General features: G+C 45.1%; 1 protein-coding gene across 3 annotated transcripts; it reads left to right on the plus strand.

Moving 5' to 3' along the window:
- The first annotated feature begins 4,014 nt into the window (after positions 1 to 4,014).
- ARFGEF1 (ADP ribosylation factor guanine nucleotide exchange factor 1) lies at positions 4,015 to 172,150 on the plus strand. Of its 3 annotated transcripts, none has more exons than XM_066578563.1 (39): positions 4,016 to 4,320; positions 66,929 to 66,959; positions 72,878 to 73,034; positions 75,910 to 76,056; positions 78,679 to 78,858; positions 83,177 to 83,447; positions 90,777 to 90,890; positions 93,107 to 93,267; positions 94,679 to 94,812; positions 103,858 to 104,092; positions 107,162 to 107,261; positions 107,333 to 107,472; positions 109,816 to 109,924; positions 111,284 to 111,485; positions 115,007 to 115,118; positions 116,857 to 117,062; positions 117,926 to 118,010; positions 121,211 to 121,382; positions 124,323 to 124,474; positions 124,583 to 124,711; positions 138,539 to 138,697; positions 139,862 to 140,012; positions 140,097 to 140,187; positions 141,979 to 142,019; positions 142,167 to 142,336; positions 145,151 to 145,302; positions 148,257 to 148,429; positions 150,450 to 150,610; positions 153,253 to 153,428; positions 156,270 to 156,399; positions 157,230 to 157,365; positions 159,668 to 159,806; positions 160,480 to 160,543; positions 163,619 to 163,751; positions 164,390 to 164,529; positions 167,414 to 167,582; positions 169,300 to 169,438; positions 170,165 to 170,282; positions 170,777 to 172,150. In XM_066578563.1, the coding sequence occupies exons 1-39, from the start codon at positions 4,224 to 4,226 to the stop codon at positions 171,008 to 171,010; spliced, it is 5,610 nt and encodes a 1,869-aa protein (XP_066434660.1). In that variant the 5' UTR covers positions 4,016 to 4,223; the 3' UTR covers positions 171,011 to 172,150. The 3 variants fall into 3 exon arrangements, 2 of the variants coding, with proteins under 2 accessions (XP_066434660.1, XP_066434661.1); XM_066578564.1 differs by having other exon boundaries at positions 4,017 to 4,320; positions 153,298 to 153,428; XR_010786634.1 differs by lacking the exons at positions 159,668 to 159,806; positions 160,480 to 160,543; positions 163,619 to 163,751; ... (3 more) ...; positions 170,165 to 170,282; positions 170,777 to 172,150 and having other exon boundaries at positions 4,015 to 4,320; positions 153,253 to 153,417.
- Positions 172,151 to 288,358: the final 116,208 nt, after the last annotated feature.

Genomic DNA, 288,358 nt, shown 5'->3' on the forward strand with positions numbered 1-288,358 from the left:
TTACTGGCTACAGGGAGGGGGCGTGAGCTTAGCTCTACCCCCATTCCACCCACTCTAATTGCAAACCACTCAGAAGGGAAGAGAGAGACAGAGAGTTGGAGAGGGGGAGGGAAGAGGGAGACTGCTCAGTTGGAAGCGTATATCTGCCGGCCGTGAAAACGTTTGCCCATATAGGCTCATGTAAATAAGCCTTAAAGGGGTTGTCCCGCGCCGAAACGTTTTTTTTTTTTTTTCAATAGCCCCCCCGTTCGGCGCGAGACAAACCCGATGCATGTGTTGAAAAAAAACCGGATAGTACTTACCCGAATCCCCGCGCTCCGGTGACTTCTTACTTACCTTGCGAAGATGGCCGCCGGGATCTTCACCCTCGGTGGACCGCAGGTCTTCTGTGCGGTCCATTGCCGATTCCAGCCTCCTGATTGGCTGGAATCGGCACACGTGACGGGGCGGAGCTACGAGGAGCAGCTCTCCAGCACGAGCAGCCCCATTCAACACGGAGAAGACCGGACTGCGCAAGCGCGTCTAATCGGGCGATTAGACGCTGAAAATTAGACGGCACCATGGAGACGGGGACGCTAGCAACGGAACAGGTAAGTGAATAACTTCTGTTTGGCTCATAATTAATGCACAATGTACATTACAAAGTGCATTAATATGGCCATACAGAAGTGTATACCCCAACTTTGTTTCGCGGGACAACCCCTTTAAGAGTAAGCCTCTGGGGAAAGCTTGCATATAAATTGTGGACATCAAAACTGTCGTTTATAACTTTTATGTTTGTTTAAATATACATTTCATCCCCCCTTCTGCTGCCACAGTATCTACTAATTGGAAAACCCCTCTAACTTTTCTTTTCTTAGGATATCCGTTTTTTGATATATCATATCTATAGTTTTGGATTACAGCGCGCATATGGCGGTGGTTTTGTTGGTGTCAGCGGCGGGTCATTTTCTTTTTTATGTATATATTTTTATTTTCTGTAATTTTTTAAAACTTATTTTTGTAACAATTTTTTTTACCATCTATATCCCCCATGATGTCATATAAGACCTCTGGAGGTCACTAACGTGGTCTTTTTTTTAAATTATGTCACACCTTTCCACTGTAGCTGCCATAGGAGCCCAAGGTACAGAGAAAAACATCTTGCAGTAACAGTAGTCACTAACAGAGCTAATCAGGGTCTGCTAGGACCCTGAAGCTCTTCTGTTATAGAGGGCACCCGGTGGTCACATGATCGTGATCGCAGGGTCGCATTATGGAAGTAATACTTCCACTTTTACTTTTTAATGAATAATGTTCATTGAGCGCTATGTAGCCGGGAAAGAAGGCAGAAGAGGTTAAAAACATCTTCTTCCTTCTCCTCTGGGTCCTCGGCTGTGTCTAACAGCTGAAGACCCCACCTGCTCCTGCTTGAATGCAGGAGCAGAGACTTTAATCCCATGCCGTACATCTGCTATTGGTTGGGATTAAAGCCCAGGACCAAGCACGGCATATTTACCGTACTTGCTCCTTAAAGGGTTAAAACGTCTGACACTAACATGCAGGAATGATGCCTTCCAATAGGTGTCACTGCAGTTATTTTTCCATCTTTTATTTACTTATTTCCCAGAGGAGCATGAATGGTCTTACCAGTCTCCTTCCACCTTCCAGGGGCTCTCCTTAAGGAGAAACTATACCCTTCCTTCCCCTGGGATACCGGCGCTCGCTTCAGACGTGTCAGGGGTTTTCATGCTATTTTACCACTTAGGACTTGGAGACAATGGAATATAAGCTGTCTGTAGACCCACAGATGACAGACTGCTGCCTCCTTCCTGTCAGTGCAGAAGATCCCTGAGCAGTCGTATGTCGGAAATCTCTCAGTGGGCGCAGTTTAAATACGCCCACCAAAGGGCTCAGTGTATAGGATGCCCCATCCTGCTATATGTCCTATAGCTGCGCCAGGGCTCAGTGTATAATATGTCCCCCACCTGCTATATGTACTATACCTGCTCCAGGGCTCAGTATATATGTCCTCCTCCTGCTATATGTACTATACCTGCTCCAGGGCTCAGCTGATAATATGTCCCCATCTGCTATATGTACTATACCTGCTCCAGGTCAAGGTGTATATGTCCCCCTCCTGCTATATGTACTACACCTGCTCCAGGGCTCTTGTATTATATGTCCCCCTCTTGCTATATCTACTATACCTGCTCCAGGGCTCAGTATATATGACCTCCTCCTGCTATATGTAGTATACCTGCTCCAGAACTCAGTGTAAAATACGTTCCCCTCCTGCTATATGTAGTATACCTGCTCCAGGGCTCAGGGTATAATATGTCCCCCACCTGCTATATGTACTATACCTGCTCCAGAGCTCAGCTGATAATATGTCCCCCTCCTGCTATATGTAGAATACCTGCTCCAGGGCTCAGTGTATAATATGCCCCCTCCTGCTATATGTACTATACCTGCTCTAGGGATTAGTATATAATATGTCCCCCTACTGCTATATGTACTAAAATGCTCCAGGGTTCAGTGTATTATATGTCCCCCTCCTGCTATATCTAGTATAACTGCTTCAGGGCTCTGTGTATTATATGTCCACCTCCTGCTATTTGTACTATACCTGCTCCAGGGCTCAGTGTAAAATGTCCCCCTCTTGCTATGTGTAGTATACCTGCTCCAGGGCTCAGTGTATAATATGTCCCCCTCCCGCTATATGTACTATACCTATTCCAGGGCTCTGTGTATTATATGTCCCCCTCCTGCTATATCTACTATACCTGCTCCAGGGCTTAGTGTATTATATGTCCCTCTGCTGGTATATGTAGTATACCTGCTCCAGGGCTCAGTGTATTATATGTCCCACTCCTGGTATATGTACTATACCTGCTCCAGGGATCTGTGTATTATATTTTCCCCTCCTGCTATATGTACTATACCTGCTCCAGGGCTCAGTGTACAATATGTTCCCATCTGCTATATGTACTTTACCTGCTCCAGGGCACAGTGTATAATATGTCCCCCTCCTGCTATATGCCCTATACCTGCTCCAGGGCTCAGTGTATAATATGTCCCCCTCCTGCTATATGCTCTATACCTGCTCCAGGGCTCAGTGTATTATATGTCCCACTCCTGGTATATGTACTATACCTGCTCCAGGGCTCAGTGTATAATATGTCCCCATCTGCTATATGTACTATACCTGCTCCAGGTCAAGGTGTATACGTCCCCCTCCTGCTATATGTACTATACCTGCTTCAGGGCTCTGTGTATTATATGTCCCCCTCCTGCTATATCTACTATACCTGCTCCATGGCTCAGTGTATAATATGTCCCCCTCCTGCTATATGTAGTAGACCTGCTCCAGGGCTCAGTGTATAGTATGCCCCCCTGTTGCTATATATACTATACCTGCTCCAGGACTCTGTGCATTATATGTCCCCCTCCTGCTATATGCTCTATACCTGCTCTAGGGCTCTGTGTATTATATGTCCCTCTCCTGGTATATGTACTATACCTGCTCCACGGCTCAGTGTATTATACGTCCTCCTCCTCCTGCTATATGCTCTATACCTACTATAGAGCTCTGTGTATGATATGTCCCTCTCCTGCTGTATGTCCTATACCTGCTCCAGGTCTCTGTGTATTATATGTCCCCCTCCTGCTATATGTATTATACCTGCGTCAGGGTCTGTGTATTATATGTCCCCCTCCCGCTTTATGTATTATACCTTAGTGTTTACCCTGAATAACCCTTACACTGACATCCATGTGAGAAGCACATGTCCCCCTCAAGCAGTGACTTCCAGGAGGCCTGAGGGGGCGGCCACCCTGTCTGCAGTCCAGCTCCTGTCATTCTATGCCTGGCCAGCCTTCCGCGGTGGCGCTGTGCTACCAGCAGCGGCGAGCAGACCTGCAGCCGTGTGAGACGAGGAGCCGCCGAGCCCCAGTAGCGGCGGCCCTCCTCCCGTGACTAGGCCCCGGCCCTCCCCCAGGTGTTGCTGCAGTGGCTGCTCTGGGCGGGTCCGCTCCTGACGTCGCTTCCTTCCAACATGGCGAGGAGAAGAGCTGAGCTTCCCTGAGCAGCCAGCCCGTCACTGTGACAGCCGCCGCCGACAGAGCCTGCTGCTGCCGCCGCTGCCCGGGCGGGGATGGGCCGGCCGCCACCTGCCCCACAGTAGCCGGGATATCACTCAGCCCTGAGCCCGAGGAGGCGCGGTGCACAGCGGACTCCCATCATGTTCCTCACCCGGGCCCTGGAGAAGATCCTCAGCGACAAGGAGGTGAAGAGGGCGCATCACAGCCAGCTGCGGAAGGCGTGCGAGGTGGCCCTAGGTGAGCGGAGGGGGACAATGGGGGACGGCAGGCACACTGCCCGAGGAGGGGCGGGGTGTGACAGTAGGTGACAGGAGGAGGGGACAGCACTAGTGTGCAGTGTGTGACAGGAGGGGACGGCACTAGTGTGCAGTGTGTGACAGGAGGGGACGGCACTAGTGTGCAGTGTGTGACAGGAGGGGACGGCACTAGTGTGCAGTGTGTGACAGGAGGGGACGGCACTAGTGCGCAGTGTGTGACAGGAGGGGACGGCACTAGTGCGCAGTGTGTGGCAGGAGGGGACGGCACTAGTGCGCAGTGTGTGGCAGGAGGGGACGGCACTAGTGCGCAGTGTGTGGCAGGAGGGGACGGCACTAGTGCGCAGTGTGTGGCAGGAGGGGACGGCACTAGTGCGCAGTGTGTGGCAGGAGGGGACGGCACTAGTGCGCAGTGTGTGACAGGAGGGGACGGCACTAGTGCGCAGTGTGTGACAGGAGGGGACGGCACTAGTGCGCAGTGTGTGACAGGAGGGGACGGCACTAGTGCGCAGTGTGTGACAGGAGGGGACGGCACTAGTGTGCAGTGTGTGACAGGAGGGGACGGCACTAGTGTGCAGTGTGTGGCAGGAGGGGACGGCACTAGTGTGCAGTGTGTGGCAGGAGGGGACGGCACTAGTGCGCAGTGTGTGGCAGGAGGGGACGGCACTAGTGCGCAGTGTGTGGCAGGAGGGGGCCGGCACTAGTGTGCAGTGTGTGACAGGAGGGGGCCGGCACTAGTGTGCAGTGTGTGACAGGAGGGGGCCGGCACTAGTGTGCAGTGTGTGACAGGAGGGGGCCGGCACTAGTGTGCAGTGTGTGACAGGAGGGGACAGCACTAGTGTGCAGTGTGTGACAGGAGGGGACAGCACTAGTGTGCAGTGTGTGACAGGAGGGGACAGCACTAGTGTGCAGTGTGTGACAGGAGGGGACAGCACTAGTGTACAGTGTGTGACAGGAGGGGATAGCACTAGTGTGCAGTGTGTGACAGGAGGGGGGCGGCACTAGTGTGCAGTGTGTGACAGGAGGGGGGCGGCACTAGTGTGCAGTGTGTGACAGGAGGGGGGCGGCACTAGTGTGCAGTGTGTGACAGGAGGGGGGCGGCACTAGTGTGCAGTGTGTGACAGGAGGGGGCGGCACTAGTGTGCAGTGTGTGACAGGAGGGGGCGGCACTAGTGTGCAGTGTGTGACAGGAGGGGGCGGCACTAGTGTGCAGTGTGTGACAGGAGGGGGCGGCACCAGTGTGCAGTGTGTGACGGGGGGCGGCACCAGTGTGCAGTGTGTGTGACGGGGGCGGCACCAGTGTGCAGTGTGTGACAGGAGGGGGGCGGCACCAGTGTGCAGTGTGTGACAGGAGGGGGCGGCACTAGCGTGCAGTGTGTGGCAGGAGGGCACGTCACTAGCGTGCAGTGTGTGGCAGGAGGGCACGTCACTAGCGTGCAGTGTGTGGCAGGAGGGCACGTCACTAGCGTGCAGTGTGTGGCAGGAGGGCACGTCACTAGCGTGCAGTGTGTGGCAGGAGGGGGGGGAGAGGTCACTAGCGTGCAGTGTGTGGCAGGAGGAGGGGGAGAGGTCACTAGCGTGCAGTGTGTGGCAGGAGGAGGGGGAGAGGTCACTAGCGTGCAGTGTGTGGCAGGAGGAGAGGTCACTAGCGTGCAGTGTGTGGCAGGAGGAGAGGTCACTAGCGTGCAGTGTGTGGCAGGAGGAGAGGTCACTAGCGTGCAGTGTGTGGCAGGAGGAGAGGTCACTAGCGTGCAGTGTGTGGCGGGAGGGGGAGAGGTCACTAGCGTGCAGTGTGTGGCGGGAGGGGGAGAGGTCACTAGCGTGCAGTGCGTGAGACCGGAGGGGGAGAGGTCACTAGCGTACAGTGCGTGAGACCGGAGGGGTCGCTAGTGTGCAGTGTGTGAGGGGGAGGGCACTGGGCACTGGTGTTTCTAAGCTCTGGTCCATTAGGGCTTGACTCCCGTTTGGTGTGGTGGTGTCCCTGCTGTGACAGGACGGTGACACAAGACATGATCGCCACATCAGAGATGCAGCTGTTGTGCTCTTCTTGGGGGTCCCGGCCCCCTCATGTACCTCTGTGACTGTTCCTCCGTATTACAGGCGCCCAGTGATTCCAGGGATGTTTTCCTGGGTGTCCATAAAAGTGATGTTTGTTTAGAGAATGTCCTGGATCTGACTTGAGTCTTCTGACGCTCGCTGGCGTGGAGAGCGTCCCTCGGTGCCCGTATGGCTCATGTATGCAGAGATCTCCTACCAGCAGAGAACACCCTGTGTGGCAGTCAAGGGTTTTGCTGCCGGAGTGCTTGAGGATTAGTATATGAATATGGTGGTATAAAGGGGTGCGGCAGGTCGCTCCGCTGTCTGTGCTCTACTGTCACTCTATAGGAAATGATAGCCCGCAGAGACACTGGTAACATACCCGGGTACTACTGCCCTGCGGGACCTTACTCCTAACCACCATTACCATAGGCCGTCATACTCCTTGTTGGGGCCACGCTTGCATGTTGTGAGCTCTACTTTGTGTCTTTTGTGTCTGACCTCCTCTTATTGTGTAAGTCCGGTTTTATGGTAAACATACTTTTTTAATTTTCAGTGTCACCTTATATATTGTGAAAACCTCCTAAATCCTGCCGTTTTGCGCTGAGCACTGCGCCTGCTAACAGTCGGACTCCTTCCGTAGAGGAAACTTATTGTAGCGGTCAACTTATTGTAGGATTGCAGTGACAGGTAACGCCTATTCAGATAACTCGGCTGCCTAAAAAAACATGTTCACATTTACGTTTTTTGGCGTGGATCCGCATGCGGAATTTGCGCTGTCTAATCCGAGTGCGAAATTCCGATGCTGAAGCTAAAAAAAAGTGACAGGCCGCTTCTTCTTGGCTTCCGTGTTGTTTCCGCTTCTGAATGCCACATGATGATTTTGCCCTTTTTGACAGGGAACAATCCGTGTGTGGATCCGCGCCAAAAAGCTTTTGAACACATTTTTTTTTTTACACGGAATTCATGCTGAAGATTCCGCTATTTGAACATCCTCAAGTTCTACCTTTCGTGGTTCTGCGCTGCCACAGGTAGTGGCTGCTGATCATGTGGTGGCGAGGGGGAAACTCAACGGTGAAGGCCTCGGGGCAGAAGTTGGCGAGTTATGCTCGGTCTACTCTGTGGAAGCTTCTTTATAGTGGAAAGATGGAAGTTTTTGTTTTTTTCCATTTTTTTTTTTGTTTTCTTTAGCATTTTACTCTGTAGTGAGTTTAAACCTGGCCGTTCACTAAAGTCTCCAGTACTTCTGGATGGTTTGGGACCTCCTGTGGGCTGGGGAGGTTTGCTTAGCAGCAATGTTATAAGGACACAAGTGCTATGCAAGTGCATTTTAGCAACCTGGCCCTCGGGTCTAAGGCCGGGCTCACACGAGCGGGTTGGATTCCACGAGCGGATGTCCCAGCGGAAGACCTTCGAATATGGTCGCGTATGTGTGCGGATCAGAAAGTTGCCCAACCCCCTGGAAACCCCCCCCCCCCCCCCCTTGTATCGCGCAGGCGACATTCCCTTGTGCTGTCGTGGTGAGATGTTCTCAGAACCTTTAGGACCGGATGCTGCTCTCTTGGCTTGGCTGGTTTATACTACTTATTTTGGAAGTAGTATAAACCATTAAAAAAAAAATAAAGAAAAGGCAAAAAAATCCTTAGGCCGGGGTCACATGGGACGTATTCTTGGCGGAAATCTCGTGGTTTTGAGGCAGAGAAAAAACGCAAGATTTCTGCCGGGAAAGCGCTGCTTCAAAACCCACCGCACTTGGCCGCAGGTCTTGGAGTGTTTGGCTGCACGCTTTTCTGTTACGGCCGGCGCAACAGAAAATTTTTTTTGACATGCTGCGGCCTGGGAATCCGTGCTGCAGAGCCGGCTTTGCCCTGACAGATTCGCCGTCCCGTGTGGACGAGATTCTTCACAAATCTTGTCCACATGGCCAGCTAACCCCGGGATTAGCGGCCACATGCGGATTTGCAGCAGCAAAATATCAGACAGAATTTCCGCGGCAAATCCGCCCCGTGTGAACCCAGCCTTATTGTTGTGGAGGTCAATCCCAGAAGAACAAGCGGAGGGTGCAGACCGTCCGGATGGGGTGTTGCCCCTCAGACTCCGTCCTGCATTGTTTGCCCACAAATTCAGGCTTTCTTTATACCGTTTTTTTAATCTGGTCTCCTAGCAACTTGCGTCCAAGTCCGCGTCCATACGCAGCGCATCCATAGAGATCAACGGAGCTCATACACGCGGAATCCATGGGAAAGTAGAGCACGCTGCTGGCTTTCATCCGCTCACGGAATCCACAATTCCTACATGCAAGTGTGAGCAAACCGGCCGAAGGCCATGCACTTCACTGCCTGCGTATCATCTGTGCGGACGGATATGGCGGAATCCGGCAATTCAAATCCGCTCGTGTGAGACCGGCCTTATCCTCCAAACTAGCTCCTTAAAATGCTGGTATTTAGGGCGCAGTCACGGGGCGTATTATCTGTCCGTGTTATATATGTATTTTCTTCAACACCATTCATTTACATTGTGTTTAAACATGCCGTTTTTTTTTACACATTAAATCTGCAATTGCGCGGATTCACTGCATGTTTTTTTATGCATGTTGCCAGGAGGCGGTGGGAAAAAGGGACATAAGTCGGGCTTTTTTTTGTTTTGCGTGTATGAAAATTGCCGAGAATATGGATGCAGTGCGGGCGTACAAAAACGTGCAAATGCATCAGAGATGCATCTAATGCGCACAACCTCAGCGACAATGGTGTTTTTTTTTTGTTTTTTTTTATGGACCAAAATTGCATCCGCCCGTGGAATAAGCCCCGGGGTGATCAGACCCAGCCGGGATCTGCAGGTGTGAAACGTATTCCCTTTGTGTGATTTGGGCCTCATAGTGGATTTTATCTGCTTCTGAGAATACAGTATCGGGGCTCATCTTCACCGTTGGCTTTGATGCCAGCAGAGACTACATATGGGCAGTGAGTGTACTGCGCACGCCCGCGTATCTCACGCACGCAATTATGCACAGTGGGACTTTTTTTTTTTAAATTCCCTGCTCTGTTTCATAGCGGGGTTGTGTATGAATCGCCGCCATATGTAATGTATTGCATATGGGCAGCTTTACATACGTTGCCTATACAGATGTACAGGGTCACGCTGCGTGGCACAGAGCATGCTGCCATCTGTATCGATGGAAGTCCATTGACTTTCATTCACTCCGTTCACCACGTATTATGTGGTTGTGCATTGCATGCATATTAACTCTGTGCAAAAACGCCCGTGGACGTGAGGCCTGCGGCGACCGCAAGAGACGTAAAAAAAATCTGCAGCGAGTCTGGAAAAAAATGCGTCCGTCCGATGTGTGAATTTTGTAGCTTGGATGCAGATTTCATGTTTTGTGTGGACTAAATGTTCACGTGCTGCAGATGTAAAATCCGTACAACATGTTGATAGACGTGTAGATGACATTTGTTAAAGCGACAGCACTTCCGCTTCGTGTGAACACCACCTTATAAACTGTAGTTTGCTGAAGATGATCCACAACTGAAACTTGAATTTGTCGCAGATCGGCACGTTAATCCGTACCCTGATAATCGCCACATTACTTCCATGTAGCAAAAGTAGGTGATTGCAGAGCGCTGCAGAGACGTGCACCCCCACTCACAGATCTGCCTCGGCATTAGACCCGTTGTATAACCAGCCTGCTGTGCCCCGGCATCAGAGGGGTTGTACCAAAAAGAACGTCTATCACCCATCTAAGAAGCTTGACTCGCTCCATTGTAATATTTCCATCTTTTTCAGTCCTCTTGCAGCTTTTCCGACGTGTTCGTGACCAATGAAGACGTTCTGGGAACATTTCTTAGAGATTTCGTATTTTTCTGCGTGGAACTGTTGCAGCTTTTTGTCGCAGCTCATCCAGATTACCGCAGCGCTCCCGTTGTACAGGGATTTTTTAATTAAAAGTTTTCCTAACTTTCTATTTACCTTTCGGCGCTCTGTGAATCTCGCAGGATGCATTATTGGTCAGTTTCAGAAGTCTTTTGCAGGTTTGTTACTTTTTATTGCTGCAAAACCGATGTTGCAGTTTTGCTGGGATTTGGAAAAATAGTAGCGAAACGTCCCAAGAGAAGTCTCACTCGATACATTGTTACCAGTCAGGATTGTAAACGGCCAGAAATGCTGTTTTTTAAGCGGTTTGGCTGGATCCCGCATGCAGTTTGTGCCCTCACAGAAGTGGGTACCAACGAGATGAAGCATCGCTCTTTCCATTACGGCCCCTAATGCTCTTTTTGCAGTATTTTAAGATGCTTTTTACAGAATGGCAGGCGTTTCACACATTTTTACAAGCATTAGGTGATCATTTTTTATTTTATGGTCTAACTTGTTACATATGCATTTTTGCTATAGTGGCCACTTAAAAAAAAAAGCCTATTGGAAAAACACCAGAAAAAAAATTATTTAGTCCGCCTGCACACCAACGGATTTGAATTGCGGAATCTGCAATTAGCGCCGACGTGGACGATCCGCTGCAGGTCCACTACCCCTGAGCATCGGATGCGACTCTTCACAAAAGTATCATACACCAGCCGGGCCAAGAGCGCTGCATCCCGCTCTAAATGCTGCCGCTCTGACCGCTGCAACGAAAGCACAAGACAACGTCGTCTGGGCGCTTGCCTTCACATAAGAGGGGCGGCCAACCTTTTAATTTGCTTGTGATTTTCTTTCTTTCCACGTGGACGATACGCTGTACATCCGCGCAGAAAAACGCTCAGATCAGCAATCATCCACAATTAATTTTTGCGATGAATTGCAGGTCTTACACAGTGGAAATCTGCTGACTGAATCCGACCCGTACGTCTGCAGGCAGCCTCACCCGAAAGCCTCCGCAGCCTCCGGGCATGGCACTTTTTTTCTGGTGTTTTACCCATAACCTAAGGGGGGGGGGGGGGGGCTTTCACGTGGCGCTGATCTGCTGTGGATTTTGTTTCAGATTTCGAGGCAGATCTGCAGCACATTTCATCCTTTTTGTGGAACTCAAATTGAAGGGGTGAAATCTGCTGCAGATCTGCACTAAAATCCGCAGCAAATCGACGATGTGCGAACGCAGCCTTGTCAGGGAAATAGTATTGATGAGCTCTCCTCAGGACAGGTCGTCAGTAGTTGATCGGCTGGGGTCAGTCGCTTCGGACCCTGACTGATCAGATGATTGGGTGCCTGCTGTCAGCGCTGTAATATACAGGGGAGCAGAGCGGAGACTGCAGGCGCAGCGCCTACTGATTGCAATGAGAGCAGTGTAGGCACCAGCCCCTATATAGGTCGCAGCTGCAGCTCCTCTGTACCCCTGTGTATTGCAGTGCGTATTCTTGTGTGGCAGACCCCGACTGATCAACCATTGCTGACCTGTCCTATAAGGTATATACAGAGCGTGTTCACACGGGTCGGAAATACTGCAGATCTTCCACAGTGGAATTAGCTGCCGAAAATGCCCAGGATTTACAGCACAAACCCCATCCACAAGGAAAATCCGCCGCGGAAGAGACCTACACTACAGATGTGAAATGCGCCGCACATCGCGCTAGGCTGCCGCTTTACGCTTCTGGTGCTGCGGATTCCCTGTTTATTTTCCGCTCTTTGAAATCTGCGTTGTGTGAACCGACTCTTAGGGTGGTTCCACACGGTGAGAAAATCGCAGGATTTTCGCGCAATGGGTGATTAAAACACAGAATTACGAAACCCATGTTCTTCAGTGGTGTCCTTCACATTTGTGATGTTTTCACTCGTGATGTTGCAAGAAAAAAAATTGGCGTCGTCCTATCTTTTTGCGTTTTTTTTTTTTTAATCTCCCACGTTTTCCTCTGAAGCCTCCTTTTTATTGTATTACTACTTTGACTTTCTATCATTGGATCCACTTTTGTCTTTGGTGCAAAAAATCCCACCATACTCTGCCACCCAAATGGCCTGTGTGATTCCAACCGAAGGCCGGTTTCACAGGACGGTTATTATAGCCACCAGCTGACCCACCGGCGTCCTGTTCCCCCGTTTGGAGCGCTAGTCCCGCGGCCATAATGTAGACACATATCTCCCTGAAACTGGTCCAACGGTCGTTTCACATGTGGCGTTTTTTTTCTCTGGGAGTGGATGGGTAACTAACTGCTGAATGTGCCGGAACCTGGGAATTTTCCCTTTTTTTTAAAAAAAAAATCTTTGTCGCTTGTGTTTTTTTTGGGGGGTCAGTCACATTATTTTTCGTTCCCAGCCGGCTGTAGGTTTGGCATTTATTCTGCATGTTTTTGCGTACTCTCACAGGCACGAAATGCTGATGCGATCTGCCATCTAATCTGAAGCCGACCCTCAGATTTCTGCTGCGATTTTCCATTTTTAATCTCCGTGGATCCGCACTCGGATCTAGCCCCACTCAATCGGGCGCGTCCAATATGGTTTCCAGCGACAAGAATTAACCGCCAAATATTATGTTCTGCAGATTTCAAATCTGTTTGCGTAAAAACTGCGCTGTGCAAAATATCGCTTCTGTTGAAGATATTGGGATCCCAAACCGGATCCGCACAAACTGAGGTATAATGAAGAAGAAGGGGTTCGGTGCCGTGTAGCCAGTAGACTGTGATTGTTCTCATTACCATTAAAGGTATCTGATCTACAAGGTTGTTTGGTTTGTGTACTGAGAACAATCACACAATGAGGCATAAAGGACATGAAAAGGCCAGAAAAATGCACGTTAGATAATGTGTAAATACAAAAACAAAAACGTCTGCGCCAGTAAAAAAAAAAGAAAAACCCCTCTGGCGGTTCTTTGGGTTTAAAGGAAAACGGGCCACAAATATGTGTAGCAGGTTATTCAGCGAGGAGCAAGTACTTCATATTAGGGGTTAATGCTTTATTAGGCAGAAGACATTAGCGCGGCTGTAATGAGCGCGGCGGACGCACGTTAGTGCCGTGCTTTCTGCTCCTGAGGAAATGTTTGTATGGATTAGTGTCAGACCGGCCGCATGGCTCCACACCCTGTATGCCGCGGACGGGACATGTGGGACCCAAGATGTTAACCTTCAACTGTGTGATGAGTAATCTGCGCCGCGGTGGAGACATCCACCACTCACTTCAGACCTAGTGTCCTTTATGGCCCCGCAGCTCTACCTCGTGGCACCGTATTGCCTGCTTCATCAGAACACGAGCTGCAAAAATCACATGCCATTGTCAAGATGTCTTCTTGTTGGTGGTGTCATGCTGTTATCCAAGTGATCTCATTCTCTGTTGTACTAAACGTCCCTTGAAAGTGTGTACTACCATGTTTCCCTGAAAATAAGCCCTAGCTACACTACATTGTATGTATATACTCACGACGTCGCTCTGCGGAGTTCCGGCAGCTTGCTTGTAGTCCTCCGCCATCGACAGAAGATTGCTCCCTAGTAACAGAATTTGTAAAGTCCGCATCCAGGAAGCCATGGCTCTGATTGGTTTTCAAGCGTCCAATACGATGCAAAAGGAACCAACCACAGCCATTAAATGCGATGGCTGTGACTGGTTCATCGAGCGCTCCATTGATTGGCTGAGCTGCAGTGCTCAAGAACCAATCAGAGCCATCGCTTCCTAGAGGTGGGTTTACAAACCCCACTACTAGAAAGCGATCTTCTGTTGACTACTGTGTTTTGCATTTAGCGCACCTCATCAATGAGGCTGCCCCCGAAAGCAAAAGTGAAATTGTGCCGCTCTGTCGCTGTTATAAGACATCCCCCGAAAATAAGACCTAGTGCCTCTTTAGGGTCAAAAAGTAGTATAAGACAGGGTCTTATTTTTGTGGGAAACATGGTAGTACCTCCAGACTAAGGCCACATTCACACGGATGAGCGCATGTAGCATCATGTGGAAACGTCCCATCGCACTTGCATGCACATCACACGGCCTGCGGATGTGACATGCAATGTCACTGAAAGCAATGGGCGAGGCGTTCCGGGAGAACACCCAGGGATGGAACATGTTGCTATTCTTATCCTCGCAAAATCGCTCATGTGAAAAAGTCCATATTTGTACGTCTCGCAACGCATGAAATTCTGGCAAGATTCTCGCCCGTGTGAATAAGCCCTGAGGGATATACTATATCTGTCTGTACTTTTTACTGAGCAAATATGGACAGCGCTGAAGTAAATTGGTGTAAAAGATGAGTGTTTTTTTTTTTTTTCTGTTTTTTATTCGCCCCGGCTAGGGGCCTGCGCCCCCGGCTAGGGGCCTGCGCTCCCGCCCCCGGCTAGGGGCCTAAGCTTTCATCCCTGTAACGCTGGGTTAACACGGGGCGGATTTCCAGCAGAATTCTCCCTGTTTGGCCGCACTGAAAAACTGCGGGAATTCCGTTGGAAAAGCGCAGCTTCAAAGCCCGCGGGTTTTGAAGCGGTTTGGCCGCCAACATTACGCTGGGACTTTCTTTCCGCATAGAGAGGAGCGAGGCTGCAGCGGAAAAAAAAAGAATTGACATGCTGCATCTTTTGATTCTGCGCTGCAAAGCCGAGCAGAACCGACGGATTGGCTGCCCTGTGTGGGCGAGAGTTTTGCAAATTCTCGTCCGCATGGCTGGCTAATCCAGGGGTTAGCGGCCACAGGCTGATTTGTCGCAGCGAATTTCCGCACGGAAATTCCACGGCAAATCCACCTGTGTGAACCGCTGTGGATCTTCCATGCACAATCTGCAGCATTTACACCCGTTGTGGCCGTATCCCTATCACAAAGCACCGCCGCTACGCCTCTGGTGAATTTATCCTAAGGTGTTTTTTATATACCGCCATCCATATTTATTTTGCTTAGACGGACAAGGACTATTCAACTCTACTATTCTATGATTCTATTCATGACAGTCGGCAGGTGGACGGAGACGGTCAATGAATGGAATCAGGGAGGGGTCGGAGAGGGAACAAAGGGGCACGCAGAGCTGTACGGTCATGTAATATTCATGCTGGGTATCAGGTATTGGAGGTCGAGGTGCTCTGTAGACTGGAGTTAGGGTGGCGGGTGGGAAGTGAAGGCTTTGTAAGGAGCCGGCAGACAATGCTTCTTTCATCAGCGGCTCTTGCTCCGTGTGCAGTCAGATTGCAGGAGCGCCGGGATCACCAGAGCCCTCTGCATGAGATTGGGGGATATGGATAGGAGCGCTGTAATAACCAAGCGTGGAAATACATGAGCCCAGGGGGGGATTGCTGAGATGTGCAGTCCTACAATCTGTATTACCAGGAGGAAAATTAGATTGTGAGCTCTGTTGGGGACCGCCATTGATTAGACTTTTTTATGGCCATGTGGATAAGTTGATGCTGTTACATAGTAACATAGTATGTTAGGCTGACAAACACAAATGACCACCCAGTTCAGCCGGTATCCACCCCTTCCTGTTGATCCAGAGGAAGGCAAAAAAAACAAAAAACAATGAGACAGAAGCCAATTTTTCCTATTTTGGGAAAAAATCCCTTCCTGACTCCATACAGGCAATCAGACCTGATTTCTTCAGTATTGCAGATGACCGCGACAGCTGGCTGCCGGAATGCACAGTACAGATTTTTTTATTTTTTTAATTAATCTTTGTTTTTCCCACGTCGTCATTAGGCGATGATGCGTGTACCTGCGACTTATTCATAATGTCCATTGCGGATGGCCCGTGGGTCGGACTGCTTCCATTGACTACCGCGGATTGAAAGCGCACGTGACGATCGTGGACTCCATAATTCAAATCCAGCCGTGTGCCACCGGCTTTTGTTTGCATCGTTTTAAGTTTTTGTGCCCTTGACAGGGAGGAGCTTGAGTGCCGCTAGGAGAAAGCAGGGTTTTGGTGTTGTACAGCGACCCTTTGTAGGAGAGGAAGGCGGTTCCCACCCAAAGTGCGCTGAGGCTGAGATGGCACTTAAAGTTGGAAGAGAAAGTTGGGTTCTGCCAACTGATATGGCTATGGCTATTTACCGACAAGGCCGACAGGAGTAGTCTCTGGACGGCCCCAGCGGGGTCAAGGGGAGGCGATGACCAGCAGTTTGTCCAGAGCTTTGGCTGTCAACTCCATGCCGGCTGCACCATCGGTGAACGAGTGATGGCCGAACAAGATTCCAACCTGTCCGCAGGCAGTAAAACAGCCCTGCCGGTTCACCGCCAGCCCAACCTGCTCCCATATACTGCAGTCCGCTAGATAGTCGTCTCCTGATTAGGATCTATTCTCCATAGTGACTGGGAAGCTGAGTGCTCGGCTGCTCGCACGGATCTTGTACGCCGGTTTATTTCTTAGCCGGTCGCTTTCCTTCCCAGAAGGGATTAATTTTAACTGGTGCTTATTTTCTACCGAGCCATTCCTAATGCTGATATAATTATGAGCAGCAGACGCAGCTTAGTGCCGTTCTATGCCTTGTTGGGCTACAATAAATGGCCGATATCCAGTGCTGGGAATAGAGAAACAACATGGATCGGGGTCATACAGGGGCAGGGTGGGACTACAAGGGGGATACGGGGCTCATGAGCGTAAATATAATGTATTACGCAGTATATAGACCCATAGGGTTCATTCACAGATGCGTATTTTTCATTCAACTTTCGTTTGCATGTAAAAAAAAAAAAAAAGAAATAATACCCTATCGGCGCGCCGTAGAAGCCCATTTATTTGTGCACAATAGCAGTACAATTTTGTGCATTCTTCTTTACGTGTGTATGTATGGTCCGGATTCACGTAAAATGACTGCCGATGGGCAGAGAGGTGCAGGCAGCAGCGTATTCCGGCCTGTGTATACGTTGCGTATTCGCGGACCAAAGTACACATTCGCCTGTCCGAATGCACCCATTGTTGCTCTTCTGTGAAATGTTCACTTTGATTTTAAGGGAGGGCTGAAACAGAGCGGAAGGAGGGGTAGAAGCAGCTACACGGCAGGGTAAGGAGAGGGGATACTCCCTTCTGTCAGAACCTGCACAGTGCAGGAATTGCCCTCGGGCGTGCGCTCCTCTATAGTCGGGGATAAAGATGCTACGAAGGGGGACTTCTACTCCTCACTGGCCCTTCCTCGGTATCCAACAACATTGACTAGCCACACTGCTTTGGCAGAAGCCTGGCCCGGTACCCCAGTAAGAGACTATTTCCGGTAAACTGGACTTTTAGATCAAGAATACGCAACAAATGGGGAGTGTAATGTTGGCATGTACCCGGGGAGCAGAAGAAAGTCATCTGCCTTTGGCCCGAGAATGGGCATTTGCTATCGTTGTCTTTATTTATTGCATTAAAGGTTCTTCTGCATGACCAATGGAGCCTGCAGAGTTTGCGGTTACCCACTGCACCTTCGGGCTTCGGCAAACTTTCAAGCCTACTTGAGGCCCTCCAGCAAACCAGTACGGCAGGAACAGAGGTGGGATGACACCTGCCCCCATGTATGTGAACCTGGAGACGATGGTGACCCTGCAGGAGTTGGGCCCATCCCTTCCTGAGGTGCCCCTAGCACCATAACCAGTCTGCCAATCTCCTTTGGAGCTTAGGGGAGAGTGCCAGCCTATACCCAGTGCCACTCCACAGGGGTGGGGGGGGGGGAGGAAAGCATCCAAGAAGTCACATCGTATTACCATACCATGTTGGTGGATTCTTGATGCACTTCTCATTTTCAGTGCTTACATAAGACTTTGTTTAGAATCGCCTTCCTTCTACGGTAATGAATTCCGGACCGCAGAAGCATACCTGGAAAAGTCTGTTCTGTAAACCTGGCACAGTAAAGAACCTTGGATTTGGGTGGGCTCCGTGGTCATCCGCTGTGCGTGGCATAGAGCCACATGTGTGCGTGGCTGGGTACCTTGGTCAACCCACTTGGGCTTACTAATACCGGACAGGCACGGAAGGACTGCTATCTTTTCCAGTGACCGACGAGAAATTAGCTGAGGAGTGTTCTGTGGAGGGTGAAGAAGCGCCAGCGGGTCGGGGCACACGGCGGATAGTGCAACTGTTTACGGAATATTGCTATATGTTTGTGCGGGCTGCGGCTCTGTTCACATTGGCTTTAGGTTCTGGCCTGGCAACGAGGAAATCATGGTAGAGGGAAAATGTAGATTTCACAAAACCATTAATCGTTACTTATATAGCGCCAACATATTCCGCAGGACTTTACAAATCAGAGGGTACGTGCGCCGCCGGGATCAGACATCGCATACAGCGTTAACCAATAGAACCCTTGAACTGTAGGAGTAAGGTCCCTGCTTGTAAGGTGAGTTCTACACGGGCGATCGCGGCAAAATCGTGTCTGTTTTTTCGTGTAACTTTTGAGCGTCGGCGCTGCTTTTTCTTTTTAAAAAGTTGTTGCTGCTCGCGACTTTCTTGTGCGATTTTTAAATTTTAATTTTTTTTTTTTTGGGGGGGGGGGGGTGCAGGATTTTTAGCGCAAAAGTCAATACGACTTTCTAATATTGAAAACACATCGCACGTGATTTTTTTTCACACCACATCGCATGAGTGAAAACATCGCAAATGTGAAGGAAGCCTTTGTAAGTCATTGGTTTCATAGTTCTGCGTTTTTACTGACTCTCGCATCACGCAAAAAAAACCACCCTAGGAGCTTACACTCTATGACCGTGTCTCCCAGCTCCAGTCGTCCTGGAGACGTAATTATGGTCAGTCCTCAGACATTGCCACCCGTGGTCTTACTGTAGGAGATCGTGAAAACGTGACCTGTTGGGGGCGCCGAGGACTGGAGTTGGGAAACGCTGGTGTATGAGGAAATGTGGGATAAGTCGGTGCTATCCGTCATAAAACCTGACGGGAGAGCCGTAATGGCGATATAAGGGCGCGTTCACACAAGGGTGTCTTACAGCGTATGTGTGATCGCGTGAGAAAACACACGGCATGACGCATCGTGGCATGGGCGTGCGTAAACCTGTGTATTTTCTGTGCCGATTTGCACAGGACTAATGGGATTCTGTGTGGATTTTCGTGTTCGCAAACACGCGGTGCATTTGCGCATAAATAAACGGGACGGGACGGCCAAAAAACACGGGTGTGATCGCACCGTCCGCACCTGCTTTATATTTCAGTACTGCTTTGGGAAGCTTGATTACACTTTTATGTCTGGCTTTTTCATTCTAATGCACATCAATTAAACGTTTTATCTATTAACCCATTGGAGACCGCAATACGTCTTTTTTTTTTTTTACTGACCTCACTAATGAGCTTTAAACCGGCACACGCATCTTTTTAAGGCGGTGACTTGGCCGACTACTGACAGCCAGGCTCCTGCTCTAACAGCCAGGGGAGGAGAAACCTCAGAGCCTGGCAGTTTAACCCCTTACATGCCATAATGCTAACTGCAGCATGTAAGCAGATGACAGGGGGAGGGCGCTTCTGTCACCCATCGGGACCCTGCTTATGTGGTTGCAAAATACTAATGCTTTCCCATGGCAGCCAGCCTGCCTCCAGGTCTGCCTTGTATCTCAGCCTATTATGACCTGCTGCTGCAAAGTTTAATAGCCTGCTGCCATAGGCTTAGTAGAATATATTACCAGTATTGCAGTGTACTATTCTAGCGATCGAACGATCGCATCTTTAAGTCTCCTTCAGGGACTAAAATTAATGTAAAAAATTGAATAAAGTTTTTAATGTAAGGTCTTATGTCCACGCGCCCGCACGGATTCTGAGCGTGGAATCCCGCAGTGGATTCTACCGGTGCCCGCAGACATGAGGCATAAAAGACCTCTTACTTGCCTGTCTGGACGTGGTGCGGGTCTCCTCCGTCATGGCCAGATTTTCCTTCTTCCGCACGGCGGATGCTCTCGTGCTTTTTTTTTCTCCTGCTTTCCCGCGAACCACAGCACGCCCACAGTGTCAGCTGCGGGCATGCCGCGGATCGAACAGCTTACATTGACTTCCATGGAAGCCGTCGCTGTGGGATCCTCAGAAAAATGGAGCATGCTGTTTTTTTTTTCCTGCACGCCTGTAAAAAAATGGCATTCACAGGTATTTAAATAACGGCGGATGCCCAATGCTAGTCTATGGGCTTATTGAACTGCGGATCATCCGTGCGGGTTCCGCAATGCAATTATGCCTGTGGATGGGAGGTCTTAAAGGTAAAAAATTCCCCCCCAAAAAATTACACCCCCCCCCCCCTTGAAAAAAAAAACGTTCTAAATGGATAAAATTCAAAAAATAATTTTCAGAAAAGCAACACATGACGGGTATTACCGCGTTTGTAACTAACCAGACTTGGTCCTTAAGGCACAAAATGGTCTCTAAATGGTTAATATGCCTCTAGCCTTCCACTGCTAATAGGACTCTCTGTTACGGCTCTGAAGCTATGCTCTGTACAAGAGTGCACCGTCAATATAGCGCTACCGTTTCTGTATCTGCTAGGCTGACATATTGGAGCTTCTAGGCCAGAAGGCCGAGGCTGCACTACTACTCCTGATGGCATTTCCCGCTTCTGATCTCCATGTTGTCATAGAGACAGCGTGTAGATATCACTAAATGCATTCGTACCTGAGCGAACCCCTATCAGCCTTTATATTTCAACCATCTGCCTACATATCCATATCCCTCTCATGCCCGGACTCCACGAGAGCTCTGAAGGTGTCCTGTGGGATCTAGCACAGACCCTGTAGGTTGGGTCCACCATGGACCGGGTGTGTTGTCCAGCACGTCCCACCGATGATCAGATTGAGCTCTATTCTGTTGAGTTCTGTGCTGTTCCTCAAACCATTCTTTAAGGGTCTTTGGAATGTCGGGGACCGTTTTCCTGCTGTGAGTGGCCACTGCCATTACAGACCATGTGGGGTGTACTTGGCCTATACAATGGTAGATAACATCCACACAAATGGCAGGAGCCACATCTTTCCAGTAAAGCATTATGTTACCTCCACCACTTGTCGTCTTCCCATGGTGCATCCTGGTGCCATGCCTTCCGCCAACCGTCTACGTGACTCGTCAGACCACCTTCCGTTGCGCCATAGTCCGGTCCCGATGCTCCTATGCTCATTGTAGCTGCTGTTGGCAGTGGGTAGGAGTTGGCATGTGTCCCATGTATGTTCAGACACCTTTTGCCGCCTCCTCGGCATTAGGTTTTTCAGCAGTTGGTACTACAGTAGCTCTTGTTGGATCAGAGCAGATGGGCTAGCCTTCTCTCTTTGGGAGCCCATGATTCTGCTGCTTATTGCCCTATATTGGGCACTGTAGGTAGGTACTAACCACTGCACACCAGGAATATCCCATAAGACATGCCATGTTGGGATTCTTAATCCCTATTGTCTATACATCACAATTTGGCCCTTGTCAGAGTTGCTGAGAACCTCCTACTTGACCAGTTTTCCTGCTTCCAACGCATCAACTTCCTGAACTGACTGATGGCTTGCTGCCTAATATATCCCACCCAGCGGCATAGTGACAGCGGCATTTAAATCCCCCGAATGATGATCAGTGGTCCCACACGGCCCTTGCGATGAGATCGCAGGTAGCCGTGCGCCTTCTGAGAGGCCCCAGGGCTGTCATGGCAGAGTGCCTATCAAGCCATCCTTGTGTGGTGGCTTGATAGACTGCCTGCCTGATTGCAGTATGATGTAATGCTGTGACATCACATCATACTGCAGGAGCGATCAAAGCATCGCAAGTAAGAAAGGTAAAAATAAGAACAATAAAGTTTTACTAATTATTAAAAAAAAGTAATAAAAGTTAAAAAAAAAAAAGAAAAAGAAAAAAAAAACTTTTGCTATATTTACAAGAAAAGAATCTAAATCATAAAACAAAAATACATATTTGGTATCGCTGCATCTGTAAAAGTCCGATCTATCAAAGTATTGCATTATTTACCCCGCACAGTGAACATCAGAAAAAATAAAGACCGCCAGAAATGTGCTTTAGGCTGGATTCACACAAACGTATATCGGCTGGGTTTTCACGCCGGCCGATATACGACGTCTCTCTCTGCAGGGGGAGGCTGGAAGAGCCGGGAGCAGTGCTCTGAGCTCCCGCCCCCTCTCTGCCTCCTCTCCACCCCCCTGCACTATTTGCGGGATGGGGGCAGGGCTTATTCACGGAACTTGGCCCCGCGGGGGCTCAGTTCCTGCTCCTGGCTCTTCCATCCCCCCCCCCCCCCATGCAGATGAGGACGACGTATATCGGCTCGGCGTGAAAACTGAGCTGATATACGGTCGTCTGAATCCAGCCTTATGGTCACCCTGCCTCTAAGAAAAAATGCAATAAAAAGCGATAGTCGTATGTATTCCAAAATGGAACCAACGCAAACTACAGGACGTCCCGCAAAACACAAGCCCTCACTCAGCTGCGTCGATGGGTACATAAAGGAGTTACGATTTTTTAAAAGGGGGGAGGAAAAAACAAAAATTGAACAAAAAAGGTCTGTCATTAAGGGGTTAATATTCCTTTTAGCCGGCGGTGTTGACGGGTTTCAGCTGATCGGTGTAAACAAAACTGGATTTGGATCCCACAAAGACCTGACAGTGGCAGATAAAGCCTGAACTACTCCTACAAGAGGCAGTAGTTGCCCGAGTCATCGCTCAAGAGTGATTATGAGCTGCTGCCACATGGGGGCCCCGCACACATCTTGAAGTCTCATGATATTTAGCTTAAACCAAGCAATTGTGGACCTATTGAACCAGGTAGTCATCCGTCTATGACTGCCTGCTTACTATGGATGGAGGCGCCTCACTCCGCCTCCATGCAGGAGCGATTTGAGTTGGCGGTCAGGGTCTTAACCCTTTCCAATCCACTGACGTCTGATGACATTCTAATTTGAAGGCTGTACAGCTCCAATATCGGAAGACATCCGGCCGGGTAGTCTTACTGTATATTACTGGCCGCTCTGTTGTTGGGGGGCCTCTCCAGCATGTACCATACTAGAGTACTGGCTCTAGGCAGCAGGTGGCGCCATTGTATAATAGCAAAAATAGAGAACTCCCTAGGAAACCCTGAATCCAAAATTGGATTGCAAAGGGTTAAGTGCCTGACAGGTGTCCCATGTAGAAGTACTCTAAGGGGTTAGAGCAGTGACTTTAGGCAGTGCACCTCGGATTGGCTACAGCGGTCAGGTGACTTCCTGTGATGACATCTTCCACAACAATCATTGGACGGACGCACGTTGTAGTGTACTTGCTGCGTGCTCCGGCGTGGGAGGGAGCTGTATGTTTGTCCGCCCTCACTATACACCTAGAGCTATCTGCTTGGGGAGGGATATGTATCACCTCCCTTCTCACGCAGGCACTTTGGACAGCGTTTTAGCAGGTGTTCGAAACGCTGTACTGACCGCCGGGTATATATGCCATGATAGAGAATAATGGGCTCTAGTTTGCATATATACGTGGCAAAATAGAACACGCTGCGTTGTAGTTTGCGCTTGATGATCACACAGTTCAGACTCGCTAATGTGAGCGGAACTGCGTAAGCAGTGTAATTGATTGACTGCCTGTGAGCTACAGCGTATCACACGGGCTACCAGAGCTGCGTAATATGCAATTCCTACAGGGTGGTGTGAGCCCGGCCGTGCTCTAACGCTCCGATAGCCCCACTAGATGGACACAATTTGATGGGTTTATCACCGCTCTAATGGGTAGTAGCTTCCTGGAACCTTGGATTACATCACAGACTTGACCTCCGTCTTCTGCTTTACGTTGCTTAGTGGCGGCTTTTATTGGCTTTCTTATCTATTCCTAATGGGTCTTTGCTTAGTCTGGTCTCGCTTTGTGTTGTGAATCCAGCACTGTTCCCATCCTTCATGCCCGGACAGCGCCGTAGGGGTGAGTACCTGGGGCAGAGACTCTTCGGTTTCACCCCTTTAAGGATGGCAACAGCACTGGATTCACAAGATGTAGTGTATAATCGGTAATTTTACGGCTGCTGTAGGTGTTCATTAGTATTCCATCCCCTAGGTGTTCATTAGTATTCCATCCCCTACATACTTCTGTGGTCTCAGTTGCTATGGAATACTAACGAACACGTAGCCGAACAGCAGCTATGTGCTTACAGGACCTGTGATGACGTCACAGTCGTGATCAGGGGTAGAGTATGATGGTGACTTCATCACAGGTCCTTCACATGCGGAGCATGTAACTCACTCACGGACGGACAGGTGGTCATTAGTATGTATTTACAAGTATATACATAATTTTTTTTAATAAGATAAGCCTGATGATACCAATTTACTACAGTAATTATGTTGCTATTTATTCTCCCACTTATGAAGGGGTTGGCGTGTGCAGACATAGAGGAGCTGGAGGTCCAACGTACTGGCTCCACAGCCCGGACTAGAGCTATGGAGTGAGTGACTGTAAGAAGTAGTTCAGTGCCAAGATGATGATTGCTATATTCCAGTCTGCTGCCACCATCTGCAGTAGTGATGAGTAGTACATTACCACCCTGAAAACCAGGATCTCTTAGTCCGGACTCATGGACTACTTCTAGGGGAGTAAAGCCCTGCACATACGGCATCTGATTGAGCGGACCACCGTTTGTGAGCCCACTTGCTGCTCCCGGTATATACGCCTCAATCTAAGGAATGTATGTGTGGGCAGACGGTGCCAGTCCCTTCATTCTCCTCTCACTTCTCATCTCTTACTTTGACGGGTCCTGGAGCCGCGGCGGTGTCTGTCCCACGAGGCGCACTTCAGGACTTTAGCTATTTCTAGCTTCATACTGTCAAGCGCTGGTAGGCTTGACTTTTCTCAAAGGCATAACAGTTTTTTTTTTCTCTTTTTGAGAAAATGTTGTAATTATATAATATGAAAAACTCAGGAAACGCGAACGTGAGGCCATTTCACACTTCTGTTCGTTTCTGAGAATGTTTACAGTGTATGTACCCAATATATTTACGGAGCCCCTGCACCGGGTTATGCTGAGAGAAGGTCCGTTGGACAAACACCCCGCTAATCAACATTTTTTTTTTAACTGGTGTTTAAAAAAAAAAAAAAAGTCTGTTGATGGATACAGTAAAAAATAAAAAAGGTTTTTGGTCAATGGTCAACATATGCCACAATGTGCCTATACACTGTGGAATAAGTTGGCGCTATACAAATAAAGATTATTATTACATACATCATGGGGGTCTATCGGAGGAATATATTGGGGAATACTCCTGACTTACGATGGTAACAGACAACTAACCATAAACCGAGCCTAATTGTTTGTCTTATGGTCATTTACATGGGCCAATATCAGGCTTGTTTGTCCAACAATTGGGTTGTATGAAGGAGCAAACGCCCGTTCGTTGGCCGATCGGCTCATTTTTGCGAACATAAAGAAGCTCCCTGATTAGCGGTACCGCTTCCTATGTGTAAAGGCAATCTACAGCCAGCCTATGGGGACAAATGATCCTATTAGTGGTTGATTGTCCCCATAAGCTCATTCTCGGCCCTTAAAAAAAAAAAAAAAAAAAAAAAAAAAAAATTTAATTAATGATTGACATTCGTATCAATTCGCCTTCTTTGCATCGGGCCAAGAATTAGGCCGGTGTAAAATAAGTATTAGGCTGCATTCTCACGTGTGAGAGTCTCGCTCATGTACAGGTAGCCTTAAAGGGGAAAATCAATGACGGACTGATCTGAAAGCTCGGATTTAATGTGTTTGCGCCAAGCTTGGTACCCGCCATGTTTTACACCCACGTCATAATTCCGCATTGCCAGCTGTGAAAGATGGAGTAAAGAGAGACTTTCACAGCAATTACATTCAAATCAGTGCTGGACCATCAGGCAATTTGGTGGTGGTCCTTCATTATAAGGGGTTTCCACATTCTTTTTTTTATATTGTTTTGGGTTCCCCATGCCCAAAACTGTATACAAGAAATCTACTAGTGCACCTCACCGGTGACTTCACCCGTACAGAAGGCCTCGTGACATCCCGTAAACCTGCTGTGTGGGCTTCTGATGTAGAAGCCCAAAGGTAGGTTTACAGGATGTCACCCCTGTCTGCCTCCCATTGGCTGCAGTGGTTATGTGGGTACACAACCCACGTGACCGCTGCCACCGATGTATAGAGAGAACGGTTACGACTGGGGGGCAGCAGGGGGTAAGTGTGTTTTGAACACAACTTGTCTCGTTCCACTGCCATCCATGAAATAAATGTGAGAAAACCCCTTTAAAAAGTTCCTTACTGTAGTTACGTAGTGATACATTGTCACGCTGAGACCTTCTACAAAGCCTCGCAAAGGTCCAAGGTCCAGATTGAATTGCATGTAGTTTAATATGTCCTGGGCCATTGAATGCGGGGATAATTGGCCTCTAGCTGTAAACACAATAGCTTCTGCTGATGGGTCGCCCTGTAGGCAAACATTCTAAGGGGTTATTCACACGAGCGTATAACGGCCAGCCAATATATGCGACCATCTGATGCATTGGATTCCAATGCAACAGTTCACATGGGCAATTTTTGGGTGCGTACAAACGGTCGGCTGGGAAAGATAGTTCATACGGTGCTCATTCTGGTCGGTCGTTTTTACGCAGGGTAGAAAAGATAGTCCTGGACCTATCTTTTCGGCCGGAATACGCTGACCGGTCCCACAGACTCCTATGGGAGCCTACGAGAGCTGCCTGGCAAGAGAGGTGGGAGGGAGTTTAGCAGTGTGTCTGCTAAGCTCCCTCCCTGTTCCCTCCCCCTTACCAACTGTTGGCAAAGGGAGGGGGCGGGAAATGAGCACACTAGGTCCTGCCCTCTCGCTTTGTCGACAGCCGTCAAGGGGCAGAGAGGGGTGGGAAGGGGAAGGAAGGAAAGGCACATTTAGACGCAAAGATCATCTTTCAAACGATTGAAAGTTTTAGCGATCTTTTTGCATAAAGTGTTAATGGACACTAATGTCTATTACACTTTATCATCTTTATTTGCATGTAAAAGAGCCTCCTGGAGCAGTTTGCAGAGGCTAGCATGTGATTAATCGCACGCTCCAGCTGTGCACACAGCTGCATTGTTCTCATAGGGGCTGATGGCAGAATACAATGTAATCTTCCGCCTCCCATGAAGAACACAGCATGCGGTCTGTTGAGAGATACTTTATCTCTCTGTGCTCAATGATGGATTTTAACTTCATCTTAAAATCATAGTTCAGACGAAAAGTACACGATGCCCGCGTTTACATGTAACTATTATCGCTCATTTGCGGTCCTTTGAACGAATTCTGAGCGATAATCATTACGTGTAAAGTGTCACTCCTGTCAGTGGTGCATTTCACCCTGGGCGCAAGAGACCTTTTCCTCAATTATCATCTCTAGACAAACATCGTAGCTACTGTTGGTCTGTGTAAGAGCCTCAGGTCATCAGGAACCTCGTAGCCCTCGGTTATATGTATCAGTGATATGTAGCCTGTGTGCTTGGGGGCTGCAGGTTCTACTTGACTGTCAGTGGTGGCAAGACTGAGGCAACATTCCTGGTCAAACAGACTTTAGTGAACAGTCAAATTTGGCAAATGTTCTATTCTCTTATCTTTGGTGGTACCTACCACTAGCCCGCTTGGGCTTATAATTGCACTTGTGCGCAGTAGCCAGTGCGCCTAGAAAGCAACCGCTGGGGCCTATCTGTTAGGTCTGTTTCCCACCTCTCGTGAGTTAAATAGCTACAAAGTCTACCGTAACTTGTCCGCGTCCGATTTATTGCTGATTACGTCCACTTGAAGCCAACAACTGTCTTCTTTAAACTGGCTTCTCATTGGTGGAGCATTATAATGGAGGGCAATGGGAGCAGTATATAGAAGGGTGCCGCTTCTTGAGTGCCTAGCTAGTACAAACAAAGTTTTAGTAAAGGCGTCAAGGTGACCAGAACGCTATTATAGAGATTATGCATAAAAACTCTGCTTGTCTTTGTTAATAATTTGCCGTAGTAACTCGCTTAGTAAATTCTTGGCCGCCGTTCGCGTTTTGTTACTTAGGGGCCTAGAACAGAAGGGAATGTGAATTGGCCTGTGACACACACATGTTCTTAGTAGCGTTCAGACCTTGAATGAGCACTGCTCTGCTTTTACAACGCAGACAAATATAATAAGAGCTTGTTCACGTGCGGCGGAACTGCGGCGGGGTCTTCTGTTTTTACGGATGGAAAGCTTGGACTGGCATGCAGCAACTGTGAAGTGGATGGGGTTTGCAGAAATCGTCACGCTGTGTAACATCCGCACCATAAAGTGACCTGTGGAGCAGATTTAAAATCCACGGAATGCCGGTTTATGCTATGGATTTTCTTTATTGAGTTAAATGGGGAAATCAAAATCCGCAACAAATCCAAATTGTTGCAAAATTTGCTGTAGATTATCCTTTTGATCTGCAGCAAAATCCGCGGGTACGAATATTAGGAAAATCGGAGGGAAAAAGCTATAAAATGATTTTAAAAATTCCCATACAATAATATTACATTGGAGCAATTAAAGGAACAAAAGGATACATACGAACGCATCAATAGGTTTTGTGGTCCAATACCGTTGAAGACCATCCTCACTTACGATAGGTAGTTTGACAGATTGGCAGGGTTCTGCTGCCTGTAACGGTCCTTTTACACGGGACTAACAATGCCGTACACTTTGTCCCAGTGATACTGTTACACACGGGAATCGTTCACAGCGCTGCCAGAATGGGGGCGGAGCGAGCCTGGGAGCGTTCTCCGGGGCGCGGGTGCACTAGCTGTCAACACCGCCACCAGCTGGCACTGTACGCTCCTATTTCTTTCTGCAAAGGAGTTTCATGGTAGAGCGAACAAGTCCTCGATGTTGATTCGCCTAGAAGCCCTTCTATGGAAAAAAAAAAAACAGCAGAGGACAGTGGTAGGTGATGGTCAGCCTGAGAGGTAAGTGTGCATGCGCACCAGAGATCCTAGCCATAAGTGTTGGATGTAAGAAGTATGTCCGCACCGGCCTCCTCTGCTCGTTAGTGGAGATGCCCTGTTCTCCTGCCAGTCAATAACCGTATGGAAGGGGCATTTTGGAAATTAACATCTTTAATCAATGTGATGGCATTGTTTTGCAATTTCTAACACATTGAAATAGAATCCCCGAGATGAGAATATCCATTTAACATCTGAACGAAGGCTCCACTGCAAGCAAACAAAAAAACACCACTGAGTCAAAACTCCAAAAATCATGTCATTTTTGCAAAAAAAAAAAACCTGCATGAAACCAGCTTAAAATATGTTTTTGAAGCCCAGAGACTGGAGGGAAGGCAGTGTACTGTGCTGGCAGATAGCTGCTTATATGGAAGTCGGTGTGAAGAGGCAATGTAAGCAGCCCATCCTCACTCACTACATACATTATCTGCCCCACAGCCCTCACAACCGCCCGGATTGGGTTTTGTGGTCAGAGTATCTAAAAATCAGACAATTTTACAGAGAAATTGTCAAATAAAAACTGAGCAAAAAAGATGAATAATGTGTGTGTAGCTCAGGATACAAATCTGAGCACGTAAAGTATCCTGCGGTGTGATATGGGGATAATTAGCCACAAGACACATCTACCGGTAGTCCTCTGTTTTTTCTTTTTCTTTTCTCCTTAAAGAGTTTCTCCCAATTCTGTTTTTGAGACGGCTCCGAATGTTACGCAGTGGCCCAGGTTGGTATTGCTGGCTGAATCGTATTTAGGTGAATGGGACACAACCAGCAGTACCAATCTGGGCCACTTGGCAATGTACAGAGCTGTCTGAAAATGACTAGCGGTGGGACAATCCCTTTGAGAGAGAGAGGGTTTGAGGAGAGGCTGGTTGCAGGTGGGATACCACTAGGTGGAATCATGTGGGCAGATAAGTTGTAATGTGCAAACGTGTTTTTAGAGTAGACCTAGTAGCCCTATGGTGGGATCACAGAACCTTATATACTGCTTCTTCATGGCGGCCTGGCACCAGTCGCTCTCTTCTGCCTTCAGTCAATCGGAACGAAACCTCATTAGGCACTAAAAGTGGATAAGCGCGCCTCTAGGCCGGTACCTGGGCTGCGTTTCGACTAAGCTATTGGATTGAGTTACCCCCCAAATGGGACTTGATTATTAAACTGTACTTGGAAATGGAAAAGGGACTATATTGTTGTTAGACCTCGGCCCGATAGCGGACACTTGTTATAGCGTATTACAGTTCAATAAAAGTTTTGCCGCCTAACACAGACTGGTGCATATCAGTTCTTCACCCGGCGCCTGAGAGCTTATTTCAAAACTAGGCCTACCCTTTAACCGGTCTGGCCAGAACTCGGGCATTAGGCTTTGTTGGCATCACCTCCGTCTCATACCAGGAAACCATGGTAAACCTGCAGGATCTCGGCCTCTTGAGGTGTCTCTGGATGCCTAACTGGTCCGGCAGACTCGCCCAAAGAGCCCCGGCCTGAACCCAGTGCCGGTCTACAAACCAGTTGTCAGCTCTAGTGCCACATGTTGTTGTAAAATGTGGGTTTTTACGTAGAAAGATCTTCTAAAACTGCTTCTTTAACACTTGTCTGACCTCTTCTTTCCGTCACTTGTGTTTAACGTATCCTATTCCTCTACCAGCACGGTCGGATGGCGCCGCTCACTTAGAGCAGCTTGAATGGGTTCTTGCTGCTCTCCTTATATAGCTGGCTGGCAGCGTTTTCTGCATAGATGAAGCTTCTGTGCATCCTTCTATGTGTTCTCCCGGATTTCCCCTTGCCGTACGGTGTGGGTGGCCATAAACTGGCATTTGCCGGTAGAAATGACTGCATTATTATATTTTGTAGAGGCATTTACAGCTTGATTAAAACAAACAGAAAATTCCGCAGCGTCTCCAAGTCCACCGTCTGCGATCGCCACGTGGGCGTTCGGCGGGACGTCTATTCATCAGGTAGAGCCAGGCTTTTATCTCCATCGCTAATCTGGCGGTTTGTAGCTTTTGCCTGCAGTTATGTTACTGTGGAAGATTAATCTTCAGCCATCTTACATGAGGTTTCATATCTTCCACCTTCATTCGTAGTACTTATTACCCTTGTCAATCAGCAGATAGAACTTGTACACTTTATTAGGGACGATATTTAATAAGGTTTTGCAGCCCTGTGGAGAATCTTTAAATACACGGAAAATGGTTAAAATAAAAAAAAAATAAAAATAAAAAAAAATAAATATATATATATATATATATATATATATATATATATATATATATAAATTATTATAGGGGTTGTTTTAAGAAAAATATTGTCCCTCGTTAAATCCGGCCCAATTAATTATTAACTTTTTTTTAACTTGTGTGCTTATAAAACAAAATGTTTCTATCCCCAGATATTCCAGGACTGTTAGAATGGCGCCACCTGCTGTTTCTACTGAAGAGCCCTACTGTGTCCAGTCCTGCTCAGTTAGAGTACATCCACATTGTAGGAAATCCCTGCATCTAAATTAGCTGCACAATATTCGCAGTAATTACACTACTATCATTGCGGATGGGATTTTCAAAATCCCTTCCACATGGACGAAATCTGCAGCGTAAACTGATCTTCATGGTGGATTTTAAATCTGCAAGATATCTGATTGTGATGCTTAATTTTTAATGCAGAACCTACCTCTTCAGATAATTGGGGTACAATCCACACCAAAATCTGCGTCACAATCCACACTGTGGTGCAGATTTTCTGCTGTGGATTTGCTACAGATTTTCCGCAGGATTCGCAGGGGCGAGTTGGATTTTGCTCTTAAAAAAACGGTCCGAGTGTATATTATTCAGCAGTTATTGCTTTTTTTTTTTTTAACGTGTGACCATCATCCAATCCGTTTTTCACATGCGTGAAGAAAAGAAATGGAAGGCGGCCCAATGTATGGAATTTAAAGCTCCCCTTGAAGTCGGTCGGTGCGTGGAGAAGAACGGAATGCGCTCACATGCCGCGTCGATGCATTCTGTATTTCAAAGCACCCATCGGTTTGAAAGGCTGATTGTGGTTTGAGAATCACATCGGAATAAGACATGCTGTGATTCTATTAGCGGTCCGTGAAAAAAATAGCACATTTGAATGTAGAATTCCTTTAATGGGCCGAATTTGGACATTAAAACCAGAGATTTTAACATTTTGAGGTCTGTCTGGTTTGAAATGGAGAAAACTCTGATGGAACTCTGACCCATCGAAATGAATTTTTTTTTTATTATCACTGTCCGATTGCCTGTGTGAAAGAAGCACAGCATGTCGTATTCTGGTGCGATTCTGAGAGCAGAATCGCCTATTCAGGTCAATGGATGCATTAATTAGTATGCACTCTCTTGGCATGCGTTTGAACTCGTTATTTTTTTTTTTCCCATGAAACCATTGACTTCAATCACATCAGTTTTAAACGACATCAATTGTACCACCTTTCCTTTTTTTGATGTGTGAGATATATTGTTAACTCTATGTTGACACAAATTCTGCATGCAATACGTGTGCGAAAACTGATGTTAAAAGCACATACACTCTGTGAAATCGGTCAATTTTTGACTAATCAAAATTACACTCTCCCGTGTGAATGTAGCCATGTTCTAGGTGGGTCACACTAGTCAGTGTGGCTTCTCTGCAGTGTCGCTGTTACCTCTCATCACTTGCTCAGCAGCTCTTCTCAAATCAGAGACTGAACAACTACAGAAGCAGCCGCTCACCACATCGGAGATCCCTCCATATACCTAGTGGAGCAGAAAGAAGCAAGCCTGAGCATGTGTGACCACCTTGCAACATTTACTGGGGTGGACACACAATAGAAACAGCAGGTGGCACACTATTCTAACATTAGTCCTAGAATATCTGGGGATAGAAAAATTGTTTGAATTAAGTGTAAATACAAAAAATGTTTAGAATTATGGGCTGCAATTAACTAGAAACAGTATTTTATTTTATTTTATTTTTTGCGGGGCAACCTTTTGAACTTTCAAAGCTTTCAAAGCTTACTTGTTGGTCATGCGAATAGTTTGCAGAAGGTTCCTCAAGAAAGGGAAGAAAGTTTTTGGTTGCAAATCCAGAAATGGGTTAAAAGGAGGGTTGAAGTCGATCTGTGTTGTGCCCTCCACCTGCTCTGTAGGGTACCGGATTACCTGTCAGATGGTGCTGCGAGCTTGTTGACTGCGGTTACACCTAGACCTTTTGTACTAAGACTTCTATAGAGTAATTAAAACATTAAAGGGATTTTCTGAGAAAAACCTACTGATGTCCTATCCTCAATTGAAACCGGGTATTAGCCTTCTAACCCTTCCTCTTCCGACATTGGAGACCGTCTCAGAAGTGTAATGACCATTTCAGCCAGCTAAGACCCTTCCACTGCCAATCTCTCTGATACATGTCCGGTCCACTGCACTGATAGCAGGCTGGGCAATCGGCTCATTGCCAGGGATCCTCGGAGGCGGGCCCCTGACGATTAACAATTGATAACCTAACCTGAGGACATCCTCAACAATGGTTTTTGCCTGGGAAACCCTTTTGATAAGAGATTTCCAAGCATTTTCATATGATTCTATGGAGGAAAAATGTAGTTACTACTTTTTTAAAATTACCCATAAATCCCATCGAGTGGTGATTTAAAAAAAATAAAAAAAAAATAGATATGTCTCCATCAAAGTTACTAGAGACTGGAGCGATTTTGAAGTGATGTTCATGCTCCATAATACATCTCTATGGATGGCTCTATCACAGCGATTATATGTGACCCTCATCTTGCAGAATCTCCCTGCTCTGTGCTGAGCTCCTCGGATTGTTTGCAGCTCCTTCACCGTTCTTAGCCTGATTTTGTTGCATTCAGCTAAAATATTGCACATTTATGTACTTTTTATATGCTTAAGTTTTCAATCAAAAATCAGAATGTTTTTCTGCATATGCTGAGCTGATCATCGGAGCAGAAAGTTATTAAGGCGGGCGTTCCCTGCCGGAGACTGATGGGTATTAGGTATGCATGGTAGGCACTGCCAGGGTTGTCAGCATAGGCCGAGCTTTCTTCCTCCTCTGTATGTATGGGTACGATATGTCGTTACTGCTGGAGACGCATATTGGATCGGCAGTAATGTGGCAGCTCCGCAGTCTATGTTTATAGTCAGAGCATTACCAATATTAGTCAACGCACGAGACGCAGGCTTGCCAATGAGCATGAATCAGAGCATCTCATGGTCGTGTTCTGTAAGACGGGAGTGTAGGAGACACAGATGGTGCCGTCACTTACTAATGTGTCTATCCTCATGCAGGGAACATTGGGGACATTTCACATGATGCAGATTGTTTCCAGGACTCAGTGGAATTCGCCGTCTTGAAAATCCGCACCCAAATCTGCACGTCTAAATACAAATTTCGATGCAGAATTAAAGGGAACCTGTCACCGGCTAAATTAAGTTATGGTGCCCAGAGCAAGAACCGTACGGCGGACTAAAAGCTGCAGGCTGTGCATGCATATTCCCGCAGGGATCAGTGGGGGTGCGCATTCAGCCCTGAGGTTTGAGTCTGGTGCCATGGTCCGCGTGCTGACAGTGTGGGCATCGGGAGGTGAGCAAGTATGGAAAAAAAAAGAAAACTCCTGGGAACCTGCCGTATGAGCAGCATAATTTAGTTTATGGTGCTAATAGTCAGTGATAGATTCCCGTGTAATGGGTATTCCAGGCAGGATGGTAAATTCCTGTGAAGGTAGGCAGCAATTAAGCTATGCTCACCCGTGGAAGTTGGCACCAGTGGCCTCATTTCTGCAGCTGTGCGCATGCACTCCCATTGAGAACAGTGTGTGCGCATGCGCAGCCTACAGGGGATAACTCCTCCGTGCATGCGCACACATCTTACTCTAAGGAAATATACTGCGGAGAGGAGTCCGTTGGCACGGACTTCCACGTGTGACGGTGCAGGAACGGGGAGCCGAGTTAGTATGAAAACTACATTGGTGGACTGCTCGGAACCTGGACGGCGAGCTCCATAACTTTGTTGATTGCGCTCATAGTTGGTGACTGGTTTCCTTTAAAATAGGGATACAGACATTGGTACTATTTCCTACTGGGCACAAAATGGTCTTTGCGAAAAAAATCTCCGCTTGCAATATTCTGGTCTGATTTCTCGAACAAGGCTAGCCCATTCATTGTTAACCCATCCGTGAAATATCGACCGCGCACAAACGGCCGCGAGGTCTGTCTGTCATTTTTGTGTGTGGATGCGATGCAGACAAGATTGTGGGAAGAAGCACTTAGTTTCTTTTTGATACCTGTATGGGCCTATACATTATGGTTAGCGGACATACACCGTGTTTTGTAATAAGGAACCCTTGGCCTTTCCTCATTTTGGATTGTACTGTATTAAAACAATTCAAAATTAATCCAGATTTCCGCACAGGAAGTTAATAAGCCTTTCTGAAATCAGTGTACACATTAAGATCAGGGAAATGCGGTGGATATAGTATATCTTGACCTTAGTAAAGCATTTGACAAAGTATCTCATACTATACTTATTGAAAAAATGACCAAATATGGGATTGACAAGTCAACTGTTAGGTGGATTCACAACTGGCTGAGTGATTGTACTCAAAGAATGGTCATAAATGGCTGCACATCCAAGTGTAAGAATGTATCAAGTGGGGTAACACAAGGCTCTGTCCTGGGCCCAGTGGTGTTCAACATTTATATAAATGATCTGGAAAAGGGAATTGATGGGAAACTGATCAAATGTGCAGACGACACATAGCTAGGAGGGACAGCTAATACTAGGGAAGAGAGAGAGTATTCAAAAAGATCTAGAGAAGCTTAAACAATGGGCAGCGACTAACAGAATGGTATTTAACAAGGAGGAATGCAAAGTGCTACATCTGGGCAAGAAAAATGAAAAAAGCACATACAGAATGGGAAGAATTGGGCTAAGCAGCAGCACATGTGAAAAAGACTTGGGTATACTAATAGATCATAGACTGAACATGAGTCAACAATGTGATGCAGCAGCAAAAAAGGCAAACATAATTCTGGGATGTATTAACAGAAGCATAGAGTCTAGATCACATGAGGTAATTATCCCCCTCTACTCTTCTTTAGTCAGACCTCATCTGGAATACTGTGGTCCAGTTCTGGGCACCCCACTTTAAAAAAGACATAGACAAACTGGAGCAAATTCAGAGAAGAGTTACCAAGATGGTGAGCGGTCTGCAAATCATGTCCTATGAGGAACGGTTAAAGGATCTGGGAATGTTTAGCTTGCAAAAAAGAAGGCTGAGAGGAGACTTAATAGCGGTCTACAAAAATCTGAGGGGCCATCACAGTGCAGAGGGATCAGCCCTATTATCATTTGCACAAGGAAATACCAGAAGCAATGGAATGAAACTGAAAGAGGGAGGAGACACAGATTAGACATTAGACAGTGAGGGGGATCAATGAGTGGGACAGGTTACCACGGGAGGTGGGGAGTTGTCCTTCAAATATCTATGTGGGATGATTTAGTGATCCTGCACTGAGCAGGGGGTTGGCCCCGATGACCCTGGAGGTCTCTTCTAACTCTACCATTCTATGGTTCAAAATGGTTCATAGTGCCATGCTTCGCTGCCCAATACACAATGGCCTAGTTGTTTGTACTCTTTCCTTGACCCTAACTACGCAGTTCCTCATGGGAGGAGTCTTACTCGGGTTATTACCACACAGCCAATAGGAAAAGATTGTGTGACCAATCTAGACTAGACACTCCAAGGCCCCATGGCTGCCACATGGTCTACATCATGTACGAAAGCCCTTGCTTCATGTTAATGTGTATAAAGAGTTCCATAAGCTGCCTTGAGATCAGCAAATCTCAACCAAGTCTATCATTATAGAAGGGGACTGCTACGGCACGGCGTCGACCCTGCAGGGGACTGCTACGGCACGGCGTCGACCCTGCAGGGGACTGCTACGGCACGGCGTCGACCCTGCAGGGGACTGCTACGGCACGGCGTCGACCCTGCAGGGGACTGCTACGGCACGGCGGCGGTGCTGCTGGGTGATGGCGCTCATGTCCTACCTGCTCTATACATTTATACAACTGGGTGTACGTGGAAAGTATCTTATAGCTTCTCTCATCTCATTTGTAATTAAGTCATTACAGTGAAGTAACAAAAGTACATAAAAGGTGTAACCGCACGCCGCCAGCGCCGGGAATTTGCCTCTGTTGAATACATGAATATGTTAAATATCATTACTGCTATATTTACTATGCATATAATTAGCAGGCTCTCGATGCACAACTCATTACCATGTTTATATTCGTGTCCGCGGACCGTCGTACAACGCGCTAACTGTGTTTTCATAAGACTTGTATGGTTATTAGCAAAATCTTCCCCTCGTTGGCTGCGGGAGGCGGAATTGCGTCAAATCCTTCGTCTGAGTCCGTCATGTCTTATTCTGGATCTCGGCAGGCTTGGGGTGCGTCGCACGGTACACGGCTGCCTCGCGCTTTTCCATCTTTCAGGGGTCTTTTTATGCGAGTAAAGGAAAGCGTGAAAACTCATTGATTTCATGCGTAAGTAAATAGGCAACAAATACGCCAGTTTCTTGAACACTTGCGCACGCCCATTGATTTCAGTGGGTTATTATGGGGTGCAATACATACCAGGATAGGACCTGCTGTGTCTTATTTTTACGCGGCCGAAAGGCAGACAACTAATAGGCAGCGGTAAATGAACCCATTAAATCAATGGGCTCTAATCACTGATGACAGCCGGGATCCAGTATACTTAACCCTTCACATGCCGAGGTCTATGTGACAATGGCAGGTAAAAGGCTGACAGGGAACAAACTCTCTTCTTTGCCTATCGGACCCCTACAGGAGCTTTGAAAGGGGTACATGGAAGCTCCTATCACAGTTAGGCCTCCTGCCCATGGGCGGATATTTGCTGCGGAATCCGTAGCAGGCGTTCACATAGCGGATCCGCAGTAAATAGCATGCATAGCATGCTATGAGGAATCGATTCTTCTTAGCGACAGCTCTGATTGGCTGAGAGCCAGTGGCGCTCGTGATCCAATCACAGCACTCGCTTGCTGGAGGCAGGGTAATCAAAGCCCTGTCACCAGGAAGAGAGTGCTGTCAACACTGAGGACACAGCATTCTGTTGCAGCGCCGGAGACCAGAGCAAGGGACTCAGACGCTGGCGGCAAGGTGAGTATTGCTGTTTTCTTTTTTCATGTTTCGCTAGGGCTTATTATCGGGGTAGGACTTATTTTCAGGAAAACACTATATTATAAGGCTGGTCTCACATCTGTGTTGGAACCTCTGGCTGAGAATACCGGAAGAAAAAGCGCTACATGCAGCCGGGCTTCTAAAAGCCGGGCAGCTGGGTGGAAAGCCGATGGGTACCATTATAGTCAATGGGGTCCGTCTGATGCTGTTCATTTCCAAACAGAGATTGAACCATTTGGCCGCGGGGATTCCCCTTTCCTGCTCCCCGAACGGAGCAAGAAAGGGGAATCCCCAAAGCAGATGTGAAACCATCCTAAAATATACAGAAACTGTCACGTACGCTGATATTTTCATGCCACGTAGATTACAATGGATGTTGAAAACTTTCTTGTGTACCCCACCACGTCCCCACATCCAGCTTTCCACGAACTCTGCATGGGTCGGAGTCAGTCTGTCTGGCACAGTAGTCTTTAACAATAATTTTAGTCTTAACAATCTTTAGTTGGAGATGCAGGTAATAGAGCCCTGCAATCCTATCCTGTGTAGTGGGGTACTCGGCTAGCTTTAGGGGTCACCTACCTGGGTCTTTGGTCAAGTTGAGGTACAGCCTGAACAACAACAGTAACAATGTCAACTTAATGTTCTGCTAAATGAAGTCAGAACAGACTCCATAATTAAGGACCTCTGAACTCATTCAGAACCCTAAAATTAAAGGAGTTTTCCATTTTTAAAGACCTTTTATACCCTATCCACGGCGATAAGTGTCTGATTACTGGGGGTCTAAGCTCTGGGACCCCCTGCATCCCAAGACCAGCGCATCCAAATGCCTTATGCGAATGGAGCGATGGTGCGTGACCACCACTACATTCACTTCTACGGTGCTTAGTGCACTGATCTCCTAAAAATGGCCAGAGTGGTGGTTGAGCAACTGGGGGTCCCAGCAATCATATGTATATTCTCTAACTTTATACTAATTCATATCTCAAAGCAACCCCTAAAACTAGCCAGACCTCAAATCCGACCCCTAAAATTGAGACCCCCCCCCCACACACACACACACCACGCCAAAAAAACTAGTTTTAAAATATCTACTTGCTGCTCCTGGGTCCGCTTTACATCCCAACGCCTTGATGCTGGCTGCTACCGGGACCCATGTGTATCTGGTCTCACAATGGTTCCCCTCCCGATGGCAGACCTGCCTTCATAGATGCTTGGGAAGAGACATTGCCCCGCTACAATGTAGTTTTGATGTTTGATGTCTCGAGAGATGAGCGAGTAGTGCCTTAGCCGAGTATCTCCCCACTCGTCTTTAAAGATTCGGGGGCCGGTGCGGGTGACAGGTGAGTTGCGGCGGTGAGCAGGGGGGAGAGAGGGAGAGTGAGATCTCCCCTCCGTTCCTCCCCGCTCTCCCCCGCCGTCCCCCGAATCTTTAGAGACGAGCGGGAAGATACTCGGCTAAGGCACTACTCGCTCATCTCTAAATTGTCTCATAACACCGGAGTTTTTGTAGTAATAGTGTAAAATGATCTATCATTGGAAAGCTAGGTCAATGTAGAATGTGATGCAGTACATCTTGTCCAATTATCTGAATTCTCCCCAAAGTTATACCTAAATGATCAGGAGAGGGCACAACAAACAAAAAAGTTTTGAATGTTTGTTTTTTCTTGCGGTTTCACTTTTCTTGTCCATAACTGCTGTTCTGCTCTGAATTCTTTCATAACATTTTCTGCATCTCATTTTACATTAAATAATCTTTCCAACAATATGTAATTTTAGAGTATTATTACAAAAAAAAACAGAGACCTCAAATATCAACAATACACTGTTCTCAAAAAGTTTCCCCAGTTCTGGCCACTGGTGGATGTCCTATTGGTATGGATGGCCATTGGTCCAGATAGATGGAGTCCCTGGCCCCCATATGGACCACAATCCTCCAGCTGAGGACTATTGAGGACACTTCTATTGTACAATGTATCGGATGTGTTTGCAGTCTTGCTGCACGTTTGACACATATTCCTGCATTGGGGGTGGGGGGGGGGGTCATTGTAATCCTAGTGATTCACGGTGACTGAACTCATTCAGGTTAGAACTGAGCAAAATGATACAAGAACCATCAGATGTCGAAAAAGTCCAACTCTCTCGGTAACTGGAGTTGGGATCTATTCATAGACTGCAGCCTTCCAGATGCGATGTGAATATACTCTTATCTCGTGCGGAGCCAAGCTTCTCAGTAGCCGCTCGTCTTCCTCACATGAAGCAGCAGCCGGCGTCTTACATATTTCTAAGGTTATGTGAAAGTGATGATGAGCAGTCGGAAAGGAGATTGTGTCATCGGCACAGCTTCCTGCCACCTTCTGTTGTGTAACGGCGTATAGATAATGTATCTGAAGGTGTTCTAGTTCTGCCGTACTTGTCCTGATATCACATTGTGTCTACAGGTAATGACAATGGTGTACCGGCCATACAGTTCCCGAACAGCAGGAAACTAGGACTACCGGCAGCCTGGTAAACCACCTGTCCAGCCACACTAGCAAGTTTCCTGGAAAATAAGAACTGCATCGAAAATAAGCCCTAGCCTGATTTTTCATTGTTTTCAGGGAGGCTTAGAATATAAGCCTTACCTGAAAATAAGCCCTAGTTACATTTCATAGGAGTCAATAGGAATACATTACCAAGTAGGCTCAGTCCAGGTCCTTCCCGGTGGTCTTCAGAGCCCTGATGCGGTTCGCGGTACTTCTAATTTCTCACTCATTTCTAACACCTAAAACTGCAGATATATGGCTATAATACTATTTTGTACGTTATGAGATCCTATTCCTTAGTCCGGGCCCCCCGGGCTCTCCAGCATCTTAGTGTCAGACTGCGTTAAACATGAACTATTAGTTATGTCTTGCACAATATGCAAGCTTCCAACCTGTGTCAAGTGGGATAAATTTACTTGAGGCCGTTTTCACGCGAAGGCGACAAGATCGTGCGATTTTTCTCACGATGCAGCAGCGCTACAAATTATGTGTGTGTGAAGCCCATGCTTTACAACGGGTTCCTTCACATTTACGATGTTTTGTAGACTGCTACATTGTGACAAAAAATAAATCGTGACATGCTTTATACAGCTGGGATTTGCGATGTTTTGTGGCCCAAGTTTGCCTTCCTTTGTGTTGCATCGCACAAAATCACAGTTTTTGCGTGGTGCAACTTTTATTGAATGACTGTGATTGGTTCATCAAGCGCTGCAGTGATTGGCTGAGCCATTGCACTCGAGGACCAATCAGAGGCTGAGCTCCCTGGAGGTGGGATTTTTGAACCTCCTGACCAGGAAGCGCTGGCTTAAGACTACAAACTAGTGCCACGAGACTGCCAGAAGAGAAGTGCGGCGGAGCGCTGTGTGTATGTATGTGTGTGTGTGTGTATATATATATATATATATATATATCACACACACATTATTTATTTATTTCTTTTCTTAATGCAGCTAGGGCTTATTTTCTGGGTAGGGCATATAGTACAAGCCTCCCTGGAAAAAGACCGATACAAAGTCACTATCGCCACGAGAAAACGCAGCGCTATCGTACAACACAGCTGCGATATAGCTGCAAATTTCTTGCGGTGATATGACTGTCGCCCGTGTGAAAGAGGCCTAAAGGACTTGTCTGGGTTTATGAAAACATGGTTGCTTTCTTCTAAAAACCGGGCTACCTCGGTCCATGGGTCGCATGTGGTATTGCCGCTCAAGCACATTCACTACAATGGAACAGCATTACAAAACTAGACAGAATCCATGGACAGGAGTGGCGCTGTTTTTGGATGAGAGCAGCCTTGTTTCTATACTCCTGGCCAACCTCTTTAGGGCTAATGCCAATGACTGATTTCTGTTGCGTTCCTGCGGCGGAACTCCGCAGTGGAATTCCGCAGCCATTAGGTTCTGTTGAGCCTAATGGCTTTCCTGCTGCCACTGCTCACATGCAGAATTCTACAGCGGATTTCCGCAGCGGGAGGTCTCCAATATAGTATTAATGGAGACTGCGGAAATCTGCGGCAGAATTCCGCGACTCTCGTGGGCATGAGCCCTTAACCCCCCCCTGTCCACAGCAGGGATTTTTGCCGGCAAATCACGGCGTCTGAAGCTTTCCATAGCATTGCTATGGAAAGCGCCGGCCCCCTGTCCACAAGCGGAGAATCATTGCGATTCTCCGCTCGCGGCTGGCAATTCGGCTCCTGCTCCCAAGCGGCGGAGCTCTGCCGTGGGATACCGCAACGCCCGTGGACAGGGGGCCTAAAAATGCCAAAAAAGGCCTTCATACTAACACAAGGGTGCATGGACAGATAGACGCAGTGTGAATGGGCTCTTGCGTTGTGCCTGAAATGTTGCAGTTTTCTTTCTTCACGCTTAGCTGAGATATACCAGAACGATCACAACTGCCCCCCCCCCTTTAAACCCCTACCTAGCAATCCTATTGGCTATTCAGAAATGCTATTGCCATGGTGACAAAACTGCAGATTTAAAGGGGCATAGTACTCTTATTGTACTTCAGTGTCATTGCTACATATTGTATATAATTCTGCATAAAGCATGAACCAGTGGATGTAAAGTGTGGGGATACTACTGTGCTCCTCAGAGGCACTCAAAAGATGAAACTTCGTAAAATATACTAATTAAACCTTCCCTGGTGGTCTGAGGAAGTGAGCGGGTTAACATATAAACATACAGATACACCGACTAGTTTCAGATGGAGGACACATCTCCCGCCTGTATCATGGAGGAGTGTCCTGGTCTGACCGTAAGTTAACTGACCCGAGATCTACGATGCTGCCAGTTGTGGTCGGTAGACCTACGGTTGGCCCGGGACACGCGGCCGAAACAAAGTTGGAAAATGCGCCCAGAACTCGCATTTGGAACTAGTCATGGAATGATATTCTTCAAGGAGAAAATGGAATAGCGTCTCCCAGTGCGCCTGATTAACCCTTTCTGTGCCCAGCACCGTTTACAATGTGGTGCTCGTACTACACATGTACAGAAGGCAGAACGACCCTACTGACGATGGGCGCTAAAGCTGAGGGTATGTCCACATGTGGAGGACAAGGCAGATATTGACAGGGATTTTGGTGTGGAGACGCCACAGATTGAATCCCTCCAGTTAGGGGAGTGAAATCCGTGGAAAATCCAAGGCTTCATGTCCACGGCACGCACAGATTCTGAATGGGGAATCACATGCGGATTCTTCCAGCGCCCCTACGTACCTGTCTGTGTCTTCTTTCTTCTGTACTGCGCATGCGCCGGCCGTCGCGCTGGCCAACATGCGCAGTACAGATTTTTTTTAAATCTCCTGCTCTTCCTGCAGAATCCGTGGCCCGTCCGGCTGCGGGTCAGACAGACATCACTTCCTGGAGGCGGGATTTATGAATCCTGTAATCTGGAAGTGGTGATGTACGAGCGGCTAAGGACTGCGGCAACTACACTAAACCTCTAGAGAGCAGCGAGAGGGACCTGGACCGAGCTGCTGGGTCATGTATCCTTTTTTTCCTTTTATGTAGTGTAACTAGGGCTTTTATTTCAAGCCTCACTGAAAATTAGTCTAGGGCTTATTTTCAGGGTAGGTCACATTTTCCAGGGGGGGGGGCAGGGTAGTAGTGAGCATTGAAACAAGAGTCCTATGGACGGTTGGCAGCATTACTGTGCGGGGATCAGAGACCTGTGGGGGTCCGGGCACTGGGGTCCAGCAATATGCTGTCACTTACCATGCGGAGAAAACCCCTTCAGCTACTGTAAGTCTGACATGTTGTATATTAATGGCACCTTTCTTTTTTCTCGTTTGGTTATTCAAGGCCGTTTTGTTCCTATCTTACATAACAGAATGAGGTGTTTATCACCTCTGAATCTTAATCTTTGTGATAAATCCTCAGACTTCTGCAAAGAAGACTAGACGGCCGGCTTAACAACTGCGTGCCGCGCTCTTCCTTCCATCCACAACCCGGATAGAAAGCGGTCGGACCCCATCACAGCCTCTGGGGTCCACCTGTTGGTGTTCGGCTCCGTACATGTCTTTTAGGAATTACTTCCCATAAACTAATATAAAACATCAAGGGGTATACAACATGGTACTTGATCTTTCCTTATTTGCCCTCTTCCATCCTTCCATCATTGCAGGATCATTTTGCGATGTTTCGCATAAATTAGAAGATGTGTAGTTCGCTACAGGACCGCCGAGCGTGCCCAAAAATGGGGTGTAAAATCCAGCACCGCGGAATAAAATCGTTCAGTGCTTTTATTTCTTATGGCTCCTTCATACGACTGTGTTGGTGTAGTGTATTTCACTGGCGGAATACACGGTACCATTCTGCTATATGTTCCCACGCTACCGATAACACATATTGCATGAGATATTTGTGTGATAAAGATTGCAGCACTTTTTTTGCATGACATATACTATGTATGTATACACGCCAAGATAGTACATTGCGATCAGCGGATCGCAGCAACTACACAATGTCATTGCGTCCTTCTGCGTGCCGTGTGACTGTCATATGTTTTAGGCGTGCAGCCAGCCTTAAAGGGGGTTTGCTACTGTTTCCTTGAAAATAAGCCCTACCCTGATTTTTCAAGATTTTTGGGAAAGCTTGAAATATAAGCCCTACATTAAAAAAAGGGAATACATTACCTAGTAGCTTGGTCCAGGTCCCTCCCGCTGCTCTTTAGAGCTCTGATGCGCTTCTTGCAGTACTCGGCCGCCTACAGAAGATCGCTTCCTAGTTACGGGATTCATAAATCCCACCTCCAGCAAGCGATGGCTCTGATTGGTTCTTTGACCGCTGCTCAGCCAAACAATGCAGTGCTTGATGTACCAATGCGATAACTGTGATTGGCTCATCAAGCTCTGCATTGATTGGCTGAGCAGCAGTCGCAGAACCAATTGCGGCCATCGCGTTGTGAAAGCCGGGATTTATGAATTAGCCAGCCAATACGGTGGCTCAGCCAATTCAGGAATCCCGCTTCCACAACGCCATGTCTGTGTTTGGTTCATTCAGCGCTGCATTTATTGGCTGAGCAGCGGTCGAAGAACCAATCACAGCTGTCCTATTGGTTCATCAAGTGCTGCATTGATTTGTTCTCGAGTGCTGCTCAGCCAATCAGAGCCATCGCTAGGTGGAGGTGGGATTTATGAATTCCATAACCAGGAAGTTATCTCCTGTGGGTGGCCGAGGACTGCAGGACGCACCACGGAGCCGCAGACAGCAGCAGGAGGACCTGGACCGAGCCTGCTAGGTAAGTATTATAAGACATCCCCCAAAAATAAGACTCATCGCCGCTTTTGGAGCAAAAATTAATTTAAGACAGGGTCTTATTTTCAGGGAAACACTGTACCAAAAAGTGGCTCTCAGACACTTTGTTCTGGCTGGTTGCATCTGACCAGGATCGGTGACTGCATCTGTCAGATGTCCTGGTCAGCAGCAACCAGTGACTATGGAGTGACTGGGAAGCAGTTTTAGGTATTAAATCCCTTTAATGTTAAAGGGGCAGTCAGCAAGTCAGTTCAAGTCTTATCGAGTCTTACGTGTAACTGTTTAGCGTCACTCTACCTTGCTGACTGCCATGTTAACATGAAGAAATATGGCGCTGACCGTTTAATTCCACGCTGCATCTGTAAGAGCGGCGCCTGCAGTGGGGGGGACCAGAGACGCCCATATATTACGTTGAATGGCCACTTTGTAATACTACATATGCTCTGCGGTAATGGGAATGTTTTGCTTGAGTGTTGAGGTGGTCAGCTGATTTATATGGTGCCCCCCCCCAGGCATTGGGCTGTCAGCGACACATGGACTCTTTTATATGGCCTGTTGTAGCAGGTGAGGGATCTGCGCTCATCAGACTCAATAACTTCAAACTTGGCAAGTTGATTTACTAGTTCAAAGTTTGTAAAGCACTTCAGCGCTGAGGAATGGCTGAGCTTGGGTGTGACCGTGCCGGTGTCAGGCCATGCGACTACAGTCTAGCCAAGAGCCCTGCATTCTGCTATTTAACCCCGTCTGTTTTAGTCTTTTGCAGTGCTTATATTCACCTTCAATAGTCATAACCTTTTTATTTATTACCGCGATGCGGCCATACGAGGGCTTGTTCTTTACTTGGCGAACGCGGTCGTTTTTTATCGGTACCATTTTGGGGTACATATTGTTATTTTACATTATTTTGGAGGGCAAAGTAAAAACAAAACCATTTTTTTTTCACTATTTAGTATAAGTCCAATGTCCACGGGCGGATTTTTGCTGCAGAATCCAGAGTGGGCGCTCCGCTCCGGATTCAGCAGCCATAACCCTCCATAGCATCCTGTGGCAAAACGATTCTTCATGTCCACAAGCGGAAACCATTTATGGTTTTCGCTCATGGATAATAAAAAAATCGCAGCATGCTCCATTTAGCTGCGGCTCCCGCACGGACGGCTTCCATTGAGGTTACTGGAAGCAGTCCGATCTGCCGTCCATCCGCAATTGACATTGCGGATTCTGCGGAAAAACAGGTATTCGGGGGGAAAAAAAAACCTATTGTGCATGTGCGCCAGGAAAAAGAAGATACTGACAGGTAGCAGGATCCTCAGCCGCGGGCAGAATTGGATCCCGCTGCGGGCTCCCGCATGCAGAATCCGACCTGCCGTGGAAATGAGGCCTTAATGACATAACTTTTTTCCTGGTCTGTACAATTACATCAATACCAAAATTATATATTTCAGGTTATTCTACTTTTACACAATGAAACCCCCTTTTTGGGCACAGATGGAAAGCACTACAAAGAATGACACAAGGAGTGCTGACCCTTCCAATAGCCCATTGTGCCCAGAGGCGCTATCTCCATCGGTAAACTGACGCATGTCCACTAGGAGCCTTCAGTCCTGGCACCTACCTGGTGGCCCGAACCGTCTACTGTGGTTTCTTTGGGTAGGGCCAATGTGCAGTCCGTGGCTACGCGATTGCTTATACTACCTTGTCCTGAGATTTGGTTGGACTCCTCCAAAAAAAACAAATATGCTTTTAGAAGGAAACGATGGTTAAACTTAAAAATACAGGAGCCATTGGGTTGTGATGTAACGTGCAGCTCCTGGATGGAGTCGAGTGGCACATGGGAGACTTCCGTGATTTGGGTGGCGCATGGGAGACTTCCGTGATTTGGGTGGCGCATGGGAGGCTTCCGTGATTTGGGTGGCGCATGGGAGGCTTCCGTGATTTGGGTGGCGCATGGGAGGCTTCCGTGATTTGGGTGGCGCCTGGGAGGCTTCCGTGATTTGGGTGGCGCCTGGGAGGCTTCCGTGATTTGGGTGGCGCCTGGGAGGCTTCCGTGATTTGGGTGGCGCCTGGGAGGCTTCCGTGATTTGGGTGGCGCCTGGGAGGCTTCCGTGATTTGGGTGGCGCCTGGGAGGCTTCCGTGATTTGGCTGGCGCCTGGGAGGCTTCCGTGAGTTGGCTGGCGCCTGGGAGGCTTCCGTGAGTTGGCTGGCGCCTGGGAGGCTTCCGTGAGTTGGCTGGCGCCTGGGAGGCTTCCGTGAGTTGGCTGGCGCCTGGGAGGCTTCCGTGAGTTGGCTGGCGCCTGGGAGGCTTCCGTGAGTTGGCTGGCGCCTGGGAGGCTTCCGTGAGTTGGCTGGCGCCTGGGAGGCTTCCGTGAGTTGGCTGGCGCCTGGGAGGCTTCCGTGAGTTGGCTGGCGCCTGGGAGGCTTCCGTGAGTTGGCTGGCGCCTGGGAGGCTTCCGTGAGTTGGCTGGCGCCTGGGAGGCTTCCGTGAGTTGGCTGGCGCCTGGGAGGCTTCCGTGAGTTGGCTGGCGCCTGGGAGGCTTCCGTGAGTTGGCTGGCGCCTGGGAGGCTTCCGTGAGTTGGCTGGCGCCTGGGAGGCTTCCGTGAGTTGGCTGGCGCCTGGGAGGCTTCCGTGAGTTGGCTGGCGCCTGGGAGGCTTCCGTGAGTTGGCTGGCGCCTGGGAGGCTTCCGTGAGTTGGCTGGCGCCTGGGAGGCTTCCGTGAGTTGGCTGGCGCCTGGGAGGCTTCCGTGAGTTGGCTGGCGCCTGGGAGGCTTCCGTGAGTTGGCTGGCGCCTGGGAGGCTTCCGTGAGTTGGCTGGCGCCTGGGAGGCTTCCGTGAGTTGGCTGGCGCCTGGGAGGCTTCCGTGAGTTGGCTGGCGCCTGGGAGGCTTCCGTGAGTTGGCTGGCGCCTGGGAGGCCCCCGTGAGTTGGCTGGCGCCTGGGAGGCCCCCGTGAGTTGGCTGGCGCCTGGGAGGCCCCCGTGAGTTGGCTGGCGCCTGGGAGGCCCCCGTGAGTTGGCTGGCGCCTGGGAGGCCCCCGTGAGTTGGCTGGCGCCTGGGAGGCCCCCGTGAGTTGGCTGGCGCCTGGGAGGCTCCCGTGAGTTGGCTGGCGCCTGGGAGGCTCCCGTGAGTTGGCTGGCGCATGGGAGGCTTCCTAGATTTGGTAGGTTGACCGTTGCTGCTGTTCCTCTATCTCCATGAGTGTTTCCAAACAGTAAGAAGGTTCCTCACACAGATGCTGTTTCCCGCAAACTCAATTTACAGCCTTCTGTGATGGCGCTGACATGTCTTACAAGTTTTTAATTAAAGTAAAGGGTGTGATGTTACAGAGATGCGGAAACTGAGGGTAATGGCTGATCTGCTGAGACTTTAATTAAACGGGTCCGGATTTAAGATAGCACCTCTGAATATACAACTTGCTTATATTTACAGGATTTAAGAGCGGATGCAGGAAATGATTGTAGCTGAGGATTAATATCCAGTCTCAGGCGAAGGCCGTACAGGATATTTATCCAAGGTTTTGTTGACGTTTTTCTCAAGAGTCTTTACCAAGCTCATCCAAGTTTTCTGCATGGAAGTTGTCCTGCGACCTGGTAAACCGCCGCATGCCAACTTCTGCTGCAGATCAGTCGCGGGTTTGTTGTGGAGTTTCCGCCTCAATTTCAAATGGGAAGTTAAAAATCCACAATAATATGTTCTGTTGTGGCTTTAGCTGTGGACGACCTGCGGGGGGATTTAGAGGCGCCGATAATCAGAGACCTTATCAATCCTCTGCTGCCCCTGTGCCGATGCCCCCCTGGTCCCTTGCCAGTTGCTGTATGTCAGTGCTTCCCAAACTTTTCAGCCTTGGAGCGCCCCCTGGGAATAAACTTTACCGCATGGCATCCCTTCAAAAAAAGGGGTGTGGTCAGGGGCGTGGCTAAGTGCTTAGCTTATCACAGTGGCCCCAATATTAATAATGCCCCACTTTTTATGCCCTTACCATAAGCCTTATTGTCCAATCATAACAAGTATTCCGTCATTTGGTCCTATCATTAAAAATTATCCCTTTGTTTCCGCTTCAGTAATAATACCCCCTTTGTTGCCCTGTCATTAAAAATGCTGCCGTTTCTTTCCCCATGTCAGTAATAATCATCCCCCTCATTGCCATCATCAGTAGTAATAATCCCACTTGTTGCCCCTGTCACTAATAATGCTGCCTCTTGTTGTCCCCATCAGTAATCGTGCTCCCCCGGTCCCTCTAATGCTGTATAATTAAACACATATACTCCCCTCCTCCTTTGCTGTCTAAGCTGCTCAACTTCCTGACTTCTGGTTGGCACAATAGCACTTGACCACTGTGTCCAGTTGGCCACAGAGGTCACATGGCACATGACCGCGCAACTGGACATCAGGCCGGACCGGGAGAGAGTTGGGGTTATTGAGTTTAGAAAAAAGATGTCTGAGGAGCGACCTAAGAACTGTGTAATACATCAGGGAACAATACAGGGATCTCTCCTATCATCTATTTATACCCAGGACTGTAACAAGGGGGCGCCCTCTACATCTAGAGGAAAGAAGGTTTCTATAACAACATAGGAGGGGGTTCTTTACTGTAAGAGCAGTGAGACTGTGGAAATCTCTGCCCGATGACGTGATGATGGCAAACTCGATAAAAGAGTTGGAGGGGCCTGGGCGCCTTTCTTGAGCGATACTATATTGTATGTTATAATCATTAATATCTTCAGAAGGGTCGGTGATTCCGGGATTATTCTGATTGCCAGATTGGAGTCGGGAAGGAATTTTTTTTTTCCCCTTAAGGCCTCATGTCCACGGGGAAAATCAGGCCCGCTCCGGATTCTCCATGTAGAATCTGCAGCGGGTCCCTCCTGCCCCGCGGACATGAGCGCTGAAAATAGGTATTTAAAAGAATTTACTCATCCGGAGCAGGCGGGGAAAGTCTTCTCTTCCTCACGGCCGGATCTTCTTTTTCGGCCGGCGGATGAACTCGTCACGTCGCCGGCACGTCGCCGACGTGCCGCGCGCATGCGCCGGGCACATCCGCCGAAGCAAGAAAGATCCGGCCGTGAGGAATAGAAGACCTTCCCCGCCCGCTCCGGATGAGTAAATTCTTTTAAATTCCTATTTTAAGTCTCCCGCGGATCCGGACGGCTTCCATAGGCTTCAATAGAAGCCCGCGGGAGCCGTCCCCGCGGGAGACCCGCACGAAAATGGAGCATGGTCCAGATTTTTTCATGCTCCATTTTTAAAAAAATCACTTTTATTGACCATCCGCGTGTATTTATCTACCCCACGGGTGGTCAATGCATCCCTATGGGGCGCGGATCCGCGGGCAGGAGAAGAGTTAAAATCTGCTGCGGATTTTAATTCTTCTTTTGCCCGTGGACATGAGGCCTAAATGAGCAAAAATTGGCTTCTAATTAATCGTTTTCTCTGGCTTCTTCTGGATCAACATTGGTGAGTAATGGGCTAAACTGTATGGATATGACTCTTTACAGCCTAACTACTATGTTACTATGAGTTGAGTATATTGTGTTTTTTTTTTTTTTTAACTTTATAGCCTCACCCAGCTACCTCGTAAACTGTAGTCTTAGAGGGATGCCTGTAGCAGACAGACTTGTGGGCGACCCCAGGAATGTTCCCGGTAGATTGTATGGTCAATCCGCCTCTGGTGTTGTCACCCCCTGCTAGGTTCTCGCGCCACACCATGGTGTGATTGGCTGCGGCCATCGGGTGAATCAAATACACCCAACTTGGGGCAGATTTTCCTCTAGATTCTTGGTTAAATCCACAGCAGATCTGCCCCCTTTGGACCGTCTTAGTTACTGCACAGGGGCTGCATGATCGCTACTCATCAAGGACTGGATCGGTTTCTTGCTGTGGGATATGAAAGCTTCTGGAATATCATTCTTGATCTGATTTAGGTCGTAATCTGAGGGATTTAGTAACTTGTTCTCTCGGCTCCGTCTTGAGGAAGCGTAATATCGGAGAATTTGCTTTCCTCCTTTCTGCCCGGCTTTATTATCGGAGCGCTCCCGCTCTTGTAAGGTACAAAGCCATTAATAAATGCATTGAGAAATGACTGTTTACGACTGGCGGAGCGGCGGGCCACCGGCAGGCTTGTACCATCATTCCCTATAATACCGAGCCGCTGCAGCTTAGAAAGGGAAGAGACCTGAGAACGAGTCCCCGTTGTTAATAAATGAATAGTGTTGTGCTATTTACGGTGGTGTCATTGTGGCGCGGTAACCGTACGCCGGCTTCTTATTAGCAGCGGTACACGAGGACGCAGCCATAGTGCATTATTAATCATTTTCCTTTCTAGCTTGTCGCTTCTCATATTCATGCTGGCAACCGGCTTTTTAGAAACTGTTTTTCTGTATGTTGATTGTATTGTGTTATTTTAGCAGCGGCTTTTCTCGAAGAATGCTGGAGAAACCCGACATAATACCGTTACTCCGTCTCCTTTATCCATCCGCACTGGTAAATACAAGTCCTTAAAAAATGTTCCTATCTGTTAAAGGAACATTCCAGCGATTGGAAGTGAAAGCTGTATGCTTCATTAGGTTATAATATGTCATTCTGTAATATAATGGTGCCCGTTTTACGAGACTGCAGACATATTGCTTGCCCTGTGGTCTCCCACTCTTGTCGTGTCTCCATTGGTATCCAATGGTTACGTCCTCTAGGCCCCGCTGTTTTACTGGTCGGGCATGCTCAGTGCATCCAATTGCTGTAATGATGACAAAGTTTGTACAGTTGTGAATGTGCACTCATCGGGAACTGGCAGTGGGGTATTGTGGGAGATGTAGTTTTTGCACTCCCGGACGGCCATTTTTAAAGGACAGTAGAAATCCAAAGCTAGGGGTGGCGAGGGTTGGCAAAAAAAAAAAAAACAGACTGCCGTTCAGTTAGATTTAGATGGATGAATTGGAATGGAAACGTTAAGGAAATTTTGAGAATTTCGCTCCGCCTCCGGAATACTCAGCCAATTTGTAAATCCAATGGCTGTTGATTGGCTGAGCTGCAGTGCTCGAAGAACCAATCAATGCAGCAGTGGATGAACCAATGCGATGGCTGTGATTTGGTTCTTCGACCCCTGCTCAGCCAACCAATGCAGCGCTCGATGAACCAATCATAGCTATCGCGTCTTGGAGGTGGGATTTATGAATCCCGTAACCAGGAAGTGATGTTGTACGAGCGGCTAGGACAGCACGGACCTCGGTAGAACGGCGTAAGAGACCTGGACCGAGCCTGTTGGGTAACTAAAATAAGACATTCTCCGAAAAAAAGACCTAGTGCCTCTTTTGGGACAAAAATTAATATAAGACGGGGTCCCATTTTCTGGGAAACCCAGTAGCATGCCGGTAGAATGGGTCGCCGGCACACATGCGCAGAACAGATTTCCCCACAATGACACGGATTACGCAGCCTTTCCACAATGATGATTGCAGAAGGGCCTTGGATCGGATGACTTCCATTGACTTTAATGGAAGCCGTTCGCGCTGAAAATGCTCTAAAATAGAGCCTGCTGTTATTTATTTATTTATTTATTTTTATCCGTGTGCATGAAAAAAATCACTTTCTCATTCTATGCTATGGACGACATTCCTGCGGAATCCGCGAGCAGGTGCCTGCCGGGGATTCCGCAGCAAAAATCCGCCCGTGTACATGAGCCCTATTTCCTCCTGTCCATGGGGAGTATCGGTAAAACACTGCGGGACAGAGCTTGCTCACGCTGCCTATACCGATGTATAGGGCTCATGCTGCGTGGTACGCAGAGAAATAGCGTATTTCGCATGTATCTACACGCTCATATGTATGGACCAATGAAAGTCCATTGACTCCATTCTTTGCAGTGAAAAACATTTTTGTGGACATGAGCTCTTAAATCCAACTACTCCACAGACTCCAGGGAACACGTTTTTTTTGTGTTGCACCCTGGGGCTTATTCACACGTACTTATATCGACCGGGTTTTCACGCCTGGCCAATATACGGTATCCCTTTCTGCAGGGGGAGGAGGTGGGCCGGGCCAGGAGCAGTGCACTGAGCTCCCACCCCTCTCTGCCCTTTGACACTATTTGCAATGGGAGTGCCGCCCCCTTACTTCACCTCCTATTGCAAACAGTGGCGAGAGCTCAGTGTATTGCTCCCGGCCCGCCTCCTCCCCCTGCAGAAAGCGACACTGTATATTGGCCGGGTGTGAAAACCTGGCCGATATACGGATGTGTGAATAAGCCCTGAATACCATAAAAGATAAATGCAAAAAAGCAATCGCACAATCGTGTTTTTTCCATTTCGCCTTTTAGGTTTCTCAGTACATTAAATGGTACCATGAAAAAAATAAATTATTTAAAAAAAAAAAAAAAAGTCTCTTGAAAGGGGAAAAAAACTAAGCACTAAATTAAAACTGGTTTATTAAGGGGTCAAGAACAACATCAAAGGACTTTGCCTACGGCCATCTGAATGTAGCTTGTCTTTGTAGCAAATCATTCTGTAGCTGAAAACCCCAACCAGCTCCCGGCTTACCGGTGGTGCATCCTCCATCCAGGACCACTAGACCTTTGTGTAATAGGGGAAAAAAAGCATTCAGGGACGTGAACCGTTGTAATTATGGTGTAACTGATGCATCAACGGTCGGATTTGGGATGCAGCTAGAAAACCTTCTTAGCGGTTGACTCCCAAAACTGTAAGGCCTCACGCACACGGACAGATTTTTGCTGCGGTATCCGGGGCGGGCGTCCGCCTCCAGACTCCGCAGCTATAACTCTTCATAGCAAGCTATTTAAAAATGATTCTTTATGCACACGAGCAGAAACCAACTGCGGATGAAAAGTCACAGCATGCTCCGTTTTACTGCGGTTCCTGCACGGATGGCTTCCAGTGAAGTCAATGGAAACCATCCGACCCGCGGGCCATCCATTGGGGAAAGGGAGGGAAAGGGACTTGTTTGTATAGCGCCAACTTATGCCACAGCACTTTCAGGTAATTTGTTTATTACCCCCTGCATAAACAGAATTAAAGGACCTCTTGCTGGCTGCCTTCTGCTGCCACTGGAGGGCGCTTACCGCAGACTGCTTGATTTTGCACATAACTCTGCATGCAATAAGCTCCTGAGCGTCCAGCTGCCAGTTTCAGTAATGTCCGCTGTGATAGGATATTGCTCATTTCATCACCTGACCGGCCGGTTTAGTTGCTGAGCTGGAAGAAACTTCCCATTGCTTCTATTGTGATTGATACACCGGATATTCTTGTTTTCTTAGATCAGGTTCTTACTTGCATATTACACGTGTGTTTAAGTTGTTGCATCTCTCTATCTAATTGTATGGCGTATTAAAGAGGTTATTTAATTTCTACTTAGATCTCTAACTCCCGGAACAATTAAGAAGTTTGTTCAATTAACATGGCGGCCCGACCATTTGCATTGTATCCTTGATGTAGACGACACGATACGACTATGCTGAGGGTCTCCGGCAGACCGAGGCTCATCACATTCCTCCTACATGTCCCCTTCTTCTGAATTCGAGGCACAATATACAGCCTTTATATAAGATGCCCCTGATTAACCCCTCTTCATGCAGCCAGATTTGGTGCTGACTTTTTTTTTTTTTTTTTTTTTTACCTCTTTGCTTTCCAAAAGCCGTAACTTTTTGTTTTTCATTTTTCCGTTGACATAGATATACGGGGGTTTGTTTTTTACCAGGACTGGTTGTGTTTTTTAATGGTACCATGTAATCTGTTAATAGACGAAAGGGATTGTCCGCTCCATATACCTTCCAGCGACTTGCATGTACAATCATTGGTATTTAAGGACTTCATATACCATGTAATATGCTATGTGCTGAGAAACTTAAAAAAAAATGATGTGGGGTGGAATAGAAGCTAAGACGGCAGTCTTCATTAGGCATAGAGCTGGAATGACAACCCATTAGCACCCCACAATCAATTAATGGGTGGCCAATGGGAGCTCACCCTCTTGTCTAACCACTTAGATGCCTTGGTTGTCATTGACTGGGGCATCTAAGGAGCTAAATGGCTGTGATTGAAGTTGGCACCCTCTGCATATTTAGCAGCCTCAGATCATGAGCCCCGCTACATATGCGCCCTGCTACATCTGGTGTATATGCACATCACATTTCGGGAAGGGGTTGAAAGGAATCTCAACTTTAACAAACCCATTTCCGTACACCCTCTTAGGGCTCATGTCCACGGGCAAAATGAGATTTAAAATCCGCAGCGGATCTCCCGCGCGCGGATCCGCACCCCATAGGGATGCATTGACCACCCGCGGGGTAGATAAATACCCGCGGATCGTCAATAAAAGGCATTTAAAAAAAAATGGAGCATGAAAAAATCTGGACCATGCTCCATTTTCGTGCGGGTCTCCCGCGGGGACGGCTCCCGCGGGCTTCTATTGAAGCCTATGGAAGCTGTCCGGATCCGCGGGAGACCTAAAATAGGAATTTAAAGAATTTACTCACCCGCAGCGGACTGGGAAGCTCTTCTCTTCCTCACGGCCGCATCTCCCTTGCTTCGGCTCGGCGGATGTGCACGGCGCATGCGCGCGGCACGTCGACGACGTGTCGGCGACGTGCCGCCGGCGTAAGGAATTCATCCGCCGGTTGAAAGAGAAGATCCGGCCGTGAGGAAGAGCAGAGCTTCGCCGCCCGCTACGGATAGGTAAATTCTTATTTATTGTTATTTTCAGCGCTCATGTCCGCGGGGCAGGAGGGACCCGCTGCAGATTCTACATGTAGAATCCGTAGCGGGCCCGATTTTCCCCGTGGACATGAGGCCTTAGAGAACTCTGAGTGAATATAAAGCCCGCCTTCTGTTCAAGATTCTCATCTCTTGGCTGAGTGAAGAGCGCTTATAAGGAGGGTCTCGCTCTGGACCCCCTGCCATCGATGTGAATGGGCACTGTGTATTACTTATGTGGTGACGCTGCAGGAAAATTGAATTTATTGCTAGGTTTCCTCACAGATTACAGCTAATTGCAGGTATTTTGTGATCCGCTAATTGTTAATTGACCCTTTTTAGGATGCTATTACATGAGCGCCAGCGGAAGCATCTGGCAGTTGGCGCTATTACAGCTTGTTAATGGTGCTTATAGTGCTAATGGCCCGGCGGCGCCTCAGCTCACAGGTGCTGCCTGGGAATTGTCAGGAAAACGTGCACTAGTGTCTGCCGCTAGCACTCGTGTAATGGCACCCTTAAAGGGGTTGTCTAGTTAAAAATTATTACTTTAAAATTAGGTCCAAATTAGTTAAAAAATTAAAACACATGGTGCTTACCCAATCCAGCACCGCAGCCCCCTTATTCTCGCGGTCTGTGTGGACGGTCGAAGTCCGGTGACCGCTGCCTGCTACTCAGGGGCTGCAGTGTCACCGCACTTTTTCCTAGCATCCTTGCCCAGATCCTGGGCGCCATGATGCCAGGAGTTTAGAACGGTGACTCTGCAGCCTCTGATTGGCAGGCAACAGTCTCCTGACTTCCACTGTCAACGCCAAGTGGGAGAATCATTAGGCTGTAGCGCTGGATCGCCGGGGTAAGGACGGGTAAGCGTTTCGTTTTGCTTGCTTGGACCCAATTTTTAAAATGTCAATATGTAATTGGACAACCCCTTTAACAATTCGGTTCTGTGTTGCAAAATGCAGGCGCAGCTCCTCTGATTGCTGTGCGGCAATGATTTCTGTCATTGTTTCAGTTGCCAAGACCGGGTGCCGCACCGCAATCACCGGAGCTCTGCCTGCATATTGCGAAGGAGAACCCTAAGAAATGGGGATGGTACAAAGTGGAGAACCCCTTCAGTGCATTTGTTGTGAGACGGGCTGAGCGACAGAATGCTAAACTCTATACCTTCTCTGCCTGCCGGTAAGGGCTAATGCCCACGGACAGATTTCTGCGGCGCCATACTGCGCATGCGCACAGGCAGTGTCGTGTGGGAGCTACGCAGCGGATCCAGAGGGAAGTATGGGGTCTTTGCGGGGGTGCTGTGACGGACTCCGCTGCGGTATTCTGCATTCCTTTCACAGCCGTGGGCATGAGCCCTATGGCAGCTTGTACTTGTCTGCATCCTCTTGCCATATAAGCTTTCCTTGTTGGTTACTGTGATTGTTCCCAGTAAAGAAACCAAGTAATCCTATAGATATGATACTCTTAAATGGCTAACAAAAACACATGATGTTGTAAGCTTTTGAACCTCTCAGGGTTCTTCCTCAGGATTAAAGGGGTTGTCCTGCGGCAGCAAGTGGGGTTCAGCACTTCTGTATGGCCATATTAATGCACTTTGTAATGTACATTGTGCATTAATTATGAGCCATACAGAAGTTATTCACTTACCTGTTCCGTTGCTAGCGTCCCCGTCTCCATGGATCCGTCTAAATTCGCTATCTTCTGGCGTTTTTAGATGCGCTTGCGCAGTCCGGTCTTCTGCCTGGTGAATGGGGCCGCTCGTGGCGGAGAGCTGGTCCCGCGTCGTCATCGTAGCTCCGCCCCGTCACGTGTGCCGATTCCAGCCAATCAGGAGGCTGAAATCGGCAATGGACCGCACAGAGCCCACGGTGCACCATGGGAGAAGACCCGCGGTGCATCGTGGGTGAAGATCCCGGCGGCCATCTTGGAGAAGGAAGAAAGAAGTCGTCGCAGAGCGGGGATTCGGGTAAGTAATATATATATATATATTTTTTTTAACCAATCCTTTGGGTTTGTCTCGCGCCGAACGGGGGGCCTATTGAAAAAAAACAACCCGTTTCGGCGCGAGACAACCCCTTTAATGAAATAGATCCCAAGAGGCATGAATGTATGTGTATAAGTGTGTGTGTATGTGTATATATGTATATGTATATATATATTATATGTGTATGTATGACAAGGCACAGACATGGATGTGATTAATTTTCTCTTAAAAGAATACCACAACAGGATGGTGGATGGGTTACTGGTTTGCAGAGAACTTTTATCATCTCGCACTCCAATACCTGGTTGACCAATTCAGCCGGTGTGTGGGGAAGTCTACCGTGAACGCACTCTGATATAAATTCCTCATGTCTCATGATTACTGCACTTTTTTAAAAGACCTGTGATACTTTTTAAATAAACTTATTATGTTCCCCCATCACTCTGGGAGCTTCTGCTGCGGATACACACGGCGCTGGTGATAGACTGGAGGGAAAGCTAGTTGTCTAGCAACATCTCTTTTGATAGATTTGTTCAAATCCCCAGTTCTCATTTTACTAGTTTTTAATAATCGCAGTTCTTTTTTTAAAGGGCATTTTTCATCGTTTTTGCGTCAGCCATAACTTTTCTAACTGTTGTTTTTGTAGCTGATCTCAATAAAAGAGATCTCAAGCCCTTTTCCTTTATCCATACTACATTTGCATTAAAAATGGTAATATGGTCTGATATATGTCCCAATTCCAGATCTAACTGAACGGATAAAACGCACAGTTGTAACACTCAGGGCTTTTATTGAGCACTAGACTAATCATCCACGGTGCAGCGAGAAAAAGTGAACCCTTGATTTTAATAAGCTGTAGATCCCCGTCCAGCTGCACTCACCTCCACCAAACAGTTCTTGTAGCTACAAATAAGATTTGCACATCAAGAAGAATTTTTAGCCTATTTTTCCGTGCGAATGTATAGTTCATCAATATTTCTGGGATGCCTTGTGTGCACAGTCCTCTTCAGGCCATGCCACAAGCCTCTTGATGGGGATAGTATCAGGACTCTCGACTAGGAAATCCCAAAACACAAATTTACTTCTTTTGCAGCCATTCTTTAATTGATTTATCTGTGTGCTTTAGGTCATTGTCCAGTTACATCACTCAGCGTGTGTCCAGCTTGAGGTCATGGACGGCTGCGCTTACATTCTCCTGTGAAATGTTGATCAGCATACTTGGCCGAGCATTACCCTTCCCTTTGTTAAAACCAAGGCAGTTTGCATTTGCTAGGCCCTGTTCACATTACAGTGAACGTAACTTATGCACCATGTTGTTTTTTTTTTTTTTTTTTTTTTTTTTTTTTGGGGGGGGGGGGGGGGGGGTTCACCGGTCTGAAAATTCTTTTGATAATTAATTATTAATATATAGGGTGGTTCAAAAGTCAAGGCCACCTGGGATATCTGCTGTACAAAAAGAGATACAAGTTGAAAACTTTGTAGAACACCTAGATGGGCAGGGGAAGACTTTTTGGCATGCTGGTGGTGCTTGTCGGGCATCTTGTTGGCAGCCGTCTTGGATTTAGCCCAAGAAACTTCAATTGAAGGAAGGTCATGGGATACATGATTTAAGGGTAGAATTTCATCAGAAATTGATAGGCGCAGTCATTTTTTTTCAATACCTGCAACCATTTTCAAATAACGGATGATGTGATGTTAAGTATTAATAAAGTTACGTTGAATTATGTGGTACAGAGAACACTTTGCATACTTTTCAAGTACCACAAGGTGCCATTAATAATCCAAAACAGAACTGAGATCATCTTGATGGTTGGTAACAAGTTCACGTGAGGCGGCCAAGGCTTTGAATCAAGGACATCCAGGAAGACAGTCAGTGAGTGCATGAACTGCTAGAAAACTGATTCAGAAGTTCAGGGAAACTGATCATGTCCTGGACAAACCAAGAACTGGTCTTTCGAACAGTGTTCATACAAATGACCAGTTCTTGACACTTGGGGATCAGAAACCTTGCTTGAATGACCAGTTCTTGGTTTGTCCCGAACACTACCAGTTTCCTTGAACTTCTGGACCAGTTTCCTGACATTTTTTGCCCCCACTAGCTGTCCTCCTGGGTGTTCTTGACTGAAAGCCTCGACCACCTTTCTGTTACTGTCCATAAGGATGATCTTAATTCTGCCCCGGATTCTTAAAGTTATCTTCTCGTACTCGAAAAGACATGTAATTAGTGTTTTCCATACCACGAAATTCAACACAATTTTATTAATATTTAACCTGAAAACAGAACTTGAAAATGGCTGCAGTTTTATGTTCTTCTGAAAACTGCTTTAGACCATAAAGGGTTTCTGGGACTTTGATCTTGATGGCCTAACCTTAAAGGGTTTTTACCCAGCATTTACTATTGGAAGAATTATACTTGGCGTATTTCATCAATAGTTGATCGCTCAGGATCCGTGCCGCTAAGCGGACCCTCTTTGGGATCTGAGCCGGAAGTGTAACTGAAGGCCATTCAAATTGTCTTCTATTGCACTTCTGGCTCTGACCCCAATGCGGACATCCAGCACTGCTGCACTGAGTGGTCCGGAGGATCAGCTGATTGGTGGGAATTCTGAGTGGCAGACCCCCGATGACCAACTATTGATGACCTATCCGAAGGATAGGTCAACAATAGTAAATGCGCAAATTTTGGCGGGGGCGGTCGACTATTGTATGTTTATGGAGGACTCGCGACTTTTCCTTAACAAATGATGCCGCAGGAAAGAATCTGGGCGCCTTATATTTCCACTCTGGAGATAAGCTGCCAACAGAGCTGTCTAGCTGCAGCTTACCTCCTCCTACCCATTGAAAACACATGAATGCTTGGATGAGGAAGCGTTCAGTTGACAATTATTAAAAGTCTATGGGCACTTTTGGGCATCGTGAGTTATTCAATTCTGGGAACCCCAACAAATGAGCAGATTGTAAGCGTTGCATCCTCATCGTAGTTTACTACACACCGCTCCATATGCTTTGTAGTGGCTGTGCCTAAGGCCGGGCTTATACGGGCGTGTTGTAAAACTCGGAGTGTATAATGCAGTGTTTTACCGCTATGTCAGCCTATCGCCGCGTATGGTAGCGTTATTCACTGCGGCACGGCGGTGCATCTCATGCACGCTGTCAGGCGCAATCTGTTTTGTTTTTTTTCTTTTAATTTCTCGCTCTGTCGCTTAGTACTTGGTTTTGCATGGCAACAGAGCATCTACTACTTTGTGCAATGATAATGATTATTATTTGGACTTAATCGTCAAATAACTGTTGCATGTAATTATATGATTTACCCTTCCTTTTGTGAAAAGGACTTATAGTAGATCAGGTGGTCCACTATGTGATTCACCCTTATAATCGGGGGAACATAGAGCCACCCAGAGACTTCACATATAACCCATCCCTTCTCTGCATCAATAAGATTATATGGACTAGTTCCCGCCAATCTACGGCCAGTCGTGTTTAGACTATTGTGATCTGCCTGCTGATGGACAACGGAGTCAGTTGTTGGGAATATGATGCTACTGTCCTCTGTCAGTAGCCCTTCCCAAATCCACCTAAAGTTTACGGTACATGTGGGAAATGATCCAAAAATGCAGTGTTTTCCTTACTTGCAGTTGTAAAGATTATATTTGTGGATCTGAGACCCTGCAGAAAACTTAGCTTATGTACACCTTTGCACTTTTTTTTTCAAAATCTGTATGTTTTTCAGGCACTCATGGTGAATTTTCTGTTTTTATCAGCAATGAGGGGAACAAATTAGCTACTCAGACAAAGAGTGATATAGCTGTGTAGTATTGAGTGGGTGTGGTTGTTCTACACAGCCTCCGAAAGAGGAGAGCATGAACCGAGCTTGTGTGCAATCAATTGACTTTTCGTACTTTCTAAAGAAGTGCATGTCTGTAATTGTAAATGTGACTTTTCGCCGCATTCTGCAGCACATGAGATCAAGAAAGAGTCAGTGAGAGGGTCACTATATTATATCTTCCAACTGTTAGTGTAAGCGAACAGTTTACTTACATATACATCTCGGGGCAGTGAGTCCTGAAGGTGGTTGTCCTCAACTGAACACGGATGGCCATCTCCCCCTGTATACCCACTTCCAAGTACTCAAACACTTTTACTGCATAGTTGGCGTAGATACCATTCTGATTCTTGCAGTAGCTTCTTATTTATCACGTCTTCAGATTCTGTGCTACATAATCAATAAAAAGTCTGCTTTAAATGACAGATAATGCTGACAAGTCCTGAGGGAATTTGGGATCTTAATCCAGTGCCAGAGACCTTGTTGGAGGGCTGGGGTCTGTGAATGTCCATAAGTATTTGGGATGTGTCTAGAGATGAGCGAGCACACTCCGATAAAGCAGTTACTTGAGCCAGCATCGTTCTTTTCAAGTAACTGCTTACTGGTCCGAGCGTGCTCGGGGAGAGGTGGGGGTGGGCGTTTGAGCGGTGGATGGTAGCTGGGGGGGGGGGGTGAGAGATCTTCCCCTCTTTCCCCCCGCCGCCCCCCTGAGCACACTAGGACCAGTAAGCATGCTAGGAGCGAGTTACTCGCTCGAGTAACTGCTTTATCCGAGCTCGCTCATATCTAGATGTGTCACAAATGCTATAATCTATACATAGCGAACAGTGTTTCTCTAAGTAATAGTCACACAATGACCAAATAATACCACTATACAAGCACCGAATCATGATTAATACTGCCATACAGTGACTGAATCATAAATCACTGGACATAGATCAATATTACCACCATACTGATATTAAAAAAATGATATATAATGAGTCTATAGTTGACAATTTCCAGTTCTTCCAACAACATCCCTATTGCATTACCATACTACTAAATAGACAAGTGAAAACTATTCGGCAGGCGCAGAATAAATCCAATGGTGCATCTGACTCGCTCTGATTATAGTTGTCTACGCTTCCTATCTTCTCCATCTGCCAATGAAGACCTCTTCTTGAAGTCTAGCTGCCCAGACGTCTTCGGTTCCTTGCATTTAGAGTACATTATCACACTTTCTTCCCATGGTGAAAGCGTAGACCCATGTAATGTGGCAATGACTAGGAGAGCCAGGGCTCATGGTGTTGGATACATCATTGGCCAGATCTATGAGCGACTACCTGATTACTGTGGTTGGAGGCAGGCGGCTAGAAGAGACCCCCCAACCCCCCACCTCCATTCAGTGTTCGATTTGTGCTACTGTGTGAAAGCACAGGGGTGACAATCGTCCCTAGGTTTGCGCCAGTGTTGTAATAGTTGACATGTCGATCTCTTCTTAGAATGGCCACACCTATTCGATGTGGATTTGCCAAACCCACCAATTACAGCGGAACAGCTGATCATCTAGTATGCATGGAGGGCCTCTAGATTCTCCCGCAACTTCGGATGTTGGGGATGTTGAGGACTGGGATGTTGAATTTCAACTACCCAATCATTTTAGGAGATAACGGTGGCTTTCTCCCCCTCCCTAGATTTATAAACGGGGGCGAGAGAAATACCTCCCGCTAAAACAGGCGTTCAGCCAACGGCTATCTAAAATGTAGGAACAAGTTTCATCTCTCTTCACATCATGTCTGAGCCTTCCGTTAAACATACACGTTGGAAGTATTCCTTGATGTATACCTCCAACTGGTGCCATATGTTGCCCATGGACCTCACTTTTTTTTTAAAAAAATTTAAAGAAAAAAATGGAAATTCGTTTCATTGTTCTGTAGTTGGTTTATTGTAGAACTAAAAAAAAACGTATGCCAATGAATATCAACCCAACAGAGGCGAAAAAGTACACTCTTGGCTTCTGTTGGGTGAGAGGGGCCTATGAAGACGCTCAGCACAAATGCTGAATGTAAAGGAAGACTATGTAAGCATTAGAACAAATCTACCGCAATGCAAACTTTTTGTTGTTTGATAGCTGTAGCAAAAACAGATGTCACAGCGAATGTCAATTCTGCGCAATGCAATACCATCATGATTGATAAGGACAAATGGCAATATGTGGAGAGAATTACGTGTTTCCATAGTTTCCTTTCTTCATTGTACAGTAGAAGTGTGGATGTGCGGTAAAATAATGCAGATTTTGTATCTGATAGCACTGTGACTGCCTGTATATGAAGCGCGTCCAATGTGTGCGGCTGGCATTAATCTTCACGATGGTTGTGTATCGCCTGTAAATGAAGAATAGGTGCTACTACCCATACTCCTCTCCAGGGACAGATTGGGATCTGCAGAGCTGGAAGTCTTGAGTTCCCAAGACAAGTCAGTGGTGACTAATGAGTCACGGCCGTGTAGACCTCTATTCCAAGTCCCCGATGACATACTGAGCGGTTGTAGAACCGTACGGGCAAAATGGGTTTTGCAGTAGTAAAGAACAATATTACATTGTGTAAAAAGGGAAAAAAATGATATGGAGGCATCTAAAATAATCCGCCCATTCTTTGTGTGTGATGCCTGAGTTGCAGCCAATATGGACGCCCCTACACTTCCCATAGGGATTGTTACCCAGCATATTTTCATACACTGCACATCTTTCTCGTTCTGCCCACTTACATCCCTCAGCCTGTATTGCAGAATCGTTTAACAGATTTAACTCTATGAAAGCTGGATGACAGCCAAATGTGCACTGCAACCCCAGTGTGAATGGTGCCTCAAAGTTGTGTAACTTTTCCTTCTACTTTGAACGCATTTTACTTACGCCAGGTAAAACCTACTTGTTGCAGTAAGTTATTGAAATTATCTTAACACAACAAAGAACAACGAAAGTTACTGTTGCGCGTAACTTTGCTAGGTACCTACCGTAATAATGTAGTCCTTTAGGGTGAGCGTGTCCCTTAGATGTTTAGGTTACAGCTGGACATAGATAAGTCTCACTAGACAAAGACTGACCATCTGTACCTCTGATTGAAAACAAAATGTGTGAAACTATCTAGAGATAACTTAGGGAAAAGGGTCTGAGGGTTCAGTAATCAGCTGTTCGCATCACAGACTTCAGATTATAGTTGGCTGAGGGTGTATTTAGGCCTCCTTCAAAGGGGCGACATTATCTCTGCGAGAAAATCTCAGCGATATCACATCGGTGGTTCGCGCGAAATTGCTTCCTTTTTTCTCGCACTTTTCTCATGCTTAAAATATACGTCCTACCCTGAAAATAAACCCTAGCTGCAGTAAAAAAAAAAAAAAAAAAAAATACTAAGTGGTGCTGTCTGGTTCTGGCGCAGGTCTTCTCTTCATTTCCGTACTTGTCTTCTGTCTTCTACCAGCCGTTCCTGGATTGGAGGATCAAAACCCCCGCCTCCAGAAAGGGCTGGCTGTGATTGATTCACGAGCGCCCTGGCTCAGCCAATCATTGCCGGCGTTCGATGAACCAATCGCAACCATTCATTCATTGAATGGCTGTGATTGGTTCAAAAACACTGCCTCTGATTGGCTGAGCCTTGGAGCTTGTCAACCAGTCACAGCCAGCCCTTCCTGGAGGCAGAGATTTTTATCCTCCAATCCAGGAAGGGTTGGCAGAAGGGTTCAAGCAAGTGCCGGGGAGCCCACGCCGGAGATGACGACGCTTCTAATGGGGTGTAGTGGGTTTTTTTTGTTTGTTTTTTACCTTGCAGCCAGGGCTTAGTTTAGGGCTTTGACAGTAGGTTTTCCTACTGTCAAAGTTGCACCGCACGAAAACCGCGTTTTCATGCAATGCAACAGAGAGAAAGGCTCCACAGGGAAGCATGGGCTACAAAATCTCGCAAGTCGCGGGCATATCGCGAAATCCGCAAGGGTTTTGACTCGCAATGTCGTATGCTACAAAACATCACAAATGTGAAGGAACCCATAGGAAAGCACGGGCTTCACATACTTGCAATTTGCAGTGCTGTCAAAACGCGTGGAGGAGGCCTACGATGGATGGTTTTCACGTGCGATTTCTATGTGTTATGAGATGCACAGAAAAGACACGTGAAAAGAACCCCTTATTTTGAGTGGGGTAATATATATGGGCGATTTTTCCCTTGGACTGCGGGTCAGAGATGGAAGGGGGTTTTGTTCAAGAATAATCCATTATTTCCTATGGGAGCCAAAAAAGATTGCATTACACCTTTATGTAAATGTGATTTTTAATGTGTGATGTTTTTTTCTATTTTAACATGAGATTTTCACATGCCGCTATGTGATACATTTTTCTTTGCAAAACTCATCAGCCACAGTAAAAAAAAATAAAAAAAAATTGCAGGTTTACAAATGCGATATCAGTCCGAGGGTCTTGGACTGTGCATGGGCCCTTTTACACTGAAGGATTATTGTTCAGATTCTTGCTTGATTGCCTTAACGAGCGGAACGGGGAGCAGTAATTAGTTTGTCGTTGGGATCGTGCATGCGTATAAAGCGAACGGCGATTGGCCTGTGCTTCATCCGTGAACGACTGCCTGTTTACTGTGAATGGAGGCGGGCGAGCAGAAGAGATCCCCGGCGCTCCGCTCCATTCACTGCTGCGGTCCACAGTTGTTCCGTGTAAGGGGACCCTGACTGAACTGCAGCTTTCGTCTAGACTCTGAATTGAATTAACTTTTTTTTGTAACTGTGTTTTCTAATTGTCGTCTTTTTCCTTTGCAGAGGAGATAAAGCACGAAGCAGAAAAACAAAAGTAAGTCATTTGCATTTTGCATGTTTTAACTCGAAAGAATATTTCCACTTAAGCTTGAAATGTATGTCCATGAGTTGTCCAATATCTCAAGGGGGTATGCTGTTTTATATTAATTTATGTGTCAAGTAGTATACGAGCCTCTAAGATAAAGGAGTACTTTTCTTACACCAGTACATTAGGGTCGTCCTAGTGAATATCACTCCTGTGCTTCCACATAGGAGCAATGGTCACTCACTGAATGGAGGTGGAGCACACCGGAAGTCCCTTCCAGTAGACCACCTCCATTCAGAGTAAATGGGCAGTTGTTGATAAATGAACGACTCCCTGTTTACACGAAATGATAGTCTCTCGGTTTTTAGAGGAGCTGAAGAACAAGTGACTCCGACAAGTAAGTGATGGTCACTTCTAGTCTATTCCTGGTATTTATGGCTAAGTTGAACAACGATAATACCTGAAGCATCGGATCTGCCCTTGCTGGAAATGAACGATGCTTGACAAACCTCATCGACTATATTAGAGTCTGTTCGGCTTCCAGCATTCAGAGCTGCATTACCCTGGACAAAATAGTGCAGCATTCTGCGCTATTTCATCTGGTATGGTAGATCAGATCTGCATCCGAGACTTAGAAAGAGTTAGCTGACAGATATCTTTCCCAACACCCCATACACATGCATACTTTGCTCAGCCAAGCGCACATGTGTTCTGAATGGGGTTAAAGGAGTTGTCTCGCGAAAGCAAGTGGGGTATACACTTCTGTATGGCCATATTAATGCACTTTGTAATATACATCGTGCATTAAATATGAGCCATACAGAAGTTATTCACTTACCTTCCCTTCGTGTGCCGATTCCAGCCAATCAGGAGGCTGGAATCGGCACACGTGACGGGGCGGAGCTACGCGATGACGCGTAGAAGGGGGCGGAGCCAGAACGCCGCTCGTGCCGGACCGAGCCGAAGGCAGAAGACCCTTCTGCGCAAGCGCGTCTAATCGGGCGATTAGACACTGAAGTTAGACAGCACCATGGAGACGGGGACGCCAGCAACGGAGCAGGTAAGTGAATAACTTCTGTATGGCTCATATTTAATGCACGGTGTATATTACAAAGTGCATTAATATGGCCATACAGAAGTGTATAACCCCACTTGCTTTCGTGAGACAACCCCTTTTAAGGAAGTAAGTAGCTGCCAGACTTCTCTGGTGGTGGCTTATCTCTCCAAGAACAAAAGGATTGGGCAAGTTGGATTCTATCCTTATCTGCGCCAACATCTGTCATCTGGGGAGAGTTTGGAGTCCCCATACGCAATAGGTGGTCGGCCAGTATAATTGCCAATATACATATAAAGTATGACAAGCTTAAAGGGAGTCTGTCATTTACTTTGAGCCCTATAAGTTAAGTTGACATGCTGAGTCCAGGGATGTGAGTTTTTTACTTGCCTTCCACACCATTCCTCTGGTGTCAGGTTGAAGGCCAATGCTGCAGTGCATTGAGTGGATTGCATTCGTAACAGCTATGTGCCTGGGAAAACGGGGAGGCGTGGAGAAAGATGTGGTGACCTACTAAACCAAATACCACTGAATGCCATACTTCATGGATTCGCTTGAAAACACGTTTAAAGATTTGCTGCTGGAAGGTGGGCTCCATGGATTGAGAAGCACCTACGGTGTTACCGGGGTAGAGCAATGGCGTGTTTCAAAACTCAGAAATTTGTGACACGGACAGGGGAAACTCCTCTGGGTGCCGGCCTGCTGATGTTGCCTGCGGTGAGAGAGATCGCCCGCGCTTTACTAAAATGCATAGAATTGGAATATGGAACATACATGGAATGAACATTGGCAAAATAGACAACCTAAAGAACGAAATGCAATTCTTGAACATCAACCTTCTTGGGATCGATGAACTTCACTGGACAGACAATGGATACCTTAGCAGTGGCGATTTAACAATTTATAACTCAGGAAATGCAAACATCCAAAGGAATGGTGTCAAGTTCATCGCAAACAAAAAGATTGGTAAAGCTGTCCATGGTTTCATTAACGAAAACCTCGAGTCACATCCATGATGCATATTTACTAGAGATGAGCGAGCATGCTCGTCCAAGCTTGATGCTCGTTCGAGCATTAGCATACTCGATAGTTCTCGTTACTCGAGCGAGCACCAAGCTGTTATCGGGTGCTAGAGAACATTTCACCCTCTCCACACTAAATTGTTTTCAATGGAGCCGCGGCTGCTGCCTGCGGCTCCATTGAAAACAATGGTCTGCGGCACCCCTGCATTGTTTTTCATGGAAGGGCTTTACATATAAGCCCTTCCCTGAAAAGCCTGGATTTTAGTGTAAAAATTAAATAAAAAACATACCTATCCGCCGCTACAGTGTTCCCCGTGGGGATGTTTCCTTCATCCCCGCTAGTAAAAAGAATTCCCTGCTACTACATCTGCCACATCTGTGACAGATGCAGCAGAGGAATTCTTCAGTTCTCTTCCGCAGCTGTCACTCATGACAGCTGCGGTAGAGAATTCTGCTGCCCGCAACCCCGTCAATTGATTTCAGGGAAGGGCTTTAAATATAAGCCCTTCCCTGAAAAATCAAGTTAAAGTGGTTTAAAAAAACAAAAAAAATAGATACTCACCTTAATTCAGCTGCCGGGGTTCAGCCGAGTCTTCCCCTGCTGTCCCCTGCTCTATAGTGGTGATCTATCAGCAGGCGGTAATTTAAAATCCCTGCCTGCTGAAAGAGCTGATTGTGATTGGCTGAGGCGCTCAGCCAATCACAGGCAGCTCTCGCCGAATGAATGACAGGCAGCCTTATGCAGTAGAAGCAAAGAATAGTTTTGAACGGCTTAATGCATTTGAAAAAGAGCCAAATGAACTATGAGAGGAAATTTAAAAGCATCACAACCGAAACGGCAAACTAAAATATACCATGCAATAAAGCAACAGGAAAAACAACCTGGTAATCAGCAGAAACCATGCGACAAGAAGCAGAAGCTACTGGAAACGGGGATGATTTCCCGTGCCTAAGTGCCCAGTTTCAGTACGAAGCAAAGAAAGATCAAGAATGGTTTTGGAATGCACGCTGCATGGAATTGAAAGAAGCAAACAAAAAAGAGAGCTCTTCACTCACGTTAGGGCTTGTGCTTCCGTTTGTAGCCAGGACTGCGACGGTAACAAGAGGGCATCCTCTACGTCTGGAAGGCAGCAGGTTTAATCACCAACATAGAAGAGGGTTCTCTACTGTAAGAGCAGTGATACTGTGGAACTGTGTCTGCCTGAGGATGTGGCGATGGCAAAATCCATAAGGACGTTTAAGAGGGGACTAGATGTCTTTCTAGAGCTCTATGCTATTACAGAATATAGACATCAGGGGACCAGCGGGGTTGTTGATCTCGCATGATGATCCAAGATTACTCTGGCTGCTATTATGGAGTCAGGAAGGAATTCTTTTCCTCCAAATGAGCTAAATTGGCTTTTTTTTTTTTTTTTGCCTTTCTCTGGAACAACAAGGGGCAATGAGGGGAAGCGGGCTGAACTAGATGGACATTGTCTTTATACGGCCTAACATACTATGTTACTATGTTTTGCATTGTGCAGTGTAACCTCAATTTTTTATCAGAATGTCAAGGAATTGCACAATCCTGAACAAATCAAGCCTAGATGGCGGGAATATACAGACGAACTTCGCAAATGATAGCGGAAACAATCAACTGTAAACAGAAGAACTAAAAGAATTAGAACCTAATATCCTGGAGAATGTAGTTGAGTGGGCACTGAACCGGCTATCAAATCGGAAAGCCCCTGGAATCGATTCCATTCCCCCTGAGCTGCTCAGCCCCTGCTAATCCACATACTAATCGCACTCTGTCGCAGGATTTGGGAAACCAACTCCTGGCCAAAAGATTGAATCCCTAAAAAGGCGACTCAGGAGAATGCTCTGTCTACAACACAATAGCCCTAATATTACATGGAAGCAAAGTCCTACTGAAGATGGGCGATAGTGGAACAGGAACTCCCCGATGCACAAGCCGGTTTTTGCAAAAGAAAAGGAACAAAAGACCAAATTGCAAATCGCCAATGGATCATGAAAAGGCCTGAGAACACCAGAAGGACATGTACATATGTACATATGCTCCATCGATTACAGCAAAGCTTTAGATTGCATTGAACATGACGAGCTGTGGCCATTCCTAAGGCCGCCTTCACACGGCCGAGAAAATCGTGCAAGATTTGTCTATTGCAAGACGCACAGATATGAACTACATTCTTTTGAATGGAGTCCTATACATGAGCGGCATATCCTGTATTTTGGCTTTCCTCAGAACGCATCATCCTTTGTTTTAAATGTTACAGGAAAGCACATTGCACAGCTTGCGATGCGAGGTTTCCCATTGAATATAGTAACGCCGGATGATCGCTACTTTACCTGAAGTGATGGGAGAAAATAGTCTTGCATCTGCAGGTAAATGACAAGTTGGTGAGTGCGATATCGGGACGAGTTTCATGCCCCAATATTGTGCTTCCCCATTTGTCTTGGGCTTCCTACACATGGGCGTTTCGGGGCCTCTGGGGCAACCTACACAGTCGTTATATGTGAACCAAGAGGCTGCGGTCAGGACTTCCAACAGTGACACAAAATGGTTCAGAATCGTTTAAAGGTGTACTTCAAGGTTGCATCTTGCCCCCCTACATTTTTGAACCTGCATGCAGAGGCGATCTTGAGGCATTACAATTTAGACAAACCCATAATTGAAGTCAAGATTGGTGAAAGAAACCCCAACAATCTGGGGTATGCAGATGATCCAACCCTGCTGGCAGAAAGTCAGGAAGATCTTGAACAACTGATAATAAAAGTTAAAGAAGGAAGTATAAAAGCAGGCCTAGACTTGAATATCAAGAAAACTTATTAGATCATGACACCAGTCGGTAATGGTACAGGACAAATTAAAATCGGCAATGAAGAAATCGAAGCAGCTTAAGGCGTCATCTTCCTCGGATCGAAAATCGACCTCCGTGGAGAATCGGGATCTGAAATAAAGCGACTAATCGCGTTAGATGCAGCACAGTGTTAAGATATGGCTAAGATATGGATAAGCAAAGGCCTAAGCATTGCAAGGAAATGTTGGATAGTCAACACAGGCTGCGAAAGCTGGACACTGAAGAAAGGGGACTGGAGGAAGATCGATGCCTCGGAACTTGGTGTTGAGGGAAACTCCTACGAATTTCTTGGATCACCAAGATCACGAACAAAACGATTTTGTCCCAGACCACATCAAACCAAAGCTTTCATTGGAGGGTAAAATTAGGAAACGGAGACTCTGATACTTTGGCCACACATTATTCATTAGAAACTGTGAGAATGCTTAGAGCGGTCAGCGGGAAAAGACTTGGCGCCAAAGAACGTGCTGGCTTGATACTATCAAAGCCCACACCAACATGCAAGTGATGGAACTGAATGAAGCGGCACAAAACAGAACCGCGTGGAGACGGCTGATCCGTAAAATGTCCGAGAGTTGGCCCGACTAAACGGATAAAGATAGCAATAAGATATGGGCTCTAAGTGGGCATTTTTGACCGAGTAAAAAATATATTAAAAAATTGGCAATAATATTACCATATGATGTGTATTATATATTAGATTTATGTATTAGTTGACCATCATCTTCATAGCTCACATACAAAGTCTTCTGTCTGCTGTTCTAACAGTTGATATAATCGTCTAATAAGGGCTTTGTTATTGTGGTGTTTTTGCATTTCGCTGTATTAAAGATTGGGAGAATGTGGTGATTTCAGGGTTTCCATACAATGTAATTAAGTAAACAGGTGGCGTGGGTCTATAAACGGGTATAGACTAGTCTGATTGCACACATTACCGATATGTGGACTGCATTTTAATTGTCCCACATTTTCTTTATCTCCTGGCAGTCCTCCCCAAGGAGACGCAAAGGCCGGTTCGAGTACCCTTCCACCGGTGAAGTCAAAGGCTACTTTTATTGAAGCCGACAAGTACTTTTTACCTTTTGAGCTCGCATGCCAGTCCAAATGCCCGCGGATTGTAAGCACATCTCTGGATTGTTTGCAGGTCTGTATTTAAGACGCTCTTAATAAAACCTCCTGTCTTTCTTCATGAACCGTTGCTTTTTACAACCCTCATTATTCCCGTTACTAACAACAAAACAAATACGGACAAAGTAGGAAACTTTGCATTCTTAACCCTTTCCAATCCAATTTGTATCCTGGTTTTCCTAGGGGGCTTACTCTTTTTCTGCCGTTAAACAACAGCGCTATATGCTGGCTAGAGCCAGTACTGCATGAGGTGACACGTTGGATAGACTCTGACAGCAGAGAGGCTGGCAATATACAGTAAGAGAACCCCGACGGACGTCTTCCAACATCGGAGCTGTGCAGGCTTAAATCATGTCTTCAGAGGTCAGACAGTGGATTGGAAAGGGTTAAAAAGGGGCTCAATGTCTTCATTGACGGATACTTGGCATGGATGTTTAGAATTTTGTACCCTTTGTCTGCCAGCAAGCAGTGTGTCCAATAGACCAGTGTTCCCCAACTCCAGTCCTCGGGGACCGCCAACAGGTCATGTTTTTAGGATTTCCTCAGTGTTACACAGGTGATGTAATTATTGTCATCCTCAGACATTGCCACAGGTGTTCTTACCATAGGATATCCTGAAAACATGACCTGTTGGTGGTCCCCGAGGACTGGAGTTGGGGACCCCTGCAATAGACCACTGAGATAACATTGGTCAGAATGCACTTGCAGCTTTTTCACACCATGCTTTGGAACGTCCTTTCACCCCCTTTGCATGTTATTTCATCCCTACCCTTACTGAAGAAACACAGGGGGAACCCTTCTGAAATCCTCCATGAATTACCCGCAACCAAGGCAAGATGGACTGCGTGTATTCAGACTCAATCCTATTACTGCACCCTCCCCTACCATAAAATCGGATGGGAACGTCTGATGGGTTAGTTATGGCAGCTATGTTAAAGGGGTGGTTCCACCAAACAATTTGGGTAGATTTACTAATACTGCAAACTTAGACTAGATAGTCTATAAGTGCACCAGATTTATCACACTGGACTCTGCTGAATGATAAATCTGCCACATTTTTAGACTGCCTAGTCTAACCTTATATCTTCTATTAGATGGAAATTTTACGCCAAAAATTGTGCTAAAATGTTGATGCAATTTGGCATATTTAGGCCACGCCCTATTCATTGAACCAGGCTCCTATGTTGGATGTGTTGAAAAAAAGTGTCCGAAAGTGACTTAAAATGCAGCACAAATGTGGTGCAAAGTATATTAGGCAATTTTTGGGTGACATTTGCTCCAGAAAACTATTTTCTCAATAATAAATCTGCCCCAGTGTAAATCCAGCCCATAATTATAAACATTGTTTTTCTTTCTTTTACACTTCTTAAAAGAATGTTTCTATCCCCAGATATTCCAGGACTGATGTTAGAATAGCGCCACCTACTGTTTCTAGTGTGTTCCAGGGTGGTCACACATGCTCAGTCTTGCCTCTCTCTCTCTCCTCCGCTGGATATGTGGAGGGTTTCCTGATGTGGTGAGCGGCTGCTCCTGATGTCCGAAAAGATGCTGAGTAAGGCCAGTCTAACACGGACGGATCGGATTCTGTATGTGGGAGCCCATGGCGGAATCTGGTCCTGACCACAGCCGACAGCCCAGCAGACCTGAATTATCTTTACTGTGCATGACTGATGGCAAGCGTCCGTGGTCATCCTCAGTAGAGATTTTTCTTTCTTAAATGTCTGTATTTCTCCTGCCGTCGCTGGGCGGTGACGCGGGTACCCCATGGCCTAGCTGCCGTGTTAATGGTACATCCGCTGCAGATCGGACGGCTTCCATTGACTTTAATAGAAGCCGTCCGTGTGGAATCCGTAGAAAAATAGAACATGCTGCGATTTTATTTCCGCTCGCAGAAATCACGTTCGCTCTCCGCTCATTGAGCAAATGTTCTATCTTTGTAATGTGGATTTTCCACACGGTTGACTATCGTGGATTCTGCTATTCGAATCCGGTCATGTGAGACTGGCCTAAGTAAATGGAGAGAGCATTACTGCAGAGAAGACCATGAACGACCAACTTGGAACCTTTACTGAGGTGGACCGGACACAGAGAGGCGCTTCACTAGAAACAACAGGTGGCGCTATTCTAACATTTAGTCCTGGAATATCTGGGGAATTATAAGGGTAACTGTAAAAATGTTTTAGAATTATGGGCCAGATTTATCTATTAACAATATCTTTCCTGGGGGCGACCACTTTCATCGTCTCCTTGCTTTCCAGAAGCTGATAGAACTACAAAGTAAACGTATGAAGTGACCAAAACTGGTAATACGGCAGAACGTTCCGAAAACCATTTTTAAGCGGGTGGAGAGAAAATCCCACTTCTCTTTAATTTATATAAAAGCCAGCAGTTAGACGTGTATCGGGATTTAACCCTCTTCTCAGTTATACTGGTACAGAACAAATCCAGAATTAAGTGTGACTACACTGACTGCGGCAGGAGCACCAATAGGTGGGGGAGCACTAGTGTGGTCCATCCAGGTAGAGGAGTGAAGGACCCTCAAATGCGTGTTACTGCTGGATTTTACCTTCACCTGCTTCTAAATTGTTGTCACCAGTGTTTTGTCACTTGATACATTTGTTTCGAGCAAGCGCATTTAGTGGCGCGTACATCAGGTTGGCAGCACCTCGCTTCTTTTTGCTTTCTCTAAGCCCCCCCCATTAGGGTTAAGGCCCCCATTTATATTCTGGGTTTGCGCCAATAGTTAGCAGGATTGTATTATTGTACTTGAATTGCTTTATAAATTGTGTATTTTCCTACGTGTATCAGGTGGCAGAGTATAATAAAAGCTGCAATATATTCCCTGTCTATCCAGTATATTATGTCACATAGACCATGTTTTTCCTGCTTAGAAACTTATTGCCTATGGACACTTGACTGGCAATGCCCCTGACAGCACAACGCCCGGCAAGAAGTTGATTGACAGAATTATCGAAACTATATGTGGCTGCTTCCAAGGACCGCAGACGGACGAGGATGTCCAGTTACAGATCATAAAGGTATTGTACCCGGGGTAAATGTTATGGCCTCTCAGCTCGGGGTGAAGTTCACTGAGGCCGCCTTCCCCAAAAAAGATTTTTGTAAAAAGAGAAAAAAAAGAAAAACCCATTGTGTGCTTCTCCTGGGATTTCTGGAATGAAGTGTAGTAATGCATATTTAATAGGTATATGTGTTTCTTTGTTCTACAGACATAATCAGTTGTGGGTTTTGCAGCGCTGATATGCTGTCATTTCATACAGACGCTCGTAGTGCGTTTCCCTGAAAATCAGACAGGGCCTTGTATTAATATTTGCTCCAAAGACAGGTAAAGATACCACATATCCCTCAACATGCAGACAGCCAGACGGAGGAGCAGAGAGCACATGTGTGGCGGCTCCTCTGTTTGGCAGTTAGGCTGTCTGCATGTTGAGGGATATGGGGTGTTATTACCTGCCCTCTTATATCAGCATATCGGTAAGTTTATGGCCACTTTTTGCGATTTGTAATTTTTTTCTTCTATAAATCACCTTTTCTACGATTTAATTAGTGTTAGTGTAGAAACTCGAGGACCCTTGACGCTGGGTTTGAGCTTGTATATTTTGGCCAAAATATTAACCAATACCTCCTATTTATCAGTAGCATGCAATGCGGCTTTGAACGCTGGGGGAGCCTGGGGTGCCAGTGCCAGTGTCACCTATGAGGTGCAGGACAGCCCACTGGATTCAAATATGGTCTTCCTTAATTGATTGGGACGCGGCAGGATTAACACCTATCAGTGCAGCACTTGAAGAACCAATCACAACTATCGCTTCGTGGAGGTGGGATTTATTAATCCCGTAGCCAGGAAGTGATCTTGTGCGGGCAGCCGAGGACTGCAGGAACCGCACAGTGGCTCTGGAGAGCAGCGGGAATGGGCCTGCACTGAGCCTGCTGGCTAAGTGACTCGGCTGCCCTGCGTGAAAAGCATTGTAAAAATGCAGCAATTGCATTTTTAAGGCCCCTTTTTACGCACCTAATGCATTCCTATTGACCTTTTTATGAACTGTAACTAGGGCTTATTTTGGGGTAGGGCTTATATTTCAGACCTCCCTGAAAAATCATGTTTGGGCTTCTTTTCAGGGTAGGTTTTATTTTTGGGGAAGCATGGTAATAGAAAAAAACATGGAACTGTGAAATATCTGGGGTGCTTGAAGTAGGTTCCTGACCCAGCTCCATTTGCATAAAACTTCATTAAACTCCCCAAAATCTGATGTAAGCGTTTTCATTCGCATTATGTTGGACAAGCCACAAATATTCGCCTGTTTCGTAGAGACGGACAGAAACAAACTTCACTTCTCTGCTTAATAATGCTGTGGATTTCATAAAGTAAAGGCAGAAATAAAGAATTGTTGAGCTCCAGTCGTAGACCACTACATGGCCATCAATGGTCTGGGTGGCAATTCCTTTCAAAAAGTTACACCACGTCTGCAATACGATGATTACAGGGAAAATGCATATAAAATTATGTCCTTCATCTGAGATTGGCAGCTGCCAATAAATTGCAGCTGTGGAAAACTGAGACCGCGTTCCCCATGTGAGCGCAGTAGTACTGTAATAGCGTGCATAAATACAATGTGGGGTACACAGACATCCCCAATGCCAAGGAGCACGGCTCAACTTTCTTACTTGGCTGACTCTTTTACAAAATGTGTAAGCCACGCTGCTGACATGCAGGAATTCTGCGGTGAATGAGCTGATCCGTCCTCCACGGAGCAACCCGTTCACATGTCCATGCTGCAGGCAGAGTGCTGTCTTACTGTGTTTCCCCGATAGTAAGACACCCCCGATTGTAAGACGTATCGGGGGTTTCAGGGGGGTCGGCTAATATAAGCCGTACCCCGAAAGTAAGACATATGTCTTACTTTCGGGGAAACACGGGGGTATTGCCGCCTCCCTCTCATCTACCGTAGCTGCGCGCCGCCTCCTGCCCACTTCCACGCCGCCCCCCTCTCCATACGTCACCGCGCCGTCCCCTGCACTTGTCACTTACCCGAATCCCGGCGGTCCGGCGTCTTCATACTCACCTGCTGAAGATGGCCGCCGGGATCTTCTCTCTCGGTCCATTGCCGATTCCAGCCTCCTGATTGGCTGGAATCGGCACGTGACGGGGCGGAGCTACACGGAGTCGGCATCCAGCACGAGCGGCTCCATTGAAGAAAGCAGAAGACCCGGACTGCGTCGGCTCCATGGAAACGAGGACGCTAGCAACGGAACAGGTAAGTGAAAAACTTCTTATAACTTCTGTATGGCTCATAATTAATGCACAATGTACATTACAAAGTGCATTAATATGGCCATACAGAAGTGTATAGACACAATTGCTTTCGCGGTATAGGTCCAATATAAGACATACCCCGAAAGTAAGACATAGTGGGGCTTTTGGGGATAAAAAGAAAGTAAGACACTGTCTTACTTTCAGGGAAACACGGTAGAAGCCTGTGGTCAGCACCATGGACAGCACTGCAATGGCCAGAATGCCCTTTTAATATGATACATTCTCCCCATTGTTCTTGGCATAGTCCAAGGAGCAGATTGGTTGGACTGGAGACACTTTCTTGCGATACTTTTGCATAATACGTTTTTTTCTCTTTTTTTCCCCCAAGGCTCTGCTGACAGCTGTAACATCACAGCATATAGAGATTCACGAAGGAACTGTACTCCAAGCAGTAAGGACCTGTTACAACATCTACCTAGCCAGCAAAAACCTTGTCAATCAAACCACAGCCAAGGCCACCCTAACACAGATGCTCAATGTAATATTTGCACGTATGGAAAACCAAGCGGTGAGTGTCTGCACTGTCCATGTCTGAGTCACATGACCAAAAAAAACTGATAAAAGGACAACTACGAGGGGACCGGTGATAAAATACAACTTCTCATTAATTTGAAACAAGCAATAAAATGTGTTTTCGAGTTTAACCTTTTCATGTGTAAAGCTGGGACAGATAGATCAGGTAGAAGTTCAAGTTTGGCGGTTCCAGCAGCCTAGAACGGCAGGAGAACCACTAGGTAGAGAGGCCAACAAAATAATTTCCTCTAGCTGGGATGAGTAGTACCACCACCATGAGAAGTACCACCACTCGTTTATTTGCCCTTGGAAGTTTTGCCCTTTTACCAGTTTTCTTTTTTTTGTCACCTGACACACCAGTCTCTGACTGTGCCCACCTAATGGATCGGGTATCTGTTGGCAGTACCCCTAGTACATCTTGATTCTTCTGTCTTTTTTACTGCCCAAGGCCATTACCATTTTGGTTTAGACCCCTTTTACGCTCCAGGTTTGTTCCACCCATTTTAATTTTCCATTTATCACCATGTTACCCCAAGTATCGCCTCATCTGATACTTGGGGTAAGACTGGCCCACTGTTGTAGGGAAGGATACTCCAGTAGGCCCAAACTCTGACTACAAAAATGAGGCCTAAAAACATTCGTTTGGAGCCAATCACTTCTGCCACTGGGTTGTATTATGGATGACCTGCGGACATGTTCTGGAGAGATGGAGAATGGGCCCACAAAAATAATTCCTCTAGTTGGCCGAAGGGACCCAGGTCTGAGAGCAGCGGTAGTTCAAAATATCTTGGTTTTGGTAAAGTTCTTGCATTTGTACTATTCTGGTCTCTCTAATGATTTGTCTACGTATGCAGATCTGGGGGGTAGCAGGACCACACATTTGTTTTAGCCCAATATTATTCAGTTTTTTAAGCCAGAGAATCTTTAATTTTACCCCGAAGAAAGTGTGGTGTATGGTAAGGGGTTACATACAGCTCTTCTCTGATATGTCGAGGCTAGGGCACTATATGCGGCTGTCCCGACAGTATGGTGAGGGTCTGACTCTCCGCCTCCACTGATCAGCTGATTGAAGGGGCAGCAGGAGTAGGATCACCCCTCTGCCCTTTCGAACAGCTGATTGGCGGGGTGCCAAGAATTACCACCCCCCCACCTTCTCCGCACCATTATCTTATACCGATGTCCTTTACTAAGGACCGGTCACCAGTATTACCATCATAGAGGATATTATAAGAGATGAGTTGTGGGTGTCGGTTGGTGGTTCTAAAAACCTCCTCACTGCCATCATATCTAGTTGCTTTTCATGTTAGCGTGAAGTCTGTTTACGCTCATGCTAATCGGAGCTCCGGGCTAATTGTTTGAAATTTCTTTGACTAGAGGGCATTTGGCAGAAAAAGCTGATCTAGACAAGTAAGAGAGCGGGGCTTCACACCGTCACTTCTTAGTACAGGAGGTATTTTTATTTTAATGTTTAAAGGTGTTATCCCACCAAAGACATTTATCACCTGTCCACAGGATAGGTGGCAACTAGAGATGAGCGAGCATTGCTCTTAGCGAGTACCTGCCCGCTCGAGAGAAAAGGTTCGGCTGCTGGCGCGGGTGACAGGTGAGTTGCGGCAGTGAGCAGGGGGGAAGAGAGGGAGAGAGATCTCCCCTCTGTTCCTCCCCGCTCTCCCCCGCCGCCGGTAGCCGAACCTTTTCTCTTGAGCGGGCAGGTACTCGCTAAGGGCAGTGCTCGCTCGAGCTATTGCCCTTTACGTCCTAAGTGCACAGGGGTAATATGAAGGGTGTCTTTGATCGTTCACACTGATTGCAACGGCTTATCCATTTAATGGCCCGATCAAATGTCCTAATCAGCGCCCCCCACTACTTCCACCATAATGAGATCACAGGGTAAATTGTGATTGTTCCCAGCAAGAGAAACCAAGTAATCTTGTAGATATGATACATTTTAATGGCCAACAAAAATACATGATGTTATAGCAAGCTTTCCAACCTCTCAGGGTTCTTCCTCAGCCATAATTTAATAGATCCAAAGATGATAGATAGATAGATGCACACACAGTCAAACCTTTACTTTTAATAAATCTGTCTGAAAGCAATCAGCTAAGCGTGAAACCAATAAAACTCGAGGTAATTATTTCTATAGGAATCAATGTAAATCCAATTAATTTGTTCTAGAAATTCCAAAAAAGGACACCAAACCACATTTAATAGAGAATAAATATGGTTTTTAATACCATAAACAGCCCAATGTAGAGCTGTGTGTTATCTGTGGTGTTACATAGGACTGCAGGTCACATCATTATCTGTCCCCAGTGTTATCACTGTGTTATCTGTGGTGTTACATAGGACTGCAGGTCACATCATTATCTGTCCCCAGTGTTATCACTGTGTTATCTGTGCTGTTACATAGGACTGCAGGTCACATCATTATCTGTCCTCAGTGTTATCACTGTGTTATCTGTGCTTGTTACATAGGACTGCAGGTCACATCATTATCTGTCCTCCGTGTTATCACTGTGTTATCTGTGGTGTTACATAGGACTGCAGGTCACATCATTATCTGTTCTAAGAGTTATCACTGTGTTATCTGTAAATCCTTTTCCTGCCTTTATAATAAAACGATTATATTTGGTATTGCCACATCTATTAAAGTCTGATCTAATAAAGTAACACATTATAGATCCAATGGTGAATGTCATCAGGAAAAACACATACGCAATGTTAGAAACTGTGCTTTTTTTTGGCCACCCCCATCTCCAAGAAAAAATGTAATAACTGATCAAAAAGTTCTCCAAAATGGTTCCAAAGCACAAAATTTCCTCCAGCATCCATATATAATATAGTAAAAACTCGACCTTTTATTGCACTTTCTTTAAAAGCATCTTTACAGAAGCAGGAAGATAAAACTGAGCGCTGCTTACGCACTCAGCGAGTCTCCTTGTTTTATCTTGTAAAAATGCATTTAGAGACGATACAATAAAGGCTGAATGTTTACCATGTGAGTGCTGGAAGAAATCTTGTGTTTTGGAACGGACATTGGATCCGCGCGGGCTAAAGCCGTGTCTGCTTCCCTGCACGATGCTGTACGGATTCCAGGATTGGGTCCTGTGGGGGGGGGGGGAGCTGGTTCCATATACTGTGAGACTCCCACATGATACCAATAGAAACAAGACAAAACACAAGACCGCATAGAGCTATATCGATGGGAAGTTTTTGCCGCTAGAGGATGGCGGAAGAAAAAATATATACATTTTTTAAAAGGTCTTCTATTTTTTAAAAGCAGTATATTACCCCCCCCCCCCCAAAAAAAAAAAAAACAAAAAAAAAAAACCCCATAAATTTGGTATTGTAATAATCACACTGACCCTCAGGATGAAGTTATCATGGCATGTTTGCCACAGTTTGTGCGCCGTAAAAACAAGCTAAAACTGTCAATCACCCTATCTTTTAAAAGAATTTTGAGCTATCCTCTTTGTGACCTGTGTGCACAAGGCCAAAGGCCCATTTACACGCAAAGTCACACGGTTTTTGTTGCGTTGCTACAATCCTACAAATCGCATGTAGGTGAAGTCCATGCTTTCCTATGGGTTAATTCACACATGCAATATTTTGTAGCCTGCGACATCCCGACACGAATACCTTGCCAGTCTGGCAGTATGCCTGTGACTCGTGAGGTCTTGTAGCCCATGTTTTCCTCTGGAGCCTTCCTCTCTGTTGCATCGCACGAAATTGCGATTTTTTTTTTTATTTTTTTTTTTATTTTTTTTTTTTGTGCGCGGTGCGATGCAACTTTGGCAGTAGGAAATCCTACTGTCCAAACCATAGCCTAAGCCCTAACTGCAGGGGAAAATAAATACGTAAATAAAATATGCATCGCCTTAGAAGTGCTGTCATCTCCGGCGTGTCTTCTTCTCGGCATTCTTTTCCTTCATCTCTTCTGGTTGGGGATTGAAAAATCCCTACCTTCTGGAACTGTGCCTCTGATTGGCTGATGCTTAGCCAATCACAGCCAGCACTCAATGAATCAATCACAGCCATTCATCGAGCGCTGGCTCTGATTGGCTAAGCATCAGCTAATCATGAGGTGGGGATTTTTCAGTCCCCGGCCATAAGAGATGAAAAACTTTGCCCCGGCCGGGAAGAAGATGCCAAGCAGCCCCAGACAGCGCTTCTAAGGTGATGCATACTTTTTTTTTTTTTCTGCAGCTAGGGCTTATTTTTGGGGCAGGGCTTATATTTCAACACGTCTTTTAATCTGTGTTCTTTCCAATAAAGGTAGTTTGTGTAAAAGTGGATCTTTCATATTTCAGCTCCAAGAAGCCAAACACATGGAGAAGGAGCGGCACAAGCAGCAGCACCACCTGCAGCACTCTCCTCTAAGCCACCATGAGCTGGAGCTACCGCAGATGAGGCACATTCTGGAACCGGCCGATCAGCTGCCTCGGGAGCAGGAAGGGGAAATGGACCGCCATCCGAACTACGGAGAAAACGCTCTCCAAGAAGCAGAGCAGGAGAATGGATATGATACTCAAACCACGGAGAATGAGAATCCTGATGTGGAGCGGTCTGCACACACTGACGGTACGTGGCCGGACGGTTCCTCTAGCCGGGTGTTTCTAGTCGGAGCGTCCACGTTCTTGAGGTTATCTGATGTAATCTATTGTTTCAGTGTAAGAGCACATTGATTAGCCTTATAGTTTGTGCTCTAGCCTTGCCTATCCACGACCTCCTCTCGGGCCGCCTTCACACACACACCTTGTAAGGCATGCCACAAGTTTCATACATTTCTCAGATGGCTCTGTGGCCGCCTGCACACGGGTGGGTCGGGGACTCCTCATGCAGAATCCCGCAGCGCAGTTCGGCCCTGGCAGCAGCGGCGTCCGCACGTACCGGCTTTCTTCCTCTCTTCTCTATACTGCGGATTGTCCGCTCGACTCGCCGTCAGACATGCGCAGTACAGATTTTTTTTTTTGTTTTAGACTCCGACTTTTCCCGCGTCATCGCTTGGCGATGCCACAGAATCTGTGACCTTTCCACAATGTCCAATGGAAGCCATCTGCGCAAAATCCCCGCAAAAATGGAGCATAGTGTGATTTTTTTTTTTCCTCCGCGAACAGAAACCACAATTGGTTTTCGCTCGTGTGCAGGAAGAATCACTTTTCCATAGCGTACTATGGGCGGTATTTGCTGCAAATTCGCCCGTGTGCAAGCGACCTTAAAGGGGTTGTCCCGCGCCGAAACGGGTTTTTGTTTTTTTTTCAAACCCCCCCCCCCCCCGGTTCGGCGCGAGACAACCCCGATGCAGGGACCTAAAGAAAAATCCGCACAGCGTTTACCTGAATCCCCGCGCTCCGGTGACTTCTTACTTACCTGCTGAAGATGGCCGCCGGGATCTTCTCCCTCGGTGGACCGCAGGGCTTCTGTGCGGTCCATTGCCGATTCCAGCCTCCTGATTGGCTGGAATCGGCACGTGACGGGGCGGAGCTACACGGAGCCGGCATCCTTCACGAGCGGCCCCATTGAGAAAAGAAGAAGATCCGGACTGCGCAAGCGCGTCTAATTTGGCCATTAGACGCCGAAAATTAGACGGCTCCATGGGAACGAGGACGCTAGCAACGGAGCAGGTAAGTGAATAACTTCTTATAACTTCTGTATGGCTCATAATTAATGCACAATGTACATTACAAAGTGCATTATTATGGCCATACAGAAGTGTATAGACCCACTTGCTGCCGCGGGACAACCCCTTTAACAAGCGGTTTTGTTGGGTTCCATATTTTGTGACATTTGTAACATGTTTTTCAGTTCTGTTAGGCCGGCTGCACGCGGCCAGTTTGAATCCCACATGCGGGTGCCGCAGCTGAACCCAGCTCTGCCCGTGTGCGGCATCCGCATGTACCTGATTCTTTTCTTCTTTACCTGTATTGCGGAGGGCTGTGGTGAACTGATGTCGGACATGCGCAGTACAGATTTTTTTTAAATGATGCTTTTTTTCGCGTCGTCGCTAGACGGTGCAGCAGGTACCAGCAACTTATTTGCAATGTTATTTGCGGATGGGCTGCAGGTTGGACGGCTTCCATTGACATTAATGGAAGCTGTCTGTGCGGGAACCGCATGAAAATAGAACTTGCTGTGATTTTTTTTTTTTCCCTCTTGCAGAACTGTCAGTTTGATTCTGCAAGTGTGTAGGGAAAAGTCCTCTTACATCCCGGTGCAAATCCTTTTGTGTAGCCGACCTTAGAAAGTGGATAAAGTGCTGCAGTTTCCAGAAGTTTCATTCTTTTTCCTAGAATCATAGAATGGTAGAGTTGGAAGGGTCCTCCAGGGTCATCGGGTCCAACCCCCTGCTCAATGCAGTATCACTAAATCATCCCAGACAGATATTTGTCCAGCCTTTGTTTGAACACTTCCATTGAAGGAGAACTCACCACCTCCCATGGCAACCTGTTCCACTCATTGATCACCCTCACTGTCTAATATCTAATCTGTGTCTCCTCCTTTTCAGTTTCATTCCATTGCTTCTAGTCTTTCCTTGTGCAGATGAGAATAAGGCTGATCCCTCTGCACTGTGACAGCCCTTCAGATATTTGTAGACCGCTATTTAGTCTCCTCTCAGCCTTCTGTTTTGCAAGCTAAACATTCCCAGATCCTTTAACCGTTCTTCATAGGACATGATTTGCAGACCATTCTGGTAGCTCTTCTCTGAACTTGCTCCAGTTTGTCTGACTTTTTTTAAAGTGGGGTGCCCAGAACTGGACACAGTATTCCAGATGAGGTCTGACTAAGGAAGAGTAGAGGGGGATAATTACCTCACGTGATCTAGACTCTATGCTTCTCTTAATACATCCCAGAATTGTGTTTGCCTTTTTGGCTGCTGCATCACATTGCTGACTCATGTTCAGTCTATGATCTATTAGTATACCCAAGTCTTTTTCGAATGTGCTGCTGCTTAGCCCAATTCCTCCCATTCTGTATGTGCTTTTTTTTTTTTTCATTTTTCTTCCCCAGATGTAGGACTTTGCATTTCTCTCTGTTAAATACCATCCTGTTAGTCGCTGCCCACTGTGCAAGCTTGTCTAGATCTTTTTGAATACTCTCTCTTACTTCCCTAGTGTTAGCTGTCCCTCCTAGCTTTGTGTCATCAGCTGCTATTACTTTGATCATTTTCTTTTTATGTTTTGTGTTTTGGGAGATAATTACTGCTTATAGGTGCCTTTTACCTGGGGCGGTTATTGCCCAAATAATCGTTTGAAACACAGTTGCCGACGACACCGAGCAAGAATTCTCTCATTAGTTACTTTGTTTCAGCTCCATGAAGCAAGTAGCGAGCGTCTTGTCGCTCCGTCTAGACGGGAGTTGTTCAATCTGTGAGTGACTTCCTGGTTGCAGTGAATGGAGGCGGGCGGCTGGAAAAAGGGTATCTGAGGGACTGTTACTCCTGTGTAGGGGCGGTAATCATTGGGATGACTGTCAGGCACCCTACAGTTGTGTTGTGTGAAGGGACCTTAATTCTTGGCACCAATAGAAGCTAAGTTAAGGCTGATTTACACGCCACGATTATCGCTCAAACTTCGTCCAAACGATGGCTTTTGAGCGATAGCCGTTGCGTGTAAATGTGTGCCCATCGTGCACTTTTCGTCCATCACTGAGTTTAGCTCAGCATAAAAGCAGTCTTTCCTGATAAGAGGGGCCACAAGCTGCAGCTCTCCTCGGGCAGCGCTGATAACATTGTATGCAGCTGTTGCCCACAGCAGAGCAATGGATATGAATTTAAAGAACAGACCACCTGCTGTTCTGTAAATGCATCTCATGGCAGCTGATTAACATGCAAATGATGCTAATTAGCTGCTAATGGGCATTAGCTGTTATTTAACGACATTAGTAGCTATGTAAAATGATCACTCAAAACTGTCACTCAAACTGTCTTTTGAGCGATCATCTTTGTCTAAATAGGGCTTTAGAATCTGCCATTAGGAAGACTCTATCGCCCCGCTGCTATCACCCGCTGTGCTCAGTTCAAGTGCCCATATGTTTGCCAATACCTGCCTTAAGGGGCCGTTTACACGGGGCGATTATCACGCATGTTCGTTACGTCTAAATGCAAAAACATCGTTTACCATTTGTTTACTCTTCGTTTACCAGCCTAAAGAGCATCGCTGACTCCTCGCCGTGTAAACGCTTCCCGTATAGAATGTGAAACGCTGAGCAAGAAGTCGGCGATCGTCAGCGGTGATCTGCACGAGCGCTAACAACTCAGCGGTTACCTCGGCGCCGACAGTCGTCCTATGTAAATCAAGCATTAGGCCACTTTCACGCTACCGATTTTTGCGCGCATAATACGCACTAACTAATGTTGCATTACTGGCCTCTGTCACGGCACGCGAAACAAACAAAAACCGCCATGCCCTATGTTGGCGCATATTACATGCCAAGATGGTGTATGTGGGGTTGTCAGCATGCAGCAGTACGCAGTGTACATGCTCCCTGCGTGCACCGGCACACGCTAGTGTGAGAGCAGCCATAGTCATTCAGCATCATACTACAAGTACGGTGAGCCTTTAGAGGAATGCCCCTTGTATACGGGATGACCGTCGTTCAGATTTCTGCGCTCCTGCGGGAACGTAAACAATAATCGTCCCCTTAATACGCATGCAGCGACTGAACGAGAACTGTTCAGTTTGTGCTTGCAGAAGACTGTTTGCTTTCAGTGAATGGACGCGGGTGACGGGAGTGTGGAGGGGGGGGGGGGGGTTTGGACGTTCCCCGGCCATTCCGCCCTCCATGTCAGCAGCTGTAACCGCATCACTGGCACGAGCGTCGGCATCGTTTGCCCAGCAGCTTGTCCAGGACCATGAAGGCTGGTTTTACATGGGCAGGTTTTCTGCCAATTAACGAGTGCTAATTGGCAGTGCAGCCTGTCGTTTGGCACTCGGTACCGCAGATCAGAGCTACTATGGGGCTGATTGTTATTCCATGTAGTTTACACTTATCAGCATCACATTCTCTGTTTATACGGGGAGCCGCGCTGAAGGAAAATTTTTTGGCCCCGCACAGGTGATGGTCAGCGACCAAATGAGCATTTGTGATGCGAGAGTGAGCGAACGCGCAGATTTATGGAATCAATGACTTTCAGTGTTTTCCTTCAGATTTGCAACGTTCTCACTCATGTGATGTTGAGAGAAAAGAAAATCGCGGCATGTCCTTTCAGCTTTTTTGCATTTTTATCGCATCACAAAGCAGGAACCTGCGGTTTTCATGGGATGCGTTTTTAACATTAGGAAGTCCTATTGACTCTCGCGCTGAAAAATTGCCGTAAGATTGCGCGAGAAAATCGCGGGCGGCAGCTATGTCATTGCGAGAAAAACCAGCGTTGACTATCAAAAATTGCAGGAAAAAAGTTAAAATTTTGCTGCGATTTTTCTCGGAGCGATATCGCAATCGCCAGTGTGAAGGAGCCCGGACTTGACCATCGTGTGTAAAAGGACCTTAAAGGGTTTTCTCACGGTGACATTTCTCCTCGGTCACCGGACAGGATCGGTATCAGAACCCGGTAAAGTCCCCCGCCGGAGTAGTAAAAATTCATAACTTTATTGATACTTCTTTGAAAAAACTTGGGGTGCAAAACCCAAATGAGATCCTTTCCCTGTGTGTCCCTGGGTCCGACCAGCCCGCGCTCATCGCAGAGAAAGCCTACAGTAAAATGCACACGGGCACGCACGGAATCCGCCCGCTGCCGGCGACCCTGCTTACCTGTCCGGCTTTCTTTTCTTATGTACTGCGCAGTACAGATTTCTCCCACGCCGTCCAGGACGCGAATTCTGTGGCCTTTCTGCAATGATGACTGTGGAAAGGCCGCGGATCGGACTCTTCCATTGGCTTCAATGGAAGCCGTCCGCACAGAAAACGCTCTAAAATAGAGCATGCCATGAGTTTTCATCCACGGACGGAAACCGCAGCTGGTTTCCACTCGTGTGCATGGAACGTCACTTTCCCATTCTATGCTATGGACAGACATTGCTGCGGAATCCGCCCGTGTGCATGAGTCCTAAGACAAAATCGTGGCGCAATTTTTGTTCACGCGATTTTTGAGTATCAGCGCTGCTTTTTCTCACAAAAACATGGCTGCCACTTGCAATTATCTCCTGTGTGTTTTTGGCGTGATTTTTTTTCCCCGTAATTTTCTCACGTGAAAGGCAATAGGACTTTTTCTCATGTTAAAAATGCATCCCACAAAAATCGCAAGTTTGTGTGTTGCGATAAAACAAAGGCTTCATGGGGGAACGTGGGCGATTTAAAAAAAAACAAAACAAAAAAAAAAAACCAATAAATAAAAAATAAAAGGAAATTGCAAAAAGATAAAACGTGCCCTGATTTTTTTTTTTGCACTCAACCTTGCATGAGTGAAAACATCGCAAATGTGAAGGAAACCATTGAAAAGCATGAGATTTATAATTCAGCGTTTCTTTTTCAATGACTCTCGCATTGCGTAAAAATCGCGCAATTTGTATCACCCATGTGAAACCGGTCTGAGGCCGCTGAATGATGACTGAAGTGTCTTCAGTAGGTTCAGTTACTTAGTAGTTGCACATAATCTCTTGGGGCCCCTCCACCTCCTCTTGGGGCCCCTCCACCTCCTCTTGGGGCCCCTCCACCACCCTGCATGCTTTCCCTGTCTCTCTGGACTCCGTATGCAATCAGGTAGGAGAACATGCGGTCTCGTTCGGCCACAGTTTAGCACCCGTATCATGGCTGTTACTTCTTGCCTGACCGTGGGTCTAATGGCCCGAGCTAATGGCATCAACAAAATCTATGATGCTGCACATTTTGCCTGCCTCCCCCCCCCCCCCCACACGCGCACACACACGCACGCAGCTTGGCCACATGCGCCACCCCCCACACACGCAGCTTGGCCACATGCCCCCCCCACACCGACACACACGCAGCTCGGCTTCATGCCCGCCCCCCACCCACACGCAGCTCGGGTACATACGCTCTTCATACAACAGGGATGAAAAGAAGCACAGCAGAGTCCTGCAGACACTGATCACCCTCTGGTCACATGACCCTGGACTGCTCCCACACAGGTGACTAATCACATGATGATGACATCACTGGTGCTGTAAACACATGGCTGCTGTAGGTGTTCGTTAGTATTCCATCCCCTACAAACCCCCTGCGGCCTCAGTTGCTATGGAATAATAACAAACATCTAGCCGGACAGCAGCCATGTGCGTACCGGATCTGTGATTACATCACTGTCATGTGATCAGAGGCGGAGCATGTAACTCACTCTGAATGAAAGACCTTTGATGACGTCACCATCATGTGATCAGGGGCAGAGCATGTAACACATTCACGGACAGACAGGTCGTTAGTATTTGGATTATAGCCAGCACAAATTATGCGTTTCGGGGACGAAGACCCTTCTTCAGAAATGGGTGGAAAGAAATACAGAGATGTATAGGACATGAATATCCAGTAACCCCCATGGAAGAAGAAATGTTGGTACATGACATGAATATCCAGTATCATCCCCGTTTGTGGGAAAACGCCAGCACACCGCACGTTAACCCTTCCCGCCGGGTCGCACGGACAGGGGCAGCTACACCAATAGTAATGGAAACAAAACTCCGGTACTTCCGTGGATTCTAGAATGAAAACTGAGTTTTATTTAACTTTCATGAATGAAACCGTTGCGCAAGTTTGGAGGATTTTTTTTTCTTCTATCCATGAAATTTAAATGGCTGTTTTTACTCTGCGCTCTACGGGCGTGCCGGCGGTTTGTGTCTATTCCCACACTGCTAGACCTGGTCCGGGTCTGTGCTGCAAACCCGCATTACAAGATGCTTAGACTTCTCTTGATTATTGATGATTTTGTATCTTTACCCTCTTCTACCTGTTCTCCTGCAGATCACTCCAAGCCGGATGTGGCCGTCGGTGCGGATGGTAGCAGCGAGTGTGAAGAAAACGCCCAGGGTATCATTCAGAGTATAATAGAGGACATGCTGAGCTCTGTAGTGGCAGGTAAGACCGCATGTGTCCGTCTCTAATGAGGGGCATTTATGATTCTGGGGTATAGAAAACTAACGGTGAATGTAAAGGGTATTCCCGTCCGGGACATGTATGGCGCAGCCACAGGATATATGCCGTAAGCGGCTGACTTGATGCAAGTCCCACCTCTGGGACCCACACCGACCTGCTTCCCGCTGTGACCACCGATGCTGGCTTCTATGGAAGCAGACGACCCGCTGATCTACACTCTTGGCCACCGATGACCGTAGCGTAGGGGTGTATTGTCGGCCATATTTGTCTGAGGTGGGGATACCCTTCAACTCTAAACACTAGCAGTGGATAAGCTTTATCACCGCTAGAGATGAGCGAGCGTACTCGGATAAGCACTACTCGCTCGAGTAATTTGCTTTATCCGAGTATCGCTGTGCTCGTCCCTGAAGATTCGGGTGCTGCTGCGGCTGACAGGTGAGCACTAGCCCCATGAGCCGCACCCGCGTGACCGCCTCCTGGACCAGCAGTACGAGCGCCACATCTTAGGTCATGCTGTGTACAGTTCACTAGGGTGGATATCGGCGCCGCAGTTTACACTCTGCCTGCTGAGAAAAAAAAGTGACGTCACTTCTTATTTTTAATAACAAATCAGCTTTTATTGATTTTACAAAAGCAAATTCGCTTTTTGACCAATCACGCCTGAAGAGCTGCTTCCTGTGTCACAGCTGCGGGGAGCATCCAGTTTTTAGGGCACCAGGTTAGAATATGATTTGAGTCGTTAATTACTTGGAGCACATTTTATTCCCAGCTTTCTTAAACCTGAATGCACGTTGATGATGATTCCCACCTGCCGAGTACGCGGCCCTCATCTGGTCCCATTACACACGTACAGGATGTGTCCCTTGTGGTTCGTGTAATTGCTGCTATTGTTCTCCTTCCTTGGTGAGCCGCACCGTGTTGCTCGCTTGAGTCCAGCGGCTGTGGGTGTCTTTGATGTTGGTTTTTTATACATTATTTTTTGTATGACCTATAATGCTGTACATTTTAACCCTTTTAAATCTTAGAAGGGGTTGTCCAGTTGTAAACTATTGATGGGGTATCCACAGGAAAAGTCATCAATAGTAGATTAGTAATTATTAGGAAATTATAGTACCAGTGTTTCTGGTGGCACAATGCACCACACAGCTCTGCTACACGCACGTCACACATACACAGCTTTGCTGCATGCACGTCTCACACACAGCTCTAGTACATGGGCGTGTGGCGGACGCAGCTGTGCTACATGACAGGCGCGCCTGGCGGACGCAGCTGTGCTACATGACAGGCGCGCCTGGCGGACGCAGCTGTGCTACATGACAGGCGCGCCTGGCGGACGCAGCTGTGCTACATGACAGGCGCGCCTGGCGGACGCAGCTGTGCTACATGACAGGCGCGCCTGGCGGACGCAGCTGTGCTACATGACATGCGCGCCTGGCGGACGCAGCTGTGCTACATGACAGGCGCGCCTGGCGGACGCAGCTGTGCTACATGACAGGCGCGCCTGGCGGACGCAGCTGTGCTACATGACAGGCGCGCCTGGCGGACGCAGCTGTGCTACATGACAGGCGCTGCTCCTGGATACAGTGATCAGCCCCTGGTTATTTGATCCCTGACTCCACCCACACATGTAATCACGTTACGGTGATGTCATCACAGGTCCTGGTGGCTGCTGTTGGCTTATCTAGTATACAGTACTACCAAACTGTGCAATGGCTCCTCCCACAGCAGTGACGTCACCACAGGTCCATCAGCCCACTGGATCTCTGAGGTGATGGTAGGCCGGTGTCTCCTGTCAGGACCACTGAGTTTTGTCTGACATAAAAATTGAATTTAATAGGCTGTAATACCAAGTCTGGCCATTGCAATGAGACCAGAGCTGTCTGCTCCTTGCTGAAATCAGACAGAGCATTAGCATAAAGGTCTCGCCAACAGCTGATCAGCAGGGATCGGGGGTGGGGGTTCTACTTTCAAGGACTTATCCTAAAGATAGGCCATCGATAATTTACAACAGGACAATCCCTTTAACATGACAAGCCCACAGTCAGGAGCTTTTGGGTCCTAAACTTGCTGTTATGTCATTGAACATAGAAAAATATTTCACTTTTATTTGGCTCTTAAAAACATCAATCTTTTAGTTAATTTGATTTATTGGGTGGTGATATTTGGATAATCTTGTGTTCCCTCCACCTTATACTCAGGTGACGAGGCCGTCCTTAATGAATGTACTGCAAGAACAGCAGAAGATGGCAGCAATGGGGATGCTATTCATGCCAATGGTATACCTGGCACCCCGATATCTATGGCATACACACCTTCCCTACCAGATGACAGGCTGTCCATCTCCTCCAATGACACTCAGGTAAGGACCAGTTCTTTGTGGAAGTTTGAAAAGTCCGTAATTAGAACAGAGTAATGCTGGAAAGTCTTCATATTAGTTTATAGCACTATTCCCTCCTCCTATGGGATGTCAGGACAGGAGAAGTGGCTGTGCTGACCTTGTGCCACGTAGCTCGGTCCCCTATCATTCCTTCTGACTTTGCCAGTAGTCTGTATTATACAGCAGCTTGTAGACTATGGCTGAAGTGTTTGAGTACATGCAGCTCCCCTGATACACCTATACTAGTACAATGTAGCTAATATTCTGCAATATTAAGGGGGCTTACGGGCATATTCTAACGTTGTTGTGCAGAAACCCCACTGTATGGTGGGGGGGACAATGGCCAAGGCAGTTGTCGAATATCCAGCAAGTATCACACATGGGTCCCATTAATTGGAATAGATGCTGTGCACAATATGTGCTGGGCATCAGGCGGTTGCCTTGGGAACTGTGCCACCCAGCATGCATTGCTGTCTACTTTTAGAGGCAGAAGAGCTATCTTGCACAACCCCTTTAACTACTTGATGATTTCTAACATAGATGGAAGTCAGATGTGCACAGGGTTTGTATGGAGTGTGGCGTGTTATTTGTATAGCGCCAACTTATTCTGCAGCGCTTTCAGGTAAGCTGGGTACTCAAGGATAGAAGGCAGGGGCTCCTTCTGTCTCTCGAAACTGTCCCCTCAGGACTGCCATGAATTTGTACCTATTAAGTCCTGCCTCTGGCAATACCTTATACGGTATATTAAATAGTACTGTTAAAAAAAATACACCTCCTGCAGAAAATGAACCTCCATACAACCATTTTGACAGAAAAAAGTTATGATAATTTGAAAATTGAAAGGAGAATGCAAGAATTAAAAAAAAAAAAAAAAAGATTGACCCAAGTCGAAATAAAAGTAGAAGCACATGGCTACTTTTGGTCTCCATGGTAGCTCCGGTCTGGGGTTATCCTGTTTCTTGCTTAATGTGATAGCCGGGTTTACCTGCGTGTTTTCTGAAAGGAAATCAAGGCTCATCTGTAGCCGTTTGCAGACAGATGTACTTGGAGTAAAGTTTATACTTTTTGAAAATTTAATGGCAGTTGCAGATACATGAAAATAACAAATACGGCAGTACTCGCCCGTACTCCGCCCAGCGATCCAGCGTTGCAGTATTATGTTTGTCCCGTTCTCTGCTGGCAGAGGAAAGCGAAAAAAACAATTAAGCAAAAATAATTTTGGTAGCTGAAGGAAAAAAATAGGGCAGTAAAACCGCCACATGGGTAAAATCCCTAAAAAGTGTCTGGTCCTTAAGGTACAAAACAGCCTGGTCCTTAAGGGGTTAATAATGGGATTCTGATACTTGTCATTACTGACTAATCGTATTATAACACATGTGCCTCTCCTCTGCAGGAATCTGGAATCACCACAGGACCTACTCCTGGTGCTAAATTCTCGCACATCTTACAAAAAGATGCCTTCCTAGTTTTCAGGTCACTATGTAAATTATCTATGAAGCCGCTGTCTGACGGGCCCCCAGACCCAAAGTAAGTCAAGTATTTTACTCTTATCTGGCCATAGCCAAAGTCCGTGATCACATGTTTTCCATGGTATCAAATGTTTGGAATTGTTGTTGTTAGCCGTTTAGTTGTTTATGCCCCTTGGTGGCCCTAAAGGCGAGCTCCTCCATGTTTTTCGGTTTTGCACTGCTTCTTTCAGTTGTGTGATATCCATGCCAGTATCCGCTCTGACAGTATCCACCATCGTGTTCTTTGGCGCCGGGTCGTCTTTTGCCGCTGATCTGTCCAAGCATTATAGATTTTTCTAGGGACTCTGCTCGCATTACATGGCCAAAATCCGTGAGCCTGAGCCGGGCCATCTTGTCATCTGTGAGTCTAAGTCCGGCCATCTTCCCCTCCAGTGATATATCGGGTCTTATACGATTCAGGACTTCTCTGATTGTTACTCTCGCCATCCACGGTATACGCAGCAGCTTTCGCCAGCACCACAGCTCCAACGCATCAATCCTTCTTCTATCAGCTTCCCTCGCAGTCCAGCTCATACATCCATACATGGCTATGGGGAATACGGTGGTTTGCACTATCCTGCGTTTACTTACTATACCGGTACCCCTACTTTTCCAGATTTTGTCCATGTTTAGCATCACACTTCACCCCAATACTACCCTACGTTTTATCTCTGCCGTAGATTCTACATCCTGGTCATTTTTTGAGCCCAGGAGGATGAAGTCTCACACGCATTCTATGACCTCATTGTCGATCTTGATTTGAATTTGGCCATTTTTTGCAGTTGTCATAATTTGTATCCTCTTGAAATTCAGGTAAAGGCCTATTTTTTTGGACTTCCAGTTTTAATCTTCCCTATCAGCTGCTTCATAGCGGCTTGTGTTTCTGCAAGCAGAGTTATCTCATCCGTATAATGGAGATTGTTGATGTTTCTGCCACCTATTCTCACCCCGGTTACCAATTCGTCTAGGTCCATTTTCCACACAATCCCTTCCTCATATAGGTTGAAACAAGAAGGGTGAGCGGATGCAGCCCTGTCAGACGCTTTTGCCGATCCCAAACAATCTGTGTCCCCATACTGTGTTCTCACAGTGGCTTCTTGATTGGTATAAAGTGGTTTTATCAGTTGGCTAGATGTGCCGTCACACCCAGCTCTTGTAGGGGGCGCCATAGCTTGTCATGGTCTACGCAGCAAAGGCCTTAATGTAGTCGATGAAGCACATGCCGATATTCTTTGGGTATTCTCAAGCTTTTTTCATGGTCCATTGCTGGTTTGCCATATGGTTGCTGGTGTCGCGTCCTCGTCAGAGTCCTGCCTGCGCATCAGGGGGCGCCAGTTCCACTACTGATCTGTCCTGTATAATTTTGAGAAGGCTCTCACTGTCACTTTGCATTTTATCGATAGTTACATCTCATCTGTTTAGCCGCACCCTCTGCAAAAACCTGGAAGGCACATAAATAGGGGAGATTTATTACAACTGTTGCAAAGGAAAACCAGTAGCTCCTTCAGTTTTTTTTTGGCACCGGTTTACAGAAAGATCATCTAATGTTTTTTTTGTTTACAATTTAATGTCAGAATGTTTCCAATTATAACTAATTATCCTGTTAGGAATATTTTTTTTGCAGTTGTGAATTAGGATCAGGCATACTCCATGTTCTCTTGTGCTGCTCCTGTGTGGATGTTTGTTTCTGCACCTCATTAACGATGTCATTACAGGCTCTAAGAAGCGCCGTGTCTCCCGGTTTAGTAGACCTAGCCATAAAGAAACATGAAGTAATAGAATATTTGGAAAAACACCCAGTTTAATTAATGTTTTGAGTCACCTAATTAGAAATGATTTCTCCGTGACCCGAAGCATCCGGCTGTCAGCCCATGTTGTGACATCCTGTAAAGCATTTCTAGGTTTGTCCGATGGGGAAATGAGCCTGACATTGAGCGGTCACGCCATCGTAGCCCTTTTTGCTTTATGATGGTATAGCTGGTACACTCAACTTCTGCATTAGTAATGGCCATTCTAATAATATCTATCATCCAACCGATCCTGGCCTTTTTAACTTTTAGATCTATGAAAGGGCATCCTAAGAGGTCGCCCAAAGTGTAAAATAACAAAGTAGTGGATACCCGCCTCTAAATACCTAATTTAATTAATTAAGAATGATAAAAGTCTGCAAAAAAAATTTACAAAAAGTTGAAAGTTTACCGTTTTCATTTTTTCTCAATATTGATAGTGATCAGTGGCTGACGCATGGCTCTGTATGGCTATACAGTTACCTATATGAGAGCCTCTCGTTGGTATATGTTGGGAATACTCCTAATTAGCGATGGGCGAAGCCTTGAAAACTTCAATTTGGCTGATACACTGAACCTTTGCAAAAACTAATTGCCGAATTCGTTCAGACTGAACCGGAAGTTCTCCAAAACCCCTTAAAACTGGTGTATAACATTGTCTAAAGTCAAGAGTGACCGTCACATGAAGAAAGGGGATCTTGCCTTTCGTGAGACTAAAGGCCTTTCCTGGTGACTTAGACAAAAGTTGGGACTTCCTATGCAATCAGGCCTACTGGCCTAGAAATGGCCCCCAGTGACACTGCGAACAATATATTAGCATATAAAGCTTAAAGGGGTTGTCAGAGTTATGAAAGGGCATCCTAAGGGGTCCCCCAAGGTGTAAAATAACAAAGCAGCTGATACCCGCCTCTCCTCGCTCGTCCCCTACGGCCGCTCTGGTCTCTGCTGTGCTGTTTAAAGGCTGCAGTCAGCCTGTGGCGTCCCATAAACCTGTTGCTGCAGCCAATGACAGAGCTCGTCGACTGTCTCTGAGTGCTGTCATTGGCTGCAGCAGCAAGTTTGTAAACTGGTCAGGCTGACGGCTGCTTCTAAAAATGATGTCAGCAGGGAGATCAGAGCTGGCAACAGGGGTGAGCCGGGAAAGGTGAGTATTAACTGCTTTGTTGTTTTACACCATGGAGGACCCCCTAGAATGCCCTTTTATAAATTAGATGACCCCTTTAATTTCTAATAGGATTGAAAAATACATCATTTAATTAATTAAAAAATGATAAAAGTCTGCAAAAAAAAAAAATAACAACAAACCTGAAAGTTTAAATTTTTCTTTTTTTTCAATGTTGTGATCTGTGGCTGGCGCATGCCTCTGTATGGCTATACAGTCACATATATGAGAGCCTTTTGTCGGTATACGTTGGGAACACTCCTAATTAGTGATGGGCGAAGCCTTGAAAAGTTTGGGTTGGCTGATGCACCGAACTTTTGCAAAGATTAAAAAAAAAAATTGCCGAATTAGTTCAAAGTGAATCGGAAGTTCACCAAAAACCCTTAAAACTGGTGTACAACATTGTGTAAGATCCATAAGTCCTCTTTAACACAGAGTGTGTAATACAGGGCTCAGGGCTCTTAGTGTTATACATCAGTGTTCAGCCAATCGAAATAGTAGACCTTTTATTAGCAAAGTTCGAAGCACAACAGGGTTTTACTGGTTTGGTTTGGTTTGCTCAACGCTACTCCTGACTTCTACCCCCAACTTGGTGTGAACATAACCTTACAAATCTGGCATTTTGTGACCGTTATTTTCCGTTTTCCCTATTAAGGTATATGGAAAATACAGCCCGTATTTTCGTCTTACGTTTTAGTCGTCTTTTCAGCACAGAATTTACTGGTTGATAATATTAAATATATTAAAATTCCGATTGCAGATAACGCTGGTCTACATTTGAAAAACAAAATTCTGCTGACCTAAGTATTTTTGCAGATTTTACACAAATATAGGGGATAATAGGTTCTGCAGAAGCGATAGCACGTAATATGTGTTTCAAGCAAAAAAACGAGTCTATCGTCTGACCAAGAGCACAAGAGTCGTGTAAATTTAATTGTTGGGGAGAAACGTTCTCTTTTTGGATGCTCTGGAATAGTTCTGTCCAGGACTGTCCCGCTGTAACCACCAGCAGTAGTCGCCCATCATGTTTGGGCTCCATTTGCCTTGATGTCTGTGTTCCATGGTTTTGATGCCTCGGTGAAAGCGTCCTTCTTCCTCACTCATACATCCAAGCTTTGAGGGGAAGTAGTTCAGGTGGCTATGAAGGAAATGCAGTTTGACACTCATGTTTGCCTCCAGTCTTTGAAAAGCAATCAACAAATCTTGAGCTATACGGTTATAATTTACGGTCCTAAAGTTGCCAAGGAAATCTGTAACCACATCACAAAAAGCAGAGAAAGCGTCTTTTTCCATGGTTTTCATGGTAGTAACCCTTTCCAATCCACTGTCTGACGACCTCCTACATTCTGATTGAAGCTCCAATGTCAGAAGACGTCCGACGGTATTCTTACCATCTATTGCCAGGCACTCCGCTGTCGGAACCTCTCTGGTGCGCACACACTGGCTTTAGCCAGCAGATGGCACTGTTGTATAACAGCAAAAAGAGAAAGCCATTTAGGAGACCCTGAATCCAAAATTGGATTGGAAAGGGTTAAGGAATTCTCTGTCTCTGATTAGAAGCCTTATTTGCGAGCCATCAAATATGCCAGCTTTTAACTTCTTGTGTGAAAGAGCAGGAAATTTGGTACAGATGTACGTGAAGCACCATCTCCATCCAAAGTCGTAACGAACTGTTTCATAAGGTCTGTATTTTCTATGCAGTGGGGGGGGGGGGGGGGGGGGCAGCACTTTGAGCCTTTCTGCCCTTGTATAATGTTCTGCCTTGGCTCGGCTATCCCAAAGGCACACGAAGCAAGGAGATTTTGTGTATCCACTTTGCTGTCCTAGAAGCATTGATATAACTTTCAGCTCGCCACATAAGGCCGTCTGCACATGGGTGGATTTGCATTTCGAAATCCACAGCGGGCATCCGCCTCCGGATTCTGCAGCAAATACCGCTCATAGCATTCTATGAAAAAGTGGGTTTTCCTGCACGAGCGGGAATCAATTGCAATTTTCTGCCCGCAGATGAAAAATCACAGCATGCTCTATTTCAGTGAGGATTTCGCATGGACGGCCTCCATTGAAATCTATGGAAGTCGTGCGACCCACGGCCCTTCCACAATGACATTGCGGAAAGGTCGTAGGTAGCCTCGTCACCGCCTAGCAACGACTTGGGTAAAACAGGGATTTAAGAAAAAAAACCCCACAAATGTGCATGTCCGACAGCTTGCCATGCGGGCCATCCGCAGTATAGAAAAAGGTCAGTTATATGCGGATGCCGGCTGGCCACAGGGTCAGATTCTGCTGTAGGCTCCTGCATGCGAAACCCGGCCCGGTCGTTTGCAGCTGACCTAAAATCCAGCAATGATCATTATATTAGATTTTTTGGAGAATGGTTGGTTCTCATGGATTGATAAGTTTCTCTCTTATATACCGAGTGAGCAATAGGAATGGAAGCTCATATATTGCCATTGTGAAGCACCACACACTTTGGACTTCTCTTGGAACTTTCAGTAAAAAGCCTCCATTCTGTCGGTAGAGACCCATCACACCCCATTGACTCAGTAAGGCCTTTGATGTCAGTGCAGTCTACAAGCTCCTCGTCCGTATGGAAATATTTCAGAAGAACTCTCTCTCGGTTACGATGCATAAATGTGGCATCGGGAGCCAACCGGTTCTTCTCCTTGGAGCGGAGGAGAGTTCTGGGTGCTGGATGGAAGCTTTTGTGCTTGTGTTCATGCCGGTAATATTTACCATGCGGAAGTAGCCGTCATCATCATGGTTGTGTTAGACCGAGCGCCGGGTTGCGTTGTAAGTAATAGGACTCGATGATTGCCGCGTTCCGGTGAGAGTGCACGCCATTGTGGTTATCGCCTAGCAACAGTGAGCTTTTATGTGCAAATGTATTTAATAGACTATAGGAATTTTGGTGAATCTTTTATCATTTAGCCTTTTGTGCAAAATCTCCTGCGTCCGTAACCCGCAGCTCGGGCGTCCATCAGAATATTCATTAATTTGCTTTTGTCTCGGCTATAATAGCACCCGAACATAACTACAATGGAATGTATTTCGATGCTCGGTTCATTGTTTGGCTTCCATCGGAGGGATGCGTTGGGACTGATCTATGATCTATGTTTCTGATGTACGCCTAGAGAGTGGGACATGTCATCTAGCTAGTATATGTATATCTTATCATAGTAATGTAAGAGAAGACTCCTGTCCATCCAGTTCAGCCTGTTCTCCTACAGCGTTCATCCAGAAAAAGGGCAGTAGACCCCAATGTATCTGTACTCAGAGGCGATACTGTTGCATTTTTGTATGTTTACTTGAAAAAGTGTTGTGGTGCGGTTAGAGACTTCCCGGGCCCCCAAAAGTGGAGACCGCCCAGTGGAACTCTGGGAATATGTGAAGTTTAGATAACAGAGAAGATAATTAACGCTATACATTCAGGATACAGAAAGCTTTTATGGTTTGATACCTTCCCAGAACAATTGCGCGGTCTCTGCAGGACTGGAGTCCGCCATTATAGGGAAGCCGTCTGCTAATAAATCATTACCAAACTGCAGTCGCGTTCCTGCTTCACCCATCGCTTGTAATTTTTTTGCATATCTGGATCACATGGCACTTTACCCGCCCGAGAGTACTGAATAAATATTTCACACGTTGCTGCCGTTTCCCTTTAGGTAAAATGATTTTCTTGTCTTTTGTTTTCTCTCCCGGACAACTAAGAGCCACGTAATAGCTTTTATTACAATTCACTTGCCTGCAAGAATTTATATACCGCACCGCCTGCGTCATATCTGTAACCGCAATCTAATTCTTCCTGACCTCCTCCTACCTCCAGCATTGACCCCCACTTGTCTTGTACATACCTGAAGGGACCGTTGATTTACATACAGTAACAGAACACACAAATACAAAACCTGCAGCCTCCAGCACCTGATTCACAAAGACCAAGCGTGGTGGAGGATGGAGGGATGGAAATATTACCAGTAGCTGAAGTGTATCAGACACTAGCAGAAAGTATGCCATGGAGAATATCCAATGTCATTATAGCTAAAGGAGACCTACTAAATACAGTGTTCCCCTGAAAATAAGACCTACCCCAATAATAAGCCCTACCCTGATTTCAATCCCCCCTCTAATCCCCCCAGGGGTTAGAGGGGGGATTAAAGTAAGCCCACCCCACGAAAATAAGTTTCTAGCTTGCTCTAGGTGAAAAAAAACCCAGCAATACTCACCTACCCATTGACATCTTGGTCCCTCACGCTGGTCTCCTCGGCGCTGTGGCAGGCTGCTGTGTCCTCAGTGCTGAGAGAGGATTCTCTTCATGGTAACAGGGCTTTGAATACCCCGCCTCTAACAAGCGAGCACTGTGACTTGGATCGAGCGCCAGCCATTCAGAGCCAGTGCTTGATCATTCACAGCCATTCAGTGAATGACCTCACTGAATGGCTGTGAATGGTTCATCAAGCGCCGGCTCTGATTGGCTGGCGCTCAATCCAATCACAGTGCTTGCTTGCTGGAGGCGGGGTATTCTAAGCTCTGTTACCATGAAGAGAATCCTCTCTCAGCGCTGAGAACACAGCAGCCTGCCGCAGCGCTAGGGAGACCAGCACGAGGGACCAAGACACTGGTGGCTAGGTGAGTATAAGACACCCCCCAATAAATAAGCCACTGTGCCTCTTTTGGGGCAAAAATTAATATAAAACAGTGTCTTATTTTCATGGAAACACGTATAAATAAATAACGTGTAAATACTTTTGATTCTTGCTCAGGTGTCTAATAACTTTTGGTAGGACAGTGTATCTATCTCTTGAGATGCTATGTGTAATAGCTCCAGGGCACGGCATCTCTCTAAGGCCTAGTGCCCATAGCCGTGACTGGCTCCGAAAGCGGAATTCCGCAGCAGAGTCCGTCACAGCCCCTCCCCCCCCCCCAGAGACCCCATACTCTCCTCCGGATCCGCTGCCTGACGTCTCGCATCCCGTGACGCGCCGGCAGCGTCATATGGCACGTCCACAGCGTCATATGATGCGGGTGTTGGTGGGCAGGGAAGCGTGTTCACGCTATCTTCCGCTATGCTACAGCGGAAGATATCGTGACGGACGGCATCCGTTGACTGCAATGGAAGCCATCCGCACGTACGACCGCGCGTGATTATGGGTGCTTTCACGGGGCGGAATTCCACAGTGGAATCCCGCACCGTGAGCATTGCGCTGTTAGGTTTAATAGAAGCTAATAGCTGCGGGGCAACACCGCGGATTTCCGCTGCGTGATACGTGGCGGAAATCCACCCGTGGGAATTAGGCCTAATATAGCGTTTGATAGAGAAGCTACCATTTTTTTTTTGTGCCTGCCAGGTACATACAGAATTCCACCGAAACACCCTTGCAATCCTTCCGTGTGAACTCATGCGCATACGGAGGTACCGTAGGGTCCCGGAGAATTCTGTGGGTGCCATATTTCGGCTGTGTACAACTTGGACGTTATCTGACGCCATATACAGTTGCGATACCTAATACATACTTTGAAGACCCAATGCGTTTCCCCAGTGAAAGCTATAGATTCCGTCTCGGTTCTCCCCTTGTTTCTTTGCACCATTTGCCCATTGGGAAGCGTCCTGGTTTTGTAAGTGCTTGGAAGCTCTCTTAATGCTCATGAGATCTTTTCAACCTATTGGCCATTTTTAGGGATAGTCTTTCCTTTTCTGCATTATTTTGGTAGCGGTGTAGTAGAGCATCTGTGTGCGCAGAAGGTACACAATGCCATTAATTGGTTACGGACGGCTGGAAAGTTGCAGCACTATAATTTCTTTTTCTCCTATGTATATAGAGATGTTGTTTTCCCGGAGTCCCTGGCTTCACATTACATTGCATATAAATGTGGAGCGGTCCATTGGGGATTGCTCCGCTCGCAGGAACAGTAGACTATCAATAATGCAGAATAGATTGCTGCTTACCCGTTAGGATGTAGCTGAGTGTACAGGTATGGCGCAGTGCAGCATAGCGAGCGGTGCTTGTAGTCACACATCACTTGTCTCGCCATATTGATATGGATATACATTGGTTATGGACATGCCAGGTTTCCTCCTCATAGGACACAGATATAACCTTGTGTCTTTTCTTCTTAGGTCCCATGAGTTGCGCTCCAAGGTATTATCGTTGCAGCTGCTCTTGTCCATCCTGCAGAATGCCGGCCCCGTCTTCAAGACCAATGAGATGTTTATCAATGCGATTAAGCAGTACCTCTGCGTCGCGTTGTCCAAGAACGGCGTATCCTCCGTCCCTGAAGTCTTCGAACTTTCTCTTTCGATTTTCTTGACACTGTTATCCAACTTCAAATTACACTTAAAAATGCAGATTGAGGTGAGTATCAGGCTGCTGGTGCTGGTTTTGCAAGGAAACTACTTTTTTTTTGTACAGGACTTCTATGGTGGCCATATACTCCTAGTAAAGCGTATAGACAGAGGCTGCTTCGTGAGACGAGCCAGAATGCCAAATCTATCAAGAATTGCTTCGGATGCCTGTTTTTCAATCACCCCTTAGACAGCTGTGGATGATTGCTGACTGCATCGCCATGTAATAATGTTGTATCGAACCTGTATATTATGGTCCTCAGGGGCATACGTGCCATAGAGACCATGTGACTGCTGTGGACCCTTGGAGAGAAGAGACCGCAGCTCTGATGGCACCATCCATTTTCTAATGGGTAGTGAGAACATGTGCATGGCCTTGCCGCAAAGAGGGGACATTTCAAAGGGCAGGGCAAGAGAAATACCAGGGCTCTCCAGGTTTGGGTGGCGAGGCCAGATGCTAGAATGGGGGACACATTTTAAATTTTTGCCATTGGGTCCCATCAATTCTATGTACATCACTTATACGGTAGTCCTGGTTATATACACTATCCCACCAAAAGTATTTGGACACCCTTATAGTAATAGATTGCGAGATTAGCATGTCACATGTTCTCAACTATGCTAAATAAGATGTAGACCCTTGGCGTGTAAGCCATTTTTTGTGACGGGAACTGCATGCATTTGGCTATGCGGGTCATGCCGCTGCACACAAGCCTTCCATCACAAGCATTGCCATTGGACAGTTGAGCAATGGAAAAGCGTTTTTTTCGGAGTGACTAGTCACACTGCTGCATCTTCAAATCAGATGGGTGTTCCCTGGGTGTGGGGGATCCCTGGGGAACGCCTTTGTCTGAGTGTGTTAGGCCAACAGTGAAGTACAGCAGAGGTTCTGTTATGGTCTGGGGATGTTTTGCATGGCATGGTCTAGGTCTGTTAGTTGAATTGGCAAGAGCCATTAACACTGAGATGTCCAATACCTAGAGAATAATGTGCTGCCGACAATAGTGCAATAATCTGGGAATAGTCAGCAATACTTCCAACAAGACCACGCGCCTTGTCAGAAATCTAACGCTGGTTTACTTTGGTTTGTGGATATGGATGTTCCACGATTGGACTGACCTGACTGGACTGAACGTTTTTGGGATGAACTGGAACATCGTGTCAGGAAATATGAACAGCATCCATCAGCTTTGTTTTTTAAGAGACGTTTGCAGGATGAATGGAGGGAAATACCAGCTGAAGTGTATCAGATATTAGTAGAAAGTATCCCATAGAGAGTATCTGATGTCAATAGGGCCAAAGGAGCCCCACTAAGTATTAACATATGGAAATAAATACCACTTTTGATTTTTGCTCAAGAGTACTATTACTTTTGGTAGGATAGTGTATATATGGTCTCTGTACATTTTCTCTGTTCGGAATTGGCGGCCTCCTCCCGGTGTGATGCAAGAGCCCCGCAGTGTGCTTTGTACCAATCAGGAGCCCCCGCCATGCCGATCCCTATCCTGCAGATTTATTGGAGCTCGTCTGAAGCTGTAACCCGACCTCCATTCCCATGATAAATAATGCTTTTCATACCGCTGTGTTTGTTCACATGGTAGAAATCCACAGTGGAAAAGTCAGATCTTAACCCTTCCCAATCCACTGTCTGACGTCTAAAGACATTATGATTTAAGCCTGTACAGCTCTGATATTGGAAGACGTCCGTCGGGGTTCTCTTACTGTATACTGCCAACTTCTCTGCTTTCGGATCCTATCCAACGTGTCACCTCATGCAGTACTGGCTTTAGCCAGCATATAGCGCTGTTGTATAACGGCAGAAAAAGAGTAAGCCTCCCTAGGAAAACCAGAATACAAATTGGATCGGAAAGGGTTAATTTGAGTGAAAACCATGGCAGAAACCTGCAGACTTGCATTACTGCAGCCGTGGATCTGCACACAGATCGGCCTCGTTAAAGCTGGCTAATCGGCGAGCAGAAAACTCTACGCAGACCCTGCATCCAGAAGTGATGTTGGAACCCTCCCCATGTAGACTATGGTGCAGATTCACACTCTTCAATGGTTGGGATGCTTATTTGATGCGTTGACCACACACATTCTATATCAGATATGGGTCAGATTCCACCTTGTGAACTAAGTCGCCTTCTAGAAAATAATAATCCAGCTTTTTTTTAGCCATGTTTATTCCAGCCATGGCTGTCCGCAGGCAGCAGCCCGGTAACTACATGCTTATGATATCTTGCCTTCGTTTTCATAGGGAGGTCTAGCCAGATTCCATCTATCCGAAGCTATAGTTATATAAAGTTGGGCTACCCAACGTTTTTCTACTGGGCCCTCACCATTGATTTAGTCTGTGCCAAACCTAAAGGAGCCTTCCAGGGAAATGCTATTGATGACCTATCATCGGGGTCCGCCTCTGAGGATCCTCACCGATGAGCTGATCGGGCGCCCACTGTATAACAGAAGCTGCTGCTCCAACCCCCGTGCAGTGGCCGCTGCTGGTAATTGCAGGGGCAGCTGTCATTAATTGTAACGAGAGCTGCACCTGCCGTTACAAGCGCTGACCGCTGCACAGGGGTGAATGGGGATGATGACTTCGGGTCTGCAGTAGGGTTCTGCACACTTTTTAAAAAAGTTACCATGGTTTTGAAATGCACGATGGACTTAAATAGGTGGTTTTTGTCTGTTTGTTCCATTCGACTGAAAAATTGGTTATGTGAATATACCCTTCGTAAAAACTGGCCATTCCATCCCGGGGGAACAATAATTTTCTACAGGGTGGCCCTTTAAGGAAAATGGGGCAATTGTGGGGAATTGTAAAAAATAATAAAGGCCGCTGTCCCGCTGCTCTCCTTATGAGGGTGACCCATATATAACACTATGCATTCTGCGGCGGACCCCAAGAGCTGCCGGACTGGATCTTAATGCAAGATATGAGCTAAGCCGAGGAGCGCCGGCGTTCATTTAACCCGTTGTGTTCGTGAAGACCTTTTTGCATTGATATGATTGATGTCTGCGTGATAAATGGGTGTTATGTCATATGGTGTTTCCAACTGCACCTCTTTCCCGTCTCTTTTAGGTTTTCTTCAAGGAAATCTTCCTTTATATTCTGGAGACCTCGACCAGCTCATTTGATCACAAGTGGATGGTTATTCAGACCCTGACAAGGATCTGTGCCGGTAAGACATACAGGTATAGGTATAGCCCCGCTTCTGCTATGAGTGACTGACGCGCTCCGTGTCTCCTACAGATGCACAAAGTGTGGTGGATATTTACGTCAATTACGACTGTGACTTGAACGCCGCAAACATCTTTGAAAGATTGGTTAATGATCTCTCAAAGATTGCTCAAGGAAGAGGCAGTCAAGAACTTGGCATGTCGAACGTTCAGGTATGTAATTACTGGTTAATATATAATTTTCTCTGCACATGACGTTTTTAGGCCAAACTCTTCAAATCTTAGTATTTCCATTAATTTTCCTGGCATTTTCAGCTTGGATGCCTACAGAATATTTCCATGTCGTTATACAATTTATGTGGCGGTCAGTCCTTGTAATACTCCGGACTGAATCGGATACATCTGTAATTTGTGTACTGCGGGCAAATCTACCATAAGGCGAAATATGTCCAGCCGTACTTTACCGTAAATGCCTCATTCATTGGGTATATTCTAATGGCTGGAAGCTTATGATGCAGAGTGGAGAAAACATACATAGAGGGGTATTCTCAGCTTATAAAGTGTTTCACTAGGATATGCCATCAGTTTATGATTGGTGGGGGTCCGACCTCCACCCATCCTGAGAATGAAGGGGTTTCAAAGTTGGTGCAGCAGCTGCTGCAGGGGAAATATGGCATTACACGATAGCCATTCAGATAAATGTCTGTCCTTGTTATTTAAAGGGGTATTCCAGCTACAAAATGAATGGGTGAAAAATGATAGAATGGTGGGAGTCTGAATGCTGGAACCCCCACCAATCCCAAGAATGCAGTAATCCTGTTTGCCCCATTCCCATTCACTTGAAGACTGCAGCTGAGAAAGCTGATCGGACCTGAGAAAGATGGCATTCAGTGGAGTGCTGATCGTGCATGCGCAGTCGGCGCTCTATTGAGCACACCCATTGCTCAAGTCGGATTGCGTAGGATCCCCATTGAAATGAATGGAGCCCCACTGCAGGTGCACGGTCAGCGCTCTACAGAAGTGGGGCATACTGGACCCCTGCATTCTCGGGATTGGTAGTGGGTCCCAGTGGTCGAAACCTCACGGATCCATCAATTTTCACCTATTCTGTGGATGGGTGAAAACTCAGATCTTTTTAGTAAATGAGCCGTCCAGAATGAGAGCTGCTCTTGCCGATCGGCTCTCCGTTCTTAGCTCGTAGAGGGGGTCCTGAGTGGGGGACCCCCACTTTAACACATTCATATGCTCTAGTAGGGCATATGAATAAGGATTGTCTTCCGTGGATAACCCCTTTAGTTTTTGTGATGTGCCATGTGGACATCCGTAGAGACAACTTGCAGTCCTTGCAGCAAGGGGGGGGGGCATGGCGCACTGTTGGGTTACATTCCCAGAGCAAGGGGCCTTGGGCAGATTCAGCAATCCACAACAAAGTCTGGTACAATCCAAGTGAATGGGGTTTTAAAACACTATTCCTACCTGGCATACAAAAAGACCCAGATTTTACCTCACGCAGCAGATTTCTTGCAAAGGGGAAAATCTGCGACGGTTTCGCCGAAGATTTATTTTGGATTTGCAGTCATTTTTTTGGCGTGTCTGAACACACCCCAAAGCTCACGTACCTCTCTAAGTCAGTGAATACCCCTGAAACTGATCCTCTGTTGGTCTATAATGGCGTTCTATCACAGACATTCTTGCCCAATATCGAGCTTGTCAACGCTCGTCTTTTACGTGGATGCGAGGCGTTTTTGATTCAAGAACGTCTCGCATCACCTATGTGAATTTGTGATCCCCAAGCGCGTTTCACGTGCATCATAGGATCCCAAGTGTTTCCCATTGAGTTTAATGGAAAGCATCACGTGGCACTCGCATGCACATCAAACAACATGCAAGGTATTTACGGGTCCCATTGAAAACAACGGGCGAGGTGCTCTGCCGGAATGCCGAAAGATAGAACATGCTGCATTTTTTTTCCCCTCGGAGCATCGCTCATGTGAATAGGACCATTCATAAGAATGGAGTTCGTATCCGTGCGAGTTTTGTCTCGCTACACACAAAACTCGGCCAAATGTCTCGACGGTGGGAATGTTGTAGTCTTGAAGAAGGTGAAGGAAGCTCATCAGAAATCATCCAGTTCTTCTTTGTTGAGGCTGCTTGGTCCTGTTGGCACCTGAGATGGTCCTTCCATCATGTCTGCTGACCAAGCACAGCTCTACACAGTAAGTACAGCATCCCGATGGAAGGACGATGGAGCTGCCAAAAATATAAAACTATTAAGAAGTTTTTATCTTCACCTTTTAGATGAATTAACAAAATGATAAAAAAAAAAACCCCAAAAAACGAAAACCAGCTTGCTCTCCTTAGTGGATTGAAGGCGGTTGTTTCGGCAGAAGCTGTTACTTTGTGTAGCGGATATCAGACAGACTAATTACGGTGTCAATGAAGGCTTGAAGGAAATGGGAAGGCAGAGTGTTTGCTGCAGATGAGATTGACAGTAATGTGCCTGTGTTTATTACCGAGCTAAAGGGGATTTACAACTTATAATGTCTTTTTCTTAAGGAATTAAGTCTGAGGAAGAAAGGCTTGGAGTGCTTGGTTTCCATCTTAAAGTGTATGGTGGAGTGGAGTAAAGACTTGTATGTGAACCCAAACTCTCAAACAACACTTGGTAAGGCTACCCATGGATGGGGTATTATCTGCTGGGGGGCTAAAGGGGTTTTCCTACATTAAAATCACAGGCGACAGATGATGGTATAAAATAAAAGCCATTTTTGCCTTTCCGATGACCCTCCTTGTCAAGCGCTGTGGCTGCGGTCCCCACTGTGGTTCTGCCGAGGGGTTCAAATGGGAAAAAGTGTGATTTGGCACAACCTGACTGGATGAAATCAAGACTGGAGTCCGAGAAGTCATATGGAGATCCACTTTATTCGATCCAGCACCTTTATGAGATCCAGGGTCTTGGCCTAATAAAGCAGATCTCTACTTTAGTCTATAGTTTAGCTCCTTATTTAGTCTAGTTTTGGGGACCGTCATATGGAGCTAATGGAACTGTCAGGCTATTTACATGGCCATTTTTGTTAAACACAGATTGACCTATTTTTTTTGTATTTTTGCCTCCGTATTGTTATTTGCCCAGTACAAAATAAGAGATGCAGATCAAATATTGCTAAAATATCGATGACCTTCTCTTGTAATGTCATCTGTTACACGTCCGTAATACGGATCCATATTATGGGCATGTTGGCATTACGCTTATCTGATAGTGGCCTTACCTAATGTTTCCAAATTCAATAGTTTTTTCCAACATGCAAGTAATAAAAGAGAGAATAGAACAATTACAGAAAATTGCACATAACACGAATGTCCCGAAAGAGCCCCAATCCAGAGGTTAGGAAATGGGGAAACTCAAACTGTTATGGGGACGACACTCGGGTAAACCCAAAAAGGAGAAGTCAAGTTTCTTCTTTACGTGAAGGGGTTGTCTCAACACTGAATGCATGTTGGCTGGCAACCATCTGGTTTGGGTTGGTCTGGCAGCCATATATTTAGAAAGCGTAGTATTTTACAGCACCAGTTCATATAAATGTGTAACACATGGTCGCTCCAAGTCCTTCAGACCAGAAGCAATTCTACATTCTGGATAATGAGGGAGTCCCGACCAGGAAAGACTCCCTATAGGACACATCCATGTACCATAATACGGCTTATGGAAAGTATTGAGTATCGCGAGGTGTCTCCCAAGCTCATGACTATTTCGTGCCATTGGCTTCCTTTAGGTAATCTCGTTGTCCAATAGCTTGCGACGGGTCATCTGCGCTATTATTTTTTGATTAATGCGTCCCATTATAATTGGAGACGTTGCAGATCACAAACCATCCGTCTTCACCGGCATCATTGTAGTTCCGTGTACCATGAGAAGCCTGAACGATGCCAGCATCGCCGATGTGTCGCAGATCCTGGCTTGTGGCAATATTTGGCTCCGGTCTGTGTTTTCACTTACCAGATTTTCATTCCTTTCATGCAACAGGCCAGGAGAAACCCATCGAGCAAGAGACAAACGAGACCAAACACCCAGAGACCATCAATCGATACGGAAGTCTGAACTCTCTGGATTCGACCACGTCTTCGGGCATTGGCAGCTACAGCACACAGATGTCGGGCACAGACAACCCGGAGCAGTTTGAAGTCTTGAAACAACAGAAGGAAATCATAGAGCAAGGGATAGATTTGTAAGTCGCACTGATGGACCGTGACACCGCCGCACTTCTTTCTTTTCATTTTTGGCAGCGATTTTTTTTTTTTTTTTTTTTTTTTTTTTTTTTTTTTTTTTAAAAAGGCTCGTTTTTGGCATCTGAATTTGAAAGTAAATGAAAATGTCCCTCTGTAACGTAACTCGTTGGCGATAAATGTCTGGCGGACTTCTGAGGACTTTCTGGTTTTAGCTGGGGAAACAAAATATACAAGCGCACATCTTTTTCTTATTGCAAAGGATTAGTGCAGGTTTTGAATGAAATGTTGTTAGTCGTTGTCGCACACGTTTGGCGCCGGGATCCGCTTAGCAGCGGAGTTTATAACAATCCCTTTAAAAGGGAAAAAAAAAAAAAAAAAAAGTTCATGCTCTGTAAACTTTTTCGTTACGGCGATTGGCCATTTTATTAGAGATACTTTTCACGATTGTAGTAGAAATTAGACACACAACCCCCAAACTGCAGCATATTTTCAGTAGATCAGTTTTAATGAATTGGAAAATTAGGTCACCTGAGCGACTTCAAATGAAGTCCTCGATGATAGAGTAGCTGGGGCCAGGATTTCATAAGCTGCCATGTTTTTTTTTCATGCAGTGGTATCAAGAGTATATGGAGAAGGGTGTGATCGAAAGAAAACATCCAGCGAATGGTAAAAACCTGCGGATGTAACCAACTTGTCCACAAAAGGGGTCAGAGGAGGATGTCAAGAATCGTTCTGATGAATAGGCAGTGCAAACTGCAGCCAAATACAACACTGGGGCTCCAACTAACATGTCTGAGCATACAACTCATCATTTCCTTAGCACAGATGGGCTATGGTACAACAACATACCAGCAGTGCCATCTCAGGGCTCATTCACATGGGCATACGAGTACAACGCTGTCTCACAATATTGTACTCATCGCAGCCCCTACCCTCTGCTGGCAGGGAGCGGCTGAAATCGCGTACAAGCTGAGATAGGCAATGCGCCTGTCCGGCGTCACGAACATGCCTAGTGTGTCTTTTTTTTTTGTTCTTCAAATCTCCCTCTGTGTGCAGAGCGGGATCCCGTAATAAACTCTGTGTGTTCCCAGGCCTTGCAAAGGGGCAGCATTTTCAATACGCAGCTGTTAAAGGGCTGCGTATGAAACGCAGAGAAATAGAGCATGCAGCGATTTATTTCTCCTTCATTTTATACAGATGTCCCCTTGCAGCTCCAATGCAGGTGTGAATGAAAGAATGAAAATCCACAGGCTTTCATTGCCTCCATTCACCGCATGTCATGCACGGGAAATACGCTGAGAATTCACTTCAGGGGATCACTGACGGCTGCGGCGGGGGATCGCAGAGTCTCGCCCATTGTTTTAACGGGAGACCTCGCACCACATCACTTGCTCCCAGCACATGGTGCGTTGCTGCCACCAGTCCCATCGAAAAGAATGGGCGCTGCAATGTGAGAGCACGCACAAGACAGAACATGCTGTGATTTGTTTCCCGCATCGCAGTGCTATGTAGAAAAGCATCGCTCATGTGTATGACCCCAATCAAAAGAAACAGGCTTTATATTTTACGAGATTTGTGTGTTTCACAACGCACAAATCTCACGCGGTTTCCTCGTCTGTGTGAAGGCGGCCTAAGAGAAACAGGAAGACGAAACTCCGGTGGGGAAAACAGCGCAAAAATGGATTACTGAACAGTTGAAAAACATCACCTGGTCATATAAATCCAGGTTTCTGCTGCACCATGCTGATGGGAATTTGGCACAAGCAGCATGAATCGCTGAACCCTTCCTGCCAGGTGTCCCTTTACAGTATAGATTAAATAATTAAAGCTAAATGTTATTGTAATTCATTAAAATACAACCCATAGGGCACACCAAACAAACATCTGCAGCCCTCCAGGACTATGCGGTGATGTTATTCCCCCATTCTGTGCATGAGGAGAAAAAACTCTAATCCGTAGGCCGCCCTGATTTATATTAGTGGAGCAAGATCAATTATTTCCAACATCCCACTTCTGGGAAAGTTCTACTGATTACTGCTTATTAAGCGATAGGGTAACCTCCCATCACTGATATCAATTCTTCATGGACGTGGATAGTGGATTTTATCCTTCATAGGCCGCCTGCACATGAGCGGAAATTCCGCGGCGGGATTTCCCGCGGACATTCCGCCGCTGGAAGCCTGCATAGGATTGCGTTAACAAACGCAATCCTATGCAGACGGCCGCGATTTGGCCGTTTGAAATATCGCGCGGCAAACAAATCGCGGCATGCTCTATTTCTGTGCAGGGCTCTGCGAGCCCCCGCACAGAAACGTCACTCACCCGCCGCCGGTTCCGGTCTGCGCATGCGCCGGCTGCCTAGCACATCAAACAGCCGAAGCTGGCGGGTGAGTACGCGCTGGTCCCTCGGGTCAGGTCCCGCAGCGAGAATCCTCGCCGCCGGATCCGACCCGCCCGTCTGCAGGCAGCCATAGATAACTGCCACGATTTACCCCATGGGTGCTATTGATATAGTTTCTGCACTTCGTGTCTCACTTCGTATATATCTTCTGTATTTCGTATCAAACTTCATATATACCCTCTATATACCTTCGACGCGTTTCCCCGCAAGTTACACGGTTCATCAGGAAGTATATTTATTCCCTTTATAGACGGGTTTAGAAAATAAACACAGAATATATTTCTAATAGATAGTATCTTCTTAATCGACCATAAGATGGATCATGCCAGGTGTCAGCCATTCAGGCTGCTGGAGTCATGGTGCGAGGAGTGTTTTCTGGGCCCACCCCGGGTCCTCAGATACCTGTGGATGGGCGCCACAATAGATCATTGCAGTTCTGAATGCCGAAGAAGATCCAACACACTCCCACACAGCAGTCTGTAATAAAGTAGCTATTCAGTCTATCTTGTTTACATTTGTTTTTGAGTGTTTTTTTCCTTTCTACGCCCATCAGTATATATCATCCAAGTTAAGCGTGCATATACATATTTCCTGTACCACCATATATCCGTTAACATTCATAGAGCTGCACCGCGATAATCAATCTCACAAAAGTTATATGGATAGAAAATACTTTGTGTCGACTTGCAATTACACACATTTACTTCAAAAGCTCCAGTACGGAGCGCCGTAGTTTGTATCTAAGCAACAAGCTGCTCGGGTGCCGACAGACGTGGACTAAAAGCCTCAAACTGATTGATAGCTTTGATGGCGAGGATGAGGCACTTGATTTAATGTCATCTATCTGAGTGCTCCAGCGTGTGCAGCTCCAAGCAGCCTCGCCGGAGCTCCACTAGAAAGCGTCCTCTTCATCAGAACGTTCTGTCTTCTCTGAATGAGGCCCCAGGATATTTAAGGTTCACAAGCTTTTGACTTACAATTTTTGTCCGAGTCTCAAAGTGATTCGGCTCAATCTTTGAAGTTGACATTTTGTTATTTGCAGCACAAACTGATTTCATTGTATGAATGTACTTTTTTTTTTTTTTTTGTCTTTTTTTTTTTTTATTATTCTTTATACAGATTCAATAAGAAACCAAAAAGAGGAATCCAATATTTGCAAGAGCAAGGGATGTTGGGTAATACCCCCGAAGATATAGCCCAGTTCCTGCATCAAGAAGAGCGTTTAGATTCAGTAAGCATTGCCTTTTCATCAGGACAATTCGTAGTTTGACAATTGGGTTAAAGTAACCCTCTGGTTTTGAGGCAAAATCTTGTCCTGGGACTGGAAGGAGCAGTTGTATGACCTGCTGTTAGTCTTCTCTGCTGATGTCTATCCGGTCTGCTGGTTCTTTGGTCCAAGCTGGCGGATGCAATCCTCAGGGTAACCAATCCCCATAGAGCATTGGTAGTGTTAGACTGCCTATGTAGTATTCCTGCTCTTTGATTGGCCAGCACTGCTCACATGATCAGTAGTGCACAATGTGCATTAGGTAGATAGAACATTGCAGTCACCTTCTTGAATGGCTGCAAACAGGATTCCGGATCGGAGGGACATCAGCAGAGGAGAATGACAACAAGTAATATACTTTTCCCCGTTTGGTCCCAAAACTGGAGGGTCACTTTTAAGACATCTTGGTTGTGTGTTGCTATACTAAACTGTTATTTCGTATAAGCGAATCCATGGCTAGCATACGTACGAAGCCTATAATAACACTTGCTCTCAGTAGTACCTTTTAACCCTCTCCAATCTACTGTCTGACCTCTGAAGACATTATGATTTAAGGCTGTACAGCTCCGATGTTGGAAGACATCCATCGGGGTTCTCTTACTGTATATTGCCCGCCTCTCTGCTGTTGGAGCCTATCCATCGTGTCACCTCATGCAGTACTGGCTTTAGCCAGCATATAGCGCTGTTGTATAACGGCAGAAAAAGAGTAAGCCCCCCTAGGAAAACCAGGATACAAATTGGATTGGAAAGGGTTAAGAGAAGGAAAGAAAAACCTACCTATTCTAGTTCCCTCCCAGAGCTGTCTTGGTGCTCCCTGCATTGACCCAGTGAGGATGCAATATTAGGCAATGTTGAATAGGGGGGGGGGAGCGTTACAGTATGTCCCATTAGGACAAAGCTGTACACCAAGGGATAAAGGTTCCCAGGATAGACACGTTATTTCTCTGTTTCTTATGGCTAAGTTTACAGAAAAATAAAGTTCTGGATTGGGACAACACGAAAATATTTTTCAGCAAAACACATTTTTATTCTTTAAAAGCGCTTAAACGGGAAAAAAAAACAATAGAAATTTGATATTGTTAGAATATAGAATAAAGATGGTATGGCAATATGGAAGTGAACCCATCAGCAAATGTTAACTTTCCTTGGAGCACCACCGCAGGGTAAGTTGAACATTAGTTTACCTTCACCTTGCTTTTAGTCTTGATGTCCAGGGGTCCCATCCCAGCTTACATCTGAAATCCTGAAAATAGGATTGAGACAGAACCCCTAGATGTAACTTATCTTGGCCATTATTGAAAAGCGTGGTCAACCCTTTTACCGTTTTGGGATTTCAGGAGTAAGCTGGGTTGGGACTCTCCGGGACGTAAAGCGTGAACACAATCTAAATGCACACGGTTCTTGTTGAAGTCAATGCTCTGTGTTGTACATGGACCTGCAAGGTCCTCCAGGAGGAGGCGCTCTTTGTAACCTCTTTCCGCCCCGGCCAATGGATGAGAGTCCTGAATGGACTCATACCTACTAAGTTGCAATTTTCCGAATGGTATATTTTTAAATGTGCTTTCTACTGTCACATGTTTTGTGAGAAATGTCTTATAAATGGGGATAAAGATTTCTCTGTGTAGGAACTTGTGTCCACCTTCGGAATGGTTTACTGATCTTGCACTTTGGCCTTCATCTAGTCCCTATTTTTTTGTTACAGACTCAGGTTGGAGAATTCCTAGGAGACAATGATAAATTTAATAAAGAAGTCATGTACGCCTATGTGGACCAGCATGACTTTTTGGGCAAGGACTTTGTGTCGGCGCTCCGAATGTTTCTGGAAGGATTCCGTCTTCCTGGTGAAGCCCAAAAGATTGACCGCTTAATGGAGAAGTTCGCTGCTCGATATCTAGAGTGCAATCAGGGGTAAGCTGCACTATTGTCCTGCTTACTATTGTGCCAATACCAAGTAATAGTCTGGTCGCTTATCTCTTCTATAGGGATTATTTTATACTCTACCTGCCTTTTTCTTTTATCTGATGGTAAATACACACTGAAATACGGTCCTTTTGCTGATTAGTTTTTAATTTTTTTATACAATTTTTGCTCTTGTATATTGAGCACCATCTTGACTGAGTTGCCTTAACCCTTTCCAGTCCACTGTCTGACGTCTAAAGACATTAGGATTTAAGGTTGTACAGATCAGATTTTGGAAGACGTCCGTCGGGGTTCTCTTACTGTATATTGCCAGCCTCTCTGCTGTCGGAGCCTAGCCAACACGTTACCTCATGCAGTACTGGCTTTAGCCAGCAGATAGCGCTGTTGTATAACAGCAGAAAAAGAGTAAGCCCCCTAGGAAAACCAGGATACAAATTGGATTGGAAAGGGTTTAAGCATCAGCTCCAGAGACTTGTTTTACATTACGTACCCAGACATAAGAACTCGTAGACGTGGGGGGAAGGTGGGGGTACAGTAAGCTCACATTGAGGATTAGGAGGGACACAGGATCCCAGTTTTCAAGATTGGCGGGGATCTCTGTAGTGAAACCCACCCCAATCAGCAAGTTACCCCCTACCCTGTCGGTTAGGGGATAACCTGTAGTCTTGATACAACCCCTTTAATAATTCTTACGCCATATGTTAATACCAATCAAACAGGGAAGTAGGTGGCTGCAAACAGTCCCTGTTGCCCATAGTGTGCTCCGTTTTCCTGCCCCTTGTTTGTGTCCCCTTTATTCTCCACTCATTGTGTTTTTAGGTTTTAAACCTCATCCCTTGTTTACTCCGCAGACAAACCTTGTTCGCTAGCGCAGACACCGCTTACGTTTTGGCGTACTCCATCATTATGTTGACAACGGATCTTCATAGCCCGCAGGTACGTTGAAGAGAACTGAGATTTCCTACAATTTGTGTGCGATATTAATAATAAAAGCGGTGGAAAGAAAGTACAAACAGCAACACGTTATGGCATTATTGGAGGGTTAATGGCAGAATAGCCATGTGTTTCTGTTGTTTGAAGAGATTTGTAATTGTTACTTATTTTACAAATGCGAGATAATAAGCCTTATCTTTTGATATTGGGAATATCCCTTTAAATTTTCAGTTATCAGGTACATGCCTGTGTGTATCATCCAAATTTGCCACATATGAATACGATTTCAGCATTCCAAGGCCCCCTGCACCCTGCAGAGCCGGATTCTGCATGCAGAATCCCACAGCGGAATCCGACTGTGCCAGCAGCGGCGTCCTTGCGTACCTGTTTAGTTTCTTTTTCTTCTGTACTGTGCATGGTCCGCATGGCGAGCCGTTGGACATGCGCACTAAAGAATAGGTTTTTTAAAAACTACCTGCTTTTCCCGCATCATCCCCTGGCGATGAAACGGAACCCACGACCTTTCCGCAATGTGATTGCAGAAGGGCCGCGGATTGGACGGCTTCCATTGACTTCAATGGAAGCCATCCACGCGGAATCTGCAAAAAAGATGGAGCATGCTGTGATCTTTTCTCCGTAGGAAGAATCAATTTCCCACAGCATGCTCTGGGCGCTATTTGCTGTGGACTCCACAGCAAATATCCGTCCGTGGGCAGGAGCCCTAAAACAAGCTAAACTAAGTGGTAAGAAAAAGAGAGTATATCACCGTTCCAGATCCCTGTAAAATAATTAAAGGGCCTTTCCAAACTTTTAAAACTTCTTAAAAACTTCCAGTCATAGCCAAAATAAATCCCCTATAGACGCATGGCCACCTGAACATGTGAATAAGCCAAAAAAGAAATATGGGCTCACCTCACCTGAACATGTGTCACCCTGAAAATCTAGAGATGGAGGTGATTTCTTTAGGATGCGTTGCTACATCATGAAATTCGGTGTGGATCTGCACCAAAATCCATACCATTTGGTGCATTTTTTTAAGGGGGTTTTGACATGGAAGCGCAGCAGATTTCATCTGTCCAGCTGAAGGGTGTAAGTGTGTAGTAGATCCGCAGTAAATCCATACCAATGGTGCAAATTTTGACACTAATTTGGTGTGAATCTCCAGTCCTGACATCTGTGATCTTCACAGTAGCAGCAATGGGGATGAGATTCTCACTATCTCATCCACACATTGAGGAAAAAAATCGGATGTGGAAATCAACTTGTGATGCAAAATTAAAATCCACTGTCGATTTTAGCAGCGGGCTCGTGGTGCAAATTCCACCTTTTCAAATGAGAGGGTGAATTTCATACCAAATTCCACATCAAAAGCCCTGTGTGAACAAAGCCCAAGGGTGCGGACACGCTTGGCGAAATCTGGTGCAAATCTACACCAAAATCCGCACCGTATGATGTGGATTTGGACGTGGATCCACAGCAGATTTTACCCTTTCCAATCAAGGGTGCTGATTTTTAGGTGTGCAATTTGACAGGGATTTTGATGTGCAGAAAACCTGGTACCAATCCCGCTATGTGTGAACGTACCCTTAGGCTAGAGTCACACATAGTGAACCCCTACAGCACCACTACAACGGATATGACATGATGCAGACTTATACATTCTAGAAGTCACCAGGGGGGGTTGTGGGGGGGGGTTATCTTTTAATAACTGTGTGTGAATGAAGATTTTAGAACTCTAGATATTAGCAAAACCCCTTTATTGGAATGAAGGTATCCCCAAATCACTGGATAGGGAATAACTTTATAATCAGTGGAGGACTAACTGCTGGGACCCATAATGATCGTGAGAATAGGTGTCTCGAAGGTCACCACATGAGCGGGGTGGAGGTCGCCGGTGTGCGACGCGACTCTACTCTTTTAATTTCATTGGGAGAGCTGGAGATTGTCGACTACTTCTACTTGGAAATTTCTTGGGTTCGCATTGAAATGAATGGAATGGCAGCATGCATGTGTGATGTCTGCTCCATTCATATGGGGCTTTTGGGGCCTCTGGTCATTGGATCAGTGGGGTTTCCAGCAGTTAGACCCCCAGTAATCATAGTTATCCCCTATCCAGTGCATAGGAAGTGACTTTATATCTTGGCACAACCTCTTCAAGGCCTCCAACACACTATAAAGTTTTTTCTTTCCGCCCATGTGGAGTCCGATTAAAGCACAGATTCCAGACATCCCCATATTAGTCAATGTGTCAGGACACCCCACAGAGTTTAATTCACACATGGACTCCGTGAAAACCCTTGACATGCACTATGCCGATGTAATTTATGGACAAAACTCCCCAAGTCAATGGGGATAGAAAAAAAAAAGGTGCGCTCTCATGCCATCCGAGTGCTGTCTTAAGAGATGTTGAAAAAAAATCGGGCTACTTTCAGGTTTGTTTGTTTTTTGCGGATGTGAAAAACAGATGGCATGTGCAAGTCTAAAAAAATGGACCTGAGCACTGCTTACGAAGGTGCATACGGATGGAAAATGTTCGTTTTTTTTACAACCTGGGTGAGTATACAACTATGAAGGATATAACATTCATGCACTCTACTGCTCTTATACATTGGATATAAAGAGTCCACACACCCCTGTAAAATGCCAGGTATTTGTCATGTTAAAAAAGAAATGTGCAAAAGATGAATCACTTTAGACTTTTCCCCCTTCAGTGTGACCCCATGATCTGTACGAGGCCATCGAAAAACAAACTAACATCTTCAAGGGTGGAAAAAAAAAATTAAATCATGTGTTTGCATAAATACACACACCCTAAAACTAATACTGTGTTGATGTACCCATTGACTCTATGATCACATTCAGTCTGTTTGGGTCGGTGCCTATCGGCATGGCACATCTAGACTTGGCAATCTTTGCCCACTCTTCCTTGCAAAAGCGCTCCACGTCTGTCAGATGGCGAGGGCATCTCTTGTGTAGAGTGCCCCCAGGTTTTGGCTGGTCCATTCCAAAACTTTAATGTTCTTTTGTTGTTTGCCTTGGATCGTTGTCCTGCTGAAAGGTGAATACCAGAAACCTGGTATTTTAGCTGGGGTGTGTAGACTTTTTATACCCGCTGTAGTAGTAATCGTTTTTTTCTTAGAACCATATAAGCTTTGGATGAATGCGCTCTTGTCACGCGGAGTGTGCTTCCTTTTATGTAACAGGTGAAGAATAAAATGACTAAAGAACAGTATATCAAAATGAATCGAGGTATTAATGACAGCAAGGATCTCCCTGAAGAGTATCTGTCTGCCATCTACAATGAGATCGCAGGAAAGAAAATATCCATGAAGGAGACAAAGGAGCTTGCAATCACTACGAAATCCTCAAAGCCAAGTGAGTAGAAAGTGTGAACGATGGTTGTCCCCTTAGCAGCGATTCTCGGCCCGTGTAAAAGAAAAATAAATTGGCATTGTTCAACAGGCTTGCCAATCGGAGATTGTTACATGGACTTAGAATCAACCAGTGTAAAAGGACCCTTAGATGTACTGAAGAGATCTTCAGACCAACAGATCTGCTGTATGTGGATATACCGATAGTGTATCCAATGAAACATCAGCATTTTTGTGATTTTTTTTTTCTGTTTAAACCCCTTTAAGCATTAGACATACTGCTACATCCTGGGCGTGTGGAGTTTGTATGGATCGGGAGTTGATCATGCTCCATACACAGCCGGTGCCAGCTGTCTTTGACAGCCGACACCTGCCCACAACAGCTGTGATCAGCGTTGACGTCTTGATAGACTGCTTGTCAGGACGTGATATAATGCAATACTATGGTATTGCACTAGACTGTGTCAGCAATCAGATGATCACAAGTTCAAGTTCCCTATGAGGACTAAAAAAAAATGTAAAAATGAGTTAAAAAAAAAAGTTTTGATAGTTATTAAAAAAAAATGTAAAGATAATTAAAAGTTTATCAAAAAAGGTTTTTTTTCCTTTTTTTTTTTTTTTATTTACAATAAAAAATGCATTATTGCCATGTGTGTAAAAGTGCAATCTATCAAACGGAGACATTCTTTATCCCACACGGTGTACATCCTCAGAAAATAAAATACACAACGACAAAATTCCACTTTTTTGGTCACCCTATTTAAACAAAAGAAATCGAATAAAAAGTCATCAAAAAGTCATATAAACTCCAAAATGGTACCAATAGAAAACTACAGGACATTCTGTTAAAAAAAACAAGCCTCACACAATTATATTGATGGAAAAATAAAAAAGTTATGGCAGCAGAAAATGTTATTTTTGTTTTCCAAAAATATCTTATATTTTATAAGTAGTACAGCAAAAAAAACAAGACAACAACCCCCCCCCCCCCCCGCGAAGATGGCAGAACTGCATTTTTTTTTTACTTCACTCTACTTAGAAATGTTTAAAAGCTTTTTTCAGTACATTATTTGCTACATTTAGTAGTACCAGCCAAGAATGCAATTTGTCCCGCAAAAAGCAAACCCTCAGACAGCCACGTTGATGGAAAAATAGGCATATGGTTTTTTTTTTGTAATTGGGGACCTAGCTCAAAATTGTACCAACTAAAGCAGGCCTGATCTCTGGCTGCAAAATAAGAACGTTCTGGTTCTGGTATATGGTTTCACACAAAATGTATTTTTGTAAAAAGGAAAAAAAAAGTTTTATATTTTGCAAAAGTGGTAAAACATAATAAAACCTCAATAAATTTGGTGGTGTCGTCGTAACGACTCGTAGAATAAAGGTGACACCATAACGGCACCACACTGTGAATGCCTTAAAAATGCATAGCATAGACCAGCCGTGGAATAGCATTTTTCCATTTCTCCCTGCAAGAAAAAAAATTATAAGGCCTCCTTCCCACGAGCGTGACGGGCTCCGCCGCGTAATATTCCGCGGTGAAGCCCGTCACGGCGCCCCCCAGAGACCCCATACTTACCAGCGAAAGATAGCGTGAAGACGCTTCCCCGCCCACCGCCGTCGCGTCATGTGACACGCCCACCACGTCACATGACGCGGCCGGCCGTGTCACGTGACGCGCCGGCCGCGTCATATGACGCGCCGGCCACGTCATATGACGTGCGGCGGTAGGCGGGGAAGCGTTTTTTCACGCTATCTTCCGCTGGTTGCAGCGGGAGATAGCGTGAACGGACGGCTACCATTGACTGCAATGGAAGCCGTCAGCGCGTACACCCGCAGCAAATAGAACATGCTGCGGGTGAGAATGGGAGATTTCACGGTGCGTAATTCCGCGGTGGAATTACGCATCGTGAGCATTGTGCTATTAGGTTCAATAGAACCTAATAGCAGGGTGCAACGCTGCGGATTTTTGCCGCGGATTTACGCGGCGTAAATCCGTTCGTGGGAAGGAGGCCTAAAAGTTATTCAAAACATTATATATACCCAAAATCAGTTCCTATAAAAACTAGAACTCGTCCCACAAAATAACAGGTGTCCTACAGCTACACGAAAAATGTTAACGTTATACCTGCTGGAACGCAAAAGGGAAAATGGTTTTCTGACTCTTAAAGAGACTCAGTCAGCTATTTTCAGCCCTTTAAGCTAAACTTATGGGTTCAAAGTAACTGGCCCACTGAGTCCAGGGATGAAGTCTTATACTTACCTTCCCCGCCATTTCCTAGGTGTCACTACTTTAAGCTGCGCACTAGGAAGTCCTCTATCTAAACTTAGAATGGGAGGACTACTTCATGCGCAACAGTGAATGGTGGGGAAGGTAAGTATAAAACTTAGACCCCCGGACTTAGCAGGTCACCTACTTTGAGCCAATAAGCTCAGCTTATAGGGCTCAAAGTAGTTGACAGATTCCCCGTAAGCCTAAAATTAGTTGGCACTAAGGGGTTAAAAATGCACTTAAGGCAACCGAATTCTGCGTCACATGGTTTTACATGAGACACAAATTCAAAATGTACAATTAAAAAAATGCCATTTTCAGGATGTTTTTTTTCCACTTTTAACGTGACTTGTTGGATTAACCCTTTCCAATCCACTGTCTGACGTCTGAAGACATTACGATTTAAGGCTGTACAGCTCCGATGCTGGAAGACGTCCGTCGCGGTTCTCTTACTGTATATTGCCAGCCTCTCTACTGTGGAGTCTATCCAACCTGTCACCTCATGCAGTACTGGCTTTAGCCAGCAGATAGCGCCGTTGGGAAACAGCAGAAAAAGAGTAAGACCCCTAGGAAAACCAGTATACAAGTTGGATTGGAAAGGGTTAATGGGTTTTTACTGTTGTGGTTCCGGCTGGTGACTGCCGGAGTTGAGCGCTCTGATGACTCTTTTAGGTGTTGCCAGTGAGAAGCAGAGGAGGTTACTGTATAACTTAGAAATGGAGCAGATGGCAAAGACCGCCAAGGCTTTGATGGAAGCGGTCAGTCACGTCCAGGCCCCCTTCACCAGTGCCACTCATCTGGAGCACGTCAGGCCAATGTTCAAGGTGAGGTTTGTGACCTCTGAACCTGAGGATGCTCTTCTCATGTCATGATTCAGGCAGTAAATAGAAGGATTATGGCGGTAAGGTCACACATGTTCGTTTTGTCTTCAGTTGGCATGGACGCCTTTTCTTGCGGCATTCAGTGTGGGCTTACAGGACTGCGATGACACGGAAGTTGCCTCTCTGTGTTTGGAGGGAATCCGCTGTGCAATAAGGATTGCGTGTATCTTCAGTATCCAGGTAAGCGGGCCTCTTGTCTTAAGATTTCAGTAGAAGAGAAAATGTTCTTGTTGCCTTTCTAGTTGATTTTTGTGAATATTCCAAGAACATAAGAGAGGTTTTACGCCACTAAACATTAAAATGTATGTTCTTGTTCACCTCTGGACAACCACTTCTCAATCTTTGTGCACCTTTTTACTTTAACCCCTTAGTGACGGCCCAATAGTGTTTTTACGTCTTGCCATTGCAGGACATGTATGGAGGGAGATAGCGCCGCTATCTCCTTCCATGCAGCGCGGGCGTCAACTGTTTATTACAGCTGACACCCGCAGGCATTAGCCGCAATCGGCCTCGCGGCCCATTGCAGCTATTAACCCTTTAAATGCCACTGTCAATACTGACTGCGGCATTTAAATCCCCCGAGCAATGTTCGGGGGTCCCGTACGCCCCCCCCACGGTGAGATCGGGGGAGCCGTGCAGGTGTCATGGCATCCGGAGGCCTTCTGAAAGGCCCCAGGGCTGTCTTAGGAGACTGCCTATCAAGCCATCCCTGTGGGGTGGCTTAATAGACTGCCTGTCAAAAAGCAGTATGATGTAATGCTATAGCATTACGTCATACTGCAGGAGCGATCAAAGCATCGCTGGTTATGGTCCCCACTGGGGACTGAAAAAAAGTGTAAAAAAAAAACAAAACACAAAGTTTTACTAATTATTAAAAAAGAAAAAAAAAGTAAAGTTAAAAAAAACCCTTTTGCCATATTTGCAATAAAAGAAATTAAATAATAAAGCAAACATATGTATTTGGTATTGCTGCGTCCGTAAAAGTCAGATTTAGCAAAGTAATGCCTTATTTGCCCGGCACAGTGAACGTCGTCCGAAAAAAAAAATAAAGAACACCAGAAATGTGCTTTTTTGGTCACCCTGTCTCCAAGAAAAAATGTAATAAAAAGCGATCAAAAATTTGTTTTTATACAAAAATGGTACCAACGGAAACGTCAGGACATACCGCACTAAATGAGCCCTCACAAACTATGTCGCCAAAAAAATTAAAGTTATTGTGCGCAGAAAATAGAGACAGAAAATAATTTTAAAAAATTGATAACTTTAAAAAACTTTAAAAAACTATATGTTTGGTATCGTAGTAATCGCATTGACCCATAGAATAAAGTTATCATGTCGTTTTTGTTGCAGTTTGTGCGCCGTAGAAACAGGAAGCACCGAAAGATGGTGGAATGTCATTTTTTTTTTTCTCCACTCAGAATTTAAGTACATTGTATGGTACATTAAATAGTACCATTCAAAAAAAAAAACTTGTCCCGCAAAAAACAAGCCCTCATACAGCGACGTCGATTGTATAAATAAAGGCGTTACGATTTTTTAAAGGGGGGGGACACACGAAAATGGAAAAAAGCAGAAAAGCTCCGTCACTAGGGGGTTAAGGGCTTCCCCAATATAGAAAACCCATTTTATATAGAATTCTGAATTATTGGTGGGTGGGGCATCCTTTTTCCAGTGTCCCCCACTCTGGAGAACATGTCCCCTTCTGTAGTACACAGATGAGCCATTCTTTTGAATTGGCTCAGTGCTTAACCCCTTCACATCCTAGGTCATATATGTATTTGCCATTGAAAAATGCATCTTATCCCGAAAAAAAAAACCCCAAACAAGCCCTCATTGAGATTTGCCATCTGAAAAATTAAACTTATGATTTTTTTTTGTTTTTTTTGAAAGTGGGAATACTAGGACTGCCCTTGGTCATGAAAGGGTTAAGCTGGTCTACTCGTATGCTCTCAGTTTCTAGAGAGTGGCCACATTTAATCTTTATGTTCACCTTGTTTGTTGGCGGACTCAGTGTCTTTAGGTGGATGTAATGTAGTTTGGATGAGCGACTGATGTCCATGTTGGCTCGGGCGGCCTGTTGATACAGACAGATACAGCGTCGGCTCGTTCAAAGGAGAAGTCGTTCAGTCGTTCACATTCGCTGTATAAGTGACTCAGAACACTGAACGACCGGTATTTAAACCGATTAGTGAACGCGCTAACGATGGTTTATAAGCCTGCAGAAAATTAACGATGAATGAAAAGTAAACTATTTACCGATCGGCGGCTGCCTTTGCATTCAATGATTACCTTTTAGTTTTCACACATTTTAAAAGATTTTTTTGAACAATAATTGTTCCATGTAAAAGGGGTTTAACCACTTATTGACGCTCCTCCCTCAAGAGATAACATTATTGAGTAGATGGATGGGATAATTAGGCGTCATAAATAGTCCATTACGTCTTTGGGAGACAAAAACATTTTTATATTCCATATATTACAGATACCCTGTTTCCCTGAAAATAAGCCCTACCCTGATTTTTCAGGAGGCTTGAAATATAAACCCTACTCCAAAAATAAAGCCTTACCTGCATTACATTAAAAAAAAAATGAATTCATTATCTAGCAGGCTTTGTCCAAGTCCCTCCCTCTGCTGTCCGAAGCATTTCTTGCAATCGTCGGCCGCCCACAGAAGATCACTCCTGGTTATGGGATTCATAAATCCCACCTGCAGGAAGCGATGGCTCTGATTGTTTCTCGAGCGCTGCTCAGCCAATCAATACAGCCTCGATGAACCAATGGCTCTGAACCAATCACAGCCATCGCGTTGTGGAGGTGTGATTTATGAATTGGCCAATCAATGCCATGGTGCAGTGCATCGGAGCTCTGGAGAACAGCGAGAGGGATCTGAACCGAGCCTGCTAGGTAAGTATAATAAGACATCCCCTGGGGAAAAAAAGACCTAGCGCCTCTTTTGGGGCAAAACTTTTATATAAGACAGGGTCTTATTTTCGGGAAAAAAAACATGGTATATAGATATGTATGTTATGAAACAAATTCTTCTTAGGTTACATTGCCTATTTATGCTGGGGATAGTACGTACTTGGGTAATTGTCTAGCCAAGTCTTACATAGTGATATTTGTGCAGTGCAGTTATTAGAAACCAGGTTCAGCAATCATTTTCTCCTGTCCGAGGGCACGGCTATCTAACCTTGTAATATCGTGTTCCTCGGAGCAACTGTTGTTTCCCAATTTCCTGTTTATGCGATGATTAGAATGTAATGTAACGCTTCATATTCCTGCATGTTCCCTCTATGGAGGGAGGAGGTGAACGGCTTCTGTACACCTTTATAGACCGCTAATCCTGGGGGCTGGTGGGAGACAATACAGCAGAAAAGTCCTCTACAACTAAACCCTCCTAAAAAATTACTATTAGCAAACAGAAGAATGTCAGTTTTGCTTATTATGCTGAGAATGGATAGATCAGCCATCAGTCATCCAAGGTGTAGGGCGCCCTGGGGGGGGGGATTTCACACATTTTTTTTTTTTAATTAAGCCGAAAGCGGAAGTGGATTTACTGTAAAAGTTATGGGAAATATAATGGAAGGACTTCTATTCTTCCTGCTGGATCCACTGCTGGTTTTGACCCCCAAACACTCTGTGAGAGACCTCTCCAAAGCTTCATTCACACGGCAGAATTTCCAATTCTGCAGTGAAATACGTCCCATTTTAGCATCCCACTGAATGCTATGAAAGTTCACACCATAGTTCATACGGCACATAATTTTTGGCATACGGCTCTGACATGGTCTTATTACGGTTTCCACACAAACTACGCATTGGGTGGCTGTACACAAATTTGCCTTATTGACCGGTGCTGAATCCAAGTCCGGATCCATATAAAAACCTGCATCGGAGATTCGGGAAGCTGGAAAGGGGAATCCCATCGGACAGAACCGAACAACGCCGAGCGGACCCCATTGACTATACCTGTATGCTTTCTGCCTTGTTTTGAGACGAAAGAAAAAGCTCTTTACCTATTGGTAAAGAATCTGAAGATTTATATACGTTTTTATATCATTTATATCGTCATGGGTGTAAAAAAAAATTGAAATCCTTGAAGTTTTCATTTTGGTCCCTGAGGCAGACTGATAACAGGCAGATATTTCATGTTCTGTGACATAGAAGCAGAAACTAAAAAAAAGTGGCAACTGCACTCAAAATACATCTGTTATCAGAAATCTACCAAATTACAGTATACACACTAACCACATTAAATAATGCAAGGTTCTTGGTATATAATTTGATCAAATCATGTTGGCCCATCTACCAACGTCCATGTGACCAAGCTTTAGATGGATCCTAACGCTAATACCAGGTGGTTTAATCTTAACCAGGGAAAGATGAGTACCTACTAGGAATGAGCGAGTATACTCGCTAAAGCACTACTCGCTCGAGTAATGTGCCTTAGACGCGTATCTCCCTGCTTGTCCCTGAAGATTCGGGAGCTGCCGCAGCTGACAGATGAGTTGCGGCGTGGAGCAGGGGAGAGCGGGTGGTAGAGAGGGGGAAAGAGATCTCCCCTCCGTTCCTCCCCGCTCTGCCCCGCAGCTCCCCGCCCGCCGCCGGCCCCCGAATCTTCAGGGACGAGCAGGGAGATAGTCGTCTAAAGCACATTACTCGAACGAGTAGTGCCTTAGCGAGTATACTCGCTCATCCCTAGTACCTACCTTTTCAAGAATGCATCTTTCTTGGGGCTAAAGATGCTAATGGAATTAGGGGAGCCTGTTAACCTATGTAAACACAGGACCAAAAAGGTCAAGCGAGTAAGAATCACTCACTTGTCGGAGTTGCTTAGTTTTCAGCTCATCTAAAAAAAATCAAGCGACTGTTGGCCCATGTGATCAGGCAGTCGATATGAACGACTGCCTGTTTTCTGGCCAGCTAGCTCCATCTACAGTAAAGATCTCTGGTGCGTTCCATTTCCATTCAGTGAGTAATAATCACTAAGACTACCTTTGAGCGATTTAAGTCAATAGCAAAAATATGGCGCGGTATTAAAGCCTCTGCTCCTGCAATCAGGCAGGAGCAGGTCGGGTCCTCAGCTGTCAGGCACAGCCCAGGACCCGGAGGAGAAGGTAGAAACTGTTTTTTTTTTTAACCATTTCTGCCTTTTCCTTTCCCTAGTGTTGCCTATAAAAGACCATTTCTCCTTTCCAGCCTCCTGAGTTGGTTTCCTAGGGCGATGCAGACTCCAACCCCAGATGTCTCTTGCTCTAAATTAATAAACTGGCTTTCTGCGCTAATTATTTGTACGCGGATGACGACGTATCTTTCATTGTTTCGTTAAGGATAAATTGTACCATTATCCTCATGCATATTCTGTAGATAGATGGATTCTGGGTAAGTAATCCAGAAACTGTCAAGCTGCTATTTCTGGTGTAGTTTTATTTTAGATCTCATTTCCAGTTATTTCCCGAAGGCATTTACAGGATGTGAATTAAGTGTAATTAGTTTAGAGCCTCAAAATTGGACCAAAAACTCTGGAGAGTCTATACACACAATTAATAATTGAGCACACAGGTCATGGAAGGCAACCAGATGTTAAATAGATGTACAGTGCAATGCAACTAGCAGAAGCAGAAATGTTCAGAGCAAAGCACCACCTCACACCCTCCCATCTCCAACCAGGCGCTTAACTATAGGGGATGTCGGGGATGCGGTTGGACCCGGGCCCAGGAGCCTTAAAGGGGTTGTCCCGCGCCGAAACGTTTTTTTTTTTTTCCAATAGCCCCCCCGTTCGGCGCGAGACAAACCCGATGCATGTGTTGAAAAAAAAAACGGATAGTACTTACCTGAATCCCCGCGCTCCGGTGACTTCTTACTTACCTTGCGAAGATGGCCGCCGGGATCTTCACCCTCGTTGGACCGCAGGTCTTCTGTGCGGTCCATTGCCGATTCCAGCCTCCTGATTGGCTGGAATCGGCACACGTGACGGGGTGGAGCTACGAGGAGCAGCTCTCCAGCACGAGCAGCCCCATTCAACACGGAGAAGACCGGACTGCGCAAGCGCGTCTAATCGGGCGATTAGACGCTGAAATTAGACGGCACCATGGCGACGGGGACGCTAGCAACGGAACAGGTAAGTGAATAACTTCTGTATGGCTCATAATTAATGCACGATGTACATTACAAAGTGCATTAATATGGCCATACAGAAGTGTATGACCCCAACTTTGTTTCGCAGGACAACCCCTTTAAGGGGCCCATAAGGCCTCTCTTCTCCATACAGGGAGCCCAGTGCTATGAATAAAGCATTATAGTTGGGGGCCCTGTTACAGGTCTTGCATTGGGGCCCAGAAGCTTCAAGTTACGCCTCTGTCTCCAGCCATTCATTCTTCCTGCTTTGACTCAACACACATTACATTAGAATGTTCAAAACATGGAAGTAGAAATGCTTTCACTTTAACAAGCTTCCTTCCACAGTTCTGTCTGGATGGGACAGCTGGAACAAAACCGGAGTACCTAGTATCCCGTTTTATAATAGTCTTGCTACCCTCTACATTTCCGTCAGATCAGCTTGTTTCTGAACTTGTATTCTACTACTATAGAGGAATAATTTTTTAGTTTAAGAAAAGTTTGAGCAACTGATGAAACAAGACAAAAAGTTTACAATAATTTTACCAAAATGCATGTAATTCAAAACAAACGATAGCGGGAATATTATGAGATGGGGCAATGCACTCCTGACTATAAAGTTCCTCAAATTTGGAGGTTGCCTGTAACACAGAAGCAGAGGGTTCGGGAATATGATTCTGTGTCACAGGCAACCTCCAAATTTGAGGAACTTTATAATCAGGAGTACATTTTCCTCTGATACACAAAAAGGAACTTATCCCTGTAAGGTAAGGAGCCGCAAGACCTGCTCACATGTACTGACTGTGGACAGGATACAAATCTCCAACACACAATGGGGCTATAAGATCCCAGGGACATTCACATGTTCCACGACTGATGTGTACCTGATCCTGTGCAGTGAATGTTCTGTGGGGGCCTTTATGTTGGAGAAACAAGACTAAAACTTAAAGCGAGGGTGAGATCTCATCGCCACACGATAAAACAGAGAAGAGCAGAATTCCCTGTGACGGAGCACTTTTCTAGTCATGGACACAACATAGAAGATATGAAAGTTATGATACTGAAAGGCAATTTCAAGTCACAAAGCCATAGAAGAACTTGGGAATATAAATTTATAACAACTTTTGACACGTTCTATGGAGGGCTAAATTCCTCACGAGGATTCATACATGTCTGTGCCTTGTCATAAGTATGTGTGTATAAATATGCATGCCTCTTCGGATCTATTTCATTTAAGCCTGAAGAAAAACCCTGCATTGGCTCGGAAGCTCGCTGTACCATCATGTATTTTTGTTAGCCATTAAATGGTATCATATCTACAAGATAACCTGGTTTCTCTTGCTGGGAACAATCGTATATAATATTGTAACGCTCAAGAAAGGCATCCAGGCCCCTCTTATACTCCTCTATTGAGTTTGCCATCACCACGTCCTCAGGCAGAGAGTTCCACAGTCTCACTGCTCTTACAGTAAAGAATCCCCTTCTATGTTGGTGTAGAAGCCTTCTTTCTTCTAGACGTAGAGGATGCTTCATACGTGAAACGTCTCCACAGTACGCTATTCACCTGACGGATGCCAACAGGGTTTACGTTTGACCTCCGTAAGATTGGTATACTTTTTTTTTTCCAGCACAGCATAGAAAAGCTCAGTCGATTACCCTTTTTTATGTGGCGGTATACCATGTGATGCATTGTTTGTATTTACCATGCCACTGTACGCCTATTGAGTGGCCAATATTTAAGCCTTCTATCAAAATGATATGCCTGGCATTCCTCCAGTGTATTACTGCGGCAGAGGGCTCCAACGTCTTCATACTTCGGAATACATTGTAGCCGTGATGGTATAGGAAACATATGCTTTTGTGGTCAGACCTCAATGTTACTGACCGCAGTGCGACACGTGACCCGTCTACCATCATACCGCGCTTTGTCTGACTGATGCCCTATAGTACAGTAACATACCATTAAGTCACAGCCTGTAATTCCCGGACACATTTGTATTTTCCTTACAATTAACCCCCCTTCCTGCCACCCACATTAGAAAGATCTTACACTTTTAAGACTTTCATCTCCACTTGAATTACTTTGTATATTCAGGGATTTGCATTACTGCGGATTTAACTCGAGAAACCTTCAGAATCTTCCTTGTGCCAGGTGAGTGGAGCCCGTTATGCCAAGTGTTTGATGCCCTTTATAAACACCGGCAGCGCAGTGTAGATTAGAGTTACTAGAATAATCCGTATCCTGTATAACTAGGTTTTCAGAATCCGTATGCTTTTGATACCTTCCTGTATCATCTTAAGGTTCATATATAGACATGATGCTTAGATAAAATGTAGAGTAACTTTAGGCCGCCTTCGCACGGGCAACAAAACCGTGCGAGATGTGTGCGCGTCTAGCACCGCACAAATCGCTTTTGAATGGGGTCATGCACATTAGTAATCCCCCCCCCCCCCCGCATCGCGCTGCGATGTAAGAAACAAATCGCTACATGTCCTATCTTTGGGCGTGCCCTCGCATCGCATCACCCATTGATTTCAATGGGGCCGCCAGCAGCATTATTGCACCACTTGCTAGATGCATGCGATGTGAGGTTTCCCCATTGAAAGCAATCAAAGAAACTGCACGATCAGCCGCGGCGGAGGATCGCTACTTCTCCTAAGTGATGCGATGAGATTTTGATACATCTGCAGCAAAATTGCTCGTTAGCGAACGCATTATCAGACCATGATTCACGCACCGATATTGCACTCATCTATGTGAACTTGGCCTTGGTCAGTGACGTACATCGCACGTGTTTACCAGCAATTTTTCTGTGGTTTTCAGACGTGTATGATACATTTTGGTGTTTAAAAAAAAAAAACTCAATTAGAATAATAAATCTGTTTTTCATTTAATTGAAAAAACTGCATGTGGTTCAGATAGTTAAAATGGTAAAGCATGCATCGTACTCGCGTGTAAATCGCATGGCATGTGAGTGTTTTTGAGGTTTTTTTTCTCATTACCAAAGAAAATAATAGGCAATTCTTGAACAAGAATCGCCCAAAAATAGGCAGGCAGCAGCTGCGGCCCGATCGGGAGCAATGGTGCGCGGACCTGCATTAACACGTGTTTGTGAATGTACGTGGGCACGTCGGTTTTGTGCGCAACTATGTACGCACCAGTACACGCTCGTGTAATTGAGGCCTAAGGCCACTTTCGAAACCGTTGCATTTTACTGTGACTTTGTGCCGCGTTTTTGAACGCATTCTGCAGCGTTTGACAGCGTTTAACGCACTCAATCATTGTGATGGGTGAAGAGGTACATTAAAGAGTGCTAAAACGCACTAAAATACAGCAGAAAGTGCTCAAAAATGCAGTTTTCTGATCTACTTCCTGTATCGGTTCTTCACAGGTTTCAAGATCTGTGATTTAAGTAGGATCCTGTTCATTACCGTGTGTCAGGCTGAAGCCACAAGGGGCAGTATTGGCGCGGCTGGAAACCGTGGAAGCATACAGCCTCTGTAGTTTTAATTCCAAGTCATTGTTACAAGGCTTGTATGAAGAGTCTAACTTTGGCATGAAGGAATGCTGCCTTCCAATAGGTGGCACTGTGCAGAATGTATTCCATCTCCCTTATTTGCATATTACCCAGAGGAGCATGAATGGCCTTTTGATTCTCCTAAGGAAAAAAGATAAATTGACTAAGACACCCAGTGATTTTGCTGAAAGTTGTCAGTTTTTTTCACCAATAAAACAAGGTAGTCAACTCTATCGGCTGCATGGTTTTGCAGGTGAAACTGCTAATTTTTGACAAAACTGCCACTTAACAATCCCCATGGTTTTCAGCTGCATCGCCGTTGTATAAGTGGTACCCCACGTGGCCTCAACCTCACAATGTATCTTGTAACCAGCCATACGTCCATCACATGACCAGAACGTATTTGTATCCACTGAAAGAAAACAATGAAGGACCCTATTAAATCCGAGCAAGTAGAGATCGTAAAACGTGTGAAGAATTGATACAAAGAGTGTTTTTAGAAAATTGTTACCTTTTCACGTTACAATGAATGACCGTCATTTCCTGAAATTAAACATCCCTTTAAATGTTACCCGCCTTGCACAGTTGTGCTATTAGCTCGTGGACAGGCGCTTCCATAACATTTCAGCTCCCATGTAAATGAGGCATTAGGCCTCATGTCCACGGGGAAAATCAGGCCCGCTCCGGATTCTCCATGTAGAATCTGCAGCGGGTCCCTCCTGCCCCGCGGACATGAGCGCTGAAAATAAGAATAAATCAGAATTAACTCACCTCCCGCACGCTCTGGATCCTTGCTTCGCTGCCGCGTCATCTTCTCTGCGTCGCGGCCGGATCTTCTTTCTTCGGCCCGGCGGATGCGCAGGATGACATTGGTGACGTGCCCCGCGCATGCGCCGGCCCGCAGCAAAATGATCCGGCCGCGACTGAGAGAAGATGGCGCCGCGGCGAAGAGAAGAAACGGAGCGGGTGAGTAAAATCTGATTTTGGTCTCCCGCGGATCCGGACGGCTTCCATAGGCTTCAATAGAAGCCCGCGGGAGCCGTCCCCGCGGGAGACCCGCACGAAAATGGAGCATGGTCCAGATTTTTTCATGCTCCATTTTTTTTTTAAATCACTTTTATTGACCATCCGCGGGTATTTATCTACCCGCGGGTGGTCAATGCATCCCTATGGGGTGCGGATCCGCGGGCAGGAGAAGAGTTAAAATCTGCTGCGGATTTTAATTCTTCTTTTGCCCGTGGACATGAGGCCTTAAGGTGCTTTGACTAATATAGCGGTGCAGTTATAAAGCAGCGGGACACACACAGTAGTAGTGTGGATCTAGAAGACGGGGAGGGATGGGACTGCATTCACATATAAAGGGTCGCTGCCTCCAGTGTGATGTCTGCTCCATCGAGAAATAGGCAAGGAATCATCCAGCAAGCTGTAAAAAGTAATCAGTCCGTCTTGAAGGTAACTGAGAAGCAGCAAGAAAATCAGAAACCGTCCGTCTAGTGTTTATATTCTGCAGAAAATTCGGAAAATTACTTTTTCAGCTTGGACTGCGCAATTTCTAGAAAAAAATGAATGCTTGCAATATTTCTCTGAATTGGTCCATTACAGATCAGGCATCCAAGAAAGCACATATAATCGTATCTATAATGGATATTAGTTCTGTTAAATTTGGGCTGCAGCATCCTAAAGAAAGCCGCAGTGCGAATCGTATGGCGGCGCTTCCATTTCAGCTGGATTTTTCCAGCCATTTTCCGTGCTGACTACGCCATATTTATCATAGACAACGTATAACGCTTCTCTTAGATGGTAGTGATTCGCGGCTTGCGTGCCATAAGTGGGTCATATTAAGGAAGGGGGTATTCCGTATTCTTGCCACATCTGCCTTTACGTAGAATCATGCTTACTCGTACGTAGAAGAGTGTGAAGTTATTAAAGAGGGTCTTAATACGCTGCCCTACGTAAGGGCAACATATAACATGTACATATCCGTACTACTAGTAGCCAAAATGGAGGGAACAATGTCTCACTTGGCCACTAGGAGTGCTGACAGAATGCATCAGATACATAGGGGCAGATTTATGAAGACCGGCGTCGAGCGGATATAATTTACGCCCATTTCAAAAACTGGTGTAAATTATACATTAATGTGTTGGTCTGGGGAAGCCACTCTCAACAAGCCACCCCTTCTTTTAGAGAAGGTGGCTTAGAGCAGTGTACCTATCAAAAAGTCGCAAAGTGTTTACACAGATGGGTCTGCGACTCTGCGCCAAATTATGTGATTTTTTTTTTTTTTTTTTTTTTTTTTTAAAAACACTAAAAAGACTATGATAAAACCCCTGTAGTGTAGGCATCTGCTGTATTCATGAGGAAGAGCGCCCCTCGCAGGGATCGGCTTTACTGCAGAACTGTGGTGGCTTGTCAGTGAGACATGACTATCCTGAGGGTAGATTCCCCTCTGAACACGTGTGTAGATTTTATATGTAGTTGATCAATCTGTATACATCGTGAATAACCTTGTATATATCTTGCCCTACGTATCTCCGCTTGTATCGGCCCTTGGTTACATTCGGCACACATAGAGCTGTAGTGGCAATTCTGTTACTAATGGAAACCGTCAACAAGCTTGTGGTTAGTCACGTCCCCGACAGCTGAGGTCCACATGGCAGAGCCCCTGGGATGTGAAGCTACTTTTATACTTCACTTTTTGGATCTGCATGGCGTATGTGCAGAAAAGCTCCTGGCGCCGACCTCATAAGAACCTGTAGGCTTCCGTTCACCGGATAGAGGTCCTTTTTGGCCTCCAATCTGCTGGTTTCCATCGGGAATTAAGTATTTTTTTTTCTTTTAGGGAATAGCAGAAGAGATTGTGGTATTCCATAAGGACGCGTTAAAGTATCCGTTAAATGGATACAGTGATGGTCTGCTGGTGATAGATTAAAGGATAAGTCGTTAGCTTTGCGAAGATTATGACCTATTAGTGATGGATGCATTAATTGAAGGCCTAAGTCTAGCTTCAAAACCCCCTTGCATCACTTCAGGGAAGTAGTGATCCTTCACTGTGGCTGACAGCCGCGATGGTGGTTTGTGGAGTTTCTCCCATTGGTTTCAATGGGAGACATCGATTCGCACTCGCCTACACCATTGGAAACAATGGGAGATGCGATGTGAGGTCACGCCCAAAGTTAGGACAGGCCGCGATTTGTTTCCCACATCGTATCGTGATGCGATGCGGGAAAACATTGGTGATGTATTTGACCCCATTCAAAAGAATAGGGTTTATATTCGTGCGCCTTGCAACTCTCACATATCTCATGCGACTGTCTCGTCTGTGTGAAGCCGGCCTTAGAGTAGCATCTGCTATCCATCGGCTATAGTGGCATGTATTTAATGGATATAGTTTTCTATAGAGGATGCCATTATATCTTGTGTCTGATGCATACTACTGTTGGTTTCCATCATGGCCTCCAAGGTTTTCCTGACACATACATTTAGCGGAAGCCGTTAACATAGTGTGACAAGAGCCTTGGGTGTTATTTCCCTATACCAGACAACTACTTTGCCTTATGTAAAGACTACTAGTCCTGGAATGCACATCGCTAAAGCTGGCGCTATACTGCGATTTAACCCACAAGGAATTCTGGGTAGTTTCAGGTATTAAGTCAAACTGTGATTGCAACCCTGGGCTTTAGTATTTACTATAAATCTGGACTAGAACAAGTTAAGTAATGCGTTGTATTTTCAAAGTTGCCCAATTTTCTTTCTAGCTTGGTTCCAAATGTAAAATTAAGTTTAAAACTAGGGCTACGCAGCAACTTTTGGCACGAGTCATTTAGTCCATGGTTTTCTTTTGACTGTTGTCTCAATAACTTAAGGGATTGCCCCACTTCTAGCTATTTTGCTGCAGGAAGCAGCAGCTCCATACATTGTGTAGTGGCCCGGGTTGGTACTGCAGACTTAGTCCTATTCATTTCGGTAGGACTCAGCCTGCACTACCAACCCTAGCCACTGTGCTATGCATGGAGCTCTCTGCATCCTTCAGCAAAACCTCTCAAAGCGGGACAACCCCTTTAAGAGTCGGAACACGACTGCATACATTCTTTGCGGTGATGAAGGGAGCATGACCCTGCGATCTGTGACATGTGTCATGCCAAAAGTCCTAGCCTAAAGGTGAGCACTTTAATAATACAGAGTTAATGCGATGTTTCTACACGTCTTGCTCTTTTCAGATTTGTTGCCTCCTAAAAAATTTTTTCTGTCCTACCAGCAGACTAGGAAAATAAGGCGATGGGGATACCGTGAGCGTTGGCCGTTAATAGTTCACAACTGGACGAGCCCTTTTAAGATGTTGTTGATACATTGTATATGCACTTTCTTCCAGCTGGAGCGAGATGCCTACGTGCAGGCCTTAGCAAGGTTTACATTATTAACCGTCAGCTCTGGAATTACCGAGATGAAACAGAAGAACATCGATACCATCAAAACTCTCATCACCGTGGCTCATACAGATGGAAACTACTTAGGAAGCTCGTGGCATGAGGTACTTGCCATTGTTTACTTGGATATGGTTCCAAGAACATAAACTGTGAACTTGTTGATTCTTCAGTGTGATAAAAAGTACATCTTCATTATTAAAGTAGTGCGATGGCAGAAGGTAACTTTTATATGTAGCTTTCACAGTCCCGGTGTTTCCCCCACTGGAATCGGGGAAGAAAATATGCAGTAAAACCAGGAGAAAACTGCAAGGGATATGCGTGTGGCTTCCAAAAATATATATTGCTATCTCTTCTTGAAACTGTATGATTTCTGCCTTATGCTGTGGGTAGGCTTTATTAAAGGGCAAAACCGATACGTTAAGTGTAAGGCCTGACACAAAATTAAAGAGCACCAAAGAGAATCCAAACATTCACCACCCTTGTCACATACTAACCCTAAAAGTGACTTTTTTCTATTTGTCGAAATGCCTGATGATGCCGTGTTTCCCCAAAAATAAGGCCTACCCAGATTTTCAGGGGGGCCTTGAAATAGAAGCCCACTCCGAAAAAAATCCCTAGCTACACTACATGGGGAAAAAAACAATACTCACCTAACAGGCGCCATTCGGGTCCCTCTCGCTGTTCTCTGGCACTCTTGCAGTCTTCCGTAGAGTCCTCAGCGCTGAGAGCGCATTCTGTTCCTAGTAACGGGGCTTGAATACTCCGCCTCCAGCAAGAGATTGCGGTGATTGGTTGAGGCAGTGTTCCTGAACTAATCGGAGTCGGCGATTGATGAACCAGTCACGGACATTCAATGATGTCATTCAATGAATGGCTGTGATTGGTTCATCGAGCACCGGCTATGATTGGCAGAGGCGGTGTTCCTGAACCAATCACAGCAATCTCTTGCTGGAGGCGGGGTATTCAAGCCCCGTTACTAGGAAGAGAATGCGCGCTCAGCGCTGAGGACACTACAGAGGACTGTCGGAGCGACAGAGACCAGTGGGAGGGACCCAAATGACGGCTCCTAAGTAAGTATTAAGATACCACCCGGAAATAAGACACTGTGCCTCTTTTGGGGCAAACATTAATATAAGACAGTGTCTTATTTTTGTGAAAACACGGTACTTTACAATTTTCTGTATTTTTACTAATGAGGGCACCTCATTAGCATAAAAAGCTATACAAAAAAATTGTTTCTGCCAACATGTTTCCTTTTTCCTACACAGATTTTGAAGTGCATCAGCCAACTTGAACTTGCACAGTTAATAGGCACCGGAGTGAAACCACGTTACATCTCTGGGACATCAAGGAATAGAGAAGGGTCATTTACCGGAACCAAAGATCAGGCCTCTGATGAGTTTGTCAGTCTCGGCCTAGGTGAGTGTTCAGTCGGATGGCATGTAGAGTCTGAGCTGAACTTCTGCTTTGATTTCATTGCTTGTTTTTTCTTCTCTGTTAAAGTTGGAGGAAACGTTGACTGGAAGCAGATTGCAAGTATACAGGAATCTATAGGGGAGACCAGCTCTCAGAGTGTTGTGGTGGCCGTGGACAGGTACAGTTTTCCTTTCTGTCATTCCCTGCAATCTTATCTTATAGCATTGAAGGTATACTGGTAGGTAGGGATGTAACTTGTATTAATTAGTATAGATTTCCCCCAACCCATAGCACAAAAATCGAGAAAATCACTGAAAATGGCAGTTAAAGGCTATGTACACCTTTGCATTCAGTTTTCCAAGGAACTGCAGACTGAAATCTTAACAAATTCTTTCAGTTACAGTAAAGTGACAGCTCCTCCCCTGTTGTGAATGTGCATTCACTGCCTTTCCACAGAGTTTTTACGGACGGCTGTATGACAATGCTGAGGGATGTTAGAGGGCAGAGAGCAGAGAAAGCTACTGTTACAGAGTGCTGTAATTCATACTGGGTGAAATTTCTGCTCTTATCAGCAGTGAGGGGGATGGGACCAGCCGCTACTCAGAGAAAGGATGGCTAGATAGCTGTGTAATGTTGAGTGGGCGGGGTTATGCTGCACAGCTACTGAAGGAGAAGAGGGGAGGCGGAGTTGTGCTTGTGCACCTTCATGAAAGACCAGTTGATCAGTTGTGGGATTGCTGCTGAACCAGAAACTTAAATGCAGGAAAGCCTGCAAGCCAAGTATGATACTTTCTAATTACTTGAGAAGGAAAACTCAATGCAAAAAAAAAAGTGCATCAATTTTTCTGCAGAGACTTTGTAAGATGTGTGTATTGATTTTTATGTGCAAAGATTTCCATAGCCTTTTAAGATCTTTTCTGCTTCTTAGATCGATGTTCCTTGAAAGATTAGGTGACAATCAATAAATTTCCAACTTCAGTTGGCACACAGCCCTCCCAGACTCCTGAAGTACACCATGTTATGTAGTAACCTCCAATATTTTACTCCCAGAAAGCCTATAAAACCTAATGCAGTGAACCTACACTTTACAATGCCACCTGCAAACGCACAACAAATCATCCACCAAGACATTCTAAGAGTATGTTCGCATCTGATTTTGGGCTTTTTCATCACTTTTGTTGGCAGGATTAGTGCAGCATGCTACACTATATAAGCTTAGCCATCTTGAAAATCTGTGCCTGATAAATAGATATTGGAACAAGCCATATCTGAAGGCTTCTAGTAACCGTTTTGTGTTGCCTCGGCTCTAATAAAGAAGTTAAAGAAGCCTGTTGTTCGGAGTCCTAACATAAGCCATCCGTGTCACTGGCCACAGTAGTTCTGAACAGCAAATCCTAAATGAGCCGTTGCCATTATTTCTGCATGCTTTTTCCATTACCCCCTGAAGTCCGGAGCCTTATTACAGCTTTTACTGTAATATTTATCACAAATGAATCTTTCATTAAGATGGGATTTTCCGGCCGGCTGAGCACATGCTAGCAGGAACACTTTGTAAGCATGTCAGCGAAAGGCCAGAGAGCGCACAATGTATGAAAACTCTAGCGTCACGAATCAACACTTCTGGTTCCTCGACCTTTTTAGCTCTGCCTGTCGGAGAGCGGCTCACAGCGGACAAGCTGTGGCTGAGCCCTTGAAGGCAGAGGAGATTATCTGCTTGACATGGCAGGGAAAGAGGGGGTCAGGCTGTCCTGTTTTTTATTAAAATTTCATTTTCCAAATTATTTCGGTTTTATAGAAAATTGGTGATGAGAACGGGCACCCTGGGCGCATAGGTTGGTATCTGCAGGGTGGTTCAGTCATCTAGTGGTGGAAAGTAGTAGGTTATTCCGGTCGTGGGAAGTCAGGGAGGATTTAATGATAATGCATTTCTATATTCCATTAGTGTAAAATACAATAAATGTCTTTGCAGAATATTCACTGGATCTACAAGGCTGGATGGAAATGCTATAGGTAAGTAGTTCACGTCCGTAACCAACACCCTTGGTGATCTTTCTTCCAACTTTCCACCCCAGTCCTGTCTCTTGCTTTTCACCATTCTGTCATGTCATGGTTAGATTTGTTGTATAGCATTAAACTGAAGCCATTCTGTGCTTGCAGTGGATTTTGTGCGCTGGCTTTGTGCAGTTTCAATGGATGAGCTGGTGTCCCCCACACACCCACGTATGTTTAGCTTGCAGAAAATTGTAGAGATCTCTTACTACAACATGGGGCGGATCAGACTCCAGTGGTCCAGGATATGGGAGGTCATCGGAGATCACTTTAATAAGGTAAGATTGGGGTTAATGGTGTGTACAGTGATCTACACAACTCTACACTTACAGTTAAATCCACCTTAAAGAACAGCTATTAAAACCGGTAGTATGGGGGACAGGTTTACACCTACCTTCTCCGCTGTTCAGCTTTCCTCTGAAGACCTGAAATCAGATCTGTACCCGGTCTGTAAATGATGCTAGAGATGGGTAGTGCTTCTGGGCGCTCTGTATTAAAGGGGTTGTCCCGGGTTAGAAAAACATGGCTGCTTTCTTCCAAACCAGCTCCACCCTCGTCTGTGGGTTGTCTGGTTGTTCGCTGCAATGCCACACTCAACCCCCGTGGACAAGGGTAGCGCTGTGTTTAGAAGAAAGCAGCCATGTTTTTCTAACCCAAGATAACGCCTTAAAGTGAATGTCAACCCCTTCCTCCAACTCTTGATTGACAGCCTAATTTTTACGCTTGCAGGGGATTGGGTTGTTAATTACTTAATGCTAAAAGCCCAGGACAACTATTTAGCAATGAATCGCAGTAGTGTCATTAACGTTCGGCATATGGTGGTTTCGTGGCTCCTGAGGCAGATTGGGCAGCAGGGGAGGTATGTGTAACCTTTCCCCCATCTCAGCGTACCGCTGTCTTTCTGGTTCAGTAGCTGCAGGAATGCTGACCGATATCCTTTATACAGAATTACTAGGTAAAGATGTGTATATATCCCTTATAAGAGGCAAGGAGTGGATTATTGGTGGTTCTCCTGACCACCCCCTATTGCAAATGGAAGGTTAAGGGAGATGTCTGAGAGTAGTAAAATTACACTTTGCTAAAGGAAATAATATGCAATAAATAAATCCAACCATTAAAGGACTTGTCAGAATATAAAAAAAATATGTAAGTATCTGGAAATGCAATAAAATAGCAAAAGAAGCTGCACTTACCTCTCTTCTTCCTCCCCCCTATCACCGGAAACAGCAGAGCATCTGCAGTAACAATCCTGCTGCTAGCACAGACCAGAGGTCAGGTGACCACAGCAGCTAATCAGAGGCCACAGTATCACCGCCCTTTCTCCTGGGATAAGCTCTCACATCCTGGGTGCTAAATGTTTGTTGCAGCCTCTGATTGGCTGCAGCGGTCACATGACTTCCAGTCCGTGCTGATAGCGGGATCTTCACCAGAGATGCTCCACTGTTTCCCAAGGGAAGCGAAGAGAGGCAAGTGCAGCTTCTTTTGTTATTTTATTGCATGCCCGGTTGTTGACATTTTTTCTTATACTCGGACAAGCCCTTTAAATCCCCCACCGCCCACGCCATTGCCCAGGTGGTCCACCAATGGCTTTCATGAGTTTCCAGGAGCTATTATGTGTTGTACAACATATAGACACTCGCCAGCCATTCGCCTGCCTTGGGTAAAGAGCCCTTTACATGCGCCAGTGATTGTGAACTAACGTTCTTATGAGCGCTCCTTCACCCGACCAAGGCGGTGGGCAACCAGCAATCTGGAAAACTGTCTTTTGTGAGTTTATCATTTTTTTTGTGCCGCTGCAGAAATCATCAATGTTAGCAGCACATCTCCCCATGGAAAGAAAGGACGTGCTGCAAACCGTGCTGAAGCCATTCACACTTCATCCAGTCTGCATTAGCTGTAAGGCCCATTTACACGGAGCGATCATCATTAAAAAATCACTAAAAGGCAATTGTTTGAGTGATAATCGTTGCGTGTAAATGTGCGCCCATCGTGCACTGCTAGCCGATCGTTAAATTCAGTCCAACCTAAAAATCGTCTTTCAGCCTTATCAGCAGTTCTCCGCCGGGAGTGCTAAAAGCATTGTTTCCCCTGGAGAACAAAGGACATGAATGCAGATAAGAGCCCTGAGGCTATTAACTGCTTTCAGCTAAGGTTTCATTTGCACACTTAATTGCTCTTAAGTAGCTACTTAAAAGTTTATGCAAAATGATCGCTCAAAGCTGTCAGTCAAACTGTCGTTTGAGCGATCATTGGGCTGTGTAAATGGGCCTTTAAGGAAGACTATTTAAACGAATGCCAAACCTATTGATAACTAATAAGGCCGCCTGCACACAGGCAGATGCATTTCAGAATCCGGAGCGGGTGGCACTATTTTGGAAGAAAGTAGCCATGTTTTCCCAACCCTGGACATCCCCTTTAAGGCAGATATTTTTACAGAAGCGACAACAGAAACTGATGTTGGGTTAACATATTGGCTGTTTGCCATCAGTTGCTGCAAACCTACATGATCTCACTATGGTCAGCACATTGCGCAGGCCAGGCTGGGCGAACTACTCCACAAAAGAAATAGTTTGACTCCCACAAAACCACTTTGACCTCTGATGCCACGCAAATCCTTTAAACCTGAGGTATGACGGGAGTCCGTGGGCTCGTGTCTCATTACAGTGACAGAAAGTGGAAGAGTTGTTTTTCCTTCAGCTTATCCTCTGGCTTGGTTGCCTTCAATGTTTGTATCCCCCAAAGCAACGTAATTGTTTTTGAGTATCCGTGACCTGCGCTCACTGGGTGGAAAGCCACATTCAGAAAGCCCCAGCGACATAACATAAGACAGACAATACTGCATGTCATTGTCACTGCCCTGCAGTACTTCCACAACAGGTGCTGCAGTGTAATACTAATACAATATCAATGTGTCATATATCTAAAACGATTGCATTTTCTGGTGCAGCCCCAAGACTGTGCTGTGTTACTGTACTACAGCACCCCCTGGTGGCACATCAACAGCATGCTGCCTTCTATAGCTGTAGTAAAGCCCCATATCACATACATGTACCACAGTACAAGAAGAAAATCTACTATGTTCTCTTTCTTAGGTCGGTTGCAACCCGAATGAGGATGTTGCCATCTTCGCAGTAGATTCGTTAAGACAGCTTTCTATGAAATTTTTAGAAAAAGGGGAGCTCGCTAATTTCCGCTTCCAGAAAGATTTCTTAAGGCCATTTGAGCACATAATGAAGAGAAATAGGTGAGTGCGCAATGTCTGTCTTTGGTTCCTCTTGTGGTCTGGCCTTTACCTTGGTTCCCCAATGCTCTGCTGCTGCTCTCCACTCCGTCTCATAGACAGGTTCCCCATCTGAGACTCCCCGACATCAGTTCTATATAGCGTAAAGGGGTATATTCCCATTCCAATGTGCTGCAGGTATGAAAGTAAAGCTCTTGCTCCCTACCTCAGTCTCAGAAATGCCATTTTCTCATGAAAGCAGTAGTGTTCTCTCAAGGGATTTATTGCTCATTGATAGGGGAAGCAACCGGTTTGGTGACCCTCATCACTTGGGCACTTCTAATCTCGTATGCAATGATCTTCTGGAGTGCATGCGCAATAGTTTCCAGCCACCCGTCACTGCCTTCCTCCTTTTCTTTCTGTAGAACCCCTCGTGGTTTGTGCTACCCAAAAGGCCTTCTACATGTAGGAAAAAAAAAAAGCAGAACGCATATTTAGCATATGGCTGGGCCAGGAGGTATTGTGCATGTGCTTCACATATCAATATTTGACCCTTTGCAATCCAATTTTGGATACTGGGTTTCCTAGGGGGCTTTCTCTTTCTGCCATTATACAATGGCGCCATCTGCTGGCTAGAGACAGTACTGTGTTATGGGACATGCTGGAGAGGCCCCCGACAACAGAGTGGCCAGTAATCTACAGTAAGAATAACCTGCTGGACCTCTTCCGACATCGGAGCTGTACAGCCTTCAATCAGAATGTCTTTAGATGTCAGACAGTGGATTGGAAAGGGTTAAAGGGGTATTCCAAGTTTTTTATAAACAAAGCCCGGTGGAAAATGTGGGTAGCAATCGAGCTGCATCATATTTGACCTTTTGGCTAATCCTACTTTTTTTTAAACTCCCAAAGCCCCGTTCAGTGGTAATATAGTACAGATATACAATGTTGAGATAACACTGGTAAGTGCATTGCATAAAATAAAGACACACACAGTATGGGTGGTACACTTTTCACTTGCATCATACAGCCCAATGGAATTAAGTTCTCTTTTGCAGTCAAACTACTAACGATGACCTGTCTGTGTGTGCGTGAGTGAATGAGTGGGTTTGTGAGTGATGTATATGTCCTGCCCCTGATCACATGACTGTGATGTCATCCAGGTCCTTCATCCTCAGGGAGGTAGTTACATGCTCCGCCCCTCATCACATAACTGTGACATCTTCACAGGTCCTGTACACACACAGCTGCTGTCCGGCAAGGTGTTCGTTGCTATTATTTCATAGCAACTGAAACCACAAGGGGTTTGTAGTCCGCCCGTAATCTGCATAAGGATGCCGGAACCTTAATGACGTCACCATCATGTGATAAGGGGCGGAGAATGTAACTCCCTCACTGGGGATGAAGGACCTTTGATGGCGTCACCATTGTGATCGGGGTGGAGCATGTAGGTCATTCACTTGAGATCAGCATCACAGTTATGTGATCAGGGGCAGAACATGTAAGTCATTCACACGGGATGAGCGTTATCGTCATGTGTTTGGGAGCGGAGCATGTAAGTAATTTACTCAAGATGAGCAATATCGTCATGTGATCGGGGCGGAGTATGTAAGTCATTCATTTGGGATGAGCATCACCGTCAAGTGATCAGGGGCTGAGCATGTAAGTCATTCACTCGGGATGAGTGTCAGCGTCATATGATCGGGGGCGGAGCATGTAAGTCATTCTCTCGGGATGAGTGTTACTGTCATGTGATCAGGGGGAAGCATGACTGTGACATCATCACAGGTCCTTTATCTCCAGTGCTGTGCTGCTTTTGATCCCTGTTGCATGGGATGAACAGTGTATGTAGCAGAGCTGTGTGTGTGACGTGTATGTAGCAGAGCTGTGTGTGTGACGTGTATGTAGCAGAGCTGTGTGTGTGACGTGTATGTAGCAGAGCTGTGTGTGTGACGTGTATGTAGCAGAGCTGTGTGTGTGACGTGTATGTAGCAGAGCTGTGTGTGTGACGTGTATGTAGCAGAGCTGCGTGTGTGACGTGTATGTAGCAGAGCTGCGTGTGTGACGTGTATGTAGCAGAGCTGCGTGTGTGACGTGCGCGTAGCAGAGCTGCGTGTGTGACGTGCGCGTAGCAGAGCTGCGTGTGTGACGTGCGCGTAGCAGAGCTGCGTGTGTGACGTGCGCGTAGCAGAGCTGCGTGTGTGACGTGCGCGTAGCAGAGCTGCGTGTGTGACGTGCGCGTAGCAGAGCTGCGTGTGTGACGTGCGCGTAGCAGAGCTGCGTGTGTGACGTGCGCGTAGCAGAGCTGCGTGTGTGACGTGCGCGTAGCAGAGCTGCGTCGTTGACGTGCGCGTAGCAGAGCTGCGTCGTTGACGTGCGCGTAGCAGAGCTGCGTCGTTGACGTGCGCGTAGCCGAGCTGCGTCGTTGACGTGCGCGTAGCCGAGCTGCGTCGTTGACGTGCGCGTAGCCCAGCTGCGTGTGTGACGTGCGCGTAGCCCAGCTGCGTGTGTGACGTGCGCGTAGCCCAGCTGCGTGTGTGACGTGCGCGTAGCCCAGCTGCGTGTGTGACGTGCGCGTAGCCCAGCTGCATGACGCCAACAGAAACACTGGTACTATAATTTCCTTATAATTGCTAGTAATTTTATATCCACATAGTGCAACATATGCTGAACCCTAACGATGAATGCACGACTCCATCACCCTCCAGACTCCTCCTTCTCCGAGTTAATGGATGGGTTTGTTTTTGTAATTCCATGGCACATTTGCATTTAATAGGTTATTACATATGAAACACTACAACCTGGTACACTATAGTGACCCGCAGCGCCCCCAGGAGGTCGGAATGTTTTAGAATATTATCTTGTTCCTTCAGTTCCTTATTTTTTCTTCTATGTCTGTAAACAGTTGTGCCCATGCATATTATGCATATCCCGTGACTGAAGTATCACTCTCATGCAGTCTGTGATCTCTTCTCATTAAGGTCACCGACCATTCGGGACATGGTTGTCCGCTGTATTGCACAGATGGTGAATTCCCAAGCTGCTAACATTCGCTCAGGCTGGAAAAACATATTCTCAGTTTTTCACTTGGCTGCATCAGACCAGGATGAGAGTATAGTAGAGCTTGCCTTTCAGACCACCGGGCACATCGTCAGTGAGTATCTCATCTGTCTCTGCAATAACCAGTTTGTGTTCCTTTTACGTTTTATACAATGATGTCATTTTCAGATTGGCGCAAGAATAAAATCCCTCGTCAGTAGAGCCTTAGCAGATACCATTTATCTTCTAGCCGTCTGTCAGGCTTATGTGTAGTTTTATTAGTTTCTCACCTGCCCCAAGTTCTCATCCAGTAAGCTATTATAGACAACATCATTTCTTCCCAGCAATCCGTTCCTCCGAAGTTGCAGCCATAATGAATTCTTCTCGGCATCTTTCATTAATTTCCGGCTGCACAGAATAGCGCGGTCAATTTTGCCATTCTCTCCGGCACAAATACCGGAAACAAATGGGGGGCGGCTCACACCTAGACCTTATCGGTGGAAGCCTTGGCTTCTGTCCAGGTTTCCACCTGAATCCAGTTTTCAGGAATTCAGAGGGATCCCTGGGACAGTCCCCATGGTGTACTCCAAAATATGGTGTGCACCCCCCCCTGCTAATAGAATGATATGAAACCGTTGCAAATGTCTGGGTTCCGATTTGCATATGAACATAAAGTCCAGCTAAAAATGACCACAGTCTTATGATATATACCTGTGAACTTGGACCACCACCATTACCTAAAACAAGGGGGCAGTGCCGTTTTATAGGAGGTTCAACTCCTATATCTGAAATCTCGCAGCGGAATCAGACCCGGCGTCCCCAGAGACCCATATTCACCTGCCCGGATCCGCCTTGAGTGTCTAGGCCGGTGCGCATGCGCATTGCAGTGCATGACACACCAGCGCTGGGCTATGACGTGCATTCCCCGTGCTCACTGCGAAAGTATCGCCGGACGGCTTACATTGACTGCAATGGAAACCCCCCGTGCGATTTTCCACACAAAATAAAACATACTGCGATTCTCCCCTGCAAGCGGAAAATTGTAGTTGATTTCTGCTCGTGGGCAGGGAAGAATCATTTACCATTGTATGTCTACGGATGGACATTGCTGCGGAATTCGCAGCGGGTGTCTGGCCGCGAACTCCGCAGCAATTATCTGTCCGTGGGTATTCGGCCTATAGAGGTTTTATTATGTTTTACTACTTTCGCACAATACAGATGCTTTTTTTTCACCAGAGCTGTAGAAGGGTTTTTTTTTTTTTTTTTGCAGGATGACTTGTAGTTTTTATTGGTACCATTTTGTGATATATGCAACTTTTTGCTTATTTTTTTATACCTGTTTTGGGGAGGCAGGTTCAATGGAAAATGGATACTTAAAAAAAATTAAAATAAATAAAAAATTTTTACTCAATTTATCATGAGGGATGAATAATGTAATGTTTTGTATTATGTGTTAATACTAATTATGTGTAGTTTTTTGTTCTTTTAATTGTGTTTAATATTTAATGCCTTACGTAAGGAGAAAAAAAACGTAGCAAATTTCTTGTATAAATATCTAGATGCTGTAGTTTGCAATGACTTTAACACTTGCAGGGTTAAACGGAGTAGAGGAGTGATTAGATGAGCAAGTCCTAATCTTTTCTGGGAAAAAAGACCCCAATATGTGACAATGAGAGAGCAAATATGCTCTCTGATTGATGGGGGGGAATGATAACATGAAGCAAAGTCTATGTCAACCTTCCCCTGGGACAGGAGAGAGATGGGAGAATTACAGATGATTCTCTGCTGCTGGCTCGTTCCCTCCCCTCCTCCGCTCTGCACTGACTGAGAAGTGACATCTGTACATTCAGTATTCCCGACCCTACTTCAAGAGGCTCTACCTCCGCTTCATAGCATTTTGGTAGCTCTAATAGCATTGGAGCTAGGGTTGTCTCAAATAGAATGAGCTACGTTTATCCAAAACTGTAATGTCCAAAACAGCAGAACGAACACAGCTGATCTTAAACTTAAGAGCGCTAAGTAAACAACTCTTGACATTACATTACAAGCCGTAGATTTAAACAGCTCTTTGTTTGGAGTGTTATATCAGAACTTTCTAACGATGGAAATAATATATTGAATGTTCTTTCCCGCAGCTCTCGTGTTTGAAAAACATTTTCCAGCCACCATTGATTCTTTTCAAGATGCAGTGAAATGTCTCTCTGAATTTGCGTGTAATGCCGCATTCCCAGACACCAGCATGGAAGCCATCCGCCTCATCCGCCATTGTGCTAAATATGTTTCTGACAGGCCTCAGGTATGGATTCATTGCATGACAATAAAATGGTGAGATACAAGCTGCATGAAATTAAGATGTGTGTAAAGAAACAGGTTCAACATAAACCTGTTAAAGTATACAATGGATGTAATTTACACGGAGCAATGATCGCTTAAATGACAGTTTGAGTGACAGCTTTGAACGATCATTTTATGTAAACTATTAAGTAGCTACTCAGCTGCTTATTAGCGTGCAAATGAAGCCTTTAGCTGAATGCAGTTAAAGGCCAGAGGGCTCTTATCTGCTTTCAGCTCCTTTGTTCTGCAACGGGTAACCATGCTATTGGCACTACCCGCAGAGATCTCAGCGTGCGGTCCTGATAAGACCGCACAATGATTTCTAGGCTGGCTTCAATTTAACGATCAACCAGCCGTGCACGAAAAGTGCATGATGGCCACTCAAAGGATCACTTTTGAGCGATCATCGCTCCTTGTAAATGGGCCTTAAGTACTTGTTCTAAAGCTGGGGTTTTCATCAGCTTTTTAGTAGTGCCCCATAGCTTATGGTCAATTCTGATGTGGTGGAATTTTTTTCCAATGAAAGTACGGCATATTTGACTAAAATAGTTTCATTGGTGTCAAATTATACATTAATCTGTCACTAATAATAGAAGCAAAACAAGAGAAAGTCAAAGTCACCAGTCTGGTGAGGAATTTGCAAATGAAGCCATAACCGCATTTATCCTCGAAATTATGCTGTATGGTGCTCATTTGTAACGCTCTACAGTTCTTGATGAATATACTCAAATCCGTTCTCAGGCCTCGGTCACGTGAGCATTTCTTTTTACACAAACTGACACGCAAAAAGATTGCTGCTCATGTGTGTAAAAATCGCGGGAACGGGCAGTTTCATGCGCAGAAGACCTAAGCTTAATGCGCATGAAAGTTGCCCATTCACTGGGGAGAGTCCCGTTCCCTCCCTCCCTGCTCTGTGGGATATCCTCATAGCACAGAGAGAGTGGGCGAGGCTATAGGGCTTTTCACAGTGATTCCCCATAGCAAATATACCGCTGGGGGTTGCTTAGAGGATGGATTGCTCTAGCCCTGCCCACTCCTCCTATGCTCTCGGGGAAAGCCCTGTAACCCCGCCCCCCCTCTCTCTCTCAGATAAAGTGAAATCCCTTGAGGAGACAGGTGGAGGGAGTCCCCTAGTGCCCCCTGCTGCTTGGAAATTTCCCAGCAGCGGGGCTGGAGGAGAACCCAGCTGCTTACAGCAAGATATTTAAAATATGCTGCCCAGAAGCACATTTTAAATGTTCCGTTGTAAATTCCTGTTAGTCGCTGTGGGGATTAAGGGAATCCTTGGGGAGTCCCCTCATCCCCGCGGGGACTAACAGGAGTTTACAGTGGGACATTTAAAATGTGCTTCTGGGCAGCAGGTTTTAAATGTCCTGCTGTAAGTAGTGGGGAATCTTCTTTTCCTGCACAGCAGTTTCTATAGACTCCAGCTCCTATAGGAGTCAATGGAAACTCCAGCGCAGCACGCATCAAAGATAGGTCAGATCCTATCGTTGGTGCGCACCACAGAGCTACATGTGACCTGCTGCATGTCCTATTGTTAGAAGCGAACCGTTTCACGCGCCTAGCATTCTCTCATGTGAACGCTTCTATAGGAGCCTATTCGTTCCTATTAGAAGCACGTTCTGTCCGCCGCTAGCACCGCAAAAAGAAAACGCTCGTCTGACCGAGGCCCTAAACTGTTTCACACAGTATCCCATACACCTGTATCAAAACATTGATACTTTCGTGTAGATGTGCACTTAAATACACGTGCAGTGAGGAAACAGCTCTGTCTTTGTATCTTGGCAATTGCTACCCTCAGCCCACTTTTTGTGGTTTAAAGGCGATGTACACTTTTGCACTCCTTTTTTTTTTCTTTTAATCAATGTGCTTTTGGAAATGAAGACTTTTTGTAATTGGTTTTCATTAAAAAAAATGTTATGCTTGTTTTGTTGTCCAAGGCACTGCAAACTGGAGGATTGGAATCTTAGCAAATTCTGTCAGTCAGAGTAAACTGATAGCTTCTCCCCAAGTCTACTCCCCTCTTGTGAATGTAATAGCTCAGTAGAGAGGCAATGAATGCACAGACAGCTATATAACAGTCCTGATAGATGATGGAGGGTAGAGAGCAGAGAAAACTACTGTTACAGAGGGCTGTAATTCAATGCAGGTGAACTTTCTGCTCCCATCAGCTGTGAGCAGGAATGGGGCCAGCAGCTACTCAGAGAGAGGATGGAGAGATAGCTGTGTAGTATTGAGTGGGCGTGATTATGCTACACCGCCTCTGAAAGAGAAGAGGGAAGTCGAGTTTGTGTGCATTCATAAGAAAAACCAGCTGATCAGTGCTGGAATGTTCCCGAGCCAGAAACTTGAATGTAAGAGAGCCAGCAAACCAAGTATGAGGCTTTCTAAATGCTTGACAAGGAAAACTTAATGCAAAAAAAAAACCAAACTGATAAGTGCCTTATTTTTTCTGCAAGGTCTTAGATGTGTATGTATATTAATCTGTTATGCACAAAGGTTTCCATGGGCTTTTAATTCATGTAGCTTGGGTACTTACTCCCTAGACTCATTGCACGTACCCCTACAGTTATATGGATTTGATTTTGCATCATTTTTCAGGAGACAAAAATTGGTGCATTGATGATACACTGTGATACTTTGCAGGCGTTTAAGGAGTACACAAGTGATGACATGAATGTAGCACCCGAAGATCGAGTGTGGGTGAGAGGATGGTTCCCCATTCTGTTTGAGCTGTCCTGCATCATCAACAGATGCAAATTAGATGTAAGAACCAGGTAACAATCAGTATTTGAAATTCCAGTTTTTAAAGGTATTTATTCTGTTCTAGTTATTTGTGTTTATATTGTCAGGGATATTAAAGTGTCCCTAGAATTACATTCCCATCTGATCTTCCATCAGGCATGGAAAATCACAGGGAACACATTAGCAGGTACAGTTGCTGGAGCTGTAGTGATATGCTTGAAGTGTCTTGTGCACAGGTTCTATTAAATATAATACGAACCATGCAGGAAACTCCTTGGGCCCTGTATGGTCTCCACTGCAACTGTTCCACCTGATGTAAGAGTCAAGAGTTGGAGAAAACTCCAGCATCAAGACAACCACTTAACATATACTTCATTTTCATCAATGTAAATTCCTGTAAACAGTCTTACAAAGGTTTTCCAGGCAGCGCCCGCTGTCAATGCCAAAGTATACCAGGGATAGAGCGGAAGCCGCTGCTTTGACCACTGTGCAGTGGCCGTCGCTCGTAATTGCAGGTGCTCCATTGAAAATGCCTATAAAGGGGATATCCAGGAAGGTAAACCATTTTCAATCACTCAGCGTGGTGGAATAACATAAAAAAGCCATACAACACTCACTCGATTCCTTGCTGCTCACAACTTTCTTGCTGCACCTTTTTCGTTTCTACCTTGTCCCCCGCTGGTCTTCACTTCCTATTGCAGCAGCTTGGATGTCCTGAAAACTTGGTATGTGACATCTGCAGCTAATTACTGACCAAAGTGATCTGATGATTGGATACAATGGTCACATGTCGCTGGCGTTGGTGACATCATCACTGACTCACTGCAGCCAGAAGTGAAGACCAGCAGGGAACCAGACGCTGGAAGATCGAGAGTGGCGGTGGTAACGTAGGGTTAGTATGGCTCTTTTTATGTTATTCCTCCACTCTGAGCCTGTTAGAAAAAAGTTTTTCACTCTGTATAACCCCTTTAAGAACATCTCCATGCTAGGCTAAAAATACATGGCCTATTGTCCTAATGTCAGTGGTTGTTGGATGTAATATGTGTGGAGACTAGAATACCATTTTGAATTGGACCTAAAAGAAACCTAAGCTAAGGACTCCGAAGGCCCATAAAGATGCTTGTAAGGAAGCTATGGTTTATTGCTGTTTAGTATGAGGTTTTCTAGTACTGTCTCTTTAAAAGGGAGTGAGAACAGAGCTGAGCAGAAGGAAGAGACAGGAAGTAGTTGAGAGAGGTGTTTGGTGCAGGATGGAGGTTGAAGCAGGAGTCTCTCTTGGTGTATTGCAGTCACAGATACAGTCCTAAGGACTGTTTCCTCTAGGAGAAAGGGATACAGCCATTGAGAAGCTTGCTGAGTGTACAGAGAACAACTAAGCTGTGGGTACAGGAAGACGGGAGTCTCTCCTGGTTTGTGCTACAGGGCTGTAGCAATTGTTCTACGGGCAGTTTTCCTCTGGTGAACAGGGTAGAGAGTGCTGAATAGTGAAGTCAGTGCCAAGTGGTTCCTTCATTCCTTCCTTGCTGGCAACACTGAACCCGGGCCAGGGCGCCTGAAGGAGAGTCATCCCCAATCATCCGGGTATAGAGTTGTTACATTTATCCTAACGACTGTTTAGGGACACAATTATCGTTTATTGCTAATCCCGGTAGTAGGACTCTAATTAACAACCATTCATACGGATTCTTCAACTTTGACAGACGGAGATACCCCGGATCACCGGGTCACCTGTTACCGTTTCCCTGTTTTACAGTTAAGCATTTTGTTCAGCAACGGCGACACCTGCGCCTTATGTCCCTCAGGCTGACATTGACCCCCAACAAAGCCCAAACCTTCTGCCTATGGTCCCTTACATATTTCACCAACAGCACACGGACTCATTATAGCCTAGGCTGCACTACTGATAACCTGTCCCCTTATTATTCCCGGCAGGAGCAGTGTTGTCCTAAAGACCTTGTGTGAATCCAAAACCTCAACCTAATATAGCAGTATCCGTATTTGGGGACGTTCATATATTCGCAGCTAATGGAAGTTAGAAAGGGTTGTCCTAACGTGTTTCAGTAGTGCAGCCTCAGGCTTTGGGTTGGTAAATTAAAACCCTCCTATCTCAGCCTAGGAGTAAGATATTAAAGTAGTGTTTTCATATTATCACATAGACTGCCGATCGTTCTTCACTACGCAATCACTAGTCATTTCTGTTAGCACCTAATTAGTATAACTTGTTGATCATTTTATTCACTGGGTAATGATGGTTCTAAACACTTGGGGCCATTTTACACATGACTATCATTCCGTTTATCGCTGGATCGGGCAAAACTGAACATTAAGCGTTCAATGTAAATGCAGGCAGAGACTCAACGACGAGTTAGTTTGCTTATCGTTCGGTTTCTGCAGGTATAAAAATCAAACCAGAATCGGCCCGTGTGAACAGGCAGTCGCTCATCTATGAAGGACTGCCTGTTTACTGTGAATAGAGGCGGCTGGCCTGCAATGATCTTCGTCGCGTTCCGCCTGAGGGATCATCGCTTCTGTATTAAAGCGCATGAATGATAATCGCTGGGACGACTGTCGAGCACTTTATATTTTTATAGTAGTTTCCTTCATTGTCTTGTATAATATGCGGTAGAGGAAGGCGGCGCCGGTTGATGTTTCTCTCTTTCTTCTGGCAGAGCTACTTTGAGAATAGACGAATTACATTCCATACCCTGGGTATTACCACAATGACACCGTAATAGAAATGCCCACTGACTGGTCCCTTTAATATTGTTGGTCGCTGCTTTTTTTATGGGGAGCGACATTTTCTGTAGATCATTTCTCATTACATCGTTGGACATTAAGCTTTTTCTGTGTGTAATTATTCCTTTTACCCGCAGGGGGCTGACCGTCATGTTTGAGGTCATGAAGACTTACGGACACACCTTTGAGAAGCATTGGTGGCAGGATTTATTCAGAATAGTCTTCAGGATCTTTGATAACATGAAGTTACCGGAGCAGCAGACGGAGGTGAGATTGTCATTACTACAATGAATTGTGAGGCCGATGCAGCATTGGGTTTTAGTTGGTGAGGTCTCAGTAAAAAAAAAAAAAGGTTAAAGGGCCACTCCAGCGAATATAGACCCCTCACCCAATTGCCTGTCACACTCTGTAGATCTTCTATCTATACTGCAGTCATTTCCATGTAGTGCAGCCTCCTGTCTGTTACTTAACAGGCACCATCTTTGTGCTGAGAGTACTGCTTTCACTAGAGCCAGTACCATTTCTGCTGCAGGGAAAACTTTGCTACCTAAGAAAAAGCTCCATACTATTGGTGTACAGCCAGGAGGATGACCTTTGATCTCCTCTATTATAACTATGTGACTGGATCTGTGTGATCATAATTAGTAACTGTGGTAGGAGTGCCTGTGGCCCCCTCTGGGGAAGCATTTATGGTACACTCCATGTAATATCATCACACAGGAGTTATACTGACTGAGAAACTGACTAGTTTGAGAATTCATAAACCCAAGTAAATCTGAGCTGGTCAGAATTGGGATCCCATGACCGTCTGACTATAAAGAGGCCCGGAGTTGGAGATAGAAAGTAATAACTAACCAAGCTGATTTATATATGCTGGAGGGATAGTTACATAATGAATGAAACAGAGTGGCTCTTTAAGAAGCTGCAGTTTAGATCATTACTTTTTCATTCCCAAAGTGGAACAGGTCCCTTCACAGGGAGAAGTATGCAGTATACCGTAGTCTTGTCACTTAGTTTTTAGTGCCCCCTTATGGCTAGTTCAGGTTACTGCAACATTTTGATGAATGGGATGCGATTTTCTCGTTTTTCTGTCTCAGAAAGCTGAATGGATGACTACAACATGCAATCATGCCCTCTATGCAATCTGCGATGTCTTCACCCAGTACTTTGAAGTGCTCAGCGATGTTCTGCTGGATGATATTTTTTCTCAGCTCTACTGGTGTGTGCAGCAAGGTGAGTTCTCTCAGCGTTCCTCTGTTACAAACTTGGTTTAGAAGTAGTACATGGGGAACGATTATTTTTTTTTGTAGTTTTAAATTGCTCAAATAAAACCACGGACCTGCTGGTTGTACGTTTTCTACCATATTCTGATTTGCAGATGAGTAAATGTTGCGATCTTTCTAATTCAGTCATTCATTAAAAGGTTTTTTATACTACTGCCTTTTATCACTTGTCCATAAGAGAGGTGATAAAAGTGTGATTGGTAGGGGTCTCACTGCTGAGACCCCCACTGATACCAAGAACGGGGCTTCCGTGTCCCCCCTCCTCTTCACTGCAGGCTGCCTATACTCCCTGCATGGAGAAGGAGATTGGAGTGGCGAGATGCCGCTCCTTTCATCTTCAATGAGACTGCTGGAGAACGCCCGGTGCTTGTACTCCGCTATTTCCATCAGCCCCATTTGAAATGAATGGAGCGACAATGTGCATATCCTTTATTCAATCTCCATGTCATTGTGGGTGACGAGTGGGGGTCATGGGACCCCTGTTCTTTGGATTGGTGGGGGTTTTATTGATAGGTGATCCTATGGATAGGTGAGAAAAGTCAACTGTGGTGCAACCCCTTGAAATGGGGATCTGATGACCTGGAATTAGCGTGCCCATGCATGTTCAAGGTTTGATCACATTTTGTTGTGGTTCTTAAAGCCCAAACTAGATGTAGATCCTAAGGGAAGAGAAAGTATTAAGGACTGATTCCACTTCTGTTTAAGTCTGAATATACACTTGGAGTTCCTTTTTAACTAACTTATGGGTTAGAGTGAATAGCCCTTGCTATCAGTAAATACACTGAGCAGTATAATTCAGTGCTCAGCAAGCACAGTGCCTTAAGGTGCATTCACACACACAGATGATCACTCAAAATGAGTGATCATTTTGCATAGGTACTAATAGGCTAAATCAGCCCTTTAGTACTTCATTGCATGTATTTAGAGAACAGGGGGTGGTCTGTTCTCTAAATACTTTGCTATTGTTTTCTAGCGGGACAGTGGCTGTTAACAGCTGTTAAAAAATGTTATCAATTGTTATCAGTGCTCCCCAGCGGAGAACACAGCGCGTGGTCCCTCCTATCTTATTGTCCTGAGGGACGAGGATTTCATGCGGACCTGAAGTCAGTGATGGACGAAAAGTGCATGGTAAGTGCACAGTGGGCGCACATGGCTTTTGAGCAAAAATCGCTGTGTGTAAAAGGGCCTTTACACTGTATAGCCTGATGTAGTAGCTCGATCCCCTTCACTTGAATGGGATTGAGCTGCTCTTCGGCCATATGACCGCTGAATGTGATGTCACATGCCTGAGAAGAGGCCATGGCGCTCACGTGGGCACCGTGTCCTCTTCAAACAGATGATCGGTGGGAGTTCTGAGCAGTGGACGCCCACCAATCTGATATTGATATCCCATTTAACTATACTAAGAGTAACCTTGTCATACAAAACCAAAACCAAACTTGATACAACCGTTACTTTTTCATGCAGAGCTGTTGAAGGCTTGCAGGTAAAAGGATTGGCATTATATGCGTAATATGGGGTTTAACCCCTGTTACCCCCCATTTTTTTGCACAATGGGATGCAGGTATTGTATGTTGACAACCTTATTGTTACCCTTCAAGATTTGTCTTTTTGTGCGTGTTACTCCACAGCATATAGGTAGCTGGTAACAGAACATATACTTCACAGACAGAGCAGAGGATAATATGTGATGCTTATGAAATGGCAAACTCTTTGTCTAGGGCTTGGTAATTAGAGATGAGCGAGCACGCTCGGATACAGCGGTTACTCGAGCGAACATTGCTCTTCTCGAGTAACTGCTTACTGGTCTGAGCGTGCTTGGGGGGTAGCGTAAGGAAGAGAGAGATCTCTCTCACTTCCCCCGCCCCCCATCCCACGAGCCTGCTCGGACCAGTAAGCAGTTACTCGAGAAGAGCAATGTTCGCTCGAGTAACCGCTGTATCCAAGCGTGCTCGCTCATCTCTATTGGTAATCATACAAAGGTTTGCTGTAACCTGTACAAACAAATTAGGACGCCATTGGGTTCAGTAGCTGCCCTTTTACATGTAACCTACATCATGCGATGAGTTTGTTATGGTTACTACTATATGTACCTATAGCAAAATTAGAATGCAGCGTGAGAGAGATGAGTTCTGCCTGCAGAGGGCATCTCTACTGGGACACAAGGGGTCCTTACGATGTATCTCCACGCCCTATAAATGTGACGGGTAATCACGTCCTCAGTAATGTTGTTACATTCTTTTCTCTGGCAGACAATGAACAGCTTGCTCGATCTGGAACTAATTGCCTAGAAAACGTTGTTATTCTAAACGGAGAAAAATTTACGTTGGAGATCTGGGACAAAACCGGCAACTGCATGCTGGATATCTTCAAGACCACGATTCCACATGCGTGAGTGCTCTACCCTCTGTGTCTCTGAAGGAAACGGCAAGATCATCTGTCTCACTGGTTGTTGCAGTCACTTCTATCGTACATTCAACTAGAAAACACACAATAAATGAGTAGAAACCTCTATCTAAATAAATGGGGAAACAATGGAGTGTAGATAAGGCTGCGTTCCCCCTTTTTCTCCTCTTCAATTGTACTTCCCAATGTACACAGGCTGTGGTGGCCTGTAGTGGTATATGTTGCCCAAAGGGTTCTATTGTAAAAAACAATTAAATACAAATACAATGGGAAACAACAGATGCATACTGACCTGACGGATACCAAAAGGGCACTCCTGGCATTCGTCGGATAAATGGGGCACTGTTTTCAAATGACAAATATAGTTGAAAAACCAAGGCATGATACTGGCCATATGCACAAAATATCTGGCGACCAAACCCTTTTTTGGTCAGTAGCTATTCTTCCAGACCTCCCCATACTAATACAGACTTGGCTGAGCATGCTTGTGTTTTTAGCAGTGAAGAAAGCAGCCGTAAGGTTACTTACATCAGATGCTCTGCCATTAGCCACTTGGTCAATCCTGCCAAAAGTGACAGGCTCCACCTATATACATCTAATGTGCACGTCCAGCTGAACTGCTGCTCGGGTCTTAATCCTCCTGTCTTTACTTGCACAGGTTGTTAACCTGGAAACCAGCGTCTGGAGAGACGGATATAAGTACACATTCCGAGAAGCATCTAGTAAGTATTGCATTGCCTGAGAAAGTTACACTACATCTGGCCAGACGTCTTACCGCATTGCCCTTTTAAACATTGGTATACAACCTTTGAATATGAGTGATTTTGAGCAAAAAACAATGGTTTCAATACGATTCCCTATCAAGTCACATTTGAATATTTTTGTCTATCAGGCCCATGAAGCTTAACACTTTCCAATCCAATTTGTATCCTGGTTTTCCTAGGGGGCTTACTCTTTTTCTGCCGGTTATATAACAGCGCTATATGCTGGCTAAAGCCAGTACTGCATAAGGTGACACGTTGGATAGGCTCCGACAGCAGAGAGGCTGGCAATATACAGTAAGAGGACCCAGGCGGACGTCTTCCAACATTGGAGCTGTACAGCCTTAAGTCATATTGTCTTCAGACGTCAGACAGTGGATTGGAAAGGGTTAAACCTGACCATACACATAAGATCGCTGTGGGCAAGAGCACTTGACAGGCTCGGGGTGAACACCTTTGACCTCCCTACGTGGCATAGTGTCCACGTTTATTCAACTAGGGAGTGGGAGACAGATCGTTGCCTGCCACTTCTACGTCTTATGTTCTGGCAGAACAAAGGAAAGCATATGTTGAAATTCATCGGGATTGAGCCTTTGTTTGCCCCTTCTCACCCCCCACCCAATCTCATTTGAGTTTGTTCGAGCCTCCATGTTACAGAGGACCTCTCACCTGGTGCAGTATCCATCTAAGAGTGCTTGTAAATACTGCACTTGATCCACTCTAACCGCAAGAGCATCACCACTAATTACACATGGAGACTAGTCTGGTGGGCGGGCCGGACCGTCTCTCCTGGCTATAGTGTTTCTCATTAAAGGGGTTTTCTAGTGAAAACTATTGATGACCTATCATCAGGAAATGTCATTAATAGTTGATTGGCAGGGGTCCGCCGCTCGGGAGCCTGACCGCTCAGCTCTGCAAGTGCATGCTGTCAACACCGCGCCGACCTCTGTGTAGTGGCCACCGCTTGTAACTGTAAGCATGTCTCCGACCTCTGTGTATTTTCAGCGCTGACCGCATGCGCTCGCATAGATGATCCGTCGGGGTCCTGAGCTGGCAACACCGGGCGATCAGCTATTGATGATCTATCCTGATGATAGGTCATCAATAGTATTTCACTAGAAAACCCCTTAAAACCCCTTCTTTATGTTGCTGTGATGTAAATGTCATACTAGACCTCATCTGTAGAGCAATGCAAAATTTGCAAGCTTGTGGACCCGCACATGCACGCATCTGTTCCTTGTGTGGGCAGATTCAACACGCTCATCTGCACATGTGCGACTTTGCAAAATCACGAGATTTGCATTGCTCCGCGGAGGAGGCGTAGTACGTCGACCACATCAAAGCGGCATAGAGAGGAGGATTAATGGGAAAAAGTACAACCGGGAGAGAGACCGGCCTGCCCACCAGACTGGTCTCCATCATTTACATATGGCAGGGGAAACGTAGCAACTCAAACCAAGTTTTTAAAGCAGGCAAACTTCACTATTCTTTTCTTTGTGCGGTTTAATATGTGACGAGAGGTTCCCTTTAACAGGAAATATTCTTTATCAATTTGGCCCCTGGGATCGTTTCCCTTTCATTGGTTATTTCTACGAGGGGCTGCTAAGTCTTTGGCTTTGTGTTCTTTTTTTGTTTCTATGGTAACGAATGTTACATCACATGAAAGCCTTATGTGTCTAATATATGTTTTCAAAGTTTTGTGTTAGTAGCTTATGGCAACAGTGATCTAGGCATGTGGGGAAACAAAATGGCGGAGTCTAAGGCGATATTCACAGCTAATGAGAGCAGAGGAGTGATAAAAGTCTTGTTTCTGCAAGGAAAGTCCACGATGGATATTCATGGTGATACATTGGGGGGGGGATCAATGCCCTTCATATTCTACAGTTAAGAACTGGGTTGCCAAATTTAAAACTGGCCACTTCAGCACCAATGATGAGGAACGTCCTGGACGACCGAGAGAGGTGGTTGTTCCGGAGATCGTCGATGCTGTGCACAACCTCATACCGGAGAATCCGCCAATTTCAGCTAAAGGAATAGCAGACATCATGTGGGTTTCTGGTGAACGTGTTTGTGTCATTATCCATGAACATTGGAACATGAAGAAGCGATCTGCAAAGTGGGTCCCCAAATGTTTGACAACAGATCAGAAAAGCATGCGAGTGAAAACTTCCCGGTCCATTTGTCAGCGTTTCCGGACTGATAAGAACTTCCTGGATCGACTGGTCACTATGGATGAGACCGGGATTTATTTGTATGACCCTGAAACCAAGGAGCAGTCAGGAGTGGAAGCACAGTGGTTCTCCTCGCCCAAAGAAGCTCAGCCACTAAGGTGATGGAGTCTGTGTTCTGGGATAAGGAGGGCGTGCTGCTAGTGGACTACCTGCAAAATGGTTCCACCATCAATGCAAGGTGTTACATTGAACTTTTGGACCAATTAAAGGCAGCTCTGAAGGCCAAAAGGCGCAGCAAGCTGTCCAAAGGAATCTTGTTCCTGCAAGACAACGCCTCCGCTCACACTGCACAAGCCACCACGGCAAAACTGGTGGAGCTAGGCTTGCAGCTGGATGACCACCCGCCTTATTCACCAGTTTCACCAGATCTAGCTCCCTCCGACAATCATCTGTTTCCAAACCTGAAGAAACACCTCAAGGGGACCAAATTTCACACCATTTCTGATGCCATGGCTGCTACGGATGACTGGTTTGCATCACAACTGAAATCCTTCTTTTGGCAAGGCTTACAGAACTTGGAATACCGATGTAAGAAGTGTGTTGGCATCAGTGGAGAGTATGTGGAAGAAATGTAAAGTTTCATCTTCCTATCTCGTTTCTTTCTGGGTAAAGCCAAAGACTTATCAGCAGCCCCTCGTATTATCTTTTAGAGGATGTGGTTACACATAGATGTTTTCAGATTTATCTCTTCTGCTTTAAGATTTGACATGTTAGCAAAGTTGGACAGGAAGCGATGCTTCATGGATTTTTATGTGTGACATGATTAAAAAGTAGTAAAACTAACCGAAATATTTTTGTCTTTTAGGATTCTATATCTCAGAAGTCTGTGGATATACATGACTCCATCCAGCCTCGGACAGCAGAAGGCAGACGGGTTACCCAGCCTGGACTAACAAGTGTAGCTCATGAGGACTCCTACTTGATAAGATCTGGAGCGAGTAAGTAGCAATGAGGGCAGAATTTAAAGGGAACCCGTCAACAACTACAAGCACCATGAACTAAGTTTATGGGGCTTCTAGTTTAGATGACATGAAGCTCGGGGAACCTCTTTTCATACTCGCCTGGCCCCCCTGTTCCTGCAGTGTCCCCCTGGTAAAGTCAGTGCATGTATATGCTGTGTGTCCTCCCATAGAGATTATTGCATGCACACAGAGCCTTCTGAAAAGTCACGCTTGCTCTGACTGGGGGACACTGCAAAATCGGGGGACCGGATGAGACGCATCTCCTTAGTTTGTTGTTTGTAGTTGATGACCGGTTCCCTTTAATTGTCTGTAGCTATAAAATACAGAACTGTACACAGAATCGCACTAACTGAAGGACGAGCCAAGTAAGGCGGATTCTTCTTCCTGCTGCCAGGTTATTACTTTAATGTCTGCACTCCTCAGACGGCTAATGTCATTGGTTTCAACCTCTGCTTATTATGTATTTTAATGTCCACAAGGCATACGGTAGATTGTCAATAATTAGCTGGTGAAGGTGGAAGATTGCAAGTGTCTTTGAACTTGAAAAGGATTTTTACTTCTTCCAAGACATGAATAATTTTTCTTGCCTCTTTCTGATTTTTTTTTTTCTTCAGAACTTCCAGAACAGAAGCTTTTTTCAGCCTTGTTAATTAAATGTGTGGTGCAACTTGAACTCATTCAGACCATCGACAATATCGTGTTCTTCCCAGCAACTAGTAAGAAAGAGGATGCAGAAAATCTGGCTGCAGCTCAGGTATGTGTGAAGTCCTCATGTCCTCCTGATATGGTAACCATAGTTTACTCCATGCGTATAATGGTTGCTACACCTGGACCTATCTGATTGGTGGGGGTCAGACTGCTGGGACCCCCATCAATCATGAGAAGAGAGGGCTTTAAGGTCCCCGAATAAATGGAGCAGTGGTTGAACATATGTGCTGCTGATTGTTAAAAGGGGTCGATCCTCCAACATAAGCTGGTCCCTAGTCGCAGGGTAGGAGATGATTATTAGATCGCTGGAGGTCTGACTATTGAGACCTTCATCCATCATGAAAATGGGGTTCCAGAGGTTCCCTTAATGCATGGCTGAACAGTCGAGCATGCTCGCTGCTTCTCTTTTCATTTCAATGAGACGGTCGTAGATAGTCCATTACAAGTGCTTGGCTGTCTCTCACAGTCCCATTGAAATGAATGGAGCAGAAGCATGCATGCTTAACTGCCACTCCATTAACCCCTAATATTTTTATTGTCTGGGTCGTTACAAATGCGGTAATACCCATTTTCTGCCGCTTTTTAAAAATGTTATTTTAATTTTTTAATCCAGTGAAAAAGGGTTTTATGGGGAAAAATGCATATTTTCTTTAAACTAGATTTTTTCAAACCTTTAATCAGGCTTTATTGAACTTTTTTTGACGTTCTTTTTAGTCCATCAGGAAGATTTGAAGTTCGATCGCTAGGTTGGTACACTGCATTACTTATGTAGTGCATTCTTCTAAGCCTATAACAGCAGCCTATTAGACTCTGCTGGAGGCGGGGCCTAATAGGCAGCGTTACGTAGCAAACAGGGAGGCTTTTGTCAGGCTTCCATCTACCATGGGAACCTAGCGTTGCCTTACAATTACACTGCAGGATACCGATGGGTGACAGAAGGAGCCCCCCCCATGTCATCTGCTTAAATGCTGTAGTTGCTATTGATAGTGGCATATAAGGGGTTAAACTGCCAGGATCTGAGGTTTCTCTGCATCTGGCAGAGCAGGAGCCTGGCTGTCAGTAGTCAGCCAAGCCACTGCCTTAAAAAGAGGTCTGTGTAAGTTAAAAGCCCGTTTAGTGAGATCAGTAAAAAGGTGTATTGGCTGTCACTAAAGGAGTTAATTTGGAGGTATATGAGATTCCCATTATGGAGATCAGACACCCTCCAATCAGAGAATTATCCCATTCCCAATCCTGGAATTAAGAGGAAATGTCAGAAGCATATACGATAATTAGTATGCTGTACGGTAATATTGATGGCAAGTGTATGTTGGGTTTAGAGATGCACTGTCCTACCAAAAGTAACGGAACAGCTAAGGAAGAATCACAAGTAGTATCATTTCCATATAGTAATACTTAGTGGGGCTCCTTCGCTCCGGTGTTCAACTACTTTTGGTAGGATAGTGTACTTTGCAAAACATGCTGGAAAAATGCAGCTTTAACCCTTTGCAATCCAATTTTGGATTCAGGGTTTTCTAGGGGCCTTTCTCTTTCTGCTATTATACAATGGCGCCATCTGCTGGCTAGAGCCAGTACTGCAGTATGTTGTTGGGGGGGCCTCTCCAGCATGTCACAGAGCAGCCATTAATATACAGTAAGAATACCCTGCTGGATGTCTTCCAATATTGGAGCTGTACAGCCTTCAATCAGAATGCCTTCAGACGTCAGACAGTGGATTGGAAAGGGTTAATATCATGTTTTAGTGCATTAGAAATGAAACCAGAACGGCTTTGAGGAATTTCTGTCCTGCTCAGCAGCCCGAGGTTGTTATTACATGTTATTACTGTTATTACTATTCCTTTATTTTTCAGACTGTTATTTTGATGTACGATTAAACATGCACAACCAAGAGGCGGTGGAAACTCAATAAATTCCAATGCCATGGCATTATTATTTTTGTGCTCACCTATTTAATCTGTCCTCTGGTTTTGACATAACTTGTGTACAGTGAATGTACAGCACCGCTGCTTTTTGTTGTTACCCTGTTTCCCTGAAAATAAGATCTACACTGATTTTTCGGGATTTTCAGGGAGGCTTGAAATATAAGCGCTACCCCGAAAATAAACCCTAGCTGTATTACATAAAAAAGGAATACATTACCTAGCAGGCTCGGTTCAGGTCCCTCCCGCTGCTCTCTAGAGCTCCAACTTGTTTCATGCAGTCCTCATCCGCCCACAGAAGATCACTTCCTGGTTATTGGATTCATAAATCCCACCTCCAGGAAGCAATTGGCTCTGATTGGCTCATCGAGTGCTGCATTAATTGGTTGAGCAGCAGTCGAAGAACCAATCGCAGCCATCGCGTTGTGGAGGCAGGATTTATGAATTGGCCAATCAATGCCGCAGCTCAGTGTGTCAAAGAGCAGCGGGAGGGACCTGGATCGAGCCTGCTAGGCAAGTATAATAAGACAGCCACGGAAAATAAGACTCTGCGCCTCTTTTGGGGCAGAAATTAATATAAGACAGGGTCATATTATTGGGGAAACACAGTGGGTCCGGCTGTGAACTAATATGGAGCATGTTTAGAAAAACTACAATCTGCTCTTTTCAGGGCCTTACAAGAAAGCCAGCAGCAAGATGTCTGTGCCAAAGTTGTCATATGATGAGAGTTCAGATTTTTTAAATAAATTACAAAAATGCCTTGAAATATATCATATTGGACTAACTAGACTATAACCCCAGATGAACCAAATCCGTATAAACACTCCTAATTGGTTTTATTGGCCAGTATATGTGCCTCTATGGCCGGTTTAGTCTCTTTAAATCTTACACCTTTGCAGATCTTGCATGGTATAGGCTTACACTTTATAGCATCTATATTGCCATCCAGCAGCAATGAAGTAAATCAATGGGATCTGATGTATGAGCCTGCACCTTTCATGTCTTCCACAGAGGGACGCTGTTCATTTTGATGTCCACGTTGACACTCAGGATCAAGGCATGTATCGCTTCCTCACATCTCAGCAACTCTTCAAACTCCTGGATTGTCTCCTTGAATCTCACCGGTTTGCAAAAGCTTTTAACTCTAATAACGAGCAAAGGACGGCCCTGTGGAAGGCAGGTTAGTATCGTCTAATGAGGAGGGCGATGATTGTGCCCCGTCCCGGCCAGACTGCGACTGAAGTCCAGTCTCTGCTGCCGGTCTATATGGTACATTAAATTAGTACCATTGAAAAATACAACTCATCCGGCAAAAAACAAGCCCTCCATAGATGGATAAAGGAGTTACGATTTTTTTAAAAGGGGGGGAGGAAAGATGAAAATTGAAGGGGGGGGGGAAGCGTCATTAAGGGGTTAATAAATAAACAAAACAGGGACAGAAGGTATGCCTGTATGAACCGGCCCTTAGTGTCTCATCATCTATATAGATGCACAGCCTAGCAGCAGAGAAAACTTGGGTAGTGCACAGGAAAGGACATGGAGCAGAGTACAAATGCTGCCTGCTGCTGGTTGGTAATGTTGTTCCCCAATGGTGACATGGTATAGGAAGAACAACTCTCTGAAGTACAGGGGGAAGGAGAGTGCATAAATGCTGGACTGGGGTCACAAGCATATGGAAGTGGTTCAAATTCTGAATAATAAATCTGCGCTACTGTGTGGAAAAACTCCAGGCAGAAGAATAAGGAGGCCAAGGTCCTCCTTACCCACTCATATGCTGCTGTTTGCAATGTTTCATGTTTTAAGTCTGATTTTCAAGTGATATGCCCCATTTTTCTGCTGCCCTGTTGTTTGCAATCCACGTTTAGACGGGGTGCATATCACAAGCCTCTCATTCTGCCAGTAGTTCTCTGTCCTGTACCTCTTTTCCTCATTTTCCATGCTGAATTGCTCTGTCTGTGGTCCAATCAGCAGGGAGGTAGTATCTGAATGCCCTCCACTCTGCTGTGCCCGGATAATTGTAGGGACTGAGCAATGTGAGACATTCTGGCCAAATGGTTAGTAAACCCAATCTAATACATATGCACACACGTGTTGTTAAAGCAGGAGAAGCAGAGATTGTTTCCATAGTATCTGTAGATCTGTCAGCGTGTAAGTGCAGGGAGCAGTCTGTGTAGATAGCCCCTCCCTCACAGCAAAGGAAATGTCCCAGTTACTACAGAAGCCCTATACCTAAAAACAAGCAGTGGATTGCAGAGCAGCCGGGTGGGATACCCCTAGTCAACAGAAAATGGAATTGAAACAAATTTGTGATTGGAAAATAAACAGATTAGAAAAATGAGATTTGTTTAATTACATGGTTTTAATTAGTAAAAAAATAACTAAGTTATACATTTCCTTTAATAGTCAACAAGTCATACTGATTACATAATGATCTGCATTAGCACCCTGTCTGCTGATGCGGGTCGCTTGTGATGGCTTCCTTCATTGAGCCCTTTCAGCCAGTCCTGTCCAAAAACCCTTCTTCCAGCATACCCATGAGAAGAATGCCTCAAGAAGGCGTTAGATGTGATAGGGAAAGTGTTTGAGGAGGCCATAGATGAGTGTGATAGGATCCTAATGGGTAATCATACCGTATCATTCATCTCATGCCCAGCTGGATATGCTGGGAATTGTAGTCTTTGAAGATTACTTACTACTGGTTCTATGATGTCTAATACTTGAGTACTGGAGCGTAAATATGGCCAACAGTGTTCAGACAGTTCTGAGCTAAGTGACCTACTGGAGTTGGGGAAAGTTCTGCGGATGTCTTCTCAATCTTGGGTTAATTGAACATCTTTGTTATGATGGTGAGCAAGACGAGTACTAAATGGGGTTTCTTTTTTCTACATTCCTTTTAGGTTTCAAGGGCAAATCAAAGCCCAACCTCCTGAAGCAGGAGACCAGCAGCCTTGCCTGTGGCCTGCGGATCCTATTCCGCATGTACATGGACGAGAGCCGAAAGAGCGCTTGGGATGAAGTTCAGCAACGGTTACTCAAGTGAGCGTGCATGCCTGTTTCTGTCTATCTGTCCTTATATCTCTAGTGCTCTGCTAAAGGTTTAGGCAAGTATGGAAAAAATGCTGCAAAGTAAGAATGCTTTCAGACATAAAAGTGTTAATAGCTTTTTAGGCAATTAACAAAATTCTAGGTAAGTAAATAAAAGAGAAATCTAAATCCGTTCAGTATTTGGTGTGATCGCCCTTTGCATTCTGAAGAGTATCGGTTCTTTTAGGTACACTTGCACACAGTTTTTGGAAGGACCCTGCAGGGAGCTTGTTCCAAACATATTGGAGAACCACAGATCTTCTGTGGATGTGGGCTCGCTCCAATCCTTCTGTCTCTTCATGTAATCCCAGACAGACTGGATGATGTTGAGATCATGTGGGGCCATACTATCACCTCTGGTACCACCTGTTCCTCACGCTTAGCATAATTTAATGACATTGGCTGGGTGTTTTGGGGTGGTTGTCCTGCGGAATAAATAAAAAAAGATAAAAGGCATTTGATTGGCTATAATCATTCTTTCTTTGCAGCAGATTTTGCACAGCTGCCTAAAGCTTTTGCTTAGCACTGTATCTGTCTGTCCACCTTAATCTGTCTATCCTGTATATATCCCTCTCACAGCTGTCCATACATATGTACCAATCTTCTATCTGTCCATCTCATCCTGTCTAACCATCACGTCTATCAGAGCTATCCTACAATTGAAATTTCTTGTTGCAGCGTTTGCAGTGAAGCTTTGAGTTATTTTTTAACCCTCACATCTGAAAGTCACCGAGAGGCCTGGACTAACCTTCTACTACTGTTCCTAACGAAGGTCCTGAAGATCAGCGATGAACGGGTATGTTTAAGACCTCATGTCTCATCTACAAATCAAGCCGCCCATAGGAAAGCACGGGCGTCCGCAAATTAACTGAAGCATGCAGATTCGTTTTGCGGACCCTTTGGTCCAGAAAACAAATCGCAGCATGCTCCATTTTTGTGCGGATCCCGCACTGACGGCTTCCACTGAAGTCAATTGAAGCCATCCGATCAGCGGCACACTCTCGGTTAACAGACGTGCTGCGGATCCCGCGGGAAAGCAGGAGATTTAAAAAAAAACAAAACACGGTACATGTGCGACAGAGAGCCGTGAGGAACATGGCGCAGTACAGTGAACCCGGAATTGGAGAGATCTGCCCGGATGCCGCTGCTAAGGAAATGCAGCCACCGGCAGGGCTGGGTTCCGACCCGCCCATGGACATGAGGCTTCAGTCCCCACTACAATCTCCTCTACCGGCCGTACGAACGGTACAGAGTCATCAGATTAACCATTTCTTTCTTTCTTCCTTGTAGTTTAAAGCCCACGCCTCCTTCTATTACCCCCTACTGTGTGAAACCATCCAGTTTGACTTGATCCCAGAACTGCGTGCGATCCTCAGAAGATTTTTCCATCGGATTGGTCTTGTTTTTAAAATCTCTCTACCCCCAGATTTGGAGCAGGACAGATCAGGACAAAGTGCGGAGGCTACTGATTTGAAGTCCACAGAGGAGGAGATCCGGAGGCCCGCCTCTCAGGAGAACCTTTGAATCTGATTGGTTTTCTATTGCGGTTTTAAGGGTACAGCTGCTTAAGACGACGCCGTCACTTCATTACACTCCAGACTGTCTTGTGGTGAACGCCGTCTCTCTATAGGGTTCTTTTTTTCCCCAGCACATAGCTGGATTGTCTCTTTCCAGACCCCTTATTGCTGTACAATACAGCAGGTCCAGGGATGTAACTTGTATACAACATCCAAAACTAACTTGAGGATTTCAAGACCCACGAGTTGTTCTTCAGCTGCGTAAGTGATGAAATGGCAAAATTCAGTTTTCCCCACTCTCACGCGGAAGGATTCTCTCTCTCTCTTTTACGGCCGCGAAGGTTAAAGGAATCTGAGACGTTGCTATTTTATGTTCGATGAACTTTTAAAACATCTATGGGGTAAAATGTACAGATGTGCAGGTCTGTAAGATAAACCATGAAACACTAGATGCCGATCTTCCTGCAATATTTTGATTTTTTTTTTCCCTCATTTTTCTCACTGATTTGCTGCAGATCCCATTATTTTATCATTTATGGAATGCACTAGGTTTTTTTGAGATTTAAGACAAATTGATATTTTTTTAGTTCTCTGTAATAATCTCTTTTAGCCCTGAAGTTACTGCTGCTGACTTCTCCGAACAGAAGCTGACCGTGTCACCTTTGAATTTACCTGTAAAATACTAGTAGGGCTTTGAATAAAAAATTTAAGAGCAATTCCTCCAGTGACCTGGAACTTGAATCATTGTAGCAAGTTTAGGTAGTGTCTGCTGTTATAATTATGTTCCTCTGTTTGATGTAGATTTCACTCTGTACAGAAATTAATGTTAAATATATAAAAGTACGAAATTCGGCTTGGTTTGGCCTGTGGGGAAAACTGATTTTTTTTTTTTTTTTTTTTTTTCCGGGAATTATATCACTACTGTGAATTGTGCTTCAATGGTAACAAAACAAGAGATTAAAGTGTCAAGCATTCCTTATTGCAGTGGATGTAGAGTTATTCGACAAAATGTATATGGTACAGACCTGTAAAGTTTTCTATGTAAAATTATGTACAACTTTCTGTACTATATTGGTTCTCATCTGGCATAATCTAATCAGGTTATAGGTCAATAAAGTTTTTGAATTCTTTCATCATTGCAAACCAAGTTGGACCATTGGTGCATGTCTTGTGTATCATTGGGGGCAATGGCTGTCACTTAACCACACTTATGTTGTACTTGCCGGCGTTCCCGTGGATCAGGTAATATTCGGTGTCCGGTTATGTTCTCTCGCAGGTTTTGTCACATTGGCCACAATGTGACGATGGTGGACAGAATGATGAAACCTGATGAAGCTCGCTATAAGTCACTGTGGTGGTCCAGACGCTGTTGATTCTTGTTTTATATGACGAATTTGGTAGTTCATTCACTTTCTAAATGACCAATTATAATATTGTGCGCACCCATGAATAATGATAGGAAATATTTGTCAATTTCAAAAAACACAGACTAAGCAAATCTGATTAAAAGCACAAAAGGATGGGCAACAGGATAGCCAAAAATATCTGGCAAATCTCACTACAGAGCTCCATATTGTGGGGGTGTCCGGGGGTGTAAGCTCCAAAAATGCTGTTAGTGGATATGATAGTGTGGCAGTGGGGTGCCCGGGATCTCTTGCTTACTCTTCCCTGCTTAGGGGTGGCAGCACCGCAATGACGTCCAGAAACACCAGGTAAAGTCCAAATGCTGGTTCCTCCAGCGTTTATTTCAACATAGCATAGCAACGTATTCAGCATACACAAACAGTCCAGAATATCATATGCAACTTCGCTCCAACAGGCGATGAGCGAGGGGCCGACTACCCGTGTCCGCTCCATGCTTCCGGTTTCCTCATAGACCAGCGCCAGGTCTACATAGACCTCAGGGCCCACAGGCCTCAATGGACCAGAGCTCCACAGGCTTCAAGAACACAGAGTTTGTGAGGGAGGGGAATTTTAACTTGTGTAGCCGCATCCTTACAGGTGCAGTTCAACTAAACGAAACTCTGCAACTGCACTCAGAGGCCCCCCTACAGGCCACTCTTGCTACTGCATCGTCACATATCCCCCCTCCCCATGACAAAGACCATCAGTCTTCTCATAAGCAATTTAGACCTCCGCCAGGGTCAAATACTTGCTGAACTCCAACAAGAGGCCTATGCTGTCCCTAAACATTTCCTTTTATTTGTCTGAAAAGCTGTGTCTTCTTGTCTTCAGCCTCATCACGTCTCTGCACATCTCTCTCAAACTGCGCCCTCACAGCTTGTGGGTTTACTTCCCTGTGACTGGCAACTAAAGATGAGCGAGCATACTCGTCCGAGCTTGATGCTCGTTCGAGTATTAGGGTGCTCGAGATGCTCGTTACTTGAGACGAGTACCACGCGGTACTCGTCTCGATTAAACGAGCACTGACCATTGAATTCAATGGAGCCGGCAATACAGCCGGCTCCATTGAAAGCAGTGGGCTGCCGGCGATCGCGGGATGAATTGTCGGGAAGGACCTCTGTGAAGTCAGCACCCCATCTTTCAAAAAAGTTAATTTTTTTTATAAGTTCTGGATGCACCCCAAAGAGTTCTAGAGTTCCCAATTAATTTTAAAAATAGTTCTAGCAAATTAGGCAAAAAAATCAACAAATGTATCTCTGCGGTGCTAACTTCCAAAAATGATATTACTAAATCAGTGAGAACGTTGTAAATATTGGTTCTAGAGCTTCGAGCATTAAGAGTTTTCTTCAGAACTCTTGAGGTGCTACCCAGAACTCTAATAAAATCGCAGGATTTCCCAAAAAATTATTTACACATAATAACTGAATTTTTTTTGATCCAGCATTTGAAAATCAGCGAGAACACTGTAAATATTGGTTCTAAAGCTTCGAGCATTAAGAGTTTTCTTCAAAACTCTTGAGGTGCTACCCAGAACTCTTATAAAATCGCGGGATTTCCCAAAATTTTTTTTACATATAACTGAAATTTTTGGACCCGGCATTTGAAAATCAGCGAGAACTTTGTAAATATTGGTTCTAGAGCTTCGAGCATTAAGAGTTTTTTTCAGAACTCTTGAGGTGCTACCCAGAACGCTTATAAAATCGCGGGATTTAAAAAAAAATTATTTACACAAATCCGCAGCAGCGGCTTCTGCCGGCTTAGACGCAGCGGATTTGCCATCCCGTGTGGACGAGATTTCTGAGTTTTCGCAGCTGTCATTCAGCTGAGAGCTGCCCCTGATTTGTCCCTGCGCTGAGCCAATCAGAGGCAGCACTCACTCACCCATTCATGAATGGGTGTGAGTGAGAGCTGCCTCTGATTGGTCAGGCTGTGACCAATCACAGGCAGCTCATTCAGCAGGCGGGGATTTTAAAGCCCCGGCTGCTGAATACTACTCTGAGCAGTTCAGGAGAACTGCCAGCCGGCCGCGGCTGAACTCCGTCTGCCGGGACCAGGTGAGTATATATTTTTTGTTTGTTTTTACACATTTCTGGATGAATTTCAGGGAAGGGCTTATATTTTTAAGCCCTTTCCAAAAATTCATCGTGAGATCGCCCGCAGCCCATTGCTTTCAATGGAGCCGGCTGTATTGCCGGTTCCATTGAATTCAATGCGCTGGACAGCGCTGAACTGCTCCGGCTCGTTTCTATTGAAACGCGGCTAGGAGCAGTTTTTGCGGGTGATTTTTCGGCCCCGGTCACGCGATTTGCGGATGTGCATCGGTCTTGTGATCCGCAAATCGCGGGAAAAAACGCCCGTGTGACCAAGGCTTGATTTTTAAATGCCGGATCAAAAAATTTCAACGTTATGGGTAAATAATTTTTTTTTTTTTAAATCCCGTGATTTTATAAGAGTTCTGGTTAGCACCTCAAGAGTTCTGAAGAAAACTCTTAATGCTCAAAGCTCTAGAACCAATATTTACAAATTCTCGCTGATTTTCAGATGCCGGATCCAAAATTTGTTATGTGTAAAAAAAATTTGGGGAAATCCCGCGATTTTATAAGAGTTCTGGGTAGCACCTCAAGAGTTCTGAAGAAAACTCTTAATGCTCGAAGCTCTAGAACCAATATTTACAACGTTCTCACTGATTTAGTAATATCATTTTTGGAAGTTAGCACCGCAGAGATACATTTGTTGATTTTTTTGCCTAATTTGCTAGAACTATTTTTAAAATTAATTGGGAACTCTAGAACTCTTAGTGGTGCATCCAGAACTTATAAAAAAAATTAACTTTTTTGAAAGATGGGGTGCTGACTTCACAGAGGTTCGGGAAGGGCTTAAATATATTAGCCCTTCCCTGCAATTCATCCAGAAATGTGTTAAAAAATATATATATATACTCACCTGGTCCCGGCAGACGGAGTTCAGCGCGGCCGGCGGCAGTCCTCCTGAACTGCTCTGAACAGCTGTGAGTAGTATTCAGCAGCAGGGATTTAAAATCCCCAGCTGCTGAATGAGCTGCCTCTGATTGGTCACAGCCTGACCAATCAGAGGCAGCTCTCACTCACACCCATTCATGAATGGGTGAGTGAGTGCTGCCTCTGATTGGCTCAGGGGCAGCTCTCAGCTGAATGACAGCTGAGAGCTGCCCCTGATTGGCCCTGCGCTGAGTGTGTGTGTATATATATATAATTTTTTTTTTTTTTTTTTTTACACACATTTCTGGATGAATTGCAGGGAAGGGCTTATATATTTAAGCCCTTCCCGACAATTCATCCCACGATCGCCGGCAGCCCATTGCTTTCAATGGAGCCGGCTGTATTGCCGGCTCCATTGATTTCAATGGGCTAACATTGTTCTTCTCTGCCACAGCTGTTACAGCTGTGGCAGAGTTGAACGATCTTTATGCTGACAGTGCGGGGGGGGGGGGGCTCTCTTGCCACTATTGTGGCTTAATAGTGGGACCTGGGAACTTGAGATGCAGCTCAACATGTAGCCCCTCGCCTGCCCTATCCGTTTCTGTGTCGTTCCCATCACTTTCTTGAATTTCCCAGATTTTCACAAATGAAAACCTTAGCGAGCATCGGCGATATACAAAAATGCTCGAGTGGCCCATTGACTTCAATGGGGTTCATTACTCGAAACGAACTCTCGAGCATCACTGAAAGTTCGACTCGAGTAACGAGCACCCGAGCATTTTGGTGCTCGCTCATCTCTACTGGCAACTCATCCTCAAACTGCATCTTTACTTTTCCTTCTTGTAGATTCAAGGCCTCTTTAATTCCCGTACGTTCTCCTTAACACCCTCCGTGGGGCGAACAAAGTCCTCCATTTCTTTGCTTAACTGCTTGTTGCACCTTTCTGGTCCAACAGTTGTTTCCGGGAACTTTTCTAACTTGCATTTCAAGACAAGCGCTTTGCTTTTATTCCCAGGAGCCTCTGCTCCCGCACCATACTGGTCAGCCATCCCTCTCTCCATCTGCTCCAGCAGGTCATAGTCTTCTGCATTTTCAGCAGACATGACATTATTCTCCATTGTCTCTTTCATCTCCATCATCTGACGGCTATCATTCACAAGGTGCTGCCCATTTATGTCATTTTGCTCCCTAATTTCTTCCTTTTGCTCAGTCAGGGCCTCATCTGCTTGAATGATGGCAGCTTCAGTGCTTTTCTTACAGACATACGTCTATCACTTCAGGCGCTTTTATACCTTTTCGTGATCTTATATGATGAGCTTCCATTCCATTAACCTTCTCCCTTAAATACTTCTGGCATCATCAGGGCACCAAACATTTTTCCTCTTCCTCTAGTTGTGCTGGATTCTGTCTCCTTTCCTCCACAACTAGAGCAGCTTTACTTCTACTTTCAGTTTCACCAGTGAGTTCATCTCACTCCTGCTGCACCTGTCTTCTGGCAAGCTCTCCCTGCATCTGGGTCATCTCTACTTCCATCTGCTGGTTGGTCACCATCAGGTCTGTCCGTTTTCTGCGGAATCTCTGGACTTCAGCCTCTTTACACTTCATCAAACATAGCCGGTAAGAAAATACATCTCAGAATGGTGGCAATCCTAGACATAGACAATCACGGAATTAGGCATAGTTTAGTGGTCTGTCTATGCAATAACACAGGCCGCCCACTAGGTTTCAGCCGAATACCAATCTTAACATAACGTTTATTAAAATGGGAATGACACAGACCTCGTTACAATGTAATGCTAGGTGATAATGTTGCACATCCGCACACTGGTAAAAAAAAGGTTTTGATTGTAGCATAGGTATTCATGTACTTCTAATCCACGGGTCCAATCTTAAGGCAAAATAGGAGAACGTGAAGCTTGCAGAGGGCACAAATAGCAAATCTTTATTTCTCCATAGACAAGACAGAAGCAACGTTTTGACCCAACAGTCTTTATCAAGCATAGAGATATTTCACAATGTATAAAGAGTAGTTCAGGTTAATACCAATTAGTATCAGCCATGTAAGCCCACCCTACAAAGTAGTGAGCCAATAGATTTACATCCAAATACGAGCCAACTCCATCACCACCTGCATACCCATCAGGGCGCCTCAGACTTTTAACCGCGCAGGAAAAGATCATTAAATCCCGCGAGATTGCGAATAGATCAATGTGTGTCGATAGGGCTCGCGATGTCATTCGTCCCAGCGCAAAATATCCATGTTTCTCAGTAAGAGGCCAGACAAGATATGTGTCATCCCTGAAGACAAGGCAGCCGGGTGGGGATGCATGTGGATCTCAGTCTGCTCAGCATACATCACTGCAAAAAATAAAACATACAATTAAAAATATGTATAAAACATACAAACAAGCTAAACTTAAGCGCTGCGGAATAAGTTGGCGCTAAACAAATAAAGATTATTATAAACTGTACCCTTTATATATATTGAGTATTCTATTCTAGATTTAACCCCATAGGGGAAATATTATGCAAGAGAACAATCCATTTAAGTTCCTTCCTTTTAAGAATACCTTCCCGATCACCAGCTCTAATGGAACAAAGCACATGGTCAATTACCCAAAAGAGCAACTGATTCACAGAACGTCCCTTGTCAATGAAATGTCTTGGGACTGGTAAATGTGTTGGGGATGGAAACTGTCCTATATGAGGTAGGTGGGCCGATCAATAGGTTTGCAGTACAGGGATGTCTGTATTGAGGTGTTTGAAATTTTTATGTGTGATTCTTGCAGTGAGGGTTTTTTCTTCCTTTGCGTGTGTACATAGTAATTGTCAGGATTCAAACCTGCGACTCCGTGCACCCCGAGCGACTTCATACTGGATAGCTCCCTGGATTCCTAGTCTTGTGTGCCTCCTTCCATGTCTTCTCTGTCTAGTCCGCCCCGTGTCTTGTACCTTCCCCAATTAGTCTCCTATATAAACCTGGCCCGGTTCCCTCTCTCCTAGCTTGTTTAGTGTCCTCTGTGCCTCTAACCAAACTGTCTTCCCATGTACCTGCTCCTCTACAACTGATCGTCCATCTTGTGTACCAGACCCCGGCTGCCTCCTTGACCCTGCTTCCCGTCAGTGGCAGTTACAACAGGTGACTCCAGTCCTGTGCCAGATTGTGACATTAATTAAGACTTTAGAACTCAATCAAACTGATTTTCCAAGTTCTTAATGGAAATAAAGTGTTGAGTTTGTAGATCCGAAACCTCTCCCGTTTAAAAAATAATCCAACCTATTTTCTGTATCCGGTGGTATGTGCTCCACTGCTGTAACAGTAAAAACATTGAAATCACGATTATGCGCTAAAAAACGTGTCTAGAAACACTGTTTTTAAAAAGCCATTAGTAGTATTAGACCTATGTTTATTGATTCTAGAACGCAGACATTGTGCGGTGCGCCCCCTAGACGGCAAGCCGCATGTACATTCTAATCAATGACATGAACATGATTTATGAAGGGTTTGATAGGAAATGTCTCATTTGTTTGGTTGTGAATTTGCCTTATTTCTTATATTAGAACACCACCATTCCGCATCTATAAACGCCCGCTACATCGGAAAACCAGCCATTTTTGATTGTATCCGTTTTTCTTATTTTTAAGCATACTAGGGGCAAGGATATTTTGTAACGTGCGTGCTCTCCTGAGGGTTCATCTGGGTCTTTTTGGAATGTTATCCTTTAGGAAAGGATCTTGTAGAACGTCTTGAGGGTCACTATATGTTTTTTCTTATTAGGTGAGCCACTGCACTTTGTCCTTTTAAATGCTCCTCTAACCAGGCACTTGGTATATCCTTTATCTTTTAATCTGGTCTTAATGATGGTACTCTGGTTTTGGAAATCTTCATCCTTAGTACAATTACATATCAGGCGGTAAAATTGGCCAAACAGAATATTGTTTTTCCATTTTTTTTCTAATGGGCACTTTTATAGTGCAATAAACTATTGCTGACTAACTTTTAGATGAGACCTCTGTCATGCACGTGTGTCAGGGTCAGGTCTAGGTAGTAGAGATGAGCGAGCATACTCGTTAAGGCGATTTACTCGAGAGAGCATCGCCTTTTTCGAGTACCTGTTGGCTCGTCCCTGAAGATTCGGGGGGGTGAGCGGGGGGTTGCAGAGGGGATCGGGAGAGAGAGATCTCTCTCACTCTCCTCCCCGCTCCCTCTCACTCCCCCGCGCCGACCCCCGCAGCCCCCCGAATCTTCAGGGACGAGCCAGCAGGTACTAGAAAAAGGCGATGCTCTCTCGAGTAAATCACCTTATCGAGTATGCCCGCTCATCTTTACTAGGTAGTCAATAAATGACTCGGAGTTTTTCCCTATGAATGTTAAATTTCAGTTCTTTGTATTAAGATGCTCAGAAAACATTAAAAATTCATCAGAGGATCCATCCCATATAAAATAAAAGTAATCAATATAACGGTTATATAGAATTCTATTTTTTGACCACTGATGCAGCCCCACTATCTTTTCTCAAATTCTCCCATATATAAATTCGCTTAACGAGGCCCAAAATGCGTTCCCATTGCGGTACCTTTTAGAAGAAGAATAGAAGAAACTCAAAACAGAAGTGGTTATTAGGATAAAACATACACAGTACTGTTATAAAATGTTTTTGGTATCTGTGGAATACAACAGTCCCAATTGAGCTCAGATGTTATGACCTCAATTCCAAACTTATGGGGAATATTAGAATACAAAGATGTCGCATCTAGTGTTGCCCATCTTTAGGAGGGCTTCCAATTAATGTCTTTAAGGATGCTAATTAGAGCAGAACTATCCTTGCCATATGAATCAAGAAATTGAACATATTGTAAGACTATGTCTATATAGTGTGATAGCTCACTTGCGATCGCGCTTATGCCTGAAATGATTGGTCTTCCTGGTGGATTGAGTGGGCCTTTATGAATCTTCGGTAGATGGTAAAATATGGGAAGTCTGGGATTTTGTATAATCAGAAAGTCTTACTTTTTTTTTGTCATTTTTTTGATAGGCTGCTTTAACTAGTTTGATTAGTGCAGTCTGGACTGTTTTTGTTGGGTCAACAGGGATTGGCGTATAATATTATATTCAGAAGTATGCGCAATGCTTCATTTTTTTTTAACGTCTTGGTCTTGCAGCATAATTCCACCCCCTTTGTCAGCGCTGAGAATGACCAGATTTTTTTTTTTACTTTTTTATTGTAGTTTTCACAATATCAAAACAGGGGAATATCACATTAGTGTCAGATAATACAATATGTATTCACTCACATGTACAGGTTATATCTCAAGTAATTTACTGAACAGTCATGAAGAGTTCCAGGTCTTTTACGTGTTGTCCACACATCCTGTCTGGAATATTCATATGTGTAATATAATTACTATATACATTACTAACAGTAAATAGATATACATGGGAGGTGAGGGTGCTATACAGATGCCAATTTTACTAGGATTTTATCCATATATTCAGTTATCTCCTGTACCCATAGGTATATGTTACTCGAAAAAAGCGATGCTTGATCGAGTAATTGCTCTAAAAGAGCACGTTCGCTCATCTCTAGTCATCGTGTATCAACATATACTTTTTCCCTTAGCTACTACTTCAGGACCGCACCGAATTTAATGTCTGAGTTTTAAACCTCTCTTGAATGGGATTTCTCCTATGTGTTCAAAAATCATCAATTTGTTATTTTTAATATCCCCAGGCAATTCAGATTAGCTTGCGTATAGTACCAGGTTGGGTTGGTGAACGATCTCATACAGTCCAGGATCTCATTTGGGTTTAGGAACTTCTCTATAAAGACCTGCCATTAAAAAAAAACAACCCTTTGTGCTTGTGATTCTTCGCATCTCTCTATCTCCAATCTTTCCATTCTTAAAAGATACTTTCACTGTTGCAGGATATCCGACACTGCCAGGCGTTTGGCTTGCAGCCAATTTGTCTACAAGCATATCTTGCTAATTGAAAGGATACCATGGATTATATTAGAATTTTTTGTCTGATCAGCGAGCAAATGAAAAACGCAACCTGTGGTGTTAACTGTAAAGACAGCCCCCCCCCAATCTCATGCAAAAGCATCTGAGTCTCTGCCCAAAACATTTTGATTTTAGGGCAATGCCAGATTCCGTGCAAAAAGTCAGTTTTTGGTTGGGAACATCTCGGGCACGCCAGGCCCCTGGGGTGCGGGGGAATATCAAAGCCGTATATCGCTCCATGTTTAATTTTAAGGTAGGTTTCACGTCATCTTTCATTTGTTATAGCATCCCTCATGGTGGTCCACCTCTCAACTATCCCCTGAGGTATCTCCAGGTCTCGGAGCTCTCGTGCCCATCTCTTGAACAGTAGGGGATTGTCTGGTACCACACATCCTTCCCTAAATTTGGAATACAAATCGGAGATTGAGTGCCTTTGCGAAGAACTTTTTACAAGTATGTCAATGGGATTTAGTTATCGCCTCTTTAGAGACATTTAGTCTATTCCATAAAAAGTTACGTATGGTAGAAAATGAGACATGGGTAGATCACATACCTCGCACATCTCCTTAAATCATCATTATCTGGGTTCCTCATGGTAAAGAAGATGTTGGACCATCACAATGCCCCTACTATGCCATATTTCAAACATTTTTGTTAACTTGACTTTCCGTGAACTCCGGATGTCCCCATAATTCCATGTATTTTGACAGTTTAACCGATAGTCCGTAAGCTACGATAGTAACCTTTGTCATAATGGAGTGTTTACTTCCTAGTGGGAGGTTGGAGAATCCTGTGTGCAAAAGGGCATTTGGACTCCATGGGTGTAACCGTTCCGTTTCTAGTTCGCAATTTGAGAAGTTATTAGACCTCTACAACTAGTCTGAGTGTTGCATCAGAGTGGGAAATTGGGTCCCCCTCTATTTTTTGGAAGCATAAGTTTTTCTTTTAAAGCGATACACAGACGTTTATGGGACCAGATGAATGTAGTAAATGCCGTTGTGGCAAGAGTGGGATAGTTTGTAGATGATAGAGGAGTTTTGGGAAGCTAATCATTTGTATTAAATGGCATCGCCCCAGAAATGACAGTGGGAGATTGTTCCACCTCTTGAGTTCACTTGTAATTTTAAATATAATTGGAGAATGATTCAATTTATATAAACTCTCAGGTCCCTTACCTATATTTACTCCTAGATATTTCATAGAAGTCTTTGCTACTGTAACAGGAATTCTTTTAGGCTGTCTGTCCACGGGCGTTGCAAAATTCGGCGGCGAATCTCCGCCGCAGGAGCCGCCACCCAGGAGCAGGAGCCTGCAGACGAATCTCCGTGGCTCAGCCTATCTGACAGGCTCACCGCGGAGAATCGTGGCAATTTGCGGCACGCAATGATTCTCTGCTCATGGACAGGAGGGCGTTGCTATCGAAAGCGTTCACTGCGTTTCCTGCAGCCGGATTATTGCCACCGGGAACGCAGTGAAAATTCACCCGTGGACAGGAGCCCTTAGTATCTATATTGTGTGTTGTGCCTCAGGAAGAAATATCTAATAGTTCACATTTTGTGGCATTGACCCTAAAACCTGATTGTTTTCTGAAAGAGTCAAGTAAAGCAAAAGCCCACGGGTAGGTCTGTATGTGGTTGAGCGAGTGCCAGCAAAATATCATCTTAGAACAACATAGTTTTAACTGTCATATTACAGATCTCAATTCGCTCTATGTCCCCTCTCCCCTCCAGCATACTCGCTAATGGTTCTATTGCAATATTGAAAAGCAGCGGGGAGAGGGGGCACCCTTGTCTTGGTACCTTTTTGCAATGGGGGTGTATATTTGTGCCTATGGTGAGGCATATAGATTCCATACGTAGGAACAGAAAGGGCCTTTAAATTCCATCCTGTCCATCACCGCCCCCATCTATTTCCATGAGACGTTATCAAACGCCTTTTCTGTATCTATTGTCAAGTGCAGTAAAAGGGTGGGCCGCTGGGTTAGTCTTAATGCTCTCGAGGATTGTCAGGATTTTTTGTATGTTTGTAATAGCTCATCTCCCCTTCACAAATCCAGATTGCAAAGGAGAAATGACTTGTGCCATAATATTGGCTAAACGATCTGCCATAATTTTCACCACCAATTTTAAAACTGTGTTTATCAGGGAAATTGGTCTGTATGCCTTCGCATCAGTGGGATCTTTACCAGGTTTACGCAGCAGCTTGATATGGGCCGTCTTCGTCTCGGATGCTATGGGGCTATTCTGCATATATCCATTAAATAAAGTCTCTAATAATGGAGTTGTCTGGTCCTTAAGAAGTTTGAAGAACTCGCCCGTACAGCCATCCGGTCCCATCTGTGAACTTAAAAGAGAGCATTGTTCTTCTCCCAGAGAAGACAACGAGACACAGAAGGGGATATCTATTGGGGTATCTGATGATGTTGGATTCTGTGTGTACAATTGTGAATAAAATTCAAAGAAAATGTCATTTATTTTCTTTGGATCAGCTTATATTTTACCCGATTGGTCTTTCAGGTCTGAAATATTTGATATACCAAAAGGCCCTCTTGCCAAATTGGCCATAAGTTTACCCGCCTTGTTCCCAAATTTAAATAGGCGTGCCTCTTTACGCGGGTGTGATAGTTGTTATCTTATTTGTAGCCATATTTCATATGTTTCTTTAATTTCCACCCACTTTTGTTTGTTTTGTATATTTGATCGAGATTGAAATAAATTATATGGCTTGCGCAGTAATGCACTGAATTGGTCTATTCTGTCTTTAACCCTTTCCAATCGACTGTCTGACATCTTCAGACATTCTGATTGAAGGCTGTATAGCTCCGATGTCGGAAGACGTCCGGCAGGGTATTCTTACTGTATATTACTGGCTGCTTAGTTGTCGGGGGCCTCTCCAGCATGTCCAATACCGCAATACTGGTTCTAGCCAGCAGATGGCGCCATTGTATAATGGCAGAAAGAGAAACCCCCACCCCCACCCCCAGGAATCGAAAATTGGATGGCAAAGGGTTAATACTTTTCTTTAGCGAAATTACAAATGCAATTAGTCTACCTCTAAGAACCGCTTTAACTGTATCCCATAACAACTGGGGCTTATCGGAGTGGGCCTCGTATTCTGTCATATATTCTAGCCACCAGCCCCATAATGAGTTTTGTCCTGTAATGATAATGGTGCATTGTCTGAAATCACCAAATCGCCTATATCGATTTTAGCTACTCTGGAGATCAAACTAGATGTGACGACTATATAGTCCATAATGGATCAGTGTGTGTGCTCTTGTCCCACTGGGTTAAGGTCTCGGCATATATCCCTAAGTTGTTGCTTATTAATAACATTTTGGGAGGTGGTGTCATGACCTCTAGAGGTGTTTTTTTTTTCCATTCACAGCCGGGCTACGGAGATCTGCTATTACATTGAGTGCTGAACTGAAATCCCCTCCTACTAATTTGAGAGGCCCCGTGTCCGGTAATAACAGGTCTGACAGATATACGAAGAATTGCTTGTTACGATACTAAATTCTTCTAAACTATTTTTAATGCATACACGTTACATCCTGCCATTAGAGTCGCACCAATGTTCCTGTTCCGTTAATCCTAGTCCTTTTTTAATAAGTATTATCACCCCTGCTTTTGAGAGAACTGCCGGTAACCCATAAACTTCCCCAACCACAACCTTTGCATGTGATGGAAGTCCGCTTCAGTCAAATGCGTTTTCTGAAGTAGAGCAACGTCCGCCTTTGATTGCTCTAAATGACACAGTATTAGTGAAAGTTTTTGCTGTGACCCAAGTCCCTTCACATTCCAGGAAATTATTTGCATGGCAGTTTAACTTATATATAGAAAATCGACATACTGCAGACCACCAGCAAATCCACCTACTTATAGCTAAACTTAAACAAAAACTATCCAGATAGAGGAAGAGAACAACAACAAAAAAACAAAACGCCAAGAACTAAGTTCTCTCACATCGCGTCTAGCATGATATGGAGAGTCAAATACAGTGTGCAGTCTCTCTGAGGGCTCAGTTACACAAGCGTTTTGACGCACACATTTTTGAATGCATCAGTTATGATACGTTTGAAAATTTGCATGACCAAAGCGGGTGTCATGGCAGAAAAAACGCTGCTAGCAGCGTTTATCCGCTCAGAAAGAGCGCTGCCAGCTATCCCCTGCTGTGGCTGTGACAGCTGCAGCAGGGAATTCCTTGCATGTGAAACCCCTGGATGCTGTCACATCCAGCAGTTTTGGCTGCCCCATTGACATACAGAGAATATTGTGATCCTCTGATACAGCTGTGGTAGAGGATTTCTTCATCTCTGCGGGGAGTCCCATTGTCGGCTACTGAAAATGGGACTCCCCACAGAGATGAAGAAATCCTCTGCCACAGCTGTGGCAGAGGGAGAGCGATGTTCTCCCATTGAATTCAGTTAGGACGTTTTCCTTCAGCTACACAAGATAGAAAAAATGCATAGAGACTCAGGTGAGGCAGGTAGCCTAGCAACCAGATAGATTGTGATTGGCTGCAGACAAACTGGTCAGGAAACAGAGATGATAAATAGCCGGACAACGGTCACAGGAGCGAGAGTGAGGCGCACCAGGCAAAGCAAGTGCCAGAGGGTAGAGGCAGTATAAGTTTAAGCAATAAGTAAAGAGAGGTGCCAGGCAGAGGAGCACCAAGAAGAGAGGGAGCGCCAGAAAAGAGAAGCGCCCGACAGGAAAAAAGAAAGCGTCAGGCAGAAGAGAGAAATGAAAAGAGACTGAAATCAGCAGTGATGGAGAGAAACAAGAGAGAAATCTGAGAAACTGTGAGTAACTGAGAAGGAAAGACAGCTTTGACAGAATAAAAAAAGTAAAGTAAAAGAATATGAATACGAAGAGAGGGAGATAAAGAAATAAAGAGATATAAATACAGAGAAGGATAGAGAGAAGAAATCCAGAGTAAGCACCCAGTGTATAAATGAGTTAGCTACAGGTGTGTACATTGTTGCAATTTGTGTATCAGTTATTATGCACTGAATGTGAGGAAGAAAACGACCTCATCTTACTGTATTATATAATACCAGTTTTACAACAAATTAAGCAAAATATCTGTCTCTGTGTATTATTCCACACCTCACCACTCACAACTACAAATTGTGCCCAAGGGCACTGGCGTCCGAACAGAACAAATTACAATTAATTGCCAGCCACTAATAATAATAATAAAATTAGCGCTCACCATAGCGTTTTGTTGTGTCACGATAGTGCTTTGTGGCATCATGACAAAAGCAATAGGGAGGAGAGCTTAACTAAGAGCTGAGAGCACAATAATCTTGCAATGAGAACATATTAGAACAACAACAACAATAATAATAACACGTTCCATAGAATGTATCCTTCTTAATACAAATTGTCAGCCCCTTATATACGGCAAAACAACCGAAGGTCTCTTCTTCTATGGAACCAGCCTCACAGAATGCATCCCTCTAATTCAAATCGTTAGCCCCTTATATATGGCAAAACAACCGAGGGTCCCTTCTTCTATGAGACTAAATGAAAAGAAAGAGAAAAAAAAATTCTGCAGATACAACAACAAACCTTCACTATTGCTAAAACGCTACGGACTTCAGAGTACAAATAGACTACAGACTAGTTTCTGCGTGAGCGATTGGTGCGCTTATCACGGTCAGTGGTCCTTGACGGCAAACCCGAAGCCCATGAGTTACCGTGTAGAACTCTTAACCCAACCCGTCCGGTCACAAAACACAGATAGTCCCTCCTGCTGCAAGACTCTCAGCGTAAAGCACAACATAAATATATGCTGGTCTTACCTGGAGTACTGTGAGTTGATCAGGCTCGGTTTGCAGCAGGACGGCTTCCCCGTGGCGTGGATGCAGGTGGATAGGGCTGCACGGCTCCAGTTTTGTCGCCCCACGTTGGATGCGCCATTTGTCGGGGAAATTCTGCGTACAGCACCAATCAGGCCCACCCCAATGCCCCGCTGCCGGCGGTAAAGAAGAGACACCACACACGGAGGTCTGGTATAGTTCCTCACACGGGGACATAACTGCGCACTTTATTACAGATTACATGGGGTCTTATTCCCTTTGGTCATGTCATTAGGAATGGGTAATGGTCTCATTGGCTCAAATTCACTGCATAGCCATATATGTGAAGTCCGCATTTCCGCCTGAGGCAGTGATAGTTATATACGTAGTTGAACAGTCGTTATCTAGATACGGCGCTTCTGGGAAAACAGCCAAGCACACGGCCTTTGTATCCGGTTCTGTATCATCTCTGAATTTCTGGACACATCTCTCTCAGCCTTGCAAACCTTTGGAATATCTGATGTAAAGCGACATATTAAGTTTTTCTCATTTTAGCATTGAATAGAACTTGCATACAGGTATAAAAGCATAAAAAACATATGGCAATATATACATATACCCTCACAACCCCCCTATATGCTATATTAAACTGATTAGGGCAGAAATGTAGGCCGAGGCCCTTAGCAGGGTGAAAGTCTGCATTGTTTGGGCACTGTAATTGCTTCATGTTTAATACTTTCCTTGGGACCCTTTGGCTTGCCTATACTGTGAGTGGACAAAGACTTCCCATAGCTGTGTTTTACCTGTCTGATACAAATACACTGACTGACTAGGGCAGAAATGTTGGCCGAGGTCCTTGGCGGGGTGAAACTCTCCCATGTTTGGGCACTCTGATTTCCTCGTGTAATACCATGCTTGAGTTCCCTGGGCTCGTCTATGCTGTGAGTGCACAAAGACTTCCCAGAGCGGTGTTTTACCTGTCTGACACAAACCCACTGACTGACTAGGGCAGAGATGTAGGCCGAGGCCCTTAGCAGGGTGAAAGTCTGCCATGTTTGGGCACTGTAATTGCTTCATGTTTAATACTTTCCTTGGGTCCCCTTGGCTCGCCTATACTGTGAGTGCACAAAGACTTCCCATAGCGCTGTTTTACCTGTCTGGTTCAAAGACACTGACTGACTAGGGTAGCAATGTGGGCTGAGGTCCTGGCCAGGGTGAAACTCTGCCATGTTTGGATGCTCTGATTTCTTTATGTGTAATACCATCTTTAAGTTCCTTGGGCTCGCCTACGCTGTGGGTGCACAAAGACTTCCCATAGCGGTGTTTTACCTGTCTTTTTTTTTTAAATTAAGTTTTATTGGGATTTTCATTATAATTTTCCAGACATACAATGCAAGAAAAAAAAAAGTTTTTCCTTATTCCTTTGACAGATTACACACAAACAATATGTTGAACAATCGTCTTAGGGTTCTCACAACTGTTCCCTCTGGGGGCCATGGGACAAATAACTATGAATGCCCGAGGTCTTGTGGCGGAGATAGCTGTGGGCCATACTTACAGCAGAAGGCAGTCCTGGCCAGAGGGATTTTAAGGGGGTTAGGAGGGGGGGGGGGTAATCACCTCCAAAAGTTGTCTTACACAGACGGGTGTGTCTAGGGCGGGTGTCTTTAATCTCCGGTTTAGGCATTGATGTGAGGTAAGACATTAAGAAACAAATCAAACATTATAATTTATCCTTATAAACATCGTAACGGCAGAAAAACCAGTATGTAAAACAACAGTTGTCAGGAGACAGGGAGTGGGTAAGGTAGTTAGGGAGGGGGTGTAGAGGGTGAGGGGGGGGGGGGGGATTGAGGGGTGGAGGTGGGCACTTCACCAGATTTATGGTGGACGTTCTCTCTCTCCTAGTCGAAGCTATGTTACCTCTTCAACATCAAGGACTCCGCCTCTGCGTCCAACGCCTGAGGTCTATCCCAGCTCCCGCAGTCGTGTCGCTCAGAGGGGGGTAGATAGAACGACCTCCCCTCAGCCAGGGGTCCAACATGGAGGAGCCCTAATGTTCCTTCCTCGCTTCCCTCCAAGGGTGCCATGTTAGGATGAAGTCTTCGTGTCCTTGCCCAGCTTGTTAGCTCTTCGAGGCTACAAATCAAATCTACCTTCTCTCTCTACTGTTTAAGAGAGGGCGGGTTTTGTTGGAGCCAATTTAGAGGGATCAAAGCCTTAGCTGCATCTATCGCAAAAGCTATTAGTTTGTTTCTGTATGGGTGAAAGTTTGCTGAGGGCCTCCAAAGGAAGACAATTTCGGGTGAGATTTCAATATTGGGGGAGAGGACTTTCAAGTCTCCCTCGACCTCCTTCCAGAAGCGGGAAATCCCCAGGCACTCCCACCAGATGTGTAGATACGAGCCCACTGCAGCGTCACATCTCCAGCATCTGTTATGGGAAGCTAGTTTGTAATCATAGAGCCATTGAGGAGTTTTGTACCACCTAACTAATAGTTTGTAGTGGCTTTCCTGCATCAGGACACATAGAGACAAGCCATAAGCTAATTTTAGAATAAGTTTAGTATCCGCCGAAGACGGGGTAATTTTTAGTTCTTTTTCTCAGGATGTTAAGAAGGTTGGCTTAGCAAATATCGGTGAAGCTACAAAATTTCTCCTAATGTAGGAGATTTTCCTGGTACTGGATCTATCTTCTTCCCAGACCGTTTCGAAATTCGTATTCGGTCTGGTGGATTTGAATTTGGTTAGAAAGTCACTCACTCCTTTTCTCATATGTGCTAGCTTCAGGAGTGTTTTACCGGTCTGACACAAATACACTGACTGACTAGGGTAGAAATGTGGGCCGAGGTCCTTGGCGGGGTGAAACTCTGCCATTTTTGGGCGTTCTGATTTCTTTATGTGTAATACCATCTTTAAGTTCCTTGGGCTCGCCTATGCTGTGGGTGCACAAAGACTTCCCATTGCATTGTTTTACTTGTCTGGTACAAACACACTGACTGACTAGGGTAGAAAAGTGGGCCGAGGTCCTTGGCGGGGTGAAACTCTGCCATGTTTGGGCGCTCTGATTTCTTCTTGTGTAATACCATCTTTGTGCACCGACAGCATAGGCAAGCCCAAGGAACTCAAAGACTTTCCATTGCGGTGTTGAGCTATCAAACGCCTACACAGAATGAATTGTGTTTGGACACATGTATTTCCCAACTCGCGGCACCTTGGGTCACACAAGATGGAGGGTCGGACCGAGCCTAACCCTGGGCCCGCTCACGTGCTTCCCACACAGAGTATTGCTGCATTGTGGAGATGTGTAGAAGTGCTGGCACCTGAGTCCCCTTTATGACCACGTTTGCGGCTCCTGACAATTTTGCAACGGAGGTGGCACGGGATTGGAATGATGATCGAACGTCAATTTATCATCAATTCTCAACAGCATGGTGGGCTATCGCCCACACTTTCAAAGAGGGTCGCTGCCTGGCCCTGCCAACCCTCTGCAGTGTGTTCCTCCAGTTCCTCCTCATCCAGTACGCGCTTATAAATAGACATGAGGGTGGTGTGGCTACGAAGCGAGCGTATGGCATGAGGGCAGCTGAACGCTGCGCAGGGACACTTTTGTGTGCGCCGTGAATGCAGGATTGTGCGGGGGGGTTGGACAGCAATGCCAGCATGTAACCCAGGAGAAGAGGAGCGGTGTGACCCGCAGGCAGTGATTGTCCTTGGTTGCAGGTAGTGTGGTGCTTAGCTAAGTTGTGCCTTGCTAATGAGGGTTTGTCCAAAGTAAAAATTGTTATGGGGTGACGCCAGACTCTTGCCCCCATTTTGGCTTAATAGTGGGACCTGGGAGCCTGAGATGCAGCCATGCATGCTGCCCCTGTCCTTCCCTATCTGGTTCTGTGGTGTTTCCATGACTTTCTGAGGTTTTCCAGTGATTCACATGTCATGACCTATGCGGAGCATCGGTCATATACAAAAATGCTCGCGTCGCCCATTGACTTCAATGGGGTTCTTTACTCAAAACGAGCTCTCGAGCATTGAGAAAAGTTCGACTCGAGCAACGAGCACCCGAGCATTTTGGTGCTCGCTCATCTCTAATAAGCATATATTTGGTGGGCGCCTCGCTTCACTCATTAGGAGAGCTTTGAACTAGAACAATAAGGTAAGGGAAGTTAAAGGCCAGGTAAAAATATATAGCTAATAAATACATTTGAGAACCTCACTATTAGAAGTGGAAAGAAAGAACAAAGACAAAAAATTCAGAAGGAAAGTAGAGGAGCAAGAGACACCGATCACAAACTAAAATGTTTTTACACACATGCAGAGCATGGGAAACAAACAAGAAGAATTTGAGCTCCTAACACAGGAAGAGAAATATGATGTCATAGACATCATGGTGGAATGATACACATGATTGAAATACAAGGCTTGAAGGATACAGCTTACTTATAAGAAACAGACCAAAAAAAGGGGGGAGGTATTGTCTTGTATGTTAGGAAAACATTAATCTCCACAGAGATCCAAGCTTCAGAGCAGATTTTAATGAACTCAGAAAGAGGTTAGGAAGAATCCAAGGGCTGGATGCTCTTAAGGACAGAAATGTCCAAGAAGGTTGGGAAATATTGCGAAATGAGATTCTCAAAGCACAATCGCTAAAAGAAGGAAGAATGGGAAGCATTTAAAGAGACCAGTATGGATGAACACAGAACTTGCACACATGTTGAAAACAAAGAAGTATATGTTTAGCAAATGGAAAGAGGGGGGAATATATAAAGAAGAATATAATGCAGTATGCAGAAACTGTAGGATAAGTGTCAGAAAAGCTAAAGTTAATAATGAATTGAGGCTTGCAACAGAGGCTGAAAGCACTAAAAAAGGATTTTGGGGGTATGTCAGAAGCAAAAGAAAAGTCAAAGATGCTATTGGATGCTTTCATGATGAAAATGGAGAAATGTTTAAGAATGATGTTGAGAAGCCAAACTTTTAAATTCCTATTTTGTATCTGTTTTCTCTCAGAAAGTAGAAAGAACATTGACTGATCTTTCCTGTGCTATTGGGGGAATAAAAGAATGCAGGCTTTCTGAAAGCAGAGAGATGGTGAGGGAATACTTAGGTAATTTAAACGAATTCAAGTCTCAAGGTCCAGATGAATTACATCCTAGGATACTAAAGGAAGCAGCGGAGATAATGGCTGAACCACCCACCATAATCTTTGAAAATTCCTGGAGAACAGAAGTCCCAGAAGATTGGAAAAAGGGCAAATGTTGTCTCCATCTTCAAAAAAGGGAAGAAGGTGGATCCAGGAAACTATAGGCCTGTGAGCCTGACTTCTATATCGGGAAAGATCTTTGAGCAAATTATTAAACAGCATGCATGCAAGTACTTGGATGAAAATGGAGTAATTAACCAGAGCCAGCATGGGTTTGTAACAAACAAGTCATGCCAGACTAATCTAATTTCCTTCTATGATAGTATCACTGACTGGGTTGATCAGGGAAATGTGGTAGATATAGTTTTTCTTGACCTTAGTAAAGCATTTGACAAAGTATCTCATACTATACTTATTGAAAAAAATGACCAAATATGGGATTGACAAGGCAACTGTCAGGGGAATTCAGAACTGGCTGAGTGATCGTACTCAAAGAGTGGTCATAAATGGCTGCACATCCAAGTGGAAGAATGTATCAAGTGGGGTACCATAAGGCTCTGTCCTAGGCCCAGGGTTGTTCAACATTTTTATAAATAATCTGGAGGAAGGAATTGATGGGAAACTGAGGAAATTTGCCAACGACACTAAGCTAGAAGGGACAGCTAACACTAGGGAAGAGAGAGAGAGTATTCGAAAGGATCTAGAAAAGCTTGAACAGTGGGCAGCGACTAACAGAATGGTATTTAACAAGGAGAAATGCAAAGTCCTACATCTGGGCAAGAAAAATGAAGAAAGCACATACAGAATGGGAAGAAGTGGGCTAAGCAGCATGTAAAAAAGGCTTGGGTATACTAATAGATCATAGATAGAGATGAGCTAACGTACTCGGTAAGGGCAATTTCGCAATCGAGCACCGCGATTTTCGAGTACTTCACTACTCGAGTGAAAAGTACTCGGGTGCGCTGTGGGTGAGCGGGGGGTTGCAGCGGGGAGTGGGGGGGGAGAGGGAGAGAGAAGGAGACACAAATTAGATATTAGAAAAAACTTTCTGACAATGAGGGTGATCAATGAGTGGAACAGGTTACCAGGGAAGTGGTGAGTTCTCCTTCAATGGAATTGTTCAAATAAAGGCTGGACAAATATCTGTCTTGGATGATTTAGTGATCCTGCACTGAGCAGGGTGTTGGACCGAATGACCCTGGAGGTCCCTTCCTTTTGGTTGTTCTGTCTGACCTTGTTTTTTGCAGATCATATATTGCCAATGTGTAACTTATCTGAAATTATCTTTTGACACTACAAAGGGCACGAATGTGTGTTTGGATCAGAATTGGTTCAGTGTGTCATAGTAACAGAGGGCAGCATTACAGTTAGGGTGCATTCACACAAGCATGTGCTGGTGTGTGCATAGGCGCGCTCACCTACCTGCAGAAACACGCAAAAATGCAGGTCCGTGCAGCATTGCTTTCAATGGGGCCGTGGCTGCTGCCGACGGCTACCTTGAAGGCAGTGGTCTGCTGGCAACCCCTGCAGTGATTTTCAGGAAAGGCCTTTTAAATGTATTTAAGTCCCTTCTCCGAAAAACACTGCATGCAGCCCATTGCTTTCAATGGTGCAACTGGTAGCATCATTGAAAGCGATGGTGCACGGACCTCACTCGAGTATGGACCCACCCTAGGCTTATGCTCGAGTCAATAAGTTTGCCCAGTTTTGGGGGGAAAAACTTGGTGCCTTGGCTTATATTCGGGTTGGCTTATACTCGAGTATATACGGTATTTTTAAATAATTTCTTACACATTTTAGGGATGATTTTCAGGGAAAGTTTTATATTTAAAGCCCTTCCCCGAAAATCACTGCAAGGCTTGCTGGCAGCCCATTGCTTCCAATGGCGCCGGCTGTAGTGCCGGCTCCATGGAATTTAATGGGAGAATATCGCTCTCCTCTGCCACAGCTGTCACAACTGTGCCAGAAGATCACGATCTTAAAACAAAAAGTCCCACCTTATCTTCATGTGCTGCAAGCCTCAGTTCCGCAAGCAAGTATACTCACAAGCTGTTGCCATCCGGCTACTTCTGGCTCTGAATAAACGCAAAACAATCCAATTGCAGGAATACAGCTTATTGTGGAAAAACTTGCTTTTTATTTTCTTTTTGGTGCTTGAATGATACAGAGAATGCGTTTCGGTTATGAAACCTTGTTCACCACCAGAGGTGAACAAGGTTTCATAACCGAAACGCATTCTCTGTATCATTCAAGCACCAAAAAGAAAATAAAAAGCAAGTTTTTCCACAATAAGCTGTATTCCTGCAATTGGATTGTTTTGCGATCACGATCTTAATTGTATGTTCTTAATGGGGTCGGCACTGCTGCCGCTGGCCCCATTGGGCACAAGGTGAAACCCCTGTCTGCGACAGCATCCAGGGGTTTCACATCCAAAAAAGATGGATACCGCAGTTACTTGCATTTTAAAATCCGCTGCCCTATATTTACTTGCTCATTTTTGTGAGCAAGTAAATACTGGGCATATGACCGCTGCCGTTGAAAAGCATTGGTTCTTAATAGCTGCGGATCGCAAATACAAGTAACATGTGCACATAAAAACACCCGTCTAACAGAGCCCTAATGATACTGACCCATAGAATAAAGTTATCAAGTCGTTTTGTTGCAGTATGTGCGACTTAGAAACAAGACACCAAAAGACGGTGGAATGTCGTTTTGTTTTGTTTTTTTTCACTTTACTCCTCTTAGAATTTCTTTAAAAGTTTTTCAGTACATTATATGATACATTAAATAAAATTATTGAAAAATACAACTTGTCCCACAAAAAACAAGCCCTCACACAGCTGTGTCCATGGCTAAACAAAGGAGTTAAGTTTTTTTTAAAAGGAGGAAAAACCGAAAATGGAAAAAAAAAGGCCACGTCATTAAGGGGTTAAACAGAACCTGAAGGGCAAATAATCTAGTGTCAACCAATACTTCACTGGGTAGATTGGATGTATCTATTCACTTCCACCAGATGGCTTCAAATGTAGACAAATATTTTTTTTTGATAAATCCCTCTTTCTGAGTGTTTGACCCCATTCATTCTAGAGACACTCTCCCACTCTCAGGGGAGCAACAATAAAATTTAGGGAATACAGCTCCTTATTCTGTTAATGAACACCCCTCACGACATGAAAAGTGGTCTCTTCCTATCTGGGTTTGATGATCTCCACATTGCTGTTCAAGTTATTTCGCCATCCCCTCTGCTTGATCTTTGGGGGGTCAGGAAACGTGATCCTCTCACCTCCATGAAAAATAAAATCTATATCTGGATTGAAATAGCAGCAAAGTAATTTTTGGAGAGCTGATAGAAAACTCTCGTTTGTTACGGCTCTAGAGAAATCTCTGCAAGTCCTGTCAAGCTCAGAGAAGACTTAATGCATTACATGTAATACCAGGGATAAAGTCCTTGTGAGGGTGAGTAACAGAGTGATTGCAGACACATTTATTATGTAAGTGGCTTACTTTCTGATACATTTCTGATACAAAGTTTTAGTAAAGATTTGCTACGTAGAACATTAATGCCAGAACCAGGAGCGCTCATGTATGCAGTACACTAGATACAGGGGGTAATAGGGGGAACTCCTAGCCCCCAAGTCTGAATGCAAATTTTTCCGAAGGGCTCAGCAACTTTATAGTACTGGTGTCCCCTTATGTGAAAGTTCTCAGGTACAACTGAGAACTCCGGACTCTATATGCTTAAACCCCCGGAAATCCCCACAATGATTTCAGGGTACATTAAAGGGGTTGTCTCGCGCCGAAACTTTTTTTTTTTTTTTCCATAGGCCCCCCGTTCGGCGCAGGACAACCACAAGGGATGTGTTAAAAAAAAACAAAAAACATATTACTTACCCGAATCCCCGCTCTGCGACGTCTTCCTTCTTCTTTCTTCTTCCTTCACCAAGATGGCCGCCGGGATCTTCACCCACGATGCACCGCGGGTCCTTTCCCACGGTGCACCGTGGGCTCTGTGCGGTCCATTGCCGATTCCAGCCTCCAGATTGGCTGGAATCGGCACACGTGACGGGGCGGAGCTACGCGATGACGCGTAGAAGGGGGCGGAGCCAGAACGCCGCTCGTGCCTGGACCTAGGAGAAGGGGATAAGACCGTACAGCGCAAGCGCGTCTAAAAAAGCAAGAAGACATCAGAATTAGACGGATCCATGGAGATGGGGACGCTAGCAACGGAGCAGGTAAGTGAATAACTTCTGTATGGCTCATATTTAATGCACAATGTACATTACAAAGTGCATTAATATGGCCATACAGAAGTGTATAACCCCACTTGCTGCCGCGAGACAACCCCTTTAAGGCTAGTTCCACATGGGCAATTGCAATTTCATCGTGGCAAAATCACGTCTTTGTACCTGTGATTTTTAAGCGTCAGCGTGCCTTTTTTAAAAGAAAATCTTGCGTCACTGCCGCCCGCGATAAAATCACACAATTTTTTTAGAGCGAAAGTCAATAGAACTTTCTTATGGTAAAATTGTATCGGAACAGAAGTTTGTGCAATGTGATAAAAAGAGGGCTCCGTAGGGAATCATGGGAGATAATCATCGTTAAAAGGAAGGAAACTAAAAATCATTGGTTTTATAAATCAGTTTTTTTACTCACTCTCGCATCACACATTTTTATTGCCCACATGAAACCACCCTTAGAGCTTATTCACACGAGCCTATATAGGCCAGCCGATATACGCTACCATCTGATGCACAGGCTCGGCATATATGCCTTTGTATGGGGTAAAACAGCTTAGCTCTGCTAAGCTGTCTCCTCCTTCCCTTCACCTTGCCAGCTCACCTCCTCTCTCCTCCCTTTCGGCTGTTTGCAATGCGAGTAGGCGGGATGGAGGCAGAGCTAAGCTTTCTCCCGCCCCTTGTCTGAAGCCAGCAATGAGAGAGGGTGGAGCTTAGCTCCACCCCCATCTCAACCCCTCCCATTGCAAACAGTGGCAAGGGGCAGAGATGAGATGGGGGAGGGAGTTTAGCAGTCAGACTGCTAAACCTTCTCCCACCTCCCTTCTCTGGCCGCTGTCATTGGCTCCCATAGGAGTCAATGTCAGTGGCTGTAGTCTAGCCAGGAAGATAGTTTGCTGCCCAGTGCCGCGGGAATACGCCTGTGTGATCTGATGCATTGCCATCCAATGCATCAGATTTTAGTGTTTATCGGCCAGTCGTGAAAACGGTGTCCAATATACGCTCATGTGAATAAGCTCTTATACAGATGTAGCAGTGACATCCTCGAAGGCTGACGGATACATCTTCAGTGCAGACCGCCCAGCGTCTCTTAGCTGCGCTACACTAATTGCAAATCGCGTAGTTGCACTGAGCCAAATCTCATTAATGCAGTGCACTAACGCAGCATGTGTTGGGGCTGCTACATTGTTAGGTGTCAGTGTCACATCGGCAATAGGGGTTTCCATTTTTCCGAAGCCGGAAAACTGCAACTTCTGGCTGAACAGGACCGTAATATTTTGACGCAGGACGGACCCCATGTCTACAGCGGGGTCTGTTTGATTTCTGTCTGTCTGTCTGTAAGGCTGGGTTCACACTGGGCGTATTCCCGTCAGAAATCCCGCGGTTTGGCTGCAGCAAAAACCGCGAAATTTCCGCCAGGAGAACCGCCGCGTAAAAACCCGCGGTGGCTTTGAAGCGGCCCGGCCGCTTGCTCTTCCGCTGCGGCCGGCGCTCCCATAGAGGAGAGCGCGGCTGCGGCGGAAATAAAAAAAAATAGACATGCTGCATATTCTGAAACCGCAGCCGCGGTTCCAGCCTGACTTACCGCAGCGGATTGGCCGTCCCGTGTGGACGAGATTTCTGAGAAATCTCGTCCACATGGCTGGCTAATCCCGAGATTAGCAGCCGCAGGCGGATTTGCCGCGGCAAAATTCCGCGGCAAATCTGCCTGTGTGAATGCAACCTGAATTTGCTAAGATAAGAGCGCTGAATGCAACTCTATTTTGTTCTGTTTTTTTTCCAGCAGAATTGCGTACTGAAGCCTCCAATGTTGATGCGAATGAGCCTTTACCTGGATAAGGAGCACAATGATATTCTACTACTGGGATAAAAGCCAGAGCTGCCATAGTACAGGCATAATAAATGTGGCAATGCAAGTATGAATGTGATGTCATAGTAAGAGTATAAATACTTTGATGTCACAGTATAGAGATGATAAACACAGTGAAGTGACAGGGTTAAAAACTGATGTTACAATACAGGGGTAAAAAAGTCAATATGTCTGATGATGTCACAGTACAGGGTTAATAAGCCGAGTGATGTCACAGTCCAGGTATAATAGACATACTAAGGTCACAGTGCAGGGTTTGTCATGCCTCATATACCTGACTCTATTCATTGACATGAATAAGCTGTAGTGTATCTGCAAGTGTTTGCCCTTTTTAGTTTGTCCCTTCTGGTTCTCTGTACCCCCTATGTTGGATAGCTTCTCCCTTTCCTCCTGCTTGGGAGTTTCCTGTCTATAGCCCACGTGTTAAATCTCTTCTCAAGATTTCTACCTGAATAAGCCCTGGAATCTTTTCACATACCTCTGCAGTCGAGTCGGATGCTGTCTGACAACATATACCTGGTGTGAGTACTGGTACATAACTACCAGAGCAGTTTCCTCAGCCTATACACTTGCAGCCATGTTATGGAGTCAGAATATGGTTAATGAGCCCAGTGATGTCACAGTACAGGGATAATAGACATACTAAGGTCACAGTCCAGGGTTAATAAACCCAGTGATGTCACAGTTCAGGGATAAAAAAAAGGTACTTTGTAGAGATGAGCGAGCACCAAAATGCTCGGGTGCTCGTTATTCGGGACGAACTTTTCGCGATGCTCGAGGGTTCGTTTCGAGTAACGAACCCCATTGAAGTCAATGGGCGACCCGAGCATTTTTGTATTTCGCCGATGCTCGCTAAGGTATCCTTGTGTGAAAATCTGGGCAATTTAAGAAAGTGATGGGAACGACACAGCAACGGAGAGGGCAGGCGAGGGGCTACATGTTGGGCTGCATCTCAAGTTCACAGGTCCCACTATTAAGCCACAATAGCGGCAAGAGTGGGCACCCCCCTCCCAAAAACTTTTACTTCTGAAAAGCCCTCATTAGCATGGCATACCTTTGCTAAGCACCACACTACCTCCAACAAAGCACAATCACTGCCTGCATGACACTCCACTGCCACTTCTCCTGGGTTACATGCTGCCCAACCGCCCCCCTACCCCCCACAGCGCACACCAAAGTGTCCCTGCGCAGCCTTCAGCTGCCCTAATGCCTCACCACCCTCATGTCTATTTAGAAGTGCGTCTGCCATGAGGAGGAACCGCAGGCACACACTGCAGAGGTTGGCACGGCTAGGCAGCGACCCTCTTTAAAAGTGGCGGGGCGATAGCCCACAATGCTGTACAGAAGCAATGAGAAATAGAATCCTGTGCCACCGCCATCAGGAGCTGCACACGTGGGCATAGCAATGGGGAACCTATGTGTCACACACTATTCATTCTGTCAAGGTGTCTCTGCATGCCCCAGTCAGACCGGGCTTTTTAATTCATAGACACAGGCAGGTACAACTCCCTATTGTGAAGTCCCTGTCGACCGACAGCATGGGTGGCTTCCTGGAACCCACCGGTGGTACATAAAAATATCCCATTGCAGTGCCCAACACAGCTGAGGTAGTAATGTCGTGCTTAATGCAGGTGGGCTTCGGCCCACACTGCATGCCCCAGTCTGACTGGGGTTCTTTACAAGTGGAAACAGATGCATTTATAATTCCCTGTGGACCCACAGCATGGGTGGGTGCCAGGAAGCCACCGGCGGTACATAGAAATATCCCATTGCAGTGCCCAACACAGCTGAGGTAGTAATGTCGTGCTTAATGCAGGTGGGCTTCGGCCCACACTGCATGCCCCAGTCAGACTGGGGTTCTTTACAAGTGGACACAGATGCATTTATAATTCCCTGTGGACCCACAGCAGTGGTGGGTGCCAGGAAGCCACCGGCGGTACATAGAAATATCCCATTGCATTGCCCAACACAGCTGAGGTAGTAATGTCGTGCTTAATGCAGGTGGGCTAAAAATTTATTTGATTACACTGTAGGCGAGGGCCCACAAAAATTGCTGTATCAACAGTACTAATGTACCTGAAAAAAATTGGCCATGGCCAACCAAGAGGGCAGGTGAAACCCATTAATCGCTTTGGTTAATGTGGCTTAAGTGGTAACTAGGCCTGGAGGCAGCCCAGTTTAACGAAAAATTGGTTCAAGTTAAAGTTTCAACGCTTTTAAGAGCATTGAAACATCTAAAAATTGTTTAGAAAAATTATGAGTGAGCCTTGTGGCCCTAAGAAAAATTGCCCGTTCAGCGTGATTATGTGAGGTTTCAGGAGGAGGAGCAGGAGGAGGAGGGGGAGGAATATTAGACACAGATTGATGAAGCAGAAATGTCCCCGTTTTGGATGGTGAGAGAGAACGTAGCTTCCATCCGCGTATTGCTTACGTATCGCTGCTGTCCGCTGGTGGAGAAGAGAAGTCTGGGGAAATCCAGGCTTTGTTCATCTTGATGAGTGTTAGCCTGTCGGCACTGTCGGTTGACAGGCGGGTACGCTTATCTGTGATGATTCCCCCAGCCGCACTAAACACCCTCTCCAACAAGACGCTAGCCGCAGGACAAGCAAGCACCTCCAGGGCATACAGCGCTAGTTCAGGCCACGTGTCCAGCTTCGACACCCAGTAGTTGTAGGGGGCAGAGGCGTCACCGAGGATGGTCGTGCGATCGGCTACGTACTCCCTCACCATCCTTTTACAGTGCTCCCGCCGACTCAGCCTTGACTGGGGAGTGGTGACACAGTCTTGCTGGGGAGCCATAAAACTGGCCAGGCCCTTAAAGACTGTTGCACTGTCTGGGCTGTACATGCTGCTCGATCTACGCACCTCCCCTGCTACATGGCCCTCGGAACTGCGCCTTCTGCCACTAGCGCTGTCGGATGGGAATTTTACCATCAACTTGTCCGCCAGGGTCCTGTGGTATAGCAACACTCTCGAACCCCTTTCCTCTTCGGGAATGAGACTGGGAAGGTTCTCCTTATAGCGTGGGTCGAGCAGTGTGTACACCCAGTAATCCGTAGTGGCCAGAATGCGTTGAATGCGAGGGTCACGAGAAAGGCATCCTAACATGAAGTCAGCCATGTGTGCCAGGGTACCTGTACGCAACACATGGCTGTCCGCACTAGGAAGATCACTTTCAGGATCCTCCTCCTCCTCCTCCTCCTCCTCCTCAGGCCATACACGCTGAAATGATGACAGGCAACCAGCATGGGTACCGTCAGCAGTGGGCCAAGCTGTCTCTTCCCCCTCCTCCTCATCCTCCTCATGCTCCTCCTCCTCCTCCTGAACGCGCTGAGATATAGACAGGAGGGTGCTCTGACTATCCAGCGACATACTGTCTTCCCCCGGCTCTGTTTCCGAGCGCAAAGCGGCTGCCTTTATGGTTTGCAGGGAACTTCTCAAGATGCATAGCAGAGGAATGGTGACGCTAATGATTGCAGCATCGCCGCTCACCACCTGGGTAGACTGATCAAAGTTTCGAAGGACCTGGCAGATGTCTGCCAACCAGGCCCACTCTTCTGAAAAGAATTGAGGAGGCTGACTCCCACTGCGCCGCCCATGTTGGAGTTGGTATTCCACTATAGCTCTACGCTGCTCATAGAGCCTAGCCAACATGTGGAGCGTAGAGTTCCACCGTGTGGGCACGTCGCACAGCAGTCGGTACACTGGCAGATTAAAGCGATGTTGCAGGGTGCGCAGGGTGGCAGCGTCCGTGTGGGACTTGCGGAAATGTGCGCAGAGCCGGCGCACCTTTACGAGCAGGTCTGACAAGCGTGGGTAGCTTTTCAGAAAGCGCTGAACCACCAAATTAAAGACGTGGGCCAGGCATGGCACGTGCGTGAGGCTGCCGAGCTGCAGAGCCGCCACCAGGTTACGGCCGTTGTCACACACGACCATGCCCGGTTGGAGGCTCAGCGGCGCAAGCCAACGGTCCGTCTGCTCTGTCAGACCCTGCAGCAGTTCGTGGGCTGTGTGCCTCCTATCTCCTAAGCTGAGTAGTTTCAGCACGGCCTGCTGACGCTTGCCCACCGCTGTGCTGCCACGCCGCGCGACACCGACTGCTGGCGACGTCCTGCTGCTGCTGACACATTTAGATTGCGAGACAGAGGTTGAGGAGGAGGAGGAGGAGGGTGCTTTAGTGGAAGAAGCATACACCGCCGCAGATACCACCACCGAGCTGGGGCCCGCAATTCTGGGGGTGGGTAGGACGTGAGTGGTCCCAGGCTCTGACTCTGTCCCAGCCTCCACTAAATTCACCCAATGTGCCGTCAGGGAGATGTAGTGGCCCTGCCCGCCTGTGCTTGTCCAAGTGTCCGTAGTTAAGTGGACCTTGCCACTAACCGCATTGGTGAGGGCGCGTACAATGTTGCGGGAGACGTGGTCGTGCAGGGCTGGGACGGCACATCGGGAAAAGTAGTGGCGACTGGGAACTGAGTAGCGCGGGGCCGCCGCCGCCATCATAGCTTTGAAGGACTCCGTTTCCACAACCCTATACGGCAGCATCTCAAGGCTGATAAATTTGGCTATGTGGACGGTTAACGATTGAGCGTGCGGGTGCGTGGCGGCGTACTTGCGCTTGCGCTCCAACACTTGCGCTAACGACGGCTGGACTTTGCGGTGCGAGACATTGCTGGATGGGGCCGAGGACAGCGGAGGTGAGGGTGTGGGTGCAGGCCATGAGACGGTTGTGCCTGTGTCCTGAGAGGGAGGTTGGATCTCAGTGGCAGGTTGGGGCACAGGGGGAGAGGCAGGGGTGCAAACCGGAGGCGGTGAACGGCCTTCGTCCCACCTTGTGGGGTGCTTGGCCATCATATGTCTGCGCATGCTGGTGGTGGTGAGGCTGTTGGTGGTGGCTCCCCGGCTGATCTTGGCGCGACAAAGGTTGCACACCACTGTTCGTCGGTCGTCAGGCGTCTCTGTGAAAAACTGCCAGACCTTAGAGCACCTCGGCCTCTGCAGGGTGGCATGGCGCGAGGGTGTGCTTTGGGAAACACTTGGTGGATTATTCGGTCTGGCCCTGCCTCTACCCCTGGCCACCGCACTGCCTCTTGCAACCTGCCCTGCTGATGCCCTTGCCTCCCCCTCTGAAGACCTGTCCTGAGTAGGCGTTGCACACCAGGTGGGGTCAGTCACCTCATCGTCCTGCTGCTCTTCCTCCGAATCCTCTGTGCGCTGCTCCCTTGGACTTACTGCCCTTACTACTACCTCACTGCAAGACAACTGTGTCTCATCGTCATCGTCCTCCTCACCCACAGAAAGTTCTTGAGACAGTTGGCGGAAGTCCCCAGCCTCTTCCCCCCGGACCCCGGGAACTTTCGAATGGTTGGGCATCAGTGACGATAAACTCCTCTGGTGGGAGAGGAACCACTGCTGCCCAATCTAAGCAGGGGCCCGAGAACAGTTCCTGGGAGTGTTCCCGCTCCTGAGCAGGTGTCATTGTAGTGGAGTGAGGAGGCTGGGAGGAAGGAGGAGCAGCAGACAGAGGATTCGGATTTGCAGCACTGGACGGCGCAGAACTGTGGGTGGATGATAGCTTGCTCGAAGCACTTTCTGCCATCCAGGACAGGACCTGCTCACACTGCTCATTTTCTAATAAAGGTCTCCCGCGTGGACCCATTAATTGGGCGATGAATGTGGGGACGCCAGAAACGTGCCTCTCTCCTAATCGCGCAGCAGTCGGCTGCGACACACCTGGATCAGGAGCTCGGCCTGTGCCCACACCCTCACTTGGCCCTCCGCGTCCTCGGCCACGTCCACGTCCACGTCCTCTAGGCTTACCCCTACCCCTCAGCATGCTGTATTACCAGTGATTTGATTTCCCAGGCAGGAAATAAATTGGCGCAAGCCTGCAGGCCAAATATAATTTTTTCACTTTTTTGCAAAGGGAAGACCCCACTGCGTGTATTCAATGAAAAACAAGAAGTTTAATATCTGTGGTGTGGCCCTCAAAAAGTGTCACACAAGTATAGTGTAGCAGAGTTATTAACTCTAGCAGAGCAGGTATTTGCCAGTCAGGAAAGACAATGGCGCTAGGCTGCAGTAAAGCGTAGCTGGTTGCGTCTGATTTTTGTACGTTGTACACGCAGCACACACGTACACGCAGACCTTAGGACTGACACAGGCAGGCCAAATATAATTTCTTTTCCTTTTTAGCTTAGGGAAGCACCCACTGCGTATATTCAATGAACAAGAAGTTTAATATCTGTGGTGTGGCCCTCAAAAAGTGTCACACAAGTATAGTGTAGCAGAGTTATTAACTCTAGCAGAGCAGGTATTTGCCAGTCAGGAAAGACAATGGCGCTAGGCTGCAGTAAAGCGTAGCTGGTTGCGTCTGATTTTTGTACGTTGTACACGCAGCACACACGTACACGCAGACCTTAGGACTGACACAGGCTGGCCAAATATAATTTTTTTCCTTTTTAGCAAAGGGAAGACCCCACTGCGTGTATTCAATGAATAATAAATGTCTTCTGGCCCTGCCTACACAATTCTATCCCTGTAGTATTAATGCCGGGTGCAATGCTCTGCACAGCCGGTTTTGAGAAAAAAAAAAATATGCAACACTGCTAACAGCAGCCTGGACAGTACTGCACATGGATAGAAGTGGCCCTAGAAAGGACCGTTGGGGTTCTTGAAGCCTACACTAACTCCTAACACTCTCCCTGCCTAACCCCCACTTCTGTCCCTATTGCTGGGCGCAATGCTCTGCAGATCCAATTTTGGACAAAAAATAAATAAAAATACTGTGCTAACACAGTACTGCACACAGGTAGATGTGGCCCTGAGAAGGGCCGTTGGGGTTCTTGAAGCCTACACTGACTCCTAACGCTCTCCCTACAGCAGCACCAGCAGCAGCACTTTCCCTCAGCTAACTCACAAGGCATCTGTGGCGAGCCGCGGGAGGGGCCGATTTTTATACTCGGGTGACATCTGATCGCCCCAGCCACTCACTGCAGGGGGGTGGTATAGGGCTTGAACGTCACTGGGGGAAGTTGTAATGCCTTCCCTGTCTTTCAATTGGCCAGAAAAGCACGCTAACGTCTCAGAGAGGAAACTGAAAGTAACCGGAACACCGCGTGGTGCTCGTTACGAGTAACGAGCATCCCGAACAGCCTAATATTCGCACGAATATCAAGCTCGGACGAGTACGTTCGCTCATCTCTAGTACTTTGTTAAGAAATGTGTGATTGTTCTCAGTGAGAAAAACCAAGTGATCTTGTAGATATGATACCTTTTAATGGCTAACAAAAAGGCATGTTACAGCAAGCTTTCGGGGATATCTCACCCCCTTTGACAGGCTAATGAATGAAACTAGTTTGGACGGCACATAATTATAATATGCAGATGCAGAGGGGAGGAGAACTAATTCCTCTTGATCTAAATAAATGTTCACAGGCAGAAATTTGAGACTGTTTTGTACTCATAACTTAAAACAACAGACAAACAGAGCTGAGACCTACATCGTAAATCAGTCCACTGAGCTCAGGACAGTTTTATGATGAGTCTTATCTCTCCTTCAACCTGCACATGGAAGGAGATGCAGCACCACCTACTGGATAGCAACATTATTTCAAGTCAAGTTCAACATTTTTATGAAGTTTTAAAGAAAGGAAAAGAATATTTATTTTTTAAAGAAAAAAAAAATATGATTGGGAAGAGGACATCCCTCTTGACCTCCTTCAGACCTTTCATATTCTCCACTTATGCAATAATAATAATAATAATCTTTATTTGTATAGCGCCAAGATATTCAGCAGCGCTTACATAGGCAGGGGGAATACAGACAGACAAAAGTACAAAAATTACAGAACAACTGTGACATAGTAATCAGTTGATGGAAATAGTAGGGGTGAGGGTCTTGCTCCAACAAGTTTACATTCTACAAGAAATGGGGTGATGCAGAAGGTAGAGGGGCTGGAGATGTGCACCGTATGGCGAGGTGGAGTGTGAGGGATGCTATACACAAAGACAATGGTCAGACATTTAGCCGTGTGATGGCGGAATTGGTATGACTGCAGGGGCAGTTGATGGTGGCTGGCAAGGATTGCAGTCAGTAGGTCAGGGAGCATGTTATCGGGCGGTGTACAGAGTGGTTTGTTTAGGGAATGCGGAACGCCTCCCTGAAGAGATGCGTTTTTAGAGCACGCCTGAAGTTCTCTGAGTCTTGGATTGCCCAGGTATCTTTTGGCAGTGCGTTCCAGAGGACCGGTGCTGCTCTGGAGAAGTCTTGGAGGCGGGAATGAGAAGTTCAAATTAAAGGGGCACTCAGTCTAGTTTCGTTAGTAGAGCGGAGAGCCTGGGCTGGGTTTGAGACGAGGGAGGCAATATAGGGTGGCGCTGCGCTGTGGAGGGTTTTGTGTATAAAGGTAATGAGTTTAAATTAAATTCTGTATTTAACGGGCAGCCAGTGCAGTGATTAGCACAGAGCAGAGGCATCAGAGTAGCAGCTGGACAGGAAGATGAACCTGGCTGCCGCATTCAGGATTGATTGGAGAGGGTAGAGTCTGGTGCAGGGGAGGCTGATCAGCAACAAGTTGCAATAATCGAGCCAAGAGTGGATGAGGGCAACAATAAGCATTTTTAGCGTGCTTGCTGTGAGAAAAGAGCGGATTCTTGCAATATTCTTCAGGTGCAGCTGACATGTTCGGGCGAGAGATTGGATGTAGGGGGTAAAGGAGAGATCAGAGTCAAATATGACCCCAAGGCAGCGGGCATGCTATTTGGGAGTTATGGTGGTGCCACACACTGAGATGGAGATGTCAGAATGAGGTCGGTTAGTGGAGGGTGGAAATACCAGTAGGTCAGTTTGAGAGAGGTTTAGTTTTAGGTAGAGAGAGGACATAGTATTAGAGACAGCGGGCAGACAGTCAGTGATGATTTGGAGGAAAGCTGCAGAGATGTCATGGGAAGAGATGTATAGCTGGGTGTCATCAGCGTAGAGATGGTATTTGAGGCTAAATCTCCTGATGGTTTGTCCAATAGGGGCTGTGTAGATGGAGAAAAGGAGGGGGCCGAGGACCGAGCCCTGGGGAACCCCAACAGCAAGGGGAAGAGGAGGGGAGGTGGAGCCAGCAAAGAAGATATTGAATCAGCAGTCAGATAGGTCGGAGGAAAACCAGGAAAGAACAATGTCCCTTAAGCCGATGGAGCGAAGTATACTGAGGAGGAGTTTGTGGTCAAGAGTGTCAAATGCTGCAGAGAGGTCGAGGAGGATCAGTAGGGAGTAATCGCCCCTCGATTTGACTGTCAGGAGGTCGTTTTATACCCTTGTAAGGGCAGTTTCTGTCGAGAGTTGGGGTCGGAAGTCAGACTGTAGGGGGTCTAGGAGAGAGTTCTCTGATAGAGAGCTTACAAGGCGGGAGTAAACCAGGCGTTCTAGTAGTTTGGAGATGAAGGGGAGGTTAGAGATGGGTCGGTAGCTGGCAGCATCAGTTGCGTCAAGAGTCGGCTTCTTTAGCATTGGGGATATGATGGCGTGTTTGAAAGAAGATGGAAAGATGCCAGAGGTCAGAGAGAGGTTGAATATAGTGGTATTTTGGGAGATGACCACTGGGGAGAGGGATCAGAGGATTTGTGAGGGGAGAGGGTCACTAGCGCCGGTGGTGGGGGGAACAGAGGAAAGCAATTTGGAGATGCCTTCCTCTGTCGTTGGTCTGAGTACAGACAGTGAGCAGGAGCCAGATGCCATGCTGACAAGACTAGGGTCAGGGCTAATCTGGGATTTTGAAATTATTTACTGACGGATATCATCAATTTTCTTTTTGAAATAGGCAGCCAGCTCTACAGCACTGAGATCCATCACAGGGGGCTGCAGTTTAGGGCTGAGAAGGGAGTGAAAAGTATCAAAGAGCCGTTTAGGGTGGTGCGATAATGAGGAGACCAGAGAGGTGAAGTAGACTTGTTTGGCATGGTGGAGGGTGAGGTTGTAGGTTCTGAGCATGAATTTGTAGTGGAGAAAGTCGGCGGACATTGGCGACTTCCTCCACAGCCATTCAGCACTTCTAGAGCACCGCCGGATAACACGTGTTTGAGGCGTGAGCCAGGGTTGCCGCATTCTACATCGGATAGCTTGGGTTATGGTGGGTGCCGCTTCATCCAGGGCATGTTTGAGAGCGGTGTTGTAGTGAGAGGCAGCCAGGTTGGGGCAAGAGAGGAGAGAGATAGGAGACAGAGAGGACTGTAGGGACTCTGCAAAGTCCTGGGTTTGAACGGCCTTAAAGTTCCTGTAGATAAGGTACGTAGGTAGGTCTGGAGAGATGTTAGGGAGCGTGACAGAGAAAGACAGGAGGTTATGGTCCGAGAGCAGAAGATGGGGAGTTAGTGAAGCAGAGCAGAGACGGAGGAAGACCAGATCAAGAGTATTGCCATCCTTGTGAGTGGGAGAAGCTATGAGTTGAGAGAGACCAAGGGAGGAGGTGAGCGATAGAAATTGAGAGGCAGATGGAGAGATAGGATCACTAGTGGGGTTGTTAAAATCACCTAAGATGAGGGTTAAAATTTCACAGGATAGGAAAAGGGGGAGCCAGGCAGCAAAGTGGTCCAAAAACAGGCAAGGAGCACCAGCGGTAGATAACTGCTACTCGCATGGACAGCGGGCGGAAAAGCTGTAGCATATGTACATCAAATGATGGAAAAGTGAGTACAGGGGGTGGGGATGACCTGGTAGGTACTAGAGATGAGAAAGTACCAAAATGCTCGGGTGCTCGTTACTTGAGTCAAATTTTTCGTAATGCTCAAGAGCTCATTTCCAGTAAGGGAAACCCACTGAAGTCAACGGGAGACTCAAGCATTTTTCAGGCTGACCGATGATCCGCATAGGGGAGGTTGTGTGAAACACCTGAAAACATCAGAAAGTCATGGAAACACCACAGAAATAGATAGGGAATGGCAGGGGCAGCATGCATGGGTGCATCTGAGGCTCCCAGGTCCCACTATTAAGCCAGATTGTGGGCAAGAGCCTGGGGTCACTCCCCTAACAATTTACTTGGGACAGACCATTCGCTGGTACATCCTAGCTCAGCACCACACTAGCTGCAACCAAGGACCACCACCGCCTGCGGGTGACACCACTGCCTCTTCTCCTGTGTTACATGTTGGTATTGCTGTCTAACCCCCCGCACGAGCCTGCGTCCACAGCACACACAAAATTTTCCCTGCGCAGCGTTCAGCTGCCCTCATGCCACATGCTGGATTGATAGCCACACCACACTCATGTCTATTTATAAGTGCGCATTGGATGAGCAGGAATCGGAGACACACACTGCAGAGGGTTGGCAGGGCCTGGCAGCGACCCTCTTTGAAAGTGTTGACGATTGCCCACAATGCTGATGAGAATTGATGATAAATTGACATACGATCATAATTCCAATCCCATGCCACCTCCGGCACAATTGTCAGGAGCCGCAAACTTGGTCATAAAGGGGACTCAGGTGCCAGTACTTCTACACATTTCCACAATGCAGCAGCACATACTAACACCAAAGAGTGGTTTAAAGCAGGAGGTGTCGCAAAAGCAGCCACCACAGCTATACAGTGACCCTGTGAAAGTCTCATTAAAGTTACGCTTCATGTGAATGCTCCAATCCAGTATCTCGGACAACTGTGGTAATTTGTAACACGAGAGATAATACATGCCGACCAACACTAATCCCCAGACACCAAGGAGGAGGTGGCATAATAAGCCTGAGAAACCGTGACCGAGGTAGGACCCGCAGTCATCTGTGTGGGAAGCACGTGAGCGGGCCAAGTGTCAGACTTGGTCCCAGCCTTCACCTGGTTGACCCAATGTACCATCAGTTACAGTTCCTTTCATCGCTCCAAAGACTGGATGAACCATGAAGAAGTTCCACAGGCCAAGCCTGGCACAGTTGCACCCCCCCACTCCCACAGGACCTTGGCCTCTGCCAACACCTTCAACAATCGTGGGCATAAAGCGGACTCGGATGCTAGTACTGCTGTGAACGTCTCATTAAATCAGTTACGGTTCCTTTCAATGCTCCAAAGACTGGATGAACCACCAAGAAATTACACAGGCCAAACCTCACGCAGTTGCATCCCCCCCAGGACCTTGGCCTCTGCCCACACCCTCAGCAATCGTGGGCATAAAGCGGACTCGGATGCTAGTACTACTGTGAACATTTCATTAATTCAGTTACGCATCTTTTGATTGGTCCAAACCAGTGTCTCAGATAACTGTGGTAACATGAGAGAAAATACATGTCAACCAGCGCTGATCCCCTGACCCCAAGCAGGAGGGGGAGGTGGCATAATAAGCCTGAGAAACCGTGACCGAGGTAGGAGCCGCAATCCTCTGTGTGGGAAGCACGTGAGCAAGCCCAGGGTCAGGCTCGGTCCCAGTCTCCACCTTGTGTGACCCAAGATGCCGTGAGTTACATAGCGATGGGGAAACCCATGTGTCCCCACACAATTCATTCTGTGTATGTATCAGATAGCTGAACAACGCAAGGGGAAAGCCATCTGCACCGTACCCAAGTCATACAGTGTATTTGTGCCAGACAGCTGGACACCGCGTTGGGAAACCTTTGTGCACCCACAGCATAGGCGAGCCCATGAAACCCAAGGACAGTATTAAACAGGAAGAAAAGAGAGTGCCCAAACATGGCAGAGTTTCACCCCACCAGGGCGTCGGCCTCTGCCCACACTTCTGCCCAATTCATTCTGTGTATGTGTCAGATAGCTGAACAGCGCAATGGGAAAGCCGTCTGCACCCTACCCAAGTCATACAGTGTATTTGTGCCAGACAGCTGGACAATGCGCTCGGAAACCTTTGTGCACCCATAGCATGGGCGAGCCCATGCAGCCCAAGCACAGTATTAAACATGAAGAAATTACAGTGCCCGAACATGACAGAGTTTCACCCCACCTAGAACCTCGGCCTCTGCCCACACTTCTGCCCAATTCATTCTGTGTATGTGTCAGATAGCTGAATAATGCAATGGGAAAGCTGTCTGCACCCTACCCAAGTCATTCAGTGTATATTTGTACCAGACAGCTGGACACCGCGCTGGGAAACCTTTGTGCACCCATAGCATAGCCGAGCCCATGAAACCCAAGGACAGATAGCTGAACAACGCAATGGTATAGGCAGACCCCTGAAACATTTCTGTAGCGAGAGTATAGGCAAACTCCTCAAAACTTTCTGTAGCAATAGTATAGACGAACCCCTCAAACCTTTCTGTAGTAATAGTATAGGTGAACACCTGAAACATTTCTGTACCAAGTGTATAGGCGGACCCCTGAAACATTTCTGTAGCAAAAGTATAGGCTAACCCCTCAAACCTTTCTGTAGCAATAGTATAGGCAAACCCCTAAAACATTTCTGTAGCAAGAGTATAGGCGAACCCACTGAAACATTTCTGTAGCAAGAGTATAGGCAAACCCCTCAAACCTTTCTGTAGCAATAAGATAGGCGAACCCCTCAAAACTTTCTGTAGCAATAGTATAGCCGAACTCCTGAAACATTTCTGTAGCAATTGTATAGGTGAACCCCTGAAACCTTTCTGTAGCAAGAGTATAGGCGGACCCCTGAAACATTTCTGTAGCAAAAGTATAGGCGAACCCCTGAAACATTTCTGTAGCAGGAGTAGAGGCGAATGCCTGAAACATTTCTGTAAATAGAGTTTAGGCGAACCACTTAAACCTTTCTGTAGCAATAGTATAAGCGAACCCCTGAAACATTTCTGTAGAAAGAGTATAGGCGGACCCCTGAAACATTTCTGTAGCAAGAGTATAGGCGAAACACTCATGCCTTTCTGTAGCAAAAGTATAGGCGAACCTCTAAAACATTTCTGTAGCAAGAGTATAGGCGGACCCCTGAAACATTTCTGTAGCAGAAGTATAGGCGGACCCCTCAAACCATTCTGTAGGAAGTGTATAGGCGGATCCCTGAAACATTTCTGTAGCAAGAGTATAGGTGAACCCCTGAAACATTTCTGTAGCAAGTGTATCGACGAACCCCTCAAACCTTTCTGTAGCAAAAGTATTGGCAGACCCCTGAAACATTTCTGTAGCAATAATATAGGTGAACCCCTGAAACATTGGTGTATCACGAGTATAGGTGGACACCTGAAAAATTGTGTTTGCGAAGAGTATAGGGGAAGGCCTGAAAAATTGGTGTACCAAGAGTACAAGTGTACCCCTGAAAAATTGGTTTACCCCGAGGGCAGGTGAAACCCATAAACATTTTTTAAAGATAGAGGTTGTTGTTGCTTAATTTGTAACAGAGCCTGCAGGCAGCCCTCCGAAAAAATAGGTTTTAACAGAGCCTTTTGACCCGCCGAAAAATTGGCAGTTCAGCGTGATGACATGCTGTTTTAGGAGGAGGAGGAGTAAGATCCGAGAGCGATAGACCAAGCTACTTCTCCCCTTTTGGGGTTAGAGAGAGCATGCATATTTCTCCTGTTGCAGCTAAAAGAATCTTTAGGTACCGCTGCTTTCCACTGGTGGAGAATAGAAGTCTGGGGAAATCCAGCATTTGTTTATCTTAATGAGTGCAAGCATGTCGGTGCTGTCAGTTGACAGGCGGGCACGCTTATCCGTGATGATCCGCCAGAAGCACTAAACACCCTCTCTGATAAGACACTAGAGGCAGGGCAAGCAAGCATCTCTAGGGCGTACAGCGCAAGTTCGCGCCACGTGTTCAGCTTTGACACCCAATAGTTGTATGGAGCAGAGGCATCACAGAGGATGGTGGTACGATCGGCTACGTACTCCCTCACAATGTTTTTACAGTGCTCCCTTCGACTCAGCCTTGACTGGGGAGTGGGGACACTGTCTTGCTGGGGAGCCATAAAGCTGGCAAAAGCCTTGGAGCGTGTTCCCCTGCCTGCACTGGACATGCTGCCTGATCCCCGCGCCTCCCAAGTAGCAGACTTGGTCCTCGGAACTGCGTCTTCTGCCACTAACGCTGTCAGATGGGAACTTTAGCATCACTTTTTCCACCAGGGCCCCGTGGTATTGCATCACTCTCATACGTGTTTCCTCTTCGGAAATAAGAGTGGAAAGGTTCTCCTTATACCGTGGGTCTAAAAGGGTGTACACCCAGTAAACCGTGTTGGCCAGAATGCGTCTAACGCGAGGGTCATGGGAAAGGCAGCCAAACATGAAGTCAGCCATGTATGCCAGGGTCCCAGAACGCAACACATTGCTGTCCTCATTAGGAGGATGACTTTCAGGATCCTCCCCCTCCTCTTTAGCCCATACATGCTGAACAGAGTAGAGGGAAGCAGCATGGGTACCCTCTGCAGTGTGGCCAGCAGTCTCTTCCCCCTCCTCCTCCTCCAAAACGCGATGGGATACAGACGTGAGGATGGTTTGGCTATCAAGCGACATACTGTCATCCCCCATCTCCTGTTCGAACTGCAAAGCGTCAGACTTTATGCTTAGTAGCAAACGTCTCAGCAGGCAAAGCAGCGGGATAGTAATGCTAATAATGGCCGCATCGCCGCTCACCATTTGTGTAGACTCCTCAAAGTTTCCAAGGACCTGACAGATGTCTGCCATCCATGCCCACTCCTCTGTGAAGAACTGCAGAGGCTGACTACCACTCCGCCGCCCATGTTGTAGCTGGTATTCTATAATTACTCTACACTGCTCGTAAAGCCTGGCCAACATGTGCAGCAAAGAATTCCAGAGCGTGAGCACGTTGCACAGCAGTCAGTGCTCTGGCAGCTGGAACCGATGTTGCAGTGTCCTGAGGGTGGCAGCATCCGTGGTGGACTTGCAGAAATGTATGCACACATGGTGCACCTTGCCCAGCAGGTCAGACAAGTGGGGGTAGTTTTTCAGAAACCGGTGAACCACCAGATTGAACACGTGGGCCAGGCATGGCATGTGTGTGAGGCTGCCAAGCTGCAGAGCCGCCTCCAGGTTACGGCCGTTGTCACACACGACCATGCCTAGTTGGAGGCTTAGCGACGAAAGCCAGAGGGCGGTCTGCTCTATCAAACCCTGTAACAGCTGTGGGGCGGTGTGCCTCATGTCACCTAAGCTGATTAGTTTCAGCACGATCTGCTGATACTTCCCCACCGCTGTGCTGCCGCGTCGTGCGCTACCAACTACTGGCGACGTGCTCACACTTCTTATTTGAGAGGTGGAGGTGGTGGAGGAGGGGGAGGGGGGCGGGTTTGGAGGAGGTGGCATAATACGACGCGGAAACCATCACCGAGGTATGACCCGCTATCCTCGGTGTGGGTAGCACGTGAGCGGTCTTAGGCTCTGACTCGGTCCTGGCCTCCACCAAGTTCACGCAATGAGCCATCAGGTAGATGTAGTGTCCCTGCCCGCCAGCACTTGTCCACGTGTCCGTCGTTAAGTAGACCTTTCCAGTAACTGCGTTGGTAAGTGCACAGTTTATGTTGCGGGAGACGTGCTGGTGTGGGGCGGGTACGGCGCACCGAGAACCGAGAAAAAAAGTGGCGACTGGGGACCGAATACCGAGGGACCGCCGCCGACATCATGTTGTGGAAAGCCTCCGTTTTAACTAGCCTGTATGTTAGCATCTCCAGGCTCAGTAATTTGGCAATGTGCACGTTTAAAGATTGTGCATGCGGGTGGGTGGGGGCGTATTTCCGCTTTTGCTACAACGCTTGTGTTAGCGACAGCTGAACGCTGCGCTGGGAGACATTGCTGGAGGGAGTGGAGAACCCTTGAGTTGAGGATGTGGGTACAGGCCGGGAGGCACTCTTGCCTGCATCCTGGGAGGGGGATTGGATCTGTGTGGCAGGTTGTGGCACAGGGGAAGAGGCAGTGGTGTGACCCGGAGGCGGTGAATGGCCTTAGTTTCACATCGTGGGGTGCTTGGCCATCATATGTCTGCACATGCTGGTGGTAGGGAGGCTGGTAGTGGTGGCTCCCCGGCTGATCTTGGTGCGGCACAGGTTGCACACCACTGTTCATCGGTCATCCGCGCTCTCTCTCAAAAACATCCACACCTTTGATCACCTAGCCCTCTGCATGGAGGCTTTCCGCGAGGGGGTGCTGTGGGAAACAGTTGGGGAATTCTTCACTCTGGCCCTGCCTCTACCCCTGGCCACCCCACTGCCTCTTCCAACCTGTCCTGCTGCTGCACTTGCCTCCCACTCTGAAGCCCTGTCTTCAGTAGGCTTAGCAAGCCAGGTGGGGTCTGTCACCTCATCATCCAGCAGCTCTTCCTCTGAATCCTCTGTACGCTCCTCCCTCGGACTTCCTGCCCTTACAATGACCTCACTGACAGACAACTGTGTCTCATCATCCTCATCCACAAAAAGCTCTTGAGAGAGTTCCCGGAAGTCCCCAGCCTTTTTACGCAGACTCTTTGAAATTTCCAAATTTTGGGCATCGGTCACGACAAAATCCTCAGGTGGGTGTGGAACCGTTTCTTCCCACATAGGGCAAGGACCCCAGAACAGTTCCCGGGAGTCTGCCTGCAAAGGCAGATTTGTGCACCCGTTCACGTGACTTTCGGTTGCAATGTGGCTGTGACACAGCTAACCAAAAATCGTTGCGCCCATGTGAAAGAGCCCTGAGTCTGAGCTGACTATTTTCATACTATACAGTATCTTTATTTACTGTAGGTTGCATCACCAAATCCTTTATACTACTAAAGGCTATGCTCACCTTTGCAAACAAGTTTTTTATTGCTCCAATATATTTAAAATAACAAATGAATGAGGCAAAGTTACAATATTGGTTGTGTCTACAGCATCTAGGCATTGTTATTCTTCAGTCATATTCACTTGACAGCTGCCAGCAATGGGAAGGGGCGGGAGCTTAGCAACTAGCTTTCGTCCCTTCCTATTGCACATAGCCATCAGGGGGCGGAGAGGAGGAGGGAAGGGGGTTGGAGTTTAGCAGAAATGCTGCTAAACTCCCTCCAACCTCCTTTTTCCAGCAGATCCTGAAGGCTCCCATAACAGTCTATGGGATCCGCTGCTGCCGTATTCCAGCCAGAAGATAGTTTCTGAAATATCTATCCTAGCCAGCGTAAAAGTGCCCGCCCGAAATGCGCACTGTATGTGTTATCTAGGCCATCCAGGCGCTTTTACTCCATGGGAATACGCCCATCTGAACTGATGCATTTTAGACCAATGCATCAGATGGGCAGCGTATATCAGCCAAGCGTGAAAGTGCAGCTAATATACGCTCATGTAACTGAAGCCTTATAGGGGTTTTTCAGGACTTTACTATTGATGACCTGTCCTCGGGATTGGTCATCAATAATAGATAGTCGGGGGTCCGCTGCTTTGAATCACCGCCAGTCAGCTGTTTGCTAGGTCTGCTGTCAGTGTGGACAGAGACAGAAGCATACAGCTCTGTCCACTTTATAGCCACAGCTTTCATTGAATTTATTACCAAGCAGCTGATCCCTACCCAACAACGATTGATAACCTATCCTGAGGATAGCTCATGAATAGCGAAGTCCTGGAAAACCCCTTTCAATTGTGCTCAGACGTTGACATTCACTTTACCAGTCTTACAGTTGGTTCATCGGATCGATTTATAATGAAATTCTGGGGAAATTGTCTTAAATTTTTAATTAAGCCTAAAAACATTACCTGTTGTTCTCTGATTATAGTTATTTAATCCTCTTGATTTGTTTGCAGCAGCAGAAAAGTATCTCCAAAATAAGATCCATTATTTGAAAAGGCTTTTCCCTTGTACTCTGTCGCCATCTGCTGTACAGTATGCAAATCTCTGATCTATCAAAGCTCAAAAGAAAAACTCTTCGGTAAATACTAGTTTACTGCTAGTTTTATAATGGTAGAGACCGCAGCACGCTCCAGAACTATTGGCTGCGTGAAATGCACTACCTCATCTTGGTACAACACATTTGCAAGCTTTTTAGTCAATTTAAATAAATTTAATTGCCGCTCTACCAGAGCAAATTTCTTTCCTTCCATACCTTATTTTCATAGTTACATTGGAATGGCACATATAGCCTCGTTGTATATACAGTTGGTTCTAAAGAAAATGGGATCCTGGTCAACAAATAAAGTACCTCCCCTTGCCACTTTTAGGCCTTATTCACGCGACCGCCACTGTTTGAGGCCTCGGTCACACGACCGTTTTTTGGTCCAATCTGCAGACGCGCTTGCGATCAGCAGATCTATAGACCAAATGCATCCCAATGGGGTCGGTCACATGTCCGCTTTTTATGCAGATGTGCGATCAATTATAGGACACAACGATTCGCAGAACGCGCCTATCTGCGTTCTGCGCATCGCTGTGTTCTATATATGCGCTCAATGGGGTCGGCGGCAGCAGCGCCGACCCCATTGAGAACATATACTTAAAGATTGTTCTCCTCTGCCACAGCTGTAACAGCTGTGGCAGAGAAGAACGATGTTCGCCCATTGAATTTAATGGAGCCGGTAATACAGCCGGCTCCATTGAAAGCAATGGGCTGCCGGCGAGCGCGGGATGAATTTTCGGGAAGGGCTTAAAAATATAAGCCCTTCCCTGAAAAGCATCCTAAAATGTGTAAAAATTAAAAAAAAAGGATACTCACCTTTTCCCTGCAGCCGGAGTGCAGCCACGTCCGGCCGGAAGTTCTCCTGAACTGCTCTGTGTAGTATTCAGCAGCGGGATTTAAAATCCCCACCTGCTGAATGGGCTGCCTCTGATTGGTCACAGCCCTCACCAATCAGAGGCAGCTCTCACTCACCCATTCATGAATTCATGAATGGGTGAGTGAGTGCTGCCTCTGATTGGCTGAGTGCAGGGACCAATCAGAGGCAGCTCTCAGCTATTGAATGACAGCTGAGAGCTGCCTCTGATTGGTGAGGGCTGTGACCAATCAGAGGCAGCCTATTCAGCAGGCAGGGATTTTAAATCCCCAACTGCTGAATACTACATAGAGCAGTTCAGGAGAACTGCTGGCCAGACACGGCTGAACTCCGGCTGCAGGGAAAAGGTGAGTATATATATATATTTTTTTTTTTACACATTTTAGGATGGTTTTCAGGGAAGGGCTTATATTTTTAAGCCCTTCCCGAAAATTCATCCCGCGCTCGCCGGCAGCCCATTGCTTTCAATGGAGCCGGCTATATTGCCGGCTCCATTGAATTCAATGGGCGAACATCGTACTCCTATGCCCCAGCTGTGCCACAGCTGTTGTACAGCTGTGGCAGAGGATAGCGGGCAGTGCGAGGCGGTTTCACTGAAAACGCTGCTAGGTGCAGCTTTTTCATTAAATCGTCGGCCCCGGTCACGTGATTTGCAGATGTGCATTGGTTATGAGATCCGCAAATCGCAGGAAAAATGCCCGCATGACCGAGGCCTAACAGAGTCAAAAAATACCTCCTGCCACCAAAATCGTGATCATCGGAAGCATTGGATTCCCCCTGCAGGACACAGAATTGTCTTGAACGTTCATGACATTGGTCGGAGACTTAGCCCCATACACTTCCTACTGGAGACACTAGGGAGTGTGGAAGAGGTGTGTTATTCTTTAACTGTGATCGTGGAATCTCACAGACCCCTTCCCATTCTAGATTTCTGAGAATTGCGTACTTCTCCGCTCCCCCCGCGACCGAACGGCTCAGTAGCTGTTTTACTATGTGCCTGTATTGCATATACACTTAGATAGGAGGGTTCTTGCAGTTATATAGGCTTCGTGTATACACTGACCAAGATGGAGACAACAGCTGTATAGTGAATGGATAATTGTTCTGCACGTTCGATGAACTCTGTAAATCTACATGAAACAATGTAATTGAAACTAAAATTGAGGTTGATTTGGAAAAAGCGTAACCCCCTCCTCCCCCATTTCATTCTAGAACACACTGGGTTTTGAAAGAAGAAAACACCAAAGTTAATAATGTAAAAGGAACACTAGAAACCAGAAAGCTATAGAGGAAACTTATAGTCGCCGGCGCTAGTCTATTATGGCATAAAAACCTCACTTGTGCAACTATTTAGTATCTCTTCTGCCAATTTTGCTATTTTTCTTTTTGGGGAGGGGTAATGGGGGGGCTTAGTAGGAGGGTCAGGGATTTACTATAATTTATGCCAAAAGTAATTGGCATGAACATAGCAGAAATTTATGGCAGCTCATGCCTGGATTAGATGTCCATTTGTAGCACATGGATGACCCAAGATACATCGCGTACATAAAGAGGTTTGTGCCTTTAGTTGGCTTTAAATTAAGATTAATGGGGTTTTCCAAGGAAATATTATTGATGACCTATCCTCAGGATAGGTCATCAATAGTTGATCGTCCGGGATCCGTCGCTCGGGACCTAGACCCATCAGCTGACCGGGCATATGCTGTCAGCTATGCAATAACAGAGTTCTGAGCAGAAGCCTCCATGCCGACCTCTGTGTAGTGGTCGGCGCTTGTAACTGCAGGCACGGCTCTGATTGAAATCAATGGGAGCCGTGCCTGCAGTTACAAGCGCCGGCCACTATAAAGAGGTCGGTGCGGAGGCTTCTGCTCTGACCTCTGTGTTATTGCGGTGCTGACAGCATGCGCCCAGTCGGCTGATCAGTCGACGGACCCCAGCCGATCAACTATTGATGACCTATCCTGATGATAGCTCATCAATAGTATTTCTCTGGAAAAACCCCTTTAAGACCAACATATGAAACTACAGTCTTAATAAATGCCCGACAATGTGTGTTGGAAACTTCATATTTTTCAAACATTCATATATATCTGAATGCATAGTTTTTGACTGCTAGAAGGAGAAAGGGACAGTGTAGCTAAATTCATTAAATGGTAAGTGAGATTAAAGCAAACCCAAAAAAAATTTGCAAGTAGGCCTCCTGCACACGGGTGGAAATTCCGCGGCGAGTTTCCTGCAGAATCTCCGCCCGTACCCGCTACCATAGGATCGCATTAAGTAATGCAATCTTATGCAGAAAGCTGCGATTTGACCGCGTGAAACCACGAGCAGAAAACAAATCGCGACATGATCTATTTCTGTGCAAATCTCACTGAGGCCTGCAGAGAAACGTCACTGCTGACGCGCTGGCTCTGCTCTGCACGTGTGCCGGCTTGGCAGCAGCCGGCACATAGCAGAGCGGAGAAGACGTTGGGAGGAGGTGAGCCGCGGTGGTCACTGCAGGGACATGGCTTGCATCCCACTGTGAGAATTCAAGTAAGCTCTGGGCTGGACCTGGGAAAGTCTATTGATCTCGTATATCTGGATTTTTCTAAAGCATTTGACACCGTGCCGCATAATAGGCTGATATATAAAATGAGGCAGCTCGGATTGGGTGAAAACGTGTGTATCTGGGTAAAGAACTGGCTCAGAGATAGAAAGCAGAGGGTGGTAATAAATGGTTCGTACTCTGATTGGGCCACAGTCGCTAGCGGGGTGCCACAGGGTTCAGTATTGGGCCCCATTCTGTTCAATATATTTATCAACGACCTGATAGAGGGGCTGCACAGTAAAATATCAATATTTGCAGATGACACAAAATTATACAATATAATTAATACAACGGAGGACAATGTGCGGCTACAAACGGACCTGGATAAGCTGGGGGCTTGAGCAGAAAAATGGCAAATGAAGTTCAATGTTGATAAATGTAAGGTTATGCACATGGGCAGGAGAAACGGGTGTCACCAATATACACTAAATGGGGTACTGCTAGGGAAAAGTGATATGGAAAAAGACCTGGGGGTACTAGTGGATTGTACATTTAACTGGAGTAACCAATGCCAGTCAGCTGCTGCAAATAGCTAATAAAGTCTTGGGGTGCATTAAAAGAGGTATAGGGGCGAGGGATGAGAACATTATTCTCCCACTATATAAGGCACTTGTCAGGCCTCACATGGAATACTGTGTACAGTTCTGGTCACCGGGGTTCAGGAAACATGTTACAGTGCTGGAGGGGGTTCAAAGAAGGGCAACTAAACTAATACATGGAATGACGGGACTGGAATACCCAGAGAGGCATCAAAATTAGGATTATTCATCCCAGAAAATAGACGGCTAAGGGGCAACCAAATAAGGCCGCCTGCACATGGGCGGAAATCCCGCCGTGGGATTTCCCGCGGGATTTCCGCCACTGAAAGTTTGCATAGGAGTGCATTACAATACGCACTCCTATGCAGAAGGCCGCGGTTTGGCCGCGCGAAATCTCGCGCGGCAAACAAACCGCGGCATGTCCTATTTTTGTGCGGGGCACGCACTCACCCGGCCGCCGGCTCCGGTCTGCGCATGCGCCGGCTGCGCGGCAGCCGGCACATGAAAGAGCCGGGGCCGCCAGGCGCGGGTGAGTACGCGCTCGTCCCTGCAGGCTCTCGGGTCGGGTCCCGCGGCGAGAATTCTCGCTGCCGGATCCGACCCGCTCGTGTGCAGGCGGCCTATCTATGTATAAATACATTAAGGGCTTATTCAGACGAGCGGATATACGTGTGTTTTTCCGCGCGGAAAAAAAAATCTGCACCTACTAAAAATAGAACATATGGGTGGCAATGGACATGGTCATGCAGATTTTTTCCTGCACACGCATTGCGTTTTTTTCAGCGCAGAAAAATGTGCGAATCTCCGCTCATCTGACCGAGCCCTATGGGACAATACAAGGATCTCTCCCATGATCTGCTTATACCCAGGACTGCGATGGTAACAAGAGGGCATCCTCTACATCTAAAAGAAAGCAGGTTTCATCACCAACACAGAAGGGGGTTCTTTACTGTAAGAGCAGTGAGACTGTGGAACTCTCTGCCTGAGGACGTGGTGATGGCAAAATCCATAGAGGAGTTTAAGAGGGGACTAGATGTCTTTCTCAAGCGGGAGGATATTACAGGATATAGACATTAGGTGACCAGCGGGGTTGTTGTTCCGGGTCTTATAGTCAAGTGGGAACGATGAAAGGTTGATCCAGGGATTATTCTGACTGCATTATAGAGTCGGGAATGAATTTTTTTCCCCAAATAGGCTAATTTGCTTCTGTATCTTGGGGGAGGGGGGATTGCCTTCCTCTGGATGTACAGGGGGGTTGAAACAGGCTGAACTAGATGGACGTTGTCTTCATTCAGCCTAACATACTATGTTACTATGATAAGGGAGGCAGTGGATCAGCCTACACAACCGCTGTGCAACAAAAGACTGATTGCTATTTGTATTAATCTCATCTCTTACAGAGCTTTTCTTGCTAAAACCAAACGGGCAGTGCTAGTAAATTACATTTTCTCTTATTTTTAGTTCTGAATGATAGCTAATAATGCATCCATTAATGTTTTGTGAAACTGAACTTTAATATGAAGACATAAACTTGCCAGGCATAATATTAAAACTGCCTGTCTAATACTGTGTAGGTCCGTCATGCCACTAAAACAGCTCTGACCCATCAAGTCATGAACTTCACAAGAGCTGAAAAAACTCGACTTATACTTGAGTATATACAATAAGTAACAAATGTTAATGAAATGTAAAAAGAAAACAGATAAACAGCTTATGTCCGCCTCTAGGGTCACTAACTATTGTGTCCTGTCGGCTAATGCTGAGGATCTGCATCAGCGGTGTTAAAGTAATCGCTTAATTTGGGTGATACTCTATGGGTATTGTAGCTTTATCAATCAGGTATGCCTAAATAATATTATGATGCATCGGAGAGGAAAGCATGAAACAGTCAGAGTGGTATCTCAAGCTTCTCTTCTGAAACATGTTTATTAAGTACATCTTATATAGTAAATTGTCAGGAGCTGATCACGAGCTCGCTTCCCCCCCCCTCAGCATCCATTCTAATTATAATAAGCATTTACAATGAATAATAGTAAGTTTATGGTGTGTGCTAGTGATGAGCGAGTATATTCGCTAAGGGCAATTGCTCGAGCGAGCATTGCCCTTAGCAAGTACCTGCCCGCTCGAGACAAAAGGTTCGGATGCCGGCGGCGGGCAGGAAGCTGCGGGGGAGAGCGGGGAGGAACGGAGGGGAGATCTCTCTCTCTCCCTCTCCCGCACCCCGCTCCCCCCTGCTGACTGCCGCTACTCCCCCGCGCCGGCACCCAAACCTTCTGTCTCGAGCGGGCAGGTACTCGCTAAGGGCAATGCTCGCTCTAGCAATTGCCCTTAGCGAGTATGCTCACTCATCTCTAGTGTGTGCGCATTAATTAGCATTTCATAGAGAATTTCCTACCAGGAATGTAACATAAAATAATCAAAGTGAGAAGATGTAGCCTTGAAAAAGTACATTTTAGCCCATAATCTATGAACATAGTCTAGGAACAATGTCAGTACATTGGAGGTACATGATTTCATTTGTTTTAGTACAAAAGAACAATTCATTACACCCGCTACCTTGTGAACGAGATAAGAAGGACCGATGCAAGGACATCTATTACAAGAAGAACTTTAGGATTAGAAATTACATTTAACTATTGCTAACCCACTGCTTTGTGAGAAGAGAGAACACGGCTAAAGGAATGATGTGCTTCTAAACCATTACTAGTAATTGATCACTTTCACAGCGGTGTTGCATTAAACGTCCCTGGTTACCCGGGTTGCCAGTCGTTGTTTTCTCAAACCAACAGTTGATATGACGTAAAACAGCGGTCGCCTATCCTGTGTGAACCGTGTTCTGTGTTTTTCACCTGCGAGCCCCGCACAGAAATAAAACATGCAACGGTTTGTTTGCCGCGCAAGATTTCGCGCAGCCAAACCGCGGCCGTCTGCATAGGATTTTGTTTGTTAACGCAGTCCTATGCAGGCTTCCAGCGGCGGAAATCCCGATGTGGAATTTCCGCCCGTCTGCAGGTGGCCTAAGGAGTCCAAGCCTGTAGGGTGGTCACTGCCTTGCATAGGACATTACCTTCAGCACCTGTCTCCACAGCTTACCTACAGACACTGCTTCACTTCCTGCTCCTTGTTCCCGCCTGCTCTTAAAGCCACAGATCTACTATACAGTAAAAACTTAATGTAAACGATTAAACCATTGCATACCCCCTTTACAAGTGTCTTAGATTACCGGTCCACTGCACCTGCTTTCTGCCTATGTGAGTATCACTGGCTTTTCTGAAAGCACATGAAGTGCCTCTGACTACAAATGCACAGTGTTCCCCAGGTAATGAGAGGAGAGGTGCTACCTTTATGGAAGACCGGAAAGCTCTCAAAAGTACCGGATCTGCAGCAGAATGCCGGATAGGAAGAGCAATAGATACTATTACTCCCCTCTTCTGATTTCAGGACAAATTTTATCCTTGAGACTAGAGGGTCACTTTGAGGCTACTTTTACACTAGTGCTTTATTGCAGTGATTTTGCCGAAAATCATGACCATCTGAAGCATTGGATTCCAATGCATTTGTTCAGATGAGCAATTTTCTGGTGCTTAAAAGCGACCGGCTGGAAAAGATAGGTGTTGTCATATCTTTTGCCGGAATATGTCGGCCGTTCGCATAGGCTCCAATGGGAGCCTATGAGAACCATTGGAAAAGTGGAGGGGGAGCGAGTTTAGCAGCGGCTTGCATTGCTAAAGTCCCTCCCCTTCCCCTTGCTGGCAGCTCCCATAAGCTGGGGAGGGAAGGAGAGAGTTCAGTACGACTAGCTCTGCTAAGCTCCTGCCCCATCCCGCCCCCTCCCCTTGCCAGCATCTGACAAAGGTGGGAGGGAGTCTAGCATACTAGCTCTGCTAAGCTTCTGCCCCCTCGGCAGCCAGCAAGGGGCAGAGAGGCGGAGGAAAGGGGGAGGGAGTTTAGCAGAGCTGAACTCTCTCCCCCTAGCCGATGGTATTCCGGGCTGCATCGTATACACACCACACCTGGCTGTTTGAATGGGTGAGAAAACGGGAGATGCAGCCGCAACTTGGTCACAGCTGCCGCTCATTCATGTGATTTTCGGACGAGATTCGGGTGACAGAAAATCACAGCGCCCGTGTGAAAGAGCCCTAAGGGTGGACACTCACTGGCGATTTTTTCTTTCTTGCGCTGCGAGAGCATGAGAAAACTCTCGCCTCGCAGCGCAAGAAAGACGCTGGTATATCGCTAGTGGTTTCAATGGGGCCAGCGACAGCAGCGCTAGCCCCATTGAAAACATAGGAAGAATGCCGCGGACTTCTGCCACAGCTGGGACAGATGTGACAGTTGTGGCAGGAGTTTCCTTCATCCCCCGGGGATGAAGGAATCCTCTGTCACAGCTGTCACAGCTGTGGCAGGAGTCCGCTGCATTCTATCCTATTGCTTTCAATGGGATTGGCACTGCTGCAGATCCCATTGAAAGCAATGGTTTCTGCCAAGCCCCGCAGTAAGATTATCGGGGAAGGGCTTGAAATATGAGCCCTTCCCCGATAATCAGCAAAAAGTGTTTAAAAAATTTACTCACCTCTCCGGCGCTCAGACGCGTCCTCCTGGTGGCTCCCCTGCACTATTAAGCTCTTTCAGCAGGCGGGGATTTAAAAATCCCCACCTCCTGAAAGGGCTGTGCAGATTGGCTGAGGGCTCAGCCAATAGCAGCTACTGCTTAGCTATTGGCTGTGCACTCAGCCAATGACACATAGCCCTTAGCTATTCATTCATGAATAGCTATATCTTAGCAATGGGATAGAATGCCACAGACTTATGCCACAGCAGTGACAGCTGTGGCAGCTGTGACAGCTGTGGCAGAGGATTCCTTCATCCCTGCGGTCCCCGCGGGGATGAAGGAAACTCCAGCCACAGCTGTCACAGATGTCACAGCTGTGGCAGAAGTCCCCGGCATTCTGCATCTCTTTTCAATAAGGCTAGCGCTGCTGCCGCTGGCCCCATTGAGAAGACTGGCGATATGCCAGCGTGATGCCGATATCCCGGCGTGATGCCGGCTTTTTTCTCGCACTGTGCTGCGAGACTTTAACTTTACTCTCGCTGCGCAGTGGAGAAAAAAACGCCAGTGGGTGTCCACCCTAAGGTGTAGCTTACTGGATGAGTTTAAGGCAATTTGTAAAGGTGTAAATATGATATTGATCATCATGGCTGCAAACATGCAACTGTGTAATACCCAACAATATGGAACAGGAGGTTGAGAGGAACGAGGACTGTAACTATTTGTATCTATTTTACCATATGCAATTGGCAGTTAAGAAGAGGATTGGCTTCCACCTCTCTTACCTGAAAAGTCCCAGAGCAGTGGTTTAAGTCTGTCACTATCATGGAGGTAAAAAATAGTAGGCGGCGCATACAATAAGCGCTGAATGGAATTAGTACTTTTTTCAATCTTGCCAATGTACTGTAGATACTATCACCGGTGTTTGCAAAACTATTGCTAAGTTGGGTGAACTAGGCAGAAAATTGTTAATTATTTCCCTTAAAGGATTTGTCTTCATACTGCGACTATTCCAGGAAGCCGACCCTCGCTGACTGACATTTCCTATTTGATATAGGTGTATATAGTTCTTTTCAAATCTGCTTCTACCTTGTGTATATTCCAGTTACAAGATACCAGTGGAGAATAGTCCTAAACACATTTGCACAAAATCACATTAACAAATGTACCAAAGGCAATTTTACATACATATACTATAGATTGTTCTTCAAGGCTTTCACATAGGAAAATCTAATCATTTTAGTATAGATTATATGTCCAGGACTAGATCTCTGTTGGTCTGTTTACTTAAAATTAGTTTATGAAACGTAGTTCTGTCTCTTACAATTACAAGATTGAATGATGATGAAAACACCAAAAATCACATTTAGAAAGACCCGAATGACTGGTATAAGTGATGTAAATGCACATATACTAAGAGCAACAGGGATACATTCAGATGGATTGGAGATTGGACTGGGGAAATGGAGAGGTGGAGACATTCACAGGCTAACAGAAGTTTGGATTGCAGATACAAAAGCATCAGGTTTCAGATCACCTCCATGAAAGGTCCAAGATACAATGGGATGTGGAATAATGTACATGTAATGATGATGATAACTCTTGTGGGTAAACCTCTAAAGTATAAAATATCCATATCCCATATACACAATAGTCAAGCAATCTGTGACCTAAAATAGATGAAAATGCAATGTATGAAGCCTGAAAACGAGTATTGCAATGTGATTCTCTGTGTAGAGATAATTGCGCCAATGTATGATGTGTAGAGATAGTCACACTCGTGTAATATAGCAGTGTCAATGAAGGAAATTTGAGCTGTATAGTTTTATATAATGGCAGTCTCAATATACAAAGTCTCAACTATATTGATAAAATTCAACTAGTTTAGTGAGTGATATCTGAGACTATCCAGAACTGTGGTATACAGGAGACAACCACGTCCCTACACTCGGAAGCCGAACATCATAGACAAAACAATACTACTTGAGGTCTCACACACTGTATTCTTGTTCCCTAGCTTTTCATACTCCAGGAAATAAAGCCAGACTGCTCACTGAGGGATGATATTAAAGGCAAAACTGAAGTACTTTGGCCACAGTGAGAAGACAGGATACCCTGGAGAAGATGCTGATGTTGGGGAAAGTGGAAGGCAAAAAGAAGAGGGGCCGACCAAGGGCAAGATAAATGGATGATATCCTTCAGGTGACGTACTGGATCTTGGTGGAGTTGGGGGTAGTGAAAGCCGACAGGAAGCTCTGGCATGGGCTGGCCTACGAGGTCACGAAGAGTCGGTAGTGACTGAACGAATAAACAACAAGCTTTTCTTATCCGGTGTTTCACAACAAAACATTTCTCATGCATCATTAACATAACCATAGCTCTTATATTCTCTATGCATTACACTATCAGCTAGAAAGGGTTAAACATCACTCACAGGAAACACTATACTCCACATGCTACGATAATTCAGAAATAACAGCAGGGCTACTAACTCACTGGTGTCCCATTGTGGTGTACACACTTGTATGTATCAAGGCTGAGCCTCACTCATGTGTCCTTGTTGCACGTGGGGCTTATTACCCACTGGTCCACAAAAGTCCAGACAAACATTCTACGATCAGGTCCATGTCAATGCTTGTCTTTCCTTCAGCCCCCAGTCATCAGGACCTTTTCACTGTGAGCCGTCAGCCTCCTGTTAATCACAGCCCTTGCACTATGAATTTCAGTTAGTTTGTGTATCATGGCTTGTCCTTTCTTCTTCTGACTAAAGTTGTAAATCTTTCTTTTCCGACAACAGAAGGGGACTAGCTGTAATGTATTCTTTAGACCTAATTCTAACAGTGGGTAACATCACTACTTTAATCATTGTTTTAGGAGGCAAAGAGAGCCTGGTAGACTGTTGCAACAACTGTAGATGTACAACTTGAGTTGATCATTTGCTGCACTGAATAGGCCCTTAAAGCGATTGATGAGGACTTTTGGGACTTTTACTATTGATGACCTATCGTCAGGATTACTGTTGCTTGTCATGATCGCCTGGGTGGTAAAATCGCCATGATTTTTGCCAGATTGCATCTTTGTAAATGTAACTCTGACCAGATTTTAGGTAAAAATTTGGGAAAATTTAATTTCCCCAAATGCCTAATATAGAGGTCAGAGGACAGCCAATCATCAGTCAGGGTGCCTTAATAATGTCACCAAATGTGAATATTGGCAGCCGTTTCATTGGATGCCTGCATCACATGATCTAGCTATGTGTAATATAGGCACAGTGTAATTAGTGGCCATTTTACAGGTAAGCACAAGACAGAGAAGCTGCATTGCCTATGTAAAATGTGTTGTGTTATTAGGGAGATATATTCTGCATATTGCTGCTAGTGTGAATGTTTGCATACCATCGGAAAAGTTAAATGGGGTTGTATTACACGAACCAGAGAAAGAAGCTGCATCACATTTATATGTCTATAAGAAATGTAGTATGTACATTGAGAGAGAGTACATCTCTGCTGCTGTCACCGTATATAGCACCAAAGCAGACAGGCAAACAACACTTTGGTGTGGGGAATATTGTAGTTCGCTGTTTGTTGTATCTGACATTGTTCGAAGTTGCGAGTCCGGTCACTACAAATTATTTACAGGCCTTACGCAGCTACTTGTTGGGTGGAGGGAATTAAATTGCGCTAAAACAAGGACAGTGGACAATATAGAAGCTATACTCCGTGGCCTTCTGTTTTCATCTATCGTGCCGCCCAGGGATTGCAGGCCAGGTAGTTGGTAGTAAGGTTTATTGAAACATTCAGTCCAGATGTTCACTCTTAGTACACAGTTGTCAATGCCCTTTGTCAACCATATGCAGAAACGGGGGCCGCTCCGGCGTGCTCGCGCCTCACAGGTCTTCTGCGCATGCGCAGAAGACCTCTGCGGTGCGAGCACGCCGGAGCCGGACATAAGAGGGCAGACTGCGCAAGCGCGTCTAATCCAGGCAGAAGAAGGCTTTGGTCGGCGCCATGGAGACGGGGACGCCAACACCGGAGGGGGTAAGTGTATAACTTCTGTATGGCCAATATTTAATGCACGATGTATATTACAAAGTGCATTAATATGGCCATACAGAAGTGCATAACCCCACTTGCTTTCGTGGGACAACCCCTTTAATCTCTTTTTTCCCAGCCAAAGCAGAAAAGGTAACTATGACCCCAGAAAGGCTACTACTCGTAGCCAAACAGATGCAGTCCCAGTTATTGTGTCATTGGTCACGCCTCTAGCCATGGTGCCCCTGGTGGATAGGGACTTACCCCAACCATTACCTCGGTCAACCCCTACAGCTACAGGCAGATGTAAAGGAAGCTCTGCTTTACGTGCATGAAAAGAGAGAGTGGTCTCTCCTGGAGAATCTGTGTTGTTGGCTGCGGTAGCGCCAGTACCTGGCTTCAGATACCGGACTGACATTCCCCTGTTTTAAGGGATTGTGCGATCGCGCTTCAAGACTTTGTCCTGACTGTATACTACAAGCGGATTATGGACCCTCACATATTACGGCCTAGTTATCATAATTCTGTACTGCTGTTACTACTTCCCGTACACTTGTGTTCACGAATCTTATGGTCGAACAGGCCCTGCTGATTACTAATTATGGTAATTCCCAGCATCCCCAATGTCTCAGTGTAAGCAGTTTTGCAGGCGCTCTCACTGGGTGCCTCCTCCCGGAGCCACTATGAGGAGCGTGCTCATCAACTGCCCCAGAACATAATAATTTAATGAGCTTGCTGCCGACCACTGCAGATAAAAACACTATTGATGACTCCGTCCTTTGTTACATCTCAGAGCCCGACAGATATTAGATCTCCTCTATCTGAACCATCATCGGTCAAACCCGCCACCTGCAGAGCACAGGGACATGGGAAACCCCAGAGCATCACTCGGTCCACCTCTTCAGTATCACAGATTGCTGGGTGCGTGTACTTTGCAAATTGCGTCGTTGCCATTGAATGGAGTAGCGATATGTACGTCCTCCACTCCATTCATGTGGGTACTATTAGGATAGATGGGGGTCCCGGTGGTTGAACCAACACCTATCATAAAGTTATCACCTATCGTGTACATAGGGAATGAGTTTATATCTTGGTACAATTCTTTAAGTCATTGCATCCTGATATTTCCAGTCTGCAGAACACATCCGAGTGAATGAATCTACTATTTCGATAGAATCTATTTTTGTCGACATGTACGGTATATTTTAATTGGCCTATTCATCCAACAAGATCATTTCTATGCTAAAATATAGGTCTCCTGTACACCAACCTATTATGGCTCGGTACAACCTCTGAGTTGTAATACTGGACTCCTAGAGGTGTATGGAGGCTTCATTTTACCCTCTTACACCTGTGATTCATCTCTTTGAAAAATCGTGCCACGATCCATCGGATGCTGTAGTATGGCACCATATGGCGGCACACACCGTTTCTACGACTCCACAAGCTTCTGCCATGTGTATAAGGCCTGGAAGTCTTCTTTTTCTACGTCTGACAAAACTGTGTTGTCAAATGAGTCAATGTAAATGTTTTCTACTGAATTTCCTTTCCTTGCTTCGAAGAATCAGATGGATGGCGGTAAAGAAGTCTTGTCAGTAGGGGGCAGTGTGTCTACATAAATACTTTACGAAACAAAGGACGCATACAAAAAGCCAAGGCAGACCTTAGTGAATTCACATGGCATTTTACTGAAACCTGATAATGGTAGCTTACCAGGAGCCTACTTAATATCTCTCAGCTATTATGTCATCTCTATATCTTATCTGACAGTTTTCAAAATCAGCATTTTATGTACAAGTAGCGCAGTGCCTCAAAGGTCAGACGTTGTTACAAGAATGCACCATGCTGCTCGATTTTATGATCTGCATATTTCACACACAATATCCACTATATGCTACTGTTAACAGTACTGTATTGTATTTGTCAACCTCCGGAACGTGACCTTGACAAGAGCGGACAAAGGCAGAAAAAAAATCTCTCATTTTCAATCTAATTTGTAAGACAAATAATAACAATTTACTATTATTACTAGTATTCTGCACTACAACCCAAGAACGAGATCAGAGCTTGGTAGATCGGCTTCATAACGCTTCGAGAACCACCCAGGAACCTAGGATGACGTTATGTATCGGTATAAAATACGCGCAGAGCGCAGCGGTGTGGCCTTTTGTAATTCGGTTGATATTGACTTGGTTCAAGTGCCGGTCAAGGTGTTTAAGTTTGGCACCAAGAGTGCCGATTACCACTGGGGCCGCCACTGCTGGCTTGTGCTGGAGACGCTGTAGTTTGACCTTCATATCTTCATATTTGGCCACTTTCTCTTGTTGTTTCTCATTGGCCCTGCCATCATCGGGTATGGGAATGTCAACAACTCACACACTTTTTTTTTCAATGATGGGTTAATATGACCCAAGACTTTGTCTATTTGTGTATCAAAATCTCACAGTATTTTTACTGCTTAATTTTGAACCACGTTTTCGGTATTCTGGTCCCACCAGTGTGGGAAGATGGTAGTTTTTACAGAGGTTCCGAAGAATCATCTTTGCCACCAAATTATATCTTTGTTTGTACTCAATCGACGCAATTTCAATAATTACTATTAATAATAGCTATTATTATTACTACACACAGAGCGTAACTTGAAGCTCCTGGGCCCCAATGCAAAACCTGGAATGGGGCCCCCAACTATAATGCTTTATTCATAGTACTGGGCTCCCTATATGGAGAAGAGAGGCCTTAGGGGCCCCCTAAGGCTCCTGGGCCCGGGTGCAACCGCATCCCCTGCACCCTCTATAGTTACGCCCCTGACTACACATATTATTACTACTTGTGCTACCTGTGCAGTTGCACAGAGGCCCAGCTCATGGACTCCAATAGAAAATCTATAATAGGGCCCCCAGTTAGTACGTGGCTCTTGTGATAGCCTCTTATGATATTGCTCTTTTCTTATGTGGCAGAGAGGTCCATGTCAAGTAACAGGGTCAGCTGTGACTGCTATCTCTGCACCCCCCATTGCTAAGGCCCTCAATTCACTGTCACCTGAAAAGAAAATTAACCCTTTCCAATCCACTGTCTGACGTCTAAAGACATTATGATTTAAGGCTGTACAGCACCGATGTTGGAAGACATCCATCGGGGGTTCTCTTACTGTATATTGCCAGCCTCTCTGCTCTCGGAGCCTATCCAACGTGTCACCTCATGCAGTACTGGCTTTAGCCAGCAGATAGCGCAGTTTTATAACAGCAGAAAAAGAGTAAGCCCCCTAGGAAAACCAGGATACAAATTGGATTGGAAAGGGTTAAAGGACTGAACTAACGATTTTCATGGCTCACAATTGGTGTATTGTTAGGGTGACTACTAGAGAAGAGTGAGCACGCTCAGATAAAGCAGTTACTCGAGCGAGCATTGCTCTTCTCGAGTAACTGCTTACTGGTTCGAGAGATCTCTCTCACTCCCCCCCCCCCCCCGCGCGATGCTCTCTTGAGTAACTGCTTTATCTGAGTGTGCTTGATCATCTCTAGTGACTACCCAATAGCGTTTTTTTTCCACTGCGAATTCGCAGTTTTCCCCCCCCCCCCCGATGTCTATGGGACTTTCTAATGTTAAAATCGCAACGCAGCAAAAATGCAAAAACGGCAACTTGCATTTCTGCTGCATTGCGATTTGAACATTAGAAAGTCCCATAGACATATGGAAAAAAAACGCTGCGAATTCACAGCGGAAAACAAACGCTAGTGGGTAGTCACCCTCAGGGTATGTTAAGATAGCAGAATCAGCACTGGGATTTAGCCTTTTTTAATGGGCAAATTCGTGTCCAGAATTCCTAATGCAGAATCTGTGTTGTAAAGTCACATCTCACCTTTTTTCTGTTCCATACGCAAACTTGAAATTTGTCTGCTTAAACCATCCCTGCCGTATAGACTACAGCGTGGATTTCCATTGAAAGTAATGGGATGTGGATTTGCCATGGAATTTGCTGCAGAGTTTGTGCAGATTGCACATTAAATTCCGCTACAAAAATCGGCCATGCGAACCAACCCTTAGGGACACAAGGGGGTGCTCTATGAGGAACTGTGTTTGCACAAGGGTCCTTTCCCGTCTGTGCTGGCCTATGATGGATCACGTAAAAGCTTAAGCTTCAGAGAGTATCCTCTACAACTATACTTTGTATCCAATACCATTGTACCCTTCGGGTATATAAGAGGGCAAAGTTGAATATTTCTGTGATTTCACTTCATTTAAAGGGGTTTTCCAAAACTTTTGAAAAATATCCAATGGCAGGGAACGTAATTCAGTAATGAATTATACAACACTCATCCATTAAATGACCCACCACTCCAGTACAGCCACACTGTTCTCCATTGTCTCAGTCCCGCAAGCTCCGGCAGCAGTCACAAGCTGGTCATCATTGATGTGACTGCTGTAGCCAATCATCAGTGAGGCGGCCATGAATGGCAACCATATACTGAAACCAGTGATTAACTTCAGCAGTCACACGAATGATGAACGGCTTGTGATCACTGTATAGGCTTCCAGAATGGAGTGGCAGGGACCAGAGCGGCTATGCTGGGACATTTAATAATAAGTGAGTAGGCTACTGCATAGTTTAGTATTTTAGTGTTGAGAAAAACAAATTAGTAAAGCCTTGTTTCGGTTCGAACTTTGCTAAAACCCAAATTGAGCTTATATGTCTCTAAGGGCTTATTCACATGAGCGTATAACGGCTGCCGTTTTCACAGCCCGCCAATATGTGCTACCATCTGATGCATTGGATTCCAATGCATCAGATCATACAAGCGTATTCCCACGGCGTAAAAGGCAAATACAGCGCTGGGTGCTTTTACACCGGGCAGCAAAGATAGTCCTGGAACTATTTTTGCGCCCGGTATATGTTGGCTACTGCCTAGACTCCTATGGAAGCCAATAGAAGCAGCTACAGAAGGGAGGTGGGAAGGAGTTTAGCAGTGTGACTGCTAAACTCCCTCCCCTTTCTCTCCTCCCCTCTGGCTATTTGCAATGGGGGACGGGTGCGGAACATTAGATTTGTGTGTCCTTCCACATGTTTTTATGGCACCGGCGGGCGCACGGAAAAGTGCCTACACTCGTGGGAAAGAGCCCTTAAACAGTGTAATGCACCAGTTCTAGGGTCTATTGATGAACATCCGGTTCAGTTCAAACTAATTAGTTCAAACCTAAAAGGGTTTTCCAGGGAAATACTATTGATGACCTATCATCAGGATGGGTCATCAATAGTTAATCAACCGGGGTCCGTCACTCGGAACCCCAATCGTTCAGCTAAGCGGGCACAGGTTCTCAGTGCTGCAATAACACAGAGGTCAGAGTGGAAGCCTTCGCGCCGACCTCCGTGTAGTGGCCAGCCTGCAACTGCAGGCACAGTTCCCGTTGAAATCAATTGGATCCATGCCTGCAGTTACAAGTGCTGGCCACTACATGGGAGGTCAGCGTGGAGAATATACAGAGGTCGTAGCAGAAGCCTGCGTGCCAACCTCCATATAGTGGTCGGCGCTTGTAACTGCAGGCACAGCTCCCATTGAAATCAATAAGAGCCGTGTCTACAGTTTCAAGCGCTGGCCACTTCACGGAGGTCGGGGTAGAGGCTTCCGCTCCGAACTCTGTGTTATTGGGGCACTGATGACCTATCCTGAGGATAGGCCATCAATAGTATTTCCCTGGTAAATTTTTTTAACTAGAAGTTCATCCAAAACCCCTAGCACTGTCTAAGCGCCATAAAAGCCCTGTATAACACTCTCCTAATGTTATACACCTGTGTGCAGGACTAATATTGAGCAAACTGAACCAGTAGAACGTTATTTCGAAGCTCAGTTTGGGTTTTTGCTAAACTGAACTTGTAGAACAATTTGACCTGAAACAGAGTTTTACTGCTTTGGTTTGCTTAATACTAGCAACAATTAAAAAAATTGAAAAATTGGTTGGTCGTTAGGGCAGTTATAACTAATTATACTGGTGCTCAAAGGAATTGGGATCTATCTATCTATCTATCTATCTATCTATCTATCTATCTACCTCATATCTATCTATCTATCTATCTATCTATCTATCTATCTCATATCTATCTATCTATCTATCTATCTATCTCATATCTATCTATCTATCTATCTATCTATCTATCTATCTATCTATCTATCTCATATCTATCTATCTATCTATCTATCTATCTATCTATCTATCTATCTATCTATCTATCTATCTATCTCATATCTATCTATCTATCTATCTATCTATCTATCTCATATCTATCTATCTATCTCATATCTATCTATCTATCTATCTATCTCATATCCCTCTCTCTCATATCTATCTATCTATCTCATATCCATCTATCTATCTATCTATCTATCTATCTATCTATCTCATATCTATCTATCTATCTATCTATCTCATATCTATCTATCTATCTCATATCTATCTATCTATCTATCTATCTCATATCTATCTCTCTATCTATCTAGCTATCTATCGTTTATAAATTAGTTCACTGTGGTAAGTCAGGCTTTAAAACATGAAATCCTATTATATATTGCTAAGAACATGCTATATGCATAGTATTATGATAGATCATGATGCTCTTTTTGTATTCGGCTGCACTTCGGTATGACACATCATGGCAGCAGCAAGGTAAACCAAGACCGGGGTTGGACCAGGAATATGAAAGGTAAGTACACGGTTTATTGTTATTTTAACCCATATGAACTTATTTACAATTGTTTTTATAGTACTAGAAAATCTCTTTAAAAGAGGGACAATATGGATGAAATAGTGATTTGACTTGCCATTACAGCTTATTAATTAATGTTTTGGTTACATTTTGGACTTTTTGTATACTTTATAAGAAATTCAAGTTTTTCTCAGGACTCTATAATTACTATTGGAATGTCTTATTCTAAAACCATATAAGAAATACCCATTTAGTCTTCTGAATCTGTGATTCCTACTGGAATGACTTATCCTAAAACTGACATTGAATGAATCATGTGGCTACATCAACATGACGGCAATAAGAAAAACATCCATACAACACATAATAAAATCCTATTTACTTTTCAAGCTTTGATTCAAAGTAGATGCCGGAGTTTCCTTGTGTTCCAGGTCCCTTCTCAGTAGAGTAGAGGTCGTGTTCTCAGTCACATTTGTGTTTTATTAGGTTTTAATGACACACATTTTCCACAGTTTAAATCAGGGTTTATGTCACAAACCTGGAAAGTACCTTCAAACTAGCTTCAAATGTAACTGTATCACTTCTTAACGGCAAACTGAAATTTCCCACCCACAAAGTGATATGTCTGAGCATGCATGGGTCCAGCATTAATAGGACTTGGATCAGGGACAACATTTAAAATGTTGTCACCATGAATTAAAATGTTCTGTTTCAGCATTTGGAAGCAGGAGTAAATCACGCTCGCAGCTTGCTGGCAATTGTAGACTTTACATTAAACCTAAATGCCGTTGGCATTCTATGGACTGTAGATAAGAGGGTGGAAATACAATATATGGATGAGGGTTGAGGAGAACCTCTACTATTTGAAGAGGAAGGGGCTTATAAAGATATTACATATCGGCTAATAGGGAGATGACCTGATCAGGGGTCCCCCATTATAATGTCTGCATGCTCTAGTAGGGTACATGGAGAGAACTTGCAGTTGTGAGCACCTTCCTTCAGGTCTTCACATTTCAGGTATTCTCCAGGGGTGTTCAAAAGGACTAAAAAACTTTTGCATAAAATTTGCATTTAGCTAATTAAACAACCAACTTGGATCTGTTGCCAATCTAAACAGTCATAGAAGGCAACACTTCCTTTGCTCATTTGTAATGGTAATAACAAGGCTGGGTTTGCACATGCAGCTAAAACCACACCTACCTGAGGAATCTAAGGGTGGCATGATTTTGCCCGTAATACTGCCCTCCTACTTGAAAAATGATGCAGCCATTGGCCACATGTGGGCAAGATTTTGGCTTCATGCGATCCAGGCCAGCGTTTTCTTGTCCATTCACACGACCCAGAGTGATGTTTTTAGCGTAAAAATATGTCGCAACCCGGAAAACCCTCGCTCTGCAAAAATCCTCAGGATGCTTTCCAATGCCTATATAGAGGTACCTGTAAGATTTTACATCGTTGGACGCTGCTAAAATGACTCCCCCTCCTTTTTTTTCCCCAGCTCCCATAGGAGTCTATAAGAGCCGCTGCCGTATATCAGGCAAAAGATAGTTTCAGATCTACCTTTTGAGCCACCATATACATGCCAGACATATTTCAGTCCGTATGGTCCCTTTTTGACAGTCTGACGTATTTACGCCCCATATATTCACCTGTGTAAACGAATGCATTGGAAACCAATGCTCAGATGGTTGCGTATATCGGTCAGCCGTAAAAAAAAAAAAACGTCGGCCTTTATGTGCTTGTGTGAATGAAGCCTCAAGACCAGAGCTTTTTTATTTTTTCATCCCCACCTTCACAGAATTATAACTTTTTTTTTATTGGCATAGCCATATAAGTATTTGTTTTTTTGCGGGACGAGTTGTATGCTTTACTAGTACCATTTAATATACCATATAATGGACTGAAAAGTTTTTAAGTGGAAAAAAATTGTTTTAACGTTTTTCTATTTTTTTTTTTTGTTTAAGTTTTTTTCTTAAACTAAACGTACTTTCCGTTGCCATATACTGAGACCCATAACGGTTTAATTTTTTTGATTAGGCTGTGTGAAGGCTCATTTTTTACAGAGTGAGCTGGAGTTTTTATCAGTATCATTTTGGGAAACATACATTTTTTGAAAATCTTTTATTCAAATTTTTTTGAGGCAGAATACCGGAGGAAAAAACAAACAAAAAAAATCACAATTCTGATATTCTATCTTTTTTGTTTGTTTTTATAGCCTTCATGGCACAGGATAAATATTGTGATATTTTAATAGTTAGAACGTCTAATAATACCAAATATGTTGTGTTTTTAATTATTTACATTTGTTAAAGAGAAAAGAGGAGTTTTATTGAACTTTTAATATTTAACATTTTTTTTTTACTGTTCAAAAAAACTTTATTCAATTTTTTTCTGCACTTTTATTTAGTCCCCACAAACTTCAACTTGCTTGCTTGTACTATATATTGTAATACTTCAGGGCTTGATTAGGCGTTTATGAATGGCAGCCTTGGGAGCCTTCAACTAGGCTCTGGGCTGCCATGCTACCCCATGGGCACCCCCAATGCGGCACGGGAAGGAGTCCCCGCCCCTCCTGCTTACTGATTAGAGGAGTGGTCAGCTTTGACCTTGACATCTAAAAAGTTAACTGCTGGAATCGGAGCTAACTCTGATCATGGCAGTTACCGGCAGCTGTTAGAAAAAGCTGATAGCTGCTGGGTATGGGCTCGGCTCTTAAGCCCGCTCCCATACAGTGTTCATGATCAACAAGCTGCATAGACCAGCATCCTCGGCGGGGTTCTCCACTGCATCGCTGCCGCAACCCTGTCTCATAGCGACACCAATATGGGACCATACCCTTAGCAAGACTATAACTAGATTATGACATTACAGGGATTTCCTCAACAAGACAATCCCATTTAAGATTAAAGCTAATTGTCAGAGGTCTAGCTTTAGAATCTCCTTGAGATCGGTTGAAGATACCACTAGCCTCACATTTATCTACCGTGAAACTAATATTATATACTGGTCCTTCAAATAAATGGTTGACCATTAGAGATGAGCGAGCACCCAAATGCTCGGGTCCGCGTTATTCGAGTTGAGCTTTTCGTAAAATTCGAGAGCTCTACTCGAGTAATGAACCCCATTGACTACAATGGGAGACTCGAGCATTTTTGTATGTGGAACGCTGAGTGCAGAGCTTTTTTTTTCTCTTGGTTCGTGTGTTTCTCTCTCCCTCTCTCCCTCTCTCCCTCTCTCCCTCTCTCCTTCTCTTCCTCTCTCTCTCCCTCCCTCTCTCTCTCTCTCTCTCTCTCTCTCTCTCCCTCTCTCTCCCTCTCTCCTTCTCTTCCTCTCTCTCTCTCTCTCCCTCTCTCTCCCTCTCTCTCCCTCTCTCTCCCTCTCTCTCCCTCTCTCTCCCTCTCTCTCCCTCTCTCTCCCTCTCTCTCCCTCTCTCTCCCTCTCTCTCCCTCTCTCTCCCTCTCTCTCCCTCTCTCTCCCTCTCTCTCTCTCTCTCCCCTTCCCTGCCAGACCAAAAATTTTCAAATGACGTGTGCTGCGTCGTGGCAGGGAGGGGCCAAAACAGTCACGTCACAGCGGGGAGGAGCCAAAATCTGGGGCGGGGTCGAACATGATTTGATGCTCGTTCAAGTAACGAGCACCATCGAGTAAGCTAATACTCGAACGAGCATCAAGCTCACCAGAGTATGCTCGCTCAACTCTATTGACCATGTGATACATGGATGGGCTGAAGTAAAAGCGTCCATATGCCCTATAACATATAAGCCAGAATTTCCTTATGGGACAACTACTGTAACGTATACATAACAGGTGGAAAATACATTATAAAGAGATAACAGTAGCTTGACAAGATGATGTCCAATCCATTAACCCTTATTCTTCTGTAGTAACTATAATTCCATTTTCCTATGAAAACCAGAAATAGGTCAATCAGAAAAACACAGACATGTACAGATGCAGACAGTGCCAACATGCCTATACTATTTGCATAGTCTGGAAGTCAATTGGCTACACATATAGCGAAAGACACCAAACAAACATTTCGTGCACCAGACAAACAGCAGTGGTGTGCCAATCATTATTTAAAGAAGAATACATCTGTATACCTGTATATGAAATTACTAAATTAATGTGGACCCCAAATCAAACCCCCTACGATACTTCAAACCGCATATCAGACCCAAAAATTAATTCAGACCCAAGAAAAGTTTCCTAAATTAATTTAGATCCCTTTATCAGAGCATAGATAAGACAAAAGAATTCAGAGCCCTAAATTAATCATATTCCTAAATTAATATCAGACCCCCTATATCAATTTCAGACCGCAGACCTCTTAACTTATTTCATACCCCACTTTAAACTATATACATTCCCTTTTTGCTGCCAGCTGTTGGTCAGCTACTAATACATTGACCCAACCGTATATTCTTCATCACAGTTATTTAACACCAATGACATTACATTGAATGGGTAGGCTGTCTCATGACTGGTATCATAGAGGTCCGGTGGCCCATGCTGATTGTGGGCATCTTATTTGGGGCTGCCACATTGCGACATGGTTTTGGCCTGAGATTATAAAGCTCTTGTTGGAAGTTTTAGAATCTTCCATTGATGATGCTCCTGAAATATTCCTATTTGGCATATTTGATGAGGAGCTCTGGGCCAATCTCGAGCGAGTATCGTCCTTTTCGAGTACCTGCCTGCTCGCCCGCCAAGATTCGGGTGCCGGTGGGGGAGAGCAGGGGGAAACGGGGGGAGATCTTTCTCTCTCTTCCCCCCGCTCCCTCCTGCTCACTCCTGCAACACAGCTCTCACCCTGCGGACACCCGAATCTTGGCGGACGAGCAGGCAGGTACTCGGTAAGGACAATACTCGCTCGAGTATCTGTTCTTGCCAAGTACGCTCTCTCATCTCTACTCGTGTAATATAACACGTTTTACATTTTAGGTTCATTGCAATGAGCATCCTTTAAGGCACATTACTCGAGTGTCTCTAAAGATTCGGGGCCGGCGGGGAGCGGCGAGGGAGAGCGGGGAGGAACGGAGGGGAGATCTCTCTCTCCCTCTCTCCCCTCCGCTCCCACCCGCTCCCCGCCGCAACTCACCTGTCACCTGCGCCGGCCCCCGAATCTTTAGAGATGAGCGGGGAGATACTCGGCTAAGGCACTACTCGCTCGAGTAATGTGCCTTAGCGAGTATACTCGCTCATCTCTAATCTGTTCACATGGACTTATTTTTCATGGCCGAGTTTTAAAAATGAGGCATGCGCTATTTTTGTCTATACTGTGTGAAGAATAAGTCCATTATAGTCTATGGAAAGTGATTAATATATGGATGCATCCGTATGTCATTAGTATTTGATAGTTGCCGCTGTATTTGCATTCATTGGTAATGTTTTCTATTGGGTAAATACAGATCTGAATTGCGCAAATTTTATAGAATTGAATTTTAAATGAATATTTATTATTTGACAGCGCTAAAGCAGTTTAGGATATTTTACTTGTGGGTAGTACATTGCAGTATAGTTGGCGATCATGCTCTATGTGTGTGGATGCGCTGCACTGGAGTAATGCCGATTGCAAACATGGGATTCCTGAAAGTGCGAATGATAACACTGATAATAGCGCAGAGTGTTAGGGCAGCAGAAATGCAGTCCTATGCTCTCGCTCATGACCTGAAGGTTGTGAGTTCAATCCCAGCTGGTTTAGGTAGCTGGCTCAAGGTTGACTCAGCCTTCCATCCTTCCGAGGTTGGTAAAATGAGTACCCAGCTTTCTGTGGGGTAATACATAAATTACCTGAAAGCGCTGTGCAATAAATTGGTGCTATACAAATAACAAGATTTTATTTATTTAGAGCGTAGATATGGGCCGCACTGTACAGATTTCTGGTCACATAACATGGAGTCCTCACACAGAGAACTTTTTGTTGCCTGACTGAAGCATCCTTATATTATTTAGTAGTTGTTAAAGAGCTAATGGGGAACGTATCAGATATATCGGTTTCTAGATGTGTTTACTTTTTTATAAGCAGTTGCTGAAATTATAACGAAGCTCCAAAAGTTAGGATCCGGGAGCAATAGACTATAGATTGGTCTTCACCATCTGAAGCCGTACATATTGCTGACTGCTTGCACCAAATGCACATAGCATAGGGAGGAAAATCTGGTGGCAGATTTTTCCCAGCCTTGATATGGACTTGTGAATAGCAATCTTAAAATGCCAAGGGTAACCTCTGTATGGTGTTTTCATGTTCTCTTTGTGTTTATTTATATCCTCCTCTAGAGTAGAAAATACAAGTGTTGTGGCTCATTTGTTAGCACTGCTACCTGGTGGTCTATGTTCACATGTGACCCACACCTGAATGGATTCTTTCAAACTCCATGTAGATAGTGTCCTTGATGACATTTGAACCTAGAACCCCCGCATTGCAAGTGCTAACAGTACTAACCATTCAACTGTGGAATATATATATATATATATATATATATATATATATACTAGCTGATATACCCGGCTTCGCCCGAGTTAATTTGGTACTGGTGTTTATCTGGTGTTCAAACGGAAAAGCTTATGAAGTCATGGTTACTTTAGAGATACTGAGGAAAAAGATATGTTCACCATTTTGCATAGTTCTCTGCGTTACCCAGGAAACACCACGTGGAGGTAACCATGCGACGCTTCCTTTATATAAAATGACATCAGGAAGTGAGAGAATTAGATTACATACATACAATTTGGACACTAATTCTTTTGCGCTTAGAATTGAATAATCGAGTTGGGACCCATTAACTTTTCATATTTATGACACAATCAATGCTTGTGCCAAATTTCATGTTTCTATGACATTGGGAAGTGAGTGATTTAGATTATGTACGTAAAATTTGGATGCTAATTCTTTTGCGCATAGAATTGAATAAGGGAGTTGGGACCCATTAGCTTTTCCTATTTATGACATAATCAATGCTCGTGCCAAATTTCCCGTTTCTTTGACACCGGAAAGTGAGAAAATTACATTCCGCACGTAAAATTTGGACGCTAATTCTTTTGCGCATAGAATTGAATAATCGAGTTGGGACCCATTAGCTTTTCCTATTTATGACATAATCAATGCTCGTGCCAAATTTCCCTTTTCTATGACACCGGAAAGTGAAGAAATTACATTCCGCACGTAAAATTTGGACGCTAATTCTTTTGCGCATAGAATTGAATAAAGGAGTTGGGACCCATTAGCTTTTCCTATTTATGACATAATCAATGCTCGTGCCAAATGTCCCGTTTCTATGACACCGGAAAGTGAGAAAATTATATTCCGCACGTAAAATTTGGACGCTAATTCTTTTGCGCATAGAATTGAATAATGGAGTTGAGACCCATTAGCTTTTCCTATTTATGACATAATCAAGGCTCGTGCCAAATTTCCTGTTTCTATGACACCGGAAAGTGAAAAAATTACATTCCGCACATAAAATTTCAACGCCAATTCTTTTGCGCTAGAATTGAATAATCGAGTTGGGACTCATTAGCTTTTCCTATTTATGACATAATCATTGCTCGTGCCAAATTTCCCATTTCTATGACACCGGAAAGTGAAAAAATTACATTCCGCACGTAAAATGTGGACGCTAATTCTTTTGCGCATAGAATTGAATAATGGAGTTGGGACCCATTAGCTTTTCCTATTTATGAGATAATCAATGCTCGTGCCAAATTTCCTGTTTCTATGACACCGGAAAGGGAAGAAATTACATTCCGTATGTAAAATTTGGACGCTAATTCTTTTGCGCATAGAATTGAATAATGGAGTTGGGACCCATTAGCTTTTCCTATTTATGACATAATCAATGCTCGTGCCAAATTTCCCGTTTCTATGACACCGGAAAGTGAAAAAATTACATTCCGTACAAAAAATTTCGACGCCAATTCTTTTGCGCTAGAATTGAATAATTGAGTTGGGACTCATTAGCTTTTCCTATATATGACATAATCAATGCTCGTGCCAAATTTCCCGTTTCTATGACACCGGAAAGTGAAAAAATTACATTCCGCACGTAAAATTTGGACGCTAATTCTTTTGCGCATAAAATTGAATAATCGAGTTGGGACCCATTAGCTTTTCCTATTTATGACATAATCAATGCTCGTGCCAAATTTCCTGTTTCTATGACACCGGAAAGTGAAAAAATTACATTCCGCACATAAAATTTTGACGCTAATTCTTTTGCGCTAGAATTGAATAATCGAGTTGGGACCCATTAGCTTTTCCTATTTATGACATAATCAATGCTCGTGCCAAATTTCCAGTTTCTATGACACCGGAAAGGGAAGAAATTACATTCCGCATGTAAAATTTTGACGCCAATTCTTTTGCGCATAGAATTGAATAATCGAGTTGGGACCCATTAGCTTTTCTTATTTATGACATAATCAATGCTCCTGCCAAATTTCCCGTTTCTATGACACCGGAAAGGGAAGAAATTACATTCCGCATGTAAAATTTTGACGCTAATTCTTTTGCGCTAGAATTGAATAATCGAGTTGGGACCCATTAACTTTTCCTATTTATGACATAATCAATGCTCGTGCCAAATTTCCCGTTTCTATGACACCGGAAAGTGAGAAAATTAGATTCCGTACATAAAATTTGGACGCTAATTCTTTTGCGCATAGAATTGAATAATCGAGTTGGGACCCATTAGCTTTTCCTTTTTATGACATAATCAATGCTCCTGCCAAATTTCCTGTTTCTATGACACCGGAAAGTGAAAAAATTACATTCCGCACATAAAATTTTGACGCTAATTCTTTTGCGCTAGAATTGAATAATCGAGTTGGGACCCATTAGCTTTTCCTATTTATGACATAATCAATGCTCGTGCCAAATTTCCCGTTTCTATGACACCGAAAAGGGAAGAAATTACATTCCGTACGTAAAATTTGGACGCTAATTCTTTTGCGCATAGAATTGAATAATCGAGTTGGGACCCATTAGCTTTTCTTATTTATGACATAATCAATGCTCGTGCCAAATTTCCCGTTTCTATGACACCGGAAAGGGAAGAAATTACATTCCGCATGTAAAATTTTGACGCCAATTCTTTTGCGCATAGAATTGAATAATCGAGTTGGGACCCATTAGCTTTTCCTATTTATGACATAATCATTGCTCGTGCCAAATTTCCCGTTTCTATGACACCGGAAAGTGAGAAAATTACATTCCGTACGTAAAATATCGACGCCAATTCTTTTGCGCTAGAATTGAATAATTGAGTTGGGACTCATTAGCTTTTCCTATATATGACATAATCAATGCTCGTGCCAAATTTCCCGTTTCTATGACACCGGAAAGTGAAAAAATTACATTCCGCACGTAAAATTTGGACGCTAATTCTTTTGCGCATAAAATTGAATAATCGAGTTGGGACCCATTAGCTTTTCCTATTTATGACATAATCAATGCTCGTGCCAAATTTCCCGTTTCTATGACACCGGAAAGGTAAGAAATTACATGCCGCATGTAAAATTTTGACGCCAATTCTTTTGCGCATAGAATTGAATAATCGAGTTGGGACCCATTAGCTTTTCTTATTTATGACATAATCAATGCTCCTGCCAAATTTCCCGTTTCTATGACACCGGAAAGGGAAGAAATTACATTCCACATGTAAAATTTTGACGCTAATTCTTTTGCGCTAGAATTGAATAATCGAGTTGGGACCCATTAGCTTTTCCTTTTTATGACATAATCAATGCTCGTGCCAAATTTCCCGTTTCTATGACACCGGAAAGTGAGAAAATTAGATTCCGTACATAAAATTTGGACGCTAATTCTTTTGCGCATAGAATTGAATAATCGAGTTGGGACCCATTAGCTTTTCCTTTTTATGACATAATCAATGCTTGTGCCAAATTGTAAGTTTCTAAGGCATTGGGAAGTGAGAGATTTAGATTATGTACGTAAAATTTCGACGCCAATTCTTTTGCGCTAGAATTGAATAATCGAGTTGGGACCCAATTTCTTTTCCTATTTTGGAGATAATCTATGCTCGTGCCAAAATTCATGTTTCTACGATATCGGGAAGTTCGAGAACTTTTGGCGAGTCAGTCAGTGAGTCAGTCAGTCAGTCAGTCAGTGAGGGTTTTCAGCTTTATATATATATATATAAAGGGCAAGTAACTCATAATGCTATATAAGATGCTATACGCTTAGTAATAAACAGAGTTGAGGAAGACTTTTTACACTAACAGTCTGTCTTGGTGTCAAGTTCTTCTCTGCATGCACAATCTCTGAGGGTTAATCAGGAAGGGTGCAAGAATTCCAATAATTACACCGTGGGCCCCAAATAAATCCACAACACAACCACACCTATTGAAGAGTCACAGCTGCCGTCGCCACCACCGCCATTGTTAATGGGAAAGGTGACTTTACCAAAAAATCGAGTTGGGCTGACCTGATCCATATGTGCCATAATCAGCCTGATTTTATCTCCTGGCCAATCATGATGAGCAATGCTAATTATATTGTAATATTTTGTTTACCTAAAATGTTTAATAAAAACTATCTGATGAAATTACCCCTGTAACCCCATCCCGCTCCATGATGTACATTTACGTCCTGGAGTGTCGGGGTATGTATGCAAAGAGGTCGCGGGGCGACCTCTCTGCACACAGCGCGGGCATCAGCTGTTTACTACAGCTGACACCCGCGGGCAATAGCCGCGATCGGCCATTCGGCTATTAACCCTTTAAATGCAGCTATCAGTTCTGACAGCGGCATTTAAAGCCCCCGAACGCTGTTTGGGGGTCCCGTATGCCCCCCCCCCTGCGGTGAGATTGGGGGAGCCGTGCAGGTGTCACGGCTGCCGGGGCCCTTCTGAAAGGCCCCAGGGCTGCCTTGAGAGACTGCCTATCAAGCCATCCCCGTGGGGGTGGCTTGATAGGCTGCCTGTCAGAATGCAGTATGACGTAATGCTATAGCATTGCGTCATACTGCAGGAGCAATCAAAGCATCGCATGTTGTAGTCCCCCAGGGGGACTTAAAAGTAAAGTAAAAAAAGAGCAATAAAGTTTTTTTAATTGTAAGAAACAAAAAGTAATAAAAGTTTAAATCACCCCCCTCTTGCCATGTCTATAATTTAAAAATCTAAATAATAAAATAAAAATACATATTTAGTATCTCCGTGTCTGTAAAAGTCCGATATGTCAAAGTAGCACATTATTTACTCCGCACGGTGAACGTCGTCCGAAAAAAAAAGAACACCAGAAAGCACTTTTTCAGTCACCCTGTCTCCCAGAAAAAAAACGCAATAAAAAGCGATCAAAAAGTCGTACATATTCCGAATTAGTACCAATGGAAACTACAGGACATCCCGCAAAAAATTAGCCATCGCTGAACTATGCTGACGGAAAAATAAAAAACAGTAGTATAGTAAAAAAAAAAACTATACAAGTTTGGTATCGTACGAAGGCTGGATTCACACGAATGTATATCGGCTCGGTTTTCACGCCGAGCCGATATACGTCGTCCTCATCTGCAGGGGGGGGAGGATGGAAGAGCCAGGAGCAGGAACTGAGCTCCCGCCCCCTCTCTGCCTGCTCTCCGCCCCTCTGCACTATTTGCAATGAAAGGAGGTGGGACGGGGGTGGGGCTAAGTTTCGCAAATTAGCCCCACCCCCATCCCGCCTCTCCCCATTGCAAATAGTGCAGAGTGGCGGAGAGGAGGCAGAGAGGGGGGTGGGAGCTCAGTTCCTGCTCCTGGCTCTTCCATCCTCCACCCCCCCCCCTGCAGATGAGGACGATGTATATCGGCTCGGTGTGAAAACCGAGCCGATATACGTTCGTGTGAATGCACCCTGACCCATAGAATAAAGTTATCATGTCGTTTTTGTTGCAGTTTGTGCGCCGTAGAAACAAGACGCACCGAAAGATGGAGGAATGTCGTTTTTTTTTTCATTTTACTCCACTTAGAATTTTTTAAAAGTTTTTCAGTACATTATATGGTACATTAAATAGCACCATTGAAAAATACAACTCGTCCTGCAAAAAACAAGCCCACATACAGCGACGTCGATGGATAAATAAAGGAGTTATGATTTTTTTTAAAGGGGGGGGGGGGAAAAAACGAAAATGGAAAAAAAGGGCCGCGTTATGAAGGGGTTAAAGTGCATTTTTTTGCAGTGGAAGATATGGGAAATTCAGTGTCTAATCTCTCTAAATATGCATTTCCTTGCTAGTTTTAATACAGTAGGAATATTCTGACAAATGAGACAATCCATTCATCCAGTTGTCTGGAATAAGACAATTTACTGTTTTCACTCCACCACAAGGACAGTGCAGAGTAATGTTGACTAAACCATTATATTGGCAGAACACTCTGTCTGGGACGGACATGTTTTTGCACATTTGTGCTTTAATTCCCTCTTGACTTTTAAAGAAAACAAGAAAATTGCGCTGAACAAAGAAGAAAATGAAGCCTTTGTGATCAATTGGTTTCACTGTAGAAACACAACAGAGGGATCTCAAAGAAAACGCTGCACAAAGGAAGTGGTTTCAAATTTCTCCTAATAATAATCTTTTTGCAAACCCCAAATATTAAATGTGCAGCCAACATGACTAAGAACTGTATAAGAGGAAGCACAATGGAGGAACGGCTGCCGGATCGTCTCATCCAAGCTGACTGTTAGGTTCTTCTGACTAACTGATAAAACTGAGGCCATTAGCAGTTATTGAAGGGGAATATGCAATCAATCCCATTTATAGTGGAATCATCAATGTTCCTTGCAGGCATAGGCTTTATCAGGGGCGTAAGTAAAGGCTCAGGGGCCCTGATGCAAAAAGTGAGCTGGGCCCCCCCCTCTATTTGTATCTGTACCCGTACCCATACCTAAACCATGCTGCACAGAGACATAACTTGAAGCTTCTGGGCCCCAATGCAAAACCTGTAACAGAGCCCCCAACTATAATGCTTTATTCATAGTATTGGGCTCCCTATATGGAGAAGAGAGGCCTTATGGGTCCCCTAAGGTTCCCGGGCCCGGGTGCAACCGCATCCCTTGCATCCCTTATAGTTACGCCCCTGGGCTTTATACACAATATCATGCTTCCTCCCATGTAATATGGCACACATAGAAGTCTACAGGTTCCTACTGTAGCTCCATATGCCTCCAGATTTTAACAAATGGTGGCATACTCTATCAGATCTCCATCTTCCCTGCAATGTATTGTTAAGGGAGTTTTCCTATGTTTTTTGCTCAGTTTGCTGCCTTGTGGTACGGTCTGCATAATCTTTATTAACCCATTAATGACATGGCCTATTTTGGCGTTGAGGACCCAACGATTTTTGGTATTTTTTCATCTCCATTTTTCAAAAGCCATAACTTTTTTTTTTCCATTGACGCGGCCGTATAAGGGCTTGTTTTTTGCGTGGCGAGCTGTAGTTTTTATTGATACCATTTTTGGGTACATAGACTATATTGTAAAACTTTTATTATTTTTTTATGATCGTAGAGAGAGAAAACGCATGAAGTCAGCCATAGATTTTTTTTTAATCGTTAATAATGCAGCATAAATGACACACAACTTTTTTTCTGCGGGCCGGTACGGTTACAACGATACCAAAATTCTTTTATTTTTTTTTAGGTTTTTCCACAATAAAAACCCCTTTTTTTTGGAAATTATTATTTTTTTCTAAATCGCTGCATTTAAAGTCCTATAATTTTTTTATTTTTCCATGGACGGAGCTATCTGAGGGCTTGAGCTGTAGTTTTTATTTGTACCATTTTGGGGTACATACGTTTTTTAAAATCACTTTTATTGTGTTTTTTGGGAGGCAAAATGCTAAAAATTAGTGTTTTTTAAACGCTTTTTTGCCGTGCACGATAAAAAGCATGTTCAATTTATTGTACGGGTTGTTATGGATGCGTCAATACCAAATATGTGTGATTTTTTTATTTTTTTATGCTAATATGAGAAAAAGCATAAAAAAAGTTTTTTTTAACGTTTCTTTACATTTATATTTTTTGTACTTTATTTTTCGCTTCTTTTTACACCATCTGTGTCCCTCTGAGGGACTTACACTGCAGGACTGAAGATCGCTACGATAAGGCATGGCAGGACTTCTCTCCTGTCATGCCTTATCGCTTATTATAGTGATCTTAGGCAATGGCAATACAGGACGCCAGGATCTGGCGTCCTGTTGCTATAGCAACCAGCCGGGCTCTGCGATGTGATCGCGAGAGCCAGCTGAAGTCACAGAGGGAGCATGCTCCCTCTGTGAACACTTTCCCTGCCGCGATCTACTTAGATCGTGGCAGGGAAGGGGTTAACAGCGGGTATGGGCATCTTTGATGCCCCCCGCTGTCGCAGCGGGAGGCCGGCTACTAGCGACAGCCGGCTCCCGCTGCAGGAAAACGCGAGATCTGCTATGATCTCGCGCTATCCCTATGACGTAAGGGTACGTCATTTTGCGGGAAATACCCCGCTCCCATGAAGTACCCTTACGTCATGGGGAGGGAATGGGTTAATTATGTCTTTATGTTCCCCCCCTCCCTTCTTCTCTGTTGCTAATGAGTGCATAATTAGGAGCTTCTATGGGCAGGTTGATGTCACGGTTGCCCTAGCTTTGGTGCAGGGTGTTTTTTTCCCCCAATAGCCTTTAGGTATGAATCTTAATAAAAGTCCTGTAAGTCTAACAGTTTAACCCTATGATGGATCCTGTGTGATTTTCATCATTGTAATAAGAAAATAAAAACACTCTTTACTTGGGTTGCTATGTCAAATATTACCTTTTTCGTTCCCTCTTGTTTTCATGAATTCCCCACATTGACGCTGGTGTATAGCACTTCAGCCAAACAATATTATTCTTGGAGGCTCGCTCTATGTGGTTACCATTTAAAGAGGACCTATCCGCTTTCTTGATGTCTGTTTCAGTAAATAACTGTATTCTCCATGAAATAACAATTCTGGAGTGTTGTGCCAACAAAGTTAGCTAAATTCACTAAATTTCACTAAATTTCTGCAAAAGCTTCGGTTCAGTCCGAAATAATTAAAGCCAAATTGGAACTTCACCAATACCCCTAAGACTGGTATATAACATTGTCAGAGTGTGCATTTACATGGGCAATACTCTCATGCAAGTTCAGTCTGGTTGTGATATGGATAGACTCACATGAAAAAAGAACCCATGAAATTGAATGGGTTCATGCACGTGAGGGATTTTTCACTCTGGTGGTCAAAGGTTGAAAGATCACTGCATGCCCTATCTTTGTATGAGGATCTGACATTGATTTGAAGGAATGCTGCCATCCAGTAGGTGGCACTGCAGAGATAATGTTCTATCTTCCTTATTTGCATATATTTCAGAGAGGAGCATGCATGGCCTTATAAGTCTCATCACTCACTTCCTAGCTGTCTCCACACATCTTCTATGTGCTCTCCCTAAGGAGAGATGATACCCCTCCCGACCCACTTCACAGGCCTCTCACCAGCCAAGCCAGAAACCTGCTGCACAGTGATGAGGAACAACCCTCACCCCTCACCGCCGAAACAGCTGTCTATGTATGGTCCTCTGACTTGGTTTTCAATTCCCAATCATTGTTTTAAAGACTTGCCTAAAGGGTCTGACATTGATTTGAAGGAATGCTGCCATCAAATAGGTGGCGCTGCAGAGGCATTATTCCATTCTCCTTATTTGCATATCTTTGTATGAGTCTCGCACAAGAATAGGACAAGTAATGTGCAGTATCCCAACATCAGATGGCACATGGATGGAGTGTTCATGTGCTGTGCAATGTGAGTTACACATGAGAATCTCGGGTGCAACTCGCATGGCCATGTATATAGACCATCAGATGTAAAAAAAAGCCTTGTATAACAATCCTAGGTTACCTAGGAGTATATCTAAGTACTTTTGAACTGTTTTTAGGCAAATATAATGAAGGAAAAGAAGAAAAAAGATGGAAAAAGAAGAAGGAAATAAAGGGGGGAAATATATTTTTCTTGCTTTTTCCTTGTTTTTCTTTCCTTCTTCCTCCTTCTTTTGCTTCCTTCTTTTTTCTTCTTTTTCTTCCTTTTTTCCTTCTTCTTTTTTCTTCCTTTTTTTCCTTCTTCTTTTTTCTTCCTTTTTTTCCTTCTTCTTTTTCATCCCCCCCTTCTTCTTCTTTTAATGGCTGTGGCCAAGACAAACTGCCCAACGAGTTGGGTTCTCTCTGAGCTGTACTTTAAGCAAACACTAGCTATTACAGTATAGTGGGTGGTAAGAGGTCCATGACTATTATTGCCTGGGGAGTCAGGCAACTCTTTGTCCACCCTGCTTAGGGCTCACATACAGGGTGAAGTCGCTGATGGATTCATGGTGGTATATGGAGCCATATGGCGCTTCCATGAATTTCTGTATACTCCAGTAGATGCAATACATGATTGGTTCTTACTAATTCTGTGCAGATGTTGTAATGTGGCTGTGTACATGAAGACTTGGTCTAAATAGGGTATTTTACAAACACGCACACAAATTTGTATCTGTAAGGAGAAGCTGCATTTTTTCAAGCAAGGACACGGATAATAGTCGCGCCTCTTCTTCCCCTTGAATGGCGTACGGTAGCAGACTATCAGCATGTGCTCATATTTACATCTTATCCAGTGTTTAATACCGGAAATGATGTCAGTTCTGCCTAGTTTGAATGAAACCTTAATAACTCCTACCACGCATGGAGCAGAATGGGGCAGATGTGCCTGCGGCATCAGCTATGACAGGGATGTTGTCAATGCTGCACATGGATCAGTACACGATTAAGATATCAGGAGCGATCAGCGGAGCTTACTGACAGATGGCTCAATTGTTTGCACCTGTTTATCCTGCATTACACATGTCTGGAGTGAATTATTCTGCTTTGTGTTAGACGCATTTCACCTTTCCACACATAATGTACTTTTGCAACATCTTTCCTAAAGCCGAAGTTCACTTTAACATGAGGTCAGGGAGGAAAAGTCTTCTGCCAAATACTGAACATGCCTTATGTTTTCCCTTCCGGCTTTCAATTGTCATAAAAATGATTGTTAATATTAATCAGAGATATTTTCTTCTCGATTGCTGCCAGGTACATAAGTGGAGGGTTTAGATGCATGTCTTTTTAGCCAAAAAAGTCATTTTAGAAGTCGGAGAAACGAGGTCTCTGCATCTGCAAATTGTATTGCATTTGCATTAAATCAAGAGATCACAGCATGAGGGCTCATGCAAGCGTGCAAGGAGCCTGTATGGCAATGCACAGAGGCCATGGGACTCTTAGTACATAGCTACATGGCCTTCATACGGCACTGTACAGGCTCTGTCGGTCACCATAAGTGTGGAAATATTATTCCTAGAAGCAGATTGCTTGTATCTCTGCATTTTTGGAGCCAAATGGGGCATACCAGGATTTCTTTTTTCTGTTTGATTTGTAAGCAATGTGATATAAAAAATACCCTCCATATGAAACAGAAGGCATACAGAGATACAGTAGTGGCCCTGTTTGTTTCTATAGCAGCCCTACTATACAAGGCAAAGTCGTAATATGGCTATATGCATGAGCCCTAACAATGGCCTTCCTAAAGTCTGAAGTGAAGGCTGCTAGAATAATTCAAAGGGGATTTACCAGGTTTTAACTATTAATGACCTATTCACAAGGTCATCAATACTTAATCAGTAGGGGTCTGCCACTCAGGATCCCCGTCGATCAGCTGGTCCTCCGGTCCATGGTAAGTGGGTCATCATCAATGGTCATGGGCGGAAGTGTAATTGATGGATTCACTCCCATTTAAATCAACGGGAGAGATGTCTACTATTACACTTTTAGCCACTGGCGTAACTATAGGGAATGCAGGGGATGTGGTTGGACCCGGGCCAGGAGCCTTAGGGGGCCCATAAGGCCTCTATTCTCTATATAGGGAGCCTAGTAATATGAATAAAGCATTATAGTTGGGGGCCCTGTTACAGATTTTGCACTGGGGCCCAGAAGCTTCAAGTTACACCTCTGCTTTCAGCTCTTCATTGTGGTCAGAGCTGGAAGTGTAATAGGAGGCATTACTTCCATTGATTTCTATGGGAGTGAAGCCATATATTACACTTCTGACCCTGACCACCAATGATGCTATCTGGCCCCGCCGCACTGACAGCAGGCTGGAGTGTCAGCTGATGGGGATCTTAAGCAGGGGACCCCCGCCTATTCACTATTGATGATCTATTCTGAGGGTAGGTCATTAATAGTAAAAGCCCAGAATACTCCTTTAAGAAATTAAAGGAAAAGGTGAAAAGAAGGAACTGAAAGTGAAGGGCATCAAGATAGAGGTTTAAAAATAAGTTTCATAAATTTTCACCTATTCGACAACATGCAGTAAGTAGCGGACATACTTCACACCTCTTGCTTATCTGATTTGGCTGGCTGTGGTCAAAGGGCTGATCATTGATGTGCTTGTGTTTCACGAAAGAGCAAACCCCCCAAAAAGTGAACTAGATGCACGGGGGAAGTACAAATTGTTGGCAAAAGTATACTTATCCTTTAAAATATTCTGATGTAAAGCAGCAGTTTATACATGGTAGTATTACTATGGGGTATTGCTTGAAGCCCTGATGGTAAAAGAAGAGCAGCAAACTTTATCATAACTCACAGCCACATTGGTACTATTTCCTTGCAGACGTCCATCATAATAGATAGAATTATTCAAAGGACCTGAAGTTAGTTGTAAAGTTTCTGAGATATATTCCAGGTAATTCCGGGCAGCAGAGGGCAGGTCAGCGGCTACTTACTGGACAAATGCAGTTCAAAAGCATTGTTAGTAGTCGGGCCACGGTGACTGAATGGTCATCAGTAAAAGTAGCTGGTAAACACATATCTAATGCAAGTTGGAGAGGTCAGTCCAGGTCAGAATCATATAGCATGTTAGGAATATCTCAAATACTTCTAATTTTATAAAGAATGCAAAAAACCCCGGCTCATCTACAGGTAGCAAAGCAGGGAGGCACGGAAGTGCTAGGAGCACCGAACAGCGGGAGAAAATGGAGCAAACGCAACATCCAAGTAAAAAAATATCCGTTATTATTTAGAATCCATGCTGAAATCCAAGCAGAAAACACAAGGCTGCACGGCTTACACGTTTCAGGCCTTTACAGCCCTTAATCATAGCATAGCATAATACTATGACTAAGGGCTCTAAAAGCCTGAAACGTATAAGAATGTAACTCCGCGTTTGTTTCGTTTGGATTTTAACATGGATTCTTAATATCATCTGAATCATTTGTATTTGGATGCTGCATTTCCTTCTTTTCCTAATTGTATCTTTATGATAAGTTCCAAAAGTGAGAAATTATCCATCCTACCAGCCTGCTAAGACCATAAAAAGTGATGCACATTTTTGCCTAGAGATGGAACACTGGTAGAGAGTCAGCCGTACAAACTACAGGTACCTTGGTATTCTAAAGCAGTGTTCCCCAACTCCAGTCCTCAGGGACAGCCAACAGGTCATGATTTCAGGATTTTCTCAGTGTTACACAGGTGATGGAATTATTGTCAGTGCCTCAGACATTGCCACAGGGGTTCTTACCATAGGATATCCTGAAAACATGACCTGTTGGTGGTCCCTGAGGACTGGAGTTGGGGACCCCTGTTCTAGAGGCTGCCCACCTGCGTCTAAACAAGAACATAGAAATCTAACATAGTCATTTCTGGCATCCAAATTCACTCTTGATGGGTTATTCATTATGTTAAGGATGTGCATAGGCTATGTGGCTGGGATGGAAGGAATGGGCAGGCCCAGTCCTGGTTAGCACATAATATAATCTTAAACATGCCATCCAAACTGCAGGCATCATGTTAAAGAGCAGGAGGAGTTGAGAAAATTAATGTATAGTATTATGGGAAAAAAATCTGTATTACTTGTAATTTTTTCCTGCTCATTCTGGGCTTAGAGGTCCATTGGGCGGTCCGATCGCTGATTGACAGCCTGCTCTGTATCAATGCACGTGCAGAGATAGCTGTCAATCAGTGATAGCCCCACCCACTGGACTGTTCATGGAATGAGCAGAGATATAAATAAATAAAATACAAGTTGTACTGAATATTTCCCCCATAACACTATATATCAATCTGCTCAGCTCCTCCTCCTCTATAACCTCCTGCCTGCAGAATAGACAGCATTATCAAGCTGACAGGTTCCCTTTAAATAGGTCATTTTAATTTACTAGATCAAATTTTGTCCGATTGTGCCTTACTTTTTGGGAAACTTAAAGGATCCAGAACGTTTACACTAATAAACTTAATATTTCCACTGTTTGATGATTTCATTCTAATTTCAGTACAGCATTGAAATAACAAGGCTTATGATGAGCGTCATCTAAGGTCTCGCTAAACTGTACAAAAAAACACTCCAAGGAATTTTCTTGCTGGTTCTGTAAAATAAATAGTCAAGAAATAGGTGTCCATTTTTGCTGCTGCTTGCAGTACGAATCCCGTGTATATGTTAGGTGCTATATTCTGCATTGTAATAGTGTTCCATCCTGTACAGAAGATAAATAGGCCTTCTTGGGCTGCGGGTTGCTCTTGTTTGCTTTTGTGGTTTTTACATTGGCACATCAGATGACGGAGCGAAATCTGTTTCAAGAACATGAATAATCTGTTTGTCTGAGACACACTGAAGGAGAAGTGTGTGTTAATACCTGTTTATTAGTATATCCTTATGAAGTATTTGAGTAAAATAAAATAAGAAAATCCAAAGGTACTAGATATAGCACTTGGTTAGGCTCCTGCGGCTTAAATTATATCAAACACTTACTTATGTTTTCAAAATTTCAGGCTGGAAAGACTAACACTTAAATAGAGATCTTCATGCAGAGATAACCTTACCTGCCCAAGAATCAGACGCATTGGCTTTGCTGCCCTTCCACACTATAATTCCATTGGTGGTTCAGAGATGCTGCTGCTGTTTTGAGGAGCACTTAGGTAAATCTGTCCTATTTATATGTCATTTATATTTATTGCATATATACAAAGCATATCTAAGTTCCACGCTTGTTCTAGATATAGGAGACCAATGCTGGGATATACTCCTCAGAGGCAAGGGATGCAGAATCTCCCTCACCTTTAATTCTCAAAGTTTAGCATGATTGATATCTGATAAAAGAAAAAAGATTCCATTGCCCCCTTTCACACAATCCCTACGTTTCTCATTTAGAGTATACTTATACCACTTTATTCTACCTTCAATTCGGGATTGGCCAGTCACCTTACCACATATGTATAGTAGACTCCGTTGGCTTAGGGGCGTAACTATAGTGGGTGCAGAGAGTGTGTTTCACCAGGGCCCAGAAGCAGGGTCTAAAGACTCAAGGGCCTGGGTGCACCGGACCCCCGCCAGGTTCAGCATGGGTCCCCCACATGCCCTTACCACACTTGATAACTGCTGGCTGTGGTCTGCTTGGAGCTTTCTGCAGTATTACTGGGCAGAGGCATAACTTGAAGCTTCTGGGCCCCAATGCAAAATCTGTAACAGGGCCCCCAACTATAATGCTTCATTCATGATACTGGGATCCCTGTAAAGAGAAAAGAGGTTTCATGGGCCGCTTAGGCTTCTGTGCCCAGGTACAACTGCACACCTAGGTTGGCAGTAACCAGAAAGTGTACGCACTCCTAAGATAGCCATACAGTAAATATTACCATTCTTAGAAGTATCCCACAAGAATTTAAAGACGCCATGTGATCATAACTAATAAGCGCCATCTCTATTGTGTCATCTGTATTGTGCCACGTGCACCTACACTATTTGTGTGGCATGCTGGCCATTCAAAGTCAATGGAAATGACCACGCTATACAAATAGTATAGAGATTGCAGTGCGCTTATTAAGCAATTTGTATAGAAACTGAAAATCACGGTGGCACTTGCTACATCTGTACCTGGAAAGGTATGTATATAGAAGATCTCTGTGTCTTTGAACTCAATAGCCTGTGTCATACCCGAAATCTAACCTTAGTTCTAGCTGTGGGAGATACAGATGTACCTATTCTCTTAACTTAACATATCTTTAAATGTGTAGTGCGACAAGAAAAGAAAAAATGTATATGTCTGATGAATGCCTCCGACACATGCCATCCATTGGCCATCTGTCACCAAGACCCTCATGTTAAGAAAAAAGCATACATTTAACATAGATATTTTTTCTAGATGGCTGTGACAAATGCCATCTGTTGGTCATCTGTCACTCATAGGCTCCCGTGTAAAAAAAAAATTCCCTTATGCATTTTAACTAAAGGGTGCAAGAATGTCTTGTTTTTGTAACATTGTAGTGGCCCAGAGTTAGGGCCCCACAGTACTTGTTTGGCTACTTCATGTGTGTCTATGTGTGTACGTCTGTGTCGTTGATGGTGATGGAGTTATGTGTCTTGCCCTTCCAGGTTGCCAAAAGGTCATTTGTCTGGTGTCAGTGTCGAACTTGTATGTGTCTGCACCCCTGTCACCCTAACCTGCTCTGTGTCTTGTCAGTTGTCCATGTCTGGGTTAGGATTAGTTAGGGGGCGAAGTTACGATGAGCGAGAATAGGAGAAGTAAAAATGCAGTCGGAGAGCAAGGACGCAAGAGGTGAAGCTTAGGCTCAGACCAGCCAGTCTGAGCCAAGCACAAGTCAAGGTCAGCCTAATGCTAGGTTGGAACCCCTCCAGGGAAAGAGTGGGATGCAAGTCAGGGAGACAACCGACGGATAGTCATTTTTCTGCTTACATAAACAGAAATACAAGTCAAGACAGGCCCCACAGAATCTGGAAGGAAGACTGGCCTAGGAATAGGGAGTGTGTATTATCCCTGCTAGGTCAGAAGTCAGTGTGTCTTAGAGAAAGAGAGGTCGTTTGCTTCCATCCACCTCTCCACAAACAACTACCTGGAGCAACCCCCAGATAACTGAGACTGGTGGGCTCTTCGTCCCCAAAAGAGAGAGAAAGAGAGGGAGTTAAAAGACCAATGTTTGCACCCTTGTCAGGAAATCTGCTAAAGTTGTCAATACTGGAAAAAGTAGCAAAGTGTGAACTGTTTTGTTAACTCTTCAAACGCTGAGTGTGCCTCTGGTTTTACCAAAGTTCTTTTAGTCTGGATTCCTTATTTCATCGTTCCATCATATTCTGAGGCACTGACTTCACATAGAACTTTTGTTACTGTGGCTAACGGCTATCTTTCTGTGATCTGTCTGCTGCGTGGGCCTTTGATCTAGGCAGAGTAGACACCACCGTGACTAGGCCTGAGTTAGAACAAACTGCTCGAGTTACATCTGCCGACTCTAGCTCGCTGCAACATGAAAATTTAGCCAAGGTAAGGATGGGACACATCTATCTCTCCCTTCTAAGGGTATTTTTACACAGGCCAATAGTCCTGTCTAAAACCACTCTAAATCATGTAGCTTCTCAGGTTTACAAAATATGTTGAGCTCAAGAAGCAAGCTTCAGGGGAGGTCAGCAAAGAAATAAACAATTGGCTTGCTGGCAATGGTTTCCCTTTGATCCAAGCTGCATCCATTACTGTGTAGTATGCAGAGGCGTAATTTGAAGATTCAGGGCCCCAGCGCAAAACTTGTAACAGGGCCCCCAACTATAATGCTTTATTCATACTACTAGGCTCCCTATATGGAGAAAAGAGGCCTTATGGGCCCCCTATGGGTCCTGGGTCCGGGTGCAACCGCATCCCCTGCACCCCCCATAGTTACGCCCCATGTAGTATGTATACCTGGCTTCTAAGCTGATGCCTACAGTCTGAACTCAGCATTTCACCATAGAGCTTTTCATTCTTCTCTGGTTCATCACCAGCAGAAGATTTGCTTCCACAGAACAAGCCACAGCCAAACCATCAGGTATCTCTGTTGTATGGTTGGTGAAGCATTGCAAGAATCCTGCTGATTCAACATCACTGCGGGAAGAAGGCATTGAGAGAATGTGGTTTGTGGGCCACTTCTTGAAGAGCAGCTTCCAGGTCTACAGCAGCTTCTTGGGAGTCTCAATGGTCTTCAGAATTTGCTGAGAAAGGAAGCATATTTTTATGTCATTATTTGCAACAACTCATGAGCAAAGCATAAAGCCGAGATTCTAATCAATGACACACCTATGATATAGAAATTCCATTGTATTTAATATCAAGACTAGTTTTGAGTAGGCAAAAGTTCAGTTCTGCCAGTCCACCGAACTTTTTGAAAAAGTGCGGTTTGGTATGAATTAGTTTGAACCAAAGTATAAGTTCACCAAAACCACTATGATTGGTGTACAATACTGTCTAAGAGCCATAAAAGCCCTGCATGAGGCTACATTCAAACAGGTAAGCGCAATCTTCTCGGCCCGATATCACGCTTGCCAACGGGCATTTTTCACAGTGATGCAAAGTGTTTTTGATTACAATAAAGACATATGTACAGAAGGAATTGTACCAAGAGGAACTAGTTGAGGAGCAGAAAAAATGCTTTGGTGAAACAGGGAGTTGGACACTGCATGTAGATGCAACACAAACACTGGCATAATTATAGCGGATGCAGTTGCACCCGGACCCAGCAGCCTTAGGGGGCCCATAAGACCTCTCTTCTCCATATAGGGAGCCCAGTACTATGAATAAAGCATTACAGTTGGGGGCCCTGTTACAGGTTTTGCATTGGGGCCCAGGAGCTTCAAGTTATGTCTCTGCATTAAGGGGCTAAGAGAAGTTGGGAGGGCCCAAGGTAAACTTTTGCACTGGGGCCCATGAGCCTTTAGCTATGCCCCTGTACACAAAGTCTTCAATTTGTAGTGTACCAGAGGGGGAAGTCATGATGGCAAATATCACTCTCCCACTCGAATACACTACAGTGAAATGTATGGCACTTAGCATTAGAGGCTGGTCTCTGCACCTTGGAATGGTGTTCTGTTGTAGTTGTTTCATATTTCCCACAGATCAATAAGTCCAAAGATGAGTCCTTATCCTCAAACCCTTGGAACCAGGAAAATAGCTGATGTTTCTGTTTCCTAGTCAGCTCAATGCACACTACACCTATTCTTCCTCTCTTCTGAACCTTCTGGAGTCCTCCCAGTAGTATAGCACTGATTATCTGAAAGGCTAGACAAACGCTGAGTAGCTGGGACTGGTCTATTTCCCTTTAAATGAACTCTATAGACTTCCAACTACCAGCTCTAGTACATCAATACAGCATATATAACAAGCTAAAAACCAAACAATCACAAAATATAGCATTAATAAACCCAAACATTTGCAGAAAACATAACCTCCTTTCACAGAACTGGCTTAGCACTATGTAGTGACCATTCGGGGTCACTACATGTCTCCCCTTTTTAATGAAAGCCATCCTCAATGTTTGCTTTACGAAGCTGCAGTACAGGTGCCAACTAAATTGTAATTTTCCCAGGATACCTATGTCCAAAAACCATATGTACATATGCCAGTAGGCATCCATGAAGTCACAATTACCATCTTCGAGGCATGACACCCACATCTACAGTTCCCAGCTGCAAGGTGTAAACTAGTAACAAAGTAACATGAAAGTATCGGAGGGGCAATGAGTCAAGGCAGAACCCTGTGTTTCATGCGAGCCATGGGGCCCGTTCAAAAACTTCTCCCGACATGCTAACCATCTGGATCCATCCTTAAAGATCCAGCACTACATAGTACCTGGCACATTTCAAAAGACCCGAATAATGCCTTAATGCTAAAATATAGGTAGATCAATAAAATAAGAATACAAATCTCACTCATCTTAGGATGCGAATTATTATGCTAAATATTGTGATAGTAAATGTTTTTGTAAAATATTTGAAATACCCTTTTTAAAAAAAAATTTCATTTTATTCAAACTATTGCACAGTTAGTACAAGGAACATAGTTGTGCATAGTCTGTACAATATTTCTTTCTCATACACGCAAAACAGAAGAAGAGAAAAAGGATTTTTTTTCTCCCTTTTACGATAACAGGAATTGAACTAAATCTGTTAGGATGAATCGCTATAAACAGATGAACAAACATATTGGCTTCTATGTGTTTTTACCTCTTCATCATGTAATACGTAATATCTGCTTCAATGTGTCCATTTATAGTGTTTGGTGCGAGTTGAGCCAAGGTCCTCATATTTTTTGAAATTTGTTGTGGCATCCCCTGTGTTGATATATTATTTTTTTGTAAGGGATTATTGCATCCACCAATCTCACCCAACCCGAGACAGATGGCGACTCCAGAGCCATCCACCTCATAGCAATTGCCTTTCTGGCCAGGAATAAGATTTCCCTAAGGAAAATCCGGGTGTAGTGCGGCCATAGTTCTCAAATACCCATACTAGACTTGTATATTTACACATTCTCATTAAACACTTCTATGCATTAATAAATAGAGATGAGCGAACGTACTCGGTAAGGGCGATTTCGCAATCGAGCACCGCGATTTTCGAGTACTTCACTACTCGGGTGAAAAGTACTCGGGTGCGCTGTGGGTGAGCGGGGGGTTGCAGCGGGGAGTGGGGGGGGGGGGGAGGGAGAGAGAGAGGGCTCCCCCCTGTTCCCCGCTGCTACCCCCCACTCCCCTCTGCAACCCCCCGCCCCACAGCGCCCCCGAGTACTTTTCACCCGAGTAGTGAAGTACTCGAAAATCGTGGTGCTCGATTGCGAAATCGCCCTTACCAAGTACGTTCGCTCATCTCTATTAATAAACTTTTCAGTAAAATATTCTAAAGATCAATTACAGGGTGAATTACAATGATATTAAGGCCCCGAAATACGATTAGGGTTTACAACAGTATGTAGGCCCAAAACCCAACAGTTTCTAAAATCTAAAAGAATTCATCCAAGGCAAGATACCTTTCGTGTCCTTCTTTAAGGTTGAGACGATTTTGGGGTTGGCGGCATCTGTTAGAAATATTGTTAATCCCCACTTCTTTGGGAAAACAAAAACAGACTACATGAAGAAACCTCCCCCTTAGTGGATCCATCTTTTAGACACGGTTAAATGAGTTGTGTAACCTGAATTTCTTCCTTCCTACATATAAAAGTGAAGGGGTGAAAATAGTCGATCTACTGTAATCAGCAGAGGGAATTTATTCTTCAATATTAATACAATTTTGTTTGTGTTTTTAAGAAAGGAATATCCTTTAGGCCTCATGTCCACGGGCAAAAGATTATTTTAGATCCGCAGCGGATCACCCGCATGCGGATCCGCATCCCATAGGGATGCATTGACCACCCGCGGGTAGATAAATACCCGCGGATGGTCAATAAAAGTGATTTTTTTAAAAATGGAGCAAGAAAAAATCCAGACCATGCTCCATTTTCGTGCGGGTCTCCCAAGGGGACGGCTCCTGCAGGCTTCTATTGAAGCCTATGGAAGCCATCCGGATCCGCGGGAGACCAAAATAAGAATATACTCACCTGCTCGGATCTTCCCTGCTTTGCTGCTTCATCTTCTCTCAGTCGCGGCCGGATCTTTTTTCTTCGGGCCGGAGCAGGTGCGCGGAACGCAACCGACGTGCCGTGCACATCCGCCGGGCCGCAGAAAGAAGACCCGGCCGCGACGGAGAGAAGATGAAGCCGCGAAACAGGGAAGATTCGGAGCGTGCGAGAGGTGAGTAAATGCTATTTTCAGCGCTTATGTCCGCGGGGCAGGAGGGACCCGCTGCGGATTCTCCATGGAGAATCCGTAGCGGGCCTGATTTTCCACGTGAACATGAGGCCTTAGTCTTTATATAAATACTGGTGGTGGGCTGTACAACACACATGCCTAAGGGGCCCCAAAACATTGCTGCTATGGTGGGCTATGGTGCTATGGTGGGTATCTGCTTTCGTGTGCTGCTCCTGGACTTTTACCTCTTGGCTTGCAAATGGACTGTACGCATTGAGGTGATTATTATTGACTAATGTGGATGTGATAAAGTTTTTTACGTCTGTAAAGCATTTTGAAGAAATAGACGTTTTGTCAAGTTATTTTAGATATTGTTTGCAAACAACACTAATAGAATCCTGTTTTGAGTAGAACTTTGCTAGAAGTTTTGCTCAGCTTAGTGCCGAACCAAACTTCTAGCAAAGTTTGACCCAAAACAAGATTCTACTGGTTCAGTTCACTGAACACTAATCAAGACTCATTATATGGAGAGTCTTTGGATGTTGGTAAAAAGGCATATCATGGAAGACTGCAGAAGAACTTCTCTTCTGGCCATGTGATAAACTGATTTCCTCAATGATCTGGTTGGAGCGTAAGTAAATATCAGCAAATCAGAAATTTATTCTAATGCTTGACTTGTGTTGCATGTTGGACCTGTGAATAATTCCCAACGTGTGTATTGAATGATTTGATGACTAATACTTGACCTGTGTATTGGCTGATTTTAACAGTTTATAGCTAAGTATCAATATATTTGTGCAATTGTAAATTTCATGCACCGTTTCTTGAGTCATCTAAGTCAAGGCTTATCAAGTTTTTTTTCTACAGGGACTTTACAAGCAGAATATAGTGACAGCTGGGCTTCACCAGTGAAGACAGCCCATATCAAAATAAGAAATTACCATGGAAAACTTAAAGACGTGGTTTGAGTATTTGTTTTTTTTTGCTATACCCAGTTCCTCATACAGTAAAATAACTAACATATACTGACCTCGCCCTGCTCCCTGCTGTGTTCTGTGCTGCCCCTGAGGGTCTCCCCTCTGATGTTTACAAGTTTACAGGTTGCCTCAGCCTGTCTACAGAATGTCACAAGCTCCTGCAGCCAATGACAAAGCTCAGCGATCGCAGGTTGCACACCACAAAGGCCAGCCCTAGTCTTATGTATCTGTGAAGCAGTTTGCCAGAAACTTACGTTTTATCACTAGCACCATACACTTAGAGGCAGGGGCGTAACTATAGAGGATGCAGGGGATGCGGTTGCACCCGGGCCCAGGAGCCTTAGGGGGCCCATAAGGCCTCTCCACTCCATAGAGGGAGCCCAGTACTATGAATAAAGCATTATAGTTGGGGCTCTGTTACAGGTTTTGCATTGGGGCCCAGAAGCTTTCAGTTACGCCTCTGCTTAGAGGACTACCAGAAGTAAGCTTTCGATATTCATGAACTACAGGATAGCATAGCCACCCCCTGCCTGCAGCCACTGATTGACAGTTCTCTCTATGCACAGTAATAGGCAGAAAGCTGTCAATAAATCACTGGAGGGTAGGTGGGACTAGCCTGCAGTTCATGAATATTGAGGACCAGGGGCGTAGCTAAAGGCTCATGGGCTCGGGTGCAAAAGTTTATCTGGTGGCCCCCAACTTCTCTTTAACCCTTAAGCAGAGGCGTAACTTGAAGCTCCTGGGCCCCAATGCAAAACCTGTAACAGGGCCCCCAACTATAATGCTTTATTCGTAGTACTGGGCTCCCTTTATGGAGAAGAGAGACCTTATGGGCCTCCTAAGACTCCTGGGCCCGGTTGCAACCGCATCCCCTGCATCCCCTATAGCTATGCCAGTGTTGAGGACTACTTCCTCTAGTCCTCTATGAGCAGGCTTCTACTGATAAAATATAGGTGGCTGACAAACTACATCACAGATACATAAGACAGATATAATGCTGTAAACAGCGAGCCTGCCACTACCTTATGCTGCCTGTGGCAACTACTCCCCTCTAATAATAATCAAGTACAATTATGTAATTATTATAGTAGTATGTAAAGACGCTAATTATAACAAGGGGTAATATGCAAAGCCTGATATGTTACCTAATAATGAATAGGTTGCTAAGGATACATATTGGGACACAGAAACCCCTAATGATCGCCTAAATCATAAATCTTATATTAATTGAACAAATTGAATGCAAAATGGGAGCAGTAAATCCTAATTATTTCCCCAGTTAGCGGTTAACAAATCATGGATCGTATCTGTTATTAGACTTTTAGTGTTTTACTCTCGCTCCCATCCGTTTATCAGATCTATCTGCCTTTAAAATGCTCCTTCCTCCCAAGTATGTGAGCTTGCTGGGCCTTTCTAAGAGGCTATTGTTCTGAATTTAGAAATGGTAGAATGGTCTCATGAAAGATTAATGACTTCCTGTGGGCCTCTTGTACCTGTAATTACCCAAGTATGTACTAGGAAAGGAGGAAGGATGTCAAAGATTCTAGGCCAGGTATTTGTTGGCGAGGAATGAACCAAGTAGTCCCATTTCGGCTTTGGATGCCAGCAACACATCTGTAGCGAGCTAATATATCACACTTTATTTTTCATCAGTAGTAATGTTATCACTGCTGTGCTACATTGTGAATACATGGCTTTTTATTAGAAGTTAGAGCAATGACTCACCTTGTGCATGTGGCACGATGCTGACATACGGATCACTGGGACGCAAGTTCCCACCGCTGAGTCTGACATCTAACTCCTTTTGATTTCCATGCAAAAGACCCTTTTTTATTGTTGCTTCTGATTGATTTTATACAGTTTGCCCCACCGTCAACTGCAAAAGGAGCTCCAGAGCCTAAAGGAAACCTTAGATGATGTGTGTGTTCAAGACTCATCATCCATCATTTAGCAGGGATACCGTGTAGTGACTGCTAAGAAGGAGTTTGAAAGATCTTTGGGATACATTGTAACCTCCACATTAGCTGTTGTAGGTATACATAAAATGTCTTTAGGGGGATATTGTAGTACTACACTTGTGTCATCCGATTTTCCATGCTCAAAGTACACTACTGCCAATATCTATTGAAATTGCCTGAGACAGCCATTGACTTAATTATGTGCTAGACCTTCTGGAGAACACATTATAACAAAGTAGCAAATAAAACTGGATGTGTTCCTTTGGAATGCTTTGTTTTAATTAGCATGAAAGGTCAGGGAAGAAGCAATGTTATCCTCTTACACCATTACCTAGCTACTGTGTATCATTGTGGAGTACAAGTGTCTGTTCTTCAGACAGCGACTAGTAATGCAACTGCCGTGCAAAAGTGAATTATTGTGCTGCACTTTATGGCTATTTTAATGATTTATCTACAAAAAAAAAATGGAGATATATTACAGATCTATTTATCTGCCTTCTCATATTTTTGTATTACGGTTTTATTATAATTTATATTGCTGTGCTTAAATATTTATTTGGAATTTACAGATGCTAAGGAGATACATATTGTACATTTAAAAGGGAACCTGTCATAATCTTTGACACTACATTATAGGGCTGAAAGGTGAGAGAATGTGGGGAACAGTAACTCATTGGGCACTTCGTTCCATAGCTGTGTCCCCTTGAAATTGGCACATGCACACAGAATTTGACTCTTTTCAGCCCATTCTGTGCATTTGCCCTTAGAGAACAATGGAAGATCGCACAAAGAGCCTGCTGAAAAGATTCACCTTGTGTGCGCGCTCCAACTTCAAGGAGACACAGTGCTTGAATGGGATGCCTAGAACATGGAGTGAACTCCCCAGACTCCTTGTTCTCTGACATTTGAGCCCCATAACGTAGTTTATAGGGCTTAAAAGTCATGACAGGTTCACATTACCTTCTGCCTACTAATATTTTCTTCTGTGCACTAACCAATCTTTCTTGAGAAGAACAGATTTTGTCAGTAGCCAGCCTTTGTGTGCCTTTATTTAATGCACAAACACCTGTAAAACCCACACTTCCAATCTCATCTGCTTAAAGGGACACTCCAGTAAAAACACAATTGCCCATCCCTGCCCCCTTAACCCGATTGCTTGTCACACTTTGAAGTTCTCCTTTGTGTAGTGAAGCCATTTCCATGCAGCACAGCCCCTGTCTGATACTTATCAGGCATCATCTTGATGGTGAGATTTTTTTGGTTTCACTTCCACATCAATCCCATAATGCATTAGCATAGCATTAGCTAGAGGCCATACAATTTCTGCCTGGTGGGGAGGGGGGGGGGGGGATTAATTATCATTACCTTCTATACTTACCTAAATAAGCTACAGACCATAAGGATCCAGTTAGGAGGATGAGCTGTGTTCTCCTCTATTATGCCTGTGTGACAGGAGTTGTGTGATAATCATCAGTAACTGTGACAGGAGTGTTTGTGTCCTCCTCTAGGCAGGTTCTGTGATAGATTCATGTAACAGCATCACACAGACAGAGAAACTGAGTAGTTTCAGACAGCATAAACCGACGTAAATCTGAGCTAGTCAGAATTGAGATCACATGACCATCTGAGGAGAAAGGGGCCAGGAGTTTCAGATAGAATGGAATAACTAACCAAGGTCACACTAGCTCAGTTATATATACTGGGAGGATATGTGAAAAAAATCACAGGAGTGGCCTTTTAATTGAAGCAGTTTGGGCCAATTAGCTTTTGGAAAAATTATTAACACAAAGGCTCACCTACGTTTTCTCCTAGTACTGTGGATATTCACTCAATATGTTGAATAAAAGATATAAACAGTACAATTGTTTGTGTGTTACTAGTTTAGTTAGATTGTATTTGTCCATAATTGAAACTTAGTTAAAATTAGTTCACATATTATTAGTAATCCATAAGAAATTCCCACGGATTCACTCACCTTTTCTTACAACTGTAGAATTAGGCCTCCCTTAGACAGACGTCTTTTTACAGCGTTTAGCGCTGCCTTTTCAGCGCTGCTCTAAATGCTGTACAACGCTCCCATTCAATTCAATGGGACTGTTCACACAAGCCTTAAAATGCAGTGTCTTCCACGCTGCGCTTTGACACCAATGCATGTTCTATCTTTGGCCATTTTCAGCCCTGTGACGCCCATTGAAAGGAATGGGCAGCATTAGCAGCGCTGCTGAAAACGTGGCACAACTTTGTACTGCATTTTGGGCAACGCTAAATGCAGCGCTAGCTGCACTACCAAGAAAAAAAAAAAAGATACTCACCGATGCTGCTGCTGTCGGGGTCCGTGACACTGCTTTCCGGGGCTCCAGACACTTGTCAGAGGATCTTTTGCTTTGGGTTTGAAGACCCTGTATCTAGCAAGAGATTGCTCTGATTGGCTAATCCAGCACCAATCACAGCCAGCGCTGGATGCACCAATCACAGCCATTCAATGAATAGCTCAGCCAATCAGAGCAAACTCTTTCTGGAGACGCTGAAAACGCAGCCAAAACGCTGGCATAATGCATGCCAGCGCTGCTGAAATCGCAGTAGACGCTGTCTTTATTGCAAACACCTGTGTGAGGGAGGCCTTAATGACAATTGGACCATAGAGACACCCTAAAACGGGTCTCCTTTTTACCTAGAATTAGCTACAGTAATTATCAAGGCTCTATACAGTTAAAAGTTTGTAACTAATTTGCAACTGATAATAGAGAACCAAATACAAAAAATGTAAAACTTTCTATATATAAGAGAAGGCAACTTATCAAAATGATACCTTTACCCCTGCGGTTTTAAAAAGGCTTATGTACAGTGTTGAATAAAGTAATATATTCTGTAGGCAAAATGCATATATTGAAATCGGAACTGAATTCTGCAACGAGCTGCCACCGGACTGTAGAGGAACATTAATCTGCGGCTGGTAAGTAAATACGAGTGTTACCGTCAGCGCAGGGACATAAGCAGCCTTTTACGCTCTATTTTTGGAGTTGTGTTTTGTTTATTTTTGCCTTCCCCTGGGTATTAGGAAGGTGTTTGACATAACCCGCCACGTCCATCTCTCTGAGTGTATCGTTACATTGTTTTTTTCACAATTTGTGTTTTCTCTGGCTGTCCTCCCAAGGAGCGAGGCTCACAATACACAGCTGGATGATTTAGAGCCTTTCAGAGCTTTGTCTCTGGAGCTGACAGGTGGCATGTCAGTGCAATCTTATCATTGCTGGGAGGGGAGGTTAGTGAAGGTCATACAAACTAATTACAAAAGCCCTCTTTACCCACAGGTGTCAGTAGTTCCTGGGAGATATTGAGCTTTTCCTATATCTAAGTATTTAGGCTTAAGATAAACACATTTATTACTTATTTCTCATTAGTTATTAATGTATTTATTAATTTAAATATACATTCTGTCCAATATTAGCCGGGCTGACACGAACAGGTCCGATTCTGCATTCAGTGGAAGACCCGCGATCCATCGCAGAAAGTAATTGCAAATGGTCGGGGAAGATCGCAGATGCGTTTGGAGCATCTCATGCACGTGCAAAAAATATTGCAGACAGGGTAACTAGACCAGAGAGTTGTAGAACATCGCTCAGGTGAGATATTCATATTCTCTCTCTCTCTCAAAGAATTCAGGATTTTCTATGCTAGTTCCAAGCCACTCATACATGTATGGGCTGTGGGACCATAGTGGCCGTCCGCACGGAATCCATGCTAAAATAGAGCATGCAGCGTTTTTTCTTTCACTCGCGGAATACGCAATTCGTACCCGGCAGTGTGAAGGAAAAATCGAAAATACATGCTTTTCAATGCACGTGTTTTACCACGAATCTTCCGGAATCCGCAATTCAAATCTCTTCACGTGAGACCGGTCTTTGGGTAATAAAAGAAAAAATGTTGAAAAGCAGAAATATGTATTTTTGGGGGTGAGAGCAGAATGAATATTAGAGGCAGTCATGACCCCGATTGTCTGCTCTGTTGTTATGCAGATATTTTGGCATTACAGGATTGTTGGGTGTTGAGGAATGAACCTGTTGGGAAACTTGGCTTTGCTCTTTTGAAAGGAGGAACATTTAATTAAAAATGGTATATTTTTTTTTGTCTGGAATACTTCTAAAATCTTGTATGCTGATAATGGCCATAGATAGCTTGTACAGCTAAAAATGTCCATTAAATGACTTCTATGTCTCCTGAATTTTCCCTAAAAGATGTACTCGGATTGTTGTGCATGTTTATTTCAATAGAGAAGAGGGAATATATCTGTGGGGCTTATCTCCCAGGGGGGATAAAAGTTAGTGTAGAAGATCTGTCTGTTTCCACATTAAAAGGGTTACCTGTGATGAGTCAGCACTAGAGATGAGCGAGCGTACTCGGTAAGGACAGATACTCGAGCGAGTATCGTTCTTACCGAGTACCTGCCTGCTCGCCCGCAAAGATCGCGGCAGGGGAGAGTGGGAGGGAGGGGGACGAGAGAGAGATCTCTCCCTCCCCCCCCCCGCTCCCTCCTGCTCACTCCCGCAACACAGCGGTCACCCACACCAGCACCAGAATCTTTGTGGGCGAGCAGGCAGGTACTCGGTAAGAACGATACTCGCTCGAGTATCTGTCCTTACCGAGTACGCTCGCTCATCTCTAGTCAGCACCTTTATCATTAAGTTTGTAAACTTGTTATACTTTTCCATCAGTGGTATAATGCTTGTACAAAGTGCGCTTTGAGGGACAGATTTGTTTATTTAAAGCAACCCTCCAGTCAGGAACTCAGAATTGATGAGCAATTTCCTGCAAATTTCTTTTTGCTCAGATTTTACTGCTTGGCTGCTTTTTAGTTCAGCTCTATTAGGACAGAACTGTGATCTGGAACTATAGTTTATCTACTGTGCCTAATCTGAAGTGTTCTAGGACACACACCCTGTTCAGACTACCTCCTCTGCAGCCAGAACCAATGATAAAACAGGGGGCGTGTCCCAGACTACTTCAAATTACACACTGTAGCTAAACTATAGGCACAGATCATAGTTCTGCCCTAATAGAGTTGAGCTAAAAAGCAGCCAAGGAGCAAAATCTGAGGAAAATAAATAGCAGATAATCATCCTGTCACCTCGCACTTCTGTGTATGCTCACCAACTCCTGCAGCCGTGAAGGGTCACCACCATGCTGCTGCTTCTTCCTCTGCTCGCTTCTTGAGTTCTGCCTATAGGGCTTGTGCTTGATCCTATCCAGTTACTTGAAGGGCCAGTATGCACTTCCACTACTTCCCCTCCAATCGTATTTCTACTCTGCCTATATTAGGCATCTGCATCCAAGGTTGGATGTCTTAGCATTTGGTCTCATTCTGCCATTTCTGACAAAGCTGCAGTTTGTGTTTGTTCTGGTTCCGTGCCTAACCTTGACTATTCTAACTTCTGTGCTTCCCTGACCTCAGTTTAGACTTAATTATTACCTGCTGCTGCCCTGACTCTCAGGTTGGATCTCATTACTGCACCTGTGCCACTAGCCTGTTTATCCATTACTCTCCTGTCCAGACCTCTAGGTACCACGTTTAGGCCCAGTACAGTATCAGCAGCCACATTATCGGGACTATCTAGATATGTAATGGTTTGGAGAGCTCACTACAACCAGTATCCCAATTGGCAGAGTCAAGCATGAAAACTGCGGTTCCCCAGGGGATACCACCTCAGATAGTCCAAAGCCAAACCAGTGTGTGTCAAGGTTGATCCACATCTGGTACTGACTTGCATATCAATTTAGAGCTCTGTCATAGTCCAAGAAAATCTGACCAAAAAATGCAGTCATATCTCCATAAAACACCATATGGTAGCACACCAAGTGTTTAAGGGTATTTTTACATGGCATGATTGTTGGCCGCTTGATGGCCCAACTGCCATCTCAACAATTATTAGTCCTGTAAAAAGGCAGTTGTTCAAAGATGAACATCCATCTGCTGTCTACGTGGGCCAACAATCGCTTGGTTCTTAGGTGAGCTAAAAACCAAATGACTCCAACAAGGCAACCATTCTTGCTCACTTGCCCTGTCGGGACCCTTGTTTCGACAAGGTGTCACACTTTTGACCAATTACTCTGGCAACTATTGGCCCGTATAAAAGTACCCTAAGGCTCTGATGCTTCACAATTAAATGAAAGTATATTATATCATAAAATGTAGTTGTGATGGGAATGACCTGCAGGGGTGTGAATTAATTATAACATTACATGCTTTGTTTTGTCATTCATACTGCTGAATCCCCATAGATTTAACTTTTGTGAATATCATATTGACATGTTATAAAAGTGTTTCTTGATTTAACCCCTTTAAGCCTCTGCTAATATTATTATTTTTTATGTTTTTTTTAAATCTTTGCATGGCCTCTGTTCCTTAATCCAAATGATAATACTATTTTATTAAATGTATAAAAAAGCCGATGGTACACCTGTAAAAAGTAAAGCCGGTCCTTGACTTCTCACAATTTGTTCCAAATTCATTTTAATTATATTGCTTCTTCAGTTTACAGTCCTTAAGATATCCATTAACTGCTCAGTTGATCTCTTTGTGTCTCTGCCCCATTTTATTACATTGATGTCTTTCAGCGGAAGACTTAACATCTTGACCTTAACATTTAATGTATTAATCCTAATTTTATCCTCCTGCCTTGACTTTCTTGTGTATTAAATCAGTCCAGGTTAAGTCTGACTTGCCCGTCTCCCCACCCTGTATGAATAGGTGCAGTGTGTGAATCCCTCCGTGCTGACCACCCACTTTTATGAGAATCTGCACTGAATTAAAAAATCTGTCATTGTAGAGAGATGCTGGGCAACGTCGATAGGGCATGGCATTGATCACAAACAATACGCTCTCTTTGTCTACTATCTCCTGAGCTAACCTAACATAACTTAAACTTGTGGTCAATGCTATCTTTATTCCCTCTGGAAGGAATGCTATTTGGCCGGCATTATTAAGAAATTTTCTGCACAATGTTTAGTGACTGTGCAATAAGCCACGATTCTATTAAAAAGCCATCTGTGTAATTAATAGCACATTTGTTCTCAGCCGCGGCTCAATTTGTCCATTAGTGGTATAAAAGTTCAGGACGAAGGGTAATGCGGTTCAGTTGTATTTTACAAGGATTTTCCAGGAAGTTTAAACACATGATAATTTATCATAATAGAAACTTTTATTTAAATGTCTTAGAAAGATTAGAAAGGGCCGTGACTAGTTTTACACGCATCATTGTCCAAAATGGATTTTCTAAATAGTCAAGATCTTTGACGATTTACAACTTTTATGGTTGGGTACAAAATAAAAAGCAAAATGTGTCAATGTCTAGTAAAAGCCCAATATAATGATGGATCTGTTTCTAAGGGCCCACATCAAAACCTCCCCGGATGACTTTTATATTTAAGTCTTGACGTTTCAAGGTATGGCTTAGCATTTTCATCTCAATGCATCCACTTGAAAGTATACACATGGCCTCAGGCTGCTCACTTTCACACAAAACCCTTTTCCTATATAAAATGTAAAGAAGTGTTTGACTCTAAGGTGTATGGAGAATTACAAGAGTTAGTGGGCGAGTTTATGGATTATTTTATTGTACTTTGGAGTAAACATTAAACGATATTCGAAAGTAATTGGCACTGCCTATTTTCTGCTTTTCAATTGAAGGGGTATTTTGAGTGGACAAGATGATACAACACATACGATGGCGTAATTTAAGACATGTAGACATTATAGAGTGGGGTACCCAACTGGTGTCTCTACATATAACAAAGAGGCTACCCCAATTGGACAGCTTCTTTAAGGGGCAGCCTTTAGTTGCTCACTGGACATATGCTACTTGTAGACTTCCACAGGTCTCATACCTAGGCTTCCTAATTTGAATTAATGTCTAAACATTCTGCGATCCATTGATTCTCTAAAACGTAAATCAATCTGACTCACTGGAAATCTCAAACCTGGTAAATGAAATCTACGAGATTTATTCCTATGTACGCGCTATGAATATTGTTTTTATTATTTATTAGTGTTGAGTGAACCGTAATAGTTGAACTCTGGTTCAGGTCGAACTGTGCGAAAAGTTCTTTTTCTTCCTTCTTTTTTTTTCCTCCTCTTTCCTTTTTTTCCTTGTTCCTTCTACTCTTTCTTCATTAGCTTTCAGCTGTGGACATTATTTATTTCTTACACTTCTGTGGACGTGGGCTCTCACAGTCTCCTATATATTGTGGTTGACTTTTTTTGCAATAATGAACTGGATGTTTACCATAACTTGTTTTTATTAATTAGCAGGTTATAAATAATTAAAAAAACATGTAGAAATAATCAACTTTTATTTATTTTTAGTAATGTTACATAATAAAGAACAATAGGCACTTTTCAGTCTTAACCCATTTAGGACCAGCCACAGTAAAGTTACGGCGGCTGGTCCTGGGCTTAGAGCACCGCCGATAGTAAAATTACGGTGGTGTTCTAAGTCTCCTGCCTCTGCAATCAGTCAGAGGCAGGAACGAGTTATCAGCTGTTAGTGACAGCTGATAACCCGGAGCAGAAGGCAGGAGGGGTTTTTAACCACAGGGGTTGCTTTCCCCTGTAACTAGGGCTCCTATGGACGCCCTAACTACAGTGGGAAAGTGTCAAATAAAGAAAAAAAAATGTGAATGTCCCCCAGAGGTCTTATATGACATCATGGGGGACACAGATAGTAAAAAAACATAATTACATACACAAATAAAACAAAATTACAGAAGAAAACAACAATACATACATAAGAAAGAGAATGACACAAAGCAGACGCCAACAAAAACCATCACCGTATACGCCCTATAAATCAAAACCATACATACTATATATCAAAACGTCCGAAATAAATAGAGGAACCCATTCCCATACTTTATTTTAGTGTAAATATAAAAATAATTTTAAAAAAATTATAAATGTTAAAAAAACGATTCCCGGGAGCGGGGAAGTATGCGATTCTTGATAATCTAGAATGGGAAGGGGTCTGTGAGATTCCACAGTTAAAGGTTAACTTTGCCTTAAAAACAGCTCAAAAGTACTTGGATATATTCTCAGGTGCCCTAAGTGTGTTATACAGAGCTTTTATGGCTCTTAGATAGTATTCTATAACAGTTTAGGGGTATTGGCAAAGTTCTGGTTTGGTTCAAACTAATTTGACTGAACCAAACTTTTTGACCAACCAACTAAACTTTTGAAAAGTTCAGTCATCACTTATTATCTTTAATTAGTATATCCCAGGGCTTATATGAATGTGGCTGTGAGCTCCGCTGTCAGACTTGGCTGCAGTTTACTGGATCAGAGCAATGCTTCATTAGGGCAGTGCAGTGGGTAGGTATGAATAAAATAAATATGTGGGGCCCATCAAAGAACTTATGGCTCTAGAAAATCATTCACCAACGTTATCAATTCAGTCCCTTGTATGCAATATAGTAGACTACAATAGGAAGTGCATTTTTATTGTGCATTTTACCCCAAATCTTGCTTCCACAGAGCCAAGGTTTCCATATCTTGCATTGATGAAGGCAAATAAGCCATCTATGTGCAAGCTGGAATAAATAACTCACAACTTATTAGGCTATATCTGTGCTATATAGCAACATTTCTTGATGCATATTTGGCCATTAAGGCTATGCAGGAACAATTTTCATAGCGCCTCCCATCCCAGACTGAGGATCTGTCAGGACTCGGGGTCCGGGAAACTGGAGGTCCCTGAAAATACCCGCAACCCCCTGTCCCTACCTACTTGTCCCCCTGGGCTAAGCCCCAGGGCGACAACTGGGCGATGGTCCCTACACTCACTAGGGAAGGGGAACAGCGGGACTATCAAACAGACAGACACTGGAACAAACAACAGCAAGGAGAGTCAGACTATCTGGGTCGGCAACGAGAGGGTACACGGTACAAGAGGGTCAGGGAAAGGCAACATCAGGTCCAAAAACAGGGAGTCAAAAAGTCAGGCGTCACAACGCAAAGTACGCTTGAGTAGCAGGAAGACCAAACTAACACTGGCACTGGAATGCAGACACAAGCAGGTTTAACCCTTTCCAATCCACTGTCTGACGTCTAAAGACATTATGATTTAAGGCTGTACAGCTCCGATGTTGGAAGACATCTGTCAGGGTTCTCTTACTGTATATTGCCAGCCTCTCTGCTATCGGAACCTATCCAATCTGTCACCTCATGCAGTACTGGCTTTAGCCAGCAGATAGCGCCATTGTATAATGACAGAAAAAGAGTAAGCCCCCTAGGAAAACCAGGATACAAATTGGATTGGAAAGGGTTAAATGCTGTCAGCAGCTGATTTGGGTGGGGAGTCTGACAGCAGCTGAGTGCACCTAGCAGCACTGGGGAACCCGCCCCCAGCCCTGCAGGAGGCAGAAAAGCAGACACAGGCCGTGTAGCCATGGTACTGAGGACACGGAGCTTCCCTAGCAACCCAGCGGTGAGGAGGAGCCCAGTGGCAAGAGGAGGTGATGAGGACCAGGGCTTCCCTGCTCCACACAGCAGCAGCCCATGTGACAGGACCGGTGGTGAGGGTATGAGGGACCCGTGAACAGCCGGTCCTGATAGGATCTTGCTGTGCTAAATGTGCTGGAAGTCAGTATGTGTATACCTTATGTTTCAAGAAGATCATGCTATGTTCCAAATTGCTTGAGTAACGCTGGTTTCTAGAGATGAGCGAGCACCAAAATGCTCGAGTGCTCGTTACTCGAGTCGAACTTTCAGTGATGCTCGAGAGTTTGTTTCGAGTAACGAACCCCATTGAAGTAAATGGGCGACTCGAGCATTTTTGTATATGACTGGTGCTCCGCTAAGGTTTTCATTTGTGAAAATCTTAGCAAATCACCAAAGTCATGTAAAAAACACAGAAATGGATAGGGCAGGCGAGGAGCAACATGCAGGGCTGCATTTCGGGCTCCGAGGTCTCACTATTAAGCCACAATAGTGGCAAGAGGGAGACCCCCCCCCCTGCACTGTCAGCATAAAGATCGTTCTCCTCTGCCACAGCTGTGACAGCTGTGGCAGAGAAGAACGATGTTAGCCCATTGAATTCAATGGAGCCGGCAATACAGCCGGCTCCATTGAAAGCAATGGGCTGCCGGCGCGCGCAATGAATTTTCGGGAAGGGCTTAAAAATATAAGCCCTTACCTGAAAATCATCCTAAAATGTGTAAAAATTTAAAAAAAATGTATACTCACCTTTCCGCTGCAGCCGGAGTTCAGCCACGTCTGGCCGGCAGTTCTCCTGAACTGCTTTCTGTAGTATTCAGCAGGTGGGGATTTAAAATCCCCGCCTGCTGAATGAGCTGCCTCTGATTGGTCATAGCCTCACCAATCAGAGGCAGCTCTCACTCACCCATTCATGAATTCATGAATGGGTGAGTGAGTGCTGCCTCTGATTGGCTCAGCGCAAGGACCAATCAGGGTCAGCTCTCTGAATCCAGCCTTAAAGGGCTTTTTAGTTCATTTTTAATTCCCCATTATTCTAAATTTCTTACAAATATGACTGGGAAGGGGGCAGAAACCGTGTACTAAACTCATCCACTCTAGTTTTTAAGTAAAAATTAACTGTATCAGTTATAACCGGCTGTACAGAAACTCAAGCATCATCATTTAACTCGATAGGCAAATTTTATATTTCAATAGTTACTGAAACATCTACATTAACCCTTTCCAATCCAATTTGTATCCTAGTTTTCCTAGGGGCTTACTCTTTTTCTGCCTTTATACAACGGCAGTATCTGCTGGCCAAAGCCAGTACTGTATGAGGTTGACACATTGGATAGGCTCCGACAGCAGAGAGGCTGACAATATACAGTAAGAGAACCCCATCGGACGTCTTCTAACATGGGAGCTGTACAGCCTTAAATCATGATGTCTTCAGACGTCAGACAGTGGGTTGGAAAGGGTTAATTGTAAAGCTTTACTCTGGACAGCTTGCTGATTGGCAGTCTTCAAGTCACCTGACAGAGAGGGGTTGGACCGGATGTTATGGAACACACTCTGAGAGGACTGATAATGCAGTTAGTTTTGGAGTAGTTCAGGAGGAGTGAGTGTGGGTCCCCAAAGTCTACCCTGCTGGTAGAAAGAGACCTGAATTGGGAGGAAGCTGCTAAAAGTGAGGAAGAAACGCTCAGTAAGTAAGCTTAGTGCAGGGAATCACTACTGTTTTTGGAGCAGCCAAGTCCGTGCTGCTGGAGAGAAAAGAAGCAGTGACACCATTCATCACTTCCAGGAACCTGCAAATGCTATAAAGAATGCTGGCGGTGGTTATGGCAGCAGCTGAACTTAAACAAGTGAAATTAGAGACTGGTCTCTAGGGTAAGACTGTAGTGGCACACTTAAAAACACTAAAATGTAACTACAACTTTCGACCACTACTATTTTTGAGTTTGAAGCTGTACTGCCTTCATTTGCCCTGCTGTGTACTGGAGAGTGCCCCCTAAGCTGTGCGGGCCCCAAACCACTAAAGACCCATTTACACGAGCTCATGATTGCTTGAAGGACAGTTTGAGTGACAGCTTTGAGCGATTATTTTGCATAAACCTTTAAGTAGCTACTCAGCTACTTAAGAGCAATTAAGTGTGCAAATGAAGCCTTCACTGAAGGGCTATTATCTGTGCTCAGGGCTATTATCTGCGCTCAGATCCTTTGTTCTCCATGGGGAAACAATGCTTTCAGCACTCCCCATGGAGAACTGCTGATAAGGTTGAAGGACAACTTTTAGGTTGGACTGAATTTAAGGATCAGCTAGCAGTGCACAAAAAATGCACAATGGGTGCACATTTAGACGCAACGATTATCGCTAAAACGATCGAATTTTAGTGATTTTTTAGCAATCATCAGCTGGTGTAAATGGGACTTAAGAGGCGTTACATGATTAGCCTTTAAATATTGAGGGGACTCTGATTTGTCTACATTGTTAATGACAATATAAATGGATTTAGCAAAGAGAGATTATATTATCCTAGGGTATTATTAATTTGTTATAATTACTAGAGGGTAGAGTGTTTCTGTGTTTAAGACATATTTTGGTTGTGACAACCATCAAGTTTGATGACTCACTGTTAATTCGCACGGGTTATACTTTCTTTGTTCTGAATGTAATGGTCACTAAACAAAAATTACTGCAAACTGTGTTTTCATGCCTCTGGTTTCTCTGTCTTTTTCTGAGCCCTTGCCTACTACCACCGTCATACTACAATGACAACTTTTTTAAGTTGTCATCAAGTGCTGTTAGTAGCAACTATTTCATTCCAAGCAGCATATAGTGTTTGCATTCCATCAATGGAAGGTCAGACTAGGCCTTAGATCAATTGGTGCTTTGCAGTTTTAACTGTGGCTTCGTCATCCAAAATTTTCACAGACCAACGGACCAACACAAATTCTCCAGAAAATGACCATCCTAAACCTCTAGTGTATGGCCAGATTAAGTATTTATACTGTGATTGAAGATTTTATGCTTTACCTTGTTATTCTATTAAAATCTTTGTTCTATCAGTTGTGTGAAGGAACAAGGGCATTGAGGTAGTGAAGGTTGGTTATTTGTAATTGTTATATTAGTGTTTAATAGCAAACAGATGTAGACTTCTATATAATGAAGGCCATCTGAAATTATGCAAAACTGAAATAATGATGTGTCAGGAAGTCCTCTGTAGCAATTAATCTTGTCTTGGTGCATGCCAATATTGCTCTATCAAGACCAATGATGTACTTTCAAAACTATGACAATTGGTAAAGTTATGATCATATAGTATGAACACTGGGGAATATGGCTTTTAATGTGTCAAGCCTTGAATCTATCCAAACTGTTCCCAGGAATAGAGAAAATAGCATTCCCAATATGAGAATGTTGAAAGATTGTACTTTCTTCAACATGAAATGTTCAGATTTTCTGTACCAATTTAGCAAAAACAACATAAATATATATACATAGAAATAATTCATATTTGCATGTTTGGAACAAAATATTTTAATGGATAAACCAAATCTGATCATCAGAAAGCAAGAAGGTAACCAGTTCTCCGCTGGTTACATATAGAGATGAGCGAGGTGAGCGGGGGGTTGCAGAGAGGATCTGGAGGGAGAGAGATCTCTCTCACTCTCCTCCCCACTTCCCTCCGCCGCCCCACGCTGCCCCCTGCGGCCTCCCCGAATCTTCAAGGACAGGCCAGCAGGTACTCGAAAAAGGCGATGCTCTCTCGAGTATATCGCCTTACCGAGTATGCTCGCTCATCTCTAGTTACATACTTTGTTCCAGCACTGAGAGAAATTGAAAGATTCCATATGTCTGTCTTACTCAGGTCCCTAGATGTCTCCTATACTCCATTGCTGTGCATTATACTCTTCTACCCTCTTGTAGAAACCTTTGTTTGGTGGAAAGCTTCAAATTCAGAGGACACTAAAATAACTGTATATTCTATAGACATGTGTTACCATTGGTAAATTCCTTGAAGGGTCATGATGTTGTGAAGACATTGCAAACTCAATAAATGGACTAAACGTCAGTCACCAAACAAGATGTTTCTGTGACACCCAAAAAAATTGTTAAATCAAATACCACTATTAGTACTTTCTTTTCCCACAACTTTGGTTTGGATTGCCACATTGAAACATGGCCAACCCAGGATTTGTGCTTGATAAAAGAGTGCCTTTGGTTCTGAAACGCGTTGCACCTTGTATTGTTTGTCAATAAATATTCACTCTATTTAAATACTAAGGATTTACCTCCGTCCTATTACTATCTTTTATTGACCACATGAGAAGTTTCTCTTAGATGTAATTTCCTTTACATCAATAAGTATTTGTTTTTTTTTTTTGTTGTTCTCTGGGTACCCTCAGCGCAGGAGTTTTATTTTTCTTGCCTATATTTCTCTCTGGGGACCATCTAATACCCTTGAATTTCTCCTTGCATTTGCTCTCTTTGGATGTCCTTTGGGACAGGGTTTCCCCCACCACGAGCACTTTCCTATGTGCACACTACGGGCACTATGAAAAACTCTTGCAGGCCTTCTCTGTAAAAGATGATACACTGCACAGACTGAGTCAAGCGGAATTGAGTCATCTCATTCGAGACCTTGACTTGTCAAAGGAGAAGGTGGAACTTCTAGGGTCAAGACTACAGCAATGGAATCTTCTCCAATGTGATGTCAGGGTCTCACAGTACAGAGACCATCAGAGGGATCTGCTTCCTTTTTTTGAGAACAAAAGCAATTTGATGTTTGCTGTGACATTAATGGCTTGATTAAATGTTTGAATTTGAACCATGATCCAACTGAATGGAGGATATTCATAGACTCCTCCAAGCTTAGTTTGAAAGCTGTATAACCTCACAATGGCAACCGTTTTCCTTCTATTCGTGTTGGTGATGCAGTTCACATGAAGGAGACTTATGCAAACATGACAGCCCTCCTCGACTCAATCAAATATGCTGAACACAAGTGGAAAATCTGTGGTGGTCTAAATATCATCACTGTATTTTTAGGAATGAAAGTGGGGTACACTAAATACTGTTGCTTTTTATGTATGTGGGACAGTAGGGATAGGAAATCACATTACATTCAAGTTGACTGGTCTGCAAGAAATCTTGACTCTACCGAGAAAAATGTCGTTGTTGAGCCTCTCGTAGACCCAAAAGATGTTCTTCTTCCACCCCTTAATATAAAGCTGGGTTTAATGAAAAATTTTGTCAAAGGTATGAACCAAGAAGGACAGGTATTTAAGTACTTAAGAGACAAATTTCCTAGATTGAGTGATGCAAGGGTTAAGGAAGGTATTTTTGTTGGGCCACAAATTCGACAACTTGTAAAGGATCCTGCGTTTGACCAAGTTTTGGAGGGAAAAGAAAAGGAAGCTTGGCAAGCCTTCAAGAGAATTATTTATGGATTCTTATGCAACAAAAGAGATGATAACTACACTCAGTTGGTGACAGTACTTCTGGAAAAATACCGGCGGCCGGGAATTTCAGTCGTTCTTTTATCGTCATGTAGCGTTTACATATAACGATAATTGAACGATAGTTTGCTTGTGTAAAATGTACGCTCTACCAAAAGAGGAACCACTCCCCTCAAATCGCTAAACGAGTGAACGAATTTCATTTAAACCAAACGAAAAGCGAACTGTCAAACGATGAATTTTAACCCCTTAGTGACCAGACTTTTTTGCTTTTTTCCATTTTTGTTTTTTCCTACTCCCTTTTAAAAAATCGTAACTCCTTTATTTATCCATCGACGTCGCTGTATGAGGGCTTGTTTTTTGCGGGACGAGTTGTATTTTTTTAATGGCACTATTTATTGTACCATATAATGTACTGAAAAACTTTTTAAAAATTCTTAGCGGAGAGAAATGGAAAAAAAACGACATTCCACCATCTTTCGGTGCGTCCTGTTTGTACGGCGCACAAACTGCAACAAAAATGACCTGATATTTTTATTCTACGGGTCAGTACGATTACTACGATACCAAACTTATATAGTTTTTTTTTGCTGTAGTACTTGTATTTTTTTTTAAGATATTTAATTTTTTTCAATTATTTTCTGCGGTCATTTTGTGCGCGCAATAACTTTTTTATTTTTCTGTCGACGTAGTTGTGCAAGGGCTCAATTTTTGCGGGATGTCCTGTAGTTTCCGATAGTATCAATTTGGAATACACACAACTTTTTGATCGCTTTTTATAGCATTTTTTCTGGAAGACAGGGTAACTAAAAAAGTGCATTTCTGGCATTCTTTTTTTTTTTTTTCAGACGACGTGCACCGTGCAGGAAAAATAATGCACTACTTTGATAGATCAGACTTTTACGGACGCGGCGATACCAAATACATATTTTTATTTTATGATTTAGATTTTTTAGTAATTGATATGGCAAAAGGGGGGTGATTTTAACTTTTATAACTTTTTTTTTTTTACAATTTAAAAAACTTTATTGATCTTTTTTTTAACTTTACTTTGAAGTTCCCCTGGGGGACTTTAACATGAGATGCTTTGATCGCTCCTGCAGTATGACGTAATGCTATAGCATTACGTCATACTGCTTTTTTACAGGCAGTCCATCAAGCCACCCTGTGTGGATAGCTTGATAGGCAGTCTGCTAAGGCAGTCTGCCATGACACCTGCACGGATCCCCCGATCTTACCGCGTGGGGGGGGGGGGGGCGTGCAGGGGATTTAAATGCCGCTGTCAGAGTTGACAGCGGCATTTAAAGGGTTAATAGCCGCGATCGGCCGAACGCCCGAGCACGGCTATTGCCCGCGGGTGTCAGCTGTAATAAACAGCTGACGCCCGCGCTGTATGGAGGGAGATAGCGGCGCTACCTCCCTCCATACATGTCCTGCAGCTACAGGACGTAAAAACACTATAGCGTGGTCACTAAGGGGTTAAGCGGACTGAAAGACAACTATGAACGAATTACTAATGAAAAGTGCACGATGGGCGTGCGCTTACACGTAACGATTATCGCTCACTTTTGACACTCCTAACGAATTTTGAGCGGTAATCGTTGTGTCTAAATGGGCCATTAGAAAAGGTTGGGAAATAGATGAGGATGAGAAGGGTACAACCAAATGGCAATGTCAAACACAAAGTTAATGATGAGATGGTATAACCAGAATAAATAGTGGGGTACAGAGCATTAACCTCGTAAGGGTGCAGACTATTATTTTTTTTTATTTTCAGTTTCTCCTTCCCGCTTTTAAAAAATCATAACCTTTATTTTTTCATTAACATAACTGTCTGAGGGCTTGTTTTTTGTGGGACAAATTATATTCAGAATCATAGAATCGGTACATTATATGGTATATTAAATAACATTATGATTTTTCAATTATGCTATTTAATGTGCCATATGATGTGCTGAAAAACTTTTTAGAATGAATATGGGAAAAGAGAAGCTTTTGAGCTTTACTATCCCTTATTTTTTTTAATAATCTATATATATAAAATTGAATGTATGTCTGTCTGCGTGCGTGTCTGTTTGTCCTTTATGCGCTACTACACCATTCATCCGATCGCCATGAAACTTTGGGAAGTTGTTAAGTACACTCCTGGGAAGATTATAGGCATAGTACAAATATCCTACGATAAATGGCGCGCGAGCGTCGTCGAAAGTTACGCCCCCCCCCCACGTAGATCGAATAAGTAAGCCACCTGCTATTGTGATGTCATCACTGATGTCATCAACATCGGACGCCCTTGAACATGCCCCAACATGTTCTATAAAGCTGCATTGTGATGTCATTAAGGCTGTATTATGACACGTACAGCTTGGAGCCACTAGAGCACGCCAGCCAATTACCATTGGAGTTGGAAGTGGGTAAACAAGTACTAGGATATCTTCCTAAGAAGCCACAGCAGCCGGATAAATTGTATGTTCCACCCAACGGCTATTTTATTCAGCCCGCAAGGGGGAAGCAGCGGCCTACAAAATCTAATTCTCTCATTTCCTGATGTCATAGATAGATAGATAGACTGTATGCAATAACCCTGATAGATAGATAGATAGATAGATAGATAGATAGATAGACTGTATGCAATGACACGTACAGCTTGAAACCATAAATACTAGAGCACGCCAGCCATTTACAGTCAGTCTCCATTGGAGTTGGAAGTGGGCAAACATGTACTAGGCCAGTGATGGCGAACCTTTTAGGGACCGAGTGCCCAAACTACAACCCAAAACCCACTTATGTATCGCAAAGTGCCAACACGTCAGGGGGCGGGGCTTATCACAACGTATGATTTTACCCCCGTCGTTCTAAAAAGGACAAGGCTGTTTCAGAATAGACCGGGTGCAGATTCTGACTGCTTTTTGGACGCGGAAATACTGCAGAATGTCCTCAGCGGAGATTTCTGTGGAAAATTCTGCAGCATTTCCGCATCTAAAAAGCAGTCAAAATCTGCACCCGGTCTATTCTGAAAGAGCCCTGCCCATTTCTGCCACATGTACACATACCCCAGCGATAATAGTGACATCCCACAGCAGTAATAATAGTGACACTCCCCCCATTAGTAATAAGAGTGACATACCCCAGCGGTAAACCTCAGTGGTCGCTGCTGCCGTCATCTAGATATATAAAAACGTAGTATGTATGTATGTCTGTCTTCGCAGCAACGCGCGAGCATGCCCCAACATGTTCTCTAAAGCTGCATTGTGATGTCATTAAGGCTCTATTATGACACGTACAGCTTGGAACCACTAGAGCACGCCAGCCAATTACCATTGGAGTTGGAAGTGGGTAAACAAGTACTAGGATATCTTCCTAAGAAGCCACAGCAGCCGGATAAATTGTATGTTCCACCCAACGGCTATTTTATTCAGCCCGCAAGGGGGAAGCAGTGGCCTACAAAATCTCATTCAGGTAGGTAGGTTCAGTTCTTGGAGGTTGGGGAATGCTTATGGGCAAGGCCTTATGTCTCATCCCAACTCGATTATTCAATTCTAAGCGCAAAAGAATTAGCGTCCAAATTTTATGTACGGAATTTAATTCTCTCACTTCCCAATGTCATAGAAACTTGAAATTTGGCTCGAGCATTGATTATGTCATAAATAGGAAAAGTTAATGGGTCCCAACTCGATTATTCAATTCAAAGCGCCAAAGAATTAGCGTTCAAATTTTACGTACAGAATCTAATTCTCTCATTTCCTGATGTCATAGATAGATAGATAGATAGATAGATAGATAGATAGATAGATAGATAGACTGTATGCAATGACACGTACAGCTTGGAACCATAAATACTAGAGCACGCCAGCCATTTACAGTCAGTCTCCATTGGAGTTGGAAGTGGGCAAACATGTACTAGGCTATCTTCCCAAGAAGCCACAGCAGCCGGATAAATTGGATGTTCCACACAACGGCTATTTTATTCAGCCTGCAAGGGGGAAGCAGCGGCCTACAAAACCTCAGTGGTCGCTGCTGCCGTCATCTAGATATATAAAAACGAATGTATGTATGTCTGTCTGTCTTCGCAGCAACGCGCGACGGGTACGCTAGTAGTAAAATAACAACAAATAATATAATAAAAGAATAATAAAAATCTGTCGTCCTAATAGGAAGAAATGCATAATAGCCCTAGGAGCCTTCAGAAGGCCCCCGGCTACCATGGCAACCGAACAGCACCTCACAATCTTATCAGGGGGAATGGGTCATTCAGGATCCCTGAACTCTGATTGGGGCATTTAAGGGGTTAAGGGTCACAATCAATGTGAGCACTGATCATGGCTGCTGCTGGTGGGTGTCAGCTGTCAGAAAAAGCTAGTATCCGCCCTGCATGTGGCGAGATCAACTCCCATACAAATCCCGATGATGGAAGATGTACATATACAGCTCAGTGATATGTTCAGGACATCCTACAGCCACATGTGTTGCCTCTCATGGTGGCTTCCAAGAGACATTTTCCAGCAAAAAAGAAGGTTTTCACAGGAATGCCTCCACAACATTGCCACACTTCCGTGGCCTGCATGGGCGCCAGATTCATTGCCAATAGAACACGTATGGGACCATCTAGGTTGCTAACTACGACAGCCTATGAGTTTGCACGATCTAGATGCTCAGTTACAGAAAAAGTGGATCAATATGCCACTAGATACCATCAAGAAACTGCCTACATGCCCGACCGTATCATATCTTGCATCCAAGCTAGAGGTGGTACAACAGTGTACTAGAGCCTCCATGCCCACCTGTAGTACATTTTGCATCCAAGCTGGAGGTGGTACAACAAGGTACTAGAGCCTCCATGCCCACCCGTATCACATGTTGTATCCAAGCTAGAGGTGGTACAACAGGGTACTAGAGCCTCCATGCCTGACCATATCACATTTTGCATCAAAGCTAGAGGCAGTACAACAGGGTACCAGAGCCTCTATCCCCCCCCCCCCCCTCATATCACATCTTATATTCAAGCTAGAGGTGGTACAACAGGGTACTAGAGCCTCCATGTTCCTCCCCCCTTCCAGTATCACAGCTTGTATCCAAGTTAGAGGCGGTACAACAGTGTACTAGAGCCTCCATGCCTACCTGTAGTACATTTTGCATCCAAGCTAGAGGTGGTCCAACAGGATACTGGAGCCTCCATGACTTACCATATCACATTTTGCATCAAAGCTAGAGGCAGTACAACAGGGTACTAGAGCTTTCATGCCCCCCCCCCCATATCATATCTTATATTCAAGCTAGAGGTGGTACAACAGGGTACTAGAGCCTCCATGTTTCTCCCCCCTCCCCATATCACATCTTGTATCCAAGTTAGAGGCGGTACAACAGGGTACTAGAACCTCCACCCCCCCCCCCCCCGATCACATCTTGTACCCAAGCTAGAGATAGTATAACAGGGTACTAGAGCCTCCATGCCATCCCCCGCAGCCCCTCATATCACATCTTGTATCCAA

Source organism: Eleutherodactylus coqui, chromosome 9, assembly GCF_035609145.1.
Source record: "Eleutherodactylus coqui strain aEleCoq1 chromosome 9, aEleCoq1.hap1, whole genome shotgun sequence".
In the NCBI taxonomy this organism is placed as follows: Eukaryota; Metazoa; Chordata; class Amphibia; order Anura; family Eleutherodactylidae; genus Eleutherodactylus; species Eleutherodactylus coqui.

What these genes read in the sequence shown, in the direction of transcription:
- ARFGEF1 (XM_066578563.1), top strand. Translation starts at nt 4,224, where the DNA reads ATGTTCCTCACCCGGGCCCTGGAGAAGATCCTCAGCGACAAGGAGGTG. An exon ending in TCGGAGATCACTTTAATAAG is followed by an intron (nt 142,337 to 145,150) that starts GTAAGATTGGGG and finishes TCTCTTTCTTAG; the next exon opens with GTCGGTTGCAACCCGAATGA. An exon ending in AAATTAGATGTAAGAACCAG is followed by an intron (nt 153,429 to 156,269) that starts GTAACAATCAGT and finishes TTTTACCCGCAG; the next exon opens with GGGGCTGACCGTCATGTTTG.